Source organism: Aphelocoma coerulescens, chromosome 4 (assembly GCF_041296385.1).
Source record: "Aphelocoma coerulescens isolate FSJ_1873_10779 chromosome 4, UR_Acoe_1.0, whole genome shotgun sequence".
NCBI classification, from domain to species: domain Eukaryota; kingdom Metazoa; phylum Chordata; class Aves; order Passeriformes; family Corvidae; genus Aphelocoma; species Aphelocoma coerulescens.
The window spans coordinates 11,262,512-11,541,449 of NC_091017.1; positions in this window are offsets into that span (position 1 = coordinate 11,262,512).

Below are 278,938 nucleotides of genomic sequence, written 5' to 3' on the forward strand. Positions count from 1 at the left end.
CGTGCGCATTGAAAGACTCCTCCAGCAAGTGCTTCTCCCCTGGCACACTTCGCTCAGCGAGAGCTGCGTGGGCAGCGTGGACTCAGCGAAACCGAAAGGGTGTTCTTGTAGCTCGAGCTTGTTGGAGAGGATGAAAGTTTGGTGAGAAGGTTTCACAGCTATGCAGGCTTGGCACAAAGATCTCGGAATGTAGAAACGTAGCATGAGGTAGAAATGGGAGCAAGTTTTGACAGAGAGTAAAAGGTGTTTTGCTGAAACACTGGTCACTGAGTAACCGAGAAGGCAAAGGTTGGAGATTGAGTTGGAAGGAGATTTTTTTCTCACGATTAGGACAACGGTATGTGAGTAGAAACAAGCACCCGTTTTTCACCAAGTAAACAAGTCTTGAGAAGGGCATAAGGAAATAGAAAAACATGTTTTGACCAAAAAGAGGGCTATCGCAGGCAAACAAGAAATGTCGATGTAGCAAGAAGAAGAAGGATGGGGGGGGTGTCTGAGAATTCTCCGTGGTAAGCTTCAATTGGAACTTGCTTACTCTTGCGACTGGAGAAGAATGCCTATAATACGGCAGTGCTAGTAGTCATGATAGGCTACAGGCAAATGTAAAGGTATTGGTGTATGGTGCCTATTGCTTGTCGTGTTTTAAGACACTCAGCAAAGAAAACTATCTAACGCTTTGTAAGTTGAACAGAAAGCGGCTCCAGGCATGCCTACCAGCTGTAGCTGACAGCTGTAGGGCTGGCTCTGGATACCCACTCCCTGAAATGCTGTGACTTCGCCTATGCAAGAAACAGCTTTCAAGAGAGCCGCCTGAAGTCCAGAGAGCCCTTCGTGAGCCTTTTTCCTATGGCGCTGTGGAAAGAAACCGTGCACGCTACACCGTGGGTGCGTGCAGCCTGCTCGAGCAAAAGCGGCAAAGTTCAGTGCCCTCGCTGGGCTTCCCTTTCGTGCAGACAACGTGAGGCGAAGAAGGAAGCCGCAGAGCAGCGGGCTTGCGTGTGCAGTGCACCGAGTTGCACAAGTCCAGCGAGGGCTCGTTCACGAGCCGAGCCGGCTGAGGGCGTCCTCGCTTCTGCCAAAGGGAACGCGGAGCCGTAGCGCTTCACCCCCCAGCGTGGAGATAGGCACTTCCCTAGTGGTTCAGCCTTGCAGAGTCCCTGCAGCTAGAGCTCACCCAGGAGCAGGCGTCAAAGCAGAAGGCCTTCCTAAAGCACCCCTTCTCCAAGCAGCCTCCGGAAAGGGCACATCACACTGCGGCTCTGCGCCTTTCTTCTAAGGCAGACGCCCGGCTATGCTTTCGCGCTCGCGAAAGCTCCTCCTTGGCAGCCTCCAGCAGCTGCTCTCATGGAGAACGGCCGTAGAAGTCAAAGCCAGTGCTGGGCTGCACCTTCGCCTTCCCCAAGGAAGAAGCAACAGCAAACTCGGCGATGCACTCTGTACTTCCCTCCTCCGCTGCGTCCTACATGCATTCGCGTTCTCCGAAACTCGGAGACTGAAGGGAAGGGCAATTGCTTCCCCAGAGAGCTGCAAGGGGACTTATGCGGCAGCAGCACGGGTAACTGCCGTGGAACTTGCTCCTTTCCCAAGGAGTGAATTCAGCAGGCAGGAGACTAGGCAGCCACGCTTGTCTTGCAGCCCCGTTACGACGGGCCCCCGAGCCCCGCGCCCCGCGGCTTGGTTCTTCGCCTTTTCAAACACGCCGTACCTTCGTTCTCCCGGAGGCGGACGGTCGTCTGCTTCTGGCCCGGAACACTGTGCCCGGCAGCGAAGCGCTTTCTGCGGCAAGCTGCAAAGCGCCCGTCAGATGGCGATGCTGTCTGCCCGCTCCTTCTCGGCTCGAGTGTACCCCGGCGCACGCTGCCATCTCGCAAGGAGCAAAGAGCTTCGGTAGACGTCTCGCACCCAGGAGAAAGGTGCCAGGACGACACCACGTTCTTCCTCACCCCTTCTCGTGGCCCAGATTGTGGTGCTGCCTTCAAAGCCGTGCGCATTGAAAGACTCCTCCAGCAAGTGCTTCTCCCCTGGCACACTTCGCTCAGCGAGAGCTGCGTGGGCAGCGTGGACTCAGCGAAACCGAAAGGGTGTTCTTGTAGCTCGAGCTTGTTGGAGAGGATGAAAGTTTGGTGAGAAGGTTTCCCAGCTATGCAGGCTTGGCACAAAGATCTCGGAATGTAGAAACGTAGCATGAGGTAGAAATGGGAGCAAGTTTTGACAGAGAGTAAAAGGTGTTTTGCTGAAACACTGATCACTGAGTAACCGAGAAGGCAAAGGTTGGAGATTGAGTTGGAAGGAGATTTTTTTCTCACGATTAGGACAACGGTATGTGAGTAGAAACAAGCACCCGTTTTTCACCAAGTAAACAAGTCTCGAGAAGGGCATAAGGAAATAGAAAAACATGTTTTGACCAAAAAGAGGGCTATCGCAGGCAAACAAGAAATGTCGATGTAGCAAGAAGAAGAAGGATGGGGGGGGGTGTCTGAGAATTCTCCGTGGTAAGCTTCAATTGGAATTTGCTTACTCTTGCGACTGGAGAAGAATGCCTATAATACGGCAGTGCTGGTAGTCATGATAGGCTACAGGCAAATGTAAAGGTATTGGTGTATGGTGCCTATTGCTTGTCGTGTTTTAAGACACTCAGCAAAGAAAACTATCTAACGCTTTGTAAGTTGAACAGAAAGCGGCTCCAGGCATGCCTACCAGCTGTAGCTGACAGCTGTAGGGCTGGCTCTGGATACCCACTCCCTGAAATGCTGTGACTTCGCCTATGCAAGAAACAGCTTTCAAGAGAGCCGCCTGAAGTCCAGAGAGCCCTTCGTGAGCCTTTTTCCTATGGCGCTGTGGAAAGAAACCGTGCACGCTACACCGTGGGTGCGTGCAGCCTGCTCGAGCAAAAGCAGCAAAGTTCAGTGCCCTCGCTGGGCTTCCCTTTCGTGCAGACAACGTGAGGCGAAGAAGGAAGCCGCAGAGCAGCGGGCTTGCGTGTGCAGTGCACCGAGTTGCACAAGTCCAGCGAGGGCTCGTTCACGAGCCGAGCCGGCTGAGGCCGTCCTCGCTTCTGCCAAAGGGAACGCGGAGCCGTAGCGCTTCACCCCCCAGCGTGGAGATAGGCACTTCCCTAGTGGTTCAGCCTTGCAGAGTCCCTGCAGCTAGAGCTCACCCAGGAGCAGGCGTCAAAGCAGAAGGCCTTCCTAAAGCACCCCTTCTCCAAGCAGCCTCCGGAAAGGGCACATCACACTGCGGCTCTGCGCCTTTCTTCTAAGACAGACGCCCGGCTATGCTTTCGCGCTCGCGAAAGCTCCTCCTTGGCAGCCTCCAGCAGCTGCTCTCATGGAGAACGGCCGTAGAAGTCAAAGCCAGTGCTGGGCTGCACCTTCGCCTTCCCCAAGGAAGAAGCAACAGCAAACTCGGAGGTGCACTCTGTATTTCCCTCCTCCGCTGCGTCCTACATGCATTCGCGTTCTCCGAAACTCGGAGACTGAAGGGAAGGGCAATTGCTTCCCCAGAGAGCTGCAAGGGGACTTAGGCGGCAGCAGCACGGGTAACTGCCGTGGAACTTGCTCCTTTCCCAAGGAGTGAATTCAGCAGGCAGGAGACTCGGCAGCCACGCTTGTCTTGCAGCCCCGTTACGACGGGCCCCCGAGCCCCGCGCCCCGCGGCTTGGTTCTTCGCCTTTTCGAACACGCCGTACCTTCGTTCTCCCGGAGGCGGACGGTCGTCTGCTTCTGGCCCGGAACACTGTGCCCGGCAGCGAAGCGCTTTCTGCGGCAAGCTGCAAAGCGCCCGTCAGATGGCGATGCTGTCTGCCCGCTCCTTCTCGGCTCGAGTGTACCGCGGCGCACGCTGCCGTCTCGCAAGGAGCAAAGAGCTTCGGTAGACGTCTCGCACACAGGAGAAAGGTGCCAGGACGACACCACGTTCTTCCTCACCCCTTCTCGTGGCCCAGATTGTGGTGCTGCCTTCAAAGCCGTGCGCATTGAAAGACTCCTCCAGCAAGTGCTTCTCCCCTGGCACACTTCGCTCAGCGAGAGCTGCGTGGGCAGCGTGGACTCAGCGAAACCGAAAGGGTGTTCTTGTAGCTCGAGCTTGTTGGAGAGGATGAAAGTTTGGTGAGAAGGTTTCACAACTATGCAGGCTTGGCACAAAGATCTCGGAATGTAGAAACGTAGCATGAGGTAGAAATGGGAGCAAGTTTTGACAGAGAGTAAAAGGTGTTTTGCTGAAACACTGGTCACTGAATAACCGAGAAGGCAAAGGTTGGAGATTGAGTTGGAAGGAGATTTTTTTTTCATGATTAGGACAACGGTATGTGAGTAGAAACAAGCACCCGTTTTTCACCAAGTAAACAAGTCTCGAGAAGGGCATAAGGAAATAGAAAAACATGTTTTGACCAAAAAGAGGGCTATCGCAGGCAAACAAGAAATGTCGATGTAGCAAGAAGAAGAAGAATGGGGGGGGTGTCTGAGAATTCTCCGTGGTAAGCTTCAATTGGAACTTGCTTACTCTTGTGACTGGAGAAGAATGCCTATAATACGGCAGTGCTAGTAGTCATGATAGGCTACAGGCAAATGTAAAGGTATTGGTGTATGGTGCCTATTGCTTGTCGTGTTTTAAGACACTCAGCAAAGAAAACTATCTAACGCTTTGTAAGTTGAACAGAAAGCGGCTCCAGGCATGCCTACCAGCTGTAGCTGACAGCTGTAGGGCTGGCTCTGGATACCCACTCCCTGAAATGCTGTGACTTCGCCTATGCAAGAAACAGCTTTCAAGAGAGCCGCCTGAAGTCCAGAGAGCCCTTCGTGAGCCTTTTTCCTATGGCGCTGTGGAAAGAAACCGTGCACGCTACACCGTGGGTGCGTGCAGCCTGCTCGAGCAAAAGCGGCAAAGTTCAGTGCCCTCGCTGGGCTTCCCTTTCGTGCAGACAACGTGAGGCGAAGAAGGAAGCCGCAGAGCAGCGGGCTTGCGTGTGCAGTGCACCGAGTTGCACAAGTCCAGCGAGGGCTCGTTCACGAGCCGAGCCGGCTGAGGGCGTCCTCGCTTCTGCCAAAGGGAACGCGGAGCCGTAGCGCTTCACCCCCCAGCGTGGAGATAGGCACTTCCCTAGTGGTTCAGCCTTGCAGAGTCCCTGCAGCTAGAGCTCACCCAGGAGCAGGCGTCAAAGCAGAAGGCCTTCCTAAAGCACCCCTTCTCCAAGCAGCCTCCGGAAAGGGCACATCACACTGCGGCTCTGCGCCTTTCTTCTAAGGCAGACGCCCGGCTATGCTTTCGCGCTCGCGAAAGCTCCTCCTTGGCAGCCTCCAGCAGCTGCTCTCATGGAGAACGGCCGTAGAAGTCAAAGCCAGTGCTGGGCTGCACCTTCGCCTTCCCCAAGGAAGAAGCAACAGCAAACTCGGCGATGCACTCTGTACTTCCCTCCTCCGCTGCGTCCTACATGCATTCGCGTTCTCCGAAACTCGGAGACTGAAGGGAAGGGCAATTGCTTCCCCAGAGAGCTGCAAGGGGACTTATGCGGCAGCAGCACGGGTAACTGCCGTGGAACTTGCTCCTTTCCCAAGGAGTGAATTCAGCAGGCAGGAGACTAGGCAGCCACGCTTGTCTTGCAGCCCCGTTACGACGGGCCCCCGAGCCCCGCGCCCCGCGGCTTGGTTCTTCGCCTTTTCAAACACGCCGTACCTTCGTTCTCCCGGAGGCGGACGGTCGTCTGCTTCTGGCCCGGAACACTGTGCCCGGCAGCGAAGCGCTTTCTGCGGCAAGCTGCAAAGCGCCCGTCAGATGGCGATGCTGTCTGCCCGCTCCTTCTCGGCTCGAGTGTACCCCGGCGCACGCTGCCATCTCGCAAGGAGCAAAGAGCTTCGGTAGACGTCTCGCACCCAGGAGAAAGGTGCCAGGACGACACCACGTTCTTCCTCACCCCTTCTCGTGGCCCAGATTGTGGTGCTGCCTTCAAAGCCGTGCGCATTGAAAGACTCCTCCAGCAAGTGCTTCTCCCCTGGCACACTTCGCTCAGCGAGAGCTGCGTGGGCAGCGTGGACTCAGCGAAACCGAAAGGGTGTTCTTGTAGCTCGAGCTTGTTGGAGAGGATGAAAGTTTGGTGAGAAGGTTTCACAGCTATGCAGGCTTGGCACAAAGATCTCGGAATGTAGAAACGTAGCATGAGGTAGAAATGGGAGCAAGTTTTGACAGAGAGTAAAAGGTGTTTTGCTGAAACACTGATCACTGAGTAACCGAGAAGGCAAAGGTTGGAGATTGAGTTGGAAGGAGATTTTTTTTTCACGATTAGGACAACGGTATGTGAGTAGAAACAAGCACCCGTTTTTCACCAAGTAAATAAGTCTCGAGAAGGGCATAAGGAAATAGAAAAACATGTTTTGACCAAAAAGAGGGCTATCGCAGGCAAACAAGAAATGTTGATGTAGCAAGAAGAAGAAGAAGAAGAAGAAGAATGGGGGGGGTGTCTGAGAATTCTCCGTGGTAAGCTTCAATTGGAACTTGCTTACTCTTGCGACTGGAGAAGAATGCCTATAATACGGCAGTGCTAGTAGTCATGATAGGCTACAGGCAAATGTAAAGGTATTGGTGTATGGTGCCTATTGCTTGTCGTGTTTTAAGACACTCAGCAAAGAAAACTATCTAACGCTTTGTAAGTTGAACAGAAAGCGGCTCCAGGCATGCCTACCAGCTGTAGCTGACAGCTGTAGGGCTGGCTCTGGATACCCACTCCCTGAAATGCTGTGACTTCGCCTATGCAAGAAACAGCTTTCAAGAGAGCCGCCTGAAGTCCAGAGAGCCCTTCGTGAGCCTTTTTCCTATGGCGCTGTGGAAAGAAACCATGCACGCTACACCGTGGGTGCGTGCAGCCTGCTCGAGCAAAAGCGGCAAAGTTCAGTGCCCTCGCTGGGCTTCCCTTTCGTGCAGACAACGTGAGGCGAAGAAGGAAGCCGCAGAGCAGCGGGCTTGCGTGTGCAGTGCACCGAGTTGCACAAGTCCAGCGAGGGCTCGTTCACGAGCCGAGCCGGCTGAGGGCGTCCTCGCTTCTGCCAAAGGGAACGCGGAGCCGTAGCGCTTCACCCCCCAGCGTGGAGATAGGCACTTCCCTAGTGGTTCAGCCTTGCAGAGTCCCTGCAGCTAGAGCTCACCCAGCAGCAGGCGTCAAAGCAGAAGGCCTTCCTAAAGCACCCCTTCTCCAAGCAGCCTCCGGAAAGGGCACATCACACTGCGGCTCTGCGCCTTTCTTCTAAGACAGACGCCCGGCTATGCTTTCGCGCTCGCGAAAGCTCCTCCTTGGCAGCCTCCAGCAGCTGCTCTCATGGAGAACGGCCGTAGAAGTCAAAGCCAGTGCTGGGCTGCACCTTCGCCTTCCCCAAGGAAGAAGCAACAGCAAACACGTCGGTGCACTCTGTATTTCCCTCCTCCGCTGCGTCCTACATGCATTCGCGTTCTCCAAAACTCGGAGACTGAAGGGAAGGGCAATTGCTTCCCCAGAGAGCTGCAAGGGGACTTAGGCGGCAGCAGCACGGGTAACTGCCGTGGAACTTGCTCCTTTCCCAAGGAGTGAATTCAGCAGGCAGGAGACTCGGCAGCCAAGCTTGTCTTGCAGCCCCGTTACGACGGGCCCCCGAGCCCCGCGCCCCGCGGCTTGGTTCTTCGCCTTTTCGAACACGCCGTACCTTCGTTCTCCCGGAGGCGGACGGTCGTCTGCTTCTGGCCCGGAACACTGTGCCCGGCAGCGAAGCGCTTTCTGCGGCAAGCTGCAAAGCGCCCGTCAGATGGCGATGCTGTCTGCCCGCTCCTTCTCGGCTCGAGTGTACCGCGGCGCACGCTGCCGTCTCGCAAGGAGCAAAGAGCTTCGGTAGACGTCTCGCACACAGGAGAAAGGTGCCAGGACGACACCACGTTCTTCCTCACCCCTTCTCGTGGCCCAGATTGTGGTGCTGCCTTCAAAGCCGTGCGCATTGAAAGACTCCTCCAGCAAGTGCTTCTCCCCTGGCACACTTCGCTCAGCGAGAGCTGCGTGGGCAGCGTGGACTCAGCGAAACCGAAAGGGTGTTCTTGTAGCTCGAGCTTGTTGGAGAGGATGAAAGTTTGGTGAGAAGGTTTCACAACTATGCAGGCTTGGCACAAAGATCTCGGAATGTAGAAACGTAGCATGAGGTAGAAATGGGAGCAAGTTTTGACAGAGAGTAAAAGGTGTTTTGCTGAAACACTGGTCACTGAATAACCGAGAAGGCAAAGGTTGGAGATTGAGTTGGAAGGAGATTTTTTTTTCATGATTAGGACAACGGTATGTGAGTAGAAACAAGCACCCGTTTTTCACCAAGTAAACAAGTCTCGAGAAGGGCATAAGGAAATAGAAAAACATGTTTTGACCAAAAAGAGGGCTATCGCAGGCAAACAAGAAATGTCGATGTAGCAAGAAGAAGAAGAATGGGGGGGGTGTCTGAGAATTCTCCGTGGTAAGCTTCAATTGGAACTTGCTTACTCTTGTGACTGGAGAAGAATGCCTATAATACGGCAGTGCTAGTAGTCATGATAGGCTACAGGCAAATGTAAAGGTATTGGTGTATGGTGCCTATTGCTTGTCGTGTTTTAAGACACTCAGCAAAGAAAACTATCTAACGCTTTGTAAGTTGAACAGAAAGCGGCTCCAGGCATGCCTACCAGCTGTAGCTGACAGCTGTAGGGCTGGCTCTGGATACCCACTCCCTGAAATGCTGTGACTTCGCCTATGCAAGAAACAGCTTTCAAGAGAGCCGCCTGAAGTCCAGAGAGCCCTTCGTGAGCCTTTTTCCTATGGCGCTGTGGAAAGAAACCGTGCACGCTACACCGTGGGTGCGTGCAGCCTGCTCGAGCAAAAGCGGCAAAGTTCAGTGCCCTCGCTGGGCTTCCCTTTCGTGCAGACAACGTGAGGCGAAGAAGGAAGCCGCAGAGCAGCGGGCTTGCGTGTGCAGTGCACCGAGTTGCACAAGTCCAGCGAGGGCTCGTTCACGAGCCGAGCCGGCTGAGGGCGTCCTCGCTTCTGCCAAAGGGAACGCGGAGCCGTAGCGCTTCACCCCCCAGCGTGGAGATAGGCACTTCCCTAGTGGTTCAGCCTTGCAGAGTCCCTGCAGCTAGAGCTCACCCAGGAGCAGGCGTCAAAGCAGAAGGCCTTCCTAAAGCACCCCTTCTCCAAGCAGCCTCCGGAAAGGGCACATCACACTGCGGCTCTGCGCCTTTCTTCTAAGACAGACGCCCGGCTATGCTTTCGCGCTCGCGAAAGCTCCTCCTTGGCAGCCTCCAGCAGCTGCTCTCATGGAGAACGGCCGTAGAAGTCAAAGCCAGTGCTGGGCTGCACCTTCGCCTTCCCCAAGGAAGAAGCAACAGCAAACTCGGAGGTGCACTCTGTATTTCCCTCCTCCGCTGCGTCCTACATGCATTCGCGTTCTCCGAAACTCGGAGACTGAAGGGAAGGGCAATTGCTTCCCCAGAGAGCTGCAAGGGGACTTAGGCGGCAGCAGCACGGGTAACTGCCGTGGAACTTGCTCCTTTCCCAAGGAGTGAATTCAGCAGGCAGGAGACTCGGCAGCCACGCTTGTCTTGCAGCCCCGTTACGACGGGCCCCCGAGCCCCGCGCCCCGCGGCTTGGTTCTTCGCCTTTTCGAACACGCCGTACCTTCGTTCTCCCGGAGGCGGACGGTCGTCTGCTTCTGGCCCGGAACACTGTGCCCGGCAGCGAAGCGCTTTCTGCGGCAAGCTGCAAAGCGCCCGTCAGATGGCGATGCTGTCTGCCCGCTCCTTCTCGGCTCGAGTGTACCCCGGCGCACGCTGCCGTCTCGCAAGGAGCAAAGAGCTTCGGTAGACGTCTCGCACCCAGGAGAAAGGTGCCAGGACGACACCACGTTCTTCCTCACCCCTTCTCGTGGCCCAGATTGTGGTGCTGCCTTCAAAGCCGTGCGCATTGAAAGACTCCTCCAGCAAGTGCTTCTCCCCTGGCACACTTCGCTCAGCGAGAGCTGCGTGGGCAGCGTGGACTCAGCGAAACCGAAAGGGTGTTCTTGTAGCTCGAGCTTGTTGGAGAGGATGAAAGTTTGGTGAGAAGGTTTCACAGCTATGCAGGCTTGGCACAAAGATCTCGGAATGTAGAAACGTAGCATGAGGTAGAAATGGGAGCAAGTTTTGACAGAGAGTAAAAGGTGTTTTGCTGAAACACTGATCACTGAGTAACCGAGAAGGCAAAGGTTGGAGATTGAGTTGGAAGGAGATTTTTTTTTCACGATTAGGACAACGGTATGTGAGTAGAAACAAGCACCCGTTTTTCACCAAGTAAATAAGTCTCGAGAAGGGCATAAGGAAATAGAAAAACATGTTTTGACCAAAAAGAGGGCTATCGCAGGCAAACAAGAAATGTTGATGTAGCAAGAAGAAGAAGAAGAAGAAGAAGAATGGGGGGGGTGTCTGAGAATTCTCCGTGGTAAGCTTCAATTGGAACTTGCTTACTCTTGCGACTGGAGAAGAATGCCTATAATACGGCAGTGCTAGTAGTCATGATAGGCTACAGGCAAATGTAAAGGTATTGGTGTATGGTGCCTATTGCTTGTCGTGTTTTAAGACACTCAGCAAAGAAAACTATCTAACGCTTTGTAAGTTGAACAGAAAGCGGCTCCAGGCATGCCTACCAGCTGTAGCTGACAGCTGTAGGGCTGGCTCTGGATACCCACTCCCTGAAATGCTGTGACTTCGCCTATGCAAGAAACAGCTTTCAAGAGAGCCGCCTGAAGTCCAGAGAGCCCTTCGTGAGCCTTTTTCCTATGGCGCTGTGGAAAGAAACCGTGCACGCTACACCGTGGGTGCGTGCAGCCTGCTCGAGCAAAAGCGGCAAAGTTCAGTGCCCTCGCTGGGCTTCCCTTTCGTGCAGACAACGTGAGGCGAAGAAGGAAGCCGCAGAGCAGCGGGCTTGCGTGTGCAGTGCACCGAGTTGCACAAGTCCAGCGAGGGCTCGTTCACGAGCCGAGCCGGCTGAGGGCGTCCTCGCTTCTGCCAAAGGGAACGCGGAGCCGTAGCGCTTCACCCCCCAGCGTGGAGATAGGCACTTCCCTAGTGGTTCAGCCTTGCAGAGTCCCTGCAGCTAGAGCTCACCCAGGAGCAGGCGTCAAAGCAGAAGGCCTTCCTAAAGCACCCCTTCTCCAAGCAGCCTCCGGAAAGGGCACATCACACTGCGGCTCTGCGCCTTTCTTCTAAGACAGACGCCCGGCTATGCTTTCGCGCTCGCAGCTCCCTTGGCAGCCTCCAGCAGCTGCTCTCATGGAGAACGGCCGTAGAAGTCAAAGCCAGTGCTGGGCTGCACCTTCGCCTTCCCCAAGGAAGAAGCAACAGCAAACTCGGAGGTGCACTCTGTACTTCCCTCCTCCGCTGCGTCCTACATGCATTCGCGTTCTCCGAAACTCGGAGACTGAAGGGAAGGGCAATTGCTTCCCCAGAGAGCTGCAAGGGGACTTAGGCGGCAGCAGCACGGGTAACTGCCGTGGAACTTGCTCCTTTCCCAAGGAGTGAATTCAGCAGGCAGGAGACTAGGCAGCCACGCTTGTCTTGCAGCCCCGTTACGACGGGCCCCCGAGGCCCGCGCCCCGCGGCTTGGTTCTTCGCCTTTTCGAACACGCCGTACCTTCGTTCTCCCGGAGGCGGACGGTCGTCTGCTTCTGGCCCGGAACACTGTGCCCGGCAGCGAAGCGCTTTCTGCGGCAAGCTGCAAAGCGCCCGTCAGATGGCGATGCTGTCTGCCCGCTCCTTCTCGGCTCGAGTGTACCCCGGCGCACGCTGCCATCTCACAAGGAGCAAAGAGCTTCGGTAGACGTCTCGCACCCAGGAGAAAGGTGCCAGGACGACACCACGTTCTTCCTCACCCCTTCTCGTGGCCCAGATTGTGGTGCTGCCTTCAAAGCCGTGCGCATTGAAAGACTCCTCCAGCAAGTGCTTCTCCCCTGGCACACTTCGCTCAGCGAGAGCTGCGTGGGCAGCGTGGACTCAGCGAAACCGAAAGGGTGTTCTTGTAGCTCGAGCTTGTTGGAGAGGATGAAAGTTTGGTGAGAAGGTTTCACAGCTATGCAGGCTTGGCACAAAGATCTCGGAATGTAGAAACGTAGCATGAGGTAGAAATGGGAGCAAGTTTTGACAGAGAGTAAAAGGTGTTTTGCTGAAACACTGGTCACTGAATAACCGAGAAGGCAAAGGTTGGAGATTGAGTTGGAAGGAGATTTTTTTTTCATGATTAGGACAACGGTATGTGAGTAGAAACAAGCACCCGTTTTTCACCAAGTAAACAAGTCTCGAGAAGGGCATAAGGAAATAGAAAAACATGTTTTGACCAAAAAGAGGGCTATCGCAGGCAAACACGAAATGTCGATGTAGCAAGAAGAAGAAGAATGGGGGGGGTGTCTGAGAATTCTCCGTGGTAAGCTTCAATTGGAACTTGCTTACTCTTGTGACTGGAGAAGAATGCCTATAATACGGCAGTGCTAGTAGTCATGATAGGCTACAGGCAAATGTAAAGGTATTGGTGTATGGTGCCTATTGCTTGTCGTGTTTTAAGACACTCAGCAAAGAAAACTATCTAACGCTTTGTAAGTTGAACAGAAAGCGGCTCCAGGCATGCCTACCAGCTGTAGCTGACAGCTGTAGGGCTGGCTCTGGATACCCACTCCCTGAAATGCTGTGACTTCGCCTATGCAAGAAACAGCTTTCAAGAGAGCCGCCTGAAGTCCAGAGAGCCCTTCGTGAGCCTTTTTCCTATGGCGCTGTGGAAAGAAACCGTGCACGCTACACCGTGGGTGCGTGCAGCCTGCTCGAGCAAAAGCGGCAAAGTTCAGTGCCCTCGCTGGGCTTCCCTTTCGTGCAGACAACGTGAGGCGAAGAAGGAAGCCGCAGAGCAGCGGGCTTGCGTGTGCAGTGCACCGAGTTGCACAAGTCCAGCGAGGGCTCGTTCACGAGCCGAGCCGGCTGAGGGCGTCCTCGCTTCTGCCAAAGGGAACGCGGAGCCGTAGCGCTTCACCCCCCAGCGTGGAGATAGGCACTTCCCTAGTGGTTCAGCCTTGCAGAGTCCCTGCAGCTAGAGCTCACCCAGGAGCAGGCGTCAAAGCAGAAGGCCTTCCTAAAGCACCCCTTCTCCAAGCAGCCTCCGGAAAGGGCACATCACACTGCGGCTCTGCGCCTTTCTTCTAAGGCAGACGCCCGGCTATGCTTTCGCGCTCGCGAAAGCTCCTCCTTGGCAGCCTCCAGCAGCTGCTCTCATGGAGAACGGCCGTAGAAGTCAAAGCCAGTGCTGGGCTGCACCTTCGCCTTCCCCAAGGAAGAAGCAACAGCAAACTCGGAGGTGCACTCTGTATTTCCCTCCTCCGCTGCGTCCTACATGCATTCGCGTTCTCCGAAACTCGGAGACTGAAGGGAAGGGCAATTGCTTCCCCAGAGAGCTGCAAGGGGACTTAGGCGGCAGCAGCACGGGTAACTGCCGTGGAACTTGCTCCTTTCCCAAGGAGTGAATTCAGCAGGCAGGAGACTCGGCAGCCACGCTTGTCTTGCAGCCCCGTTACGACGGGCCCCCGAGCCCCGCGCCCCGCGGCTTGGTTCTTCGCCTTTTTGAACACGCCGTACCTTCGTTCTCCCGGAGGCGGACGGTCGTCTGCTTCTGGCCCGGAACACTGTGCCCGGCAGCGAAGCGCTTTCTGCGGCAAGCTGCAAAGCGCCCGTCAGATGGCGATGCTGTCTGCCCGCTCCTTCTCGGCTCGAGTGTACCCCGGCGCACGCTGCCGTCTCGCAAGGAGCAAAGAGCTTCGGTAGACGTCTCGCACCCAGGAGAAAGGTGCCAGGACGACACCACGTTCTTCCTCACCCCTTCTCGTGGCCCAGATTGTGGTGCTGCCTTCAAAGCCGTGCGCATTGAAAGACTCCTCCAGCAAGTGCTTCTCCCCTGGCACACTTCGCTCAGCGAGAGCTGCGTGGGCAGCGTGGACTCAGCGAAACCGAAAGGGTGTTCTTGTAGCTCGAGCTTGTTGGAGAGGATGAAAGTTTGGTGAGAAGGTTTCACAGCTATGCAGGCTTGGCACAAAGATCTCGGAATGTAGAAACGTAGCATGAGGTAGAAATGGGAGCAAGTTTTGACAGAGAGTAAAAGGTGTTTTGCTGAAACACTGATCACTGAGTAACCGAGAAGGCAAAGGTTGGAGATTGAGTTGGAAGGAGATTTTTTTCTCACGATTAGGACAACGGTATGTGAGTAGAAACAAGCACCCGTTTTTCACCAAGTAAACAAGTCTCGAGAAGGGCATAAGGAAATAGAAAAACATGTTTTGACCAAAAAGAGGGCTATCGCAGGCAAACAAGAAATGTCGATGTAGCAAGAAGAAGAAGGATGGGGGGGGGTGTCTGAGAATTCTCCGTGGTAAGCTTCAATTGGAACTTGCTTACTCTTGCGACTGGAGAAGAATGCCTATAATACGGCAGTGCTAGTAGTCATGATAGGCTACAGGCAAATGTAAAGGTATTGGTGTATGGTGCCTATTGCTTGTCGTGTTTTAAGACACTCAGCAAAGAAAACTATCTAACGCTTTGTAAGTTGAACAGAAAGCGGCTCCAGGCATGCCTACCAGCTGTAGCTGACAGCTGTAGGGCTGGCTCTGGATACCCACTCCCTGAAATGCTGTGACTTCGCCTATGCAAGAAACAGCTTTCAAGAGAGCCGCCTGAAGTCCAGAGAGCCCTTCGTGAGCCTTTTTCCTATGGCGCTGTGGAAAGAAACCGTGCACGCTACACCGTGGGTGCGTGCAGCCTGCTCGAGCAAAAGCGGCAAAGTTCAGTGCCCTCGCTGGGCTTCCCTTTCGTGCAGACAACGTGAGGCAAAGAAGGAAGCCGCAGAGCAGCGGGCTTGCGTGTGCAGTGCACCGAGTTGCACAAGTCCAGCGAGGGCTCGTTCACGAGCCGAGCCGGCTGAGGGCGTCCTCGCTTCTGCCAAAGGGAACGCGGAGCCGTAGCGCTTCACCCCCCAGCGTGGAGATAGGCACTTCCCTAGTGGTTCAGCCTTGCAGAGTCCCTGCAGCTAGAGCTCACCCAGGAGCAGGCGTCAAAGCAGAAGGCCTTCCTAAAGCACCCCTTCTCCAAGCAGCCTCCGGAAAGGGCACATCACACTGCGGCTCTGCGCCTTTCTTCTAAGGCAGACGCCCGGCTATGCTTTCGCGCTCGCGAAAGCTCCTCCTTGGCAGCCTCCAGCAGCTGCTCTCATGGAGAACGGCCGTAGAAGTCAAAGCCAGTGCTGGGCTGCACCTTCGCCTTCCCCAAGGAAGAAGCAACAGCAAACTCGGAGGTGCACTCTGTATTTCCCTCCTCCGCTGCGTCCTACATGCATTCGCGTTCTCCGAAACTCGGAGACTGAAGGGAAGGGCAATTGCTTCCCCAGAGAGCTGCAAGGGGACTTAGGCGGCAGCAGCACGGGTAACTGCCGTGGAACTTGCTCCTTTCCCAAGGAGTGAATTCAGCAGGCAGGAGACTCGGCAGCCACGCTTGTCTTGCAGCCCCATTACGACGGGCCCCCGAGCCCCGCGCCCCGCGGCTTGGTTCTTCGCCTTTTCGAACACGCCGTACCTTCGTTCTCCCGGAGGCGGACGGTCGTCTGCTTCTGGCCCGGAACACTGTGCCCGGCAGCGAAGCGCTTTCTGCGGCAAGCTGCAAAGCGCCCGTCAGATGGCGATGCTGTCTGCCCGCTCCTTCTCGGCTCGAGTGTACCCCGGCGCACGCTGCCGTCTCGCAAGGAGCAAAGAGCTTCGGTAGACGTCTCGCACCCAGGAGAAAGGTGCCAGGACGACACCACGTTCTTCCTCACCCCTTCTCGTGGCCCAGATTGTGGTGCTGCCTTCAAAGCCGTGCGCATTGAAAGACTCCTCCAGCAAGTGCTTCTCCCCTGGCACACTTCGCTCAGCGAGAGCTGCGTGGGCAGCGTGGACTCAGCGAAACCGAAAGGGTGTTCTTGTAGCTCGAGCTTGTTGGAGAGGATGAAAGTTTGGTGAGAAGGTTTCACAGCTATGCAGGCTTGGCACAAAGATCTCGGAATGTAGAAACGTAGCATGAGGTAGAAATGGGAGCAAGTTTTGACAGAGAGTAAAAGGTGTTTTGCTGAAACACTGGTCACTGAGTAACCGAGAAGGCAAAGGTTGGAGATTGAGTTGGAAGGAGATTTTTTTCTCACGATTAGGACAACGGTATGTGAGTAGAAACAAGCACCCGTTTTTCACCAAGTAAACAAGTCTCGAGAAGGGCATAAGGAAATAGAAAAACATGTTTTGACCAAAAAGAGGGCTATCGCAGGCAAACAAGAAATGTCGATGTAGCAAGAAGAAGAAGGATGGGGGGGGTGTCTGAGAATTCTCCGTGGTAAGCTTCAATTGGAACTTGCTTACTCTTGCGACTGGAGAAGAATGCCTATAATACGGCAGTGCTAGTAGTCATGATAGGCTACAGGCAAATGTAAAGGTATTGGTGTATGGTGCCTATTGCTTGTCGTGTTTTAAGACACTCAGCAAAGAAAACTATCTAACGCTTTGTAAGTTGAACAGAAAGCGGCTCCAGGCATGCCTACCAGCTGTAGCTGACAGCTGTAGGGCTGGCTCTGGATACCCACTCCCTGAAATGCTGTGACTTCGCCTATGCAAGAAACAGCTTTCAAGAGAGCCGCCTGAAGTCCAGAGAGCCCTTCGTGAGCCTTTTTCCTATGGCGCTGTGGAAAGAAACCGTGCACGCTACACCGTGGGTGCGTGCAGCCTGCTCGAGCAAAAGCGGCAAAGTTCAGTGCCCTCGCTGGGCTTCCCTTTCGTGCAGACAACGTGAGGCGAAGAAGGAAGCCGCAGAGCAGCGGGCTTGCGTGTGCAGTGCACCGAGTTGCACAAGTCCAGCGAGGGCTCGTTCACGAGCCGAGCCGGCTGAGGGCGTCCTCGCTTCTGCCAAAGGGAACGCGGAGCCGTAGCGCTTCACCCCCCAGCGTGGAGATAGGCACTTCCCTAGTGGTTCAGCCTTGCAGAGTCCCTGCAGCTAGAGCTCACCCAGGAGCAGGCGTCAAAGCAGAAGGCCTTCCTAAAGCACCCCTTCTCCAAGCAGCCTCCGGAAAGGGCACATCACACTGCGGCTCTGCGCCTTTCTTCTAAGGCAGACGCCCGGCTATGCTTTCGCGCTCGCGAAAGCTCCTCCTTGGCAGCCTCCAGCAGCTGCTCTCATGGAGAACGGCCGTAGAAGTCAAAGCCAGTGCTGGGCTGCACCTTCGCCTTCCCCAAGGAAGAAGCAACAGCAAACTCGGAGGTGCACTCTGTATTTCCCTCCTCCGCTGCGTCCTACATGCATTCGCGTTCTCCGAAACTCGGAGACTGAAGGGAAGGGCAATTGCTTCCCCAGAGAGCTGCAAGGGGACTTATGCGGCAGCAGCACGGGTAACTGCCGTGGAACTTGCTCCTTTCCCAAGGAGTGAATTCAGCAGGCAGGAGACTCGGCAGCCACGCTTGTCTTGCAGCCCCGTTACGACGGGCCCCCGAGCCCCGCGCCCCGCGGCTTGGTTCTTCGCCTTTTCGAACACGCCGTACCTTCGTTCTCCCGGAGGCGGACGGTCGTCTGCTTCTGGCCCGGAACACTGTGCCCGGCAGCGAAGCGCTTTCTGCGGCAAGCTGCAAAGCGCCCGTCAGATGGCGATGCTGTCTGCCCGCTCCTTCTCGGCTCGAGTGTACCCCGGCGCACGCTGCCGTCTCGCAAGGAGCAAAGAGCTTCGGTAGACGTCTCGCACACAGGAGAAAGGTGCCAGGACGACACCACGTTCTTCCTCACCCCTTCTCGTGGCCCAGATTGTGGTGCTGCCTTCAAAGCCGTGCGCATTGAAAGACTCCTCCAGCAAGTGCTTCTCCCCTGGCACACTTCGCTCAGCGAGAGCTGCGTGGGCAGCGTGGACTCAGCGAAACCGAAAGGGTGTTCTTGTAGCTCGAGCTTGTTGGAGAGGATGAAAGTTTGGTGAGAAGGTTTCACAGCTATGCAGGCTTGGCACAAAGATCTCGGAATGTAGAAACGTAGCATGAGGTAGAAATGGGAGCAAGTTTTGACAGAGAGTAAAAGGTGTTTTGCTGAAACACTGGTCACTGAGTAACCGAGAAGGCAAAGGTTGGAGATTGAGTTGGAAGGAGATTTTTTTCTCACGATTAGGACAACGGTATGTGAGTAGAAACAAGCACCCGTTTTTCACCAAGTAAACAAGTCTTGAGAAGGGCATAAGGAAATAGAAAAACATGTTTTGACCAAAAAGAGGGCTATCGCAGGCAAACAAGAAATGTCGATGTAGCAAGAAGAAGAAGGATGGGGGGGGTGTCTGAGAATTCTCCGTGGTAAGCTTCAATTGGAACTTGCTTACTCTTGCGACTGGAGAAGAATGCCTATAATACGGCAGTGCTAGTAGTCATGATAGGCTACAGGCAAATGTAAAGGTATTGGTGTATGGTGCCTATTGCTTGTCGTGTTTTAAGACACTCAGCAAAGAAAACTATCTAACGCTTTGTAAGTTGAACAGAAAGCGGCTCCAGGCATGCCTACCAGCTGTAGCTGACAGCTGTAGGGCTGGCTCTGGATACCCACTCCCTGAAATGCTGTGACTTCGCCTATGCAAGAAACAGCTTTCAAGAGAGCCGCCTGAAGTCCAGAGAGCCCTTCGTGAGCCTTTTTCCTATGGCGCTGTGGAAAGAAACCGTGCACGCTACACCGTGGGTGCGTGCAGCCTGCTCGAGCAAAAGCGGCAAAGTTCAGTGCCCTCGCTGGGCTTCCCTTTCGTGCAGACAACGTGAGGCGAAGAAGGAAGCCGCAGAGCAGCGGGCTTGCGTGTGCAGTGCACCGAGTTGCACAAGTCCAGCGAGGGCTCGTTCACGAGCCGAGCCGGCTGAGGGCGTCCTCGCTTCTGCCAAAGGGAACGCGGAGCCGTAGCGCTTCACCCCCCAGCGTGGAGATAGGCACTTCCCTAGTGGTTCAGCCTTGCAGAGTCCCTGCAGCTAGAGCTCACCCAGGAGCAGGCGTCAAAGCAGAAGGCCTTCCTAAAGCACCCCTTCTCCAAGCAGCCTCCGGAAAGGGCACATCACACTGCGGCTCTGCGCCTTTCTTCTAAGGCAGACGCCCGGCTATGCTTTCGCGCTCGCGAAAGCTCCTCCTTGGCAGCCTCCAGCAGCTGCTCTCATGGAGAACGGCCGTAGAAGTCAAAGCCAGTGCTGGGCTGCACCTTCGCCTTCCCCAAGGAAGAAGCAACAGCAAACTCGGCGATGCACTCTGTACTTCCCTCCTCCGCTGCGTCCTACATGCATTCGCGTTCTCCGAAACTCGGAGACTGAAGGGAAGGGCAATTGCTTCCCCAGAGAGCTGCAAGGGGACTTATGCGGCAGCAGCACGGGTAACTGCCGTGGAACTTGCTCCTTTCCCAAGGAGTGAATTCAGCAGGCAGGAGACTAGGCAGCCACGCTTGTCTTGCAGCCCCGTTACGACGGGCCCCCGAGCCCCGCGCCCCGCGGCTTGGTTCTTCGCCTTTTCAAACACGCCGTACCTTCGTTCTCCCGGAGGCGGACGGTCGTCTGCTTCTGGCCCGGAACACTGTGCCCGGCAGCGAAGCGCTTTCTGCGGCAAGCTGCAAAGCGCCCGTCAGATGGCGATGCTGTCTGCCCGCTCCTTCTCGGCTCGAGTGTACCCCGGCGCACGCTGCCATCTCGCAAGGAGCAAAGAGCTTCGGTAGACGTCTCGCACCCAGGAGAAAGGTGCCAGGACGACACCACGTTCTTCCTCACCCCTTCTCGTGGCCCAGATTGTGGTGCTGCCTTCAAAGCCGTGCGCATTGAAAGACTCCTCCAGCAAGTGCTTCTCCCCTGGCACACTTCGCTCAGCGAGAGCTGCGTGGGCAGCGTGGACTCAGCGAAACCGAAAGGGTGTTCTTGTAGCTCGAGCTTGTTGGAGAGGATGAAAGTTTGGTGAGAAGGTTTCCCAGCTATGCAGGCTTGGCACAAAGATCTCGGAATGTAGAAACGTAGCATGAGGTAGAAATGGGAGCAAGTTTTGACAGAGAGTAAAAGGTGTTTTGCTGAAACACTGATCACTGAGTAACCGAGAAGGCAAAGGTTGGAGATTGAGTTGGAAGGAGATTTTTTTCTCACGATTAGGACAACGGTATGTGAGTAGAAACAAGCACCCGTTTTTCACCAAGTAAACAAGTCTCGAGAAGGGCATAAGGAAATAGAAAAACATGTTTTGACCAAAAAGAGGGCTATCGCAGGCAAACAAGAAATGTCGATGTAGCAAGAAGAAGAAGGATGGGGGGGGGTGTCTGAGAATTCTCCGTGGTAAGCTTCAATTGGAATTTGCTTACTCTTGCGACTGGAGAAGAATGCCTATAATACGGCAGTGCTGGTAGTCATGATAGGCTACAGGCAAATGTAAAGGTATTGGTGTATGGTGCCTATTGCTTGTCGTGTTTTAAGACACTCAGCAAAGAAAACTATCTAACGCTTTGTAAGTTGAACAGAAAGCGGCTCCAGGCATGCCTACCAGCTGTAGCTGACAGCTGTAGGGCTGGCTCTGGATACCCACTCCCTGAAATGCTGTGACTTCGCCTATGCAAGAAACAGCTTTCAAGAGAGCCGCCTGAAGTCCAGAGAGCCCTTCGTGAGCCTTTTTCCTATGGCGCTGTGGAAAGAAACCGTGCACGCTACACCGTGGGTGCGTGCAGCCTGCTCGAGCAAAAGCAGCAAAGTTCAGTGCCCTCGCTGGGCTTCCCTTTCGTGCAGACAACGTGAGGCGAAGAAGGAAGCCGCAGAGCAGCGGGCTTGCGTGTGCAGTGCACCGAGTTGCACAAGTCCAGCGAGGGCTCGTTCACGAGCCGAGCCGGCTGAGGCCGTCCTCGCTTCTGCCAAAGGGAACGCGGAGCCGTAGCGCTTCACCCCCCAGCGTGGAGATAGGCACTTCCCTAGTGGTTCAGCCTTGCAGAGTCCCTGCAGCTAGAGCTCACCCAGGAGCAGGCGTCAAAGCAGAAGGCCTTCCTAAAGCACCCCTTCTCCAAGCAGCCTCCGGAAAGGGCACATCACACTGCGGCTCTGCGCCTTTCTTCTAAGACAGACGCCCGGCTATGCTTTCGCGCTCGCGAAAGCTCCTCCTTGGCAGCCTCCAGCAGCTGCTCTCATGGAGAACGGCCGTAGAAGTCAAAGCCAGTGCTGGGCTGCACCTTCGCCTTCCCCAAGGAAGAAGCAACAGCAAACTCGGAGGTGCACTCTGTATTTCCCTCCTCCGCTGCGTCCTACATGCATTCGCGTTCTCCGAAACTCGGAGACTGAAGGGAAGGGCAATTGCTTCCCCAGAGAGCTGCAAGGGGACTTAGGCGGCAGCAGCACGGGTAACTGCCGTGGAACTTGCTCCTTTCCCAAGGAGTGAATTCAGCAGGCAGGAGACTCGGCAGCCACGCTTGTCTTGCAGCCCCGTTACGACGGGCCCCCGAGCCCCGCGCCCCGCGGCTTGGTTCTTCGCCTTTTCGAACACGCCGTACCTTCGTTCTCCCGGAGGCGGACGGTCGTCTGCTTCTGGCCCGGAACACTGTGCCCGGCAGCGAAGCGCTTTCTGCGGCAAGCTGCAAAGCGCCCGTCAGATGGCGATGCTGTCTGCCCGCTCCTTCTCGGCTCGAGTGTACCGCGGCGCACGCTGCCGTCTCGCAAGGAGCAAAGAGCTTCGGTAGACGTCTCGCACACAGGAGAAAGGTGCCAGGACGACACCACGTTCTTCCTCACCCCTTCTCGTGGCCCAGATTGTGGTGCTGCCTTCAAAGCCGTGCGCATTGAAAGACTCCTCCAGCAAGTGCTTCTCCCCTGGCACACTTCGCTCAGCGAGAGCTGCGTGGGCAGCGTGGACTCAGCGAAACCGAAAGGGTGTTCTTGTAGCTCGAGCTTGTTGGAGAGGATGAAAGTTTGGTGAGAAGGTTTCACAACTATGCAGGCTTGGCACAAAGATCTCGGAATGTAGAAACGTAGCATGAGGTAGAAATGGGAGCAAGTTTTGACAGAGAGTAAAAGGTGTTTTGCTGAAACACTGGTCACTGAATAACCGAGAAGGCAAAGGTTGGAGATTGAGTTGGAAGGAGATTTTTTTTTCATGATTAGGACAACGGTATGTGAGTAGAAACAAGCACCCGTTTTTCACCAAGTAAACAAGTCTCGAGAAGGGCATAAGGAAATAGAAAAACATGTTTTGACCAAAAAGAGGGCTATCGCAGGCAAACAAGAAATGTCGATGTAGCAAGAAGAAGAAGAATGGGGGGGGTGTCTGAGAATTCTCCGTGGTAAGCTTCAATTGGAACTTGCTTACTCTTGTGACTGGAGAAGAATGCCTATAATACGGCAGTGCTAGTAGTCATGATAGGCTACAGGCAAATGTAAAGGTATTGGTGTATGGTGCCTATTGCTTGTCGTGTTTTAAGACACTCAGCAAAGAAAACTATCTAACGCTTTGTAAGTTGAACAGAAAGCGGCTCCAGGCATGCCTACCAGCTGTAGCTGACAGCTGTAGGGCTGGCTCTGGATACCCACTCCCTGAAATGCTGTGACTTCGCCTATGCAAGAAACAGCTTTCAAGAGAGCCGCCTGAAGTCCAGAGAGCCCTTCGTGAGCCTTTTTCCTATGGCGCTGTGGAAAGAAACCGTGCACGCTACACCGTGGGTGCGTGCAGCCTGCTCGAGCAAAAGCGGCAAAGTTCAGTGCCCTCGCTGGGCTTCCCTTTCGTGCAGACAACGTGAGGCGAAGAAGGAAGCCGCAGAGCAGCGGGCTTGCGTGTGCAGTGCACCGAGTTGCACAAGTCCAGCGAGGGCTCGTTCACGAGCCGAGCCGGCTGAGGGCGTCCTCGCTTCTGCCAAAGGGAACGCGGAGCCGTAGCGCTTCACCCCCCAGCGTGGAGATAGGCACTTCCCTAGTGGTTCAGCCTTGCAGAGTCCCTGCAGCTAGAGCTCACCCAGGAGCAGGCGTCAAAGCAGAAGGCCTTCCTAAAGCACCCCTTCTCCAAGCAGCCTCCGGAAAGGGCACATCACACTGCGGCTCTGCGCCTTTCTTCTAAGGCAGACGCCCGGCTATGCTTTCGCGCTCGCGAAAGCTCCTCCTTGGCAGCCTCCAGCAGCTGCTCTCATGGAGAACGGCCGTAGAAGTCAAAGCCAGTGCTGGGCTGCACCTTCGCCTTCCCCAAGGAAGAAGCAACAGCAAACTCGGCGATGCACTCTGTACTTCCCTCCTCCGCTGCGTCCTACATGCATTCGCGTTCTCCGAAACTCGGAGACTGAAGGGAAGGGCAATTGCTTCCCCAGAGAGCTGCAAGGGGACTTATGCGGCAGCAGCACGGGTAACTGCCGTGGAACTTGCTCCTTTCCCAAGGAGTGAATTCAGCAGGCAGGAGACTAGGCAGCCACGCTTGTCTTGCAGCCCCGTTACGACGGGCCCCCGAGCCCCGCGCCCCGCGGCTTGGTTCTTCGCCTTTTCAAACACGCCGTACCTTCGTTCTCCCGGAGGCGGACGGTCGTCTGCTTCTGGCCCGGAACACTGTGCCCGGCAGCGAAGCGCTTTCTGCGGCAAGCTGCAAAGCGCCCGTCAGATGGCGATGCTGTCTGCCCGCTCCTTCTCGGCTCGAGTGTACCCCGGCGCACGCTGCCATCTCGCAAGGAGCAAAGAGCTTCGGTAGACGTCTCGCACCCAGGAGAAAGGTGCCAGGACGACACCACGTTCTTCCTCACCCCTTCTCGTGGCCCAGATTGTGGTGCTGCCTTCAAAGCCGTGCGCATTGAAAGACTCCTCCAGCAAGTGCTTCTCCCCTGGCACACTTCGCTCAGCGAGAGCTGCGTGGGCAGCGTGGACTCAGCGAAACCGAAAGGGTGTTCTTGTAGCTCGAGCTTGTTGGAGAGGATGAAAGTTTGGTGAGAAGGTTTCACAGCTATGCAGGCTTGGCACAAAGATCTCGGAATGTAGAAACGTAGCATGAGGTAGAAATGGGAGCAAGTTTTGACAGAGAGTAAAAGGTGTTTTGCTGAAACACTGATCACTGAGTAACCGAGAAGGCAAAGGTTGGAGATTGAGTTGGAAGGAGATTTTTTTTTCACGATTAGGACAACGGTATGTGAGTAGAAACAAGCACCCGTTTTTCACCAAGTAAATAAGTCTCGAGAAGGGCATAAGGAAATAGAAAAACATGTTTTGACCAAAAAGAGGGCTATCGCAGGCAAACAAGAAATGTCGATGTAGCAAGAAGAAGAAGGATGGGGGGGGTGTCTGAGAATTCTCCGTGGTAAGCTTCAATTGGAACTTGCTTACTCTTGCGACTGGAGAAGAATGCCTATAATACGGCAGTGCTAGTAGTCATGATAGGCTACAGGCAAATGTAAAGGTATTGGTGTATGGTGCCTATTGCTTGTCGTGTTTTAAGACACTCAGCAAAGAAAACTATCTAACGCTTTGTAAGTTGAACAGAAAGCGGCTCCAGGCATGCCTACCAGCTGTAGCTGACAGCTGTAGGGCTGGCTCTGGATACCCACTCCCTGAAATGCTGTGACTTCGCCTATGCAAGAAACAGCTTTCAAGAGAGCCGCCTGAAGTCCAGAGAGCCCTTCGTGAGCCTTTTTCCTATGGCGCTGTGGAAAGAAACCGTGCACGCTACACCGTGGGTGCGTGCAGCCTGCTCGAGCAAAAGCGGCAAAGTTCAGTGCCCTCGCTGGGCTTCCCTTTCGTGCAGACAACGTGAGGCGAAGAAGGAAGCCGCAGAGCAGCGGGCTTGCGTGTGCAGTGCACCGAGTTGCACAAGTCCAGCGAGGGCTCGTTCACGAGCCGAGCCGGCTGAGGGCGTCCTCGCTTCTGCCAAAGGGAACGCGGAGCCGTAGCGCTTCACCCCCCAGCGTGGAGATAGGCACTTCCCTAGTGGTTCAGCCTTGCAGAGTCCCTGCAGCTAGAGCTCACCCAGGAGCAGGCGTCAAAGCAGAAGGCCTTCCTAAAGCACCCCTTCTCCAAGCAGCCTCCGGAAAGGGCACATCACACTGCGGCTCTGCGCCTTTCTTCTAAGGCAGACGCCCGGCTATGCTTTCGCGCTCGCGAAAGCTCCTCCTTGGCAGCCTCCAGCAGCTGCTCTCATGGAGAACGGCCGTAGAAGTCAAAGCCAGTGCTGGGCTGCACCTTCGCCTTCCCCAAGGAAGAAGCAACAGCAAACTCGGCGATGCACTCTGTACTTCCCTCCTCCGCTGCGTCCTACATGCATTCGCGTTCTCCGAAACTCGGAGACTGAAGGGAAGGGCAATTGCTTCCCCAGAGAGCTGCAAGGGGACTTATGCGGCAGCAGCACGGGTAACTGCCGTGGAACTTGCTCCTTTCCCAAGGAGTGAATTCAGCAGGCAGGAGACTAGGCAGCCACGCTTGTCTTGCAGCCCCGTTACGACGGGCCCCCGAGCCCCGCGCCCCGCGGCTTGGTTCTTCGCCTTTTCAAACACGCCGTACCTTCGTTCTCCCGGAGGCGGACGGTCGTCTGCTTCTGGCCCGGAACACTGTGCCCGGCAGCGAAGCGCTTTCTGCGGCAAGCTGCAAAGCGCCCGTCAGATGGCGATGCTGTCTGCCCGCTCCTTCTCGGCTCGAGTGTACCCCGGCGCACGCTGCCATCTCGCAAGGAGCAAAGAGCTTCGGTAGACGTCTCGCACCCAGGAGAAAGGTGCCAGGACGACACCACGTTCTTCCTCACCCCTTCTCGTGGCCCAGATTGTGGTGCTGCCTTCAAAGCCGTGCGCATTGAAAGACTCCTCCAGCAAGTGCTTCTCCCCTGGCACACTTCGCTCAGCGAGAGCTGCGTGGGCAGCGTGGACTCAGCGAAACCGAAAGGGTGTTCTTGTAGCTCGAGCTTGTTGGAGAGGATGAAAGTTTGGTGAGAAGGTTTCCCAGCTATGCAGGCTTGGCACAAAGATCTCGGAATGTAGAAACGTAGCATGAGGTAGAAATGGGAGCAAGTTTTGACAGAGAGTAAAAGGTGTTTTGCTGAAACACTGATCACTGAGTAACCGAGAAGGCAAAGGTTGGAGATTGAGTTGGAAGGAGATTTTTTTCTCACGATTAGGACAACGGTATGTGAGTAGAAACAAGCACCCGTTTTTCACCAAGTAAACAAGTCTCGAGAAGGGCATAAGGAAATAGAAAAACATGTTTTGACCAAAAAGAGGGCTATCGCAGGCAAACAAGAAATGTCGATGTAGCAAGAAGAAGAAGGATGGGGGGGGGTGTCTGAGAATTCTCCGTGGTAAGCTTCAATTGGAATTTGCTTACTCTTGCGACTGGAGAAGAATGCCTATAATACGGCAGTGCTGGTAGTCATGATAGGCTACAGGCAAATGTAAAGGTATTGGTGTATGGTGCCTATTGCTTGTCGTGTTTTAAGACACTCAGCAAAGAAAACTATCTAACGCTTTGTAAGTTGAACAGAAAGCGGCTCCAGGCATGCCTACCAGCTGTAGCTGACAGCTGTAGGGCTGGCTCTGGATACCCACTCCCTGAAATGCTGTGACTTCGCCTATGCAAGAAACAGCTTTCAAGAGAGCCGCCTGAAGTCCAGAGAGCCCTTCGTGAGCCTTTTTCCTATGGCGCTGTGGAAAGAAACCGTGCACGCTACACCGTGGGTGCGTGCAGCCTGCTCGAGCAAAAGCAGCAAAGTTCAGTGCCCTCGCTGGGCTTCCCTTTCGTGCAGACAACGTGAGGCGAAGAAGGAAGCCGCAGAGCAGCGGGCTTGCGTGTGCAGTGCACCGAGTTGCACAAGTCCAGCGAGGGCTCGTTCACGAGCCGAGCCGGCTGAGGCCGTCCTCGCTTCTGCCAAAGGGAACGCGGAGCCGTAGCGCTTCACCCCCCAGCGTGGAGATAGGCACTTCCCTAGTGGTTCAGCCTTGCAGAGTCCCTGCAGCTAGAGCTCACCCAGGAGCAGGCGTCAAAGCAGAAGGCCTTCCTAAAGCACCCCTTCTCCAAGCAGCCTCCGGAAAGGGCACATCACACTGCGGCTCTGCGCCTTTCTTCTAAGACAGACGCCCGGCTATGCTTTCGCGCTCGCGAAAGCTCCTCCTTGGCAGCCTCCAGCAGCTGCTCTCATGGAGAACGGCCGTAGAAGTCAAAGCCAGTGCTGGGCTGCACCTTCGCCTTCCCCAAGGAAGAAGCAACAGCAAACTCGGAGGTGCACTCTGTATTTCCCTCCTCCGCTGCGTCCTACATGCATTCGCGTTCTCCGAAACTCGGAGACTGAAGGGAAGGGCAATTGCTTCCCCAGAGAGCTGCAAGGGGACTTAGGCGGCAGCAGCACGGGTAACTGCCGTGGAACTTGCTCCTTTCCCAAGGAGTGAATTCAGCAGGCAGGAGACTCGGCAGCCACGCTTGTCTTGCAGCCCCGTTACGACGGGCCCCCGAGCCCCGCGCCCCGCGGCTTGGTTCTTCGCCTTTTCGAACACGCCGTACCTTCGTTCTCCCGGAGGCGGACGGTCGTCTGCTTCTGGCCCGGAACACTGTGCCCGGCAGCGAAGCGCTTTCTGCGGCAAGCTGCAAAGCGCCCGTCAGATGGCGATGCTGTCTGCCCGCTCCTTCTCGGCTCGAGTGTACCGCGGCGCACGCTGCCGTCTCGCAAGGAGCAAAGAGCTTCGGTAGACGTCTCGCACACAGGAGAAAGGTGCCAGGACGACACCACGTTCTTCCTCACCCCTTCTCGTGGCCCAGATTGTGGTGCTGCCTTCAAAGCCGTGCGCATTGAAAGACTCCTCCAGCAAGTGCTTCTCCCCTGGCACACTTCGCTCAGCGAGAGCTGCGTGGGCAGCGTGGACTCAGCGAAACCGAAAGGGTGTTCTTGTAGCTCGAGCTTGTTGGAGAGGATGAAAGTTTGGTGAGAAGGTTTCACAACTATGCAGGCTTGGCACAAAGATCTCGGAATGTAGAAACGTAGCATGAGGTAGAAATGGGAGCAAGTTTTGACAGAGAGTAAAAGGTGTTTTGCTGAAACACTGGTCACTGAATAACCGAGAAGGCAAAGGTTGGAGATTGAGTTGGAAGGAGATTTTTTTTTCATGATTAGGACAACGGTATGTGAGTAGAAACAAGCACCCGTTTTTCACCAAGTAAACAAGTCTCGAGAAGGGCATAAGGAAATAGAAAAACATGTTTTGACCAAAAAGAGGGCTATCGCAGGCAAACAAGAAATGTCGATGTAGCAAGAAGAAGAAGAATGGGGGGGGTGTCTGAGAATTCTCCGTGGTAAGCTTCAATTGGAACTTGCTTACTCTTGTGACTGGAGAAGAATGCCTATAATACGGCAGTGCTAGTAGTCATGATAGGCTACAGGCAAATGTAAAGGTATTGGTGTATGGTGCCTATTGCTTGTCGTGTTTTAAGACACTCAGCAAAGAAAACTATCTAACGCTTTGTAAGTTGAACAGAAAGCGGCTCCAGGCATGCCTACCAGCTGTAGCTGACAGCTGTAGGGCTGGCTCTGGATACCCACTCCCTGAAATGCTGTGACTTCGCCTATGCAAGAAACAGCTTTCAAGAGAGCCGCCTGAAGTCCAGAGAGCCCTTCGTGAGCCTTTTTCCTATGGCGCTGTGGAAAGAAACCGTGCACGCTACACCGTGGGTGCGTGCAGCCTGCTCGAGCAAAAGCGGCAAAGTTCAGTGCCCTCGCTGGGCTTCCCTTTCGTGCAGACAACGTGAGGCGAAGAAGGAAGCCGCAGAGCAGCGGGCTTGCGTGTGCAGTGCACCGAGTTGCACAAGTCCAGCGAGGGCTCGTTCACGAGCCGAGCCGGCTGAGGGCGTCCTCGCTTCTGCCAAAGGGAACGCGGAGCCGTAGCGCTTCACCCCCCAGCGTGGAGATAGGCACTTCCCTAGTGGTTCAGCCTTGCAGAGTCCCTGCAGCTAGAGCTCACCCAGGAGCAGGCGTCAAAGCAGAAGGCCTTCCTAAAGCACCCCTTCTCCAAGCAGCCTCCGGAAAGGGCACATCACACTGCGGCTCTGCGCCTTTCTTCTAAGGCAGACGCCCGGCTATGCTTTCGCGCTCGCGAAAGCTCCTCCTTGGCAGCCTCCAGCAGCTGCTCTCATGGAGAACGGCCGTAGAAGTCAAAGCCAGTGCTGGGCTGCACCTTCGCCTTCCCCAAGGAAGAAGCAACAGCAAACTCGGCGATGCACTCTGTACTTCCCTCCTCCGCTGCGTCCTACATGCATTCGCGTTCTCCGAAACTCGGAGACTGAAGGGAAGGGCAATTGCTTCCCCAGAGAGCTGCAAGGGGACTTATGCGGCAGCAGCACGGGTAACTGCCGTGGAACTTGCTCCTTTCCCAAGGAGTGAATTCAGCAGGCAGGAGACTAGGCAGCCACGCTTGTCTTGCAGCCCCGTTACGACGGGCCCCCGAGCCCCGCGCCCCGCGGCTTGGTTCTTCGCCTTTTCAAACACGCCGTACCTTCGTTCTCCCGGAGGCGGACGGTCGTCTGCTTCTGGCCCGGAACACTGTGCCCGGCAGCGAAGCGCTTTCTGCGGCAAGCTGCAAAGCGCCCGTCAGATGGCGATGCTGTCTGCCCGCTCCTTCTCGGCTCGAGTGTACCCCGGCGCACGCTGCCATCTCGCAAGGAGCAAAGAGCTTCGGTAGACGTCTCGCACCCAGGAGAAAGGTGCCAGGACGACACCACGTTCTTCCTCACCCCTTCTCGTGGCCCAGATTGTGGTGCTGCCTTCAAAGCCGTGCGCATTGAAAGACTCCTCCAGCAAGTGCTTCTCCCCTGGCACACTTCGCTCAGCGAGAGCTGCGTGGGCAGCGTGGACTCAGCGAAACCGAAAGGGTGTTCTTGTAGCTCGAGCTTGTTGGAGAGGATGAAAGTTTGGTGAGAAGGTTTCCCAGCTATGCAGGCTTGGCACAAAGATCTCAGAATGTAGAAACGTAGCATGAGGTAGAAATGGGAGCAAGTTTTGACAGAGAGTAAAAGGTGTTTTGCTGAAACACTGATCACTGAGTAACCGAGAAGGTAAAGGTTGGAGATTGAGTTGGAAGGAGATTTTTTTCTCACGATTAGGACAACGGTATGTGAGTAGAAACAAGCACCCGTTTTTCACCAAGTAAACAAGTCTCGAGAAGGGCATAAGGAAATAGAAAAACATGTTTTGACCAAAAAGAGGGCTATCGCAGGCAAACAAGAAATGTCGATGTAGCAAGAAGAAGAAGGATGGGGGGGGGTGTCTGAGAATTCTCCGTGGTAAGCTTCAATTGGAATTTGCTTACTCTTGCGACTGGAGAAGAATGCCTATAATACGGCAGTGCTGGTAGTCATGATAGGCTACAGGCAAATGTAAAGGTATTGGTGTATGGTGCCTATTGCTTGTCGTGTTTTAAGACACTCAGCAAAGAAAACTATCTAACGCTTTGTAAGTTGAACAGAAAGCGGCTCCAGGCATGCCTACCAGCTGTAGCTGACAGCTGTAGGGCTGGCTCTGGATACCCACTCCCTGAAATGCTGTGACTTCGCCTATGCAAGAAACAGCTTTCAAGAGAGCCGCCTGAAGTCCAGAGAGCCCTTCGTGAGCCTTTTTCCTATGGCGCTGTGGAAAGAAACGGTGCACGCTACACCGTGGGTGCGTGCAGCCTGCTCGAGCAAAAGCAGCAAAGTTCAGTGCCCTCGCTGGGCTTCCCTTTCGTGCAGACAACGTGAGGCGAAGAAGGAAGCCGCAGAGCAGCGGGCTTGCGTGTGCAGTGCACCGAGTTGCACAAGTCCAGCGAGGGCTCGTTCACGAGCCGAGCCGGCTGAGGCCGTCCTCGCTTCTGCCAAAGGGAACGCGGAGCCGTAGCGCTTCACCCCCCAGCGTGGAGATAGGCACTTCCCTAGTGGTTCAGCCTTGCAGAGTCCCTGCAGCTAGAGCTCACCCAGGAGCAGGCGTCAAAGCAGAAGGCCTTCCTAAAGCACCCCTTCTCCAAGCAGCCTCCGGAAAGGGCACATCACACTGCGGCTCTGCGCCTTTCTTCTAAGACAGACGCCCGGCTATGCTTTCGCGCTCGCGAAAGCTCCTCCTTGGCAGCCTCCAGCAGCTGCTCTCATGGAGAACGGCCGTAGAAGTCAAAGCCAGTGCTGGGCTGCACCTTCGCCTTCCCCAAGGAAGAAGCAACAGCAAACTCGGAGGTGCACTCTGTATTTCCCTCCTCCGCTGCGTCCTACATGCATTCGCGTTCTCCGAAACTCGGAGACTGAAGGGAAGGGCAATTGCTTCCCCAGAGAGCTGCAAGGGGACTTAGGCGGCAGCAGCACGGGTAACTGCCGTGGAACTTGCTCCTTTCCCAAGGAGTGAATTCAGCAGGCAGGAGACTCGGCAGCCACGCTTGTCTTGCAGCCCCGTTACGACGGGCCCCCGAGCCCCGCGCCCCGCGGCTTGGTTCTTCGCCTTTTCGAACACGCCGTACCTTCGTTCTCCCGGAGGCGGACGGTCGTCTGCTTCTGGCCCGGAACACTGTGCCCGGCAGCGAAGCGCTTTCTGCGGCAAGCTGCAAAGCGCCCGTCAGATGGCGATGCTGTCTGCCCGCTCCTTCTCGGCTCGAGTGTACCGCGGCGCACGCTGCCGTCTCGCAAGGAGCAAAGAGCTTCGGTAGACGTCTCGCACACAGGAGAAAGGTGCCAGGACGACACCACGTTCTTCCTCACCCCTTCTCGTGGCCCAGATTGTGGTGCTGCCTTCAAAGCCGTGCGCATTGAAAGACTCCTCCAGCAAGTGCTTCTCCCCTGGCACACTTCGCTCAGCGAGAGCTGCGTGGGCAGCGTGGACTCAGCGAAACCGAAAGGGTGTTCTTGTAGCTCGAGCTTGTTGGAGAGGATGAAAGTTTGGTGAGAAGGTTTCACAACTATGCAGGCTTGGCACAAAGATCTCGGAATGTAGAAACGTAGCATGAGGTAGAAATGGGAGCAAGTTTTGACAGAGAGTAAAAGGTGTTTTGCTGAAACACTGGTCACTGAATAACCGAGAAGGCAAAGGTTGGAGATTGAGTTGGAAGGAGATTTTTTTTTCATGATTAGGACAACGGTATGTGAGTAGAAACAAGCACCCGTTTTTCACCAAGTAAACAAGTCTCGAGAAGGGCATAAGGAAATAGAAAAACATGTTTTGACCAAAAAGAGGGCTATCGCAGGCAAACAAGAAATGTCGATGTAGCAAGAAGAAGAAGAATGGGGGGGGTGTCTGAGAATTCTCCGTGGTAAGCTTCAATTGGAACTTGCTTACTCTTGTGACTGGAGAAGAATGCCTATAATACGGCAGTGCTAGTAGTCATGATAGGCTACAGGCAAATGTAAAGGTATTGGTGTATGGTGCCTATTGCTTGTCGTGTTTTAAGACACTCAGCAAAGAAAACTATCTAACGCTTTGTAAGTTGAACAGAAAGCGGCTCCAGGCATGCCTACCAGCTGTAGCTGACAGCTGTAGGGCTGGCTCTGGATACCCACTCCCTGAAATGCTGTGACTTCGCCTATGCAAGAAACAGCTTTCAAGAGAGCCGCCTGAAGTCCAGAGAGCCCTTCGTGAGCCTTTTTCCTATGGCGCTGTGGAAAGAAACCGTGCACGCTACACCGTGGGTGCGTGCAGCCTGCTCGAGCAAAAGCGGCAAAGTTCAGTGCCCTCGCTGGGCTTCCCTTTCGTGCAGACAACGTGAGGCGAAGAAGGAAGCCGCAGAGCAGCGGGCTTGCGTGTGCAGTGCACCGAGTTGCACAAGTCCAGCGAGGGCTCGTTCACGAGCCGAGCCGGCTGAGGGCGTCCTCGCTTCTGCCAAAGGGAACGCGGAGCCGTAGCGCTTCACCCCCCAGCGTGGAGATAGGCACTTCCCTAGTGGTTCAGCCTTGCAGAGTCCCTGCAGCTAGAGCTCACCCAGGAGCAGGCGTCAAAGCAGAAGGCCTTCCTAAAGCACCCCTTCTCCAAGCAGCCTCCGGAAAGGGCACATCACACTGCGGCTCTGCGCCTTTCTTCTAAGGCAGACGCCCGGCTATGCTTTCGCGCTCGCGAAAGCTCCTCCTTGGCAGCCTCCAGCAGCTGCTCTCATGGAGAACGGCCGTAGAAGTCAAAGCCAGTGCTGGGCTGCACCTTCGCCTTCCCCAAGGAAGAAGCAACAGCAAACTCGGAGGTGCACTCTGTATTTCCCTCCTCCGCTGCGTCCTACATGCATTCGCGTTCTCCGAAACTCGGAGACTGAAGGGAAGGGCAATTGCTTCCCCAGAGAGCTGCAAGGGGACTTAGGCGGCAGCAGCACGGGTAACTGCCGTGGAACTTGCTCCTTTCCCAAGGAGTGAATTCAGCAGGCAGGAGACTCGGCAGCCACGCTTGTCTTGCAGCCCCGTTACGACGGGCCCCCGAGCCCCGCGCCCCGCGGCTTGGTTCTTCGCCTTTTCGAACACGCCGTACCTTCGTTCTCCCGGAGGCGGACGGTCGTCTGCTTCTGGCCCGGAACACTGTGCCCGGCAGCGAAGCGCTTTCTGCGGCAAGCTGCAAAGCGCCCGTCAGATGGCGATGCTGTCTGCCCGCTCCTTCTCGGCTCGAGTGTACCCCGGCGCACGCTGCCGTCTCGCAAGGAGCAAAGAGCTTCGGTAGACGTCTCGCACCCAGGAGAAAGGTGCCAGGACGACACCACGTTCTTCCTCACCCCTTCTCGTGGCCCAGATTGTGGTGCTGCCTTCAAAGCCGTGCGCATTGAAAGACTCCTCCAGCAAGTGCTTCTCCCCTGGCACACTTCGCTCAGCGAGAGCTGCGTGGGCAGCGTGGACTCAGCGAAACCGAAAGGGTGTTCTTGTAGCTCGAGCTTGTTGGAGAGGATGAAAGTTTGGTGAGAAGGTTTCACAGCTATGCAGGCTTGGCACAAAGATCTCGGAATGTAGAAACGTAGCATGAGGTAGAAATGGGAGCAAGTTTTGACAGAGAGTAAAAGGTGTTTTGCTGAAACACTGATCACTGAGTAACCGAGAAGGCAAAGGTTGGAGATTGAGTTGGAAGGAGATTTTTTTCTCACGATTAGGACAACGGTATGTGAGTAGAAACAAGCACCCGTTTTTCACCAAGTAAACAAGTCTCGAGAAGGGCATAAGGAAATAGAAAAACATGTTTTGACCAAAAAGAGGGCTATCGCAGGCAAACAAGAAATGTCGATGTAGCAAGAAGAAGAAGGATGGGGGGGGGTGTCTGAGAATTCTCCGTGGTAAGCTTCAATTGGAACTTGCTTACTCTTGCGACTGGAGAAGAATGCCTATAATACGGCAGTGCTAGTAGTCATGATAGGCTACAGGCAAATGTAAAGGTATTGGTGTATGGTGCCTATTGCTTGTCGTGTTTTAAGACACTCAGCAAAGAAAACTATCTAACGCTTTGTAAGTTGAACAGAAAGCGGCTCCAGGCATGCCTACCAGCTGTAGCTGACAGCTGTAGGGCTGGCTCTGGATACCCACTCCCTGAAATGCTGTGACTTCGCCTATGCAAGAAACAGCTTTCAAGAGAGCCGCCTGAAGTCCAGAGAGCCCTTCGTGAGCCTTTTTCCTATGGCGCTGTGGAAAGAAACCGTGCACGCTACACCGTGGGTGCGTGCAGCCTGCTCGAGCAAAAGCGGCAAAGTTCAGTGCCCTCGCTGGGCTTCCCTTTCGTGCAGACAACGTGAGGCGAAGAAGGAAGCCGCAGAGCAGCGGGCTTGCGTGTGCAGTGCACCGAGTTGCACAAGTCCAGCGAGGGCTCGTTCACGAGCCGAGCCGGCTGAGGGCGTCCTCGCTTCTGCCAAAGGGAACGCGGAGCCGTAGCGCTTCACCCCCCAGCGTGGAGATAGGCACTTCCCTAGTGGTTCAGCCTTGCAGAGTCCCTGCAGCTAGAGCTCACCCAGGAGCAGGCGTCAAAGCAGAAGGCCTTCCTAAAGCACCCCTTCTCCAAGCAGCCTCCGGAAAGGGCACATCACACTGCGGCTCTGCGCCTTTCTTCTAAGGCAGACGCCCGGCTATGCTTTCGCGCTCGCGAAAGCTCCTCCTTGGCAGCCTCCAGCAGCTGCTCTCATGGAGAACGGCCGTAGAAGTCAAAGCCAGTGCTGGGCTGCACCTTCGCCTTCCCCAAGGAAGAAGCAACAGCAAACACGTCGGTGCACTCTGTATTTCCCTCCTCCGCTGCGTCCTACATGCATTCGCGTTCTCCGAAACTCGGAGACTGAAGGGAAGGGCAATTGCTTCCCCAGAGAGCTGCAAGGGGACTTAGGCGGCAGCAGCACGGGTAACTGCCGTGGAACTTGCTCCTTTCCCAAGGAGTGAATTCAGCAGGCAGGAGACTCGGCAGCCACGCTTGTCTTGCAGCCCCATTACGACGGGCCCCCGAGCCCCGCGCCCCGCGGCTTGGTTCTTCGCCTTTTCGAACACGCCGTACCTTCGTTCTCCCGGAGGCGGACGGTCGTCTGCTTCTGGCCCGGAACACTGTGCCCGGCAGCGAAGCGCTTTCTGCGGCAAGCTGCAAAGCGCCCGTCAGATGGCGATGCTGTCTGCCCGCTCCTTCTCGGCTCGAGTGTACCCCGGCGCACGCTGCCGTCTCGCAAGGAGCAAAGAGCTTCGGTAGACGTCTCGCACCCAGGAGAAAGGTGCCAGGACGACACCACGTTCTTCCTCACCCCTTCTCGTGGCCCAGATTGTGGTGCTGCCTTCAAAGCCGTGCGCATTGAAAGACTCCTCCAGCAAGTGCTTCTCCCCTGGCACACTTCGCTCAGCGAGAGCTGCGTGGGCAGCGTGGACTCAGCGAAACCGAAAGGGTGTTCTTGTAGCTCGAGCTTGTTGGAGAGGATGAAAGTTTGGTGAGAAGGTTTCACAGCTATGCAGGCTTGGCACAAAGATCTCGGAATGTAGAAACGTAGCATGAGGTAGAAATGGGAGCAAGTTTTGACAGAGAGTAAAAGGTGTTTTGCTGAAACACTGGTCACTGAGTAACCGAGAAGGCAAAGGTTGGAGATTGAGTTGGAAGGAGATTTTTTTCTCACGATTAGGACAACGGTATGTGAGTAGAAACAAGCACCCGTTTTTCACCAAGTAAACAAGTCTCGAGAAGGGCATAAGGAAATAGAAAAACATGTTTTGACCAAAAAGAGGGCTATCGCAGGCAAACAAGAAATGTCGATGTAGCAAGAAGAAGAAGGATGGGGGGGGTGTCTGAGAATTCTCCGTGGTAAGCTTCAATTGGAATTTGCTTACTCTTGCGACTGGAGAAGAATGCCTATAATACGGCAGTGCTGGTAGTCATGATAGGCTACAGGCAAATGTAAAGGTATTGGTGTATGGTGCCTATTGCTTGTCGTGTTTTAAGACACTCAGCAAAGAAAACTATCTAACGCTTTGTAAGTTGAACAGAAAGCGGCTCCAGGCATGCCTACCAGCTGTAGCTGACAGCTGTAGGGCTGGCTCTGGATACCCACTCCCTGAAATGCTGTGACTTCGCCTATGCAAGAAACAGCTTTCAAGAGAGCCGCCTGAAGTCCAGAGAGCCCTTCGTGAGCCTTTTTCCTATGGCGCTGTGGAAAGAAACCGTGCACGCTACACCGTGGGTGCGTGCAGCCTGCTCGAGCAAAAGCGGCAAAGTTCAGTGCCCTCGCTGGGCTTCCCTTTCGTGCAGACAACGTGAGGCGAAGAAGGAAGCCGCAGAGCAGCGGGCTTGCGTGTGCAGTGCACCGAGTTGCACAAGTCCAGCGAGGGCTCGTTCACGAGCCGAGCCGGCTGAGGGCGTCCTCGCTTCTGCCAAAGGGAACGCGGAGCCGTAGCGCTTCACCCCCCAGCGTGGAGATAGGCACTTCCCTAGTGGTTCAGCCTTGCAGAGTCCCTGCAGCTAGAGCTCACCCAGGAGCAGGCGTCAAAGCAGAAGGCCTTCCTAAAGCACCCCTTCTCCAAGCAGCCTCAGGAAAGGGCACATCACACTGCGGCTCTGCACCTTTCTTCTAAGACAGACGCCCGGCTATGCTTTCGCGCTCGCAGCTCCCTTGGCAGCCTCCAGCAGCTGCTCTCATGGGGAACGGCTGTAGAAGTCAAAGCCAGTGCTGGGCTGCACCTTCGCCTTCCCCAAGGAAGAAGCAACAGCAAACTCGGCGATGCACTCTGTACTTCCCTCCTCCGCTGCGTCCTACATGCATTCGCGTTCTCCGAAACTCGGAGACTGAAGGGAAGGGCAATTGCTTCCCCAGAGAGCTGCAAGGGGACTTAGGCGGCAGCAGCACGGGTAACTGCCGTGGAACTTGCTCCTTTCCCAAGGAGTGAATTCAGCAGGCAGGAGACTAGGCAGCCACGCTTGTCTTGCAGCCCCGTTACGACGGGCCCCCGAGCCCCGCGCCCCGCGGCTTGGTTCTTCGCCTTTTCAAACACGCCGTACCTTCGTTCTCCCGGAGGCGGACGGTCGTCTGCTTCTGGCCCGGAACACTGTGCCCGGCAGCGAAGCGCTTTCTGCGGCAAGCTGCAAAGCGCCCGTCAGATGGCGATGCTGTCTGCCCGCTCCTTCTCGGCTCGAGTGTACCCCGGCGCACGCTGCCATCTCGCAAGGAGCAAAGAGCTTCGGTAGACGTCTCGCACCCAGGAGAAAGGTGCCAGGACGACACCAAGTTCTTCCTCACCCCTTCTCGTGGCCCAGATTGTGGTGCTGCCTTCAAAGCCGTGCGCATTGAAAGACTCCTCCAGCAAGTGCTTCTCCCCTGGCACACTTCGCTCAGTGAGAGCTGCGTGGGCAGCGTGGACTCAGCGAAACCGAAAGGGTGTTCTTGTAGCTCGAGCTTGTTGGAGAGGATGAAAGTTTGGTGAGAAGGTTTCACAGCTATGCAGGCTTGGCACAAAGATCTCGGAATGTAGAAACGTAGCATGAGGTAGAAATGGGAGCAAGTTTTGACAGAGAGTAAAAGGTGTTTTGCTGAAACACTGATCACTGAGTAACCGAGAAGGCAAAGGTTGGAGATTGAGTTGGAAGGAGATTTTTTTCTCACGATTAGGACAACGGTATGTGAGTAGAAACAAGCACCCGTTTTTCACCAAGTAAATAAGTCTCGAGAAGGGCATAAGGAAATAGAAAAACATGTTTTGACCAAAAAGAGGGCTATCGCAGGCAAACAAGAAATGTCGATGTAGCAAGAAGAAGAAGGATGGGGGGGGTGTCTGAGAATTCTCCGTGGTAAGCTTCAATTGGAATTTGCTTACTCTTGCGACTGGAGAAGAATGCCTATAATACGGCAGTGCTGGTAGTCATGATAGGCTACAGGCAAATGTAAAGGTATTGGTGTATGGTGCCTATTGCTTGTCGTGTTTTAAGACACTCAGCAAAGAAAACTATCTAACGCTTTGTAAGTTGAACAGAAAGCGGCTCCAGGCATGCCTACCAGCTGTAGCTGACAGCTGTAGGGCTGGCTCTGGATACCCACTCCCTGAAATGCTGTGACTTCGCCTATGCAAGAAACAGCTTTCAAGAGAGCCGCCTGAAGTCCAGAGAGCCCTTCGTGAGCCTTTTTCCTATGGCGCTGTGGAAAGAAACGGTGCACGCTACACCGTGGGTGCGTGCAGCCTGCTCGAGCAAAAGCAGCAAAGTTCAGTGCCCTCGCTGGGCTTCCCTTTCGTGCAGACAACGTGAGGCGAAGAAGGAAGCCGCAGAGCAGCGGGCTTGCGTGTGCAGTGCACCGAGTTGCACAAGTCCAGCGAGGGCTCGTTCACGAGCCGAGCCGGCTGAGGGCGTCCTCGCTTCTGCCAAAGGGAACGCAGAGCCGTAGCGCTTCACCCCCCAGCGTGGAGATAGGCACTTCCCTAGTGGTTCAGCCTTGCAGAGTCCCTGCAGCTAGAGCTCACCCAGGAGCAGGCGTCAAAGCAGAAGGCCTTCCTAAAGCACCCCTTCTCCAAGCAGCCTCCGGAAAGGGCACATCACACTGCGGCTCTGCGCCTTTCTTCTAAGACAGACGCCCGGCTATGCTTTCGCGCTCGCAGCTCCCTTGGCAGCCTCCAGCAGCTGCTCTCATGGAGAACGGCCGTAGAAGTCAAAGCCAGTGCTGGGCTGCACCTTCGCCTTCCCCAAGGAAGAAGCAACAGCAAACTCGGAGGTGCACTCTGTACTTCCCTCCTCCGCTGCGTCCTACATGCATTCGCGTTCTCCGAAACTCGGAGACTGAAGGGAAGGGCAATTGCTTCCCCAGAGAGCTGCAAGGGGACTTAGGCGGCAGCAGCACGGGTAACTGCCGTGGAACTTGCTCCTTTCCCAAGGAGTGAATTCAGCAGGCAGGAGACTAGGCAGCCACGCTTGTCTTGCAGCCCCGTTACGACGGGCCCCCGAGCCCCGCGCCCCGCGGCTTGGTTCTTCGCCTTTTCGAACACGCCGTACCTTCGTTCTCCCGGAGGCTCGCGGTCGTCTGCTTCTGGCCCGGAACACTGTGCCCAGCAGCGAAGCGCTTTCTGCGGCAAGCTGCAAAGCGCCCGTCAGATGGCGATGCTGTCTGCCCGCTCCTTCTCGGCTCGAGTGTACCCCGGCGCACGCTGCCATCTCGCAAGGAGCAAAGAGCTTCGGTAGACGTCTCGCACCCAGGAGAAAGGTGCCAGGACGACACCACGTTCTTCCTCACCCCTTCTCGTGGCCCAGATTGTGGTGCTGCCTTCAAAGCCGTGCGCATTGAAAGACTCCTCCAGCAAGTGCTTCTCCCCTGGCACACTTCGCTCAGCGAGAGCTGCGTGGGCAGCGTGGACTCAGCGAAACCGAAAGGGTGTTCTTGTAGCTCGAGCTTGTTGGAGAGGATGAAAGTTTGGTGAGAAGGTTTCACAGCTATGCAGGCTTGGCACAAAGATCTCGGAATGTAGAAACGTAGCATGAGGTAGAAATGGGAGCAAGTTTTGACAGAGAGTAAAAGGTGTTTTGCTGAAACACTGATCACTGAGTAACCGAGAAGGCAAAGGTTGGAGATTGAGTTGGAAGGAGATTTTTTTTTCACGATTAGGACAACGGTATGTGAGTAGAAACAAGCACCCGTTTTTCACCAAGTAAATAAGTCTCGAGAAGGGCATAAGGAAATAGAAAAACATGTTTTGACCAAAAAGAGGGCTATCGCAGGCAAACAAGAAATGTCGATGTAGCAAGAAGAAGAAGGATGGGGGGGGTGTCTGAGAATTCTCCGTGGTAAGCTTCAATTGGAATTTGCTTACTCTTGCGACTGGAGAAGAATGCCTATAATACGGCAGTGCTGGTAGTCATGATAGGCTACAGGCAAATGTAAAGGTATTGGTGTATGGTGCCTATTGCTTGTCGTGTTTTAAGACACTCAGCAAAGAAAACTATCTAACGCTTTGTAAGTTGAACAGAAAGCGGCTCCAGGCATGCCTACCAGCTGTAGCTGACAGCTGTAGGGCTGGCTCTGGATACCCACTCCCTGAAATGCTGTGACTTCGCCTATGCAAGAAACAGCTTTCAAGAGAGCCGCCTGAAGTCCAGAGAGCCCTTCGTGAGCCTTTTTCCTATGGCGCTGTGGAAAGAAACGGTGCACGCTACACCGTGGGTGCGTGCAGCCTGCTCGAGCAAAAGCAGCAAAGTTCAGTGCCCTCGCTGGGCTTCCCTTTCGTGCAGACAACGTGAGGCGAAGAAGGAAGCCGCAGAGCAGCGGGCTTGCGTGTGCAGTGCACCGAGTTGCACAAGTCCAGCGAGGGCTCGTTCACGAGCCGAGCCGGCTGAGGGCGTCCTCGCTTCTGCCAAAGGGAACGCAGAGCCGTAGCGCTTCACCCCCCAGCGTGGAGATAGGCACTTCCCTAGTGGTTCAGCCTTGCAGAGTCCCTGCAGCTAGAGCTCACCCAGGAGCAGGCGTCAAAGCAGAAGGCCTTCCTAAAGCACCCCTTCTCCAAGCAGCCTCCGGAAAGGGCACATCACACTGCGGCTCTGCGCCTTTCTTCTAAGACAGACGCCCGGCTATGCTTTCGCGCTCGCAGCTCCCTTGGCAGCCTCCAGCAGCTGCTCTCATGGAGAACGGCCGTAGAAGTCAAAGCCAGTGCTGGGCTGCACCTTCGCCTTCCCCAAGGAAGAAGCAACAGCAAACTCGGAGGTGCACTCTGTACTTCCCTCCTCCGCTGCGTCCTACATGCATTCGCGTTCTCCGAAACTCGGAGACTGAAGGGAAGGGCAATTGCTTCCCCAGAGAGCTGCAAGGGGACTTAGGCGGCAGCAGCACGGGTAACTGCCGTGGAACTTGCTCCTTTCCCAAGGAGTGAATTCAGCAGGCAGGAGACTAGGCAGCCACGCTTGTCTTGCAGCCCCGTTACGACGGGCCCCCGAGCCCCGCGCCCCGCGGCTTGGTTCTTCGCCTTTTCGAACACGCCGTACCTTCGTTCTCCCGGAGGCTCGCGGTCGTCTGCTTCTGGCCCGGAACACTGTGCCCAGCAGCGAAGCGCTTTCTGCGGCAAGCTGCAAAGCGCCCGTCAGATGGCGATGCTGTCTGCCCGCTCCTTCTCGACTCGAGTGTACCCCGGCGCACGCTGCCATCTCGCAAGGAGCAAAGAGCTTCGGTAGACGTCTCGCACCCAGGAGAAAGGTGCCAGGACGACACCACGTTCTTCCTCACCCCTTCTCGTGGCCCAGATTGTGGTGCTGCCTTCAAAGCCGTGCGCATTGAAAGACTCCTCCAGCAAGTGCTTCTCCCCTGGCACACTTCGCTCAGCGAGAGCTGCGTGGGCAGCGTGGACTCAGCAAAACCGAAAGGGTGTTCTTGTAGCTCGAGCTTGTTGGAGAGGATGAAAGTTTGGTGAGAAGGTTTCACAGCTATGCAGGCTTGGCACAAAGATCTCGGAATGTAGAAACGTAGCATGAGGTAGAAATGGGAGCAAGTTTTGACAGAGAGTAAAAGGTGTTTTGCTGAAACACTGATCACTGAGTAACCGAGAAGGCAAAGGTTGGAGATTGAGTTGGAAGGAGATTTTTTTTTCACGATTAGGACAACGGTATGTGAGTAGAAACAAGCACCCGTTTTTCACCAAGTAAATAAGTCTCGAGAAGGGCATAAGGAAATAGAAAAACATGTTTTGACCAAAAAGAGGGCTATCGCAGGCAAACAAGAAATGTTGATGTAGCAAGAAGAAGAAGAAGAAGAAGAAGAATGGGGGGGGTGTCTGAGAATTCTCCGTGGTAAGCTTCAATTGGAACTTGCTTACTCTTGCGACTGGAGAAGAATGCCTATAATACGGCAGTGCTAGTAGTCATGATAGGCTACAGGCAAATGTAAAGGTATTGGTGTATGGTGCCTATTGCTTGTCGTGTTTTAAGACACTCAGCAAAGAAAACTATCTAACGCTTTGTAAGTTGAACAGAAAGCGGCTCCAGGCATGCCTACCAGCTGTAGCTGACAGCTGTAGGGCTGGCTCTGGATACCCACTCCCTGAAATGCTGTGACTTCGCCTATGCAAGAAACAGCTTTCAAGAGAGCCGCCTGAAGTCCAGAGAGCCCTTCGTGAGCCTTTTTCCTATGGCGCTGTGGAAAGAAACCATGCACGCTACACCGTGGGTGCGTGCAGCCTGCTCGAGCAAAAGCGGCAAAGTTCAGTGCCCTCGCTGGGCTTCCCTTTCGTGCAGACAACGTGAGGCGAAGAAGGAAGCCGCAGAGCAGCGGGCTTGCGTGTGCAGTGCACCGAGTTGCACAAGTCCAGCGAGGGCTCGTTCACGAGCCGAGCCGGCTGAGGGCGTCCTCGCTTCTGCCAAAGGGAACGCGGAGCCGTAGCGCTTCACCCCCCAGCGTGGAGATAGGCACTTCCCTAGTGGTTCAGCCTTGCAGAGTCCCTGCAGCTAGAGCTCACCCAGCAGCAGGCGTCAAAGCAGAAGGCCTTCCTAAAGCACCCCTTCTCCAAGCAGCCTCCGGAAAGGGCACATCACACTGCGGCTCTGCGCCTTTCTTCTAAGACAGACGCCCGGCTATGCTTTCGCGCTCGCGAAAGCTCCTCCTTGGCAGCCTCCAGCAGCTGCTCTCATGGAGAACGGCCGTAGAAGTCAAAGCCAGTGCTGGGCTGCACCTTCGCCTTCCCCAAGGAAGAAGCAACAGCAAACACGTCGGTGCACTCTGTATTTCCCTCCTCCGCTGCGTCCTACATGCATTCGCGTTCTCCAAAACTCGGAGACTGAAGGGAAGGGCAATTGCTTCCCCAGAGAGCTGCAAGGGGACTTAGGCGGCAGCAGCACGGGTAACTGCCGTGGAACTTGCTCCTTTCCCAAGGAGTGAATTCAGCAGGCAGGAGACTCGGCAGCCAAGCTTGTCTTGCAGCCCCGTTACGACGGGCCCCCGAGCCCCGCGCCCCGCGGCTTGGTTCTTCGCCTTTTCGAACACGCCGTACCTTCGTTCTCCCGGAGGCGGACGGTCGTCTGCTTCTGGCCCGGAACACTGTGCCCGGCAGCGAAGCGCTTTCTGCGGCAAGCTGCAAAGCGCCCGTCAGATGGCGATGCTGTCTGCCCGCTCCTTCTCGGCTCGAGTGTACCCCGGCGCACGCTGCCGTCTCGCAAGGAGCAAAGAGCTTCGGTAGACGTCTCGCACACAGGAGAAAGGTGCCAGGACGACACCACGTTCTTCCTCACCCCTTCTCGTGGCCCAGATTGTGGTGCTGCCTTCAAAGCCGTGCGCATTGAAAGACTCCTCCAGCAAGTGCTTCTCCCCTGGCACACTTCGCTCAGCGAGAGCTGCGTGGGCAGCGTGGACTCAGCGAAACCGAAAGGGTGTTCTTGTAGCTCGAGCTTGTTGGAGAGGATGAAAGTTTGGTGAGAAGGTTTCACAACTATGCAGGCTTGGCACAAAGATCTCGGAATGTAGAAACGTAGCATGAGGTAGAAATGGGAGCAAGTTTTGACAGAGAGTAAAAGGTGTTTTGCTGAAACACTGGTCACTGAATAACCGAGAAGGCAAAGGTTGGAGATTGAGTTGGAAGGAGATTTTTTTTTCATGATTAGGACAACGGTATGTGAGTAGAAACAAGCACCCGTTTTTCACCAAGTAAACAAGTCTCGAGAAGGGCATAAGGAAATAGAAAAACATGTTTTGACCAAAAAGAGGGCTATCGCAGGCAAACAAGAAATGTCGATGTAGCAAGAAGAAGAAGAATGGGGGGGGTGTCTGAGAATTCTCCGTGGTAAGCTTCAATTGGAACTTGCTTACTCTTGTGACTGGAGAAGAATGCCTATAATACGGCAGTGCTAGTAGTCATGATAGGCTACAGGCAAATGTAAAGGTATTGGTGTATGGTGCCTATTGCTTGTCGTGTTTTAAGACACTCAGCAAAGAAAACTATCTAACGCTTTGTAAGTTGAACAGAAAGCGGCTCCAGGCATGCCTACCAGCTGTAGCTGACAGCTGTAGGGCTGGCTCTGGATACCCACTCCCTGAAATGCTGTGACTTCGCCTATGCAAGAAACAGCTTTCAAGAGAGCCGCCTGAAGTCCAGAGAGCCCTTCGTGAGCCTTTTTCCTATGGCGCTGTGGAAAGAAACCGTGCACGCTACACCGTGGGTGCGTGCAGCCTGCTCGAGCAAAAGCGGCAAAGTTCAGTGCCCTCGCTGGGCTTCCCTTTCGTGCAGACAACGTGAGGCGAAGAAGGAAGCCGCAGAGCAGCGGGCTTGCGTGTGCAGTGCACCGAGTTGCACAAGTCCAGCGAGGGCTCGTTCACGAGCCGAGCCGGCTGAGGGCGTCCTCGCTTCTGCCAAAGGGAACGCGGAGCCGTAGCGCTTCACCCCCCAGCGTGGAGATAGGCACTTCCCTAGTGGTTCAGCCTTGCAGAGTCCCTGCAGCTAGAGCTCACCCAGGAGCAGGCGTCAAAGCAGAAGGCCTTCCTAAAGCACCCCTTCTCCAAGCAGCCTCCGGAAAGGGCACATCACACTGCGGCTCTGCGCCTTTCTTCTAAGACAGACGCCCGGCTATGCTTTCGCGCTCGCGAAAGCTCCTCCTTGGCAGCCTCCAGCAGCTGCTCTCATGGAGAACGGCCGTAGAAGTCAAAGCCAGTGCTGGGCTGCACCTTCGCCTTCCCCAAGGAAGAAGCAACAGCAAACTCGGAGGTGCACTCTGTATTTCCCTCCTCCGCTGCGTCCTACATGCATTCGCGTTCTCCGAAACTCGGAGACTGAAGGGAAGGGCAATTGCTTCCCCAGAGAGCTGCAAGGGGACTTAGGCGGCAGCAGCACGGGTAACTGCCGTGGAACTTGCTCCTTTCCCAAGGAGTGAATTCAGCAGGCAGGAGACTCGGCAGCCACGCTTGTCTTGCAGCCCCGTTACGACGGGCCCCCGAGCCCCGCGCCCCGCGGCTTGGTTCTTCGCCTTTTCGAACACGCCGTACCTTCGTTCTCCCGGAGGCGGACGGTCGTCTGCTTCTGGCCCGGAACACTGTGCCCGGCAGCGAAGCGCTTTCTGCGGCAAGCTGCAAAGCGCCCGTCAGATGGCGATGCTGTCTGCCCGCTCCTTCTCGGCTCGAGTGTACCCCGGCGCACGCTGCCGTCTCGCAAGGAGCAAAGAGCTTCGGTAGACGTCTCGCACCCAGGAGAAAGGTGCCAGGACGACACCACGTTCTTCCTCACCCCTTCTCGTGGCCCAGATTGTGGTGCTGCCTTCAAAGCCGTGCGCATTGAAAGACTCCTCCAGCAAGTGCTTCTCCCCTGGCACACTTCGCTCAGCGAGAGCTGCGTGGGCAGCGTGGACTCAGCGAAACCGAAAGGGTGTTCTTGTAGCTCGAGCTTGTTGGAGAGGATGAAAGTTTGGTGAGAAGGTTTCACAGCTATGCAGGCTTGGCACAAAGATCTCGGAATGTAGAAACGTAGCATGAGGTAGAAATGGGAGCAAGTTTTGACAGAGAGTAAAAGGTGTTTTGCTGAAACACTGATCACTGAGTAACCGAGAAGGCAAAGGTTGGAGATTGAGTTGGAAGGAGATTTTTTTTTCACGATTAGGACAACGGTATGTGAGTAGAAACAAGCACCCGTTTTTCACCAAGTAAATAAGTCTCGAGAAGGGCATAAGGAAATAGAAAAACATGTTTTGACCAAAAAGAGGGCTATCGCAGGCAAACAAGAAATGTTGATGTAGCAAGAAGAAGAAGAAGAAGAAGAAGAATGGGGGGGGTGTCTGAGAATTCTCCGTGGTAAGCTTCAATTGGAACTTGCTTACTCTTGCGACTGGAGAAGAATGCCTATAATACGGCAGTGCTAGTAGTCATGATAGGCTACAGGCAAATGTAAAGGTATTGGTGTATGGTGCCTATTGCTTGTCGTGTTTTAAGACACTCAGCAAAGAAAACTATCTAACGCTTTGTAAGTTGAACAGAAAGCGGCTCCAGGCATGCCTACCAGCTGTAGCTGACAGCTGTAGGGCTGGCTCTGGATACCCACTCCCTGAAATGCTGTGACTTCGCCTATGCAAGAAACAGCTTTCAAGAGAGCCGCCTGAAGTCCAGAGAGCCCTTCGTGAGCCTTTTTCCTATGGCGCTGTGGAAAGAAACCATGCACGCTACACCGTGGGTGCGTGCAGCCTGCTCGAGCAAAAGCGGCAAAGTTCAGTGCCCTCGCTGGGCTTCCCTTTCGTGCAGACAACGTGAGGCGAAGAAGGAAGCCGCAGAGCAGCGGGCTTGCGTGTGCAGTGCACCGAGTTGCACAAGTCCAGCGAGGGCTCGTTCACGAGCCGAGCCGGCTGAGGGCGTCCTCGCTTCTGCCAAAGGGAACGCGGAGCCGTAGCGCTTCACCCCCCAGCGTGGAGATAGGCACTTCCCTAGTGGTTCAGCCTTGCAGAGTCCCTGCAGCTAGAGCTCACCCAGGAGCAGGCGTCAAAGCAGAAGGCCTTCCTAAAGCACCCCTTCTCCAAGCAGCCTCCGGAAAGGGCACATCACACTGCGGCTCTGCGCCTTTCTTCTAAGACAGACGCCCGGCTATGCTTTCGCGCTCGCAGCTCCCTTGGCAGCCTCCAGCAGCTGCTCTCATGGAGAACGGCCGTAGAAGTCAAAGCCAGTGCTGGGCTGCACCTTCGCCTTCCCCAAGGAAGAAGCAACAGCAAACTCGGAGGTGCACTCTGTACTTCCCTCCTCCGCTGCGTCCTACATGCATTCGCGTTCTCCGAAACTCGGAGACTGAAGGGAAGGGCAATTGCTTCCCCAGAGAGCTGCAAGGGGACTTAGGCGGCAGCAGCACGGGTAACTGCCGTGGAACTTGCTCCTTTCCCAAGGAGTGAATTCAGCAGGCAGGAGACTAGGCAGCCACGCTTGTCTTGCAGCCCCGTTACGACGGGCCCCCGAGGCCCGCGCCCCGCGGCTTGGTTCTTCGCCTTTTCGAACACGCCGTACCTTCGTTCTCCCGGAGGCGGACGGTCGTCTGCTTCTGGCCCGGAACACTGTGCCCGGCAGCGAAGCGCTTTCTGCGGCAAGCTGCAAAGCGCCCGTCAGATGGCGATGCTGTCTGCCCGCTCCTTCTCGGCTCGAGTGTACCCCGGCGCACGCTGCCATCTCACAAGGAGCAAAGAGCTTCGGTAGACGTCTCGCACCCAGGAGAAAGGTGCCAGGACGACACCACGTTCTTCCTCACCCCTTCTCGTGGCCCAGATTGTGGTGCTGCCTTCAAAGCCGTGCGCATTGAAAGACTCCTCCAGCAAGTGCTTCTCCCCTGGCACACTTCGCTCAGCGAGAGCTGCGTGGGCAGCGTGGACTCAGCGAAACCGAAAGGGTGTTCTTGTAGCTCGAGCTTGTTGGAGAGGATGAAAGTTTGGTGAGAAGGTTTCACAGCTATGCAGGCTTGGCACAAAGATCTCGGAATGTAGAAACGTAGCATGAGGTAGAAATGGGAGCAAGTTTTGACAGAGAGTAAAAGGTGTTTTGCTGAAACACTGGTCACTGAATAACCGAGAAGGCAAAGGTTGGAGATTGAGTTGGAAGGAGATTTTTTTTTCATGATTAGGACAACGGTATGTGAGTAGAAACAAGCACCCGTTTTTCACCAAGTAAACAAGTCTCGAGAAGGGCATAAGGAAATAGAAAAACATGTTTTGACCAAAAAGAGGGCTATCGCAGGCAAACACGAAATGTCGATGTAGCAAGAAGAAGAAGAATGGGGGGGGTGTCTGAGAATTCTCCGTGGTAAGCTTCAATTGGAACTTGCTTACTCTTGTGACTGGAGAAGAATGCCTATAATACGGCAGTGCTAGTAGTCATGATAGGCTACAGGCAAATGTAAAGGTATTGGTGTATGGTGCCTATTGCTTGTCGTGTTTTAAGACACTCAGCAAAGAAAACTATCTAACGCTTTGTAAGTTGAACAGAAAGCGGCTCCAGGCATGCCTACCAGCTGTAGCTGACAGCTGTAGGGCTGGCTCTGGATACCCACTCCCTGAAATGCTGTGACTTCGCCTATGCAAGAAACAGCTTTCAAGAGAGCCGCCTGAAGTCCAGAGAGCCCTTCGTGAGCCTTTTTCCTATGGCGCTGTGGAAAGAAACCGTGCACGCTACACCGTGGGTGCGTGCAGCCTGCTCGAGCAAAAGCGGCAAAGTTCAGTGCCCTCGCTGGGCTTCCCTTTCGTGCAGACAACGTGAGGCGAAGAAGGAAGCCGCAGAGCAGCGGGCTTGCGTGTGCAGTGCACCGAGTTGCACAAGTCCAGCGAGGGCTCGTTCACGAGCCGAGCCGGCTGAGGGCGTCCTCGCTTCTGCCAAAGGGAACGCGGAGCCGTAGCGCTTCACCCCCCAGCGTGGAGATAGGCACTTCCCTAGTGGTTCAGCCTTGCAGAGTCCCTGCAGCTAGAGCTCACCCAGGAGCAGGCGTCAAAGCAGAAGGCCTTCCTAAAGCACCCCTTCTCCAAGCAGCCTCCGGAAAGGGCACATCACACTGCGGCTCTGCGCCTTTCTTCTAAGGCAGACGCCCGGCTATGCTTTCGCGCTCGCGAAAGCTCCTCCTTGGCAGCCTCCAGCAGCTGCTCTCATGGAGAACGGCCGTAGAAGTCAAAGCCAGTGCTGGGCTGCACCTTCGCCTTCCCCAAGGAAGAAGCAACAGCAAACTCGGAGGTGCACTCTGTATTTCCCTCCTCCGCTGCGTCCTACATGCATTCGCGTTCTCCGAAACTCGGAGACTGAAGGGAAGGGCAATTGCTTCCCCAGAGAGCTGCAAGGGGACTTAGGCGGCAGCAGCACGGGTAACTGCCGTGGAACTTGCTCCTTTCCCAAGGAGTGAATTCAGCAGGCAGGAGACTCGGCAGCCACGCTTGTCTTGCAGCCCCGTTACGACGGGCCCCCGAGCCCCGCGCCCCGCGGCTTGGTTCTTCGCCTTTTTGAACACGCCGTACCTTCGTTCTCCCGGAGGCGGACGGTCGTCTGCTTCTGGCCCGGAACACTGTGCCCGGCAGCGAAGCGCTTTCTGCGGCAAGCTGCAAAGCGCCCGTCAGATGGCGATGCTGTCTGCCCGCTCCTTCTCGGCTCGAGTGTACCCCGGCGCACGCTGCCGTCTCGCAAGGAGCAAAGAGCTTCGGTAGACGTCTCGCACCCAGGAGAAAGGTGCCAGGACGACACCACGTTCTTCCTCACCCCTTCTCGTGGCCCAGATTGTGGTGCTGCCTTCAAAGCCGTGCGCATTGAAAGACTCCTCCAGCAAGTGCTTCTCCCCTGGCACACTTCGCTCAGCGAGAGCTGCGTGGGCAGCGTGGACTCAGCGAAACCGAAAGGGTGTTCTTGTAGCTCGAGCTTGTTGGAGAGGATGAAAGTTTGGTGAGAAGGTTTCACAGCTATGCAGGCTTGGCACAAAGATCTCGGAATGTAGAAACGTAGCATGAGGTAGAAATGGGAGCAAGTTTTGACAGAGAGTAAAAGGTGTTTTGCTGAAACACTGATCACTGAGTAACCGAGAAGGCAAAGGTTGGAGATTGAGTTGGAAGGAGATTTTTTTTTCACGATTAGGACAACGGTATGTGAGTAGAAACAAGCACCCGTTTTTCACCAAGTAAATAAGTCTCGAGAAGGGCATAAGGAAATAGAAAAACATGTTTTGACCAAAAAGAGGGCTATCGCAGGCAAACAAGAAATGTTGATGTAGCAAGAAGAAGAAGAAGAAGAAGAAGAATGGGGGGGGTGTCTGAGAATTCTCCGTGGTAAGCTTCAATTGGAACTTGCTTACTCTTGCGACTGGAGAAGAATGCCTATAATACGGCAGTGCTAGTAGTCATGATAGGCTACAGGCAAATGTAAAGGTATTGGTGTATGGTGCCTATTGCTTGTCGTGTTTTAAGACACTCAGCAAAGAAAACTATCTAACGCTTTGTAAGTTGAACAGAAAGCGGCTCCAGGCATGCCTACCAGCTGTAGCTGACAGCTGTAGGGCTGGCTCTGGATACCCACTCCCTGAAATGCTGTGACTTCGCCTATGCAAGAAACAGCTTTCAAGAGAGCCGCCTGAAGTCCAGAGAGCCCTTCGTGAGCCTTTTTCCTATGGCGCTGTGGAAAGAAACCATGCACGCTACACCGTGGGTGCGTGCAGCCTGCTCGAGCAAAAGCGGCAAAGTTCAGTGCCCTCGCTGGGCTTCCCTTTCGTGCAGAAAACGTGAGGCGAAGAAGGAAGCCGCAGAGCAGCGGGCTTGCGTGTGCAGTGCACCGAGTTGCACAAGTCCAGCGAGGGCTCGTTCACGAGCCGAGCCGGCTGAGGGCGTCCTCGCTTCTGCCAAAGGGAACGCGGAGCCGTAGCGCTTCACCCCCCAGCGTGGAGATAGGCACTTCCCTAGTGGTTCAGCCTTGCAGAGTCCCTGCAGCTAGAGCTCACCCAGGAGCAGGCGTCAAAGCAGAAGGCCTTCCTAAAGCACCCCTTCTCCAAGCAGCCTCCGGAAAGGGCACATCACACTGCGGCTCTGCGCCTTTCTTCTAAGACAGACGCCCGGCTATGCTTTCGCGCTCGCGAAAGCTCCTCCTTGGCAGCCTCCAGCAGCTGCTCTCATGGAGAACGGCCGTAGAAGTCAAAGCCAGTGCTGGGCTGCACCTTCGCCTTCCCCAAGGAAGAAGCAACAGCAAACACGTCGGTGCACTCTGTATTTCCCTCCTCCGCTGCGTCCTACATGCATTCGCGTTCTCCAAAACTCGGAGACTGAAGGGAAGGGCAATTGCTTCCCCAGAGAGCTGCAAGGGGACTTAGGCGGCAGCAGCACGGGTAACTGCCGTGGAACTTGCTCCTTTCCCAAGGAGTGAATTCAGCAGGCAGGAGACTCGGCAGCCACGCTTGTCTTGCAGCCCCGTTACGACGGGCCCCCGAGCCCCGCGCCCCGCGGCTTGGTTCTTCGCCTTTTCGAACACGCCGTACCTTCGTTCTCCCGGAGGCGGACGGTCGTCTGCTTCTGGCCCGGAACACTGTGCCCGGCAGCGAAGCGCTTTCTGCGGCAAGCTGCAAAGCGCCCGTCAGATGGCGATGCTGTCTGCCCGCTCCTTCTCGGCTCGAGTGTACCCCGGCGCACGCTGCCGTCTCGCAAGGAGCAAAGAGCTTCGGTAGACGTCTCGCACACAGGAGAAAGGTGCCAGGACGACACCACGTTCTTCCTCACCCCTTCTCGTGGCCCAGATTGTGGTGCTGCCTTCAAAGCCGTGCGCATTGAAAGACTCCTCCAGCAAGTGCTTCTCCCCTGGCACACTTCGCTCAGCGAGAGCTGCGTGGGCAGCGTGGACTCAGCGAAACCGAAAGGGTGTTCTTGTAGCTCGAGCTTGTTGGAGAGGATGAAAGTATAGTGAGAAGGTTTCACAACTATGCAGGCTTGGCACAAAGATCTCGGAATGTAGAAACGTAGCATGAGGTAGAAATGGGAGCAAGTTTTGACAGAGAGTAAAAGGTGTTTTGCTGAAACACTGGTCACTGAATAACCGAGAAGGCAAAGGTTGGAGATTGAGTTGGAAGGAGATTTTTTTTTCATGATTAGGACAACGGTATGTGAGTAGAAACAAGCACCCGTTTTTCACCAAGTAAACAAGTCTCGAGAAGGGCATAAGGAAATAGAAAAACATGTTTTGACCAAAAAGAGGGCTATCGCAGGCAAACAAGAAATGTCGATGTAGCAAGAAGAAGAAGGATGGGGGGGGTGTCTGAGAATTCTCCGTGGTAAGCTTCAATTGGAACTTGCTTACTCTTGCGACTGGAGAAGAATGCCTATAATACGGCAGTGCTAGTAGTCATGATAGGCTACAGGCAAATGTAAAGGTATTGGTGTATGGTGCCTATTGCTTGTCGTGTTTTAAGACACTCAGCAAAGAAAACTATCTAACGCTTTGTAAGTTGAACAGAAAGCGGCTCCAGGCATGCCTACCAGCTGTAGCTGACAGCTGTAGGGCTGGCTCTGGATACCCACTCCCTGAAATGCTGTGACTTCGCCTATGCAAGAAACAGCTTTCAAGAGAGCCGCCTGAAGTCCAGAGAGCCCTTCGTGAGCCTTTTTCCTATGGCGCTGTGGAAAGAAACCGTGCACGCTACACCGTGGGTGCGTGCAGCCTGCTCGAGCAAAAGCGGCAAAGTTCAGTGCCCTCGCTGGGCTTCCCTTTCGTGCAGACAACGTGAGGCGAAGAAGGAAGCCGCAGAGCAGCGGGCTTGCGTGTGCAGTGCACCGAGTTGCACAAGTCCAGCGAGGGCTCGTTCACGAGCCGAGCCGGCTGAGGGCGTCCTCGCTTCTGCCAAAGGGAACGCGGAGCCGTAGCGCTTCACCCCCCAGCGTGGAGATAGGCACTTCCCTAGTGGTTCAGCCTTGCAGAGTCCCTGCAGCTAGAGCTCACCCAGGAGCAGGCGTCAAAGCAGAAGGCCTTCCTAAAGCACCCCTTCTCCAAGCAGCCTCCGGAAAGGGCACATCACACTGCGGCTCTGCGCCTTTCTTCTAAGGCAGACGCCCGGCTATGCTTTCGCGCTCGCGAAAGCTCCTCCTTGGCAGCCTCCAGCAGCTGCTCTCATGGAGAACGGCCGTAGAAGTCAAAGCCAGTGCTGGGCTGCACCTTCGCCTTCCCCAAGGAAGAAGCAACAGCAAACTCGGAGGTGCACTCTGTATTTCCCTCCTCCGCTGCGTCCTACATGCATTCGCGTTCTCCGAAACTCGGAGACTGAAGGGAAGGGCAATTGCTTCCCCAGAGAGCTGCAAGGGGACTTAGGCGGCAGCAGCACGGGTAACTGCCGTGGAACTTGCTCCTTTCCCAAGGAGTGAATTCAGCAGGCAGGAGACTCGGCAGCCACGCTTGTCTTGCAGCCCCATTACGACGGGCCCCCGAGCCCCGCGCCCCGCGGCTTGGTTCTTCGCCTTTTCGAACACGCCGTACCTTCGTTCTCCCGGAGGCGGACGGTCGTCTGCTTCTGGCCCGGAACACTGTGCCCGGCAGCGAAGCGCTTTCTGCGGCAAGCTGCAAAGCGCCCGTCAGATGGCGATGCTGTCTGCCCGCTCCTTCTCGGCTCGAGTGTACCCCGGCGCACGCTGCCGTCTCGCAAGGAGCAAAGAGCTTCGGTAGACGTCTCGCACACAGGAGAAAGGTGCCAGGACGACACCACGTTCTTCCTCACCCCTTCTCGTGGCCCAGATTGTGGTGCTGCCTTCAAAGCCGTGCGCATTGAAAGACTCCTCCAGCAAGTGCTTCTCCCCTGGCACACTTCGCTCAGCGAGAGCTGCGTGGGCAGCGTGGACTCAGCGAAACCGAAAGGGTGTTCTTGTAGCTCGAGCTTGTTGGAGAGGATGAAAGTTTGGTGAGAAGGTTTCACAGCTATGCAGGCTTGGCACAAAGATCTCGGAATGTAGAAACGTAGCATGAGGTAGAAATGGGAGCAAGTTTTGACAGAGAGTAAAAGGTGTTTTGCTGAAACACTGATCACTGAGTAACCGAGAAGGCAAAGGTTGGAGATTGAGTTGGAAGGAGATTTTTTTCTCACGATTAGGACAACGGTATGTGAGTAGAAACAAGCACCCGTTTTTCACCAAGTAAACAAGTCTCGAGAAGGGCATAAGGAAATAGAAAAACATGTTTTGACCAAAAAGAGGGCTATCGCAGGCAAACAAGAAATGTCGATGTAGCAAGAAGAAGAAGGTTGGGGGGGGTGTCTGAGAATTCTCCGTGGTAAGCTTCAATTGGAACTTGCTTACTCTTGCGACTGGAGAAGAATGCCTATAATACGGCAGTGCTAGTAGTCATGATAGGCTACAGGCAAATGTAAAGGTATTGGTGTATGGTGCCTATTGCTTGTCGTGTTTTAAGACACTCAGCAAAGAAAACTATCTAACGCTTTGTAAGTTGAACAGAAAGCGGCTCCAGGCATGCCTACCAGCTGTAGCTGACAGCTGTAGGGCTGGCTCTGGATACCCACTCCCTGAAATGCTGTGACTTTGCCTATGCAAGAAACAGCTTTCAAGAGAGCCGCCTGAAGTCCAGAGAGCCCTTCATGAGCCTTTTTCCTATGGCGCTGTGGAAAGAAACCGTGCACGCTACACCGTGGGTGCGTGCAGCCTGCTCGAGCAAAAGCGGCAAAGTTCAGTGCCCTCGCTGGGCTTCCCTTTCGTGCAGACAACGTGAGGCGAAGAAGGAAGCCGCAGAGCAGCGGGCTTGCGTGTGCAGTGCACCGAGTTGCACAAGTCCAGCGAGGGCTCGTTCACGAGCCGAGCCGGCTGAGGGCGTCCTCGCTTCTGCCAAAGGGAACGCGGAGCCGTAGCGCTTCACCCCCCAGCGTGGAGATAGGCACTTCCCTAGTGGTTCAGCCTTGCAGAGTCCCTGCAGCTAGAGCTCACCCAGGAGCAGGCGTCAAAGCAGAAGGCCTTCCTAAAGCACCCCTTCTCCAAGCAGCCTCCGGAAAGGGCACATCACACTGCGGCTCTGCGCCTTTCTTCTAAGGCAGACGCCCGGCTATGCTTTCGCGCTCGCGAAAGCTCCTCCTTGGCAGCCTCCAGCAGCTGCTCTCATGGAGAACGGCCGTAGAAGTCAAAGCCAGTGCTGGGCTGCACCTTCGCCTTCCCCAAGGAAGAAGCAACAGCAAACTCGGAGGTGCACTCTGTATTTCCCTCCTCCGCTGCGTCCTACATGCATTCGCGTTCTCCGAAACTCGGAGACTGAAGGGAAGGGCAATTGCTTCCCCAGAGAGCTGCAAGGGGACTTAGGCGGCAGCAGCACGGGTAACTGCCGTGGAACTTGCTCCTTTCCCAAGGAGTGAATTCAGCAGGCAGGAGACTCGGCAGCCACGCTTGTCTTGCAGCCCCGTTACGACGGGCCCCCGAGCCCCGCGCCCCGCGGCTTGGTTCTTCGCCTTTTCGAACACGCCGTACCTTCGTTCTCCCGGAGGCGGACGGTCGTCTGCTTCTGGCCCGGAACACTGTGCCCGGCAGCGAAGCGCTTTCTGCGGCAAGCTGCAAAGCGCCCGTCAGATGGCGATGCTGTCTGCCCGCTCCTTCTCGGCTCGAGTGTACCCCGGCGCACGCTGCCGTCTCGCAAGGAGCAAAGAGCTTCGGTAGACGTCTCGCACCCAGGAGAAAGGTGCCAGGACGACACCACGTTCTTCCTCACCCCTTCTCGTGGCCCAGATTGTGGTGCTGCCTTCAAAGCCGTGCGCATTGAAAGACTCCTCCAGCAAGTGCTTCTCCCCTGGCACACTTCGCTCAGCGAGAGCTGCGTGGGCAGCGTGGACTCAGCGAAACCGAAAGGGTGTTCTTGTAGCTCGAGCTTGTTGGAGAGGATGAAAGTTTGGTGAGAAGGTTTCACAGCTATGCAGGCTTGGCACAAAGATCTCGGAATGTAGAAACGTAGCATGAGGTAGAAATGGGAGCAAGTTTTGACAGAGAGTAAAAGGTGTTTTGCTGAAACACTGATCACTGAGTAACCGAGAAGGCAAAGGTTGGAGATTGAGTTGGAAGGAGATTTTTTTCTCACGATTAGGACAACGGTATGTGAGTAGAAACAAGCACCCGTTTTTCACCAAGTAAACAAGTCTCGAGAAGGGCATAAGGAAATAGAAAAACATGTTTTGACCAAAAAGAGGGCTATCGCAGGCAAACAAGAAATGTCGATGTAGCAAGAAGAAGAAGGATGGGGGGGGGTGTCTGAGAATTCTCCGTGGTAAGCTTCAATTGGAACTTGCTTACTCTTGCGACTGGAGAAGAATGCCTATAATACGGCAGTGCTAGTAGTCATGATAGGCTACAGGCAAATGTAAAGGTATTGGTGTATGGTGCCTATTGCTTGTCGTGTTTTAAGACACTCAGCAAAGAAAACTATCTAACGCTTTGTAAGTTGAACAGAAAGCGGCTCCAGGCATGCCTACCAGCTGTAGCTGACAGCTGTAGGGCTGGCTCTGGATACCCACTCCCTGAAATGCTGTGACTTCGCCTATGCAAGAAACAGCTTTCAAGAGAGCCGCCTGAAGTCCAGAGAGCCCTTCGTGAGCCTTTTTCCTATGGCGCTGTGGAAAGAAACCGTGCACGCTACACCGTGGGTGCGTGCAGCCTGCTCGAGCAAAAGCGGCAAAGTTCAGTGCCCTCGCTGGGCTTCCCTTTCGTGCAGACAACGTGAGGCGAAGAAGGAAGCCGCAGAGCAGCGGGCTTGCGTGTGCAGTGCACCGAGTTGCACAAGTCCAGCGAGGGCTCGTTCACGAGCCGAGCCGGCTGAGGGCGTCCTCGCTTCTGCCAAAGGGAACGCGGAGCCGTAGCGCTTCACCCCCCAGCGTGGAGATAGGCACTTCCCTAGTGGTTCAGCCTTGCAGAGTCCCTGCAGCTAGAGCTCACCCAGGAGCAGGCGTCAAAGCAGAAGGCCTTCCTAAAGCACCCCTTCTCCAAGCAGCCTCCGGAAAGGGCACATCACACTGCGGCTCTGCGCCTTTCTTCTAAGGCAGACGCCCGGCTATGCTTTCGCGCTCGCGAAAGCTCCTCCTTGGCAGCCTCCAGCAGCTGCTCTCATGGAGAACGGCCGTAGAAGTCAAAGCCAGTGCTGGGCTGCACCTTCGCCTTCCCCAAGGAAGAAGCAACAGCAAACACGTCGGTGCACTCTGTATTTCCCTCCTCCGCTGCGTCCTACATGCATTCGCGTTCTCCGAAACTCGGAGACTGAAGGGAAGGGCAATTGCTTCCCCAGAGAGCTGCAAGGGGACTTAGGCGGCAGCAGCACGGGTAACTGCCGTGGAACTTGCTCCTTTCCCAAGGAGTGAATTCAGCAGGCAGGAGACTCGGCAGCCACGCTTGTCTTGCAGCCCCATTACGACGGGCCCCCGAGCCCCGCGCCCCGCGGCTTGGTTCTTCGCCTTTTCGAACACGCCGTACCTTCGTTCTCCCGGAGGCGGACGGTCGTCTGCTTCTGGCCCGGAACACTGTGCCCGGCAGCGAAGCGCTTTCTGCGGCAAGCTGCAAAGCGCCCGTCAGATGGCGATGCTGTCTGCCCGCTCCTTCTCGGCTCGAGTGTACCCCGGCGCACGCTGCCGTCTCGCAAGGAGCAAAGAGCTTCGGTAGACGTCTCGCACCCAGGAGAAAGGTGCCAGGACGACACCACGTTCTTCCTCACCCCTTCTCGTGGCCCAGATTGTGGTGCTGCCTTCAAAGCCGTGCGCATTGAAAGACTCCTCCAGCAAGTGCTTCTCCCCTGGCACACTTCGCTCAGCGAGAGCTGCGTGGGCAGCGTGGACTCAGCGAAACCGAAAGGGTGTTCTTGTAGCTCGAGCTTGTTGGAGAGGATGAAAGTTTGGTGAGAAGGTTTCACAGCTATGCAGGCTTGGCACAAAGATCTCGGAATGTAGAAACGTAGCATGAGGTAGAAATGGGAGCAAGTTTTGACAGAGAGTAAAAGGTGTTTTGCTGAAACACTGATCACTGAGTAACCGAGAAGGCAAAGGTTGGAGATTGAGTTGGAAGGAGATTTTTTTCTCACGATTAGGACAACGGTATGTGAGTAGAAACAAGCACCCGTTTTTCACCAAGTAAACAAGTCTCGAGAAGGGCATAAGGAAATAGAAAAACATGTTTTGACCAAAAAGAGGGCTATCGCAGGCAAACAAGAAATGTCGATGTAGCAAGAAGAAGAAGGATGGGGGGGGTGTCTGAGAATTCTCCGTGGTAAGCTTCAATTGGAACTTGCTTACTCTTGCGACTGGAGAAGAATGCCTATAATACGGCAGTGCTAGTAGTCATGATAGGCTACAGGCAAATGTAAAGGTATTGGTGTATGGTGCCTATTGCTTGTCGTGTTTTAAGACACTCAGCAAAGAAAACTATCTAACGCTTTGTAAGTTGAACAGAAAGCGGCTCCAGGCATGCCTACCAGCTGTAGCTGACAGCTGTAGGGCTGGCTCTGGATACCCACTCCCTGAAATGCTGTGACTTCGCCTATGCAAGAAACAGCTTTCAAGAGAGCCGCCTGAAGTCCAGAGAGCCCTTCGTGAGCCTTTTTCCTATGGCGCTGTGGAAAGAAACCGTGCACGCTACACCGTGGGTGCGTGCAGCCTGCTCGAGCAAAAGCGGCAAAGTTCAGTGCCCTCGCTGGGCTTCCCTTTCGTGCAGACAACGTGAGGCGAAGAAGGAAGCCGCAGAGCAGCGGGCTTGCGTGTGCAGTGCACCGAGTTGCACAAGTCCAGCGAGGGCTCGTTCACGAGCCGAGCCGGCTGAGGGCGTCCTCGCTTCTGCCAAAGGGAACGCGGAGCCGTAGCGCTTCACCCCCCAGCGTGGAGATAGGCACTTCCCTAGTGGTTCAGCCTTGCAGAGTCCCTGCAGCTAGAGCTCACCCAGGAGCAGGCGTCAAAGCAGAAGGCCTTCCTAAAGCACCCCTTCTCCAAGCAGCCTCCGGAAAGGGCACATCACACTGCGGCTCTGCGCCTTTCTTCTAAGGCAGACGCCCGGCTATGCTTTCGCGCTCGCGAAAGCTCCTCCTTGGCAGCCTCCAGCAGCTGCTCTCATGGAGAACGGCCGTAGAAGTCAAAGCCAGTGCTGGGCTGCACCTTCGCCTTCCCCAAGGAAGAAGCAACAGCAAACACGTCGGTGCACTCTGTATTTCCCTCCTCCGCTGCGTCCTACATGCATTCGCGTTCTCCGAAACTCGGAGACTGAAGGGAAGGGCAATTGCTTCCCCAGAGAGCTGCAAGGGGACTTAGGCGGCAGCAGCACGGGTAACTGCCGTGGAACTTGCTCCTTTCCCAAGGAGTGAATTCAGCAGGCAGGAGACTCGGCAGCCACGCTTGTCTTGCAGCCCCATTACGACGGGCCCCCGAGCCCCGCGCCCCGCGGCTTGGTTCTTCGCCTTTTCGAACACGCCGTACCTTCGTTCTCCCGGAGGCGGACGGTCGTCTGCTTCTGGCCCGGAACACTGTGCCCGGCAGCGAAGCGCTTTCTGCGGCAAGCTGCAAAGCGCCCGTCAGATGGCGATGCTGTCTGCCCGCTCCTTCTCGGCTCGAGTGTACCGCGGCGCACGCTGCCGTCTCGCAAGGAGCAAAGAGCTTCGGTAGACGTCTCGCACACAGGAGAAAGGTGCCAGGACGACACCACGTTCTTCCTCACCCCTTCTCGTGGCCCAGATTGTGGTGCTGCCTTCAAAGCCGTGCGCATTGAAAGACTCCTCCAGCAAGTGCTTCTCCCCTGGCACACTTCGCTCAGCGAGAGCTGCGTGGGCAGCGTGGACTCAGCGAAACCGAAAGGGTGTTCTTGTAGCTCGAGCTTGTTGGAGAGGATGAAAGTTTGGTGAGAAGGTTTCACAGCTATGCAGGCTTGGCACAAAGATCTCGGAATGTAGAAACGTAGCATGAGGTAGAAATGGGAGCAAGTTTTGACAGAGAGTAAAAGGTGTTTTGCTGAAACACTGGTCACTGAGTAACCGAGAAGGCAAAGGTTGGAGATTGAGTTGGAAGGAGATTTTTTTCTCACGATTAGGACAACGGTATGTGAGTAGAAACAAGCACCCGTTTTTCACCAAGTAAACAAGTCTTGAGAAGGGCATAAGGAAATAGAAAAACATGTTTTGACCAAAAAGAGGGCTATCGCAGGCAAACAAGAAATGTCGATGTAGCAAGAAGAAGAAGGATGGGGGGGGTGTCTGAGAATTCTCCGTGGTAAGCTTCAATTGGAACTTGCTTACTCTTGCGACTGGAGAAGAATGCCTATAATACGGCAGTGCTAGTAGTCATGATAGGCTACAGGCAAATGTAAAGGTATTGGTGTATGGTGCCTATTGCTTGTCGTGTTTTAAGACACTCAGCAAAGAAAACTATCTAACGCTTTGTAAGTTGAACAGAAAGCGGCTCCAGGCATGCCTACCAGCTGTAGCTGACAGCTGTAGGGCTGGCTCTGGATACCCACTCCCTGAAATGCTGTGACTTCGCCTATGCAAGAAACAGCTTTCAAGAGAGCCGCCTGAAGTCCAGAGAGCCCTTCGTGAGCCTTTTTCCTATGGCGCTGTGGAAAGAAACCGTGCACGCTACACCGTGGGTGCGTGCAGCCTGCTCGAGCAAAAGCGGCAAAGTTCAGTGCCCTCGCTGGGCTTCCCTTTCGTGCAGACAACGTGAGGCGAAGAAGGAAGCCGCAGAGCAGCGGGCTTGCGTGTGCAGTGCACCGAGTTGCACAAGTCCAGCGAGGGCTCGTTCACGAGCCGAGCCGGCTGAGGGCGTCCTCGCTTCTGCCAAAGGGAACGCGGAGCCGTAGCGCTTCACCCCCCAGCGTGGAGATAGGCACTTCCCTAGTGGTTCAGCCTTGCAGAGTCCCTGCAGCTAGAGCTCACCCAGGAGCAGGCGTCAAAGCAGAAGGCCTTCCTAAAGCACCCCTTCTCCAAGCAGCCTCCGGAAAGGGCACATCACACTGCGGCTCTGCGCCTTTCTTCTAAGGCAGACGCCCGGCTATGCTTTCGCGCTCGCGAAAGCTCCTCCTTGGCAGCCTCCAGCAGCTGCTCTCATGGAGAACGGCCGTAGAAGTCAAAGCCAGTGCTGGGCTGCACCTTCGCCTTCCCCAAGGAAGAAGCAACAGCAAACTCGGAGGTGCACTCTGTATTTCCCTCCTCCGCTGCGTCCTACATGCATTCGCGTTCTCCGAAACTCGGAGACTGAAGGGAAGGGCAATTGCTTCCCCAGAGAGCTGCAAGGGGACTTAGGCGGCAGCAGCACGGGTAACTGCCGTGGAACTTGCTCCTTTCCCAAGGAGTGAATTCAGCAGGCAGGAGACTCGGCAGCCACGCTTGTCTTGCAGCCCCATTACGACGGGCCCCCGAGCCCCGCGCCCCGCGGCTTGGTTCTTCGCCTTTTCGAACACGCCGTACCTTCGTTCTCCCGGAGGCGGACGGTCGTCTGCTTCTGGCCCGGAACACTGTGCCCGGCAGCGAAGCGCTTTCTGCGGCAAGCTGCAAAGCGCCCGTCAGATGGCGATGCTGTCTGCCCGCTCCTTCTCGGCTCGAGTGTACCCCGGCGCACGCTGCCGTCTCGCAAGGAGCAAAGAGCTTCGGTAGACGTCTCGCACACAGGAGAAAGGTGCCAGGACGACACCACGTTCTTCCTCACCCCTTCTCGTGGCCCAGATTGTGGTGCTGCCTTCAAAGCCGTGCGCATTGAAAGACTCCTCCAGCAAGTGCTTCTCCCCTGGCACACTTCGCTCAGCGAGAGCTGCGTGGGCAGCGTGGACTCAGCGAAACCGAAAGGGTGTTCTTGTAGCTCGAGCTTGTTGGAGAGGATGAAAGTTTGGTGAGAAGGTTTCACAGCTATGCAGGCTTGGCACAAAGATCTCGGAATGTAGAAACGTAGCATGAGGTAGAAATGGGAGCAAGTTTTGACAGAGAGTAAAAGGTGTTTTGCTGAAACACTGGTCACTGAGTAACCGAGAAGGCAAAGGTTGGAGATTGAGTTGGAAGGAGATTTTTTTCTCACGATTAGGACAACGGTATGTGAGTAGAAACAAGCACCCGTTTTTCACCAAGTAAACAAGTCTTGAGAAGGGCATAAGGAAATAGAAAAACATGTTTTGACCAAAAAGAGGGCTATCGCAGGCAAACAAGAAATGTCGATGTAGCAAGAAGAAGAAGGATGGGGGGGGTGTCTGAGAATTCTCCGTGGTAAGCTTCAATTGGAACTTGCTTACTCTTGCGACTGGAGAAGAATGCCTATAATACGGCAGTGCTAGTAGTCATGATAGGCTACAGGCAAATGTAAAGGTATTGGTGTATGGTGCCTATTGCTTGTCGTGTTTTAAGACACTCAGCAAAGAAAACTATCTAACGCTTTGTAAGTTGAACAGAAAGCGGCTCCAGGCATGCCTACCAGCTGTAGCTGACAGCTGTAGGGCTGGCTCTGGATACCCACTCCCTGAAATGCTGTGACTTCGCCTATGCAAGAAACAGCTTTCAAGAGAGCCGCCTGAAGTCCAGAGAGCCCTTCGTGAGCCTTTTTCCTATGGCGCTGTGGAAAGAAACCGTGCACGCTACACCGTGGGTGCGTGCAGCCTGCTCGAGCAAAAGCGGCAAAGTTCAGTGCCCTCGCTGGGCTTCCCTTTCGTGCAGACAACGTGAGGCGAAGAAGGAAGCCGCAGAGCAGCGGGCTTGCGTGTGCAGTGCACCGAGTTGCACAAGTCCAGCGAGGGCTCGTTCACGAGCCGAGCCGGCTGAGGGCGTCCTCGCTTCTGCCAAAGGGAACGCGGAGCCGTAGCGCTTCACCCCCCAGCGTGGAGATAGGCACTTCCCTAGTGGTTCAGCCTTGCAGAGTCCCTGCAGCTAGAGCTCACCCAGGAGCAGGCGTCAAAGCAGAAGGCCTTCCTAAAGCACCCCTTCTCCAAGCAGCCTCCGGAAAGGGCACATCACACTGCGGCTCTGCGCCTTTCTTCTAAGGCAGACGCCCGGCTATGCTTTCGCGCTCGCGAAAGCTCCTCCTTGGCAGCCTCCAGCAGCTGCTCTCATGGAGAACGGCCGTAGAAGTCAAAGCCAGTGCTGGGCTGCACCTTCGCCTTCCCCAAGGAAGAAGCAACAGCAAACTCGGCGATGCACTCTGTACTTCCCTCCTCCGCTGCGTCCTACATGCATTCGCGTTCTCCGAAACTCGGAGACTGAAGGGAAGGGCAATTGCTTCCCCAGAGAGCTGCAAGGGGACTTATGCGGCAGCAGCACGGGTAACTGCCGTGGAACTTGCTCCTTTCCCAAGGAGTGAATTCAGCAGGCAGGAGACTAGGCAGCCACGCTTGTCTTGCAGCCCCGTTACGACGGGCCCCCGAGCCCCGCGCCCCGCGGCTTGGTTCTTCGCCTTTTCGAACACGCCGTACCTTCGTTCTCCCGGAGGCGGACGGTCGTCTGCTTCTGGCCCGGAACACTGTGCCCGGCAGCGAAGCGCTTTCTGCGGCAAGCTGCAAAGCGCCCGTCAGATGGCGATGCTGTCTGCCCGCTCCTTCTCGGCTCGAGTGTACCCCGGCGCACGCTGCCATCTCGCAAGGAGCAAAGAGCTTCGGTAGACGTCTCGCACCCAGGAGAAAGGTGCCAGGACGACACCACGTTCTTCCTCACCCCTTCTCGTGGCCCAGATTGTGGTGCTGCCTTCAAAGCCGTGCGCATTGAAAGACTCCTCCAGCAAGTGCTTCTCCCCTGGCACACTTCGCTCAGCGAGAGCTGCGTGGGCAGCGTGGACTCAGCGAAACCGAAAGGGTGTTCTTGTAGCTCGAGCTTGTTGGAGAGGATGAAAGTTTGGTGAGAAGGTTTCCCAGCTATGCAGGCTTGGCACAAAGATCTCGGAATGTAGAAACGTAGCATGAGGTAGAAATGGGAGCAAGTTTTGACAGAGAGTAAAAGGTGTTTTGCTGAAACACTGATCACTGAGTAACCGAGAAGGCAAAGGTTGGAGATTGAGTTGGAAGGAGATTTTTTTCTCACGATTAGGACAACGGTATGTGAGTAGAAACAAGCACCCGTTTTTCACCAAGTAAACAAGTCTCGAGAAGGGCATAAGGAAATAGAAAAACATGTTTTGACCAAAAAGAGGGCTATCGCAGGCAAACAAGAAATGTCGATGTAGCAAGAAGAAGAAGGATGGGGGGGGTGTCTGAGAATTCTCCGTGGTAAGCTTCAATTGGAATTTGCTTACTCTTGCGACTGGAGAAGAATGCCTATAATACGGCAGTGCTGGTAGTCATGACAGGCTACAGGCAAATGTAAAGGTATTGGTGTATGGTGCCTATTGCTTGTCGTGTTTTAAGACACTCAGCAAAGAAAACTATCTAACGCTTTGTAAGTTGAACAGAAAGCGGCTCCAGGCATGCCTACCAGCTGTAGCTGACAGCTGTAGGGCTGGCTCTGGATACCCACTCCCTGAAATGCTGTGACTTCGCCTATGCAAGAAACAGCTTTCAAGAGAGCCGCCTGAAGTCCAGAGAGCCCTTCGTGAGCCTTTTTCCTATGGCGCTGTGGAAAGAAACCGTGCACGCTACACCGTGGGTGCGTGCAGCCTGCTCGAGCAAAAGCGGCAAAGTTCAGTGCCCTCGCTGGGCTTCCCTTTCGTGCAGACAACGTGAGGCGAAGAAGGAAGCCGCAGAGCAGCGGGCTTGCGTGTGCAGTGCACCGAGTTGCACAAGTCCAGCGAGGGCTCGTTCACGAGCCGAGCCGGCTGAGGGCGTCCTCGCTTCTGCCAAAGGGAACGCGGAGCCGTAGCGCTTCACCCCCCAGCGTGGAGATAGGCACTTCCCTAGTGGTTCAGCCTTGCAGAGTCCCTGCAGCTAGAGCTCACCCAGGAGCAGGCGTCAAAGCAGAAGGCCTTCCTAAAGCACCCCTTCTCCAAGCAGCCTCCGGAAAGGGCACATCACACTGCGGCTCTGCGCCTTTCTTCTAAGACAGACGCCCGGCTATGCTTTCGCGCTCGCAGCTCCCTTGGCAGCCTCCAGCAGCTGCTCTCATGGAGAACGGCCGTAGAAGTCAAAGCCAGTGCTGGGCTGCACCTTCGCCTTCCCCAAGGAAGAAGCAACAGCAAACTCGGAGGTGCACTCTGTACTTCCCTCCTCCGCTGCGTCCTACATGCATTCGCGTTCTCCGAAACTCGGAGACTGAAGGGAAGGGCAATTGCTTCCCCAGAGAGCTGCAAGGGGACTTAGGCGGCAGCAGCACGGGTAACTGCCGTGGAACTTGCTCCTTTCCCAAGGAGTGAATTCAGCAGGCAGGAGACTAGGCAGCCACCCTTGTCTTGCAGCCCCGTTACGACGGGCCCCCGAGGCCCGCGCCCCGCGGCTTGGTTCTTCGCCTTTTCGAACACGCCGTACCTTCGTTCTCCCGGAGGCGGACGGTCGTCTGCTTCTGGCCCGGAACACTGTGCCCGGCAGCGAAGCGCTTTCTGCGGCAAGCTGCAAAGCGCCCGTCAGATGGCGATGCTGTCTGCCCGCTCCTTCTCGGCTCGAGTGTACCCCAGCGCACGCTGCCATCTCACAAGGAGCAAAGAGCTTCGGTAGACGTCTCGCACCCAGGAGAAAGGTGCCAGGACGACACCACGTTCTTCCTCACCCCTTCTCGTGGCCCAGATTGTGGTGCTGCCTTCAAAGCCGTGCGCATTGAAAGACTCCTCCAGCAAGTGCTTCTCCCCTGGCACACTTCGCTCAGCGAGAGCTGCGTGGGCAGCGTGGACTCAGCGAAACCGAAAGGGTGTTCTTGTAGCTCGAGCTTGTTGGAGAGGATGAAAGTTTGGTGAGAAGGTTTCACAGCTATGCAGGCTTGGCACAAAGATCTCGGAATGTAGAAACGTAGCATGAGGTAGAAATGGGAGCAAGTTTTGACAGAGAGTAAAAGGTGTTTTGCTGAAACACTGGTCACTGAGTAACCGAGAAGGCAAAGGTTGGAGATTGAGTTGGAAGGAGATTTTTTTCTCACGATTAGGACAACGGTATGTGAGTAGAAACAAGCACCCGTTTTTCACCAAGTAAACAAGTCTTGAGAAGGGCATAAGGAAATAGAAAAACATGTTTTGACCAAAAAGAGGGCTATCGCAGGCAAACAAGAAATGTCGATGTAGCAAGAAGAAGAAGGATGGGGGGGGTGTCTGAGAATTCTCCGTGGTAAGCTTCAATTGGAACTTGCTTACTCTTGCGACTGGAGAAGAATGCCTATAATACGGCAGTGCTAGTAGTCATGATAGGCTACAGGCAAATGTAAAGGTATTGGTGTATGGTGCCTATTGCTTGTCGTGTTTTAAGACACTCAGCAAAGAAAACTATCTAACGCTTTGTAAGTTGAACAGAAAGCGGCTCCAGGCATGCCTACCAGCTGTAGCTGACAGCTGTAGGGCTGGCTCTGGATACCCACTCCCTGAAATGCTGTGACTTCGCCTATGCAAGAAACAGCTTTCAAGAGAGCCGCCTGAAGTCCAGAGAGCCCTTCGTGAGCCTTTTTCCTATGGCGCTGTGGAAAGAAACCGTGCACGCTACACCGTGGGTGCGTGCAGCCTGCTCGAGCAAAAGCGGCAAAGTTCAGTGCCCTCGCTGGGCTTCCCTTTCGTGCAGACAACGTGAGGCGAAGAAGGAAGCCGCAGAGCAGCGGGCTTGCGTGTGCAGTGCACCGAGTTGCACAAGTCCAGCGAGGGCTCGTTCACGAGCCGAGCCGGCTGAGGGCGTCCTCGCTTCTGCCAAAGGGAACGCGGAGCCGTAGCGCTTCACCCCCCAGCGTGGAGATAGGCACTTCCCTAGTGGTTCAGCCTTGCAGAGTCCCTGCAGCTAGAGCTCACCCAGGAGCAGGCGTCAAAGCAGAAGGCCTTCCTAAAGCACCCCTTCTCCAAGCAGCCTCCGGAAAGGGCACATCACACTGCGGCTCTGCGCCTTTCTTCTAAGGCAGACGCCCGGCTATGCTTTCGCGCTCGCGAAAGCTCCTCCTTGGCAGCCTCCAGCAGCTGCTCTCATGGAGAACGGCCGTAGAAGTCAAAGCCAGTGCTGGGCTGCACCTTCGCCTTCCCCAAGGAAGAAGCAACAGCAAACTCGGCGATGCACTCTGTACTTCCCTCCTCCGCTGCGTCCTACATGCATTCGCGTTCTCCGAAACTCGGAGACTGAAGGGAAGGGCAATTGCTTCCCCAGAGAGCTGCAAGGGGACTTATGCGGCAGCAGCACGGGTAACTGCCGTGGAACTTGCTCCTTTCCCAAGGAGTGAATTCAGCAGGCAGGAGACTAGGCAGCCACGCTTGTCTTGCAGCCCCGTTACGACGGGCCCCCGAGCCCCGCGCCCCGCGGCTTGGTTCTTCGCCTTTTCGAACACGCCGTACCTTCGTTCTCCCGGAGGCGGACGGTCGTCTGCTTCTGGCCCGGAACACTGTGCCCGGCAGCGAAGCGCTTTCTGCGGCAAGCTGCAAAGCGCCCGTCAGATGGCGATGCTGTCTGCCCGCTCCTTCTCGGCTCGAGTGTACCCCGGCGCACGCTGCCATCTCGCAAGGAGCAAAGAGCTTCGGTAGACGTCTCGCACCCAGGAGAAAGGTGCCAGGACGACACCACGTTCTTCCTCACCCCTTCTCGTGGCCCAGATTGTGGTGCTGCCTTCAAAGCCGTGCGCATTGAAAGACTCCTCCAGCAAGTGCTTCTCCCCTGGCACACTTCGCTCAGCGAGAGCTGCGTGGGCAGCGTGGACTCAGCGAAACCGAAAGGGTGTTCTTGTAGCTCGAGCTTGTTGGAGAGGATGAAAGTTTGGTGAGAAGGTTTCCCAGCTATGCAGGCTTGGCACAAAGATCTCGGAATGTAGAAACGTAGCATGAGGTAGAAATGGGAGCAAGTTTTGACAGAGAGTAAAAGGTGTTTTGCTGAAACACTGATCACTGAGTAACCGAGAAGGCAAAGGTTGGAGATTGAGTTGGAAGGAGATTTTTTTCTCACGATTAGGACAACGGTATGTGAGTAGAAACAAGCACCCGTTTTTCACCAAGTAAACAAGTCTCGAGAAGGGCATAAGGAAATAGAAAAACATGTTTTGACCAAAAAGAGGGCTATCGCAGGCAAACAAGAAATGTCGATGTAGCAAGAAGAAGAAGGATGGGGGGGGTGTCTGAGAATTCTCCGTGGTAAGCTTCAATTGGAATTTGCTTACTCTTGCGACTGGAGAAGAATGCCTATAATACGGCAGTGCTGGTAGTCATGACAGGCTACAGGCAAATGTAAAGGTATTGGTGTATGGTGCCTATTGCTTGTCGTGTTTTAAGACACTCAGCAAAGAAAACTATCTAACGCTTTGTAAGTTGAACAGAAAGCGGCTCCAGGCATGCCTACCAGCTGTAGCTGACAGCTGTAGGGCTGGCTCTGGATACCCACTCCCTGAAATGCTGTGACTTCGCCTATGCAAGAAACAGCTTTCAAGAGAGCCGCCTGAAGTCCAGAGAGCCCTTCGTGAGCCTTTTTCCTATGGCGCTGTGGAAAGAAACCGTGCACGCTACACCGTGGGTGCGTGCAGCCTGCTCGAGCAAAAGCGGCAAAGTTCAGTGCCCTCGCTGGGCTTCCCTTTCGTGCAGACAACGTGAGGCGAAGAAGGAAGCCGCAGAGCAGCGGGCTTGCGTGTGCAGTGCACCGAGTTGCACAAGTCCAGCGAGGGCTCGTTCACGAGCCGAGCCGGCTGAGGGCGTCCTCGCTTCTGCCAAAGGGAACGCGGAGCCGTAGCGCTTCACCCCCCAGCGTGGAGATAGGCACTTCCCTAGTGGTTCAGCCTTGCAGAGTCCCTGCAGCTAGAGCTCACCCAGGAGCAGGCGTCAAAGCAGAAGGCCTTCCTAAAGCACCCCTTCTCCAAGCAGCCTCCGGAAAGGGCACATCACACTGCGGCTCTGCGCCTTTCTTCTAAGACAGACGCCCGGCTATGCTTTCGCGCTCGCAGCTCCCTTGGCAGCCTCCAGCAGCTGCTCTCATGGAGAACGGCCGTAGAAGTCAAAGCCAGTGCTGGGCTGCACCTTCGCCTTCCCCAAGGAAGAAGCAACAGCAAACTCGGAGGTGCACTCTGTACTTCCCTCCTCCGCTGCGTCCTACATGCATTCGCGTTCTCCGAAACTCGGAGACTGAAGGGAAGGGCAATTGCTTCCCCAGAGAGCTGCAAGGGGACTTAGGCGGCAGCAGCACGGGTAACTGCCGTGGAACTTGCTCCTTTCCCAAGGAGTGAATTCAGCAGGCAGGAGACTAGGCAGCCACCCTTGTCTTGCAGCCCCGTTACGACGGGCCCCCGAGGCCCGCGCCCCGCGGCTTGGTTCTTCGCCTTTTCGAACACGCCGTACCTTCGTTCTCCCGGAGGCGGACGGTCGTCTGCTTCTGGCCCGGAACACTGTGCCCGGCAGCGAAGCGCTTTCTGCGGCAAGCTGCAAAGCGCCCGTCAGATGGCGATGCTGTCTGCCCGCTCCTTCTCGGCTCGAGTGTACCCCAGCGCACGCTGCCATCTCACAAGGAGCAAAGAGCTTCGGTAGACGTCTCGCACCCAGGAGAAAGGTGCCAGGACGACACCACGTTCTTCCTCACCCCTTCTCGTGGCCCAGATTGTGGTGCTGCCTTCAAAGCCGTGCGCATTGAAAGACTCCTCCAGCAAGTGCTTCTCCCCTGGCACACTTCGCTCAGCGAGAGCTGCGTGGGCAGCGTGGACTCAGCGAAACCGAAAGGGTGTTCTTGTAGCTCGAGCTTGTTGGAGAGGATGAAAGTTTGGTGAGAAGGTTTCCCAGCTATGCAGGCTTGGCACAAAGATCTCGGAATGTAGAAACGTAGCATGAGGTAGAAATGGGAGCAAGTTTTGACAGAGAGTAAAAGGTGTTTTGCTGAAACACTGATCACTGAGTAACCGAGAAGGCAAAGGTTGGAGATTGAGTTGGAAGGAGATTTTTTTTTCACGATTAGGACAACGGTATGTGAGTAGAAACAAGCACCCGTTTTTCACCAAGTAAATAAGTCTCGAGAAGGGCATAAGGAAATAGAAAAACATGTTTTGACCAAAAAGAGGGCTATCGCAGGCAAACAAGAAATGTTGATGTAGCAAGAAGAAGAAGAAGAAGAAGAAGAATGGGGGGGGTGTCTGAGAATTCTCCGTGGTAAGCTTCAATTGGAACTTGCTTACTCTTGCGACTGGAGAAGAATGCCTATAATACGGCAGTGCTAGTAGTCATGATAGGCTACAGGCAAATGTAAAGGTATTGGTGTATGGTGCCTATTGCTTGTCGTGTTTTAAGACACTCAGCAAAGAAAACTATCTAACGCTTTGTAAGTTGAACAGAAAGCGGCTCCAGGCATGCCTACCAGCTGTAGCTGACAGCTGTAGGGCTGGCTCTGGATACCCACTCCCTGAAATGCTGTGACTTCGCCTATGCAAGAAACAGCTTTCAAGAGAGCCGCCTGAAGTCCAGAGAGCCCTTCGTGAGCCTTTTTCCTATGGCGCTGTGGAAAGAAACCGTGCACGCTACACCGTGGGTGCGTGCAGCCTGCTCGAGCAAAAGCGGCAAAGTTCAGTGCCCTCGCTGGGCTTCCCTTTCGTGCAGACAACGTGAGGCGAAGAAGGAAGCCGCAGAGCAGCGGGCTTGCGTGTGCAGTGCACCGAGTTGCACAAGTCCAGCGAGGGCTCGTTCACGAGCCGAGCCGGCTGAGGGCGTCCTCGCTTCTGCCAAAGGGAACGCGGAGCCGTAGCGCTTCACCCCCCAGCGTGGAGATAGGCACTTCCCTAGTGGTTCAGCCTTGCAGAGTCCCTGCAGCTAGAGCTCACCCAGGAGCAGGCGTCAAAGCAGAAGGCCTTCCTAAAGCACCCCTTCTCCAAGCAGCCTCCGGAAAGGGCACATCACACTGCGGCTCTGCGCCTTTCTTCTAAGACAGACGCCCGGCTATGCTTTCGCGCTCGCGAAAGCTCCTCCTTGGCAGCCTCCAGCAGCTGCTCTCATGGAGAACGGCCGTAGAAGTCAAAGCCAGTGCTGGGCTGCACCTTCGCCTTCCCCAAGGAAGAAGCAACAGCAAACACGTCGGTGCACTCTGTATTTCCCTCCTCCGCTGCGTCCTACATGCATTCGCGTTCTCCAAAACTCGGAGACTGAAGGGAAGGGCAATTGCTTCCCCAGAGAGCTGCACGGGGACTTAGGCGGCAGCAGCACGGGTAACTGCCGTGGAACTTGCTCCTTTCCCAAGGAGTGAATTCAGCAGGCAGGAGACTCGGCAGCCACGCTTGTCTTGCAGCCCCGTTACGACGGGCCCCCGAGCCCCGCGCCCCGCGGCTTGGTTCTTCGCCTTTTCGAACACGCCGTACCTTCGTTCTCCCGGAGGCGGACGGTCGTCTGCTTCTGGCCCGGAACACTGTGCCCGGCAGCGAAGCGCTTTCTGCGGCAAGCTGCAAAGCGCCCGTCAGATGGCGATGCTGTCTGCCCGCTCCTTCTCGGCTCGAGTGTACCGCGGCGCACGCTGCCGTCTCGCAAGGAGCAAAGAGCTTCGGTAGACGTCTCGCACACAGGAGAAAGGTGCCAGGACGACACCACGTTCTTCCTCACCCCTTCTCGTGGCCCAGATTGTGGTGCTGCCTTCAAAGCCGTGCGCATTGAAAGACTCCTCCAGCAAGTGCTTCTCCCCTGGCACACTTCGCTCAGCGAGAGCTGCGTGGGCAGCGTGGACTCAGCGAAACCGAAAGGGTGTTCTTGTAGCTCGAGCTTGTTGGAGAGGATGAAAGTTTGGTGAGAAGGTTTCACAACTATGCAGGCTTGGCACAAAGATCTCGGAATGTAGAAACGTAGCATGAGGTAGAAATGGGAGCAAGTTTTGACAGAGAGTAAAAGGTGTTTTGCTGAAACACTGGTCACTGAATAACCGAGAAGGCAAAGGTTGGAGATTGAGTTGGAAGGAGATTTTTTTTTCATGATTAGGACAACGGTATGTGAGTAGAAACAAGCACCCGTTTTTCACCAAGTAAACAAGTCTCGAGAAGGGCATAAGGAAATAGAAAAACATGTTTTGACCAAAAAGAGGGCTATCGCAGGCAAACAAGAAATGTCGATGTAGCAAGAAGAAGAAGAATGGGGGGGGTGTCTGAGAATTCTCCGTGGTAAGCTTCAATTGGAACTTGCTTACTCTTGTGACTGGAGAAGAATGCCTATAATACGGCAGTGCTAGTAGTCATGATAGGCTACAGGCAAATGTAAAGGTATTGGTGTATGGTGCCTATTGCTTGTCGTGTTTTAAGACACTCAGCAAAGAAAACTATCTAACGCTTTGTAAGTTGAACAGAAAGCGGCTCCAGGCATGCCTACCAGCTGTAGCTGACAGCTGTAGGGCTGGCTCTGGATACCCACTCCCTGAAATGCTGTGACTTCGCCTATGCAAGAAACAGCTTTCAAGAGAGCCGCCTGAAGTCCAGAGAGCCCTTCGTGAGCCTTTTTCCTATGGCGCTGTGGAAAGAAACCGTGCACGCTACACCGTGGGTGCGTGCAGCCTGCTCGAGCAAAAGCGGCAAAGTTCAGTGCCCTCGCTGGGCTTCCCTTTCGTGCAGACAACGTGAGGCGAAGAAGGAAGCCGCAGAGCAGCGGGCTTGTGTGTGCAGTGCACCGAGTTGCACAAGTCCAGCGAGGGCTCGTTCACGAGCCGAGCCGGCTGAGGGCGTCCTCGCTTCTGCCAAAGGGAACGCGGAGCCGTAGCGCTTCACCCCCCAGCGTGGAGATAGGCACTTCCCTAGTGGTTCAGCCTTGCAGAGTCCCTGCAGCTAGAGCTCACCCAGGAGCAGGCGTCAAAGCAGAAGGCCTTCCTAAAGCACCCCTTCTCCAAGCAGCCTCCGGAAAGGGCACATCACACTGCGGCTCTGCGCCTTTCTTCTAAGGCAGACGCCCGGCTATGCTTTCGCGCTCGCGAAAGCTCCTCCTTGGCAGCCTCCAGCAGCTGCTCTCATGGAGAACGGCCGTAGAAGTCAAAGCCAGTGCTGGGCTGCACCTTCGCCTTCCCCAAGGAAGAAGCAACAGCAAACTCGGAGGTGCACTCTGTATTTCCCTCCTCCGCTGCGTCCTACATGCATTCGCGTTCTCCGAAACTCGGAGACTGAAGGGAAGGGCAATTGCTTCCCCAGAGAGCTGCAAGGGGACTTAGGCGGCAGCAGCACGGGTAACTGCCGTGGAACTTGCTCCTTTCCCAAGGAGTGAATTCAGCAGGCAGGAGACTCGGCAGCCACGCTTGTCTTGCAGCCCCGTTACGACGGGCCCCCGAGCCCCGCGCCCCGCGGCTTGGTTCTTCGCCTTTTCGAACACGCCGTACCTTCGTTCTCCCGGAGGCGGACGGTCGTCTGCTTCTGGCCCGGAACACTGTGCCCGGCAGCGAAGCGCTTTCTGCGGCAAGCTGCAAAGCGCCCGTCAGATGGCGATGCTGTCTGCCCGCTCCTTCTCGGCTCGAGTGTACCCCGGCGCACGCTGCCGTCTCGCAAGGAGCAAAGAGCTTCGGTAGACGTCTCGCACACAGGAGAAAGGTGCCAGGACGACACCACGTTCTTCCTCACCCCTTCTCGTGGCCCAGATTGTGGTGCTGCCTTCAAAGCCGTGCGCATTGAAAGACTCCTCCAGCAAGTGCTTCTCCCCTGGCACACTTCGCTCAGCGAGAGCTGCGTGGGCAGCGTGGACTCAGCGAAACCGAAAGGGTGTTCTTGTAGCTCGAGCTTGTTGGAGAGGATGAAAGTTTGGTGAGAAGGTTTCACAGCTATGCAGGCTTGGCACAAAGATCTCGGAATGTAGAAACGTAGCATGAGGTAGAAATGGGAGCAAGTTTTGACAGAGAGTAAAAGGTGTTTTGCTGAAACACTGATCACTGAGTAACCGAGAAGGCAAAGGTTGGAGATTGAGTTGGAAGGAGATTTTTTTCTCACGATTAGGACAACGGTATGTGAGTAGAAACAAGCACCCGTTTTTCACCAAGTAAACAAGTCTCGAGAAGGGCATAAGGAAATAGAAAAACATGTTTTGACCAAAAAGAGGGCTATCGCAGGCAAACAAGAAATGTCGATGTAGCAAGAAGAAGAAGGATGGGGGGGGGTGTCTGAGAATTCTCCGTGGTAAGCTTCAATTGGAACTTGCTTACTCTTGCGACTGGAGAAGAATGCCTATAATACGGCAGTGCTAGTAGTCATGATAGGCTACAGGCAAATGTAAAGGTATTGGTGTATGGTGCCTATTGCTTGTCGTGTTTTAAGACACTCAGCAAAGAAAACTATCTAACGCTTTGTAAGTTGAACAGAAAGCGGCTCCAGGCATGCCTACCAGCTGTAGCTGACAGCTGTAGGGCTGGCTCTGGATACCCACTCCCTGAAATGCTGTGACTTCGCCTATGCAAGAAACAGCTTTCAAGAGAGCCGCCTGAAGTCCAGAGAGCCCTTCGTGAGCCTTTTTCCTATGGCGCTGTGGAAAGAAACCGTGCACGCTACACCGTGGGTGCGTGCAGCCTGCTCGAGCAAAAGCGGCAAAGTTCAGTGCCCTCGCTGGGCTTCCCTTTCGTGCAGACAACGTGAGGCGAAGAAGGAAGCCGCAGAGCAGCGGGCTTGCGTGTGCAGTGCACCGAGTTGCACAAGTCCAGCGAGGGCTCGTTCACGAGCCGAGCCGGCTGAGGCCGTCCTCGCTTCTGCCAAAGGGAACGCGGAGCCGTAGCGCTTCACCCCCCAGCGTGGAGATAGGCACTTCCCTAGTGGTTCAGCCTTGCAGAGTCCCTGCAGCTAGAGCTCACCCAGGAGCAGGCGTCAAAGCAGAAGGCCTTCCTAAAGCACCCCTTCTCCAAGCAGCCTCCGGAAAGGGCACATCACACTGCGGCTCTGCGCCTTTCTTCTAAGACAGACGCCCGGCTATGCTTTCGCGCTCGCAGCTCCCTTGGCAGCCTCCAGCAGCTGCTCTCATGGAGAACGGCCGTAGAAGTCAAAGCCAGTGCTGGGCTGCACCTTCGCCTTCCCCAAGGAAGAAGCAACAGCAAACTCGGCGATGCACTCTGTACTTCCCTCCTCCGCTGCGTCCTACATGCATTCGCGTTCTCCGAAACTCGGAGACTGAAGGGAAGGGCAATTGCTTCCCCAGAGAGCTGCAAGGGGACTTAGGCGGCAGCAGCACGGGTAACTGCCGTGGAACTTGCTCCTTTCCCAAGGAGTGAATTCAGCAGGCAGGAGACTAGGCAGCCACCCTTGTCTTGCAGCCCCGTTACGACGGGCCCCCGAGGCCCGCGCCCCGCGGCTTGGTTCTTCGCCTTTTCGAACACGCCGTACCTTCGTTCTCCCGGAGGCGGACGGTCGTCTGCTTCTGGCCCGGAACACTGTGCCCGGCAGCGAAGCGCTTTCTGCGGCAAGCTGCAAAGCGCCCGTCAGATGGCGATGCTGTCTGCCCGCTCCTTCTCGGCTCGAGTGTACCCCAGCGCACGCTGCCATCTCACAAGGAGCAAAGAGCTTCGGTAGACGTCTCGCACCCAGGAGAAAGGTGCCAGGACGACACCACGTTCTTCCTCACCCCTTCTCGTGGCCCAGATTGTGGTGCTGCCTTCAAAGCCGTGCGCATTGAAAGACTCCTCCAGCAAGTGCTTCTCCCCTGGCACACTTCGCTCAGCGAGAGCTGCGTGGGCAGCGTGGACTCAGCGAAACCGAAAGGGTGTTCTTGTAGCTCGAGCTTGTTGGAGAGGATGAAAGTTTGGTGAGAAGGTTTCACAGCTATGCAGGCTTGGCACAAAGATCTCGGAATGTAGAAACGTAGCATGAGGTAGAAATGGGAGCAAGTTTTGACAGAGAGTAAAAGGTGTTTTGCTGAAACACTGATCACTGAGTAACCGAGAAGGCAAAGGTTGGAGATTGAGTTGGAAGGAGATTTTTTTTTCACGATTAGGACAACGGTATGTGAGTAGAAACAAGCACCCGTTTTTCACCAAGTAAATAAGTCTCGAGAAGGGCATAAGGAAATAGAAAAACATGTTTTGACCAAAAAGAGGGCTATCGCAGGCAAACAAGAAATGTTGATGTAGCAAGAAGAAGAAGAAGAAGAAGAAGAATGGGGGGGGTGTCTGAGAATTCTCCGTGGTAAGCTTCAATTGGAACTTGCTTACTCTTGCGACTGGAGAAGAATGCCTATAATACGGCAGTGCTAGTAGTCATGATAGGCTACAGGCAAATGTAAAGGTATTGGTGTATGGTGCCTATTGCTTGTCGTGTTTTAAGACACTCAGCAAAGAAAACTATCTAACGCTTTGTAAGTTGAACAGAAAGCGGCTCCAGGCATGCCTACCAGCTGTAGCTGACAGCTGTAGGGCTGGCTCTGGATACCCACTCCCTGAAATGCTGTGACTTCGCCTATGCAAGAAACAGCTTTCAAGAGAGCCGCCTGAAGTCCAGAGAGCCCTTCGTGAGCCTTTTTCCTATGGCGCTGTGGAAAGAAACCATGCACGCTACACCGTGGGTGCGTGCAGCCTGCTCGAGCAAAAGCGGCAAAGTTCAGTGCCCTCGCTGGGCTTCCCTTTCGTGCAGACAACGTGAGGCGAAGAAGGAAGCCGCAGAGCAGCGGGCTTGCGTGTGCAGTGCACCGAGTTGCACAAGTCCAGCGAGGGCTCGTTCACGAGCCGAGCCGGCTGAGGGCGTCCTCGCTTCTGCCAAAGGGAACGCGGAGCCGTAGCGCTTCACCCCCCAGCGTGGAGATAGGCACTTCCCTAGTGGTTCAGCCTTGCAGAGTCCCTGCAGCTAGAGCTCACCCAGGAGCAGGCGTCAAAGCAGAAGGCCTTCCTAAAGCACCCCTTCTCCAAGCAGCCTCCGGAAAGGGCACATCACACTGCGGCTCTGCGCCTTTCTTCTAAGACAGACGCCCGGCTATGCTTTCGCGCTCGCGAAAGCTCCTCCTTGGCAGCCTCCAGCAGCTGCTCTCATGGAGAACGGCCGTAGAAGTCAAAGCCAGTGCTGGGCTGCACCTTCGCCTTCCCCAAGGAAGAAGCAACAGCAAACACGTAGGTGCACTCTGTATTTCCCTCCTCCGCTGCGTCCTACATGCATTCGCGTTCTCCAAAACTCGGAGACTGAAGGGAAGGGCAATTGCTTCCCCAGAGAGCTGCAAGGGGACTTAGGCGGCAGCAGCACGGGTAACTGCCGTGGAACTTGCTCCTTTCCCAAGGAGTGAATTCAGCAGGCAGGAGACTCGGCAGCCACGCTTGTCTTGCAGCCCCGTTACGACGGGCCCCCGAGCCCCGCGCCCCGCGGCTTGGTTCTTCGCCTTTTCGAACACGCCGTACCTTCGTTCTCCCGGAGGCGGACGGTCGTCTGCTTCTGGCCCGGAACACTGTGCCCGGCAGCGAAGCGCTTTCTGCGGCAAGCTGCAAAGCGCCCGTCAGATGGCGATGCTGTCTGCCCGCTCCTTCTCGGCTCGAGTGTACCCCGGCGCACGCTGCCGTCTCGCAAGGAGCAAAGAGCTTCGGTAGACGTCTCGCACACAGGAGAAAGGTGCCAGGACGACACCACGTTCTTCCTCACCCCTTCTCGTGGCCCAGATTGTGGTGCTGCCTTCAAAGCCGTGCGCATTGAAAGACTCCTCCAGCAAGTGCTTCTCCCCTGGCACACTTCGCTCAGCGAGAGCTGCGTGGGCAGCGTGGACTCAGCGAAACCGAAAGGGTGTTCTTGTAGCTCGAGCTTGTTGGAGAGGATGAAAGTATAGTGAGAAGGTTTCACAACTATGCAGGCTTGGCACAAAGATCTCGGAATGTAGAAACGTAGCATGAGGTAGAAATGGGAGCAAGTTTTGACAGAGAGTAAAAGGTGTTTTGCTGAAACACTGGTCACTGAATAACCGAGAAGGCAAAGGTTGGAGATTGAGTTGGAAGGAGATTTTTTTTTTCATGATTAGGACAACGGTATGTGAGTAGAAACAAGCACCCGTTTTTCACCAAGTAAACAAGTCTCGAGAAGGGCATAAGGAAATAGAAAAACATGTTTTGACCAAAAAGAGGGCTATCGCAGGCAAACAAGAAATGTCGATGTAGCAAGAAGAAGAAGGATGGGGGGGGTGTCTGAGAATTCTCCGTGGTAAGCTTCAATTGGAACTTGCTTACTCTTGCGACTGGAGAAGAATGCCTATAATACGGCAGTGCTAGTAGTCATGATAGGCTACAGGCAAATGTAAAGGTATTGGTGTATGGTGCCTATTGCTTGTCGTGTTTTAAGACACTCAGCAAAGAAAACTATCTAACGCTTTGTAAGTTGAACAGAAAGCGGCTCCAGGCATGCCTACCAGCTGTAGCTGACAGCTGTAGGGCTGGCTCTGGATACCCACTCCCTGAAATGCTGTGACTTCGCCTATGCAAGAAACAGCTTTCAAGAGAGCCGCCTGAAGTCCAGAGAGCCCTTCGTGAGCCTTTTTCCTATGGCGCTGTGGAAAGAAACCGTGCACGCTACACCGTGGGTGCGTGCAGCCTGCTCGAGCAAAAGCGGCAAAGTTCAGTGCCCTCGCTGGGCTTCCCTTTCGTGCAGACAACGTGAGGCGAAGAAGGAAGCCGCAGAGCAGCGGGCTTGCGTGTGCAGTGCACCGAGTTGCACAAGTCCAGCGAGGGCTCGTTCACGAGCCGAGCCGGCTGAGGGCGTCCTCGCTTCTGCCAAAGGGAACGCGGAGCCGTAGCGCTTCACCCCCCAGCGTGGAGATAGGCACTTCCCTAGTGGTTCAGCCTTGCAGAGTCCCTGCAGCTAGAGCTCACCCAGGAGCAGGCGTCAAAGCAGAAGGCCTTCCTAAAGCACCCCTTCTCCAAGCAGCCTCCGGAAAGGGCACATCACACTGCGGCTCTGCGCCTTTCTTCTAAGGCAGACGCCCGGCTATGCTTTCGCGCTCGCGAAAGCTCCTCCTTGGCAGCCTCCAGCAGCTGCTCTCATGGAGAACGGCCGTAGAAGTCAAAGCCAGTGCTGGGCTGCACCTTCGCCTTCCCCAAGGAAGAAGCAACAGCAAACTCGGAGGTGCACTCTGTATTTCCCTCCTCCGCTGCGTCCTACATGCATTCGCGTTCTCCGAAACTCGGAGACTGAAGGGAAGGGCAATTGCTTCCCCAGAGAGCTGCAAGGGGACTTAGGCGGCAGCAGCACGGGTAACTGCCGTGGAACTTGCTCCTTTCCCAAGGAGTGAATTCAGCAGGCAGGAGACTCGGCAGCCACGCTTGTCTTGCAGCCCCGTTACGACGGGCCCCCGAGCCCCGCGCCCCGCGGCTTGGTTCTTCGCCTTTTCGAACACGCCGTACCTTCGTTCTCCCGGAGGCGGACGGTCGTCTGCTTCTGGCCCGGAACACTGTGCCCGGCAGCGAAGCGCTTTCTGCGGCAAGCTGCAAAGCGCCCGTCAGATGGCGATGCTGTCTGCCCGCTCCTTCTCGGCTCGAGTGTACCCCGGCGCACGCTGCCGTCTCGCAAGGAGCAAAGAGCTTCGGTAGACGTCTCGCACACAGGAGAAAGGTGCCAGGACGACACCACGTTCTTCCTCACCCCTTCTCGTGGCCCAGATTGTGGTGCTGCCTTCAAAGCCGTGCGCATTGAAAGACTCCTCCAGCAAGTGCTTCTCCCCTGGCACACTTCGCTCAGCGAGAGCTGCATGGGCAGCGTGGACTCAGCGAAACCGAAAGGGTGTTCTTGTAGCTCGAGCTTGTTGGAGAGGATGAAAGTTTGGTGAGAAGGTTTCACAGCTATGCAGGCTTGGCACAAAGATCTCGGAATGTAGAAACGTAGCATGAGGTAGAAATGGGAGCAAGTTTTGACAGAGAGTAAAAGGTGTTTTGCTGAAACACTGATCACTGAGTAACCGAGAAGGCAAAGGTTGGAGATTGAGTTGGAAGGAGATTTTTTTCTCACGATTAGGACAACGGTATGTGAGTAGAAACAAGCACCCGTTTTTCACCAAGTAAACAAGTCTCGAGAAGGGCATAAGGAAATAGAAAAACATGTTTTGACCAAAAAGAGGGCTATCGCAGGCAAACAAGAAATGTCGATGTAGCAAGAAGAAGAAGGTTGGGGGGGGTGTCTGAGAATTCTCCGTGGTAAGCTTCAATTGGAACTTGCTTACTCTTGCGACTGGAGAAGAATGCCTATAATACGGCAGTGCTAGTAGTCATGATAGGCTACAGGCAAATGTAAAGGTATTGGTGTATGGTGCCTATTGCTTGTCGTGTTTTAAGACACTCAGCAAAGAAAACTATCTAACGCTTTGTAAGTTGAACAGAAAGCGGCTCCAGGCATGCCTACCAGCTGTAGCTGACAGCTGTAGGGCTGGCTCTGGATACCCACTCCCTGAAATGCTGTGACTTCGCCTATGCAAGAAACAGCTTTCAAGAGAGCCGCCTGAAGTCCAGAGAGCCCTTCGTGAGCCTTTTTCCTATGGCGCTGTGGAAAGAAACCGTGCACGCTACACCGTGGGTGCGTGCAGCCTGCTCGAGCAAAAGCGGCAAAGTTCAGTGCCCTCGCTGGGCTTCCCTTTCGTGCAGACAACGTGAGGCGAAGAAGGAAGCCGCAGAGCAGCGGGCTTGCGTGTGCAGTGCACCGAGTTGCACAAGTCCAGCGAGGGCTCGTTCACGAGCCGAGCCGGCTGAGGGCGTCCTCGCTTCTGCCAAAGGGAACGCGGAGCCGTAGCGCTTCACCCCCCAGCGTGGAGATAGGCACTTCCCTAGTGGTTCAGCCTTGCAGAGTCCCTGCAGCTAGAGCTCACCCAGGAGCAGGCGTCAAAGCAGAAGGCCTTCCTAAAGCACCCCTTCTCCAAGCAGCCTCCGGAAAGGGCACATCACACTGCGGCTCTGCGCCTTTCTTCTAAGGCAGACGCCCGGCTATGCTTTCGCGCTCGCGAAAGCTCCTCCTTGGCAGCCTCCAGCAGCTGCTCTCATGGAGAACGGCCGTAGAAGTCAAAGCCAGTGCTGGGCTGCACCTTCGCCTTCCCCAAGGAAGAAGCAACAGCAAACTCGGAGGTGCACTCTGTATTTCCCTCCTCCGCTGCGTCCTACATGCATTCGCGTTCTCCGAAACTCGGAGACTGAAGGGAAGGGCAATTGCTTCCCCAGAGAGCTGCAAGGGGACTTAGGCGGCAGCAGCACGGGTAACTGCCGTGGAACTTGCTCCTTTCCCAAGGAGTGAATTCAGCAGGCAGGAGACTCGGCAGCCACGCTTGTCTTGCAGCCCCGTTACGACGGGCCCCCGAGCCCCGCGCCCCGCGGCTTGGTTCTTCGCCTTTTCGAACACGCCGTACCTTCGTTCTCCCGGAGGCGGACGGTCGTCTGCTTCTGGCCCGGAACACTGTGCCCGGCAGCGAAGCGCTTTCTGCGGCAAGCTGCAAAGCGCCCGTCAGATGGCGATGCTGTCTGCCCGCTCCTTCTCGGCTCGAGTGTACCCCGGCGCACGCTGCCGTCTCGCAAGGAGCAAAGAGCTTCGGTAGACGTCTCGCACACAGGAGAAAGGTGCCAGGACGACACCACGTTCTTCCTCACCCCTTCTCGTGGCCCAGATTGTGGTGCTGCCTTCAAAGCCGTGCGCATTGAAAGACTCCTCCAGCAAGTGCTTCTCCCCTGGCACACTTCGCTCAGCGAGAGCTGCGTGGGCAGCGTGGACTCAGCGAAACCGAAAGGGTGTTCTTGTAGCTCGAGCTTGTTGGAGAGGATGAAAGTTTGGTGAGAAGGTTTCACAGCTATGCAGGCTTGGCACAAAGATCTCGGAATGTAGAAACGTAGCATGAGGTAGAAATGGGAGCAAGTTTTGACAGAGAGTAAAAGGTGTTTTGCTGAAACACTGGTCACTGAGTAACCGAGAAGGCAAAGGTTGGAGATTGAGTTGGAAGGAGATTTTTTTCTCACGATTAGGACAACGGTATGTGAGTAGAAACAAGCACCCGTTTTTCACCAAGTAAACAAGTCTTGAGAAGGGCATAAGGAAATAGAAAAACATGTTTTGACCAAAAAGAGGGCTATCGCAGGCAAACAAGAAATGTCGATGTAGCAAGAAGAAGAAGGATGGGGGGGGTGTCTGAGAATTCTCCGTGGTAAGCTTCAATTGGAACTTGCTTACTCTTGCGACTGGAGAAGAATGCCTATAATACGGCAGTGCTAGTAGTCATGATAGGCTACAGGCAAATGTAAAGGTATTGGTGTATGGTGCCTATTGCTTGTCGTGTTTTAAGACACTCAGCAAAGAAAACTATCTAACGCTTTGTAAGTTGAACAGAAAGCGGCTCCAGGCATGCCTACCAGCTGTAGCTGACAGCTGTAGGGCTGGCTCTGGATACCCACTCCCTGAAATGCTGTGACTTCGCCTATGCAAGAAACAGCTTTCAAGAGAGCCGCCTGAAGTCCAGAGAGCCCTTCGTGAGCCTTTTTCCTATGGCGCTGTGGAAAGAAACCGTGCACGCTACACCGTGGGTGCGTGCAGCCTGCTCGAGCAAAAGCGGCAAAGTTCAGTGCCCTCGCTGGGCTTCCCTTTCGTGCAGACAACGTGAGGCGAAGAAGGAAGCCGCAGAGCAGCGGGCTTGCGTGTGCAGTGCACCGAGTTGCACAAGTCCAGCGAGGGCTCGTTCACGAGCCGAGCCGGCTGAGGGCGTCCTCGCTTCTGCCAAAGGGAACGCGGAGCCGTAGCGCTTCACCCCCCAGCGTGGAGATAGGCACTTCCCTAGTGGTTCAGCCTTGCAGAGTCCCTGCAGCTAGAGCTCACCCAGGAGCAGGCGTCAAAGCAGAAGGCCTTCCTAAAGCACCCCTTCTCCAAGCAGCCTCCGGAAAGGGCACATCACACTGCGGCTCTGCGCCTTTCTTCTAAGGCAGACGCCCGGCTATGCTTTCGCGCTCGCGAAAGCTCCTCCTTGGCAGCCTCCAGCAGCTGCTCTCATGGAGAACGGCCGTAGAAGTCAAAGCCAGTGCTGGGCTGCACCTTCGCCTTCCCCAAGGAAGAAGCAACAGCAAACTCGGAGGTGCACTCTGTATTTCCCTCCTCCGCTGCGTCCTACATGCATTCGCGTTCTCCGAAACTCGGAGACTGAAGGGAAGGGCAATTGCTTCCCCAGAGAGCTGCAAGGGGACTTAGGCGGCAGCAGCACGGGTAACTGCCGTGGAACTTGCTCCTTTCCCAAGGAGTGAATTCAGCAGGCAGGAGACTCGGCAGCCACGCTTGTCTTGCAGCCCCATTACGACGGGCCCCCGAGCCCCGCGCCCCGCGGCTTGGTTCTTCGCCTTTTCGAACACGCCGTACCTTCGTTCTCCCGGAGGCGGACGGTCGTCTGCTTCTGGCCCGGAACACTGTGCCCGGCAGCGAAGCGCTTTCTGCGGCAAGCTGCAAAGCGCCCGTCAGATGGCGATGCTGTCTGCCCGCTCCTTCTCGGCTCGAGTGTACCCCGGCGCACGCTGCCGTCTCGCAAGGAGCAAAGAGCTTCGGTAGACGTCTCGCACACAGGAGAAAGGTGCCAGGACGACACCACGTTCTTCCTCACCCCTTCTCGTGGCCCAGATTGTGGTGCTGCCTTCAAAGCCGTGCGCATTGAAAGACTCCTCCAGCAAGTGCTTCTCCCCTGGCACACTTCGCTCAGCGAGAGCTGCGTGGGCAGCGTGGACTCAGCGAAACCGAAAGGGTGTTCTTGTAGCTCGAGCTTGTTGGAGAGGATGAAAGTTTGGTGAGAAGGTTTCACAGCTATGCAGGCTTGGCACAAAGATCTCGGAATGTAGAAACGTAGCATGAGGTAGAAATGGGAGCAAGTTTTGACAGAGAGTAAAAGGTGTTTTGCTGAAACACTGGTCACTGAGTAACCGAGAAGGCAAAGGTTGGAGATTGAGTTGGAAGGAGATTTTTTTCTCACGATTAGGACAACGGTATGTGAGTAGAAACAAGCACCCGTTTTTCACCAAGTAAACAAGTCTTGAGAAGGGCATAAGGAAATAGAAAAACATGTTTTGACCAAAAAGAGGGCTATCGCAGGCAAACAAGAAATGTCGATGTAGCAAGAAGAAGAAGGATGGGGGGGGTGTCTGAGAATTCTCCGTGGTAAGCTTCAATTGGAACTTGCTTACTCTTGCGACTGGAGAAGAATGCCTATAATACGGCAGTGCTAGTAGTCATGATAGGCTACAGGCAAATGTAAAGGTATTGGTGTATGGTGCCTATTGCTTGTCGTGTTTTAAGACACTCAGCAAAGAAAACTATCTAACGCTTTGTAAGTTGAACAGAAAGCGGCTCCAGGCATGCCTACCAGCTGTAGCTGACAGCTGTAGGGCTGGCTCTGGATACCCACTCCCTGAAATGCTGTGACTTCGCCTATGCAAGAAACAGCTTTCAAGAGAGCCGCCTGAAGTCCAGAGAGCCCTTCGTGAGCCTTTTTCCTATGGCGCTGTGGAAAGAAACCGTGCACGCTACACCGTGGGTGCGTGCAGCCTGCTCGAGCAAAAGCGGCAAAGTTCAGTGCCCTCGCTGGGCTTCCCTTTCGTGCAGACAACGTGAGGCGAAGAAGGAAGCCGCAGAGCAGCGGGCTTGCGTGTGCAGTGCACCGAGTTGCACAAGTCCAGCGAGGGCTCGTTCACGAGCCGAGCCGGCTGAGGGCGTCCTCGCTTCTGCCAAAGGGAACGCGGAGCCGTAGCGCTTCACCCCCCAGCGTGGAGATAGGCACTTCCCTAGTGGTTCAGCCTTGCAGAGTCCCTGCAGCTAGAGCTCACCCAGGAGCAGGCGTCAAAGCAGAAGGCCTTCCTAAAGCACCCCTTCTCCAAGCAGCCTCCGGAAAGGGCACATCACACTGCGGCTCTGCGCCTTTCTTCTAAGGCAGACGCCCGGCTATGCTTTCGCGCTCGCGAAAGCTCCTCCTTGGCAGCCTCCAGCAGCTGCTCTCATGGAGAACGGCCGTAGAAGTCAAAGCCAGTGCTGGGCTGCACCTTCGCCTTCCCCAAGGAAGAAGCAACAGCAAACTCGGCGATGCACTCTGTACTTCCCTCCTCCGCTGCGTCCTACATGCATTCGCGTTCTCCGAAACTCGGAGACTGAAGGGAAGGGCAATTGCTTCCCCAGAGAGCTGCAAGGGGACTTATGCGGCAGCAGCACGGGTAACTGCCGTGGAACTTGCTCCTTTCCCAAGGAGTGAATTCAGCAGGCAGGAGACTAGGCAGCCACGCTTGTCTTGCAGCCCCGTTACGACGGGCCCCCGAGCCCCGCGCCCCGCGGCTTGGTTCTTCGCCTTTTCGAACACGCCGTACCTTCGTTCTCCCGGAGGCGGACGGTCGTCTGCTTCTGGCCCGGAACACTGTGCCCGGCAGCGAAGCGCTTTCTGCGGCAAGCTGCAAAGCGCCCGTCAGATGGCGATGCTGTCTGCCCGCTCCTTCTCGGCTCGAGTGTACCCCGGCGCACGCTGCCATCTCGCAAGGAGCAAAGAGCTTCGGTAGACGTCTCGCACCCAGGAGAAAGGTGCCAGGACGACACCACGTTCTTCCTCACCCCTTCTCGTGGCCCAGATTGTGGTGCTGCCTTCAAAGCCGTGCGCATTGAAAGACTCCTCCAGCAAGTGCTTCTCCCCTGGCACACTTCGCTCAGCGAGAGCTGCGTGGGCAGCGTGGACTCAGCGAAACCGAAAGGGTGTTCTTGTAGCTCGAGCTTGTTGGAGAGGATGAAAGTTTGGTGAGAAGGTTTCCCAGCTATGCAGGCTTGGCACAAAGATCTCGGAATGTAGAAACGTAGCATGAGGTAGAAATGGGAGCAAGTTTTGACAGAGAGTAAAAGGTGTTTTGCTGAAACACTGATCACTGAGTAACCGAGAAGGCAAAGGTTGGAGATTGAGTTGGAAGGAGATTTTTTTCTCACGATTAGGACAACGGTATGTGAGTAGAAACAAGCACCCGTTTTTCACCAAGTAAACAAGTCTCGAGAAGGGCATAAGGAAATAGAAAAACATGTTTTGACCAAAAAGAGGGCTATCGCAGGCAAACAAGAAATGTCGATGTAGCAAGAAGAAGAAGGATGGGGGGGGTGTCTGAGAATTCTCCGTGGTAAGCTTCAATTGGAATTTGCTTACTCTTGCGACTGGAGAAGAATGCCTATAATACGGCAGTGCTGGTAGTCATGACAGGCTACAGGCAAATGTAAAGGTATTGGTGTATGGTGCCTATTGCTTGTCGTGTTTTAAGACACTCAGCAAAGAAAACTATCTAACGCTTTGTAAGTTGAACAGAAAGCGGCTCCAGGCATGCCTACCAGCTGTAGCTGACAGCTGTAGGGCTGGCTCTGGATACCCACTCCCTGAAATGCTGTGACTTCGCCTATGCAAGAAACAGCTTTCAAGAGAGCCGCCTGAAGTCCAGAGAGCCCTTCGTGAGCCTTTTTCCTATGGCGCTGTGGAAAGAAACCGTGCACGCTACACCGTGGGTGCGTGCAGCCTGCTCGAGCAAAAGCGGCAAAGTTCAGTGCCCTCGCTGGGCTTCCCTTTCGTGCAGACAACGTGAGGCGAAGAAGGAAGCCGCAGAGCAGCGGGCTTGCGTGTGCAGTGCACCGAGTTGCACAAGTCCAGCGAGGGCTCGTTCACGAGCCGAGCCGGCTGAGGGCGTCCTCGCTTCTGCCAAAGGGAACGCGGAGCCGTAGCGCTTCACCCCCCAGCGTGGAGATAGGCACTTCCCTAGTGGTTCAGCCTTGCAGAGTCCCTGCAGCTAGAGCTCACCCAGGAGCAGGCGTCAAAGCAGAAGGCCTTCCTAAAGCACCCCTTCTCCAAGCAGCCTCCGGAAAGGGCACATCACACTGCGGCTCTGCGCCTTTCTTCTAAGACAGACGCCCGGCTATGCTTTCGCGCTCGCAGCTCCCTTGGCAGCCTCCAGCAGCTGCTCTCATGGAGAACGGCCGTAGAAGTCAAAGCCAGTGCTGGGCTGCACCTTCGCCTTCCCCAAGGAAGAAGCAACAGCAAACTCGGAGGTGCACTCTGTACTTCCCTCCTCCGCTGCGTCCTACATGCATTCGCGTTCTCCGAAACTCGGAGACTGAAGGGAAGGGCAATTGCTTCCCCAGAGAGCTGCAAGGGGACTTAGGCGGCAGCAGCACGGGTAACTGCCGTGGAACTTGCTCCTTTCCCAAGGAGTGAATTCAGCAGGCAGGAGACTAGGCAGCCACCCTTGTCTTGCAGCCCCGTTACGACGGGCCCCCGAGGCCCGCGCCCCGCGGCTTGGTTCTTCGCCTTTTCGAACACGCCGTACCTTCGTTCTCCCGGAGGCGGACGGTCGTCTGCTTCTGGCCCGGAACACTGTGCCCGGCAGCGAAGCGCTTTCTGCGGCAAGCTGCAAAGCGCCCGTCAGATGGCGATGCTGTCTGCCCGCTCCTTCTCGGCTCGAGTGTACCCCAGCGCACGCTGCCATCTCACAAGGAGCAAAGAGCTTCGGTAGACGTCTCGCACACAGGAGAAAGGTGCCAGGACGACACCACGTTCTTCCTCACCCCTTCTCGTGGCCCAGATTGTGGTGCTGCCTTCAAAGCCGTGCGCATTGAAAGACTCCTCCAGCAAGTGCTTCTCCCCTGGCACACTTCGCTCAGCGAGAGCTGCGTGGGCAGCGTGGACTCAGCGAAACCGAAAGGGTGTTCTTGTAGCTCGAGCTTGTTGGAGAGGATGAAAGTTTGGTGAGAAGGTTTCACAGCTATGCAGGCTTGGCACAAAGATCTCGGAATGTAGAAACGTAGCATGAGGTAGAAATGGGAGCAAGTTTTGACAGAGAGTAAAAGGTGTTTTGCTGAAACACTGATCACTGAGTAACCGAGAAGGCAAAGGTTGGAGATTGAGTTGGAAGGAGATTTTTTTTTCACGATTAGGACAACGGTATGTGAGTAGAAACAAGCACCCGTTTTTCACCAAGTAAATAAGTCTCGAGAAGGGCATAAGGAAATAGAAAAACATGTTTTGACCAAAAAGAGGGCTATCGCAGGCAAACAAGAAATGTTGATGTAGCAAGAAGAAGAAGAAGAAGAAGAAGAATGGGGGGGGTGTCTGAGAATTCTCCGTGGTAAGCTTCAATTGGAACTTGCTTACTCTTGCGACTGGAGAAGAATGCCTATAATACGGCAGTGCTAGTAGTCATGATAGGCTACAGGCAAATGTAAAGGTATTGGTGTATGGTGCCTATTGCTTGTCGTGTTTTAAGACACTCAGCAAAGAAAACTATCTAACGCTTTGTAAGTTGAACAGAAAGCGGCTCCAGGCATGCCTACCAGCTGTAGCTGACAGCTGTAGGGCTGGCTCTGGATACCCACTCCCTGAAATGCTGTGACTTCGCCTATGCAAGAAACAGCTTTCAAGAGAGCCGCCTGAAGTCCAGAGAGCCCTTCGTGAGCCTTTTTCCTATGGCGCTGTGGAAAGAAACCGTGCACGCTACACCGTGGGTGCGTGCAGCCTGCTCGAGCAAAAGCGGCAAAGTTCAGTGCCCTCGCTGGGCTTCCCTTTCGTGCAGACAACGTGAGGCGAAGAAGGAAGCCGCAGAGCAGCGGGCTTGCGTGTGCAGTGCACCGAGTTGCACAAGTCCAGCGAGGGCTCGTTCACAAGCCGAGCCGGCTGAGGGCGTCCTCGCTTCTGCCAAAGGGAACGCGGAGCCGTAGCGCTTCACCCCCCAGCGTGGAGATAGGCACTTCCCTAGTGGTTCAGCCTTGCAGAGTCCCTGCAGCTAGAGCTCACCCAGGAGCAGGCGTCAAAGCAGAAGGCCTTCCTAAAGCACCCCTTCTCCAAGCAGCCTCCGGAAAGGGCACATCACACTGCGGCTCTGCGCCTTTCTTCTAAGACAGACGCCCGGCTATGCTTTCGCGCTCGCGAAAGCTCCTCCTTGGCAGCCTCCAGCAGCTGCTCTCATGGAGAACGGCCGTAGAAGTCAAAGCCAGTGCTGGGCTGCACCTTCGCCTTCCCCAAGGAAGAAGCAACAGCAAACACGTCGGTGCACTCTGTATTTCCCTCCTCCGCTGCGTCCTACATGCATTCGCGTTCTCCAAAACTCGGAGACTGAAGGGAAGGGCAATTGCTTCCCCAGAGAGCTGCACGGGGACTTAGGCGGCAGCAGCACGGGTAACTGCCGTGGAACTTGCTCCTTTCCCAAGGAGTGAATTCAGCAGGCAGGAGACTCGGCAGCCACGCTTGTCTTGCAGCCCCGTTACGACGGGCCCCCGAGCCCCGCGCCCCGCGGCTTGGTTCTTCGCCTTTTCGAACACGCCGTACCTTCGTTCTCCCGGAGGCGGACGGTCGTCTGCTTCTGGCCCGGAACACTGTGCCCGGCAGCGAAGCGCTTTCTGCGGCAAGCTGCAAAGCGCCCGTCAGATGGCGATGCTGTCTGCCCGCTCCTTCTCGGCTCGAGTGTACCGCGGCGCACGCTGCCGTCTCGCAAGGAGCAAAGAGCTTCGGTAGACGTCTCGCACACAGGAGAAAGGTGCCAGGACGACACCACGTTCTTCCTCACCCCTTCTCGTGGCCCAGATTGTGGTGCTGCCTTCAAAGCCGTGCGCATTGAAAGACTCCTCCAGCAAGTGCTTCTCCCCTGGCACACTTCGCTCAGCGAGAGCTGCGTGGGCAGCGTGGACTCAGCGAAACCGAAAGGGTGTTCTTGTAGCTCGAGCTTGTTGGAGAGGATGAAAGTTTGGTGAGAAGGTTTCACAACTATGCAGGCTTGGCACAAAGATCTCGGAATGTAGAAACGTAGCATGAGGTAGAAATGGGAGCAAGTTTTGACAGAGAGTAAAAGGTGTTTTGCTGAAACACTGGTCACTGAATAACCGAGAAGGCAAAGGTTGGAGATTGAGTTGGAAGGAGATTTTTTTTTCATGATTAGGACAACGGTATGTGAGTAGAAACAAGCACCCGTTTTTCACCAAGTAAACAAGTCTCGAGAAGGGCATAAGGAAATAGAAAAACATGTTTTGACCAAAAAGAGGGCTATCGCAGGCAAACAAGAAATGTCGATGTAGCAAGAAGAAGAAGAATGGGGGGGGTGTCTGAGAATTCTCCGTGGTAAGCTTCAATTGGAACTTGCTTACTCTTGTGACTGGAGAAGAATGCCTATAATACGGCAGTGCTAGTAGTCATGATAGGCTACAGGCAAATGTAAAGGTATTGGTGTATGGTGCCTATTGCTTGTCGTGTTTTAAGACACTCAGCAAAGAAAACTATCTAACGCTTTGTAAGTTGAACAGAAAGCGGCTCCAGGCATGCCTACCAGCTGTAGCTGACAGCTGTAGGGCTGGCTCTGGATACCCACTCCCTGAAATGCTGTGACTTCGCCTATGCAAGAAACAGCTTTCAAGAGAGCCGCCTGAAGTCCAGAGAGCCCTTCGTGAGCCTTTTTCCTATGGCGCTGTGGAAAGAAACCGTGCACGCTACACCGTGGGTGCGTGCAGCCTGCTCGAGCAAAAGCGGCAAAGTTCAGTGCCCTCGCTGGGCTTCCCTTTCGTGCAGACAACGTGAGGCGAAGAAGGAAGCCGCAGAGCAGCGGGCTTGTGTGTGCAGTGCACCGAGTTGCACAAGTCCAGCGAGGGCTCGTTCACGAGCCGAGCCGGCTGAGGGCGTCCTCGCTTCTGCCAAAGGGAACGCGGAGCCGTAGCGCTTCACCCCCCAGCGTGGAGATAGGCACTTCCCTAGTGGTTCAGCCTTGCAGAGTCCCTGCAGCTAGAGCTCACCCAGGAGCAGGCGTCAAAGCAGAAGGCCTTCCTAAAGCACCCCTTCTCCAAGCAGCCTCCGGAAAGGGCACATCACACTGCGGCTCTGCGCCTTTCTTCTAAGGCAGACGCCCGGCTATGCTTTCGCGCTCGCGAAAGCTCCTCCTTGGCAGCCTCCAGCAGCTGCTCTCATGGAGAACGGCCGTAGAAGTCAAAGCCAGTGCTGGGCTGCACCTTCGCCTTCCCCAAGGAAGAAGCAACAGCAAACTCGGAGGTGCACTCTGTATTTCCCTCCTCCGCTGCGTCCTACATGCATTCGCGTTCTCCGAAACTCGGAGACTGAAGGGAAGGGCAATTGCTTCCCCAGAGAGCTGCAAGGGGACTTAGGCGGCAGCAGCACGGGTAACTGCCGTGGAACTTGCTCCTTTCCCAAGGAGTGAATTCAGCAGGCAGGAGACTCGGCAGCCACGCTTGTCTTGCAGCCCCGTTACGACGGGCCCCCGAGCCCCGCGCCCCGCGGCTTGGTTCTTCGCCTTTTCGAACACGCCGTACCTTCGTTCTCCCGGAGGCGGACGGTCGTCTGCTTCTGGCCCGGAACACTGTGCCCGGCAGCGAAGCGCTTTCTGCGGCAAGCTGCAAAGCGCCCGTCAGATGGCGATGCTGTCTGCCCGCTCCTTCTCGGCTCGAGTGTACCCCGGCGCACGCTGCCGTCTCGCAAGGAGCAAAGAGCTTCGGTAGACGTCTCGCACCCAGGAGAAAGGTGCCAGGACGACACCACGTTCTTCCTCACCCCTTCTCGTGGCCCAGATTGTGGTGCTGCCTTCAAAGCCGTGCGCATTGAAAGACTCCTCCAGCAAGTGCTTCTCCCCTGGCACACTTCGCTCAGCGAGAGCTGCGTGGGCAGCGTGGACTCAGCGAAACCGAAAGGGTGTTCTTGTAGCTCGAGCTTGTTGGAGAGGATGAAAGTTTGGTGAGAAGGTTTCACAGCTATGCAGGCTTGGCACAAAGATCTCGGAATGTAGAAACGTAGCATGAGGTAGAAATGGGAGCAAGTTTTGACAGAGAGTAAAAGGTGTTTTGCTGAAACACTGATCACTGAGTAACCGAGAAGGCAAAGGTTGGAGATTGAGTTGGAAGGAGATTTTTTTCTCACGATTAGGACAACGGTATGTGAGTAGAAACAAGCACCCGTTTTTCACCAAGTAAACAAGTCTCGAGAAGGGCATAAGGAAATAGAAAAACATGTTTTGACCAAAAAGAGGGCTATCGCAGGCAAACAAGAAATGTCGATGTAGCAAGAAGAAGAAGGATGGGGGGGGGTGTCTGAGAATTCTCCGTGGTAAGCTTCAATTGGAACTTGCTTACTCTTGCGACTGGAGAAGAATGCCTATAATACGGCAGTGCTAGTAGTCATGATAGGCTACAGGCAAATGTAAAGGTATTGGTGTATGGTGCCTATTGCTTGTCGTGTTTTAAGACACTCAGCAAAGAAAACTATCTAACGCTTTGTAAGTTGAACAGAAAGCGGCTCCAGGCATGCCTACCAGCTGTAGCTGACAGCTGTAGGGCTGGCTCTGGATACCCACTCCCTGAAATGCTGTGACTTCGCCTATGCAAGAAACAGCTTTCAAGAGAGCCGCCTGAAGTCCAGAGAGCCCTTCGTGAGCCTTTTTCCTATGGCGCTGTGGAAAGAAACCGTGCACGCTACACCGTGGGTGCGTGCAGCCTGCTCGAGCAAAAGCGGCAAAGTTCAGTGCCCTCGCTGGGCTTCCCTTTCGTGCAGACAACGTGAGGCGAAGAAGGAAGCCGCAGAGCAGCGGGCTTGCGTGTGCAGTGCACCGAGTTGCACAAGTCCAGCGAGGGCTCGTTCACGAGCCGAGCCGGCTGAGGCCGTCCTCGCTTCTGCCAAAGGGAACGCGGAGCCGTAGCGCTTCACCCCCCAGCGTGGAGATAGGCACTTCCCTAGTGGTTCAGCCTTGCAGAGTCCCTGCAGCTAGAGCTCACCCAGGAGCAGGCGTCAAAGCAGAAGGCCTTCCTAAAGCACCCCTTCTCCAAGCAGCCTCCGGAAAGGGCACATCACACTGCGGCTCTGCGCCTTTCTTCTAAGACAGACGCCCGGCTATGCTTTCGCGCTCGCAGCTCCCTTGGCAGCCTCCAGCAGCTGCTCTCATGGAGAACGGCCGTAGAAGTCAAAGCCAGTGCTGGGCTGCACCTTCGCCTTCCCCAAGGAAGAAGCAACAGCAAACTCGGAGGTGCACTCTGTACTTCCCTCCTCCGCTGCGTCCTACATGCATTCGCGTTCTCCGAAACTCGGAGACTGAAGGGAAGGGCAATTGCTTCCCCAGAGAGCTGCAAGGGGACTTAGGCGGCAGCAGCACGGGTAACTGCCGTGGAACTTGCTCCTTTCCCAAGGAGTGAATTCAGCAGGCAGGAGACTAGGCAGCCACCCTTGTCTTGCAGCCCCGTTACGACGGGCCCCCGAGGCCCGCGCCCCGCGGCTTGGTTCTTCGCCTTTTCGAACACGCCGTACCTTCGTTCTCCCGGAGGCGGACGGTCGTCTGCTTCTGGCCCGGAACACTGTGCCCGGCAGCGAAGCGCTTTCTGCGGCAAGCTGCAAAGCGCCCGTCAGATGGCGATGCTGTCTGCCCGCTCCTTCTCGGCTCGAGTGTACCCCAGCGCACGCTGCCATCTCACAAGGAGCAAAGAGCTTCGGTAGACGTCTCGCACCCAGGAGAAAGGTGCCAGGACGACACCACGTTCTTCCTCACCCCTTCTCGTGGCCCAGATTGTGGTGCTGCCTTCAAAGCCGTGCGCATTGAAAGACTCCTCCAGCAAGTGCTTCTCCCCTGGCACACTTCGCTCAGCGAGAGCTGCGTGGGCAGCGTGGACTCAGCGAAACCGAAAGGGTGTTCTTGTAGCTCGAGCTTGTTGGAGAGGATGAAAGTTTGGTGAGAAGGTTTCACAGCTATGCAGGCTTGGCACAAAGATCTCGGAATGTAGAAACGTAGCATGAGGTAGAAATGGGAGCAAGTTTTGACAGAGAGTAAAAGGTGTTTTGCTGAAACACTGATCACTGAGTAACCGAGAAGGCAAAGGTTGGAGATTGAGTTGGAAGGAGATTTTTTTTTCACGATTAGGACAACGGTATGTGAGTAGAAACAAGCACCCGTTTTTCACCAAGTAAACAAGTCTTGAGAAGGGCATAAGGAAATAGAAAAACATGTTTTGACCAAAAAGAGGGCTATCGCAGGCAAACAAGAAATGTCGATGTAGCAAGAAGAAGAAGGATGGGGGGGGTGTCTGAGAATTCTCCGTGGTAAGCTTCAATTGGAACTTGCTTACTCTTGCGACTGGAGAAGAATGCCTATAATACGGCAGTGCTAGTAGTCATGATAGGCTACAGGCAAATGTAAAGGTATTGGTGTATGGTGCCTATTGCTTGTCGTGTTTTAAGACACTCAGCAAAGAAAACTATCTAACGCTTTGTAAGTTGAACAGAAAGCGGCTCCAGGCATGCCTACCAGCTGTAGCTGACAGCTGTAGGGCTGGCTCTGGATACCCACTCCCTGAAATGCTGTGACTTCGCCTATGCAAGAAACAGCTTTCAAGAGAGCCGCCTGAAGTCCAGAGAGCCCTTCGTGAGCCTTTTTCCTATGGCGCTGTGGAAAGAAACCATGCACGCTACACCGTGGGTGCGTGCAGCCTGCTCGAGCAAAAGCGGCAAAGTTCAGTGCCCTCGCTGGGCTTCCCTTTCGTGCAGACAACGTGAGGCGAAGAAGGAAGCCGCAGAGCAGCGGGCTTGCGTGTGCAGTGCACCGAGTTGCACAAGTCCAGCGAGGGCTCGTTCACGAGCCGAGCCGGCTGAGGGCGTCCTCGCTTCTGCCAAAGGGAACGCGGAGCCGTAGCGCTTCACCCCCCAGCGTGGAGATAGGCACTTCCCTAGTGGTTCAGCCTTGCAGAGTCCCTGCAGCTAGAGCTCACCCAGGAGCAGGCGTCAAAGCAGAAGGCCTTCCTAAAGCACCCCTTCTCCAAGCAGCCTCCGGAAAGGGCACATCACACTGCGGCTCTGCGCCTTTCTTCTAAGACAGACGCCCGGCTATGCTTTCGCGCTCGCGAAAGCTCCTCCTTGGCAGCCTCCAGCAGCTGCTCTCATGGAGAACGGCCGTAGAAGTCAAAGCCAGTGCTGGGCTGCACCTTCGCCTTCCCCAAGGAAGAAGCAACAGCAAACACGTAGGTGCACTCTGTATTTCCCTCCTCCGCTGCGTCCTACATGCATTCGCGTTCTCCAAAACTCGGAGACTGAAGGGAAGGGCAATTGCTTCCCCAGAGAGCTGCAAGGGGACTTAGGCGGCAGCAGCACGGGTAACTGCCGTGGAACTTGCTCCTTTCCCAAGGAGTGAATTCAGCAGGCAGGAGACTCGGCAGCCACGCTTGTCTTGCAGCCCCGTTACGACGGGCCCCCGAGCCCCGCGCCCCGCGGCTTGGTTCTTCGCCTTTTCGAACACGCCGTACCTTCGTTCTCCCGGAGGCGGACGGTCGTCTGCTTCTGGCCCGGAACACTGTGCCCGGCAGCGAAGCGCTTTCTGCGGCAAGCTGCAAAGCGCCCGTCAGATGGCGATGCTGTCTGCCCGCTCCTTCTCGGCTCGAGTGTACCCCGGCGCACGCTGCCGTCTCGCAAGGAGCAAAGAGCTTCGGTAGACGTCTCGCACACAGGAGAAAGGTGCCAGGACGACACCACGTTCTTCCTCACCCCTTCTCGTGGCCCAGATTGTGGTGCTGCCTTCAAAGCCGTGCGCATTGAAAGACTCCTCCAGCAAGTGCTTCTCCCCTGGCACACTTCGCTCAGCGAGAGCTGCGTGGGCAGCGTGGACTCAGCGAAACCGAAAGGGTGTTCTTGTAGCTCGAGCTTGTTGGAGAGGATGAAAGTATAGTGAGAAGGTTTCACAACTATGCAGGCTTGGCACAAAGATCTCGGAATGTAGAAACGTAGCATGAGGTAGAAATGGGAGCAAGTTTTGACAGAGAGTAAAAGGTGTTTTGCTGAAACACTGGTCACTGAATAACCGAGAAGGCAAAGGTTGGAGATTGAGTTGGAAGGAGATTTTTTTTTCATGATTAGGACAACGGTATGTGAGTAGAAACAAGCACCCGTTTTTCACCAAGTAAACAAGTCTCGAGAAGGGCATAAGGAAATAGAAAAACATGTTTTGACCAAAAAGAGGGCTATCGCAGGCAAACAAGAAATGTCGATGTAGCAAGAAGAAGAAGGATGGGGGGGGTGTCTGAGAATTCTCCGTGGTAAGCTTCAATTGGAACTTGCTTACTCTTGCGACTGGAGAAGAATGCCTATAATACGGCAGTGCTAGTAGTCATGATAGGCTACAGGCAAATGTAAAGGTATTGGTGTATGGTGCCTATTGCTTGTCGTGTTTTAAGACACTCAGCAAAGAAAACTATCTAACGCTTTGTAAGTTGAACAGAAAGCGGCTCCAGGCATGCCTACCAGCTGTAGCTGACAGCTGTAGGGCTGGCTCTGGATACCCACTCCCTGAAATGCTGTGACTTCGCCTATGCAAGAAACAGCTTTCAAGAGAGCCGCCTGAAGTCCAGAGAGCCCTTCGTGAGCCTTTTTCCTATGGCGCTGTGGAAAGAAACCGTGCACGCTACACCGTGGGTGCGTGCAGCCTGCTCGAGCAAAAGCGGCAAAGTTCAGTGCCCTCGCTGGGCTTCCCTTTCGTGCAGACAACGTGAGGCGAAGAAGGAAGCCGCAGAGCAGCGGGCTTGCGTGTGCAGTGCACCGAGTTGCACAAGTCCAGCGAGGGCTCGTTCACGAGCCGAGCCGGCTGAGGGCGTCCTCGCTTCTGCCAAAGGGAACGCGGAGCCGTAGCGCTTCACCCCCCAGCGTGGAGATAGGCACTTCCCTAGTGGTTCAGCCTTGCAGAGTCCCTGCAGCTAGAGCTCACCCAGGAGCAGGCGTCAAAGCAGAAGGCCTTCCTAAAGCACCCCTTCTCCAAGCAGCCTCCGGAAAGGGCACATCACACTGCGGCTCTGCGCCTTTCTTCTAAGGCAGACGCCCGGCTATGCTTTCGCGCTCGCGAAAGCTCCTCCTTGGCAGCCTCCAGCAGCTGCTCTCATGGAGAACGGCCGTAGAAGTCAAAGCCAGTGCTGGGCTGCACCTTCGCCTTCCCCAAGGAAGAAGCAACAGCAAACACGTCGGTGCACTCTGTATTTCCCTCCTCCGCTGCGTCCTACATGCATTCGCGTTCTCCGAAACTCGGAGACTGAAGGGAAGGGCAATTGCTTCCCCAGAGAGCTGCAAGGGGACTTAGGCGGCAGCAGCACGGGTAACTGCCGTGGAACTTGCTCCTTTCCCAAGGAGTGAATTCAGCAGGCAGGAGACTCGGCAGCCACGCTTGTCTTGCAGCCCCGTTACGACGGGCCCCCGAGCCCCGCGCCCCGCGGCTTGGTTCTTCGCCTTTTCGAACACGCCGTACCTTCGTTCTCCCGGAGGCGGACGGTCGTCTGCTTCTGGCCCGGAACACTGTGCCCGGCAGCGAAGCGCTTTCTGCGGCAAGCTGCAAAGCGCCCGTCAGATGGCGATGCTGTCTGCCCGCTCCTTCTCGGCTCGAGTGTACCCCGGCGCACGCTGCCGTCTCGCAAGGAGCAAAGAGCTTCGGTAGACGTCTCGCACACAGGAGAAAGGTGCCAGGACGACACCACGTTCTTCCTCACCCCTTCTCGTGGCCCAGATTGTGGTGCTGCCTTCAAAGCCGTGCGCATTGAAAGACTCCTCCAGCAAGTGCTTCTCCCCTGGCACACTTCGCTCAGCGAGAGCTGCGTGGGCAGCGTGGACTCAGCGAAACCGAAAGGGTGTTCTTGTAGCTCGAGCTTGTTGGAGAGGATGAAAGTTTGGTGAGAAGGTTTCACAGCTATGCAGGCTTGGCACAAAGATCTCGGAATGTAGAAACGTAGCATGAGGTAGAAATGGGAGCAAGTTTTGACAGAGAGTAAAAGGTGTTTTGCTGAAACACTGATCACTGAGTAACCGAGAAGGCAAAGGTTGGAGATTGAGTTGGAAGGAGATTTTTTTCTCACGATTAGGACAACGGTATGTGAGTAGAAACAAGCACCCGTTTTTCACCAAGTAAACAAGTCTCGAGAAGGGCATAAGGAAATAGAAAAACATGTTTTGACCAAAAAGAGGGCTATCGCAGGCAAACAAGAAATGTCGATGTAGCAAGAAGAAGAAGGTTGGGGGGGGTGTCTGAGAATTCTCCGTGGTAAGCTTCAATTGGAACTTGCTTACTCTTGCGACTGGAGAAGAATGCCTATAATACGGCAGTGCTAGTAGTCATGATAGGCTACAGGCAAATGTAAAGGTATTGGTGTATGGTGCCTATTGCTTGTCGTGTTTTAAGACACTCAGCAAAGAAAACTATCTAACGCTTTGTAAGTTGAACAGAAAGCGGCTCCAGGCATGCCTACCAGCTGTAGCTGACAGCTGTAGGGCTGGCTCTGGATACCCACTCCCTGAAATGCTGTGACTTCGCCTATGCAAGAAACAGCTTTCAAGAGAGCCGCCTGAAGTCCAGAGAGCCCTTCGTGAGCCTTTTTCCTATGGCGCTGTGGAAAGAAACCGTGCACGCTACACCGTGGGTGCGTGCAGCCTGCTCGAGCAAAAGCGGCAAAGTTCAGTGCCCTCGCTGGGCTTCCCTTTCGTGCAGACAACGTGAGGCGAAGAAGGAAGCCGCAGAGCAGCGGGCTTGCGTGTGCAGTGCACCGAGTTGCACAAGTCCAGCGAGGGCTCGTTCACGAGCCGAGCCGGCTGAGGGCGTCCTCGCTTCTGCCAAAGGGAACGCGGAGCCGTAGCGCTTCACCCCCCAGCGTGGAGATAGGCACTTCCCTAGTGGTTCAGCCTTGCAGAGTCCCTGCAGCTAGAGCTCACCCAGGAGCAGGCGTCAAAGCAGAAGGCCTTCCTAAAGCACCCCTTCTCCAAGCAGCCTCCGGAAAGGGCACATCACACTGCGGCTCTGCGCCTTTCTTCTAAGGCAGACGCCCGGCTATGCTTTCGCGCTCGCGAAAGCTCCTCCTTGGCAGCCTCCAGCAGCTGCTCTCATGGAGAACGGCCGTAGAAGTCAAAGCCAGTGCTGGGCTGCACCTTCGCCTTCCCCAAGGAAGAAGCAACAGCAAACTCGGAGGTGCACTCTGTATTTCCCTCCTCCGCTGCGTCCTACATGCATTCGCGTTCTCCGAAACTCGGAGACTGAAGGGAAGGGCAATTGCTTCCCCAGAGAGCTGCAAGGGGACTTAGGCGGCAGCAGCATGGGTAACTGCCGTGGAACTTGCTCCTTTCCCAAGGAGTGAATTCAGCAGGCAGGAGACTCGGCAGCCACGCTTGTCTTGCAGCCCCGTTACGACGGGCCCCCGAGCCCCGCGCCCCGCGGCTTGGTTCTTCGCCTTTTCGAACACGCCGTACCTTCGTTCTCCCGGAGGCGGACGGTCGTCTGCTTCTGGCCCGGAACACTGTGCCCGGCAGCGAAGCGCTTTCTGCGGCAAGCTGCAAAGCGCCCGTCAGATGGCGATGCTGTCTGCCCGCTCCTTCTCGGCTCGAGTGTACCCCGGCGCACGCTGCCGTCTCGCAAGGAGCAAAGAGCTTCGGTAGACGTCTCGCACACAGGAGAAAGGTGCCAGGACGACACCACGTTCTTCCTCACCCCTTCTCGTGGCCCAGATTGTGGTGCTGCCTTCAAAGCCGTGCGCATTGAAAGACTCCTCCAGCAAGTGCTTCTCCCCTGGCACACTTCGCTCAGCGAGAGCTGCGTGGGCAGCGTGGACTCAGCGAAACCGAAAGGGTGTTCTTGTAGCTCGAGCTTGTTGGAGAGGATGAAAGTTTGGTGAGAAGGTTTCACAGCTATGCAGGCTTGGCACAAAGATCTCGGAATGTAGAAACGTAGCATGAGGTAGAAATGGGAGCAAGTTTTGACAGAGAGTAAAAGGTGTTTTGCTGAAACACTGGTCACTGAGTAACCGAGAAGGCAAAGGTTGGAGATTGAGTTGGAAGGAGATTTTTTTCTCACGATTAGGACAACGGTATGTGAGTAGAAACAAGCACCCGTTTTTCACCAAGTAAACAAGTCTCGAGAAGGGCATAAGGAAATAGAAAAACATGTTTTGACCAAAAAGAGGGCTATCGCAGGCAAACAAGAAATGTCGATGTAGCAAGAAGAAGAAGGATGGGGGGGGTGTCTGAGAATTCTCCGTGGTAAGCTTCAATTGGAACTTGCTTACTCTTGCGACTGGAGAAGAATGCCTATAATACGGCAGTGCTAGTAGTCATGATAGGCTACAGGCAAATGTAAAGGTATTGGTGTATGGTGCCTATTGCTTGTCGTGTTTTAAGACACTCAGCAAAGAAAACTATCTAACGCTTTGTAAGTTGAACAGAAAGCGGCTCCAGGCATGCCTACCAGCTGTAGCTGACAGCTGTAGGGCTGGCTCTGGATACCCACTCCCTGAAATGCTGTGACTTCGCCTATGCAAGAAACAGCTTTCAAGAGAGCCGCCTGAAGTCCAGAGAGCCCTTCGTGAGCCTTTTTCCTATGGCGCTGTGGAAAGAAACCGTGCACGCTACACCGTGGGTGCGTGCAGCCTGCTCGAGCAAAAGCGGCAAAGTTCAGTGCCCTCGCTGGGCTTCCCTTTCGTGCAGACAACGTGAGGCGAAGAAGGAAGCCGCAGAGCAGCGGGCTTGCGTGTGCAGTGCACCGAGTTGCACAAGTCCAGCGAGGGCTCGTTCACGAGCCGAGCCGGCTGAGGGCGTCCTCGCTTCTGCCAAAGGGAACGCGGAGCCGTAGCGCTTCACCCCCCAGCGTGGAGATAGGCACTTCCCTAGTGGTTCAGCCTTGCAGAGTCCCTGCAGCTAGAGCTCACCCAGGAGCAGGCGTCAAAGCAGAAGGCCTTCCTAAAGCACCCCTTCTCCAAGCAGCCTCCGGAAAGGGCACATCACACTGCGGCTCTGCGCCTTTCTTCTAAGGCAGACGCCCGGCTATGCTTTCGCGCTCGCGAAAGCTCCTCCTTGGCAGCCTCCAGCAGCTGCTCTCATGGAGAACGGCCGTAGAAGTCAAAGCCAGTGCTGGGCTGCACCTTCGCCTTCCCCAAGGAAGAAGCAACAGCAAACTCGGAGGTGCACTCTGTATTTCCCTCCTCCGCTGCGTCCTACATGCATTCGCATTCTCCGAAACTCGGAGACTGAAGGGAAGGGCAATTGCTTCCCCAGAGAGCTGCAAGGGGACTTAGGCGGCAGCAGCACGGGTAACTGCCGTGGAACTTGCTCCTTTCCCAAGGAGTGAATTCAGCAGGCAGGAGACTCGGCAGCCACGCTTGTCTTGCAGCCCCGTTACGACGGGCCCCCGAGCCCCGCGCCCCGCGGCTTGGTTCTTCGCCTTTTCGAACACGCCGTACCTTCGTTCTCCCGGAGGCGGACGGTCGTCTGCTTCTGGCCCGGAACACTGTGCCCGGCAGCGAAGCGCTTTCTGCGGCAAGCTGCAAAGCGCCCGTCAGATGGCGATGCTGTCTGCCCGCTCCTTCTCGGCTCGAGTGTACCCCGGCGCACGCTGCCGTCTCGCAAGGAGCAAAGAGCTTCGGTAGACGTCTCGCACACAGGAGAAAGGTGCCAGGACGACACCACGTTCTTCCTCACCCCTTCTCGTGGCCCAGATTGTGGTGCTGCCTTCAAAGCCGTGCGCATTGAAAGACTCCTCCAGCAAGTGCTTCTCCCCTGGCACACTTCGCTCAGCGAGAGCTGCGTGGGCAGCGTGGACTCAGCGAAACCGAAAGGGTGTTCTTGTAGCTCGAGCTTGTTGGAGAGGATGAAAGTTTGGTGAGAAGGTTTCACAGCTATGCAGGCTTGGCACAAAGATCTCGGAATGTAGAAACGTAGCATGAGGTAGAAATGGGAGCAAGTTTTGACAGAGAGTAAAAGGTGTTTTGCTGAAACACTGGTCACTGAGTAACCGAGAAGGCAAAGGTTGGAGATTGAGTTGGAAGGAGATTTTTTTCTCACGATTAGGACAACGGTATGTGAGTAGAAACAAGCACCCGTTTTTCACCAAGTAAACAAGTCTTGAGAAGGGCATAAGGAAATAGAAAAACATGTTTTGACCAAAAAGAGGGCTATCGCAGGCAAACAAGAAATGTCGATGTAGCAAGAAGAAGAAGGATGGGGGGGGTGTCTGAGAATTCTCCGTGGTAAGCTTCAATTGGAACTTGCTTACTCTTGCGACTGGAGAAGAATGCCTATAATACGGCAGTGCTAGTAGTCATGATAGGCTACAGGCAAATGTAAAGGTATTGGTGTATGGTGCCTATTGCTTGTCGTGTTTTAAGACACTCAGCAAAGAAAACTATCTAACGCTTTGTAAGTTGAACAGAAAGCGGCTCCAGGCATGCCTACCAGCTGTAGCTGACAGCTGTAGGGCTGGCTCTGGATACCCACTCCCTGAAATGCTGTGACTTCGCCTATGCAAGAAACAGCTTTCAAGAGAGCCGCCTGAAGTCCAGAGAGCCCTTCGTGAGCCTTTTTCCTATGGCGCTGTGGAAAGAAACCGTGCACGCTACACCGTGGGTGCGTGCAGCCTGCTCGAGCAAAAGCGGCAAAGTTCAGTGCCCTCGCTGGGCTTCCCTTTCGTGCAGACAACGTGAGGCGAAGAAGGAAGCCGCAGAGCAGCGGGCTTGCGTGTGCAGTGCACCGAGTTGCACAAGTCCAGCGAGGGCTCGTTCACGAGCCGAGCCGGCTGAGGGCGTCCTCGCTTCTGCCAAAGGGAACGCGGAGCCGTAGCGCTTCACCCCCCAGCGTGGAGATAGGCACTTCCCTAGTGGTTCAGCCTTGCAGAGTCCCTGCAGCTAGAGCTCACCCAGGAGCAGGCGTCAAAGCAGAAGGCCTTCCTAAAGCACCCCTTCTCCAAGCAGCCTCCGGAAAGGGCACATCACACTGCGGCTCTGCGCCTTTCTTCTAAGGCAGACGCCCGGCTATGCTTTCGCGCTCGCGAAAGCTCCTCCTTGGCAGCCTCCAGCAGCTGCTCTCATGGAGAACGGCCGTAGAAGTCAAAGCCAGTGCTGGGCTGCACCTTCGCCTTCCCCAAGGAAGAAGCAACAGCAAACTCGGAGGTGCACTCTGTATTTCCCTCCTCCGCTGCGTCCTACATGCATTCGCGTTCTCCGAAACTCGGAGACTGAAGGGAAGGGCAATTGCTTCCCCAGAGAGCTGCAAGGGGACTTAGGCAGCAGCAGCACGGGTAACTGCCGTGGAACTTGCTCCTTTCCCAAGGAGTGAATTCAGCAGGCAGGAGACTCGGCAGCCACGCTTGTCTTGCAGCCCCGTTACGACGGGCCCCCGAGCCCCGCGCCCCGCGGCTTGGTTCTTCGCCTTTTCGAACACGCCGTACCTTCGTTCTCCCGGAGGCGGACGGTCGTCTGCTTCTGGCCCGGAACACTGTGCCCGGCAGCGAAGCGCTTTCTGCGGCAAGCTGCAAAGCGCCCGTCAGATGGCGATGCTGTCTGCCCGCTCCTTCTCGGCTCGAGTGTACCCCGGCGCACGCTGCCGTCTCGCAAGGAGCAAAGAGCTTCGGTAGACGTCTCGCACCCAGGAGAAAGGTGCCAGGACGACACCACGTTCTTCCTCACCCCTTCTCGTGGCCCAGATTGTGGTGCTGCCTTCAAAGCCGTGCGCATTGAAAGACTCCTCCAGCAAGTGCTTCTCCCCTGGCACACTTCGCTCAGCGAGAGCTGCGTGGGCAGCGTGGACTCAGCGAAACCGAAAGGGTGTTCTTGTAGCTCGAGCTTGTTGGAGAGGATGAAAGTTTGGTGAGAAGGTTTCCCAGCTATGCAGGCTTGGCACAAAGATCTCGGAATGTAGAAACGTAGCATGAGGTAGAAATGGGAGCAAGTTTTGACAGAGAGTAAAAGGTGTTTTGCTGAAACACTGATCACTGAGTAACCGAGAAGGCAAAGGTTGGAGATTGAGTTGGAAGGAGATTTTTTTCTCACGATTAGGACAACGGTATGTGAGTAGAAACAAGCACCCGTTTTTCACCAAGTAAACAAGTCTCGAGAAGGGCATAAGGAAATAGAAAAACATGTTTTGACCAAAAAGAGGGCTATCGCAGGCAAACAAGAAATGTCGATGTAGCAAGAAGAAGAAGGATGGGGGGGGTGTCTGAGAATTCTCCGTGGTAAGCTTCAATTGGAACTTGCTTACTCTTGCGACTGGAGAAGAATGCCTATAATACGGCAGTGCTAGTAGTCATGATAGGCTACAGGCAAATGTAAAGGTATTGGTGTATGGTGCCTATTGCTTGTCGTGTTTTAAGACACTCAGCAAAGAAAACTATCTAACGCTTTGTAAGTTGAACAGAAAGCGGCTCCAGGCATGCCTACCAGCTGTAGCTGACAGCTGTAGGGCTGGCTCTGGATACCCACTCCCTGAAATGCTGTGACTTCGCCTATGCAAGAAACAGCTTTCAAGAGAGCCGCCTGAAGTCCAGAGAGCCCTTCGTGAGCCTTTTTCCTATGGCGCTGTGGAAAGAAACCGTGCACGCTACACCGTGGGTGCGTGCAGCCTGCTCGAGCAAAAGCGGCAAAGTTCAGTGCCCTCGCTGGGCTTCCCTTTCGTGCAGACAACGTGAGGCGAAGAAGGAAGCCGCAGAGCAGCGGGCTTGCGTGTGCAGTGCACCGAGTTGCACAAGTCCAGCGAGGGCTCGTTCACGAGCCGAGCCGGCTGAGGGCGTCCTCGCTTCTGCCAAAGGGAACGCGGAGCCGTAGCGCTTCACCCCCCAGCGTGGAGATAGGCACTTCCCTAGTGGTTCAGCCTTGCAGAGTCCCTGCAGCTAGAGCTCACCCAGGAGCAGGCGTCAAAGCAGAAGGCCTTCCTAAAGCACCCCTTCTCCAAGCAGCCTCCGGAAAGGGCACATCACACTGCGGCTCTGCGCCTTTCTTCTAAGGCAGACGCCCGGCTATGCTTTCGCGCTCGCGAAAGCTCCTCCTTGGCAGCCTCCAGCAGCTGCTCTCATGGAGAACGGCCGTAGAAGTCAAAGCCAGTGCTGGGCTGCACCTTCGCCTTCCCCAAGGAAGAAGCAACAGCAAACTCGGAGGTGCACTCTGTATTTCCCTCCTCCGCTGCGTCCTACATGCATTCGCGTTCTCCGAAACTCGGAGACTGAAGGGAAGGGCAATTGCTTCCCCAGAGAGCTGCAAGGGGACTTAGGCGGCAGCAGCACGGGTAACTGCCGTGGAACTTGCTCCTTTCCCAAGGAGTGAATTCAGCAGGCAGGAGACTCGGCAGCCACGCTTGTCTTGCAGCCCCGTTACGACGGGCCCCCGAGCCCCGCGCCCCGCGGCTTGGTTCTTCGCCTTTTCGAACACGCCGTACCTTCGTTCTCCCGGAGGCGGACGGTCGTCTGCTTCTGGCCCGGAACACTGTGCCCGGCAGCGAAGCGCTTTCTGCGGCAAGCTGCAAAGCGCCCGTCAGATGGCGATGCTGTCTGCCCGCTCCTTCTCGGCTCGAGTGTACCCCGGCGCACGCTGCCGTCTCGCAAGGAGCAAAGAGCTTCGGTAGACGTCTCGCACACAGGAGAAAGGTGCCAGGACGACACCACGTTCTTCCTCACCCCTTCTCGTGGCCCAGATTGTGGTGCTGCCTTCAAAGCCGTGCGCATTGAAAGACTCCTCCAGCAAGTGCTTCTCCCCTGGCACACTTCGCTCAGCGAGAGCTGCGTGGGCAGCGTGGACTCAGCGAAACCGAAAGGGTGTTCTTGTAGCTCGAGCTTGTTGGAGAGGATGAAAGTTTGGTGAGAAGGTTTCACAGCTATGCAGGCTTGGCACAAAGATCTCGGAATGTAGAAACGTAGCATGAGGTAGAAATGGGAGCAAGTTTTGACAGAGAGTAAAAGGTGTTTTGCTGAAACACTGGTCACTGAGTAACCGAGAAGGCAAAGGTTGGAGATTGAGTTGGAAGGAGATTTTTTTCTCACGATTAGGACAACGGTATGTGAGTAGAAACAAGCACCCGTTTTTCACCAAGTAAACAAGTCTCGAGAAGGGCATAAGGAAATAGAAAAACATGTTTTGACCAAAAAGAGGGCTATCGCAGGCAAACAAGAAATGTCGATGTAGCAAGAAGAAGAAGGATGGGGGGGGTGTCTGAGAATTCTCCGTGGTAAGCTTCAATTGGAACTTGCTTACTCTTGCGACTGGAGAAGAATGCCTATAATACGGCAGTGCTAGTAGTCATGATAGGCTACAGGCAAATGTAAAGGTATTGGTGTATGGTGCCTATTGCTTGTCGTGTTTTAAGACACTCAGCAAAGAAAACTATCTAACGCTTTGTAAGTTGAACAGAAAGCGGCTCCAGGCATGCCTACCAGCTGTAGCTGACAGCTGTAGGGCTGGCTCTGGATACCCACTCCCTGAAATGCTGTGACTTCGCCTATGCAAGAAACAGCTTTCAAGAGAGCCGCCTGAAGTCCAGAGAGCCCTTCGTGAGCCTTTTTCCTATGGCGCTGTGGAAAGAAACCGTGCACGCTACACCGTGGGTGCGTGCAGCCTGCTCGAGCAAAAGCGGCAAAGTTCAGTGCCCTCGCTGGGCTTCCCTTTCGTGCAGACAACGTGAGGCGAAGAAGGAAGCCGCAGAGCAGCGGGCTTGCGTGTGCAGTGCACCGAGTTGCACAAGTCCAGCGAGGGCTCGTTCACGAGCCGAGCCGGCTGAGGGCGTCCTCGCTTCTGCCAAAGGGAACGCGGAGCCGTAGCGCTTCACCCCCCAGCGTGGAGATAGGCACTTCCCTAGTGGTTCAGCCTTGCAGAGTCCCTGCAGCTAGAGCTCACCCAGGAGCAGGCGTCAAAGCAGAAGGCCTTCCTAAAGCACCCCTTCTCCAAGCAGCCTCCGGAAAGGGCACATCACACTGCGGCTCTGCGCCTTTCTTCTAAGGCAGACGCCCGGCTATGCTTTCGCGCTCGCGAAAGCTCCTCCTTGGCAGCCTCCAGCAGCTGCTCTCATGGAGAACGGCCGTAGAAGTCAAAGCCAGTGCTGGGCTGCACCTTCGCCTTCCCCAAGGAAGAAGCAACAGCAAACTCGGAGGTGCACTCTGTATTTCCCTCCTCCGCTGCGTCCTACATGCATTCGCGTTCTCCGAAACTCGGAGACTGAAGGGAAGGGCAATTGCTTCCCCAGAGAGCTGCAAGGGGACTTAGGCGGCAGCAGCACGGGTAACTGCCGTGGAACTTGCTCCTTTCCCAAGGAGTGAATTCAGCAGGCAGGAGACTCGGCAGCCACGCTTGTCTTGCAGCCCCGTTACGACGGGCCCCCGAGCCCCGCGCCCCGCGGCTTGGTTCTTCGCCTTTTCGAACACGCCGTACCTTCGTTCTCCCGGAGGCGGACGGTCGTCTGCTTCTGGCCCGGAACACTGTGCCCGGCAGCGAAGCGCTTTCTGCGGCAAGCTGCAAAGCGCCCGTCAGATGGCGATGCTGTCTGCCCGCTCCTTCTCGGCTCGAGTGTACCCCGGCGCACGCTGCCGTCTCGCAAGGAGCAAAGAGCTTCGGTAGACGTCTCGCACACAGGAGAAAGGTGCCAGGACGACACCACGTTCTTCCTCACCCCTTCTCGTGGCCCAGATTGTGGTGCTGCCTTCAAAGCCGTGCGCATTGAAAGACTCCTCCAGCAAGTGCTTCTCCCCTGGCACACTTCGCTCAGCGAGAGCTGCGTGGGCAGCGTGGACTCAGCGAAACCGAAAGGGTGTTCTTGTAGCTCGAGCTTGTTGGAGAGGATGAAAGTTTGGTGAGAAGGTTTCACAGCTATGCAGGCTTGGCACAAAGATCTCGGAATGTAGAAACGTAGCATGAGGTAGAAATGGGAGCAAGTTTTGACAGAGAGTAAAAGGTGTTTTGCTGAAACACTGATCACTGAGTAACCGAGAAGGCAAAGGTTGGAGATTGAGTTGGAAGGAGATTTTTTTCTCACGATTAGGACAACGGTATGTGAGTAGAAACAAGCACCCGTTTTTCACCAAGTAAACAAGTCTCGAGAAGGGCATAAGGAAATAGAAAAACATGTTTTGACCAAAAAGAGGGCTATCGCAGGCAAACAAGAAATGTCGATGTAGCAAGAAGAAGAAGGATGGGGGGGGTGTCTGAGAATTCTCCGTGGTAAGCTTCAATTGGAACTTGCTTACTCTTGCGACTGGAGAAGAATGCCTATAATACGGCAGTGCTAGTAGTCATGATAGGCTACAGGCAAATGTAAAGGTATTGGTGTATGGTGCCTATTGCTTGTCGTGTTTTAAGACACTCAGCAAAGAAAACTATCTAACGCTTTGTAAGTTGAACAGAAAGCGGCTCCAGGCATGCCTACCAGCTGTAGCTGACAGCTGTAGGGCTGGCTCTGGATACCCACTCCCTGAAATGCTGTGACTTCGCCTATGCAAGAAACAGCTTTCAAGAGAGCCGCCTGAAGTCCAGAGAGCCCTTCGTGAGCCTTTTTCCTATGGCGCTGTGGAAAGAAACCGTGCACGCTACACCGTGGGTGCGTGCAGCCTGCTCGAGCAAAAGCGGCAAAGTTCAGTGCCCTCGCTGGGCTTCCCTTTCGTGCAGACAACGTGAGGCGAAGAAGGAAGCCGCAGAGCAGCGGGCTTGCGTGTGCAGTGCACCGAGTTGCACAAGTCCAGCGAGGGCTCGTTCACGAGCCGAGCCGGCTGAGGGCGTCCTCGCTTCTGCCAAAGGGAACGCGGAGCCGTAGCGCTTCACCCCCCAGCGTGGAGATAGGCACTTCCCTAGTGGTTCAGCCTTGCAGAGTCCCTGCAGCTAGAGCTCACCCAGGAGCAGGCGTCAAAGCAGAAGGCCTTCCTAAAGCACCCCTTCTCCAAGCAGCCTCCGGAAAGGGCACATCACACTGCGGCTCTGCGCCTTTCTTCTAAGGCAGACGCCCGGCTATGCTTTCGCGCTCGCGAAAGCTCCTCCTTGGCAGCCTCCAGCAGCTGCTCTCATGGAGAACGGCCGTAGAAGTCAAAGCCAGTGCTGGGCTGCACCTTCGCCTTCCCCAAGGAAGAAGCAACAGCAAACTCGGAGGTGCACTCTGTATTTCCCTCCTCCGCTGCGTCCTACATGCATTCGCGTTCTCCGAAACTCGGAGACTGAAGGGAAGGGCAATTGCTTCCCCAGAGAGCTGCAAGGGGACTTAGGCGGCAGCAGCACGGGTAACTGCCGTGGAACTTGCTCCTTTCCCAAGGAGTGAATTCAGCAGGCAGGAGACTCGGCAGCCACGCTTGTCTTGCAGCCCCGTTACGACGGGCCCCCGAGCCCCACGCCCCGCGGCTTGGTTCTTCGCCTTTTCGAACACGCCGTACCTTCGTTCTCCCGGAGGCGGACGGTCGTCTGCTTCTGGCCCGGAACACTGTGCCCGGCAGCGAAGCGCTTTCTGCGGCAAGCTGCAAAGCGCCCGTCAGATGGCGATGCTGTCTGCCCGCTCCTTCTCGGCTCGAGTGTACCGCGGCGCACGCTGCCGTCTCGCAAGGAGCAAAGAGCTTCGGTAGACGTCTCGCACACAGGAGAAAGGTGCCAGGACGACACCACGTTCTTCCTCACCCCTTCTCGTGGCCCAGATTGTGGTGCTGCCTTCAAAGCCGTGCGCATTGAAAGACTCCTCCAGCAAGTGCTTCTCCCCTGGCACACTTCGCTCAGCGAGAGCTGCGTGGGCAGCGTGGACTCAGCGAAACCGAAAGGGTGTTCTTGTAGCTCGAGCTTGTTGGAGAGGATGAAAGTTTGGTGAGAAGGTTTCACAGCTATGCAGGCTTGGCACAAAGATCTCGGAATGTAGAAACGTAGCATGAGGTAGAAATGGGAGCAAGTTTTGACAGAGAGTAAAAGGTGTTTTGCTGAAACACTGGTCACTGAATAACCGAGAAGGCAAAGGTTGGAGATTGAGTTGGAAGGAGATTTTTTTTTCATGATTAGGACAACGGTATGTGAGTAGAAACAAGCACCCGTTTTTCACCAAGTAAACAAGTCTCGAGAAGGGCATAAGGAAATAGAAAAACATGTTTTGACCAAAAAGAGGGCTATCGCAGGCAAACAAGAAATGTCGATGTAGCAAGAAGAAGAAGGATGGGGGGGGTGTCTGAGAATTCTCCGTGGTAAGCTTCAATTGGAACTTGCTTACTCTTGTGACTGGAGAAGAATGCCTATAATACGGCAGTGCTAGTAGTCATGATAGGCTACAGGCAAATGTAAAGGTATTGGTGTATGGTGCCTATTGCTTGTCGTGTTTTAAGACACTCAGCAAAGAAAACTATCTAACGCTTTGTAAGTTGAACAGAAAGCGGCTCCAGGCATGCCTACCAGCTGTAGCTGACAGCTGTAGGGCTGGCTCTGGATACCCACTCCCTGAAATGCTGTGACTTCGCCTATGCAAGAAACAGCTTTCAAGAGAGCCGCCTGAAGTCCAGAGAGCCCTTCGTGAGCCTTTTTCCTATGGCGCTGTGGAAAGAAACCGTGCACGCTACACCGTGGGTGCGTGCAGCCTGCTCGAGCAAAAGCGGCAAAGTTCAGTGCCCTCGCTGGGCTTCCCTTTCGTGCAGACAACGTGAGGCGAAGAAGGAAGCCGCAGAGCAGCGGGCTTGTGTGTGCAGTGCACCGAGTTGCACAAGTCCAGCGAGGGCTCGTTCACGAGCCGAGCCGGCTGAGGGCGTCCTCGCTTCTGCCAAAGGGAACGCGGAGCCGTAGCGCTTCACCCCCCAGCGTGGAGATAGGCACTTCCCTAGTGGTTCAGCCTTGCAGAGTCCCTGCAGCTAGAGCTCACCCAGGAGCAGGCGTCAAAGCAGAAGGCCTTCCTAAAGCACCCCTTCTCCAAGCAGCCTCCGGAAAGGGCACATCACACTGCGGCTCTGCGCCTTTCTTCTAAGGCAGACGCCCGGCTATGCTTTCGCGCTCGCGAAAGCTCCTCCTTGGCAGCCTCCAGCAGCTGCTCTCATGGAGAACGGCCGTAGAAGTCAAAGCCAGTGCTGGGCTGCACCTTCGCCTTCCCCAAGGAAGAAGCAACAGCAAACTCGGAGGTGCACTCTGTATTTCCCTCCTCCGCTGCGTCCTACATGCATTCGCGTTCTCCGAAACTCGGAGACTGAAGGGAAGGGCAATTGCTTCCCCAGAGAGCTGCAAGGGGACTTAGGCGGCAGCAGCACGGGTAACTGCCGTGGAACTTGCTCCTTTCCCAAGGAGTGAATTCAGCAGGCAGGAGACTCGGCAGCCACGCTTGTCTTGCAGCCCCGTTACGACGGGCCCCCGAGCCCCGCGCCCCGCGGCTTGGTTCTTCGCCTTTTCGAACACGCCGTACCTTCGTTCTCCCGGAGGCGGACGGTCGTCTGCTTCTGGCCCGGAACACTGTGCCCGGCAGCGAAGCGCTTTCTGCGGCAAGCTGCAAAGCGCCCGTCAGATGGCGATGCTGTCTGCCCGCTCCTTCTCGGCTCGAGTGTACCCCGGCGCACGCTGCCGTCTCGCAAGGAGCAAAGAGCTTCGGTAGACGTCTCGCACACAGGAGAAAGGTGCCAGGACGACACCACGTTCTTCCTCACCCCTTCTCGTGGCCCAGATTGTGGTGCTGCCTTCAAAGCCGTGCGCATTGAAAGACTCCTCCAGCAAGTGCTTCTCCCCTGGCACACTTCGCTCAGCGAGAGCTGCGTGGGCAGCGTGGACTCAGCGAAACCGAAAGGGTGTTCTTGTAGCTCGAGCTTGTTGGAGAGGATGAAAGTTTGGTGAGAAGGTTTCACAGCTATGCAGGCTTGGCACAAAGATCTCGGAATGTAGAAACGTAGCATGAGGTAGAAATGGGAGCAAGTTTTGACAGAGAGTAAAAGGTGTTTTGCTGAAACACTGATCACTGAGTAACCGAGAAGGCAAAGGTTGGAGATTGAGTTGGAAGGAGATTTTTTTCTCACGATTAGGACAACGGTATGTGAGTAGAAACAAGCACCCGTTTTTCACCAAGTAAACAAGTCTCGAGAAGGGCATAAGGAAATAGAAAAACATGTTTTGACCAAAAAGAGGGCTATCGCAGGCAAACAAGAAATGTCGATGTAGCAAGAAGAAGAAGGATGGGGGGGGGTGTCTGAGAATTCTCCGTGGTAAGCTTCAATTGGAACTTGCTTACTCTTGCGACTGGAGAAGAATGCCTATAATACGGCAGTGCTAGTAGTCATGATAGGCTACAGGCAAATGTAAAGGTATTGGTGTATGGTGCCTATTGCTTGTCGTGTTTTAAGACACTCAGCAAAGAAAACTATCTAACGCTTTGTAAGTTGAACAGAAAGCGGCTCCAGGCATGCCTACCAGCTGTAGCTGACAGCTGTAGGGCTGGCTCTGGATACCCACTCCCTGAAATGCTGTGACTTCGCCTATGCAAGAAACAGCTTTCAAGAGAGCCGCCTGAAGTCCAGAGAGCCCTTCGTGAGCCTTTTTCCTATGGCGCTGTGGAAAGAAACCGTGCACGCTACACCGTGGGTGCGTGCAGCCTGCTCGAGCAAAAGCGGCAAAGTTCAGTGCCCTCGCTGGGCTTCCCTTTCGTGCAGACAACGTGAGGCGAAGAAGGAAGCCGCAGAGCAGCGGGCTTGCGTGTGCAGTGCACCGAGTTGCACAAGTCCAGCGAGGGCTCGTTCACGAGCCGAGCCGGCTGAGGCCGTCCTCGCTTCTGCCAAAGGGAACGCGGAGCCGTAGCGCTTCACCCCCCAGCGTGGAGATAGGCACTTCCCTAGTGGTTCAGCCTTGCAGAGTCCCTGCAGCTAGAGCTCACCCAGGAGCAGGCGTCAAAGCAGAAGGCCTTCCTAAAGCACCCCTTCTCCAAGCAGCCTCCGGAAAGGGCACATCACACTGCGGCTCTGCGCCTTTCTTCTAAGACAGACGCCCGGCTATGCTTTCGCGCTCGCAGCTCCCTTGGCAGCCTCCAGCAGCTGCTCTCATGGAGAACGGCCGTAGAAGTCAAAGCCAGTGCTGGGCTGCACCTTCGCCTTCCCCAAGGAAGAAGCAACAGCAAACTCGGAGGTGCACTCTGTACTTCCCTCCTCCGCTGCGTCCTACATGCATTCGCGTTCTCCGAAACTCGGAGACTGAAGGGAAGGGCAATTGCTTCCCCAGAGAGCTGCAAGGGGACTTAGGCGGCAGCAGCACGGGTAACTGCCGTGGAACTTGCTCCTTTCCCAAGGAGTGAATTCAGCAGGCAGGAGACTAGGCAGCCACCCTTGTCTTGCAGCCCCGTTACGACGGGCCCCCGAGCCCCGCGCCCCGCGGCTTGGTTCTTCGCCTTTTCGAACACGCCGTACCTTCGTTCTCCCGGAGGCGGACGGTCGTCTGCTTCTGGCCCGGAACACTGTGCCCGGCAGCGAAGCGCTTTCTGCGGCAAGCTGCAAAGCGCCCGTCAGATGGCGATGCTGTCTGCCCGCTCCTTCTCGGCTCGAGTGTACCCCAGCGCACGCTGCCATCTCACAAGGAGCAAAGAGCTTCGGTAGACGTCTCGCACCCAGGAGAAAGGTGCCAGGACGACACCACGTTCTTCCTCACCCCTTCTCGTGGCCCAGATTGTGGTGCTGCCTTCAAAGCCGTGCGCATTGAAAGACTCCTCCAGCAAGTGCTTCTCCCCTGGCACACTTCGCTCAGCGAGAGCTGCGTGGGCAGCGTGGACTCAGCGAAACCGAAAGGGTGTTCTTGTAGCTCGAGCTTGTTGGAGAGGATGAAAGTTTGGTGAGAAGGTTTCCCAGCTATGCAGGCTTGGCACAAAGATCTCGGAATGTAGAAACGTAGCATGAGGTAGAAATGGGAGCAAGTTTTGACAGAGAGTAAAAGGTGTTTTGCTGAAACACTGATCACTGAGTAACCGAGAAGGCAAAGGTTGGAGATTGAGTTGGAAGGAGATTTTTTTTTCACGATTAGGACAACGGTATGTGAGTAGAAACAAGCACCCGTTTTTCACCAAGTAAATAAGTCTCGAGAAGGGCATAAGGAAATAGAAAAACATGTTTTGACCAAAAAGAGGGCTATCGCAGGCAAACAAGAAATGTTGATGTAGCAAGAAGAAGAAGAAGAAGAAGAAGAATGGGGGGGGTGTCTGAGAATTCTCCGTGGTAAGCTTCAATTGGAACTTGCTTACTCTTGCGACTGGAGAAGAATGCCTATAATACGGCAGTGCTAGTAGTCATGATAGGCTACAGGCAAATGTAAAGGTATTGGTGTATGGTGCCTATTGCTTGTCGTGTTTTAAGACACTCAGCAAAGAAAACTATCTAACGCTTTGTAAGTTGAACAGAAAGCGGCTCCAGGCATGCCTACCAGCTGTAGCTGACAGCTGTAGGGCTGGCTCTGGATACCCACTCCCTGAAATGCTGTGACTTCGCCTATGCAAGAAACAGCTTTCAAGAGAGCCGCCTGAAGTCCAGAGAGCCCTTCGTGAGCCTTTTTCCTATGGCGCTGTGGAAAGAAACCATGCACGCTACACCGTGGGTGCGTGCAGCCTGCTCGAGCAAAAGCGGCAAAGTTCAGTGCCCTCGCTGGGCTTCCCTTTCGTGCAGACAACGTGAGGCGAAGAAGGAAGCCGCAGAGCAGCGGGCTTGCGTGTGCAGTGCACCGAGTTGCACAAGTCCAGCGAGGGCTCGTTCACGAGCCGAGCCGGCTGAGGGCGTCCTCGCTTCTGCCAAAGGGAACGCGGAGCCGTAGCGCTTCACCCCCCAGCGTGGAGATAGGCACTTCCCTAGTGGTTCAGCCTTGCAGAGTCCCTGCAGCTAGAGCTCACCCAGGAGCAGGCGTCAAAGCAGAAGGCCTTCCTAAAGCACCCCTTCTCCAAGCAGCCTCCGGAAAGGGCACATCACACTGCGGCTCTGCGCCTTTCTTCTAAGACAGACGCCCGGCTATGCTTTCGCGCTCGCGAAAGCTCCTCCTTGGCAGCCTCCAGCAGCTGCTCTCATGGAGAACGGCCGTAGAAGTCAAAGCCAGTGCTGGGCTGCACCTTCGCCTTCCCCAAGGAAGAAGCAACAGCAAACACGTCGGTGCACTCTGTATTTCCCTCCTCCGCTGCGTCCTACATGCATTCGCGTTCTCCAAAACTCGGAGACTGAAGGGAAGGGCAATTGCTTCCCCAGAGAGCTGCAAGGGGACTTAGGCGGCAGCAGCACGGGTAACTGCCGTGGAACTTGCTCCTTTCCCAAGGAGTGAATTCAGCAGGCAGGAGACTCGGCAGCCACGCTTGTCTTGCAGCCCCGTTACGACGGGCCCCCGAGCCCCGCGCCCCGCGGCTTGGTTCTTCGCCTTTTCGAACACGCCGTACCTTCGTTCTCCCGGAGGCGGACGGTCGTCTGCTTCTGGCCCGGAACACTGTGCCCGGCAGCGAAGCGCTTTCTGCGGCAAGCTGCAAAGCGCCCGTCAGATGGCGATGCTGTCTGCCCGCTCCTTCTCGGCTCGAGTGTACCGCGGCGCACGCTGCCGTCTCGCAAGGAGCAAAGAGCTTCGGTAGACGTCTCGCACACAGGAGAAAGGTGCCAGGACGACACCACGTTCTTCCTCACCCCTTCTCGTGGCCCAGATTGTGGTGCTGCCTTCAAAGCCGTGCGCATTGAAAGACTCCTCCAGCAAGTGCTTCTCCCCTGGCACACTTCGCTCAGCGAGAGCTGCGTGGGCAGCGTGGACTCAGCGAAACCGAAAGGGTGTTCTTGTAGCTCGAGCTTGTTGGAGAGGATGAAAGTATAGTGAGAAGGTTTCACAACTATGCAGGCTTGGCACAAAGATCTCGGAATGTAGAAACGTAGCATGAGGTAGAAATGGGAGCAAGTTTTGACAGAGAGTAAAAGGTGTTTTGCTGAAACACTGGTCACTGAATAACCGAGAAGGCAAAGGTTGGAGATTGAGTTGGAAGGAGATTTTTTTTTCATGATTAGGACAACGGTATGTGAGTAGAAACAAGCACCCGTTTTTCACCAAGTAAACAAGTCTCGAGAAGGGCATAAGGAAATAGAAAAACATGTTTTGACCAAAAAGAGGGCTATCGCAGGCAAACAAGAAATGTCGATGTAGCAAGAAGAAGAAGGATGGGGGGGGTGTCTGAGAATTCTCCGTGGTAAGCTTCAATTGGAACTTGCTTACTCTTGCGACTGGAGAAGAATGCCTATAATACGGCAGTGCTAGTAGTCATGATAGGCTACAGGCAAATGTAAAGGTATTGGTGTATGGTGCCTATTGCTTGTCGTGTTTTAAGACACTCAGCAAAGAAAACTATCTAACGCTTTGTAAGTTGAACAGAAAGCGGCTCCAGGCATGCCTACCAGCTGTAGCTGACAGCTGTAGGGCTGGCTCTGGATACCCACTCCCTGAAATGCTGTGACTTCGCCTATGCAAGAAACAGCTTTCAAGAGAGCCGCCTGAAGTCCAGAGAGCCCTTCGTGAGCCTTTTTCCTATGGCGCTGTGGAAAGAAACCGTGCACGCTACACCGTGGGTGCGTGCAGCCTGCTCGAGCAAAAGCGGCAAAGTTCAGTGCCCTCGCTGGGCTTCCCTTTCGTGCAGACAACGTGAGGCGAAGAAGGAAGCCGCAGAGCAGCGGGCTTGCGTGTGCAGTGCACCGAGTTGCACAAGTCCAGCGAGGGCTCGTTCACGAGCCGAGCCGGCTGAGGGCGTCCTCGCTTCTGCCAAAGGGAACGCGGAGCCGTAGCGCTTCACCCCCCAGCGTGGAGATAGGCACTTCCCTAGTGGTTCAGCCTTGCAGAGTCCCTGCAGCTAGAGCTCACCCAGGAGCAGGCGTCAAAGCAGAAGGCCTTCCTAAAGCACCCCTTCTCCAAGCAGCCTCCGGAAAGGGCACATCACACTGCGGCTCTGCGCCTTTCTTCTAAGGCAGACGCCCGGCTATGCTTTCGCGCTCGCGAAAGCTCCTCCTTGGCAGCCTCCAGCAGCTGCTCTCATGGAGAACGGCCGTAGAAGTCAAAGCCAGTGCTGGGCTGCACCTTCGCCTTCCCCAAGGAAGAAGCAACAGCAAACACGTCGGTGCACTCTGTATTTCCCTCCTCCGCTGCGTCCTACATGCATTCGCGTTCTCCGAAACTCGGAGACTGAAGGGAAGGGCAATTGCTTCCCCAGAGAGCTGCAAGGGGACTTAGGCGGCAGCAGCACGGGTAACTGCCGTGGAACTTGCTCCTTTCCCAAGGAGTGAATTCAGCAGGCAGGAGACTCGGCAGCCACGCTTGTCTTGCAGCCCCATTACGACGGGCCCCCGAGCCCCGCGCCCCGCGGCTTGGTTCTTCGCCTTTTCGAACACGCCGTACCTTCGTTCTCCCGGAGGCGGACGGTCGTCTGCTTCTGGCCCGGAACACTGTGCCCGGCAGCGAAGCGCTTTCTGCGGCAAGCTGCAAAGCGCCCGTCAGATGGCGATGCTGTCTGCCCGCTCCTTCTCGGCTCGAGTGTACCCCGGCGCACGCTGCCGTCTCGCAAGGAGCAAAGAGCTTCGGTAGACGTCTCGCACACAGGAGAAAGGTGCCAGGACGACACCACGTTCTTCCTCACCCCTTCTCGTGGCCCAGATTGTGGTGCTGCCTTCAAAGCCGTGCGCATTGAAAGACTCCTCCAGCAAGTGCTTCTCCCCTGGCACACTTCGCTCAGCGAGAGCTGCGTGGGCAGCGTGGACTCAGCGAAACCGAAAGGGTGTTCTTGTAGCTCGAGCTTGTTGGAGAGGATGAAAGTTTGGTGAGAAGGTTTCACAGCTATGCAGGCTTGGCACAAAGATCTCGGAATGTAGAAACGTAGCATGAGGTAGAAATGGGAGCAAGTTTTGACAGAGAGTAAAAGGTGTTTTGCTGAAACACTGATCACTGAGTAACCGAGAAGGCAAAGGTTGGAGATTGAGTTGGAAGGAGATTTTTTTCTCACGATTAGGACAACGGTATGTGAGTAGAAACAAGCACCCGTTTTTCACCAAGTAAACAAGTCTCGAGAAGGGCATAAGGAAATAGAAAAACATGTTTTGACCAAAAAGAGGGCTATCGCAGGCAAACAAGAAATGTCGATGTAGCAAGAAGAAGAAGGTTGGGGGGGGTGTCTGAGAATTCTCCGTGGTAAGCTTCAATTGGAACTTGCTTACTCTTGCGACTGGAGAAGAATGCCTATAATACGGCAGTGCTAGTAGTCATGATAGGCTACAGGCAAATGTAAAGGTATTGGTGTATGGTGCCTATTGCTTGTCGTGTTTTAAGACACTCAGCAAAGAAAACTATCTAACGCTTTGTAAGTTGAACAGAAAGCGGCTCCAGGCATGCCTACCAGCTGTAGCTGACAGCTGTAGGGCTGGCTCTGGATACCCACTCCCTGAAATGCTGTGACTTTGCCTATGCAAGAAACAGCTTTCAAGAGAGCCGCCTGAAGTCCAGAGAGCCCTTCGTGAGCCTTTTTCCTATGGCGCTGTGGAAAGAAACGGTGCACGCTACACCGTGGGTGCGTGCAGCCTGCTCGAGCAAAAGCGGCAAAGTTCAGTGCCCTCGCTGGGCTTCCCTTTCGTGCAGACAACGTGAGGCGAAGAAGGAAGCCGCAGAGCAGCGGGCTTGCGTGTGCAGTGCACCGAGTTGCACAAGTCCAGCGAGGGCTCGTTCACGAGCCGAGCCGGCTGAGGGCGTCCTCGCTTCTGCCAAAGGGAACGCGGAGCCGTAGCGCTTCACCCCCCAGCGTGGAGATAGGCACTTCCCTAGTGGTTCAGCCTTGCAGAGTCCCTGCAGCTAGAGCTCACCCAGGAGCAGGCGTCAAAGCAGAAGGCCTTCCTAAAGCACCCCTTCTCCAAGCAGCCTCCGGAAAGGGCACATCACACTGCGGCTCTGCGCCTTTCTTCTAAGGCAGACGCCCGGCTATGCTTTCGCGCTCGCGAAAGCTCCTCCTTGGCAGCCTCCAGCAGCTGCTCTCATGGAGAACGGCCGTAGAAGTCAAAGCCAGTGCTGGGCTGCACCTTCGCCTTCCCCAAGGAAGAAGCAACAGCAAACTCGGAGGTGCACTCTGTATTTCCCTCCTCCGCTGCGTCCTACATGCATTCGCGTTCTCCGAAACTCGGAGACTGAAGGGAAGGGCAATTGCTTCCCCAGAGAGCTGCAAGGGGACTTAGGCGGCAGCAGCATGGGTAACTGCCGTGGAACTTGCTCCTTTCCCAAGGAGTGAATTCAGCAGGCAGGAGACTCGGCAGCCACGCTTGTCTTGCAGCCCCGTTACGACGGGCCCCCGAGCCCCGCGCCCCGCGGCTTGGTTCTTCGCCTTTTCGAACACGCCGTACCTTCGTTCTCCCGGAGGCGGACGGTCGTCTGCTTCTGGCCCGGAACACTGTGCCCGGCAGCGAAGCGCTTTCTGCGGCAAGCTGCAAAGCGCCCGTCAGATGGCGATGCTGTCTGCCCGCTCCTTCTCGGCTCGAGTGTACCCCGGCGCACGCTGCCGTCTCGCAAGGAGCAAAGAGCTTCGGTAGACGTCTCGCACACAGGAGAAAGGTGCCAGGACGACACCACGTTCTTCCTCACCCCTTCTCGTGGCCCAGATTGTGGTGCTGCCTTCAAAGCCGTGCGCATTGAAAGACTCCTCCAGCAAGTGCTTCTCCCCTGGCACACTTCGCTCAGCGAGAGCTGCGTGGGCAGCGTGGACTCAGCGAAACCGAAAGGGTGTTCTTGTAGCTCGAGCTTGTTGGAGAGGATGAAAGTTTGGTGAGAAGGTTTCCCAGCTATGCAGGCTTGGCACAAAGATCTCGGAATGTAGAAACGTAGCATGAGGTAGAAATGGGAGCAAGTTTTGACAGAGAGTAAAAGGTGTTTTGCTGAAACACTGGTCACTGAGTAACCGAGAAGGCAAAGGTTGGAGATTGAGTTGGAAGGAGATTTTTTTCTCACGATTAGGACAACGGTATGTGAGTAGAAACAAGCACCCGTTTTTCACCAAGTAAACAAGTCTCGAGAAGGGCATAAGGAAATAGAAAAACATGTTTTGACCAAAAAGAGGGCTATCGCAGGCAAACAAGAAATGTCGATGTAGCAAGAAGAAGAAGGATGGGGGGGGTGTCTGAGAATTCTCCGTGGTAAGCTTCAATTGGAACTTGCTTACTCTTGCGACTGGAGAAGAATGCCTATAATACGGCAGTGCTAGTAGTCATGATAGGCTACAGGCAAATGTAAAGGTATTGGTGTATGGTGCCTATTGCTTGTCGTGTTTTAAGACACTCAGCAAAGAAAACTATCTAACGCTTTGTAAGTTGAACAGAAAGCGGCTCCAGGCATGCCTACCAGCTGTAGCTGACAGCTGTAGGGCTGGCTCTGGATACCCACTCCCTGAAATGCTGTGACTTCGCCTATGCAAGAAACAGCTTTCAAGAGAGCCGCCTGAAGTCCAGAGAGCCCTTCGTGAGCCTTTTTCCTATGGCGCTGTGGAAAGAAACCGTGCACGCTACACCGTGGGTGCGTGCAGCCTGCTCGAGCAAAAGCGGCAAAGTTCAGTGCCCTCGCTGGGCTTCCCTTTCGTGCAGACAACGTGAGGCGAAGAAGGAAGCCGCAGAGCAGCGGGCTTGCGTGTGCAGTGCACCGAGTTGCACAAGTCCAGCGAGGGCTCGTTCACGAGCCGAGCCGGCTGAGGGCGTCCTCGCTTCTGCCAAAGGGAACGCGGAGCCGTAGCGCTTCACCCCCCAGCGTGGAGATAGGCACTTCCCTAGTGGTTCAGCCTTGCAGAGTCCCTGCAGCTAGAGCTCACCCAGGAGCAGGCGTCAAAGCAGAAGGCCTTCCTAAAGCACCCCTTCTCCAAGCAGCCTCCGGAAAGGGCACATCACACTGCGGCTCTGCGCCTTTCTTCTAAGGCAGACGCCCGGCTATGCTTTCGCGCTCGCGAAAGCTCCTCCTTGGCAGCCTCCAGCAGCTGCTCTCATGGAGAACGGCCGTAGAAGTCAAAGCCAGTGCTGGGCTGCACCTTCGCCTTCCCCAAGGAAGAAGCAACAGCAAACTCGGAGGTGCACTCTGTATTTCCCTCCTCCGCTGCGTCCTACATGCATTCGCGTTCTCCGAAACTCGGAGACTGAAGGGAAGGGCAATTGCTTCCCCAGAGAGCTGCAAGGGGACTTAGGCGGCAGCAGCACGGGTAACTGCCGTGGAACTTGCTCCTTTCCCAAGGAGTGAATTCAGCAGGCAGGAGACTCGGCAGCCACGCTTGTCTTGCAGCCCCGTTACGACGGGCCCCCGAGCCCCGCGCCCCGCGGCTTGGTTCTTCGCCTTTTCGAACACGCCGTACCTTCGTTCTCCCGGAGGCGGACGGTCGTCTGCTTCTGGCCCGGAACACTGTGCCCGGCAGCGAAGCGCTTTCTGCGGCAAGCTGCAAAGCGCCCGTCAGATGGCGATGCTGTCTGCCCGCTCCTTCTCGGCTCGAGTGTACCCCGGCGCACGCTGCCGTCTCGCAAGGAGCAAAGAGCTTCGGTAGACGTCTCGCACACAGGAGAAAGGTGCCAGGACGACACCACGTTCTTCCTCACCCCTTCTCGTGGCCCAGATTGTGGTGCTGCCTTCAAAGCCGTGCGCATTGAAAGACTCCTCCAGCAAGTGCTTCTCCCCTGGCACACTTCGCTCAGCGAGAGCTGCGTGGGCAGCGTGGACTCAGCGAAACCGAAAGGGTGTTCTTGTAGCTCGAGCTTGTTGGAGAGGATGAAAGTTTGGTGAGAAGGTTTCCCAGCTATGCAGGCTTGGCACAAAGATCTCGGAATGTAGAAACGTAGCATGAGGTAGAAATGGGAGCAAGTTTTGACAGAGAGTAAAAGGTGTTTTGCTGAAACACTGGTCACTGAGTAACCGAGAAGGCAAAGGTTGGAGATTGAGTTGGAAGGAGATTTTTTTCTCACGATTAGGACAACGGTATGTGAGTAGAAACAAGCACCCGTTTTTCACCAAGTAAACAAGTCTTGAGAAGGGCATAAGGAAATAGAAAAACATGTTTTGACCAAAAAGAGGGCTATCGCAGGCAAACAAGAAATGTCGATGTAGCAAGAAGAAGAAGGATGGGGGGGGTGTCTGAGAATTCTCCGTGGTAAGCTTCAATTGGAACTTGCTTACTCTTGCGACTGGAGAAGAATGCCTATAATACGGCAGTGCTAGTAGTCATGATAGGCTACAGGCAAATGTAAAGGTATTGGTGTATGGTGCCTATTGCTTGTCGTGTTTTAAGACACTCAGCAAAGAAAACTATCTAACGCTTTGTAAGTTGAACAGAAAGCGGCTCCAGGCATGCCTACCAGCTGTAGCTGACAGCTGTAGGGCTGGCTCTGGATACCCACTCCCTGAAATGCTGTGACTTCGCCTATGCAAGAAACAGCTTTCAAGAGAGCCGCCTGAAGTCCAGAGAGCCCTTCGTGAGCCTTTTTCCTATGGCGCTGTGGAAAGAAACCGTGCACGCTACACCGTGGGTGCGTGCAGCCTGCTCGAGCAAAAGCGGCAAAGTTCAGTGCCCTCGCTGGGCTTCCCTTTCGTGCAGACAACGTGAGGCGAAGAAGGAAGCCGCAGAGCAGCGGGCTTGCGTGTGCAGTGCACCGAGTTGCACAAGTCCAGCGAGGGCTCGTTCACGAGCCGAGCCGGCTGAGGGCGTCCTCGCTTCTGCCAAAGGGAACGCGGAGCCGTAGCGCTTCACCCCCCAGCGTGGAGATAGGCACTTCCCTAGTGGTTCAGCCTTGCAGAGTCCCTGCAGCTAGAGCTCACCCAGGAGCAGGCGTCAAAGCAGAAGGCCTTCCTAAAGCACCCCTTCTCCAAGCAGCCTCCGGAAAGGGCACATCACACTGCGGCTCTGCGCCTTTCTTCTAAGGCAGACGCCCGGCTATGCTTTCGCGCTCGCGAAAGCTCCTCCTTGGCAGCCTCCAGCAGCTGCTCTCATGGAGAACGGCCGTAGAAGTCAAAGCCAGTGCTGGGCTGCACCTTCGCCTTCCCCAAGGAAGAAGCAACAGCAAACTCGGAGGTGCACTCTGTATTTCCCTCCTCCGCTGCGTCCTACATGCATTCGCGTTCTCCGAAACTCGGAGACTGAAGGGAAGGGCAATTGCTTCCCCAGAGAGCTGCAAGGGGACTTAGGCGGCAGCAGCACGGGTAACTGCCGTGGAACTTGCTCCTTTCCCAAGGAGTGAATTCAGCAGGCAGGAGACTCGGCAGCCACGCTTGTCTTGCAGCCCCGTTACGACGGGCCCCCGAGCCCCGCGCCCCGCGGCTTGGTTCTTCGCCTTTTCGAACACGCCGTACCTTCGTTCTCCCGGAGGCGGACGGTCGTCTGCTTCTGGCCCGGAACACTGTGCCCGGCAGCGAAGCGCTTTCTGCGGCAAGCTGCAAAGCGCCCGTCAGATGGCGATGCTGTCTGCCCGCTCCTTCTCGGCTCGAGTGTACCCCGGCGCACGCTGCCGTCTCGCAAGGAGCAAAGAGCTTCGGTAGACGTCTCGCACACAGGAGAAAGGTGCCAGGACGACACCACGTTCTTCCTCACCCCTTCTCGTGGCCCAGATTGTGGTGCTGCCTTCAAAGCCGTGCGCATTGAAAGACTCCTCCAGCAAGTGCTTCTCCCCTGGCACACTTCGCTCAGCGAGAGCTGCGTGGGCAGCGTGGACTCAGCGAAACCGAAAGGGTGTTCTTGTAGCTCGAGCTTGTTGGAGAGGATGAAAGTTTGGTGAGAAGGTTTCACAGCTATGCAGGCTTGGCACAAAGATCTCGGAATGTAGAAACGTAGCATGAGGTAGAAATGGGAGCAAGTTTTGACAGAGAGTAAAAGGTGTTTTGCTGAAACACTGGTCACTGAGTAACCGAGAAGGCAAAGGTTGGAGATTGAGTTGGAAGGAGATTTTTTTCTCACGATTAGGACAACGGTATGTGAGTAGAAACAAGCACCCGTTTTTCACCAAGTAAACAAGTCTCGAGAAGGGCATAAGGAAATAGAAAAACATGTTTTGACCAAAAAGAGGGCTATCGCAGGCAAACAAGAAATGTCGATGTAGCAAGAAGAAGAAGGATGGGGGGGGTGTCTGAGAATTCTCCGTGGTAAGCTTCAATTGGAACTTGCTTACTCTTGCGACTGGAGAAGAATGCCTATAATACGGCAGTGCTAGTAGTCATGATAGGCTACAGGCAAATGTAAAGGTATTGGTGTATGGTGCCTATTGCTTGTCGTGTTTTAAGACACTCAGCAAAGAAAACTATCTAACGCTTTGTAAGTTGAACAGAAAGCGGCTCCAGGCATGCCTACCAGCTGTAGCTGACAGCTGTAGGGCTGGCTCTGGATACCCACTCCCTGAAATGCTGTGACTTCGCCTATGCAAGAAACAGCTTTCAAGAGAGCCGCCTGAAGTCCAGAGAGCCCTTCGTGAGCCTTTTTCCTATGGCGCTGTGGAAAGAAACCGTGCACGCTACACCGTGGGTGCGTGCAGCCTGCTCGAGCAAAAGCGGCAAAGTTCAGTGCCCTCGCTGGGCTTCCCTTTCGTGCAGACAACGTGAGGCGAAGAAGGAAGCCGCAGAGCAGCGGGCTTGCGTGTGCAGTGCACCGAGTTGCACAAGTCCAGCGAGGGCTCGTTCACGAGCCGAGCCGGCTGAGGGCGTCCTCGCTTCTGCCAAAGGGAACGCGGAGCCGTAGCGCTTCACCCCCCAGCGTGGAGATAGGCACTTCCCTAGTGGTTCAGCCTTGCAGAGTCCCTGCAGCTAGAGCTCACCCAGGAGCAGGCGTCAAAGCAGAAGGCCTTCCTAAAGCACCCCTTCTCCAAGCAGCCTCCGGAAAGGGCACATCACACTGCGGCTCTGCGCCTTTCTTCTAAGGCAGACGCCCGGCTATGCTTTCGCGCTCGCGAAAGCTCCTCCTTGGCAGCCTCCAGCAGCTGCTCTCATGGAGAACGGCCGTAGAAGTCAAAGCCAGTGCTGGGCTGCACCTTCGCCTTCCCCAAGGAAGAAGCAACAGCAAACTCGGAGGTGCACTCTGTATTTCCCTCCTCCGCTGCGTCCTACATGCATTCGCGTTCTCCGAAACTCGGAGACTGAAGGGAAGGGCAATTGCTTCCCCAGAGAGCTGCAAGGGGACTTAGGCGGCAGCAGCACGGGTAACTGCCGTGGAACTTGCTCCTTTCCCAAGGAGTGAATTCAGCAGGCAGGAGACTCGGCAGCCACGCTTGTCTTGCAGCCCCGTTACGACGGGCCCCCGAGCCCCGCGCCCCGCGGCTTGGTTCTTCGCCTTTTCGAACACGCCGTACCTTCGTTCTCCCGGAGGCGGACGGTCGTCTGCTTCTGGCCCGGAACACTGTGCCCGGCAGCGAAGCGCTTTCTGCGGCAAGCTGCAAAGCGCCCGTCAGATGGCGATGCTGTCTGCCCGCTCCTTCTCGGCTCGAGTGTACCCCGGCGCACGCTGCCGTCTCGCAAGGAGCAAAGAGCTTCGGTAGACGTCTCGCACACAGGAGAAAGGTGCCAGGACGACACCACGTTCTTCCTCACCCCTTCTCGTGGCCCAGATTGTGGTGCTGCCTTCAAAGCCGTGCGCATTGAAAGACTCCTCCAGCAAGTGCTTCTCCCCTGGCACACTTCGCTCAGCGAGAGCTGCGTGGGCAGCGTGGACTCAGCGAAACCGAAAGGGTGTTCTTGTAGCTCGAGCTTGTTGGAGAGGATGAAAGTTTGGTGAGAAGGTTTCACAGCTATGCAGGCTTGGCACAAAGATCTCGGAATGTAGAAACGTAGCATGAGGTAGAAATGGGAGCAAGTTTTGACAGAGAGTAAAAGGTGTTTTGCTGAAACACTGGTCACTGAGTAACCGAGAAGGCAAAGGTTGGAGATTGAGTTGGAAGGAGATTTTTTTCTCACGATTAGGACAACGGTATGTGAGTAGAAACAAGCACCCGTTTTTCACCAAGTAAACAAGTCTCGAGAAGGGCATAAGGAAATAGAAAAACATGTTTTGACCAAAAAGAGGGCTATCGCAGGCAAACAAGAAATGTCGATGTAGCAAGAAGAAGAAGGATGGGGGGGGTGTCTGAGAATTCTCCGTGGTAAGCTTCAATTGGAACTTGCTTACTCTTGCGACTGGAGAAGAATGCCTATAATACGGCAGTGCTAGTAGTCATGATAGGCTACAGGCAAATGTAAAGGTATTGGTGTATGGTGCCTATTGCTTGTCGTGTTTTAAGACACTCAGCAAAGAAAACTATCTAACGCTTTGTAAGTTGAACAGAAAGCGGCTCCAGGCATGCCTACCAGCTGTAGCTGACAGCTGTAGGGCTGGCTCTGGATACCCACTCCCTGAAATGCTGTGACTTCGCCTATGCAAGAAACAGCTTTCAAGAGAGCCGCCTGAAGTCCAGAGAGCCCTTCGTGAGCCTTTTTCCTATGGCGCTGTGGAAAGAAACCGTGCACGCTACACCGTGGGTGCGTGCAGCCTGCTCGAGCAAAAGCGGCAAAGTTCAGTGCCCTCGCTGGGCTTCCCTTTCGTGCAGACAACGTGAGGCGAAGAAGGAAGCCGCAGAGCAGCGGGCTTGCGTGTGCAGTGCACCGAGTTGCACAAGTCCAGCGAGGGCTCGTTCACGAGCCGAGCCGGCTGAGGGCGTCCTCGCTTCTGCCAAAGGGAACGCGGAGCCGTAGCGCTTCACCCCCCAGCGTGGAGATAGGCACTTCCCTAGTGGTTCAGCCTTGCAGAGTCCCTGCAGCTAGAGCTCACCCAGGAGCAGGCGTCAAAGCAGAAGGCCTTCCTAAAGCACCCCTTCTCCAAGCAGCCTCCGGAAAGGGCACATCACACTGCGGCTCTGCGCCTTTCTTCTAAGGCAGACGCCCGGCTATGCTTTCGCGCTCGCGAAAGCTCCTCCTTGGCAGCCTCCAGCAGCTGCTCTCATGGAGAACGGCCGTAGAAGTCAAAGCCAGTGCTGGGCTGCACCTTCGCCTTCCCCAAGGAAGAAGCAACAGCAAACTCGGAGGTGCACTCTGTATTTCCCTCCTCCGCTGCGTCCTACATGCATTCGCGTTCTCCGAAACTCGGAGACTGAAGGGAAGGGCAATTGCTTCCCCAGAGAGCTGCAAGGGGACTTAGGCGGCAGCAGCACGGGTAACTGCCGTGGAACTTGCTCCTTTCCCAAGGAGTGAATTCAGCAGGCAGGAGACTCGGCAGCCACGCTTGTCTTGCAGCCCCGTTACGACGGGCCCCCGAGCCCCGCGCCCCGCGGCTTGGTTCTTCGCCTTTTCGAACACGCCGTACCTTCGTTCTCCCGGAGGCGGACGGTCGTCTGCTTCTGGCCCGGAACACTGTGCCCGGCAGCGAAGCGCTTTCTGCGGCAAGCTGCAAAGCGCCCGTCAGATGGCGATGCTGTCTGCCCGCTCCTTCTCGGCTCGAGTGTACCCCGGCGCACGCTGCCGTCTCGCAAGGAGCAAAGAGCTTCGGTAGACGTCTCGCACACAGGAGAAAGGTGCCAGGACGACACCACGTTCTTCCTCACCCCTTCTCGTGGCCCAGATTGTGGTGCTGCCTTCAAAGCCGTGCGCATTGAAAGACTCCTCCAGCAAGTGCTTCTCCCCTGGCACACTTCGCTCAGCGAGAGCTGCGTGGGCAGCGTGGACTCAGCGAAACCGAAAGGGTGTTCTTGTAGCTCGAGCTTGTTGGAGAGGATGAAAGTTTGGTGAGAAGGTTTCACAGCTATGCAGGCTTGGCACAAAGATCTCGGAATGTAGAAACGTAGCATGAGGTAGAAATGGGAGCAAGTTTTGACAGAGAGTAAAAGGTGTTTTGCTGAAACACTGATCACTGAGTAACCGAGAAGGCAAAGGTTGGAGATTGAGTTGGAAGGAGATTTTTTTCTCACGATTAGGACAACGGTATGTGAGTAGAAACAAGCACCCGTTTTTCACCAAGTAAACAAGTCTCGAGAAGGGCATAAGGAAATAGAAAAACATGTTTTGACCAAAAAGAGGGCTATCGCAGGCAAACAAGAAATGTCGATGTAGCAAGAAGAAGAAGGATGGGGGGGGTGTCTGAGAATTCTCCGTGGTAAGCTTCAATTGGAACTTGCTTACTCTTGCGACTGGAGAAGAATGCCTATAATACGGCAGTGCTAGTAGTCATGATAGGCTACAGGCAAATGTAAAGGTATTGGTGTATGGTGCCTATTGCTTGTCGTGTTTTAAGACACTCAGCAAAGAAAACTATCTAACGCTTTGTAAGTTGAACAGAAAGCGGCTCCAGGCATGCCTACCAGCTGTAGCTGACAGCTGTAGGGCTGGCTCTGGATACCCACTCCCTGAAATGCTGTGACTTCGCCTATGCAAGAAACAGCTTTCAAGAGAGCCGCCTGAAGTCCAGAGAGCCCTTCGTGAGCCTTTTTCCTATGGCGCTGTGGAAAGAAACCGTGCACGCTACACCGTGGGTGCGTGCAGCCTGCTCGAGCAAAAGCGGCAAAGTTCAGTGCCCTCGCTGGGCTTCCCTTTCGTGCAGACAACGTGAGGCGAAGAAGGAAGCCGCAGAGCAGCGGGCTTGCGTGTGCAGTGCACCGAGTTGCACAAGTCCAGCGAGGGCTCGTTCACGAGCCGAGCCGGCTGAGGGCGTCCTCGCTTCTGCCAAAGGGAACGCGGAGCCGTAGCGCTTCACCCCCCAGCGTGGAGATAGGCACTTCCCTAGTGGTTCAGCCTTGCAGAGTCCCTGCAGCTAGAGCTCACCCAGGAGCAGGCGTCAAAGCAGAAGGCCTTCCTAAAGCACCCCTTCTCCAAGCAGCCTCCGGAAAGGGCACATCACACTGCGGCTCTGCGCCTTTCTTCTAAGGCAGACGCCCGGCTATGCTTTCGCGCTCGCGAAAGCTCCTCCTTGGCAGCCTCCAGCAGCTGCTCTCATGGAGAACGGCCGTAGAAGTCAAAGCCAGTGCTGGGCTGCACCTTCGCCTTCCCCAAGGAAGAAGCAACAGCAAACTCGGAGGTGCACTCTGTATTTCCCTCCTCCGCTGCGTCCTACATGCATTCGCGTTCTCCGAAACTCGGAGACTGAAGGGAAGGGCAATTGCTTCCCCAGAGAGCTGCAAGGGGACTTAGGCGGCAGCAGCACGGGTAACTGCCGTGGAACTTGCTCCTTTCCCAAGGAGTGAATTCAGCAGGCAGGAGACTCGGCAGCCACGCTTGTCTTGCAGCCCCGTTACGACGGGCCCCCGAGCCCCACGCCCCGCGGCTTGGTTCTTCGCCTTTTCGAACACGCCGTACCTTCGTTCTCCCGGAGGCGGACGGTCGTCTGCTTCTGGCCCGGAACACTGTGCCCGGCAGCGAAGCGCTTTCTGCGGCAAGCTGCAAAGCGCCCGTCAGATGGCGATGCTGTCTGCCCGCTCCTTCTCGGCTCGAGGGTACCCCGGCGCACGCTGCCGTCTCGCAAGGAGCAAAGAGCTTCGGTAGACGTCTCGCACACAGGAGAAAGGTGCCAGGACGACACCACGTTCTTCCTCACCCCTTCTCGTGGCCCAGATTGTGGTGCTGCCTTCAAAGCCGTGCGCATTGAAAGACTCCTCCAGCAAGTGCTTCTCCCCTGGCACACTTCGCTCAGCGAGAGCTGCGTGGGCAGCGTGGACTCAGCGAAACCGAAAGGGTGTTCTTGTAGCTCGAGCTTGTTGGAGAGGATGAAAGTTTGGTGAGAAGGTTTCCCAGCTATGCAGGCTTGGCACAAAGATCTCGGAATGTAGAAACGTAGCATGAGGTAGAAATGGGAGCAAGTTTTGACAGAGAGTAAAAGGTGTTTTGCTGAAACACTGATCACTGAGTAACCGAGAAGGCAAAGGTTGGAGATTGAGTTGGAAGGAGATTTTTTTCTCACGATTAGGACAACGGTATGTGAGTAGAAACAAGCACCCGTTTTTCACCAAGTAAACAAGTCTCGAGAAGGGCATAAGGAAATAGAAAAACATGTTTTGACCAAAAAGAGGGCTATCGCAGGCAAACAAGAAATGTCGATGTAGCAAGAAGAAGAAGGATGGGGGGGGTGTCTGAGAATTCTCCGTGGTAAGCTTCAATTGGAACTTGCTTACTCTTGCGACTGGAGAAGAATGCCTATAATACGGCAGTGCTAGTAGTCATGATAGGCTACAGGCAAATGTAAAGGTATTGGTGTATGGTGCCTATTGCTTGTCGTGTTTTAAGACACTCAGCAAAGAAAACTATCTAACGCTTTGTAAGTTGAACAGAAAGCGGCTCCAGGCATGCCTACCAGCTGTAGCTGACAGCTGTAGGGCTGGCTCTGGATACCCACTCCCTGAAATGCTGTGACTTCGCCTATGCAAGAAACAGCTTTCAAGAGAGCCGCCTGAAGTCCAGAGAGCCCTTCGTGAGCCTTTTTCCTATGGCGCTGTGGAAAGAAACCGTGCACGCTACACCGTGGGTGCGTGCAGCCTGCTCGAGCAAAAGCGGCAAAGTTCAGTGCCCTCGCTGGGCTTCCCTTTCGTGCAGACAACGTGAGGCGAAGAAGGAAGCCGCAGAGCAGCGGGCTTGCGTGTGCAGTGCACCGAGTTGCACAAGTCCAGCGAGGGCTCGTTCACGAGCCGAGCCGGCTGAGGGCGTCCTCGCTTCTGCCAAAGGGAACGCGGAGCCGTAGCGCTTCACCCCCCAGCGTGGAGATAGGCACTTCCCTAGTGGTTCAGCCTTGCAGAGTCCCTGCAGCTAGAGCTCACCCAGGAGCAGGCGTCAAAGCAGAAGGCCTTCCTAAAGCACCCCTTCTCCAAGCAGCCTCCGGAAAGGGCACATCACACTGCGGCTCTGCGCCTTTCTTCTAAGGCAGACGCCCGGCTATGCTTTCGCGCTCGCGAAAGCTCCTCCTTGGCAGCCTCCAGCAGCTGCTCTCATGGAGAACGGCCGTAGAAGTCAAAGCCAGTGCTGGGCTGCACCTTCGCCTTCCCCAAGGAAGAAGCAACAGCAAACTCGGAGGTGCACTCTGTATTTCCCTCCTCCGCTGCGTCCTACATGCATTCGCGTTCTCCGAAACTCGGAGACTGAAGGGAAGGGCAATTGCTTCCCCAGAGAGCTGCAAGGGGACTTAGGCGGCAGCAGCACGGGTAACTGCCGTGGAACTTGCTCCTTTCCCAAGGAGTGAATTCAGCAGGCAGGAGACTCGGCAGCCACGCTTGTCTTGCAGCCCCGTTACGACGGGCCCCCGAGCCCCGCGCCCCGCGGCTTGGTTCTTCGCCTTTTCGAACACGCCGTACCTTCGTTCTCCCGGAGGCGGACGGTCGTCTGCTTCTGGCCCGGAACACTGTGCCCGGCAGCGAAGCGCTTTCTGCGGCAAGCTGCAAAGCGCCCGTCAGATGGCGATGCTGTCTGCCCGCTCCTTCTCGGCTCGAGTGTACCCCGGCGCACGCTGCCGTCTCGCAAGGAGCAAAGAGCTTCGGTAGACGTCTCGCACACAGGAGAAAGGTGCCAGGACGACACCACGTTCTTCCTCACCCCTTCTCGTGGCCCAGATTGTGGTGCTGCCTTCAAAGCCGTGCGCATTGAAAGACTCCTCCAGCAAGTGCTTCTCCCCTGGCACACTTCGCTCAGCGAGAGCTGCGTGGGCAGCGTGGACTCAGCGAAACCGAAAGGGTGTTCTTGTAGCTCGAGCTTGTTGGAGAGGATGAAAGTTTGGTGAGAAGGTTTCACAGCTATGCAGGCTTGGCACAAAGATCTCGGAATGTAGAAACGTAGCATGAGGTAGAAATGGGAGCAAGTTTTGACAGAGAGTAAAAGGTGTTTTGCTGAAACACTGATCACTGAGTAACCGAGAAGGCAAAGGTTGGAGATTGAGTTGGAAGGAGATTTTTTTCTCACGATTAGGACAACGGTATGTGAGTAGAAACAAGCACCCGTTTTTCACCAAGTAAACAAGTCTCGAGAAGGGCATAAGGAAATAGAAAAACATGTTTTGACCAAAAAGAGGGCTATCGCAGGCAAACAAGAAATGTCGATGTAGCAAGAAGAAGAAGGATGGGGGGGGTGTCTGAGAATTCTCCGTGGTAAGCTTCAATTGGAACTTGCTTACTCTTGCGACTGGAGAAGAATGCCTATAATACGGCAGTGCTAGTAGTCATGATAGGCTACAGGCAAATGTAAAGGTATTGGTGTATGGTGCCTATTGCTTGTCGTGTTTTAAGACACTCAGCAAAGAAAACTATCTAACGCTTTGTAAGTTGAACAGAAAGCGGCTCCAGGCATGCCTACCAGCTGTAGCTGACAGCTGTAGGGCTGGCTCTGGATACCCACTCCCTGAAATGCTGTGACTTCGCCTATGCAAGAAACAGCTTTCAAGAGAGCCGCCTGAAGTCCAGAGAGCCCTTCGTGAGCCTTTTTCCTATGGCGCTGTGGAAAGAAACCGTGCACGCTACACCGTGGGTGCGTGCAGCCTGCTCGAGCAAAAGCGGCAAAGTTCAGTGCCCTCGCTGGGCTTCCCTTTCGTGCAGACAACGTGAGGCGAAGAAGGAAGCCGCAGAGCAGCGGGCTTGCGTGTGCAGTGCACCGAGTTGCACAAGTCCAGCGAGGGCTCGTTCACGAGCCGAGCCGGCTGAGGGCGTCCTCGCTTCTGCCAAAGGGAACGCGGAGCCGTAGCGCTTCACCCCCCAGCGTGGAGATAGGCACTTCCCTAGTGGTTCAGCCTTGCAGAGTCCCTGCAGCTAGAGCTCACCCAGGAGCAGGCGTCAAAGCAGAAGGCCTTCCTAAAGCACCCCTTCTCCAAGCAGCCTCCGGAAAGGGCACATCACACTGCGGCTCTGCGCCTTTCTTCTAAGGCAGACGCCCGGCTATGCTTTCGCGCTCGCGAAAGCTCCTCCTTGGCAGCCTCCAGCAGCTGCTCTCATGGAGAACGGCCGTAGAAGTCAAAGCCAGTGCTGGGCTGCACCTTCGCCTTCCCCAAGGAAGAAGCAACAGCAAACTCGGAGGTGCACTCTGTATTTCCCTCCTCCGCTGCGTCCTACATGCATTCGCGTTCTCCGAAACTCGGAGACTGAAGGGAAGGGCAATTGCTTCCCCAGAGAGCTGCAAGGGGACTTAGGCGGCAGCAGCACGGGTAACTGCCGTGGAACTTGCTCCTTTCCCAAGGAGTGAATTCAGCAGGCAGGAGACTCGGCAGCCACGCTTGTCTTGCAGCCCCGTTACGACGGGCCCCCGAGCCCCGCGCCCCGCGGCTTGGTTCTTCGCCTTTTCGAACACGCCGTACCTTCGTTCTCCCGGAGGCGGACGGTCGTCTGCTTCTGGCCCGGAACACTGTGCCCGGCAGCGAAGCGCTTTCTGCGGCAAGCTGCAAAGCGCCCGTCAGATGGCGATGCTGTCTGCCCGCTCCTTCTCGGCTCGAGTGTACCCCGGCGCACGCTGCCGTCTCGCAAGGAGCAAAGAGCTTCGGTAGACGTCTCGCACACAGGAGAAAGGTGCCAGGACGACACCACGTTCTTCCTCACCCCTTCTCGTGGCCCAGATTGTGGTGCTGCCTTCAAAGCCGTGCGCATTGAAAGACTCCTCCAGCAAGTGCTTCTCCCCTGGCACACTTCGCTCAGCGAGAGCTGCGTGGGCAGCGTGGACTCAGCGAAACCGAAAGGGTGTTCTTGTAGCTCGAGCTTGTTGGAGAGGATGAAAGTTTGGTGAGAAGGTTTCACAGCTATGCAGGCTTGGCACAAAGATCTCGGAATGTAGAAACGTAGCATGAGGTAGAAATGGGAGCAAGTTTTGACAGAGAGTAAAAGGTGTTTTGCTGAAACACTGATCACTGAGTAACCGAGAAGGCAAAGGTTGGAGATTGAGTTGGAAGGAGATTTTTTTCTCACGATTAGGACAACGGTATGTGAGTAGAAACAAGCACCCGTTTTTCACCAAGTAAACAAGTCTCGAGAAGGGCATAAGGAAATAGAAAAACATGTTTTGACCAAAAAGAGGGCTATCGCAGGCAAACAAGAAATGTCGATGTAGCAAGAAGAAGAAGGATGGGGGGGGTGTCTGAGAATTCTCCGTGGTAAGCTTCAATTGGAACTTGCTTACTCTTGCGACTGGAGAAGAATGCCTATAATACGGCAGTGCTAGTAGTCATGATAGGCTACAGGCAAATGTAAAGGTATTGGTGTATGGTGCCTATTGCTTGTCGTGTTTTAAGACACTCAGCAAAGAAAACTATCTAACGCTTTGTAAGTTGAACAGAAAGCGGCTCCAGGCATGCCTACCAGCTGTAGCTGACAGCTGTAGGGCTGGCTCTGGATACCCACTCCCTGAAATGCTGTGACTTCGCCTATGCAAGAAACAGCTTTCAAGAGAGCCGCCTGAAGTCCAGAGAGCCCTTCGTGAGCCTTTTTCCTATGGCGCTGTGGAAAGAAACCGTGCACGCTACACCGTGGGTGCGTGCAGCCTGCTCGAGCAAAAGCGGCAAAGTTCAGTGCCCTCGCTGGGCTTCCCTTTCGTGCAGACAACGTGAGGCGAAGAAGGAAGCCGCAGAGCAGCGGGCTTGCGTGTGCAGTGCACCGAGTTGCACAAGTCCAGCGAGGGCTCGTTCACGAGCCGAGCCGGCTGAGGGCGTCCTCGCTTCTGCCAAAGGGAACGCGGAGCCGTAGCGCTTCACCCCCCAGCGTGGAGATAGGCACTTCCCTAGTGGTTCAGCCTTGCAGAGTCCCTGCAGCTAGAGCTCACCCAGGAGCAGGCGTCAAAGCAGAAGGCCTTCCTAAAGCACCCCTTCTCCAAGCAGCCTCCGGAAAGGGCACATCACACTGCGGCTCTGCGCCTTTCTTCTAAGGCAGACGCCCGGCTATGCTTTCGCGCTCGCGAAAGCTCCTCCTTGGCAGCCTCCAGCAGCTGCTCTCATGGAGAACGGCCGTAGAAGTCAAAGCCAGTGCTGGGCTGCACCTTCGCCTTCCCCAAGGAAGAAGCAACAGCAAACTCGGAGGTGCACTCTGTATTTCCCTCCTCCGCTGCGTCCTACATGCATTCGCGTTCTCCGAAACTCGGAGACTGAAGGGAAGGGCAATTGCTTCCCCAGAGAGCTGCAAGGGGACTTAGGCGGCAGCAGCACGGGTAACTGCCGTGGAACTTGCTCCTTTCCCAAGGAGTGAATTCAGCAGGCAGGAGACTCGGCAGCCACGCTTGTCTTGCAGCCCCGTTACGACGGGCCCCCGAGCCCCGCGCCCCGCGGCTTGGTTCTTCGCCTTTTCGAACACGCCGTACCTTCGTTCTCCCGGAGGCGGACGGTCGTCTGCTTCTGGCCCGGAACACTGTGCCCGGCAGCGAAGCGCTTTCTGCGGCAAGCTGCAAAGCGCCCGTCAGATGGCGATGCTGTCTGCCCGCTCCTTCTCGGCTCGAGTGTACCCCGGCGCACGCTGCCGTCTCGCAAGGAGCAAAGAGCTTCGGTAGACGTCTCGCACACAGGAGAAAGGTGCCAGGACGACACCACGTTCTTCCTCACCCCTTCTCGTGGCCCAGATTGTGGTGCTGCCTTCAAAGCCGTGCGCATTGAAAGACTCCTCCAGCAAGTGCTTCTCCCCTGGCACACTTCGCTCAGCGAGAGCTGCGTGGGCAGCGTGGACTCAGCGAAACCGAAAGGGTGTTCTTGTAGCTCGAGCTTGTTGGAGAGGATGAAAGTTTGGTGAGAAGGTTTCACAGCTATGCAGGCTTGGCACAAAGATCTCGGAATGTAGAAACGTAGCATGAGGTAGAAATGGGAGCAAGTTTTGACAGAGAGTAAAAGGTGTTTTGCTGAAACACTGATCACTGAGTAACCGAGAAGGCAAAGGTTGGAGATTGAGTTGGAAGGAGATTTTTTTCTCACGATTAGGACAACGGTATGTGAGTAGAAACAAGCACCCGTTTTTCACCAAGTAAACAAGTCTCGAGAAGGGCATAAGGAAATAGAAAAACATGTTTTGACCAAAAAGAGGGCTATCGCAGGCAAACAAGAAATGTCGATGTAGCAAGAAGAAGAAGGATGGGGGGGGTGTCTGAGAATTCTCCGTGGTAAGCTTCAATTGGAACTTGCTTACTCTTGCGACTGGAGAAGAATGCCTATAATACGGCAGTGCTAGTAGTCATGATAGGCTACAGGCAAATGTAAAGGTATTGGTGTATGGTGCCTATTGCTTGTCGTGTTTTAAGACACTCAGCAAAGAAAACTATCTAACGCTTTGTAAGTTGAACAGAAAGCGGCTCCAGGCATGCCTACCAGCTGTAGCTGACAGCTGTAGGGCTGGCTCTGGATACCCACTCCCTGAAATGCTGTGACTTCGCCTATGCAAGAAACAGCTTTCAAGAGAGCCGCCTGAAGTCCAGAGAGCCCTTCGTGAGCCTTTTTCCTATGGCGCTGTGGAAAGAAACCGTGCACGCTACACCGTGGGTGCGTGCAGCCTGCTCGAGCAAAAGCGGCAAAGTTCAGTGCCCTCGCTGGGCTTCCCTTTCGTGCAGACAACGTGAGGCGAAGAAGGAAGCCGCAGAGCAGCGGGCTTGCGTGTGCAGTGCACCGAGTTGCACAAGTCCAGCGAGGGCTCGTTCACGAGCCGAGCCGGCTGAGGGCGTCCTCGCTTCTGCCAAAGGGAACGCGGAGCCGTAGCGCTTCACCCCCCAGCGTGGAGATAGGCACTTCCCTAGTGGTTCAGCCTTGCAGAGTCCCTGCAGCTAGAGCTCACCCAGGAGCAGGCGTCAAAGCAGAAGGCCTTCCTAAAGCACCCCTTCTCCAAGCAGCCTCCAGAAAGGGCACATCACACTGCGGCTCTGCGCCTTTCTTCTAAGGCAGACGCCCGGCTATGCTTTCGCGCTCGCGAAAGCTCCTCCTTGGCAGCCTCCAGCAGCTGCTCTCATGGAGAACGGCCGTAGAAGTCAAAGCCAGTGCTGGGCTGCACCTTCGCCTTCCCCAAGGAAGAAGCAACAGCAAACTCGGAGGTGCACTCTGTATTTCCCTCCTCCGCTGCGTCCTACATGCATTCGCGTTCTCCGAAACTCGGAGACTGAAGGGAAGGGCAATTGCTTCCCCAGAGAGCTGCAAGGGGACTTAGGCGGCAGCAGCACGGGTAACTGCCGTGGAACTTGCTCCTTTCCCAAGGAGTGAATTCAGCAGGCAGGAGACTCGGCAGCCACGCTTGTCTTGCAGCCCCGTTACGACGGGCCCCCGAGCCCCGCGCCCCGCGGCTTGGTTCTTCGCCTTTTCGAACACGCCGTACCTTCGTTCTCCCGGAGGCGGACGGTCGTCTGCTTCTGGCCCGGAACACTGTGCCCGGCAGCGAAGCGCTTTCTGCGGCAAGCTGCAAAGCGCCCGTCAGATGGCGATGCTGTCTGCCCGCTCCTTCTCGGCTCGAGTGTACCCCGGCGCACGCTGCCGTCTCGCAAGGAGCAAAGAGCTTCGGTAGACGTCTCGCACACAGGAGAAAGGTGCCAGGACGACACCACGTTCTTCCTCACCCCTTCTCGTGGCCCAGATTGTGGTGCTGCCTTCAAAGCCGTGCGCATTGAAAGACTCCTCCAGCAAGTGCTTCTCCCCTGGCACACTTCGCTCAGCGAGAGCTGCGTGGGCAGCGTGGACTCAGCGAAACCGAAAGGGTGTTCTTGTAGCTCGAGCTTGTTGGAGAGGATGAAAGTTTGGTGAGAAGGTTTCACAGCTATGCAGGCTTGGCACAAAGATCTCGGAATGTAGAAACGTAGCATGAGGTAGAAATGGGAGCAAGTTTTGACAGAGAGTAAAAGGTGTTTTGCTGAAACACTGATCACTGAGTAACCGAGAAGGCAAAGGTTGGAGATTGAGTTGGAAGGAGATTTTTTTCTCACGATTAGGACAACGGTATGTGAGTAGAAACAAGCACCCGTTTTTCACCAAGTAAACAAGTCTCGAGAAGGGCATAAGGAAATAGAAAAACATGTTTTGACCAAAAAGAGGGCTATCGCAGGCAAACAAGAAATGTCGATGTAGCAAGAAGAAGAAGGATGGGGGGGGTGTCTGAGAATTCTCCGTGGTAAGCTTCAATTGGAACTTGCTTACTCTTGCGACTGGAGAAGAATGCCTATAATACGGCAGTGCTAGTAGTCATGATAGGCTACAGGCAAATGTAAAGGTATTGGTGTATGGTGCCTATTGCTTGTCGTGTTTTAAGACACTCAGCAAAGAAAACTATCTAACGCTTTGTAAGTTGAACAGAAAGCGGCTCCAGGCATGCCTACCAGCTGTAGCTGACAGCTGTAGGGCTGGCTCTGGATACCCACTCCCTGAAATGCTGTGACTTCGCCTATGCAAGAAACAGCTTTCAAGAGAGCCGCCTGAAGTCCAGAGAGCCCTTCGTGAGCCTTTTTCCTATGGCGCTGTGGAAAGAAACCGTGCACGCTACACCGTGGGTGCGTGCAGCCTGCTCGAGCAAAAGCGGCAAAGTTCAGTGCCCTCGCTGGGCTTCCCTTTCGTGCAGACAACGTGAGGCGAAGAAGGAAGCCGCAGAGCAGCGGGCTTGCGTGTGCAGTGCACCGAGTTGCACAAGTCCAGCGAGGGCTCGTTCACGAGCCGAGCCGGCTGAGGGCGTCCTCGCTTCTGCCAAAGGGAACGCGGAGCCGTAGCGCTTCACCCCCCAGCGTGGAGATAGGCACTTCCCTAGTGGTTCAGCCTTGCAGAGTCCCTGCAGCTAGAGCTCACCCAGGAGCAGGCGTCAAAGCAGAAGGCCTTCCTAAAGCACCCCTTCTCCAAGCAGCCTCCGGAAAGGGCACATCACACTGCGGCTCTGCGCCTTTCTTCTAAGGCAGACGCCCGGCTATGCTTTCGCGCTCGCGAAAGCTCCTCCTTGGCAGCCTCCAGCAGCTGCTCTCATGGAGAACGGCCGTAGAAGTCAAAGCCAGTGCTGGGCTGCACCTTCGCCTTCCCCAAGGAAGAAGCAACAGCAAACTCGGAGGTGCACTCTGTATTTCCCTCCTCCGCTGCGTCCTACATGCATTCGCGTTCTCCGAAACTCGGAGACTGAAGGGAAGGGCAATTGCTTCCCCAGAGAGCTGCAAGGGGACTTAGGCGGCAGCAGCACGGGTAACTGCCGTGGAACTTGCTCCTTTCCCAAGGAGTGAATTCAGCAGGCAGGAGACTCGGCAGCCACGCTTGTCTTGCAGCCCCGTTACGACGGGCCCCCGAGCCCCGCGCCCCGCGGCTTGGTTCTTCGCCTTTTCGAACACGCCGTACCTTCGTTCTCCCGGAGGCGGACGGTCGTCTGCTTCTGGCCCGGAACACTGTGCCCGGCAGCGAAGCGCTTTCTGCGGCAAGCTGCAAAGCGCCCGTCAGATGGCGATGCTGTCTGCCCGCTCCTTCTCGGCTCGAGTGTACCCCGGCGCACGCTGCCGTCTCGCAAGGAGCAAAGAGCTTCGGTAGACGTCTCGCACACAGGAGAAAGGTGCCAGGACGACACCACGTTCTTCCTCACCCCTTCTCGTGGCCCAGATTGTGGTGCTGCCTTCAAAGCCGTGCGCATTGAAAGACTCCTCCAGCAAGTGCTTCTCCCCTGGCACACTTCGCTCAGCGAGAGCTGCGTGGGCAGCGTGGACTCAGCGAAACCGAAAGGGTGTTCTTGTAGCTCGAGCTTGTTGGAGAGGATGAAAGTTTGGTGAGAAGGTTTCACAGCTATGCAGGCTTGGCACAAAGATCTCGGAATGTAGAAACGTAGCATGAGGTAGAAATGGGAGCAAGTTTTGACAGAGAGTAAAAGGTGTTTTGCTGAAACACTGATCACTGAGTAACCGAGAAGGCAAAGGTTGGAGATTGAGTTGGAAGGAGATTTTTTTCTCACGATTAGGACAACGGTATGTGAGTAGAAACAAGCACCCGTTTTTCACCAAGTAAACAAGTCTCGAGAAGGGCATAAGGAAATAGAAAAACATGTTTTGACCAAAAAGAGGGCTATCGCAGGCAAACAAGAAATGTCGATGTAGCAAGAAGAAGAAGGATGGGGGGGGTGTCTGAGAATTCTCCGTGGTAAGCTTCAATTGGAACTTGCTTACTCTTGCGACTGGAGAAGAATGCCTATAATACGGCAGTGCTAGTAGTCATGATAGGCTACAGGCAAATGTAAAGGTATTGGTGTATGGTGCCTATTGCTTGTCGTGTTTTAAGACACTCAGCAAAGAAAACTATCTAACGCTTTGTAAGTTGAACAGAAAGCGGCTCCAGGCATGCCTACCAGCTGTAGCTGACAGCTGTAGGGCTGGCTCTGGATACCCACTCCCTGAAATGCTGTGACTTCGCCTATGCAAGAAACAGCTTTCAAGAGAGCCGCCTGAAGTCCAGAGAGCCCTTCGTGAGCCTTTTTCCTATGGCGCTGTGGAAAGAAACCGTGCACGCTACACCGTGGGTGCGTGCAGCCTGCTCGAGCAAAAGCGGCAAAGTTCAGTGCCCTCGCTGGGCTTCCCTTTCGTGCAGACAACGTGAGGCGAAGAAGGAAGCCGCAGAGCAGCGGGCTTGCGTGTGCAGTGCACCGAGTTGCACAAGTCCAGCGAGGGCTCGTTCACGAGCCGAGCCGGCTGAGGGCGTCCTCGCTTCTGCCAAAGGGAACGCGGAGCCGTAGCGCTTCACCCCCCAGCGTGGAGATAGGCACTTCCCTAGTGGTTCAGCCTTGCAGAGTCCCTGCAGCTAGAGCTCACCCAGGAGCAGGCGTCAAAGCAGAAGGCCTTCCTAAAGCACCCCTTCTCCAAGCAGCCTCCAGAAAGGGCACATCACACTGCGGCTCTGCGCCTTTCTTCTAAGGCAGACGCCCGGCTATGCTTTCGCGCTCGCGAAAGCTCCTCCTTGGCAGCCTCCAGCAGCTGCTCTCATGGAGAACGGCCGTAGAAGTCAAAGCCAGTGCTGGGCTGCACCTTCGCCTTCCCCAAGGAAGAAGCAACAGCAAACTCGGAGGTGCACTCTGTATTTCCCTCCTCCGCTGCGTCCTACATGCATTCGCGTTCTCCGAAACTCGGAGACTGAAGGGAAGGGCAATTGCTTCCCCAGAGAGCTGCAAGGGGACTTAGGCGGCAGCAGCACGGGTAACTGCCGTGGAACTTGCTCCTTTCCCAAGGAGTGAATTCAGCAGGCAGGAGACTCGGCAGCCACGCTTGTCTTGCAGCCCCGTTACGACGGGCCCCCGAGCCCCGCGCCCCGCGGCTTGGTTCTTCGCCTTTTCGAACACGCCGTACCTTCGTTCTCCCGGAGGCGGACGGTCGTCTGCTTCTGGCCCGGAACACTGTGCCCGGCAGCGAAGCGCTTTCTGCGGCAAGCTGCAAAGCGCCCGTCAGATGGCGATGCTGTCTGCCCGCTCCTTCTCGGCTCGAGTGTACCCCGGCGCACGCTGCCGTCTCGCAAGGAGCAAAGAGCTTCGGTAGACGTCTCGCACACAGGAGAAAGGTGCCAGGACGACACCACGTTCTTCCTCACCCCTTCTCGTGGCCCAGATTGTGGTGCTGCCTTCAAAGCCGTGCGCATTGAAAGACTCCTCCAGCAAGTGCTTCTCCCCTGGCACACTTCGCTCAGCGAGAGCTGCGTGGGCAGCGTGGACTCAGCGAAACCGAAAGGGTGTTCTTGTAGCTCGAGCTTGTTGGAGAGGATGAAAGTTTGGTGAGAAGGTTTCACAGCTATGCAGGCTTGGCACAAAGATCTCGGAATGTAGAAACGTAGCATGAGGTAGAAATGGGAGCAAGTTTTGACAGAGAGTAAAAGGTGTTTTGCTGAAACACTGATCACTGAGTAACCGAGAAGGCAAAGGTTGGAGATTGAGTTGGAAGGAGATTTTTTTCTCACGATTAGGACAACGGTATGTGAGTAGAAACAAGCACCCGTTTTTCACCAAGTAAACAAGTCTCGAGAAGGGCATAAGGAAATAGAAAAACATGTTTTGACCAAAAAGAGGGCTATCGCAGGCAAACAAGAAATGTCGATGTAGCAAGAAGAAGAAGGATGGGGGGGGTGTCTGAGAATTCTCCGTGGTAAGCTTCAATTGGAACTTGCTTACTCTTGCGACTGGAGAAGAATGCCTATAATACGGCAGTGCTAGTAGTCATGATAGGCTACAGGCAAATGTAAAGGTATTGGTGTATGGTGCCTATTGCTTGTCGTGTTTTAAGACACTCAGCAAAGAAAACTATCTAACGCTTTGTAAGTTGAACAGAAAGCGGCTCCAGGCATGCCTACCAGCTGTAGCTGACAGCTGTAGGGCTGGCTCTGGATACCCACTCCCTGAAATGCTGTGACTTCGCCTATGCAAGAAACAGCTTTCAAGAGAGCCGCCTGAAGTCCAGAGAGCCCTTCGTGAGCCTTTTTCCTATGGCGCTGTGGAAAGAAACCGTGCACGCTACACCGTGGGTGCGTGCAGCCTGCTCGAGCAAAAGCGGCAAAGTTCAGTGCCCTCGCTGGGCTTCCCTTTCGTGCAGACAACGTGAGGCGAAGAAGGAAGCCGCAGAGCAGCGGGCTTGCGTGTGCAGTGCACCGAGTTGCACAAGTCCAGCGAGGGCTCGTTCACGAGCCGAGCCGGCTGAGGGCGTCCTCGCTTCTGCCAAAGGGAACGCGGAGCCGTAGCGCTTCACCCCCCAGCGTGGAGATAGGCACTTCCCTAGTGGTTCAGCCTTGCAGAGTCCCTGCAGCTAGAGCTCACCCAGGAGCAGGCGTCAAAGCAGAAGGCCTTCCTAAAGCACCCCTTCTCCAAGCAGCCTCCGGAAAGGGCACATCACACTGCGGCTCTGCGCCTTTCTTCTAAGGCAGACGCCCGGCTATGCTTTCGCGCTCGCGAAAGCTCCTCCTTGGCAGCCTCCAGCAGCTGCTCTCATGGAGAACGGCCGTAGAAGTCAAAGCCAGTGCTGGGCTGCACCTTCGCCTTCCCCAAGGAAGAAGCAACAGCAAACTCGGAGGTGCACTCTGTATTTCCCTCCTCCGCTGCGTCCTACATGCATTCGCGTTCTCCGAAACTCGGAGACTGAAGGGAAGGGCAATTGCTTCCCCAGAGAGCTGCAAGGGGACTTAGGCGGCAGCAGCACGGGTAACTGCCGTGGAACTTGCTCCTTTCCCAAGGAGTGAATTCAGCAGGCAGGAGACTCGGCAGCCACGCTTGTCTTGCAGCCCCGTTACGACGGGCCCCCGAGCCCCGCGCCCCGCGGCTTGGTTCTTCGCCTTTTCGAACACGCCGTACCTTCGTTCTCCCGGAGGCGGACGGTCGTCTGCTTCTGGCCCGGAACACTGTGCCCGGCAGCGAAGCGCTTTCTGCGGCAAGCTGCAAAGCGCCCGTCAGATGGCGATGCTGTCTGCCCGCTCCTTCTCGGCTCGAGTGTACCCCGGCGCACGCTGCCGTCTCGCAAGGAGCAAAGAGCTTCGGTAGACGTCTCGCACACAGGAGAAAGGTGCCAGGACGACACCACGTTCTTCCTCACCCCTTCTCGTGGCCCAGATTGTGGTGCTGCCTTCAAAGCCGTGCGCATTGAAAGACTCCTCCAGCAAGTGCTTCTCCCCTGGCACACTTCGCTCAGCGAGAGCTGCGTGGGCAGCGTGGACTCAGCGAAACCGAAAGGGTGTTCTTGTAGCTCGAGCTTGTTGGAGAGGATGAAAGTTTGGTGAGAAGGTTTCACAGCTATGCAGGCTTGGCACAAAGATCTCGGAATGTAGAAACGTAGCATGAGGTAGAAATGGGAGCAAGTTTTGACAGAGAGTAAAAGGTGTTTTGCTGAAACACTGATCACTGAGTAACCGAGAAGGCAAAGGTTGGAGATTGAGTTGGAAGGAGATTTTTTTCTCACGATTAGGACAACGGTATGTGAGTAGAAACAAGCACCCGTTTTTCACCAAGTAAACAAGTCTCGAGAAGGGCATAAGGAAATAGAAAAACATGTTTTGACCAAAAAGAGGGCTATCGCAGGCAAACAAGAAATGTCGATGTAGCAAGAAGAAGAAGGATGGGGGGGGTGTCTGAGAATTCTCCGTGGTAAGCTTCAATTGGAACTTGCTTACTCTTGCGACTGGAGAAGAATGCCTATAATACGGCAGTGCTAGTAGTCATGATAGGCTACAGGCAAATGTAAAGGTATTGGTGTATGGTGCCTATTGCTTGTCGTGTTTTAAGACACTCAGCAAAGAAAACTATCTAACGCTTTGTAAGTTGAACAGAAAGCGGCTCCAGGCATGCCTACCAGCTGTAGCTGACAGCTGTAGGGCTGGCTCTGGATACCCACTCCCTGAAATGCTGTGACTTCGCCTATGCAAGAAACAGCTTTCAAGAGAGCCGCCTGAAGTCCAGAGAGCCCTTCGTGAGCCTTTTTCCTATGGCGCTGTGGAAAGAAACCGTGCACGCTACACCGTGGGTGCGTGCAGCCTGCTCGAGCAAAAGCGGCAAAGTTCAGTGCCCTCGCTGGGCTTCCCTTTCGTGCAGACAACGTGAGGCGAAGAAGGAAGCCGCAGAGCAGCGGGCTTGCGTGTGCAGTGCACCGAGTTGCACAAGTCCAGCGAGGGCTCGTTCACGAGCCGAGCCGGCTGAGGGCGTCCTCGCTTCTGCCAAAGGGAACGCGGAGCCGTAGCGCTTCACCCCCCAGCGTGGAGATAGGCACTTCCCTAGTGGTTCAGCCTTGCAGAGTCCCTGCAGCTAGAGCTCACCCAGGAGCAGGCGTCAAAGCAGAAGGCCTTCCTAAAGCACCCCTTCTCCAAGCAGCCTCCGGAAAGGGCACATCACACTGCGGCTCTGCGCCTTTCTTCTAAGGCAGACGCCCGGCTATGCTTTCGCGCTCGCGAAAGCTCCTCCTTGGCAGCCTCCAGCAGCTGCTCTCATGGAGAACGGCCGTAGAAGTCAAAGCCAGTGCTGGGCTGCACCTTCGCCTTCCCCAAGGAAGAAGCAACAGCAAACTCGGAGGTGCACTCTGTATTTCCCTCCTCCGCTGCGTCCTACATGCATTCGCGTTCTCCGAAACTCGGAGACTGAAGGGAAGGGCAATTGCTTCCCCAGAGAGCTGCAAGGGGACTTAGGCGGCAGCAGCACGGGTAACTGCCGTGGAACTTGCTCCTTTCCCAAGGAGTGAATTCAGCAGGCAGGAGACTCGGCAGCCACGCTTGTCTTGCAGCCCCGTTACGACGGGCCCCCGAGCCCCGCGCCCCGCGGCTTGGTTCTTCGCCTTTTCGAACACGCCGTACCTTCGTTCTCCCGGAGGCGGACGGTCGTCTGCTTCTGGCCCGGAACACTGTGCCCGGCAGCGAAGCGCTTTCTGCGGCAAGCTGCAAAGCGCCCGTCAGATGGCGATGCTGTCTGCCCGCTCCTTCTCGGCTCGAGTGTACCCCGGCGCACGCTGCCGTCTCGCAAGGAGCAAAGAGCTTCGGTAGACGTCTCGCACACAGGAGAAAGGTGCCAGGACGACACCACGTTCTTCCTCACCCCTTCTCGTGGCCCAGATTGTGGTGCTGCCTTCAAAGCCGTGCGCATTGAAAGACTCCTCCAGCAAGTGCTTCTCCCCTGGCACACTTCGCTCAGCGAGAGCTGCGTGGGCAGCGTGGACTCAGCGAAACCGAAAGGGTGTTCTTGTAGCTCGAGCTTGTTGGAGAGGATGAAAGTTTGGTGAGAAGGTTTCACAGCTATGCAGGCTTGGCACAAAGATCTCGGAATGTAGAAACGTAGCATGAGGTAGAAATGGGAGCAAGTTTTGACAGAGAGTAAAAGGTGTTTTGCTGAAACACTGATCACTGAGTAACCGAGAAGGCAAAGGTTGGAGATTGAGTTGGAAGGAGATTTTTTTCTCACGATTAGGACAACGGTATGTGAGTAGAAACAAGCACCCGTTTTTCACCAAGTAAACAAGTCTCGAGAAGGGCATAAGGAAATAGAAAAACATGTTTTGACCAAAAAGAGGGCTATCGCAGGCAAACAAGAAATGTCGATGTAGCAAGAAGAAGAAGGATGGGGGGGGTGTCTGAGAATTCTCCGTGGTAAGCTTCAATTGGAACTTGCTTACTCTTGCGACTGGAGAAGAATGCCTATAATACGGCAGTGCTAGTAGTCATGATAGGCTACAGGCAAATGTAAAGGTATTGGTGTATGGTGCCTATTGCTTGTCGTGTTTTAAGACACTCAGCAAAGAAAACTATCTAACGCTTTGTAAGTTGAACAGAAAGCGGCTCCAGGCATGCCTACCAGCTGTAGCTGACAGCTGTAGGGCTGGCTCTGGATACCCACTCCCTGAAATGCTGTGACTTCGCCTATGCAAGAAACAGCTTTCAAGAGAGCCGCCTGAAGTCCAGAGAGCCCTTCGTGAGCCTTTTTCCTATGGCGCTGTGGAAAGAAACCGTGCACGCTACACCGTGGGTGCGTGCAGCCTGCTCGAGCAAAAGCGGCAAAGTTCAGTGCCCTCGCTGGGCTTCCCTTTCGTGCAGACAACGTGAGGCGAAGAAGGAAGCCGCAGAGCAGCGGGCTTGCGTGTGCAGTGCACCGAGTTGCACAAGTCCAGCGAGGGCTCGTTCACGAGCCGAGCCGGCTGAGGGCGTCCTCGCTTCTGCCAAAGGGAACGCGGAGCCGTAGCGCTTCACCCCCCAGCGTGGAGATAGGCACTTCCCTAGTGGTTCAGCCTTGCAGAGTCCCTGCAGCTAGAGCTCACCCAGGAGCAGGCGTCAAAGCAGAAGGCCTTCCTAAAGCACCCCTTCTCCAAGCAGCCTCCGGAAAGGGCACATCACACTGCGGCTCTGCGCCTTTCTTCTAAGGCAGACGCCCGGCTATGCTTTCGCGCTCGCGAAAGCTCCTCCTTGGCAGCCTCCAGCAGCTGCTCTCATGGAGAACGGCCGTAGAAGTCAAAGCCAGTGCTGGGCTGCACCTTCGCCTTCCCCAAGGAAGAAGCAACAGCAAACACGTCGGTGCACTCTGTATTTCCCTCCTCCGCTGCATCCTACATGCATTCGCGTTCTCCGAAACTCGGAGACTGAAGGGAAGGGCAATTGCTTCCCCAGAGAGCTGCAAGGGGACTTAGGCGGCAGCAGCACGGGTAACTGCCGTGGAACTTGCTCCTTTCCCAAGGAGTGAATTCAGCAGGCAGGAGACTCGGCAGCCACGCTTGTCTTGCAGCCCCATTACGACGGGCCCCCGAGCCCCGCGCCCCGCGGCTTGGTTCTTCGCCTTTTCGAACACGCCGTACCTTCGTTCTCCCGGAGGCGGACGGTCGTCTGCTTCTGGCCCGGAACACTGTGCCCGGCAGCGAAGCGCTTTCTGCGGCAAGCTGCAAAGCGCCCGTCAGATGGCGATGCTGTCTGCCCGCTCCTTCTCGGCTCGAGTGTACCCCGGCGCACGCTGCCGTCTCGCAAGGAGCAAAGAGCTTCGGTAGACGTCTCGCACACAGGAGAAAGGTGCCAGGACGACACCACGTTCTTCCTCACCCCTTCTCGTGGCCCAGATTGTGGTGCTGCCTTCAAAGCCGTGCGCATTGAAAGACTCCTCCAGCAAGTGCTTCTCCCCTGGCACACTTCGCTCAGCGAGAGCTGCGTGGGCAGCGTGGACTCAGCGAAACCGAAAGGGTGTTCTTGTAGCTCGAGCTTGTTGGAGAGGATGAAAGTTTGGTGAGAAGGTTTCCCAGCTATGCAGGCTTGGCACAAAGATCTCGGAATGTAGAAACGTAGCATGAGGTAGAAATGGGAGCAAGTTTTGACAGAGAGTAAAAGGTGTTTTGCTGAAACACTGATCACTGAGTAACCGAGAAGGCAAAGGTTGGAGATTGAGTTGGAAGGAGATTTTTTTCTCACGATTAGGACAACGGTATGTGAGTAGAAACAAGCACCCGTTTTTCACCAAGTAAACAAGTCTCGAGAAGGGCATAAGGAAATAGAAAAACATGTTTTGACCAAAAAGAGGGCTATCGCAGGCAAACAAGAAATGTCGATGTAGCAAGAAGAAGAAGGATGGGGGGGGTGTCTGAGAATTCTCCGTGGTAAGCTTCAATTGGAACTTGCTTACTCTTGCGACTGGAGAAGAATGCCTATAATACGGCAGTGCTAGTAGTCATGATAGGCTACAGGCAAATGTAAAGGTATTGGTGTATGGTGCCTATTGCTTGTCGTGTTTTAAGACACTCAGCAAAGAAAACTATCTAACGCTTTGTAAGTTGAACAGAAAGCGGCTCCAGGCATGCCTACCAGCTGTAGCTGACAGCTGTAGGGCTGGCTCTGGATACCCACTCCCTGAAATGCTGTGACTTCGCCTATGCAAGAAACAGCTTTCAAGAGAGCCGCCTGAAGTCCAGAGAGCCCTTCGTGAGCCTTTTTCCTATGGCGCTGTGGAAAGAAACCGTGCACGCTACACCGTGGGTGCGTGCAGCCTGCTCGAGCAAAAGCGGCAAAGTTCAGTGCCCTCGCTGGGCTTCCCTTTCGTGCAGACAACGTGAGGCGAAGAAGGAAGCCGCAGAGCAGCGGGCTTGCGTGTGCAGTGCACCGAGTTGCACAAGTCCAGCGAGGGCTCGTTCACGAGCCGAGCCGGCTGAGGGCGTCCTCGCTTCTGCCAAAGGGAACGCGGAGCCGTAGCGCTTCACCCCCCAGCGTGGAGATAGGCACTTCCCTAGTGGTTCAGCCTTGCAGAGTCCCTGCAGCTAGAGCTCACCCAGGAGCAGGCGTCAAAGCAGAAGGCCTTCCTAAAGCACCCCTTCTCCAAGCAGCCTCCGGAAAGGGCACATCACACTGCGGCTCTGCGCCTTTCTTCTAAGGCAGACGCCCGGCTATGCTTTCGCGCTCGCGAAAGCTCCTCCTTGGCAGCCTCCAGCAGCTGCTCTCATGGAGAACGGCCGTAGAAGTCAAAGCCAGTGCTGGGCTGCACCTTCGCCTTCCCCAAGGAAGAAGCAACAGCAAACTCGGAGGTGCACTCTGTATTTCCCTCCTCCGCTGCGTCCTACATGCATTCGCGTTCTCCGAAACTCGGAGACTGAAGGGAAGGGCAATTGCTTCCCCAGAGAGCTGCAAGGGGACTTAGGCGGCAGCAGCACGGGTAACTGCCGTGGAACTTGCTCCTTTCCCAAGGAGTGAATTCAGCAGGCAGGAGACTCGGCAGCCACGCTTGTCTTGCAGCCCCGTTACGACGGGCCCCCGAGCCCCGCGCCCCGCGGCTTGGTTCTTCGCCTTTTCGAACACGCCGTACCTTCGTTCTCCCGGAGGCGGACGGTCGTCTGCTTCTGGCCCGGAACACTGTGCCCGGCAGCGAAGCGCTTTCTGCGGCAAGCTGCAAAGCGCCCGTCAGATGGCGATGCTGTCTGCCCGCTCCTTCTCGGCTCGAGTGTACCCCGGCGCACGCTGCCGTCTCGCAAGGAGCAAAGAGCTTCGGTAGACGTCTCGCACACAGGAGAAAGGTGCCAGGACGACACCACGTTCTTCCTCACCCCTTCTCGTGGCCCAGATTGTGGTGCTGCCTTCAAAGCCGTGCGCATTGAAAGACTCCTCCAGCAAGTGCTTCTCCCCTGGCACACTTCGCTCAGCGAGAGCTGCGTGGGCAGCGTGGACTCAGCGAAACCGAAAGGGTGTTCTTGTAGCTCGAGCTTGTTGGAGAGGATGAAAGTTTGGTGAGAAGGTTTCCCAGCTATGCAGGCTTGGCACAAAGATCTCGGAATGTAGAAACGTAGCATGAGGTAGAAATGGGAGCAAGTTTTGACAGAGAGTAAAAGGTGTTTTGCTGAAACACTGATCACTGAGTAACCGAGAAGGCAAAGGTTGGAGATTGAGTTGGAAGGAGATTTTTTTCTCACGATTAGGACAACGGTATGTGAGTAGAAACAAGCACCCGTTTTTCACCAAGTAAACAAGTCTCGAGAAGGGCATAAGGAAATAGAAAAACATGTTTTGACCAAAAAGAGGGCTATCGCAGGCAAACAAGAAATGTCGATGTAGCAAGAAGAAGAAGGATGGGGGGGGTGTCTGAGAATTCTCCGTGTAAGCTTCAATTGGAACTTGCTTACTCTTGCGACTGGAGAAGAATGCCTATAATACGGCAGTGCTAGTAGTCATGATAGGCTACAGGCAAATGTAAAGGTATTGGTGTATGGTGCCTATTGCTTGTCGTGTTTTAAGACACTCAGCAAAGAAAACTATCTAACGCTTTGTAAGTTGAACAGAAAGCGGCTCCAGGCATGCCTACCAGCTGTAGCTGACAGCTGTAGGGCTGGCTCTGGATACCCACTCCCTGAAATGCTGTGACTTCGCCTATGCAAGAAACAGCTTTCAAGAGAGCCGCCTGAAGTCCAGAGAGCCCTTCGTGAGCCTTTTTCCTATGGCGCTGTGGAAAGAAACCGTGCACGCTACACCGTGGGTGCGTGCAGCCTGCTCGAGCAAAAGCGGCAAAGTTCAGTGCCCTCGCTGGGCTTCCCTTTCGTGCAGACAACGTGAGGCGAAGAAGGAAGCCGCAGAGCAGCGGGCTTGCGTGTGCAGTGCACCGAGTTGCACAAGTCCAGCGAGGGCTCGTTCACGAGCCGAGCCGGCTGAGGCCGTCCTCGCTTCTGCCAAAGGGAACGCGGAGCCGTAGCGCTTCACCCCCCAGCGTGGAGATAGGCACTTCCCTAGTGGTTCAGCCTTGCAGAGTCCCTGCAGCTAGAGCTCACCCAGGAGCAGGCGTCAAAGCAGAAGGCCTTCCTAAAGCACCCCTTCTCCAAGCAGCCTCCGGAAAGGGCACATCACACTGCGGCTCTGCGCCTTTCTTCTAAGGCAGACGCCCGGCTATGCTTTCGCGCTCGCGAAAGCTCCTCCTTGGCAGCCTCCAGCAGCTGCTCTCATGGAGAACGGCCGTAGAAGTCAAAGCCAGTGCTGGGCTGCACCTTCGCCTTCCCCAAGGAAGAAGCAACAGCAAACACGTCGGTGCACTCTGTATTTCCCTCCTCCGCTGCGTCCTACATGCATTCGCGTTCTCCGAAACTCGGAGACTGAAGGGAAGGGCAATTGCTTCCCCAGAGAGCTGCAAGGGGACTTAGGCGGCAGCAGCACGGGTAACTGCCGTGGAACTTGCTCCTTTCCCAAGGAGTGAATTCAGCAGGCAGGAGACTCGGCAGCCACGCTTGTCTTGCAGCCCCGTTACGACGGGCCCCCGAGCCCCGCGCCCCGCGGCTTGGTTCTTCGCCTTTTCGAACACGCCGTACCTTCGTTCTCCCGGAGGCGGACGGTCGTCTGCTTCTGGCCCGGAACACTGTGCCCGGCAGCGAAGCGCTTTCTGCGGCAAGCTGCAAAGCGCCCGTCAGATGGCGATGCTGTCTGCCCGCTCCTTCTCGGCTCGAGTGTACCCCGGCGCACGCTGCCGTCTCGCAAGGAGCAAAGAGCTTCGGTAGACGTCTCGCACACAGGAGAAAGGTGCCAGGACGACACCACGTTCTTCCTCACCCCTTCTCGTGGCCCAGATTGTGGTGCTGCCTTCAAAGCCGTGCGCATTGAAAGACTCCTCCAGCAAGTGCTTCTCCCCTGGCACACTTCGCTCAGCGAGAGCTGCGTGGGCAGCGTGGACTCAGCGAAACCGAAAGGGTGTTCTTGTAGCTCGAGCTTGTTGGAGAGGATGAAAGTTTGGTGAGAAGGTTTCACAGCTATGCAGGCTTGGCACAAAGATCTCGGAATGTAGAAACGTAGCATGAGGTAGAAATGGGAGCAAGTTTTGACAGAGAGTAAAAGGTGTTTTGCTGAAACACTGGTCACTGAGTAACCGAGAAGGCAAAGGTTGGAGATTGAGTTGGAAGGAGATTTTTTTCTCACGATTAGGACAACGGTATGTGAGTAGAAACAAGCACCCGTTTTCACCAAGTAAACAAGTCTCGAGAAGGGCATAAGGAAATAGAAAAACATGTTTTGACCAAAAAGAGGGCTATCGCAGGCAAACAAGAAATGTCGATGTAGCAAGAAGAAGAAGGATGGGGGGGGTGTCTGAGAATTCTCCGTGGTAAGCTTCAATTGGAACTTGCTTACTCTTGCGACTGGAGAAGAATGCCTATAATACGGCAGTGCTAGTAGTCATGATAGGCTACAGGCAAATGTAAAGGTATTGGTGTATGGTGCCTATTGCTTGTCGTGTTTTAAGACACTCAGCAAAGAAAACTATCTAACGCTTTGTAAGTTGAACAGAAAGCGGCTCCAGGCATGCCTACCAGCTGTAGCTGACAGCTGTAGGGCTGGCTCTGGATACCCACTCCCTGAAATGCTGTGACTTCGCCTATGCAAGAAACAGCTTTCAAGAGAGCCGCCTGAAGTCCAGAGAGCCCTTCGTGAGCCTTTTTCCTATGGCGCTGTGGAAAGAAACCGTGCACGCTACACCGTGGGTGCGTGCAGCCTGCTCGAGCAAAAGCGGCAAAGTTCAGTGCCCTCGCTGGGCTTCCCTTTCGTGCAGACAACGTGAGGCGAAGAAGGAAGCCGCAGAGCAGCGGGCTTGCGTGTGCAGTGCACCGAGTTGCACAAGTCCAGCGAGGGCTCGTTCACGAGCCGAGCCGGCTGAGGGCGTCCTCGCTTCTGCCAAAGGGAACGCGGAGCCGTAGCGCTTCACCCCCCAGCGTGGAGATAGGCACTTCCCTAGTGGTTCAGCCTTGCAGAGTCCCTGCAGCTAGAGCTCACCCAGGAGCAGGCGTCAAAGCAGAAGGCCTTCCTAAAGCACCCCTTCTCCAAGCAGCCTCCGGAAAGGGCACATCACACTGCGGCTCTGCGCCTTTCTTCTAAGGCAGACGCCCGGCTATGCTTTCGCGCTCGCGAAAGCTCCTCCTTGGCAGCCTCCAGCAGCTGCTCTCATGGAGAACGGCCGTAGAAGTCAAAGCCAGTGCTGGGCTGCACCTTCGCCTTCCCCAAGGAAGAAGCAACAGCAAACACGTCGGTGCACTCTGTATTTCCCTCCTCCGCTGCATCCTACATGCATTCGCGTTCTCCGAAACTCGGAGACTGAAGGGAAGGGCAATTGCTTCCCCAGAGAGCTGCAAGGGGACTTAGGCGGCAGCAGCACGGGTAACTGCCGTGGAACTTGCTCCTTTCCCAAGGAGTGAATTCAGCAGGCAGGAGACTCGGCAGCCACGCTTGTCTTGCAGCCCCATTACGACGGGCCCCCGAGCCCCGCGCCCCGCGGCTTGGTTCTTCGCCTTTTCGAACACGCCGTACCTTCGTTCTCCCGGAGGCGGACGGTCGTCTGCTTCTGGCCCGGAACACTGTGCCCGGCAGCGAAGCGCTTTCTGCGGCAAGCTGCAAAGCGCCCGTCAGATGGCGATGCTGTCTGCCCGCTCCTTCTCGGCTCGAGTGTACCCCGGCGCACGCTGCCGTCTCGCAAGGAGCAAAGAGCTTCGGTAGACGTCTCGCACACAGGAGAAAGGTGCCAGGACGACACCACGTTCTTCCTCACCCCTTCTCGTGGCCCAGATTGTGGTGCTGCCTTCAAAGCCGTGCGCATTGAAAGACTCCTCCAGCAAGTGCTTCTCCCCTGGCACACTTCGCTCAGCGAGAGCTGCGTGGGCAGCGTGGACTCAGCGAAACCGAAAGGGTGTTCTTGTAGCTCGAGCTTGTTGGAGAGGATGAAAGTTTGGTGAGAAGGTTTCACAGCTATGCAGGCTTGGCACAAAGATCTCGGAATGTAGAAACGTAGCATGAGGTAGAAATGGGAGCAAGTTTTGACAGAGAGTAAAAGGTGTTTTGCTGAAACACTGATCACTGAGTAACCGAGAAGGCAAAGGTTGGAGATTGAGTTGGAAGGAGATTTTTTTCTCACGATTAGGACAACGGTATGTGAGTAGAAACAAGCACCCGTTTTTCACCAAGTAAACAAGTCTCGAGAAGGGCATAAGGAAATAGAAAAACATGTTTTGACCAAAAAGAGGGCTATCGCAGGCAAACAAGAAATGTCGATGTAGCAAGAAGAAGAAGGATGGGGGGGGTGTCTGAGAATTCTCCGTGGTAAGCTTCAATTGGAACTTGCTTACTCTTGCGACTGGAGAAGAATGCCTATAATACGGCAGTGCTAGTAGTCATGATAGGCTACAGGCAAATGTAAAGGTATTGGTGTATGGTGCCTATTGCTTGTCGTGTTTTAAGACACTCAGCAAAGAAAACTATCTAACGCTTTGTAAGTTGAACAGAAAGCGGCTCCAGGCATGCCTACCAGCTGTAGCTGACAGCTGTAGGGCTGGCTCTGGATACCCACTCCCTGAAATGCTGTGACTTCGCCTATGCAAGAAACAGCTTTCAAGAGAGCCGCCTGAAGTCCAGAGAGCCCTTCGTGAGCCTTTTTCCTATGGCGCTGTGGAAAGAAACCGTGCACGCTACACCGTGGGTGCGTGCAGCCTGCTCGAGCAAAAGCGGCAAAGTTCAGTGCCCTCGCTGGGCTTCCCTTTCGTGCAGACAACGTGAGGCGAAGAAGGAAGCCGCAGAGCAGCGGGCTTGCGTGTGCAGTGCACCGAGTTGCACAAGTCCAGCGAGGGCTCGTTCACGAGCCGAGCCGGCTGAGGGCGTCCTCGCTTCTGCCAAAGGGAACGCGGAGCCGTAGCGCTTCACCCCCCAGCGTGGAGATAGGCACTTCCCTAGTGGTTCAGCCTTGCAGAGTCCCTGCAGCTAGAGCTCACCCAGGAGCAGGCGTCAAAGCAGAAGGCCTTCCTAAAGCACCCCTTCTCCAAGCAGCCTCCGGAAAGGGCACATCACACTGCGGCTCTGCGCCTTTCTTCTAAGGCAGACGCCCGGCTATGCTTTCGCGCTCGCGAAAGCTCCTCCTTGGCAGCCTCCAGCAGCTGCTCTCATGGAGAACGGCCGTAGAAGTCAAAGCCAGTGCTGGGCTGCACCTTCGCCTTCCCCAAGGAAGAAGCAACAGCAAACACGTCGGTGCACTCTGTATTTCCCTCCTCCGCTGCGTCCTACATGCATTCGCGTTCTCCGAAACTCGGAGACTGAAGGGAAGGGCAATTGCTTCCCCAGAGAGCTGCAAGGGGACTTAGGCGGCAGCAGCACGGGTAACTGCCGTGGAACTTGCTCCTTTCCCAAGGAGTGAATTCAGCAGGCAGGAGACTCGGCAGCCACGCTTGTCTTGCAGCCCCGTTACGACGGGCCCCCGAGCCCCGCGCCCCGCGGCTTGGTTCTTCGCCTTTTCGAACACGCCGTACCTTCGTTCTCCCGGAGGCGGACGGTCGTCTGCTTCTGGCCCGGAACACTGTGCCCGGCAGCGAAGCGCTTTCTGCGGCAAGCTGCAAAGCGCCCGTCAGATGGCGATGCTGTCTGCCCGCTCCTTCTCGGCTCGAGTGTACCCCGGCGCACGCTGCCGTCTCGCAAGGAGCAAAGAGCTTCGGTAGACGTCTCGCACACAGGAGAAAGGTGCCAGGACGACACCACGTTCTTCCTCACCCCTTCTCGTGGCCCAGATTGTGGTGCTGCCTTCAAAGCCGTGCGCATTGAAAGACTCCTCCAGCAAGTGCTTCTCCCCTGGCACACTTCGCTCAGCGAGAGCTGCGTGGGCAGCGTGGACTCAGCGAAACCGAAAGGGTGTTCTTGTAGCTCGAGCTTGTTGGAGAGGATGAAAGTTTGGTGAGAAGGTTTCCCAGCTATGCAGGCTTGGCACAAAGATCTCGGAATGTAGAAACGTAGCATGAGGTAGAAATGGGAGCAAGTTTTGACAGAGAGTAAAAGGTGTTTTGCTGAAACACTGATCACTGAGTAACCGAGAAGGCAAAGGTTGGAGATTGAGTTGGAAGGAGATTTTTTTCTCACGATTAGGACAACGGTATGTGAGTAGAAACAAGCACCCGTTTTTCACCAAGTAAACAAGTCTCGAGAAGGGCATAAGGAAATAGAAAAACATGTTTTGACCAAAAAGAGGGCTATCGCAGGCAAACAAGAAATGTCGATGTAGCAAGAAGAAGAAGGATGGGGGGGGTGTCTGAGAATTCTCCGTGGTAAGCTTCAATTGGAACTTGCTTACTCTTGCGACTGGAGAAGAATGCCTATAATACGGCAGTGCTAGTAGTCATGATAGGCTACAGGCAAATGTAAAGGTATTGGTGTATGGTGCCTATTGCTTGTCGTGTTTTAAGACACTCAGCAAAGAAAACTATCTAACGCTTTGTAAGTTGAACAGAAAGCGGCTCCAGGCATGCCTACCAGCTGTAGCTGACAGCTGTAGGGCTGGCTCTGGATACCCACTCCCTGAAATGCTGTGACTTCGCCTATGCAAGAAACAGCTTTCAAGAGAGCCGCCTGAAGTCCAGAGAGCCCTTCGTGAGCCTTTTTCCTATGGCGCTGTGGAAAGAAACCGTGCACGCTACACCGTGGGTGCGTGCAGCCTGCTCGAGCAAAAGCGGCAAAGTTCAGTGCCCTCGCTGGGCTTCCCTTTCGTGCAGACAACGTGAGGCGAAGAAGGAAGCCGCAGAGCAGCGGGCTTGCGTGTGCAGTGCACCGAGTTGCACAAGTCCAGCGAGGGCTCGTTCACGAGCCGAGCCGGCTGAGGGCGTCCTCGCTTCTGCCAAAGGGAACGCGGAGCCGTAGCGCTTCACCCCCCAGCGTGGAGATAGGCACTTCCCTAGTGGTTCAGCCTTGCAGAGTCCCTGCAGCTAGAGCTCACCCAGGAGCAGGCGTCAAAGCAGAAGGCCTTCCTAAAGCACCCCTTCTCCAAGCAGCCTCCGGAAAGGGCACATCACACTGCGGCTCTGCGCCTTTCTTCTAAGGCAGACGCCCGGCTATGCTTTCGCGCTCGCGAAAGCTCCTCCTTGGCAGCCTCCAGCAGCTGCTCTCATGGAGAACGGCCGTAGAAGTCAAAGCCAGTGCTGGGCTGCACCTTCGCCTTCCCCAAGGAAGAAGCAACAGCAAACTCGGAGGTGCACTCTGTATTTCCCTCCTCCGCTGCGTCCTACATGCATTCGCGTTCTCCGAAACTCGGAGACTGAAGGGAAGGGCAATTGCTTCCCCAGAGAGCTGCAAGGGGACTTAGGCGGCAGCAGCACGGGTAACTGCCGTGGAACTTGCTCCTTTCCCAAGGAGTGAATTCAGCAGGCAGGAGACTCGGCAGCCACGCTTGTCTTGCAGCCCCGTTACGACGGGCCCCCGAGCCCCGCGCCCCGCGGCTTGGTTCTTCGCCTTTTCGAACACGCCGTACCTTCGTTCTCCCGGAGGCGGACGGTCGTCTGCTTCTGGCCCGGAACACTGTGCCCGGCAGCGAAGCGCTTTCTGCGGCAAGCTGCAAAGCGCCCGTCAGATGGCGATGCTGTCTGCCCGCTCCTTCTCGGCTCGAGTGTACCCCGGCGCACGCTGCCGTCTCGCAAGGAGCAAAGAGCTTCGGTAGACGTCTCGCACACAGGAGAAAGGTGCCAGGACGACACCACGTTCTTCCTCACCCCTTCTCGTGGCCCAGATTGTGGTGCTGCCTTCAAAGCCGTGCGCATTGAAAGACTCCTCCAGCAAGTGCTTCTCCCCTGGCACACTTCGCTCAGCGAGAGCTGCGTGGGCAGCGTGGACTCAGCGAAACCGAAAGGGTGTTCTTGTAGCTCGAGCTTGTTGGAGAGGATGAAAGTTTGGTGAGAAGGTTTCACAGCTATGCAGGCTTGGCACAAAGATCTCGGAATGTAGAAACGTAGCATGAGGTAGAAATGGGAGCAAGTTTTGACAGAGAGTAAAAGGTGTTTTGCTGAAACACTGATCACTGAGTAACCGAGAAGGCAAAGGTTGGAGATTGAGTTGGAAGGAGATTTTTTTCTCACGATTAGGACAACGGTATGTGAGTAGAAACAAGCACCCGTTTTTCACCAAGTAAACAAGTCTCGAGAAGGGCATAAGGAAATAGAAAAACATGTTTTGACCAAAAAGAGGGCTATCGCAGGCAAACAAGAAATGTCGATGTAGCAAGAAGAAGAAGGATGGGGGGGGTGTCTGAGAATTCTCCGTGGTAAGCTTCAATTGGAACTTGCTTACTCTTGCGACTGGAGAAGAATGCCTATAATACGGCAGTGCTAGTAGTCATGATAGGCTACAGGCAAATGTAAAGGTATTGGTGTATGGTGCCTATTGCTTGTCGTGTTTTAAGACACTCAGCAAAGAAAACTATCTAACGCTTTGTAAGTTGAACAGAAAGCGGCTCCAGGCATGCCTACCAGCTGTAGCTGACAGCTGTAGGGCTGGCTCTGGATACCCACTCCCTGAAATGCTGTGACTTCGCCTATGCAAGAAACAGCTTTCAAGAGAGCCGCCTGAAGTCCAGAGAGCCCTTCGTGAGCCTTTTTCCTATGGCGCTGTGGAAAGAAACCGTGCACGCTACACCGTGGGTGCGTGCAGCCTGCTCGAGCAAAAGCGGCAAAGTTCAGTGCCCTCGCTGGGCTTCCCTTTCGTGCAGACAACGTGAGGCGAAGAAGGAAGCCGCAGAGCAGCGGGCTTGCGTGTGCAGTGCACCGAGTTGCACAAGTCCAGCGAGGGCTCGTTCACGAGCCGAGCCGGCTGAGGCCGTCCTCGCTTCTGCCAAAGGGAACGCGGAGCCGTAGCGCTTCACCCCCCAGCGTGGAGATAGGCACTTCCCTAGTGGTTCAGCCTTGCAGAGTCCCTGCAGCTAGAGCTCACCCAGGAGCAGGCGTCAAAGCAGAAGGCCTTCCTAAAGCACCCCTTCTCCAAGCAGCCTCCGGAAAGGGCACATCACACTGCGGCTCTGCGCCTTTCTTCTAAGGCAGACGCCCGGCTATGCTTTCGCGCTCGCGAAAGCTCCTCCTTGGCAGCCTCCAGCAGCTGCTCTCATGGAGAACGGCCGTAGAAGTCAAAGCCAGTGCTGGGCTGCACCTTCGCCTTCCCCAAGGAAGAAGCAACAGCAAACTCGGAGGTGCACTCTGTATTTCCCTCCTCCGCTGCGTCCTACATGCATTCGCGTTCTCCGAAACTCGGAGACTGAAGGGAAGGGCAATTGCTTCCCCAGAGAGCTGCAAGGGGACTTAGGCGGCAGCAGCACGGGTAACTGCCGTGGAACTTGCTCCTTTCCCAAGGAGTGAATTCAGCAGGCAGGAGACTCGGCAGCCACGCTTGTCTTGCAGCCCCGTTACGACGGGCCCCCGAGCCCCGCGCCCCGCGGCTTGGTTCTTCGCCTTTTCGAACACGCCGTACCTTCGTTCTCCCGGAGGCGGACGGTCGTCTGCTTCTGGCCCGGAACACTGTGCCCGGCAGCGAAGCGCTTTCTGCGGCAAGCTGCAAAGCGCCCGTCAGATGGCGATGCTGTCTGCCCGCTCCTTCTCGGCTCGAGTGTACCCCGGCGCACGCTGCCGTCTCGCAAGGAGCAAAGAGCTTCGGTAGACGTCTCGCACACAGGAGAAAGGTGCCAGGACGACACCACGTTCTTCCTCACCCCTTCTCGTGGCCCAGATTGTGGTGCTGCCTTCAAAGCCGTGCGCATTGAAAGACTCCTCCAGCAAGTGCTTCTCCCCTGGCACACTTCGCTCAGCGAGAGCTGCGTGGGCAGCGTGGACTCAGCGAAACCGAAAGGGTGTTCTTGTAGCTCGAGCTTGTTGGAGAGGATGAAAGTTTGGTGAGAAGGTTTCACAGCTATGCAGGCTTGGCACAAAGATCTCGGAATGTAGAAACGTAGCATGAGGTAGAAATGGGAGCAAGTTTTGACAGAGAGTAAAAGGTGTTTTGCTGAAACACTGATCACTGAGTAACCGAGAAGGCAAAGGTTGGAGATTGAGTTGGAAGGAGATTTTTTTCTCACGATTAGGACAACGGTATGTGAGTAGAAACAAGCACCCGTTTTTCACCAAGTAAACAAGTCTCGAGAAGGGCATAAGGAAATAGAAAAACATGTTTTGACCAAAAAGAGGGCTATCGCAGGCAAACAAGAAATGTCGATGTAGCAAGAAGAAGAAGGATGGGGGGGGTGTCTGAGAATTCTCCGTGGTAAGCTTCAATTGGAACTTGCTTACTCTTGCGACTGGAGAAGAATGCCTATAATACGGCAGTGCTAGTAGTCATGATAGGCTACAGGCAAATGTAAAGGTATTGGTGTATGGTGCCTATTGCTTGTCGTGTTTTAAGACACTCAGCAAAGAAAACTATCTAACGCTTTGTAAGTTGAACAGAAAGCGGCTCCAGGCATGCCTACCAGCTGTAGCTGACAGCTGTAGGGCTGGCTCTGGATACCCACTCCCTGAAATGCTGTGACTTCGCCTATGCAAGAAACAGCTTTCAAGAGAGCCGCCTGAAGTCCAGAGAGCCCTTCGTGAGCCTTTTTCCTATGGCGCTGTGGAAAGAAACCGTGCACGCTACACCGTGGGTGCGTGCAGCCTGCTCGAGCAAAAGCGGCAAAGTTCAGTGCCCTCGCTGGGCTTCCCTTTCGTGCAGACAACGTGAGGCGAAGAAGGAAGCCGCAGAGCAGCGGGCTTGCGTGTGCAGTGCACCGAGTTGCACAAGTCCAGCGAGGGCTCGTTCACGAGCCGAGCCGGCTGAGGGCGTCCTCGCTTCTGCCAAAGGGAACGCGGAGCCGTAGCGCTTCACCCCCCAGCGTGGAGATAGGCACTTCCCTAGTGGTTCAGCCTTGCAGAGTCCCTGCAGCTAGAGCTCACCCAGGAGCAGGCGTCAAAGCAGAAGGCCTTCCTAAAGCACCCCTTCTCCAAGCAGCCTCCGGAAAGGGCACATCACACTGCGGCTCTGCGCCTTTCTTCTAAGGCAGACGCCCGGCTATGCTTTCGCGCTCGCGAAAGCTCCTCCTTGGCAGCCTCCAGCAGCTGCTCTCATGGAGAACGGCCGTAGAAGTCAAAGCCAGTGCTGGGCTGCACCTTCGCCTTCCCCAAGGAAGAAGCAACAGCAAACACGTCGGTGCACTCTGTATTTCCCTCCTCCGCTGCGTCCTACATGCATTCGCGTTCTCCGAAACTCGGAGACTGAAGGGAAGGGCAATTGCTTCCCCAGAGAGCTGCAAGGGGACTTAGGCGGCAGCAGCACGGGTAACTGCCGTGGAACTTGCTCCTTTCCCAAGGAGTGAATTCAGCAGGCAGGAGACTCGGCAGCCACGCTTGTCTTGCAGCCCCGTTACGACGGGCCCCCGAGCCCCGCGCCCCGCGGCTTGGTTCTTCGCCTTTTCGAACACGCCGTACCTTCGTTCTCCCGGAGGCGGACGGTCGTCTGCTTCTGGCCCGGAACACTGTGCCCGGCAGCGAAGCGCTTTCTGCGGCAAGCTGCAAAGCGCCCGTCAGATGGCGATGCTGTCTGCCCGCTCCTTCTCGGCTCGAGTGTACCCCGGCGCACGCTGCCGTCTCGCAAGGAGCAAAGAGCTTCGGTAGACGTCTCGCACCCAGGAGAAAGGTGCCAGGACGACACCACGTTCTTCCTCACCCCTTCTCGTGGCCCAGATTGTGGTGCTGCCTTCAAAGCCGTGCGCATTGAAAGACTCCTCCAGCAAGTGCTTCTCCCCTGGCACACTTCGCTCAGCGAGAGCTGCGTGGGCAGCGTGGACTCAGCGAAACCGAAAGGGTGTTCTTGTAGCTCGAGCTTGTTGGAGAGGATGAAAGTTTGGTGAGAAGGTTTCACAGCTATGCAGGCTTGGCACAAAGATCTCGGAATGTAGAAACGTAGCATGAGGTAGAAATGGGAGCAAGTTTTGACAGAGAGTAAAAGGTGTTTTGCTGAAACACTGATCACTGAGTAACCGAGAAGGCAAAGGTTGGAGATTGAGTTGGAAGGAGATTTTTTTCTCACGATTAGGACAACGGTATGTGAGTAGAAACAAGCACCCGTTTTTCACCAAGTAAACAAGTCTCGAGAAGGGCATAAGGAAATAGAAAAACATGTTTTGACCAAAAAGAGGGCTATCGCAGGCAAACAAGAAATGTCGATGTAGCAAGAAGAAGAAGGATGGGGGGGGTGTCTGAGAATTCTCCGTGGTAAGCTTCAATTGGAACTTGCTTACTCTTGCGACTGGAGAAGAATGCCTATAATACGGCAGTGCTAGTAGTCATGATAGGCTACAGGCAAATGTAAAGGTATTGGTGTATGGTGCCTATTGCTTGTCGTGTTTTAAGACACTCAGCAAAGAAAACTATCTAACGCTTTGTAAGTTGAACAGAAAGCGGCTCCAGGCATGCCTACCAGCTGTAGCTGACAGCTGTAGGGCTGGCTCTGGATACCCACTCCCTGAAATGCTGTGACTTCGCCTATGCAAGAAACAGCTTTCAAGAGAGCCGCCTGAAGTCCAGAGAGCCCTTCGTGAGCCTTTTTCCTATGGCGCTGTGGAAAGAAACCGTGCACGCTACACCGTGGGTGCGTGCAGCCTGCTCGAGCAAAAGCGGCAAAGTTCAGTGCCCTCGCTGGGCTTCCCTTTCGTGCAGACAACGTGAGGCGAAGAAGGAAGCCGCAGAGCAGCGGGCTTGCGTGTGCAGTGCACCGAGTTGCACAAGTCCAGCGAGGGCTCGTTCACGAGCCGAGCCGGCTGAGGGCGTCCTCGCTTCTGCCAAAGGGAACGCGGAGCCGTAGCGCTTCACCCCCCAGCGTGGAGATAGGCACTTCCCTAGTGGTTCAGCCTTGCAGAGTCCCTGCAGCTAGAGCTCACCCAGGAGCAGGCGTCAAAGCAGAAGGCCTTCCTAAAGCACCCCTTCTCCAAGCAGCCTCCGGAAAGGGCACATCACACTGCGGCTCTGCGCCTTTCTTCTAAGGCAGACGCCCGGCTATGCTTTCGCGCTCGCGAAAGCTCCTCCTTGGCAGCCTCCAGCAGCTGCTCTCATGGAGAACGGCCGTAGAAGTCAAAGCCAGTGCTGGGCTGCACCTTCGCCTTCCCCAAGGAAGAAGCAACAGCAAACTCGGAGGTGCACTCTGTATTTCCCTCCTCCGCTGCGTCCTACATGCATTCGCGTTCTCCGAAACTCGGAGACTGAAGGGAAGGGCAATTGCTTCCCCAGAGAGCTGCAAGGGGACTTAGGCGGCAGCAGCACGGGTAACTGCCGTGGAACTTGCTCCTTTCCCAAGGAGTGAATTCAGCAGGCAGGAGACTCGGCAGCCACGCTTGTCTTGCAGCCCCGTTACGACGGGCCCCCGAGCCCCGCGCCCCGCGGCTTGGTTCTTCGCCTTTTCGAACACGCCGTACCTTCGTTCTCCCGGAGGCGGACGGTCGTCTGCTTCTGGCCCGGAACACTGTGCCCGGCAGCGAAGCGCTTTCTGCGGCAAGCTGCAAAGCGCCCGTCAGATGGCGATGCTGTCTGCCCGCTCCTTCTCGGCTCGAGTGTACCCCGGCGCACGCTGCCGTCTCGCAAGGAGCAAAGAGCTTCGGTAGACGTCTCACACACAGGAGAAAGGTGCCAGGACGACACCACGTTCTTCCTCACCCCTTCTCGTGGCCCAGATTGTGGTGCTGCCTTCAAAGCCGTGCGCATTGAAAGACTCCTCCAGCAAGTGCTTCTCCCCTGGCACGCTTCGCTCAGCGAGAGCTGCGTGGGCAGCGTGGACTCAGCGAAACCGAAAGGGTGTTCTTGTAGCTCGAGCTTGTTGGAGAGGATGAAAGTTTGGTGAGAAGGTTTCACAGCTATGCAGGCTTGGCACAAAGATCTCGGAATGTAGAAACGTAGCATGAGGTAGAAATGGGAGCAAGTTTTGACAGAGAGTAAAAGGTGTTTTGCTGAAACACTGATCACTGAGTAACCGAGAAGGCAAAGGTTGGAGATTGAGTTGGAAGGAGATTTTTTTCTCACGATTAGGACAACGGTATGTGAGTAGAAACAAGCACCCGTTTTTCACCAAGTAAACAAGTCTCGAGAAGGGCATAAGGAAATAGAAAAACATGTTTTGACCAAAAAGAGGGCTATCGCAGGCAAACAAGAAATGTCGATGTAGCAAGAAGAAGAAGGATGGGGGGGGGTGTCTGAGAATTCTCCGTGGTAAGCTTCAATTGGAACTTGCTTACTCTTGCGACTGGAGAAGAATGCCTATAATACGGCAGTGCTAGTAGTCATGATAGGCTACAGGCAAATGTAAAGGTATTGGTGTATGGTGCCTATTGCTTGTCGTGTTTTAAGACACTCAGCAAAGAAAACTATCTAACGCTTTGTAAGTTGAACAGAAAGCGGCTCCAGGCATGCCTACCAGCTGTAGCTGACAGCTGTAGGGCTGGCTCTGGATACCCACTCCCTGAAATGCTGTGACTTCGCCTATGCAAGAAACAGCTTTCAAGAGAGCCGCCTGAAGTCCAGAGAGCCCTTCGTGAGCCTTTTTCCTATGGCGCTGTGGAAAGAAACCGTGCACGCTACACCGTGGGTGCGTGCAGCCTGCTCGAGCAAAAGCGGCAAAGTTCAGTGCCCTCGCTGGGCTTCCCTTTCGTGCAGACAACGTGAGGCGAAGAAGGAAGCCGCAGAGCAGCGGGCTTGCGTGTGCAGTGCACCGAGTTGCACAAGTCCAGCGAGGGCTCGTTCACGAGCCGAGCCGGCTGAGGGCGTCCTCGCTTCTGCCAAAGGGAACGCGGAGCCGTAGCGCTTCACCCCCCAGCGTGGAGATAGGCACTTCCCTAGTGGTTCAGCCTTGCAGAGTCCCTGCAGCTAGAGCTCACCCAGGAGCAGGCGTCAAAGCAGAAGGCCTTCCTAAAGCACCCCTTCTCCAAGCAGCCTCCGGAAAGGGCACATCACACTGCGGCTCTGCGCCTTTCTTCTAAGGCAGACGCCCGGCTATGCTTTCGCGCTCGCGAAAGCTCCTCCTTGGCAGCCTCCAGCAGCTGCTCTCATGGAGAACGGCCGTAGAAGTCAAAGCCAGTGCTGGGCTGCACCTTCGCCTTCCCCAAGGAAGAAGCAACAGCAAACACGTCGGTGCACTCTGTATTTCCCTCCTCCGCTGCGTCCTACATGCATTCGCGTTCTCCGAAACTCGGAGACTGAAGGGAAGGGCAATTGCTTCCCCAGAGAGCTGCAAGGGGACTTAGGCGGCAGCAGCACGGGTAACTGCCGTGGAACTTGCTCCTTTCCCAAGGAGTGAATTCAGCAGGCAGGAGACTCGGCAGCCACGCTTGTCTTGCAGCCCCGTTACGACGGGCCCCCGAGCCCCGCGCCCCGCGGCTTGGTTCTTCGCCTTTTCGAACACGCCGTACCTTCGTTCTCCCGGAGGCGGACGGTCGTCTGCTTCTGGCCCGGAACACTGTGCCCGGCAGCGAAGCGCTTTCTGCGGCAAGCTGCAAAGCGCCCGTCAGATGGCGATGCTGTCTGCCCGCTCCTTCTCGGCTCGAGTGTACCCCGGCGCACGCTGCCGTCTCGCAAGGAGCAAAGAGCTTCGGTAGACGTCTCGCACACAGGAGAAAGGTGCCAGGACGACACCACGTTCTTCCTCACCCCTTCTCGTGGCCCAGATTGTGGTGCTGCCTTCAAAGCCGTGCGCATTGAAAGACTCCTCCAGCAAGTGCTTCTCCCCTGGCACACTTCGCTCAGCGAGAGCTGCGTGGGCAGCGTGGACTCAGCGAAACCGAAAGGGTGTTCTTGTAGCTCGAGCTTGTTGGAGAGGATGAAAGTTTGGTGAGAAGGTTTCACAGCTATGCAGGCTTGGCACAAAGATCTCGGAATGTAGAAACGTAGCATGAGGTAGAAATGGGAGCAAGTTTTGACAGAGAGTAAAAGGTGTTTTGCTGAAACACTGATCACTGAGTAACCGAGAAGGCAAAGGTTGGAGATTGAGTTGGAAGGAGATTTTTTTCTCACGATTAGGACAACGGTATGTGAGTAGAAACAAGCACCCGTTTTTCACCAAGTAAACAAGTCTCGAGAAGGGCATAAGGAAATAGAAAAACATGTTTTGACCAAAAAGAGGGCTATCGCAGGCAAACAAGAAATGTCGATGTAGCAAGAAGAAGAAGGATGGGGGGGGTGTCTGAGAATTCTCCGTGGTAAGCTTCAATTGGAACTTGCTTACTCTTGCGACTGGAGAAGAATGCCTATAATACGGCAGTGCTAGTAGTCATGATAGGCTACAGGCAAATGTAAAGGTATTGGTGTATGGTGCCTATTGCTTGTCGTGTTTTAAGACACTCAGCAAAGAAAACTATCTAACGCTTTGTAAGTTGAACAGAAAGCGGCTCCAGGCATGCCTACCAGCTGTAGCTGACAGCTGTAGGGCTGGCTCTGGATACCCACTCCCTGAAATGCTGTGACTTCGCCTATGCAAGAAACAGCTTTCAAGAGAGCCGCCTGAAGTCCAGAGAGCCCTTCGTGAGCCTTTTTCCTATGGCGCTGTGGAAAGAAACCGTGCACGCTACACCGTGGGTGCGTGCAGCCTGCTCGAGCAAAAGCGGCAAAGTTCAGTGCCCTCGCTGGGCTTCCCTTTCGTGCAGACAACGTGAGGCGAAGAAGGAAGCCGCAGAGCAGCGGGCTTGCGTGTGCAGTGCACCGAGTTGCACAAGTCCAGCGAGGGCTCGTTCACGAGCCGAGCCGGCTGAGGGCGTCCTCGCTTCTGCCAAAGGGAACGCGGAGCCGTAGCGCTTCACCCCCCAGCGTGGAGATAGGCACTTCCCTAGTGGTTCAGCCTTGCAGAGTCCCTGCAGCTAGAGCTCACCCAGGAGCAGGCGTCAAAGCAGAAGGCCTTCCTAAAGCACCCCTTCTCCAAGCAGCCTCCGGAAAGGGCACATCACACTGCGGCTCTGCGCCTTTCTTCTAAGGCAGACGCCCGGCTATGCTTTCGCGCTCGCGAAAGCTCCTCCTTGGCAGCCTCCAGCAGCTGCTCTCATGGAGAACGGCCGTAGAAGTCAAAGCCAGTGCTGGGCTGCACCTTCGCCTTCCCCAAGGAAGAAGCAACAGCAAACACGTCGGTGCACTCTGTATTTCCCTCCTCCGCTGCGTCCTACATGCATTCGCGTTCTCCGAAACTCGGAGACTGAAGGGAAGGGCAATTGCTTCCCCAGAGAGCTGCAAGGGGACTTAGGCGGCAGCAGCACGGGTAACTGCCGTGGAACTTGCTCCTTTCCCAAGGAGTGAATTCAGCAGGCAGGAGACTCGGCAGCCACGCTTGTCTTGCAGCCCCGTTACGACGGGCCCCCGAGCCCCGCGCCCCGCGGCTTGGTTCTTCGCCTTTTCGAACACGCCGTACCTTCGTTCTCCCGGAGGCGGACGGTCGTCTGCTTCTGGCCCGGAACACTGTGCCCGGCAGCGAAGCGCTTTCTGCGGCAAGCTGCAAAGCGCCCGTCAGATGGCGATGCTGTCTGCCCGCTCCTTCTCGGCTCGAGTGTACCCCGGCGCACGCTGCCGTCTCGCAAGGAGCAAAGAGCTTCGGTAGACGTCTCGCACACAGGAGAAAGGTGCCAGGACGACACCACGTTCTTCCTCACCCCTTCTCGTGGCCCAGATTGTGGTGCTGCCTTCAAAGCCGTGCGCATTGAAAGACTCCTCCAGCAAGTGCTTCTCCCCTGGCACACTTCGCTCAGCGAGAGCTGCGTGGGCAGCGTGGACTCAGCGAAACCGAAAGGGTGTTCTTGTAGCTCGAGCTTGTTGGAGAGGATGAAAGTTTGGTGAGAAGGTTTCACAGCTATGCAGGCTTGGCACAAAGATCTCGGAATGTAGAAACGTAGCATGAGGTAGAAATGGGAGCAAGTTTTGACAGAGAGTAAAAGGTGTTTTGCTGAAACACTGATCACTGAGTAACCGAGAAGGCAAAGGTTGGAGATTGAGTTGGAAGGAGATTTTTTTCTCACGATTAGGACAACGGTATGTGAGTAGAAACAAGCACCCGTTTTTCACCAAGTAAACAAGTCTCGAGAAGGGCATAAGGAAATAGAAAAACATGTTTTGACCAAAAAGAGGGCTATCGCAGGCAAACAAGAAATGTCGATGTAGCAAGAAGAAGAAGGATGGGGGGGGTGTCTGAGAATTCTCCGTGGTAAGCTTCAATTGGAACTTGCTTACTCTTGCGACTGGAGAAGAATGCCTATAATACGGCAGTGCTAGTAGTCATGATAGGCTACAGGCAAATGTAAAGGTATTGGTGTATGGTGCCTATTGCTTGTCGTGTTTTAAGACACTCAGCAAAGAAAACTATCTAACGCTTTGTAAGTTGAACAGAAAGCGGCTCCAGGCATGCCTACCAGCTGTAGCTGACAGCTGTAGGGCTGGCTCTGGATACCCACTCCCTGAAATGCTGTGACTTCGCCTATGCAAGAAACAGCTTTCAAGAGAGCCGCCTGAAGTCCAGAGAGCCCTTCGTGAGCCTTTTTCCTATGGCGCTGTGGAAAGAAACCGTGCACGCTACACCGTGGGTGCGTGCAGCCTGCTCGAGCAAAAGCGGCAAAGTTCAGTGCCCTCGCTGGGCTTCCCTTTCGTGCAGACAACGTGAGGCGAAGAAGGAAGCCGCAGAGCAGCGGGCTTGCGTGTGCAGTGCACCGAGTTGCACAAGTCCAGCGAGGGCTCGTTCACGAGCCGAGCCGGCTGAGGCCGTCCTCGCTTCTGCCAAAGGGAACGCGGAGCCGTAGCGCTTCACCCCCCAGCGTGGAGATAGGCACTTCCCTAGTGGTTCAGCCTTGCAGAGTCCCTGCAGCTAGAGCTCACCCAGGAGCAGGCGTCAAAGCAGAAGGCCTTCCTAAAGCACCCCTTCTCCAAGCAGCCTCCGGAAAGGGCACATCACACTGCGGCTCTGCGCCTTTCTTCTAAGGCAGACGCCCGGCTATGCTTTCGCGCTCGCGAAAGCTCCTCCTTGGCAGCCTCCAGCAGCTGCTCTCATGGAGAACGGCCGTAGAAGTCAAAGCCAGTGCTGGGCTGCACCTTCGCCTTCCCCAAGGAAGAAGCAACAGCAAACTCGGAGGTGCACTCTGTATTTCCCTCCTCCGCTGCGTCCTACATGCATTCGCGTTCTCCGAAACTCGGAGACTGAAGGGAAGGGCAATTGCTTCCCCAGAGAGCTGCAAGGGGACTTAGGCGGCAGCAGCACGGGTAACTGCCGTGGAACTTGCTCCTTTCCCAAGGAGTGAATTCAGCAGGCAGGAGACTCGGCAGCCACGCTTGTCTTGCAGCCCCGTTACGACGGGCCCCCGAGCCCCGCGCCCCGCGGCTTGGTTCTTCGCCTTTTCGAACACGCCGTACCTTCGTTCTCCCGGAGGCGGACGGTCGTCTGCTTCTGGCCCGGAACACTGTGCCCGGCAGCGAAGCGCTTTCTGCGGCAAGCTGCAAAGCGCCCGTCAGATGGCGATGCTGTCTGCCCGCTCCTTCTCGGCTCGAGTGTACCCCGGCGCACGCTGCCGTCTCGCAAGGAGCAAAGAGCTTCGGTAGACGTCTCGCACACAGGAGAAAGGTGCCAGGACGACACCACGTTCTTCCTCACCCCTTCTCGTGGCCCAGATTGTGGTGCTGCCTTCAAAGCCGTGCGCATTGAAAGACTCCTCCAGCAAGTGCTTCTCCCCTGGCACACTTCGCTCAGCGAGAGCTGCGTGGGCAGCGTGGACTCAGCGAAACCGAAAGGGTGTTCTTGTAGCTCGAGCTTGTTGGAGAGGATGAAAGTTTGGTGAGAAGGTTTCACAGCTATGCAGGCTTGGCACAAAGATCTCGGAATGTAGAAACGTAGCATGAGGTAGAAATGGGAGCAAGTTTTGACAGAGAGTAAAAGGTGTTTTGCTGAAACACTGATCACTGAGTAACCGAGAAGGCAAAGGTTGGAGATTGAGTTGGAAGGAGATTTTTTTCTCACGATTAGGACAACGGTATGTGAGTAGAAACAAGCACCCGTTTTTCACCAAGTAAACAAGTCTCGAGAAGGGCATAAGGAAATAGAAAAACATGTTTTGACCAAAAAGAGGGCTATCGCAGGCAAACAAGAAATGTCGATGTAGCAAGAAGAAGAAGGATGGGGGGGGTGTCTGAGAATTCTCCGTGGTAAGCTTCAATTGGAACTTGCTTACTCTTGCGACTGGAGAAGAATGCCTATAATACGGCAGTGCTAGTAGTCATGATAGGCTACAGGCAAATGTAAAGGTATTGGTGTATGGTGCCTATTGCTTGTCGTGTTTTAAGACACTCAGCAAAGAAAACTATCTAACGCTTTGTAAGTTGAACAGAAAGCGGCTCCAGGCATGCCTACCAGCTGTAGCTGACAGCTGTAGGGCTGGCTCTGGATACCCACTCCCTGAAATGCTGTGACTTCGCCTATGCAAGAAACAGCTTTCAAGAGAGCCGCCTGAAGTCCAGAGAGCCCTTCGTGAGCCTTTTTCCTATGGCGCTGTGGAAAGAAACCGTGCACGCTACACCGTGGGTGCGTGCAGCCTGCTCGAGCAAAAGCGGCAAAGTTCAGTGCCCTCGCTGGGCTTCCCTTTCGTGCAGACAACGTGAGGCGAAGAAGGAAGCCGCAGAGCAGCGGGCTTGCGTGTGCAGTGCACCGAGTTGCACAAGTCCAGCGAGGGCTCGTTCACGAGCCGAGCCGGCTGAGGGCGTCCTCGCTTCTGCCAAAGGGAACGCGGAGCCGTAGCGCTTCACCCCCCAGCGTGGAGATAGGCACTTCCCTAGTGGTTCAGCCTTGCAGAGTCCCTGCAGCTAGAGCTCACCCAGGAGCAGGCGTCAAAGCAGAAGGCCTTCCTAAAGCACCCCTTCTCCAAGCAGCCTCCGGAAAGGGCACATCACACTGCGGCTCTGCGCCTTTCTTCTAAGGCAGACGCCCGGCTATGCTTTCGCGCTCGCGAAAGCTCCTCCTTGGCAGCCTCCAGCAGCTGCTCTCATGGAGAACGGCCGTAGAAGTCAAAGCCAGTGCTGGGCTGCACCTTCGCCTTCCCCAAGGAAGAAGCAACAGCAAACTCGGAGGTGCACTCTGTATTTCCCTCCTCCGCTGCGTCCTACATGCATTCGCGTTCTCCGAAACTCGGAGACTGAAGGGAAGGGCAATTGCTTCCCCAGAGAGCTGCAAGGGGACTTAGGCGGCAGCAGCACGGGTAACTGCCGTGGAACTTGCTCCTTTCCCAAGGAGTGAATTCAGCAGGCAGGAGACTCGGCAGCCACGCTTGTCTTGCAGCCCCGTTACGACGGGCCCCCGAGCCCCGCGCCCCGCGGCTTGGTTCTTCGCCTTTTCGAACACGCCGTACCTTCGTTCTCCCGGAGGCGGACGGTCGTCTGCTTCTGGCCCGGAACACTGTGCCCGGCAGCGAAGCGCTTTCTGCGGCAAGCTGCAAAGCGCCCGTCAGATGGCGATGCTGTCTGCCCGCTCCTTCTCGGCTCGAGTGTACCCCGGCGCACGCTGCCGTCTCGCAAGGAGCAAAGAGCTTCGGTAGACGTCTCGCACACAGGAGAAAGGTGCCAGGACGACACCACGTTCTTCCTCACCCCTTCTCGTGGCCCAGATTGTGGTGCTGCCTTCAAAGCCGTGCGCATTGAAAGACTCCTCCAGCAAGTGCTTCTCCCCTGGCACACTTCGCTCAGCGAGAGCTGCGTGGGCAGCGTGGACTCAGCGAAACCGAAAGGGTGTTCTTGTAGCTCGAGCTTGTTGGAGAGGATGAAAGTTTGGTGAGAAGGTTTCACAGCTATGCAGGCTTGGCACAAAGATCTCGGAATGTAGAAACGTAGCATGAGGTAGAAATGGGAGCAAGTTTTGACAGAGAGTAAAAGGTGTTTTGCTGAAACACTGATCACTGAGTAACCGAGAAGGCAAAGGTTGGAGATTGAGTTGGAAGGAGATTTTTTTCTCACGATTAGGACAACGGTATGTGAGTAGAAACAAGCACCCGTTTTTCACCAAGTAAACAAGTCTCGAGAAGGGCATAAGGAAATAGAAAAACATGTTTTGACCAAAAAGAGGGCTATCGCAGGCAAACAAGAAATGTCGATGTAGCAAGAAGAAGAAGGATGGGGGGGGTGTCTGAGAATTCTCCGTGGTAAGCTTCAATTGGAACTTGCTTACTCTTGCGACTGGAGAAGAATGCCTATAATACGGCAGTGCTAGTAGTCATGATAGGCTACAGGCAAATGTAAAGGTATTGGTGTATGGTGCCTATTGCTTGTCGTGTTTTAAGACACTCAGCAAAGAAAACTATCTAACGCTTTGTAAGTTGAACAGAAAGCGGCTCCAGGCATGCCTACCAGCTGTAGCTGACAGCTGTAGGGCTGGCTCTGGATACCCACTCCCTGAAATGCTGTGACTTCGCCTATGCAAGAAACAGCTTTCAAGAGAGCCGCCTGAAGTCCAGAGAGCCCTTCGTGAGCCTTTTTCCTATGGCGCTGTGGAAAGAAACCGTGCACGCTACACCGTGGGTGCGTGCAGCCTGCTCGAGCAAAAGCGGCAAAGTTCAGTGCCCTCGCTGGGCTTCCCTTTCGTGCAGACAACGTGAGGCGAAGAAGGAAGCCGCAGAGCAGCGGGCTTGCGTGTGCAGTGCACCGAGTTGCACAAGTCCAGCGAGGGCTCGTTCACGAGCCGAGCCGGCTGAGGGCGTCCTCGCTTCTGCCAAAGGGAACGCGGAGCCGTAGCGCTTCACCCCCCAGCGTGGAGATAGGCACTTCCCTAGTGGTTCAGCCTTGCAGAGTCCCTGCAGCTAGAGCTCACCCAGGAGCAGGCGTCAAAGCAGAAGGCCTTCCTAAAGCACCCCTTCTCCAAGCAGCCTCCGGAAAGGGCACATCACACTGCGGCTCTGCGCCTTTCTTCTAAGGCAGACGCCCGGCTATGCTTTCGCGCTCGCGAAAGCTCCTCCTTGGCAGCCTCCAGCAGCTGCTCTCATGGAGAACGGCCGTAGAAGTCAAAGCCAGTGCTGGGCTGCACCTTCGCCTTCCCCAAGGAAGAAGCAACAGCAAACTCGGAGGTGCACTCTGTATTTCCCTCCTCCGCTGCGTCCTACATGCATTCGCGTTCTCCGAAACTCGGAGACTGAAGGGAAGGGCAATTGCTTCCCCAGAGAGCTGCAAGGGGACTTAGGCGGCAGCAGCACGGGTAACTGCCGTGGAACTTGCTCCTTTCCCAAGGAGTGAATTCAGCAGGCAGGAGACTCGGCAGCCACGCTTGTCTTGCAGCCCCGTTACGACGGGCCCCCGAGCCCCGCGCCCCGCGGCTTGGTTCTTCGCCTTTTCGAACACGCCGTACCTTCGTTCTCCCGGAGGCGGACGGTCGTCTGCTTCTGGCCCGGAACACTGTGCCCGGCAGCGAAGCGCTTTCTGCGGCAAGCTGCAAAGCGCCCGTCAGATGGCGATGCTGTCTGCCCGCTCCTTCTCGGCTCGAGTGTACCCCGGCGCACGCTGCCGTCTCGCAAGGAGCAAAGAGCTTCGGTAGACGTCTCACACACAGGAGAAAGGTGCCAGGACGACACCACGTTCTTCCTCACCCCTTCTCGTGGCCCAGATTGTGGTGCTGCCTTCAAAGCCGTGCGCATTGAAAGACTCCTCCAGCAAGTGCTTCTCCCCTGGCACGCTTCGCTCAGCGAGAGCTGCGTGGGCAGCGTGGACTCAGCGAAACCGAAAGGGTGTTCTTGTAGCTCGAGCTTGTTGGAGAGGATGAAAGTTTGGTGAGAAGGTTTCACAGCTATGCAGGCTTGGCACAAAGATCTCGGAATGTAGAAACGTAGCATGAGGTAGAAATGGGAGCAAGTTTTGACAGAGAGTAAAAGGTGTTTTGCTGAAACACTGATCACTGAGTAACCGAGAAGGCAAAGGTTGGAGATTGAGTTGGAAGGAGATTTTTTTCTCACGATTAGGACAACGGTATGTGAGTAGAAACAAGCACCCGTTTTTCACCAAGTAAACAAGTCTCGAGAAGGGCATAAGGAAATAGAAAAACATGTTTTGACCAAAAAGAGGGCTATCGCAGGCAAACAAGAAATGTCGATGTAGCAAGAAGAAGAAGGATGGGGGGGGGTGTCTGAGAATTCTCCGTGGTAAGCTTCAATTGGAACTTGCTTACTCTTGCGACTGGAGAAGAATGCCTATAATACGGCAGTGCTAGTAGTCATGATAGGCTACAGGCAAATGTAAAGGTATTGGTGTATGGTGCCTATTGCTTGTCGTGTTTTAAGACACTCAGCAAAGAAAACTATCTAACGCTTTGTAAGTTGAACAGAAAGCGGCTCCAGGCATGCCTACCAGCTGTAGCTGACAGCTGTAGGGCTGGCTCTGGATACCCACTCCCTGAAATGCTGTGACTTCGCCTATGCAAGAAACAGCTTTCAAGAGAGCCGCCTGAAGTCCAGAGAGCCCTTCGTGAGCCTTTTTCCTATGGCGCTGTGGAAAGAAACCGTGCACGCTACACCGTGGGTGCGTGCAGCCTGCTCGAGCAAAAGCGGCAAAGTTCAGTGCCCTCGCTGGGCTTCCCTTTCGTGCAGACAACGTGAGGCGAAGAAGGAAGCCGCAGAGCAGCGGGCTTGCGTGTGCAGTGCACCGAGTTGCACAAGTCCAGCGAGGGCTCGTTCACGAGCCGAGCCGGCTGAGGGCGTCCTCGCTTCTGCCAAAGGGAACGCGGAGCCGTAGCGCTTCACCCCCCAGCGTGGAGATAGGCACTTCCCTAGTGGTTCAGCCTTGCAGAGTCCCTGCAGCTAGAGCTCACCCAGGAGCAGGCGTCAAAGCAGAAGGCCTTCCTAAAGCACCCCTTCTCCAAGCAGCCTCCGGAAAGGGCACATCACACTGCGGCTCTGCGCCTTTCTTCTAAGGCAGACGCCCGGCTATGCTTTCGCGCTCGCGAAAGCTCCTCCTTGGCAGCCTCCAGCAGCTGCTCTCATGGAGAACGGCCGTAGAAGTCAAAGCCAGTGCTGGGCTGCACCTTCGCCTTCCCCAAGGAAGAAGCAACAGCAAACACGTCGGTGCACTCTGTATTTCCCTCCTCCGCTGCGTCCTACATGCATTCGCGTTCTCCAAAACTCGGAGACTGAAGGGAAGGGCAATTGCTTCCCCAGAGAGCTGCAAGGGGACTTAGGCGGCAGCAGCACGGGTAACTGCCGTGGAACTTGCTCCTTTCCCAAGGAGTGAATTCAGCAGGCAGGAGACTCGGCAGCCACGCTTGTCTTGCAGCCCCGTTACGACGGGCCCCCGAGCCCCGCGCCCCGCGGCTTGGTTCTTCGCCTTTTCGAACACGCCGTACCTTCGTTCTCCCGGAGGCGGACGGTCGTCTGCTTCTGGCCCGGAACACTGTGCCCGGCAGCGAAGCGCTTTCTGCGGCAAGCTGCAAAGCGCCCGTCAGATGGCGATGCTGTCTGCCCGCTCCTTCTCGGCTCGAGTGTACCCCGGCGCACGCTGCCGTCTCGCAAGGAGCAAAGAGCTTCGGTAGACGTCTCGCACACAGGAGAAAGGTGCCAGGACGACACCACGTTCTTCCTCACCCCTTCTCGTGGCCCAGATTGTGGTGCTGCCTTCAAAGCCGTGCGCATTGAAAGACTCCTCCAGCAAGTGCTTCTCCCCTGGCACACTTCGCTCAGCGAGAGCTGCGTGGGCAGCGTGGACTCAGCGAAACCGAAAGGGTGTTCTTGTAGCTCGAGCTTGTTGGAGAGGATGAAAGTTTGGTGAGAAGGTTTCACAGCTATGCAGGCTTGGCACAAAGATCTCGGAATGTAGAAACGTAGCATGAGGTAGAAATGGGAGCAAGTTTTGACAGAGAGTAAAAGGTGTTTTGCTGAAACACTGATCACTGAGTAACCGAGAAGGCAAAGGTTGGAGATTGAGTTGGAAGGAGATTTTTTTCTCACGATTAGGACAACGGTATGTGAGTAGAAACAAGCACCCGTTTTTCACCAAGTAAACAAGTCTCGAGAAGGGCATAAGGAAATAGAAAAACATGTTTTGACCAAAAAGAGGGCTATCGCAGGCAAACAAGAAATGTCGATGTAGCAAGAAGAAGAAGGATGGGGGGGGTGTCTGAGAATTCTCCGTGGTAAGCTTCAATTGGAACTTGCTTACTCTTGCGACTGGAGAAGAATGCCTATAATACGGCAGTGCTAGTAGTCATGATAGGCTACAGGCAAATGTAAAGGTATTGGTGTATGGTGCCTATTGCTTGTCGTGTTTTAAGACACTCAGCAAAGAAAACTATCTAACGCTTTGTAAGTTGAACAGAAAGCGGCTCCAGGCATGCCTACCAGCTGTAGCTGACAGCTGTAGGGCTGGCTCTGGATACCCACTCCCTGAAATGCTGTGACTTCGCCTATGCAAGAAACAGCTTTCAAGAGAGCCGCCTGAAGTCCAGAGAGCCCTTCGTGAGCCTTTTTCCTATGGCGCTGTGGAAAGAAACCGTGCACGCTACACCGTGGGTGCGTGCAGCCTGCTCGAGCAAAAGCGGCAAAGTTCAGTGCCCTCGCTGGGCTTCCCTTTCGTGCAGACAACGTGAGGCGAAGAAGGAAGCCGCAGAGCAGCGGGCTTGCGTGTGCAGTGCACCGAGTTGCACAAGTCCAGCGAGGGCTCGTTCACGAGCCGAGCCGGCTGAGGGCATCCTCGCTTCTGCCAAAGGGAACGCGGAGCCGTAGCGCTTCACCCCCCAGCGTGGAGATAGGCACTTCCCTAGTGGTTCAGCCTTGCAGAGTCCCTGCAGCTAGAGCTCACCCAGGAGCAGGCGTCAAAGCAGAAGGCCTTCCTAAAGCACCCCTTCTCCAAGCAGCCTCCGGAAAGGGCACATCACACTGCGGCTCTGCGCCTTTCTTCTAAGGCAGACGCCCGGCTATGCTTTCGCGCTCGCGAAAGCTCCTCCTTGGCAGCCTCCAGCAGCTGCTCTCATGGAGAACGGCCGTAGAAGTCAAAGCCAGTGCTGGGCTGCACCTTCGCCTTCCCCAAGGAAGAAGCAACAGCAAACTCGGAGGTGCACTCTGTACTTCCCTCCTCCGCTGCGTCCTACATGCATTCGCGTTCTCCGAAACTCGGAGACTGAAGGGAAGGGCAATTGCTTCCCCAGAGAGCTGCAAGGGGACTTAGGCGGCAGCAGCACGGGTAACTGCCGTGGAACTTGCTCCTTTCCCAAGGAGTGAATTCAGCAGGCAGGAGACTCGGCAGCCACGCTTGTCTTGCAGCCCCGTTACGACGGGCCCCCGAGCCCCGCGCCCCGCGGCTTGGTTCTTCGCCTTTTCGAACACGCCGTACCTTCGTTCTCCCGGAGGCGGACGGTCGTCTGCTTCTGGCCCGGAACACTGTGCCCGGCAGCGAAGCGCTTTCTGCGGCAAGCTGCAAAGCGCCCGTCAGATGGCGATGCTGTCTGCCCGCTCCTTCTCGGCTCGAGTGTACCCCGGCGCACGCTGCCGTCTCGCAAGGAGCAAAGAGCTTCGGTAGACGTCTCGCACCCAGGAGAAAGGTGCCAGGACGACACCACGTTCTTCCTCACCCCTTCTCGTGGCCCAGATTGTGGTGCTGCCTTCAAAGCCGTGCGCATTGAAAGACTCCTCCAGCAAGTGCTTCTCCCCTGGCACACTTCGCTCAGCGAGAGCTGCGTGGGCAGCGTGGACTCAGCGAAACCGAAAGGGTGTTCTTGTAGCTCGAGCTTGTTGGAGAGGATGAAAGTTTGGTGAGAAGGTTTCCCAGCTATGCAGGCTTGGCACAAAGATCTCGGAATGTAGAAACGTAGCATGAGGTAGAAATGGGAGCAAGTTTTGACAGAGAGTAAAAGGTGTTTTGCTGAAACACTGATCACTGAGTAACCGAGAAGGCAAAGGTTGGAGATTGAGTTGGAAGGAGATTTTTTTCTCACGATTAGGACAACGGTATGTGAGTAGAAACAAGCACCCGTTTTTCACCAAGTAAACAAGTCTCGAGAAGGGCATAAGGAAATAGAAAAACATGTTTTGACCAAAAAGAGGGCTATCGCAGGCAAACAAGAAATGTCGATGTAGCAAGAAGAAGAAGGATGGGGGGGGTGTCTGAGAATTCTCCGTGGTAAGCTTCAATTGGAACTTGCTTACTCTTGCGACTGGAGAAGAATGCCTATAATACGGCAGTGCTAGTAGTCATGATAGGCTACAGGCAAATGTAAAGGTATTGGTGTATGGTGCCTATTGCTTGTCGTGTTTTAAGACACTCAGCAAAGAAAACTATCTAACGCTTTGTAAGTTGAACAGAAAGCGGCTCCAGGCATGCCTACCAGCTGTAGCTGACAGCTGTAGGGCTGGCTCTGGATACCCACTCCCTGAAATGCTGTGACTTCGCCTATGCAAGAAACAGCTTTCAAGAGAGCCGCCTGAAGTCCAGAGAGCCCTTCGTGAGCCTTTTTCCTATGGCGCTGTGGAAAGAAACCGTGCACGCTACACCGTGGGTGCGTGCAGCCTGCTCGAGCAAAAGCGGCAAAGTTCAGTGCCCTCGCTGGGCTTCCCTTTCGTGCAGACAACGTGAGGCGAAGAAGGAAGCCGCAGAGCAGCGGGCTTGCGTGTGCAGTGCACCGAGTTGCACAAGTCCAGCGAGGGCTCGTTCACGAGCCGAGCCGGCTGAGGGCGTCCTCGCTTCTGCCAAAGGGAACGCGGAGCCGTAGCGCTTCACCCCCCAGCGTGGAGATAGGCACTTCCCTAGTGGTTCAGCCTTGCAGAGTCCCTGCAGCTAGAGCTCACCCAGGAGCAGGCGTCAAAGCAGAAGGCCTTCCTAAAGCACCCCTTCTCCAAGCAGCCTCCGGAAAGGGCACATCACACTGCGGCTCTGCGCCTTTCTTCTAAGGCAGACGCCCGGCTATGCTTTCGCGCTCGCGAAAGCTCCTCCTTGGCAGCCTCCAGCAGCTGCTCTCATGGAGAACGGCCGTAGAAGTCAAAGCCAGTGCTGGGCTGCACCTTCGCCTTCCCCAAGGAAGAAGCAACAGCAAACTCGGAGGTGCACTCTGTATTTCCCTCCTCCGCTGCGTCCTACATGCATTCGCGTTCTCCGAAACTCGGAGACTGAAGGGAAGGGCAATTGCTTCCCCAGAGAGCTGCAAGGGGACTTAGGCGGCAGCAGCACGGGTAACTGCCATGGAACTTGCTCCTTTCCCAAGGAGTGAATTCAGCAGGCAGGAGACTCGGCAGCCACGCTTGTCTTGCAGCCCCGTTACGACGGGCCCCCGAGCCCCGCGCCCCGCGGCTTGGTTCTTCGCCTTTTCGAACACGCCGTACCTTCGTTCTCCCGGAGGCGGACGGTCGTCTGCTTCTGGCCCGGAACACTGTGCCCGGCAGCGAAGCGCTTTCTGCGGCAAGCTGCAAAGCGCCCGTCAGATGGCGATGCTGTCTGCCCGCTCCTTCTCGGCTCGAGTGTACCCCGGCGCACGCTGCCGTCTCGCAAGGAGCAAAGAGCTTCGGTAGACGTCTCGCACACAGGAGAAAGGTGCCAGGACGACACCACGTTCTTCCTCACCCCTTCTCGTGGCCCAGATTGTGGTGCTGCCTTCAAAGCCGTGCGCATTGAAAGACTCCTCCAGCAAGTGCTTCTCCCCTGGCACACTTCGCTCAGCGAGAGCTGCGTGGGCAGCGTGGACTCAGCGAAACCGAAAGGGTGTTCTTGTAGCTCGAGCTTGTTGGAGAGGATGAAAGTTTGGTGAGAAGGTTTCACAGCTATGCAGGCTTGGCACAAAGATCTCGGAATGTAGAAACGTAGCATGAGGTAGAAATGGGAGCAAGTTTTGACAGAGAGTAAAAGGTGTTTTGCTGAAACACTGATCACTGAGTAACCGAGAAGGCAAAGGTTGGAGATTGAGTTGGAAGGAGATTTTTTTCTCACGATTAGGACAACGGTATGTGAGTAGAAACAAGCACCCGTTTTTCACCAAGTAAACAAGTCTCGAGAAGGGCATAAGGAAATAGAAAAACATGTTTTGACCAAAAAGAGGGCTATCGCAGGCAAACAAGAAATGTCGATGTAGCAAGAAGAAGAAGGATGGGGGGGGTGTCTGAGAATTCTCCGTGGTAAGCTTCAATTGGAACTTGCTTACTCTTGCGACTGGAGAAGAATGCCTATAATACGGCAGTGCTAGTAGTCATGATAGGCTACAGGCAAATGTAAAGGTATTGGTGTATGGTGCCTATTGCTTGTCGTGTTTTAAGACACTCAGCAAAGAAAACTATCTAACGCTTTGTAAGTTGAACAGAAAGCGGCTCCAGGCATGCCTACCAGCTGTAGCTGACAGCTGTAGGGCTGGCTCTGGATACCCACTCCCTGAAATGCTGTGACTTCGCCTATGCAAGAAACAGCTTTCAAGAGAGCCGCCTGAAGTCCAGAGAGCCCTTCGTGAGCCTTTTTCCTATGGCGCTGTGGAAAGAAACCGTGCACGCTACACCGTGGGTGCGTGCAGCCTGCTCGAGCAAAAGCGGCAAAGTTCAGTGCCCTCGCTGGGCTTCCCTTTCGTGCAGACAACGTGAGGCGAAGAAGGAAGCCGCAGAGCAGCGGGCTTGCGTGTGCAGTGCACCGAGTTGCACAAGTCCAGCGAGGGCTCGTTCACGAGCCGAGCCGGCTGAGGGCATCCTCGCTTCTGCCAAAGGGAACGCGGAGCCGTAGCGCTTCACCCCCCAGCGTGGAGATAGGCACTTCCCTAGTGGTTCAGCCTTGCAGAGTCCCTGCAGCTAGAGCTCACCCAGGAGCAGGCGTCAAAGCAGAAGGCCTTCCTAAAGCACCCCTTCTCCAAGCAGCCTCCGGAAAGGGCACATCACACTGCGGCTCTGCGCCTTTCTTCTAAGGCAGACGCCCGGCTATGCTTTCGCGCTCGCGAAAGCTCCTCCTTGGCAGCCTCCAGCAGCTGCTCTCATGGAGAACGGCCGTAGAAGTCAAAGCCAGTGCTGGGCTGCACCTTCGCCTTCCCCAAGGAAGAAGCAACAGCAAACTCGGAGGTGCACTCTGTACTTCCCTCCTCCGCTGCGTCCTACATGCATTCGCGTTCTCCGAAACTCGGAGACTGAAGGGAAGGGCAATTGCTTCCCCAGAGAGCTGCAAGGGGACTTAGGCGGCAGCAGCACGGGTAACTGCCGTGGAACTTGCTCCTTTCCCAAGGAGTGAATTCAGCAGGCAGGAGACTCGGCAGCCACGCTTGTCTTGCAGCCCCGTTACGACGGGCCCCCGAGCCCCGCGCCCCGCGGCTTGGTTCTTCGCCTTTTCGAACACGCCGTACCTTCGTTCTCCCGGAGGCGGACGGTCGTCTGCTTCTGGCCCGGAACACTGTGCCCGGCAGCGAAGCGCTTTCTGCGGCAAGCTGCAAAGCGCCCGTCAGATGGCGATGCTGTCTGCCCGCTCCTTCTCGGCTCGAGTGTACCCCGGCGCACGCTGCCGTCTCGCAAGGAGCAAAGAGCTTCGGTAGACGTCTCGCACCCAGGAGAAAGGTGCCAGGACGACACCACGTTCTTCCTCACCCCTTCTCGTGGCCCAGATTGTGGTGCTGCCTTCAAAGCCGTGCGCATTGAAAGACTCCTCCAGCAAGTGCTTCTCCCCTGGCACACTTCGCTCAGCGAGAGCTGCGTGGGCAGCGTGGACTCAGCGAAACCGAAAGGGTGTTCTTGTAGCTCGAGCTTGTTGGAGAGGATGAAAGTTTGGTGAGAAGGTTTCCCAGCTATGCAGGCTTGGCACAAAGATCTCGGAATGTAGAAACGTAGCATGAGGTAGAAATGGGAGCAAGTTTTGACAGAGAGTAAAAGGTGTTTTGCTGAAACACTGATCACTGAGTAACCGAGAAGGCAAAGGTTGGAGATTGAGTTGGAAGGAGATTTTTTTCTCACGATTAGGACAACGGTATGTGAGTAGAAACAAGCACCCGTTTTTCACCAAGTAAACAAGTCTCGAGAAGGGCATAAGGAAATAGAAAAACATGTTTTGACCAAAAAGAGGGCTATCGCAGGCAAACAAGAAATGTCGATGTAGCAAGAAGAAGAAGGATGGGGGGGGTGTCTGAGAATTCTCCGTGGTAAGCTTCAATTGGAACTTGCTTACTCTTGCGACTGGAGAAGAATGCCTATAATACGGCAGTGCTAGTAGTCATGATAGGCTACAGGCAAATGTAAAGGTATTGGTGTATGGTGCCTATTGCTTGTCGTGTTTTAAGACACTCAGCAAAGAAAACTATCTAACGCTTTGTAAGTTGAACAGAAAGCGGCTCCAGGCATGCCTACCAGCTGTAGCTGACAGCTGTAGGGCTGGCTCTGGATACCCACTCCCTGAAATGCTGTGACTTCGCCTATGCAAGAAACAGCTTTCAAGAGAGCCGCCTGAAGTCCAGAGAGCCCTTCGTGAGCCTTTTTCCTATGGCGCTGTGGAAAGAAACCGTGCACGCTACACCGTGGGTGCGTGCAGCCTGCTCGAGCAAAAGCGGCAAAGTTCAGTGCCCTCGCTGGGCTTCCCTTTCGTGCAGACAACGTGAGGCGAAGAAGGAAGCCGCAGAGCAGCGGGCTTGCGTGTGCAGTGCACCGAGTTGCACAAGTCCAGCGAGGGCTCGTTCACGAGCCGAGCCGGCTGAGGGCGTCCTCGCTTCTGCCAAAGGGAACGCGGAGCCGTAGCGCTTCACCCCCCAGCGTGGAGATAGGCACTTCCCTAGTGGTTCAGCCTTGCAGAGTCCCTGCAGCTAGAGCTCACCCAGGAGCAGGCGTCAAAGCAGAAGGCCTTCCTAAAGCACCCCTTCTCCAAGCAGCCTCCGGAAAGGGCACATCACACTGCGGCTCTGCGCCTTTCTTCTAAGGCAGACGCCCGGCTATGCTTTCGCGCTCGCGAAAGCTCCTCCTTGGCAGCCTCCAGCAGCTGCTCTCATGGAGAACGGCCGTAGAAGTCAAAGCCAGTGCTGGGCTGCACCTTCGCCTTCCCCAAGGAAGAAGCAACAGCAAACTCGGAGGTGCACTCTGTATTTCCCTCCTCCGCTGCGTCCTACATGCATTCGCGTTCTCCGAAACTCGGAGACTGAAGGGAAGGGCAATTGCTTCCCCAGAGAGCTGCAAGGGGACTTAGGCGGCAGCAGCACGGGTAACTGCCATGGAACTTGCTCCTTTCCCAAGGAGTGAATTCAGCAGGCAGGAGACTCGGCAGCCACGCTTGTCTTGCAGCCCCGTTACGACGGGCCCCCGAGCCCCGCGCCCCGCGGCTTGGTTCTTCGCCTTTTCGAACACGCCGTACCTTCGTTCTCCCGGAGGCGGACGGTCGTCTGCTTCTGGCCCGGAACACTGTGCCCGGCAGCGAAGCGCTTTCTGCGGCAAGCTGCAAAGCGCCCGTCAGATGGCGATGCTGTCTGCCCGCTCCTTCTCGGCTCGAGTGTACCCCGGCGCACGCTGCCGTCTCGCAAGGAGCAAAGAGCTTCGGTAGACGTCTCGCACACAGGAGAAAGGTGCCAGGACGACACCACGTTCTTCCTCACCCCTTCTCGTGGCCCAGATTGTGGTGCTGCCTTCAAAGCCGTGCGCATTGAAAGACTCCTCCAGCAAGTGCTTCTCCCCTGGCACACTTCGCTCAGCGAGAGCTGCGTGGGCAGCGTGGACTCAGCGAAACCGAAAGGGTGTTCTTGTAGCTCGAGCTTGTTGGAGAGGATGAAAGTTTGGTGAGAAGGTTTCACAGCTATGCAGGCTTGGCACAAAGATCTCGGAATGTAGAAACGTAGCATGAGGTAGAAATGGGAGCAAGTTTTGACAGAGAGTAAAAGGTGTTTTGCTGAAACACTGATCACTGAGTAACCGAGAAGGCAAAGGTTGGAGATTGAGTTGGAAGGAGATTTTTTTCTCACGATTAGGACAACGGTATGTGAGTAGAAACAAGCACCCGTTTTTCACCAAGTAAACAAGTCTCGAGAAGGGCATAAGGAAATAGAAAAACATGTTTTGACCAAAAAGAGGGCTATCGCAGGCAAACAAGAAATGTCGATGTAGCAAGAAGAAGAAGGATGGGGGGGGTGTCTGAGAATTCTCCGTGGTAAGCTTCAATTGGAACTTGCTTACTCTTGCGACTGGAGAAGAATGCCTATAATACGGCAGTGCTAGTAGTCATGATAGGCTACAGGCAAATGTAAAGGTATTGGTGTATGGTGCCTATTGCTTGTCGTGTTTTAAGACACTCAGCAAAGAAAACTATCTAACGCTTTGTAAGTTGAACAGAAAGCGGCTCCAGGCATGCCTACCAGCTGTAGCTGACAGCTGTAGGGCTGGCTCTGGATACCCACTCCCTGAAATGCTGTGACTTCGCCTATGCAAGAAACAGCTTTCAAGAGAGCCGCCTGAAGTCCAGAGAGCCCTTCGTGAGCCTTTTTCCTATGGCGCTGTGGAAAGAAACCGTGCACGCTACACCGTGGGTGCGTGCAGCCTGCTCGAGCAAAAGCGGCAAAGTTCAGTGCCCTCGCTGGGCTTCCCTTTCGTGCAGACAACGTGAGGCGAAGAAGGAAGCCGCAGAGCAGCGGGCTTGCGTGTGCAGTGCACCGAGTTGCACAAGTCCAGCGAGGGCTCGTTCACGAGCCGAGCCGGCTGAGGGCGTCCTCGCTTCTGCCAAAGGGAACGCGGAGCCGTAGCGCTTCACCCCCCAGCGTGGAGATAGGCACTTCCCTAGTGGTTCAGCCTTGCAGAGTCCCTGCAGCTAGAGCTCACCCAGGAGCAGGCGTCAAAGCAGAAGGCCTTCCTAAAGCACCCCTTCTCCAAGCAGCCTCCGGAAAGGGCACATCACACTGCGGCTCTGCGCCTTTCTTCTAAGGCAGACGCCCGGCTATGCTTTCGCGCTCGCGAAAGCTCCTCCTTGGCAGCCTCCAGCAGCTGCTCTCATGGAGAACGGCCGTAGAAGTCAAAGCCAGTGCTGGGCTGCACCTTCGCCTTCCCCAAGGAAGAAGCAACAGCAAACTCGGAGGTGCACTCTGTATTTCCCTCCTCCGCTGCGTCCTACATGCATTCGCGTTCTCCGAAACTCGGAGACTGAAGGGAAGGGCAATTGCTTCCCCAGAGAGCTGCAAGGGGACTTAGGCGGCAGCAGCACGGGTAACTGCCATGGAACTTGCTCCTTTCCCAAGGAGTGAATTCAGCAGGCAGGAGACTCGGCAGCCACGCTTGTCTTGCAGCCCCGTTACGACGGGCCCCCGAGCCCCGCGCCCCGCGGCTTGGTTCTTCGCCTTTTCGAACACGCCGTACCTTCGTTCTCCCGGAGGCGGACGGTCGTCTGCTTCTGGCCCGGAACACTGTGCCCGGCAGCGAAGCGCTTTCTGCGGCAAGCTGCAAAGCGCCCGTCAGATGGCGATGCTGTCTGCCCGCTCCTTCTCGGCTCGAGTGTACCCCGGCGCACGCTGCCGTCTCGCAAGGAGCAAAGAGCTTCGGTAGACGTCTCGCACCCAGGAGAAAGGTGCCAGGACGACACCACGTTCTTCCTCACCCCTTCTCGTGGCCCAGATTGTGGTGCTGCCTTCAAAGCCGTGCGCATTGAAAGACTCCTCCAGCAAGTGCTTCTCCCCTGGCACACTTCGCTCAGCGAGAGCTGCGTGGGCAGCGTGGACTCAGCGAAACCGAAAGGGTGTTCTTGTAGCTCGAGCTTGTTGGAGAGGATGAAAGTTTGGTGAGAAGGTTTCCCAGCTATGCAGGCTTGGCACAAAGATCTCGGAATGTAGAAACGTAGCATGAGGTAGAAATGGGAGCAAGTTTTGACAGAGAGTAAAAGGTGTTTTGCTGAAACACTGATCACTGAGTAACCGAGAAGGCAAAGGTTGGAGATTGAGTTGGAAGGAGATTTTTTTCTCACGATTAGGACAACGGTATGTGAGTAGAAACAAGCACCCGTTTTTCACCAAGTAAACAAGTCTCGAGAAGGGCATAAGGAAATAGAAAAACATGTTTTGACCAAAAAGAGGGCTATCGCAGGCAAACAAGAAATGTCGATGTAGCAAGAAGAAGAAGGATGGGGGGGGGTGTCTGAGAATTCTCCGTGGTAAGCTTCAATTGGAACTTGCTTACTCTTGCGACTGGAGAAGAATGCCTATAATACGGCAGTGCTAGTAGTCATGATAGGCTACAGGCAAATGTAAAGGTATTGGTGTATGGTGCCTATTGCTTGTCGTGTTTTAAGACACTCAGCAAAGAAAACTATCTAACGCTTTGTAAGTTGAACAGAAAGCGGCTCCAGGCATGCCTACCAGCTGTAGCTGACAGCTGTAGGGCTGGCTCTGGATACCCACTCCCTGAAATGCTGTGACTTCGCCTATGCAAGAAACAGCTTTCAAGAGAGCCGCCTGAAGTCCAGAGAGCCCTTCGTGAGCCTTTTTCCTATGGCGCTGTGGAAAGAAACCGTGCACGCTACACCGTGGGTGCGTGCAGCCTGCTCGAGCAAAAGCGGCAAAGTTCAGTGCCCTCGCTGGGCTTCCCTTTCGTGCAGACAACGTGAGGCGAAGAAGGAAGCCGCAGAGCAGCGGGCTTGCGTGTGCAGTGCACCGAGTTGCACAAGTCCAGCGAGGGCTCGTTCACGAGCCGAGCCGGCTGAGGGCGTCCTCGCTTCTGCCAAAGGGAACGCGGAGCCGTAGCGCTTCACCCCCCAGCGTGGAGATAGGCACTTCCCTAGTGGTTCAGCCTTGCAGAGTCCCTGCAGCTAGAGCTCACCCAGGAGCAGGCGTCAAAGCAGAAGGCCTTCCTAAAGCACCCCTTCTCCAAGCAGCCTCCGGAAAGGGCACATCACACTGCGGCTCTGCGCCTTTCTTCTAAGGCAGACGCCCGGCTATGCTTTCGCGCTCGCGAAAGCTCCTCCTTGGCAGCCTCCAGCAGCTGCTCTCATGGAGAACGGCCGTAGAAGTCAAAGCCAGTGCTGGGCTGCACCTTCGCCTTCCCCAAGGAAGAAGCAACAGCAAACACGTCGGTGCACTCTGTATTTCCCTCCTCCGCTGCGTCCTACATGCATTCGCGTTCTCCAAAACTCGGAGACTGAAGGGAAGGGCAATTGCTTCCCCAGAGAGCTGCAAGGGGACTTAGGCGGCAGCAGCACGGGTAACTGCCGTGGAACTTGCTCCTTTCCCAAGGAGTGAATTCAGCAGGCAGGAGACTCGGCAGCCACGCTTGTCTTGCAGCCCCGTTACGACGGGCCCCCGAGCCCCGCGCCCCGCGGCTTGGTTCTTCGCCTTTTCGAGCACGCCGTACCTTCGTTCTCCCGGAGGCGGACGGTCGTCTGCTTCTGGCCCGGAACACTGTGCCCGGCAGCGAAGCGCTTTCTGCGGCAAGCTGCAAAGCGCCCGTCAGATGGCGATGCTGTCTGCCCGCTCCTTCTCGGCTCGAGTGTACCCCGGCGCACGCTGCCGTCTCGCAAGGAGCAAAGAGCTTCGGTAGACGTCTCGCACCCAGGAGAAAGGTGCCAGGACGACACCACGTTCTTCCTCACCCCTTCTCGTGGCCCAGATTGTGGTGCTGCCTTCAAAGCCGTGCGCATTGAAAGACTCCTCCAGCAAGTGCTTCTCCCCTGGCACACTTCGCTCAGCGAGAGCTGCGTGGGCAGCGTGGACTCAGCGAAACCGAAAGGGTGTTCTTGTAGCTCGAGCTTGTTGGAGAGGATGAAAGTTTGGTGAGAAGGTTTCACAGCTATGCAGGCTTGGCACAAAGATCTCGGAATGTAGAAACGTAGCATGAGGTAGAAATGGGAGCAAGTTTTGACAGAGAGTAAAAGGTGTTTTGCTGAAACACTGATCACTGAGTAACCGAGAAGGCAAAGGTTGGAGATTGAGTTGGAAGGAGATTTTTTTCTCACGATTAGGACAACGGTATGTGAGTAGAAACAAGCACCCGTTTTTCACCAAGTAAACAAGTCTCGAGAAGGGCATAAGGAAATAGAAAAACATGTTTTGACCAAAAAGAGGGCTATCGCAGGCAAACAAGAAATGTCGATGTAGCAAGAAGAAGAAGGATGGGGGGGGGTGTCTGAGAATTCTCCGTGGTAAGCTTCAATTGGAACTTGCTTACTCTTGCGACTGGAGAAGAATGCCTATAATACGGCAGTGCTAGTAGTCATGATAGGCTACAGGCAAATGTAAAGGTATTGGTGTATGGTGCCTATTGCTTGTCGTGTTTTAAGACACTCAGCAAAGAAAACTATCTAACTCTTTGTAAGTTGAACAGAAAGCGGCTCCAGGCATGCCTACCAGCTGTAGCTGACAGCTGTAGGGCTGGCTCTGGATACCCACTCCCTGAAATGCTGTGACTTCGCCTATGCAAGAAACAGCTTTCAAGAGAGCCGCCTGAAGTCCAGAGAGCCCTTCGTGAGCCTTTTTCCTATGGCGCTGTGGAAAGAAACGGTGCACGCTACACCGTGGGTGCGTGCAGCCTGCTCGAGCAAAAGCGGCAAAGTTCAGTGCCCTCGCTGGGCTTCCCTTTCGTGCAGACAACGTGAGGCGAAGAAGGAAGCCGCAGAGCAGCGGGCTTGCGTGTGCAGTGCACCGAGTTGCACAAGTCCAGCGAGGGCTCGTTCACGAGCCGAGCCGGCTGAGGGCGTCCTCGCTTCTGCCAAAGGGAACGCGGAGCCGTAGCGCTTCACCCCCCAGCGTGGAGATAGGCACTTCCCTAGTGGTTCAGCCTTGCAGAGTCCCTGCAGCTAGAGCTCACCCAGGAGCAGGCGTCAAAGCAGAAGGCCTTCCTAAAGCACCCCTTCTCCAAGCAGCCTCCGGAAAGGGCACATCACACTGCGGCTCTGCGCCTTTCTTCTAAGGCAGACGCCCGGCTATGCTTTCGCGCTCGCGAAAGCTCCTCCTTGGCAGCCTCCAGCAGCTGCTCTCATGGAGAACGGCCGTAGAAGTCAAAGCCAGTGCTGGGCTGCACCTTCGCCTTCCCCAAGGAAGAAGCAACAGCAAACTCGGAGGTGCACTCTGTATTTCCCTCCTCCGCTGCGTCCTACATGCATTCGCGTTCTCCGAAACTCGGAGACTGAAGGGAAGGGCAATTGCTTCCCCAGAGAGCTGCAAGGGGACTTAGGCGGCAGCAGCACGGGTAACTGCCGTGGAACTTGCTCCTTTCCCAAGGAGTGAATTCAGCAGGCAGGAGACTCGGCAGCCACGCTTGTCTTGCAGCCCCGTTACGACGGGCCCCCGAGCACCGCGCCCCGCGGCTTGGTTCTTCGCCTTTTCGAACACGCCGTACCTTCGTTCTCCCGGAGGCGGACGGTCGTCTGCTTCTGGCCCGGAACACTGTGCCCGGCAGCGAAGCGCTTTCTGCGGCAAGCTGCAAAGCGCCCGTCAGATGGCGATGCTGTCTGCCCGCTCCTTCTCGGCTCGAGTGTACCCCGGCGCACGCTGCCGTCTCACAAGGAGCAAAGAGCTTCGGTAGACGTCTCGCACACAGGAGAAAGGTGCCAGGACGACACCACGTTCTTCCTCACCCCTTCTCGTGGCCCAGATTGTGGTGCTGCCTTCAAAGCCGTGCGCATTGAAAGACTCCTCCAGCAAGTGCTTCTCCCCTGGCACACTTCGCTCAGCGAGAGCTGCGTGGGCAGCGTGGACTCAGCGAAACCGAAAGGGTGTTCTTGTAGCTCGAGCTTGTTGGAGAGGATGAAAGTTTGGTGAGAAGGTTTCACAGCTATGCAGGCTTGGCACAAAGATCTCGGAATGTAGAAACGTAGCATGAGGTAGAAATGGGAGCAAGTTTTGACAGAGAGTAAAAGGTGTTTTGCTGAAACACTGATCACTGAGTAACCGAGAAGGCAAAGGTTGGAGATTGAGTTGGAAGGAGATTTTTTTCTCACGATTAGGACAACGGTATGTGAGTAGAAACAAGCACCCGTTTTTCACCAAGTAAACAAGTCTCGAGAAGGGCATAAGGAAATAGAAAAACATGTTTTGACCAAAAAGAGGGCTATCGCAGGCAAACAAGAAATGTCGATGTAGCAAGAAGAAGAAGGATGGGGGGGGTGTCTGAGAATTCTCCGTGGTAAGCTTCAATTGGAACTTGCTTACTCTTGCGACTGGAGAAGAATGCCTATAATACGGCAGTGCTAGTAGTCATGATAGGCTACAGGCAAATGTAAAGGTATTGGTGTATGGTGCCTATTGCTTGTCGTGTTTTAAGACACTCAGCAAAGAAAACTATCTAACGCTTTGTAAGTTGAACAGAAAGCGGCTCCAGGCATGCCTACCAGCTGTAGCTGACAGCTGTAGGGCTGGCTCTGGATACCCACTCCCTGAAATGCTGTGACTTCGCCTATGCAAGAAACAGCTTTCAAGAGAGCCGCCTGAAGTCCAGAGAGCCCTTCGTGAGCCTTTTTCCTATGGCGCTGTGGAAAGAAACCGTGCACGCTACACCGTGGGTGCGTGCAGCCTGCTCGAGCAAAAGCGGCAAAGTTCAGTGCCCTCGCTGGGCTTCCCTTTCGTGCAGACAACGTGAGGCGAAGAAGGAAGCCGCAGAGCAGCGGGCTTGCGTGTGCAGTGCACCGAGTTGCACAAGTCCAGCGAGGGCTCGTTCACGAGCCGAGCCGGCTGAGGGCGTCCTCGCTTCTGCCAAAGGGAACGCGGAGCCGTAGCGCTTCACCCCCCAGCGTGGAGATAGGCACTTCCCTAGTGGTTCAGCCTTGCAGAGTCCCTGCAGCTAGAGCTCACCCAGGAGCAGGCGTCAAAGCAGAAGGCCTTCCTAAAGCACCCCTTCTCCAAGCAGCCTCCGGAAAGGGCACATCACACTGCGGCTCTGCGCCTTTCTTCTAAGGCAGACGCCCGGCTATGCTTTCGCGCTCGCGAAAGCTCCTCCTTGGCAGCCTCCAGCAGCTGCTCTCATGGAGAACGGCCGTAGAAGTCAAAGCCAGTGCTGGGCTGCACCTTCGCCTTCCCCAAGGAAGAAGCAACAGCAAACACGTCGGTGCACTCTGTATTTCCCTCCTCCGCTGCGTCCTACATGCATTCGCGTTCTCCGAAACTCGGAGACTGAAGGGAAGGGCAATTGCTTCCCCAGAGAGCTGCAAGGGGACTTAGGCGGCAGCAGCACGGGTAACTGCCGTGGAACTTGCTCCTTTCCCAAGGAGTGAATTCAGCAGGCAGGAGACTCGGCAGCCACGCTTGTCTTGCAGCCCCGTTACGACGGGCCCCCGAGCCCCGCGCCCCGCGGCTTGGTTCTTCGCCTTTTCGAACACGCCGTACCTTCGTTCTCCCGGAGGCGGACGGTCGTCTGCTTCTGGCCCGGAACACTGTGCCCGGCAGCGAAGCGCTTTCTGCGGCAAGCTGCAAAGCGCCCGTCAGATGGCGATGCTGTCTGCCCGCTCCTTCTCGGCTCGAGTGTACCCCGGCGCACGCTGCCGTCTCGCAAGGAGCAAAGAGCTTCGGTAGACGTCTCGCACACAGGAGAAAGGTGCCAGGACGACACCACGTTCTTCCTCACCCCTTCTCATGGCCCAGATTGTGGTGCTGCCTTCAAAGCCGTGCGCATTGAAAGACTCCTCCAGCAAGTGCTTCTCCCCTGGCACACTTCGCTCAGCGAGAGCTGCGTGGGCAGCGTGGACTCAGCGAAACCGAAAGGGTGTTCTTGTAGCTCGAGCTTGTTGGAGAGGATGAAAGTTTGGTGAGAAGGTTTCACAGCTATGCAGGCTTGGCACAAAGATCTCGGAATGTAGAAACGTAGCATGAGGTAGAAATGGGAGCAAGTTTTGACAGAGAGTAAAAGGTGTTTTGCTGAAACACTGATCACTGAGTAACCGAGAAGGCAAAGGTTGGAGATTGAGTTGGAAGGAGATTTTTTTCTCACGATTAGGACAACGGTATGTGAGTAGAAACAAGCACCCGTTTTTCACCAAGTAAACAAGTCTCGAGAAGGGCATAAGGAAATAGAAAAACATGTTTTGACCAAAAAGAGGGCTATCGCAGGCAAACAAGAAATGTCGATGTAGCAAGAAGAAGAAGGATGGGGGGGGTGTCTGAGAATTCTCCGTGGTAAGCTTCAATTGGAACTTGCTTACTCTTGCGACTGGAGAAGAATGCCTATAATACGGCAGTGCTAGTAGTCATGATAGGCTACAGGCAAATGTAAAGGTATTGGTGTATGGTGCCTATTGCTTGTCGTGTTTTAAGACACTCAGCAAAGAAAACTATCTAACGCTTTGTAAGTTGAACAGAAAGCGGCTCCAGGCATGCCTACCAGCTGTAGCTGACAGCTGTAGGGCTGGCTCTGGATACCCACTCCCTGAAATGCTGTGACTTCGCCTATGCAAGAAACAGCTTTCAAGAGAGCCGCCTGAAGTCCAGAGAGCCCTTCGTGAGCCTTTTTCCTATGGCGCTGTGGAAAGAAACGGTGCACGCTACACCGTGGGTGCGTGCAGCCTGCTCGAGCAAAAGCGGCAAAGTTCAGTGCCCTCGCTGGGCTTCCCTTTCGTGCAGACAACGTGAGGCGAAGAAGGAAGCCGCAGAGCAGCGGGCTTGCGTGTGCAGTGCACCGAGTTGCACAAGTCCAGCGAGGGCTCGTTCACGAGCCGAGCCGGCTGAGGGCGTCCTCGCTTCTGCCAAAGGGAACGCGGAGCCGTAGCGCTTCACCCCCCAGCGTGGAGATAGGCACTTCCCTAGTGGTTCAGCCTTGCAGAGTCCCTGCAGCTAGAGCTCACCCAGGAGCAGGCGTCAAAGCAGAAGGCCTTCCTAAAGCACCCCTTCTCCAAGCAGCCTCCGGAAAGGGCACATCACACTGCGGCTCTGCGCCTTTCTTCTAAGGCAGACGCCCGGCTATGCTTTCGCGCTCGCGAAAGCTCCTCCTTGGCAGCCTCCAGCAGCTGCTCTCATGGAGAACGGCCGTAGAAGTCAAAGCCAGTGCTGGGCTGCACCTTCGCCTTCCCCAAGGAAGAAGCAACAGCAAACTCGGAGGTGCACTCTGTATTTCCCTCCTCCGCTGCGTCCTACATGCATTCGCGTTCTCCGAAACTCGGAGACTGAAGGGAAGGGCAATTGCTTCCCCAGAGAGCTGCAAGGGGACTTAGGCGGCAGCAGCATGGGTAACTGCCGTGGAACTTGCTCCTTTCCCAAGGAGTGAATTCAGCAGGCAGGAGACTCGGCAGCCACGCTTGTCTTGCAGCCCCGTTACGACGGGCCCCCGAGCACCGCGCCCCGCGGCTTGGTTCTTCGCCTTTTCGAACACGCCGTACCTTCGTTCTCCCGGAGGCGGACGGTCGTCTGCTTCTGGCCCGGAACACTGTGCCCGGCAGCGAAGCGCTTTCTGCGGCAAGCTGCAAAGCGCCCGTCAGATGGCGATGCTGTCTGCCCGCTCCTTCTCGGCTCGAGTGTACCCCGGCGCACGCTGCCGTCTCACAAGGAGCAAAGAGCTTCGGTAGACGTCTCGCACCCAGGAGAAAGGTGCCAGGACGACACCACGTTCTTCCTCACCCCTTCTCGTGGCCCAGATTGTGGTGCTGCCTTCAAAGCCGTGCGCATTGAAAGACTCCTCCAGCAAGTGCTTCTCCCCTGGCACACTTCGCTCAGCGAGAGCTGCGTGGGCAGCGTGGACTCAGCGAAACCGAAAGGGTGTTCTTGTAGCTCGAGCTTGTTGGAGAGGATGAAAGTTTGGTGAGAAGGTTTCACAGCTATGCAGGCTTGGCACAAAGATCTCGGAATGTAGAAACGTAGCATGAGGTAGAAATGGGAGCAAGTTTTGACAGAGAGTAAAAGGTGTTTTGCTGAAACACTGATCACTGAGTAACCGAGAAGGCAAAGGTTGGAGATTGAGTTGGAAGGAGATTTTTTTCTCACGATTAGGACAACGGTATGTGAGTAGAAACAAGCACCCGTTTTTCACCAAGTAAACAAGTCTCGAGAAGGGCATAAGGAAATAGAAAAACATGTTTTGACCAAAAAGAGGGCTATCGCAGGCAAACAAGAAATGTCGATGTAGCAAGAAGAAGAAGGATGGGGGGGGTGTCTGAGAATTCTCCGTGGTAAGCTTCAATTGGAACTTGCTTACTCTTGCGACTGGAGAAGAATGCCTATAATACGGCAGTGCTAGTAGTCATGATAGGCTACAGGCAAATGTAAAGGTATTGGTGTATGGTGCCTATTGCTTGTCGTGTTTTAAGACACTCAGCAAAGAAAACTATCTAACGCTTTGTAAGTTGAACAGAAAGCGGCTCCAGGCATGCCTACCAGCTGTAGCTGACAGCTGTAGGGCTGGCTCTGGATACCCACTCCCTGAAATGCTGTGACTTCGCCTATGCAAGAAACAGCTTTCAAGAGAGCCGCCTGAAGTCCAGAGAGCCCTTCGTGAGCCTTTTTCCTATGGCGCTGTGGAAAGAAACCGTGCACGCTACACCGTGGGTGCGTGCAGCCTGCTCGAGCAAAAGCGGCAAAGTTCAGTGCCCTCGCTGGGCTTCCCTTTCGTGCAGACAACGTGAGGCGAAGAAGGAAGCCGCAGAGCAGCGGGCTTGCGTGTGCAGTGCACCGAGTTGCACAAGTCCAGCGAGGGCTCGTTCACGAGCCGAGCCGGCTGAGGGCGTCCTCGCTTCTGCCAAAGGGAACGCGGAGCCGTAGCGCTTCACCCCCCAGCGTGGAGATAGGCACTTCCCTAGTGGTTCAGCCTTGCAGAGTCCCTGCAGCTAGAGCTCACCCAGGAGCAGGCGTCAAAGCAGAAGGCCTTCCTAAAGCACCCCTTCTCCAAGCAGCCTCCGGAAAGGGCACATCACACTGCGGCTCTGCGCCTTTCTTCTAAGGCAGACGCCCGGCTATGCTTTCGCGCTCGCGAAAGCTCCTCCTTGGCAGCCTCCAGCAGCTGCTCTCATGGAGAACGGCCGTAGAAGTCAAAGCCAGTGCTGGGCTGCACCTTCGCCTTCCCCAAGGAAGAAGCAACAGCAAACACGTCGGTGCACTCTGTATTTCCCTCCTCCGCTGCGTCCTACATGCATTCGCGTTCTCCGAAACTCGGAGACTGAAGGGAAGGGCAATTGCTTCCCCAGAGAGCTGCAAGGGGACTTAGGCGGCAGCAGCATGGGTAACTGCCGTGGAACTTGCTCCTTTCCCAAGGAGTGAATTCAGCAGGCAGGAGACTCGGCAGCCACGCTTGTCTTGCAGCCCCGTTACGACGGGCCCCCGAGCCCCGCGCCCCGCGGCTTGGTTCTTCGCCTTTTCGAGCACGCCGTACCTTCGTTCTCCCGGAGGCGGACGGTCGTCTGCTTCTGGCCCGGAACACTGTGCCCGGCAGCGAAGCGCTTTCTGCGGCAAGCTGCAAAGCGCCCGTCAGATGGCGATGCTGTCTGCCCGCTCCTTCTCGGCTCGAGTGTACCCCGGCGCACGCTGCCGTCTCGCAAGGAGCAAAGAGCTTCGGTAGACGTCTCGCACACAGGAGAAAGGTGCCAGGACGACACCACGTTCTTCCTCACCCCTTCTCGTGGCCCAGATTGTGGTGCTGCCTTCAAAGCCGTGCGCATTGAAAGACTCCTCCAGCAAGTGCTTCTCCCCTGGCACACTTCGCTCAGCGAGAGCTGCGTGGGCAGCGTGGACTCAGCGAAACCGAAAGGGTGTTCTTGTAGCTCGAGCTTGTTGGAGAGGATGAAAGTTTGGTGAGAAGGTTTCACAGCTATGCAGGCTTGGCACAAAGATCTCGGAATGTAGAAACGTAGCATGAGGTAGAAATGGGAGCAAGTTTTGACAGAGAGTAAAAGGTGTTTTGCTGAAACACTGGTCACTGAGTAACCGAGAAGGCAAAGGTTGGAGATTGAGTTGGAAGGAGATTTTTTTCTCACGATTAGGACAACGGTATGTGAGTAGAAACAAGCACCCGTTTTTCACCAAGTAAACAAGTCTCGAGAAGGGCATAAGGAAATAGAAAAACATGTTTTGACCAAAAAGAGGGCTATCGCAGGCAAACAAGAAATGTCGATGTAGCAAGAAGAAGAAGGATGGGGGGGGTGTCTGAGAATTCTCCGTGGTAAGCTTCAATTGGAACTTGCTTACTCTTGCGACTGGAGAAGAATGCCTATAATACGGCAGTGCTAGTAGTCATGATAGGCTACAGGCAAATGTAAAGGTATTGGTGTATGGTGCCTATTGCTTGTCGTGTTTTAAGACACTCAGCAAAGAAAACTATCTAACGCTTTGTAAGTTGAACAGAAAGCGGCTCCAGGCATGCCTACCAGCTGTAGCTGACAGCTGTAGGGCTGGCTCTGGATACCCACTCCCTGAAATGCTGTGACTTCGCCTATGCAAGAAACAGCTTTCAAGAGAGCTGCCTGAAGTCCAGAGAGCCCTTCGTGAGCCTTTTTCCTATGGCGCTGTGGAAAGAAACCGTGCACGCTACACCGTGGGTGCGTGCAGCCTGCTCGAGCAAAAGCGGCAAAGTTCAGTGCCCTCGCTGGGCTTCCCTTTCGTGCAGACAACGTGAGGCGAAGAAGGAAGCCGCAGAGCAGCGGGCTTGCGTGTGCAGTGCACCGAGTTGCACAAGTCCAGCGAGGGCTCGTTCACGAGCCGAGCCGGCTGAGGGCGTCCTCGCTTCTGCCAAAGGGAACGCGGAGCCGTAGCGCTTCACCCCCCAGCGTGGAGATAGGCACTTCCCTAGTGGTTCAGCCTTGCAGAGTCCCTGCAGCTAGAGCTCACCCAGGAGCAGGCGTCAAAGCAGAAGGCCTTCCTAAAGCACCCCTTCTCCAAGCAGCCTCCGGAAAGGGCACATCACACTGCGGCTCTGCGCCTTTCTTCTAAGGCAGACGCCCGGCTATGCTTTCGCGCTCGCGAAAGCTCCTCCTTGGCAGCCTCCAGCAGCTGCTCTCATGGAGAACGGCCGTAGAAGTCAAAGCCAGTGCTGGGCTGCACCTTCGCCTTCCCCAAGGAAGAAGCAACAGCAAACTCGGAGGTGCACTCTGTACTTCCCTCCTCCGCTGCGTCCTACATGCATTCGCGTTCTCCGAAACTCGGAGACTGAAGGGAAGGGCAATTGCTTCCCCAGAGAGCTGCAAGGGGACTTAGGCGGCAGCAGCACGGGTAACTGCCGTGGAACTTGCTCCTTTCCCAAGGAGTGAATTCAGCAGGCAGGAGACTCGGCAGCCACGCTTGTCTTGCAGCCCCGTTACGACGGGCCCCCGAGCCCCGCGCCCCGCGGCTTGGTTCTTCGCCTTTTCGAACACGCCGTACCTTCGTTCTCCCGGAGGCGGACGGTCGTCTGCTTCTGGCCCGGAACACTGTGCCCGGCAGCGAAGCGCTTTCTGCGGCAAGCTGCAAAGCGCCCGTCAGATGGCGATGCTGTCTGCCCGCTCCTTCTCGGCTCGAGTGTACCCCGGCGCACGCTGCCGTCTCGCAAGGAGCAAAGAGCTTCGGTAGACGTCTCGCACACAGGAGAAAGGTGCCAGGACGACACCACGTTCTTCCTCACCCCTTCTCGTGGCCCAGATTGTGGTGCTGCCTTCAAAGCCGTGCGCATTGAAAGACTCCTCCAGCAAGTGCTTCTCCCCTGGCACACTTCGCTCAGCGAGAGCTGCGTGGGCAGCGTGGACTCAGCGAAACCGAAAGGGTGTTCTTGTAGCTCGAGCTTGTTGGAGAGGATGAAAGTTTGGTGAGAAGGTTTCACAGCTATGCAGGCTTGGCACAAAGATCTCGGAATGTAGAAACGTAGCATGAGGTAGAAATGGGAGCAAGTTTTGACAGAGAGTAAAAGGTGTTTTGCTGAAACACTGATCACTGAGTAACCGAGAAGGCAAAGGTTGGAGATTGAGTTGGAAGGAGATTTTTTTCTCACGATTAGGACAACGGTATGTGAGTAGAAACAAGCACCCGTTTTTCACCAAGTAAACAAGTCTCGAGAAGGGCATAAGGAAATAGAAAAACATGTTTTGACCAAAAAGAGGGCTATCGCAGGCAAACAAGAAATGTCGATGTAGCAAGAAGAAGAAGGATGGGGGGGGTGTCTGAGAATTCTCCGTGGTAAGCTTCAATTGGAACTTGCTTACTCTTGCGACTGGAGAAGAATGCCTATAATACGGCAGTGCTAGTAGTCATGATAGGCTACAGGCAAATGTAAAGGTATTGGTGTATGGTGCCTATTGCTTGTCGTGTTTTAAGACACTCAGCAAAGAAAACTATCTAACGCTTTGTAAGTTGAACAGAAAGCGGCTCCAGGCATGCCTACCAGCTGTAGCTGACAGCTGTAGGGCTGGCTCTGGATACCCACTCCCTGAAATGCTGTGACTTCGCCTATGCAAGAAACAGCTTTCAAGAGAGCCGCCTGAAGTCCAGAGAGCCCTTCGTGAGCCTTTTTCCTATGGCGCTGTGGAAAGAAACCGTGCACGCTACACCGTGGGTGCGTGCAGCCTGCTCGAGCAAAAGCGGCAAAGTTCAGTGCCCTCGCTGGGCTTCCCTTTCGTGCAGACAACGTGAGGCGAAGAAGGAAGCCGCAGAGCAGCGGGCTTGCGTGTGCAGTGCACCGAGTTGCACAAGTCCAGCGAGGGCTCGTTCACGAGCCGAGCCGGCTGAGGGCGTCCTCGCTTCTGCCAAAGGGAACGCGGAGCCGTAGCGCTTCACCCCCCAGCGTGGAGATAGGCACTTCCCTAGTGGTTCAGCCTTGCAGAGTCCCTGCAGCTAGAGCTCACCCAGGAGCAGGCGTCAAAGCAGAAGGCCTTCCTAAAGCACCCCTTCTCCAAGCAGCCTCCGGAAAGGGCACATCACACTGCGGCTCTGCGCCTTTCTTCTAAGGCAGACGCCCGGCTATGCTTTCGCGCTCGCGAAAGCTCCTCCTTGGCAGCCTCCAGCAGCTGCTCTCATGGAGAACGGCCGTAGAAGTCAAAGCCAGTGCTGGGCTGCACCTTCGCCTTCCCCAAGGAAGAAGCAACAGCAAACACGTCGGTGCACTCTGTATTTCCCTCCTCCGCTGCGTCCTACATGCATTCGCGTTCTCCGAAACTCGGAGACTGAAGGGAAGGGCAATTGCTTCCCCAGAGAGCTGCAAGGGGACTTAGGCGGCAGCAGCATGGGTAACTGCCGTGGAACTTGCTCCTTTCCCAAGGAGTGAATTCAGCAGGCAGGAGACTCGGCAGCCACGCTTGTCTTGCAGCCCCGTTACGACGGGCCCCCGAGCCCCGCGCCCCGCGGCTTGGTTCTTCGCCTTTTCGAGCACGCCGTACCTTCGTTCTCCCGGAGGCGGACGGTCGTCTGCTTCTGGCCCGGAACACTGTGCCCGGCAGCGAAGCGCTTTCTGCGGCAAGCTGCAAAGCGCCCGTCAGATGGCGATGCTGTCTGCCCGCTCCTTCTCGGCTCGAGTGTACCCCGGCGCACGCTGCCGTCTCGCAAGGAGCAAAGAGCTTCGGTAGACGTCTCGCACACAGGAGAAAGGTGCCAGGACGACACCACGTTCTTCCTCACCCCTTCTCGTGGCCCAGATTGTGGTGCTGCCTTCAAAGCCGTGCGCATTGAAAGACTCCTCCAGCAAGTGCTTCTCCCCTGGCACACTTCGCTCAGCGAGAGCTGCGTGGGCAGCGTGGACTCAGCGAAACCGAAAGGGTGTTCTTGTAGCTCGAGCTTGTTGGAGAGGATGAAAGTTTGGTGAGAAGGTTTCACAGCTATGCAGGCTTGGCACAAAGATCTCGGAATGTAGAAACGTAGCATGAGGTAGAAATGGGAGCAAGTTTTGACAGAGAGTAAAAGGTGTTTTGCTGAAACACTGATCACTGAGTAACCGAGAAGGCAAAGGTTGGAGATTGAGTTGGAAGGAGATTTTTTTCTCACGATTAGGACAACGGTATGTGAGTAGAAACAAGCACCCGTTTTTCACCAAGTAAACAAGTCTCGAGAAGGGCATAAGGAAATAGAAAAACATGTTTTGACCAAAAAGAGGGCTATCGCAGGCAAACAAGAAATGTCGATGTAGCAAGAAGAAGAAGGATGGGGGGGGTGTCTGAGAATTCTCCGTGGTAAGCTTCAATTGGAACTTGCTTACTCTTGCGACTGGAGAAGAATGCCTATAATACGGCAGTGCTAGTAGTCATGATAGGCTACAGGCAAATGTAAAGGTATTGGTGTATGGTGCCTATTGCTTGTCGTGTTTTAAGACACTCAGCAAAGAAAACTATCTAACGCTTTGTAAGTTGAACAGAAAGCGGCTCCAGGCATGCCTACCAGCTGTAGCTGACAGCTGTAGGGCTGGCTCTGGATACCCACTCCCTGAAATGCTGTGACTTCGCCTATGCAAGAAACAGCTTTCAAGAGAGCTGCCTGAAGTCCAGAGAGCCCTTCGTGAGCCTTTTTCCTATGGCGCTGTGGAAAGAAACCGTGCACGCTACACCGTGGGTGCGTGCAGCCTGCTCGAGCAAAAGCGGCAAAGTTCAGTGCCCTCGCTGGGCTTCCCTTTCGTGCAGACAACGTGAGGCGAAGAAGGAAGCCGCAGAGCAGCGGGCTTGCGTGTGCAGTGCACCGAGTTGCACAAGTCCAGCGAGGGCTCGTTCACGAGCCGAGCCGGCTGAGGGCGTCCTCGCTTCTGCCAAAGGGAACGCGGAGCCGTAGCGCTTCACCCCCCAGCGTGGAGATAGGCACTTCCCTAGTGGTTCAGCCTTGCAGAGTCCCTGCAGCTAGAGCTCACCCAGGAGCAGGCGTCAAAGCAGAAGGCCTTCCTAAAGCACCCCTTCTCCAAGCAGCCTCCGGAAAGGGCACATCACACTGCGGCTCTGCGCCTTTCTTCTAAGGCAGACGCCCGGCTATGCTTTCGCGCTCGCGAAAGCTCCTCCTTGGCAGCCTCCAGCAGCTGCTCTCATGGAGAACGGCCGTAGAAGTCAAAGCCAGTGCTGGGCTGCACCTTCGCCTTCCCCAAGGAAGAAGCAACAGCAAACTCGGAGGTGCACACTGTACTTCCCTCCTCCGCTGCGTCCTACATGCATTCGCGTTCTCCGAAACTCGGAGACTGAAGGGAAGGGCAATTGCTTCCCCAGAGAGCTGCAAGGGGACTTAGGCGGCAGCAGCACGGGTAACTGCCGTGGAACTTGCTCCTTTCCCAAGGAGTGAATTCAGCAGGCAGGAGACTCGGCAGCCACGCTTGTCTTGCAGCCCCGTTACGACGGGCCCCCGAGCCCCGCGCCCCGCGGCTTGGTTCTTCGCCTTTTCGAACACGCCGTACCTTCGTTCTCCCGGAGGCGGACGGTCGTCTGCTTCTGGCCCGGAACACTGTGCCCGGCAGCGAAGCGCTTTCTGCGGCAAGCTGCAAAGCGCCCGTCAGATGGCGATGCTGTCTGCCCGCTCCTTCTCGGCTCGAGTGTACCCCGGCGCACGCTGCCGTCTCGCAAGGAGCAAAGAGCTTCGGTAGACGTCTCGCACACAGGAGAAAGGTGCCAGGACGACACCACGTTCTTCCTCACCCCTTCTCGTGGCCCAGATTGTGGTGCTGCCTTCAAAGCCGTGCGCATTGAAAGACTCCTCCAGCAAGTGCTTCTCCCCTGGCACACTTCGCTCAGCGAGAGCTGCGTGGGCAGCGTGGACTCAGCGAAACCGAAAGGGTGTTCTTGTAGCTCGAGCTTGTTGGAGAGGATGAAAGTTTGGTGAGAAGGTTTCACAGCTATGCAGGCTTGGCACAAAGATCTCGGAATGTAGAAACGTAGCATGAGGTAGAAATGGGAGCAAGTTTTGACAGAGAGTAAAAGGTGTTTTGCTGAAACACTGGTCACTGAGTAACCGAGAAGGCAAAGGTTGGAGATTGAGTTGGAAGGAGATTTTTTTCTCACGATTAGGACAACGGTATGTGAGTAGAAACAAGCACCCGTTTTTCACCAAGTAAACAAGTCTCGAGAAGGGCATAAGGAAATAGAAAAACATGTTTTGACCAAAAAGAGGGCTATCGCAGGCAAACAAGAAATGTCGATGTAGCAAGAAGAAGAAGGATGGGGGGGGGTGTCTGAGAATTCTCCGTGGTAAGCTTCAATTGGAACTTGCTTACTCTTGCGACTGGAGAAGAATGCCTATAATACGGCAGTGCTAGTAGTCATGATAGGCTACAGGCAAATGTAAAGGTATTGGTGTATGGTGCCTATTGCTTGTCGTGTTTTAAGACACTCAGCAAAGAAAACTATCTAACGCTTTGTAAGTTGAACAGAAAGCGGCTCCAGGCATGCCTACCAGCTGTAGCTGACAGCTGTAGGGCTGGCTCTGGATACCCACTCCCTGAAATGCTGTGACTTCGCCTATGCAAGAAACAGCTTTCAAGAGAGCCGCCTGAAGTCCAGAGAGCCCTTCGTGAGCCTTTTTCCTATGGCGCTGTGGAAAGAAACCGTGCACGCTACACCGTGGGTGCGTGCAGCCTGCTCGAGCAAAAGCGGCAAAGTTCAGTGCCCTCGCTGGGCTTCCCTTTCGTGCAGACAACGTGAGGCAAAGAAGGAAGCCGCAGAGCAGCGGGCTTGCGTGTGCAGTGCACCGAGTTGCACAAGTCCAGCGAGGGCTCGTTCACGAGCCGAGCCGGCTGAGGGCGTCCTCGCTTCTGCCAAAGGGAACGCGGAGCCGTAGCGCTTCACCCCCCAGCGTGGAGATAGGCACTTCCCTAGTGGTTCAGCCTTGCAGAGTCCCTGCAGCTAGAGCTCACCCAGGAGCAGGCGTCAAAGCAGAAGGCCTTCCTAAAGCACCCCTTCTCCAAGCAGCCTCCGGAAAGGGCACATCACACTGCGGCTCTGCGCCTTTCTTCTAAGGCAGACGCCCGGCTATGCTTTCGCGCTCGCGAAAGCTCCTCCTTGGCAGCCTCCAGCAGCTGCTCTCATGGAGAACGGCCGTAGAAGTCAAAGCCAGTGCTGGGCTGCACCTTCGCCTTCCCCAAGGAAGAAGCAACAGCAAACTCGGAGGTGCACTCTGTACTTCCCTCCTCCGCTGCGTCCTACATGCATTCGCGTTCTCCGAAACTCGGAGACTGAAGGGAAGGGCAATTGCTTCCCCAGAGAGCTGCAAGGGGACTTAGGCGGCAGCAGCACGGGTAACTGCCGTGGAACTTGCTCCTTTCCCAAGGAGTGAATTCAGCAGGCAGGAGACTCGGCAGCCACGCTTGTCTTGCAGCCCCGTTACGACGGGCCCCCGAGCCCCGCGCCCCGCGGCTTGGTTCTTCGCCTTTTCGAGCACGCCGTACCTTCGTTCTCCCGGAGGCGGACGGTCGTCTGCTTCTGGCCCGGAACACTGTGCCCGGCAGCGAAGCGCTTTCTGCGGCAAGCTGCAAAGCGCCCGTCAGATGGCGATGCTGTCTGCCCGCTCCTTCTCGGCTCGAGTGTACCCCGGCGCACGCTGCCGTCTCGCAAGGAGCAAAGAGCTTCGGTAGACGTCTCGCACACAGGAGAAAGGTGCCAGGACGACACCACGTTCTTCCTCACCCCTTCTCGTGGCCCAGATTGTGGTGCTGCCTTCAAAGCCGTGCGCATTGAAAGACTCCTCCAGCAAGTGCTTCTCCCCTGGCACACTTCGCTCAGCGAGAGCTGCGTGGGCAGCGTGGACTCAGCGAAACCGAAAGGGTGTTCTTGTAGCTCGAGCTTGTTGGAGAGGATGAAAGTTTGGTGAGAAGGTTTCCCAGCTATGCAGGCTTGGCACAAAGATCTCGGAATGTAGAAACGTAGCATGAGGTAGAAATGGGAGCAAGTTTTGACAGAGAGTAAAAGGTGTTTTGCTGAAACACTGATCACTGAGTAACCGAGAAGGCAAAGGTTGGAGATTGAGTTGGAAGGAGATTTTTTTCTCACGATTAGGACAACGGTATGTGAGTAGAAACAAGCACCCGTTTTTCACCAAGTAAACAAGTCTCGAGAAGGGCATAAGGAAATAGAAAAACATGTTTTGACCAAAAAGAGGGCTATCGCAGGCAAACAAGAAATGTCGATGTAGCAAGAAGAAGAAGGATGGGGGGGGGTGTCTGAGAATTCTCCGTGGTAAGCTTCAATTGGAACTTGCTTACTCTTGCGACTGGAGAAGAATGCCTATAATACGGCAGTGCTAGTAGTCATGATAGGCTACAGGCAAATGTAAAGGTATTGGTGTATGGTGCCTATTGCTTGTCGTGTTTTAAGACACTCAGCAAAGAAAACTATCTAACGCTTTGTAAGTTGAACAGAAAGCGGCTCCAGGCATGCCTACCAGCTGTAGCTGACAGCTGTAGGGCTGGCTCTGGATACCCACTCCCTGAAATGCTGTGACTTCGCCTATGCAAGAAACAGCTTTCAAGAGAGCCGCCTGAAGTCCAGAGAGCCCTTCGTGAGCCTTTTTCCTATGGCGCTGTGGAAAGAAACCGTGCACGCTACACCGTGGGTGCGTGCAGCCTGCTCGAGCAAAAGCGGCAAAGTTCAGTGCCCTCGCTGGGCTTCCCTTTCGTGCAGACAACGTGAGGCAAAGAAGGAAGCCGCAGAGCAGCGGGCTTGCGTGTGCAGTGCACCGAGTTGCACAAGTCCAGCGAGGGCTCGTTCACGAGCCGAGCCGGCTGAGGGCGTCCTCGCTTCTGCCAAAGGGAACGCGGAGCCGTAGCGCTTCACCCCCCAGCGTGGAGATAGGCACTTCCCTAGTGGTTCAGCCTTGCAGAGTCCCTGCAGCTAGAGCTCACCCAGGAGCAGGCGTCAAAGCAGAAGGCCTTCCTAAAGCACCCCTTCTCCAAGCAGCCTCCGGAAAGGGCACATCACACTGCGGCTCTGCGCCTTTCTTCTAAGGCAGACGCCCGGCTATGCTTTCGCGCTCGTGAAAGCTCCTCCTTGGCAGCCTCCAGCAGCTGCTCTCATGGAGAACGGCCGTAGAAGTCAAAGCCAGTGCTGGGCTGCACCTTCGCCTTCCCCAAGGAAGAAGCAACAGCAAACACGTCGGTGCACTCTGTATTTCCCTCCTCCGCTGCGTCCTACATGCATTCGCGTTCTCCGAAACTCGGAGACTGAAGGGAAGGGCAATTGCTTCCCCAGAGAGCTGCAAGGGGACTTAGGCGGCAGCAGCACGGGTAACTGCCGTGGAACTTGCTCCTTTCCCAAGGAGTGAATTCAGCAGGCAGGAGACTCGGCAGCCACGCTTGTCTTGCAGCCCCGTTACGACGGGCCCCCGAGCCCCGCGCCCCGCGGCTTGGTTCTTCGCCTTTTCGAACACGCCGTACCTTCGTTCTCCCGGAGGCGGACGGTCGTCTGCTTCTGGCCCGGAACACTGTGCCCGGCAGCGAAGCGCTTTCTGCGGCAAGCTGCAAAGCGCCCGTCAGATGGCGATGCTGTCTGCCCGCTCCTTCTCGGCTCGAGTGTACCCCGGCGCACGCTGCCGTCTCGCAAGGAGCAAAGAGCTTCGGTAGACGTCTCGCACACAGGAGAAAGGTGCCAGGACGACACCACGTTCTTCCTCACCCCTTCTCGTGGCCCAGATTGTGGTGCTGCCTTCAAAGCTGTGCGCATTGAAAGACTCCTCCAGCAAGTGCTTCTCCCCTGGCACACTTCGCTCAGCGAGAGCTGCGTGGGCAGCGTGGACTCAGCGAAACCGAAAGGGTGTTCTTGTAGCTCGAGCTTGTTGGAGAGGATGAAAGTTTGGTGAGAAGGTTTCACAGCTATGCAGGCTTGGCACAAAGATCTCGGAATGTAGAAACGTAGCATGAGGTAGAAATGGGAGCAAGTTTTGACAGAGAGTAAAAGGTGTTTTGCTGAAACACTGATCACTGAGTAACCGAGAAGGCAAAGGTTGGAGATTGAGTTGGAAGGAGATTTTTTTCTCACGATTAGGACAACGGTATGTGAGTAGAAACAAGCACCCGTTTTTCACCAAGTAAACAAGTCTCGAGAAGGGCATAAGGAAATAGAAAAACATGTTTTGACCAAAAAGAGGGCTATCGCAGGCAAACAAGAAATGTCGATGTAGCAAGAAGAAGAAGGATGGGGGGGGGTGTCTGAGAATTCTCCGTGGTAAGCTTCAATTGGAACTTGCTTACTCTTGCGACTGGAGAAGAATGCCTATAATACGGCAGTGCTAGTAGTCATGATAGGCTACAGGCAAATGTAAAGGTATTGGTGTATGGTGCCTATTGCTTGTCGTGTTTTAAGACACTCAGCAAAGAAAACTATCTAACGCTTTGTAAGTTGAACAGAAAGCGGCTCCAGGCATGCCTACCAGCTGTAGCTGACAGCTGTAGGGCTGGCTCTGGATACCCACTCCCTGAAATGCTGTGACTTCGCCTATGCAAGAAACAGCTTTCAAGAGAGCCGCCTGAAGTCCAGAGAGCCCTTCGTGAGCCTTTTTCCTATGGCGCTGTGGAAAGAAACCGTGCACGCTACACCGTGGGTGCGTGCAGCCTGCTCGAGCAAAAGCGGCAAAGTTCAGTGCCCTCGCTGGGCTTCCCTTTCGTGCAGACAACGTGAGGCAAAGAAGGAAGCCGCAGAGCAGCGGGCTTGCGTGTGCAGTGCACCGAGTTGCACAAGTCCAGCGAGGGCTCGTTCACGAGCCGAGCCGGCTGAGGGCGTCCTCGCTTCTGCCAAAGGGAACGCGGAGCCGTAGCGCTTCACCCCCCAGCGTGGAGATAGGCACTTCCCTAGTGGTTCAGCCTTGCAGAGTCCCTGCAGCTAGAGCTCACCCAGGAGCAGGCGTCAAAGCAGAAGGCCTTCCTAAAGCACCCCTTCTCCAAGCAGCCTCCGGAAAGGGCACATCACACTGCGGCTCTGCGCCTTTCTTCTAAGGCAGACGCCCGGCTATGCTTTCGCGCTCGTGAAAGCTCCTCCTTGGCAGCCTCCAGCAGCTGCTCTCATGGAGAACGGCCGTAGAAGTCAAAGCCAGTGCTGGGCTGCACCTTCGCCTTCCCCAAGGAAGAAGCAACAGCAAACACGTCGGTGCACTCTGTATTTCCCTCCTCCGCTGCGTCCTACATGCATTCGCGTTCTCCGAAACTCGGAGACTGAAGGGAAGGGCAATTGCTTCCCCAGAGAGCTGCAAGGGGACTTAGGCGGCAGCAGCACGGGTAACTGCCGTGGAACTTGCTCCTTTCCCAAGGAGTGAATTCAGCAGGCAGGAGACTCGGCAGCCACGCTTGTCTTGCAGCCCCGTTACGACGGGCCCCCGAGCCCCGCGCCCCGCGGCTTGGTTCTTCGCCTTTTCGAACACGCCGTACCTTCGTTCTCCCGGAGGCGGACGGTCGTCTGCTTCTGGCCCGGAACACTGTGCCCGGCAGCGAAGCGCTTTCTGCGGCAAGCTGCAAAGCGCCCGTCAGATGGCGATGCTGTCTGCCCGCTCCTTCTCGGCTCGAGTGTACCCCGGCGCACGCTGCCGTCTCGCAAGGAGCAAAGAGCTTCGGTAGACGTCTCGCACCCAGGAGAAAGGTGCCAGGACGACACCACGTTCTTCCTCACCCCTTCTCGTGGCCCAGATTGTGGTGCTGCCTTCAAAGCCGTGCGCATTGAAAGACTCCTCCAGCAAGTGCTTCTCCCCTGGCACACTTCGCTCAGCGAGAGCTGCGTGGGCAGCGTGGACTCAGCGAAACCGAAAGGGTGTTCTTGTAGCTCGAGCTTGTTGGAGAGGATGAAAGTTTGGTGAGAAGGTTTCCCAGCTATGCAGGCTTGGCACAAAGATCTCGGAATGTAGAAACGTAGCATGAGGTAGAAATGGGAGCAAGTTTTGACAGAGAGTAAAAGGTGTTTTGCTGAAACACTGATCACTGAGTAACCGAGAAGGCAAAGGTTGGAGATTGAGTTGGAAGGAGATTTTTTTCTCACGATTAGGACAACGGTATGTGAGTAGAAACAAGCACCCGTTTTTCACCAAGTAAACAAGTCTCGAGAAGGGCATAAGGAAATAGAAAAACATGTTTTGACCAAAAAGAGGGCTATCGCAGGCAAACAAGAAATGTCGATGTAGCAAGAAGAAGAAGGATGGGGGGGGTGTCTGAGAATTCTCCGTGGTAAGCTTCAATTGGAACTTGCTTACTCTTGCGACTGGAGAAGAATGCCTATAATACGGCAGTGCTAGTAGTCATGATAGGCTACAGGCAAATGTAAAGGTATTGGTGTATGGTGCCTATTGCTTGTCGTGTTTTAAGACACTCAGCAAAGAAAACTATCTAACGCTTTGTAAGTTGAACAGAAAGCGGCTCCAGGCATGCCTACCAGCTGTAGCTGACAGGTGTAGGGCTGGCTCTGGATACCCACTCCCTGAAATGCTGTGACTTCGCCTATGCAAGAAACAGCTTTCAAGAGAGCCGCCTGAAGTCCAGAGAGCCCTTCGTGAGCCTTTTTCCTATGGCGCTGTGGAAAGAAACCGTGCACGCTACACCGTGGGTGCGTGCAGCCTGCTCGAGCAAAAGCGGCAAAGTTCAGTGCCCTCGCTGGGCTTCCCTTTCGTGCAGACAACGTGAGGCGAAGAAGGAAGCCGCAGAGCAGCGGGCTTGCGTGTGCAGTGCACCGAGTTGCACAAGTCCAGCGAGGGCTCGTTCACGAGCCGAGCCGGCTGAGGGCGTCCTCGCTTCTGCCAAAGGGAACGCGGAGCCGTAGCGCTTCACCCCCCAGCGTGGAGATAGGCACTTCCCTAGTGGTTCAGCCTTGCAGAGTCCCTGCAGCTAGAGCTCACCCAGGAGCAGGCGTCAAAGCAGAAGGCCTTCCTAAAGCACCCCTTCTCCAAGCAGCCTCCGGAAAGGGCACATCACACTGCGGCTCTGCGCCTTTCTTCTAAGGCAGACGCCCGGCTATGCTTTCGCGCTCGCGAAAGCTCCTCCTTGGCAGCCTCCAGCAGCTGCTCTCATGGAGAACGGCCGTAGAAGTCAAAGCCAGTGCTGGGCTGCACCTTCGCCTTCCCCAAGGAAGAAGCAACAGCAAACTCGGCGGTGCACTCTGTATTTCCCTCCTCCGCTGCGTCCTACATGCATTCGCGTTCTCCGAAACTCGGAGACTGAAGGGAAGGGCAATTGCTTCCCCAGAGAGCTGCAAGGGGACTTAGGCGGCAGCAGCACGGGTAACTGCCGTGGAACTTGCTCCTTTCCCAAGGAGTGAATTCAGCAGGCAGGAGACTCGGCAGCCACGCTTGTCTTGCAGCCCCGTTACGACGGGCCCCCGAGCCCCGCGCCCCGCGGCTTGGTTCTTCGCCTTTTCGAACACGCCGTACCTTCGTTCTCCCGGAGGCGGACGGTCGTCTGCTTCTGGCCCGGAACACTGTGCCCGGCAGCGAAGCGCTTTCTGCGGCAAGCTGCAAAGCGCCCGTCAGATGGCGATGCTGTCTGCCCGCTCCTTCTCGGCTCGAGTGTACCCCGGCGCACGCTGCCGTCTCGCAAGGAGCAAAGAGCTTCGGTAGACGTCTCGCACCCAGGAGAAAGGTGCCAGGACGACACCACGTTCTTCCTCACCCCTTCTCGTGGCCCAGATTGTGGTGCTGCCTTCAAAGCCGTGCGCATTGAAAGACTCCTCCAGCAAGTGCTTCTCCCCTGGCACACTTCGCTCAGCGAGAGCTGCGTGGGCAGCGTGGACTCAGCGAAACCGAAAGGGTGTTCTTGTAGCTCGAGCTTGTTGGAGAGGATGAAAGTTTGGTGAGAAGGTTTCACAGCTATGCAGGCTTGGCACAAAGATCTCGGAATGTAGAAACGTAGCATGAGGTAGAAATGGGAGCAAGTTTTGACAGAGAGTAAAAGGTGTTTTGCTGAAACACTGATCACTGAGTAACCGAGAAGGCAAAGGTTGGAGATTGAGTTGGAAGGAGATTTTTTTCTCACGATTAGGACAACGGTATGTGAGTAGAAACAAGCACCCGTTTTTCACCAAGTAAACAAGTCTCGAGAAGGGCATAAGGAAATAGAAAAACATGTTTTGACCAAAAAGAGGGCTATCGCAGGCAAACAAGAAATGTCGATGTAGCAAGAAGAAGAAGGATGGGGGGGGTGTCTGAGAATTCTCCGTGGTAAGCTTCAATTGGAACTTGCTTACTCTTGCGACTGGAGAAGAATGCCTATAATACGGCAGTGCTAGTAGTCATGATAGGCTACAGGCAAATGTAAAGGTATTGGTGTATGGTGCCTATTGCTTGTCGTGTTTTAAGACACTCAGCAAAGAAAACTATCTAACGCTTTGTAAGTTGAACAGAAAGCGGCTCCAGGCATGCCTACCAGCTGTAGCTGACAGCTGTAGGGCTGGCTCTGGATACCCACTCCCTGAAATGCTGTGACTTCGCCTATGCAAGAAACAGCTTTCAAGAGAGCCGCCTGAAGTCCAGAGAGCCCTTCGTGAGCCTTTTTCCTATGGCGCTGTGGAAAGAAACCGTGCACGCTACACCGTGGGTGCGTGCAGCCTGCTCGAGCAAAAGCGGCAAAGTTCAGTGCCCTCGCTGGGCTTCCCTTTCGTGCAGACAACGTGAGGCGAAGAAGGAAGCCGCAGAGCAGCGGGCTTGCGTGTGCAGTGCACCGAGTTGCACAAGTCCAGCGAGGGCTCGTTCACGAGCCGAGCCGGCTGAGGGCGTCCTCGCTTCTGCCAAAGGGAACGCGGAGCCGTAGCGCTTCACCCCCCAGCGTGGAGATAGGCACTTCCCTAGTGGTTCAGCCTTGCAGAGTCCCTGCAGCTAGAGCTCACCCAGGAGCAGGCGTCAAAGCAGAAGGCCTTCCTAAAGCACCCCTTCTCCAAGCAGCCTCCGGAAAGGGCACATCACACTGCGGCTCTGCGCCTTTCTTCTAAGACAGACGCCCGGCTATGCTTTCGCGCTCGCGAAAGCTCCTCCTTGGCAGCCTCCAGCAGCTGCTCTCATGGAGAACGGCCGTAGAAGTCAAAGCCAGTGCTGGGCTGCACCTTCGCCTTCCCCAAGGAAGAAGCAACAGCAAACTCGGAGGTGCACACTGTACTTCCCTCCTCCGCTGCGTCCTACATGCATTCGCGTTCTCCGAAACTCGGAGACTGAAGGGAAGGGCAATTGCTTCCCCAGAGAGCTGCAAGGGGACTTAGGCGGCAGCAGCACGGGTAACTGCCGTGGAACTTGCTCCTTTCCCAAGGAGTGAATTCAGCAGGCAGGAGACTCGGCAGCCACGCTTGTCTTGCAGCCCCGTTACGACGGGCCCCCGAGCCCCGCGCCCCGCGGCTTGGTTCTTCGCCTTTTCGAACACGCCGTACCTTCGTTCTCCCGGAGGCGGACGGTCGTCTGCTTCTGGCCCGGAACACTGTGCCCGGCAGCGAAGCGCTTTCTGCGGCAAGCTGCAAAGCGCCCGTCAGATGGCGATGCTGTCTGCCCGCTCCTTCTCGGCTCGAGTGTACCCCGGCGCACGCTGCCGTCTCGCAAGGAGCAAAGAGCTTCGGTAGACGTCTCGCACACAGGAGAAAGGTGCCAGGACGACACCACGTTCTTCCTCACCCCTTCTCGTGGCCCAGATTGTGGTGCTGCCTTCAAAGCCGTGCGCATTGAAAGACTCCTCCAGCAAGTGCTTCTCCCCTGGCACACTTCGCTCAGCGAGAGCTGCGTGGGCAGCGTGGACTCAGCGAAACTGAAAGGGTGTTCTTGTAGCTCGAGCTTGTTGGAGAGGATGAAAGTTTGGTGAGAAGGTTTCACAGCTATGCAGGCTTGGCACAAAGATCTCGGAATGTAGAAACGTAGCATGAGGTAGAAATGGGAGCAAGTTTTGACAGAGAGTAAAAGGTGTTTTGCTGAAACACTGGTCACTGAGTAACCGAGAAGGCAAAGGTTGGAGATTGAGTTGGAAGGAGATTTTTTTCTCACGATTAGGACAACGGTATGTGAGTAGAAACAAGCACCCGTTTTTCACCAAGTAAACAAGTCTCGAGAAGGGCATAAGGAAATAGAAAAACATGTTTTGACCAAAAAGAGGGCTATCGCAGGCAAACAAGAAATGTCGATGTAGCAAGAAGAAGAAGGATGGGGGGGGGTGTCTGAGAATTCTCCGTGGTAAGCTTCAATTGGAACTTGCTTACTCTTGCGACTGGAGAAGAATGCCTATAATACGGCAGTGCTAGTAGTCATGATAGGCTACAGGCAAATGTAAAGGTATTGGTGTATGGTGCCTATTGCTTGTCGTGTTTTAAGACACTCAGCAAAGAAAACTATCTAACGCTTTGTAAGTTGAACAGAAAGCGGCTCCAGGCATGCCTACCAGCTGTAGCTGACAGCTGTAGGGCTGGCTCTGGATACCCACTCCCTGAAATGCTGTGACTTCGCCTATGCAAGAAACAGCTTTCAAGAGAGCCGCCTGAAGTCCAGAGAGCCCTTCGTGAGCCTTTTTCCTATGGCGCTGTGGAAAGAAACCGTGCACGCTACACCGTGGGTGCGTGCAGCCTGCTCGAGCAAAAGCGGCAAAGTTCAGTGCCCTCGCTGGGCTTCCCTTTCGTGCAGACAACGTGAGGCAAAGAAGGAAGCCGCAGAGCAGCGGGCTTGCGTGTGCAGTGCACCGAGTTGCACAAGTCCAGCGAGGGCTCGTTCACGAGCCGAGCCGGCTGAGGGCGTCCTCGCTTCTGCCAAAGGGAACGCGGAGCCGTAGCGCTTCACCCCCCAGCGTGGAGATAGGCACTTCCCTAGTGGTTCAGCCTTGCAGAGTCCCTGCAGCTAGAGCTCACCCAGGAGCAGGCGTCAAAGCAGAAGGCCTTCCTAAAGCACCCCTTCTCCAAGCAGCCTCCGGAAAGGGCACATCACACTGCGGCTCTGCGCCTTTCTTCTAAGGCAGACGCCCGGCTATGCTTTCGCGCTCGCGAAAGCTCCTCCTTGGCAGCCTCCAGCAGCTGCTCTCATGGAGAACGGCCGTAGAAGTCAAAGCCAGTGCTGGGCTGCACCTTCGCCTTCCCCAAGGAAGAAGCAACAGCAAACTCGGAGGTGCACTCTGTACTTCCCTCCTCCGCTGCGTCCTACATGCATTCGCGTTCTCCGAAACTCGGAGACTGAAGGGAAGGGCAATTGCTTCCCCAGAGAGCTGCAAGGGGACTTAGGCGGCAGCAGCACGGGTAACTGCCGTGGAACTTGCTCCTTTCCCAAGGAGTGAATTCAGCAGGCAGGAGACTCGGCAGCCACGCTTGTCTTGCAGCCCCGTTACGACGGGCCCCCGAGCCCCGCGCCCCGCGGCTTGGTTCTTCGCCTTTTCGAGCACGCCGTACCTTCGTTCTCCCGGAGGCGGACGGTCGTCTGCTTCTGGCCCGGAACACTGTGCCCGGCAGCGAAGCGCTTTCTGCGGCAAGCTGCAAAGCGCCCGTCAGATGGCGATGCTGTCTGCCCGCTCCTTCTCGGCTCGAGTGTACCCCGGCGCACGCTGCCGTCTCGCAAGGAGCAAAGAGCTTCGGTAGACGTCTCGCACACAGGAGAAAGGTGCCAGGACGACACCACGTTCTTCCTCACCCCTTCTCGTGGCCCAGATTGTGGTGCTGCCTTCAAAGCCGTGCGCATTGAAAGACTCCTCCAGCAAGTGCTTCTCCCCTGGCACACTTCGCTCAGCGAGAGCTGCGTGGGCAGCGTGGACTCAGCGAAACCGAAAGGGTGTTCTTGTAGCTCGAGCTTGTTGGAGAGGATGAAAGTTTGGTGAGAAGGTTTCCCAGCTATGCAGGCTTGGCACAAAGATCTCGGAATGTAGAAACGTAGCATGAGGTAGAAATGGGAGCAAGTTTTGACAGAGAGTAAAAGGTGTTTTGCTGAAACACTGATCACTGAGTAACCGAGAAGGCAAAGGTTGGAGATTGAGTTGGAAGGAGATTTTTTTCTCACGATTAGGACAACGGTATGTGAGTAGAAACAAGCACCCGTTTTTCACCAAGTAAACAAGTCTCGAGAAGGGCATAAGGAAATAGAAAAACATGTTTTGACCAAAAAGAGGGCTATCGCAGGCAAACAAGAAATGTCGATGTAGCAAGAAGAAGAAGGATGGGGGGGGGTGTCTGAGAATTCTCCGTGGTAAGCTTCAATTGGAACTTGCTTACTCTTGCGACTGGAGAAGAATGCCTATAATACGGCAGTGCTAGTAGTCATGATAGGCTACAGGCAAATGTAAAGGTATTGGTGTATGGTGCCTATTGCTTGTCGTGTTTTAAGACACTCAGCAAAGAAAACTATCTAACGCTTTGTAAGTTGAACAGAAAGCGGCTCCAGGCATGCCTACCAGCTGTAGCTGACAGCTGTAGGGCTGGCTCTGGATACCCACTCCCTGAAATGCTGTGACTTCGCCTATGCAAGAAACAGCTTTCAAGAGAGCCGCCTGAAGTCCAGAGAGCCCTTCGTGAGCCTTTTTCCTATGGCGCTGTGGAAAGAAACCGTGCACGCTACACCGTGGGTGCGTGCAGCCTGCTCGAGCAAAAGCGGCAAAGTTCAGTGCCCTCGCTGGGCTTCCCTTTCGTGCAGACAACGTGAGGCAAAGAAGGAAGCCGCAGAGCAGTGGGCTTGCGTGTGCAGTGCACCGAGTTGCACAAGTCCAGCGAGGGCTCGTTCACGAGCCGAGCCGGCTGAGGGCGTCCTCGCTTCTGCCAAAGGGAACGCGGAGCCGTAGCGCTTCACCCCCCAGCGTGGAGATAGGCACTTCCCTAGTGGTTCAGCCTTGCAGAGTCCCTGCAGCTAGAGCTCACCCAGGAGCAGGCGTCAAAGCAGAAGGCCTTCCTAAAGCACCCCTTCTCCAAGCAGCCTCCGGAAAGGGCACATCACACTGCGGCTCTGCGCCTTTCTTCTAAGGCAGACGCCCGGCTATGCTTTCGCGCTCGCGAAAGCTCCTCCTTGGCAGCCTCCAGCAGCTGCTCTCATGGAGAACGGCCGTAGAAGTCAAAGCCAGTGCTGGGCTGCACCTTCGCCTTCCCCAAGGAAGAAGCAACAGCAAACACGTCGGTGCACTCTGTATTTCCCTCCTCCGCTGCGTCCTACATGCATTCGCGTTCTCCGAAACTCGGAGACTGAAGGGAAGGGCAATTGCTTCCCCAGAGAGCTGCAAGGGGACTTAGGCGGCAGCAGCACGGGTAACTGCCGTGGAACTTGCTCCTTTCCCAAGGAGTGAATTCAGCAGGCAGGAGACTCGGCAGCCACGCTTGTCTTGCAGCCCCGTTACGACAGGCCCCCGAGCCCCGCGCCCCGCGGCTTGGTTCTTCGCCTTTTCAAACACGCCGTACCTTCGTTCTCCCGGAGGCGGACGGTCGTCTGCTTCTGGCCCGGAACACTGTGCCCGGCAGCGAAGCGCTTTCTGCGGCAAGCTGCAAAGCGCCCGTCAGATGGCGATGCTGTCTGCCCGCTCCTTCTCGGCTCGAGTGTACCCCGGCGCACGCTGCCGTCTCGCAAGGAGCAAAGAGCTTCGGTAGACGTCTCGCACACAGGAGAAAGGTGCCAGGACGACACCACGTTCTTCCTCACCCCTTCTCGTGGCCCAGATTGTGGTGCTGCCTTCAAAGCCGTGCGCATTGAAAGACTCCTCCAGCAAGTGCTTCTCCCCTGGCACACTTCGCTCAGCGAGAGCTGCGTGGGCAGCGTGGACTCAGCGAAACCGAAAGGGTGTTCTTGTAGCTCGAGCTTGTTGGAGAGGATGAAAGTTTGGTGAGAAGGTTTCCCAGCTATGCAGGCTTGGCACAAAGATCTCGGAATGTAGAAACGTAGCATGAGGTAGAAATGGGAGCAAGTTTTGACAGAGAGTAAAAGGTGTTTTGCTGAAACACTGATCACTGAGTAACCGAGAAGGCAAAGGTTGGAGATTGAGTTGGAAGGAGATTTTTTTCTCACGATTAGGACAACGGTATGTGAGTAGAAACAAGCACCCGTTTTTCACCAAGTAAACAAGTCTCGAGAAGGGCATAAGGAAATAGAAAAACATGTTTTGACCAAAAAGAGGGCTATCGCAGGCAAACAAGAAATGTCGATGTAGCAAGAAGAAGAAGGATGGGGGGGGGTGTCTGAGAATTCTCCGTGGTAAGCTTCAATTGGAACTTGCTTACTCTTGCGACTGGAGAAGAATGCCTATAATACGGCAGTGCTAGTAGTCATGATAGGCTACAGGCAAATGTAAAGGTATTGGTGTATGGTGCCTATTGCTTGTCGTGTTTTAAGACACTCAGCAAAGAAAACTATCTAACGCTTTGTAAGTTGAACAGAAAGCGGCTCCAGGCATGCCTACCAGCTGTAGCTGACAGCTGTAGGGCTGGCTCTGGATACCCACTCCCTGAAATGCTGTGACTTCGCCTATGCAAGAAACAGCTTTCAAGAGAGCCGCCTGAAGTCCAGAGAGCCCTTCGTGAGCCTTTTTCCTATGGCGCTGTGGAAAGAAACCGTGCACGCTACACCGTGGGTGCGTGCAGCCTGCTCGAGCAAAAGCGGCAAAGTTCAGTGCCCTCGCTGGGCTTCCCTTTCGTGCAGACAACGTGAGGCAAAGAAGGAAGCCGCAGAGCAGCGGGCTTGCGTGTGCAGTGCACCGAGTTGCACAAGTCCAGCGAGGGCTCGTTCACGAGCCGAGCCGGCTGAGGGCGTCCTCGCTTCTGCCAAAGGGAACGCGGAGCCGTAGCGCTTCACCCCCCAGCGTGGAGATAGGCACTTCCCTAGTGGTTCAGCCTTGCAGAGTCCCTGCAGCTAGAGCTCACCCAGGAGCAGGCGTCAAAGCAGAAGGCCTTCCTAAAGCACCCCTTCTCCAAGCAGCCTCCGGAAAGGGCACATCACACTGCGGCTCTGCGCCTTTCTTCTAAGGCAGACGCCCGGCTATGCTTTCGCGCTCGCGAAAGCTCCTCCTTGGCAGCCTCCAGCAGCTGCTCTCATGGAGAACGGCCGTAGAAGTCAAAGCCAGTGCTGGGCTGCACCTTCGCCTTCCCCAAGGAAGAAGCAACAGCAAACACGTCGGTGCACTCTGTATTTCCCTCCTCCGCTGCGTCCTACATGCATTCGCGTTCTCCGAAACTCGGAGACTGAAGGGAAGGGCAATTGCTTCCCCAGAGAGCTGCAAGGGGACTTAGGCGGCAGCAGCACGGGTAACTGCCGTGGAACTTGCTCCTTTCCCAAGGAGTGAATTCAGCAGGCAGGAGACTCGGCAGCCACGCTTGTCTTGCAGCCCCGTTACGACGGGCCCCCGAGCCCCGCGCCCCGCGGCTTGGTTCTTCGCCTTTTCGAACACGCCGTACCTTCGTTCTCCCGGAGGCGGACGGTCGTCTGCTTCTGGCCCGGAACACTGTGCCCGGCAGCGAAGCGCTTTCTGCGGCAAGCTGCAAAGCGCCCGTCAGATGGCGATGCTGTCTGCCCGCTCCTTCTCGGCTCGAGTGTACCCCGGCGCACGCTGCCGTCTCGCAAGGAGCAAAGAGCTTCGGTAGACGTCTCGCACCCAGGAGAAAGGTGCCAGGACGACACCACGTTCTTCCTCACCCCTTCTCGTGGCCCAGATTGTGGTGCTGCCTTCAAAGCCGTGCGCATTGAAAGACTCCTCCAGCAAGTGCTTCTCCCCTGGCACACTTCGCTCAGCGAGAGCTGCGTGGGCAGCGTGGACTCAGCGAAACCGAAAGGGTGTTCTTGTAGCTCGAGCTTGTTGGAGAGGATGAAAGTTTGGTGAGAAGGTTTCCCAGCTATGCAGGCTTGGCACAAAGATCTCGGAATGTAGAAACGTAGCATGAGGTAGAAATGGGAGCAAGTTTTGACAGAGAGTAAAAGGTGTTTTGCTGAAACACTGATCACTGAGTAACCGAGAAGGCAAAGGTTGGAGATTGAGTTGGAAGGAGATTTTTTTCTCACGATTAGGACAACGGTATGTGAGTAGAAACAAGCACCCGTTTTTCACCAAGTAAACAAGTCTCGAGAAGGGCATAAGGAAATAGAAAAACATGTTTTGACCAAAAAGAGGGCTATCGCAGGCAAACAAGAAATGTCGATGTAGCAAGAAGAAGAAGGATGGGGGGGGTGTCTGAGAATTCTCCGTGGTAAGCTTCAATTGGAACTTGCTTACTCTTGCGACTGGAGAAGAATGCCTATAATACGGCAGTGCTAGTAGTCATGATAGGCTACAGGCAAATGTAAAGGTATTGGTGTATGGTGCCTATTGCTTGTCGTGTTTTAAGACACTCAGCAAAGAAAACTATCTAACGCTTTGTAAGTTGAACAGAAAGCGGCTCCAGGCATGCCTACCAGCTGTAGCTGACAGCTGTAGGGCTGGCTCTGGATACCCACTCCCTGAAATGCTGTGACTTCGCCTATGCAAGAAACAGCTTTCAAGAGAGCCGCCTGAAGTCCAGAGAGCCCTTCGTGAGCCTTTTTCCTATGGCACTGTGGAAAGAAACCGTGCACGCTACACCGTGGGTGCGTGCAGCCTGCTCGAGCAAAAGCGGCAAAGTTCAGTGCCCTCGCTGGGCTTCCCTTTCGTGCAGACAACGTGAGGCGAAGAAGGAAGCCGCAGAGCAGCGGGCTTGCGTGTGCAGTGCACCGAGTTGCACAAGTCCAGCGAGGGCTCGTTCACGAGCCGAGCCGGCTGAGGGCGTCCTCGCTTCTGCCAAAGGGAACGCGGAGCCGTAGCGCTTCACCCCCCAGCGTGGAGATAGGCACTTCCCTAGTGGTTCAGCCTTGCAGAGTCCCTGCAGCTAGAGCTCACCCAGGAGCAGGCGTCAAAGCAGAAGGCCTTCCTAAAGCACCCCTTCTCCAAGCAGCCTCCGGAAAGGGCACATCACACTGCGGCTCTGCGCCTTTCTTCTAAGGCAGACGCCCGGCTATGCTTTCGCGCTCGCGAAAGCTCCTCCTTGGCAGCCTCCAGCAGCTGCTCTCATGGAGAACGGCCGTAGAAGTCAAAGCCAGTGCTGGGCTGCACCTTCGCCTTCCCCAAGGAAGAAGCAACAGCAAACTCGGAGGTGCACACTGTACTTCCCTCCTCCGCTGCGTCCTACATGCATTCGCGTTCTCCGAAACTCGGAGACTGAAGGGAAGGGCAATTGCTTCCCCAGAGAGCTGCAAGGGGACTTAGGCGGCAGCAGCACGGGTAACTGCCGTGGAACTTGCTCCTTTCCCAAGGAGTGAATTCAGCAGGCAGGAGACTCGGCAGCCACGCTTGTCTTGCAGCCCCGTTACGACGGACCCCCGAGCCCCGCGCCCCGCGGCTTGGTTCTTCGCCTTTTCGAACACGCCGTACCTTCGTTCTCCCGGAGGCGGACGGTCGTCTGCTTCTGGCCCGGAACACTGTGCCCGGCAGCGAAGCGCTTTCTGCGGCAAGCTGCAAAGCGCCCGTCAGATGGCGATGCTGTCTGCCCGCTCCTTCTCGGCTCGAGTGTACCCCGGCGCACGCTGCCGTCTCGCAAGGAGCAAAGAGCTTCGGTAGACGTCTCGCACACAGGAGAAAGGTGCCAGGACGACACCACGTTCTTCCTCACCCCTTCTCGTGGCCCAGATTGTGGTGCTGCCTTCAAAGCCGTGCGCATTGAAAGACTCCTCCAGCAAGTGCTTCTCCCCTGGCACACTTCGCTCAGCGAGAGCTGCGTGGGCAGCGTGGACTCAGCGAAACTGAAAGGGTGTTCTTGTAGCTCGAGCTTGTTGGAGAGGATGAAAGTTTGGTGAGAAGGTTTCACAGCTATGCAGGCTTGGCACAAAGATCTCGGAATGTAGAAACGTAGCATGAGGTAGAAATGGGAGCAAGTTTTGACAGAGAGTAAAAGGTGTTTTGCTGAAACACTGGTCACTGAGTAACCGAGAAGGCAAAGGTTGGAGATTGAGTTGGAAGGAGATTTTTTTCTCACGATTAGGACAACGGTATGTGAGTAGAAACAAGCACCCGTTTTTCACCAAGTAAACAAGTCTCGAGAAGGGCATAAGGAAATAGAAAAACATGTTTTGACCAAAAAGAGGGCTATCGCAGGCAAACAAGAAATGTCGATGTAGCAAGAAGAAGAAGGATGGGGGGGGGTGTCTGAGAATTCTCCGTGGTAAGCTTCAATTGGAACTTGCTTACTCTTGCGACTGGAGAAGAATGCCTATAATACGGCAGTGCTAGTAGTCATGATAGGCTACAGGCAAATGTAAAGGTATTGGTGTATGGTGCCTATTGCTTGTCGTGTTTTAAGACACTCAGCAAAGAAAACTATCTAACGCTTTGTAAGTTGAACAGAAAGCGGCTCCAGGCATGCCTACCAGCTGTAGCTGACAGCTGTAGGGCTGGCTCTGGATACCCACTCCCTGAAATGCTGTGACTTCGCCTATGCAAGAAACAGCTTTCAAGAGAGCCGCCTGAAGTCCAGAGAGCCCTTCGTGAGCCTTTTTCCTATGGCGCTGTGGAAAGAAACCGTGCACGCTACACCGTGGGTGCGTGCAGCCTGCTCGAGCAAAAGCGGCAAAGTTCAGTGCCCTCGCTGGGCTTCCCTTTCGTGCAGACAACGTGAGGCAAAGAAGGAAGCCGCAGAGCAGCGGGCTTGCGTGTGCAGTGCACCGAGTTGCACAAGTCCAGCGAGGGCTCGTTCACGAGCCGAGCCGGCTGAGGGCGTCCTCGCTTCTGCCAAAGGGAACGCGGAGCCGTAGCGCTTCACCCCCCAGCGTGGAGATAGGCACTTCCCTAGTGGTTCAGCCTTGCAGAGTCCCTGCAGCTAGAGCTCACCCAGGAGCAGGCGTCAAAGCAGAAGGCCTTCCTAAAGCACCCCTTCTCCAAGCAGCCTCCGGAAAGGGCACATCACACTGCGGCTCTGCGCCTTTCTTCTAAGGCAGACGCCCGGCTATGCTTTCGCGCTCGCGAAAGCTCCTCCTTGGCAGCCTCCAGCAGCTGCTCTCATGGAGAACGGCCGTAGAAGTCAAAGCCAGTGCTGGGCTGCACCTTCGCCTTCCCCAAGGAAGAAGCAACAGCAAACTCGGAGGTGCACTCTGTACTTCCCTCCTCCGCTGCGTCCTACATGCATTCGCGTTCTCCGAAACTCGGAGACTGAAGGGAAGGGCAATTGCTTCCCCAGAGAGCTGCAAGGGGACTTAGGCGGCAGCAGCACGGGTAACTGCCGTGGAACTTGCTCCTTTCCCAAGGAGTGAATTCAGCAGGCAGGAGACTCGGCAGCCACGCTTGTCTTGCAGCCCCGTTACGACGGGCCCCCGAGCCCCGCGCCCCGCGGCTTGGTTCTTCGCCTTTTCGAGCACGCCATACCTTCGTTCTCCCGGAGGCGGACGGTCGTCTGCTTCTGGCCCGGAACACTGTGCCCGGCAGCGAAGCGCTTTCTGCGGCAAGCTGCAAAGCGCCCGTCAGATGGCGATGCTGTCTGCCCGCTCCTTCTCGGCTCGAGTGTACCCCGGCGCACGCTGCCGTCTCGCAAGGAGCAAAGAGCTTCGGTAGACGTCTCGCACACAGGAGAAAGGTGCCAGGACGACACCACGTTCTTCCTCACCCCTTCTCGTGGCCCAGATTGTGGTGCTGCCTTCAAAGCCGTGCGCATTGAAAGACTCCTCCAGCAAGTGCTTCTCCCCTGGCACACTTCGCTCAGCGAGAGCTGCGTGGGCAGCGTGGACTCAGCGAAACCGAAAGGGTGTTCTTGTAGCTCGAGCTTGTTGGAGAGGATGAAAGTTTGGTGAGAAGGTTTCCCAGCTATGCAGGCTTGGCACAAAGATCTCGGAATGTAGAAACGTAGCATGAGGTAGAAATGGGAGCAAGTTTTGACAGAGAGTAAAAGGTGTTTTGCTGAAACACTGATCACTGAGTAACCGAGAAGGCAAAGGTTGGAGATTGAGTTGGAAGGAGATTTTTTTCTCACGATTAGGACAACGGTATGTGAGTAGAAACAAGCACCCGTTTTTCACCAAGTAAACAAGTCTCGAGAAGGGCATAAGGAAATAGAAAAACATGTTTTGACCAAAAAGAGGGCTATCGCAGGCAAACAAGAAATGTCGATGTAGCAAGAAGAAGAAGGATGGGGGGGGGTGTCTGAGAATTCTCCGTGGTAAGCTTCAATTGGAACTTGCTTACTCTTGCGACTGGAGAAGAATGCCTATAATACGGCAGTGCTAGTAGTCATGATAGGCTACAGGCAAATGTAAAGGTATTGGTGTATGGTGCCTATTGCTTGTCGTGTTTTAAGACACTCAGCAAAGAAAACTATCTAACGCTTTGTAAGTTGAACAGAAAGCGGCTCCAGGCATGCCTACCAGCTGTAGCTGACAGCTGTAGGGCTGGCTCTGGATACCCACTCCCTGAAATGCTGTGACTTCGCCTATGCAAGAAACAGCTTTCAAGAGAGCCGCCTGAAGTCCAGAGAGCCCTTCGTGAGCCTTTTTCCTATGGCGCTGTGGAAAGAAACCGTGCACGCTACACCGTGGGTGCGTGCAGCCTGCTCGAGCAAAAGCGGCAAAGTTCAGTGCCCTCGCTGGGCTTCCCTTTCGTGCAGACAACGTGAGGCAAAGAAGGAAGCCGCAGAGCAGCGGGCTTGCGTGTGCAGTGCACCGAGTTGCACAAGTCCAGCGAGGGCTCGTTCACGAGCCGAGCCGGCTGAGGGCGTCCTCGCTTCTGCCAAAGGGAACGCGGAGCCGTAGCGCTTCACCCCCCAGCGTGGAGATAGGCACTTCCCTAGTGGTTCAGCCTTGCAGAGTCCCTGCAGCTAGAGCTCACCCAGGAGCAGGCGTCAAAGCAGAAGGCCTTCCTAAAGCACCCCTTCTCCAAGCAGCCTCCGGAAAGGGCACATCACACTGCGGCTCTGCGCCTTTCTTCTAAGGCAGACGCCCGGCTATGCTTTCGCGCTCGCGAAAGCTCCTCCTTGGCAGCCTCCAGCAGCTGCTCTCATGGAGAACGGCCGTAGAAGTCAAAGCCAGTGCTGGGCTGCACCTTCGCCTTCCCCAAGGAAGAAGCAACAGCAAACACGTCGGTGCACTCTGTATTTCCCTCCTCCGCTGCGTCCTACATGCATTCGCGTTCTCCGAAACTCGGAGACTGAAGGGAAGGGCAATTGCTTCCCCAGAGAGCTGCAAGGGGACTTAGGCGGCAGCAGCACGGGTAACTGCCGTGGAACTTGCTCCTTTCCCAAGGAGTGAATTCAGCAGGCAGGAGACTCGGCAGCCACGCTTGTCTTGCAGCCCCGTTACGACGGGCCCCCGAGCCCCGCGCCCCGCGGCTTGGTTCTTCGCCTTTTCGAACACGCCGTACCTTCGTTCTCCCGGAGGCGGACGGTCGTCTGCTTCTGGCCCGGAACACTGTGCCCGGCAGCGAAGCGCTTTCTGCGGCAAGCTGCAAAGCGCCCGTCAGATGGCGATGCTGTCTGCCCGCTCCTTCTCGGCTCGAGTGTACCCCGGCGCACGCTGCCGTCTCGCAAGGAGCAAAGAGCTTCGGTAGACGTCTCGCACACAGGAGAAAGGTGCCAGGACGACACCACGTTCTTCCTCACCCCTTCTCGTGGCCCAGATTGTGGTGCTGCCTTCAAAGCCGTGCGCATTGAAAGACTCCTCCAGCAAGTGCTTCTCCCCTGGCACACTTCGCTCAGCGAGAGCTGCGTGGGCAGCGTGGACTCAGCGAAACCGAAAGGGTGTTCTTGTAGCTCGAGCTTGTTGGAGAGGATGAAAGTTTGGTGAGAAGGTTTCACAGCTATGCAGGCTTGGCACAAAGATCTCGGAATGTAGAAACGTAGCATGAGGTAGAAATGGGAGCAAGTTTTGACAGAGAGTAAAAGGTGTTTTGCTGAAACACTGATCACTGAGTAACCGAGAAGGCAAAGGTTGGAGATTGAGTTGGAAGGAGATTTTTTTCTCACGATTAGGACAACGGTATGTGAGTAGAAACAAGCACCCGTTTTTCACCAAGTAAACAAGTCTCGAGAAGGGCATAAGGAAATAGAAAAACATGTTTTGACCAAAAAGAGGGCTATCGCAGGCAAACAAGAAATGTCGATGTAGCAAGAAGAAGAAGGATGGGGGGGGGTGTCTGAGAATTCTCCGTGGTAAGCTTCAATTGGAACTTGCTTACTCTTGCGACTGGAGAAGAATGCCTATAATACGGCAGTGCTAGTAGTCATGATAGGCTACAGGCAAATGTAAAGGTATTGGTGTATGGTGCCTATTGCTTGTCGTGTTTTAAGACACTCAGCAAAGAAAACTATCTAACGCTTTGTAAGTTGAACAGAAAGCGGCTCCAGGCATGCCTACCAGCTGTAGCTGACAGCTGTAGGGCTGGCTCTGGATACCCACTCCCTGAAATGCTGTGACTTCGCCTATGCAAGAAACAGCTTTCAAGAGAGCCGCCTGAAGTCCAGAGAGCCCTTCGTGAGCCTTTTTCCTATGGCGCTGTGGAAAGAAACCGTGCACGCTACACCGTGGGTGCGTGCAGCCTGCTCGAGCAAAAGCGGCAAAGTTCAGTGCCCTCGCTGGGCTTCCCTTTCGTGCAGACAACGTGAGGCAAAGAAGGAAGCCGCAGAGCAGCGGGCTTGCGTGTGCAGTGCACCGAGTTGCACAAGTCCAGCGAGGGCTCGTTCACGAGCCGAGCCGGCTGAGGGCGTCCTCGCTTCTGCCAAAGGGAACGCGGAGCCGTAGCGCTTCACCCCCCAGCGTGGAGATAGGCACTTCCCTAGTGGTTCAGCCTTGCAGAGTCCCTGCAGCTAGAGCTCACCCAGGAGCAGGCGTCAAAGCAGAAGGCCTTCCTAAAGCACCCCTTCTCCAAGCAGCCTCCGGAAAGGGCACATCACACTGCGGCTCTGCGCCTTTCTTCTAAGGCAGACGCCCGGCTATGCTTTCGCGCTCGCGAAAGCTCCTCCTTGGCAGCCTCCAGCAGCTGCTCTCATGGAGAACGGCCGTAGAAGTCAAAGCCAGTGCTGGGCTGCACCTTCGCCTTCCCCAAGGAAGAAGCAACAGCAAACTCGGAGGTGCACTCTGTATTTCCCTCCTCCGCTGCGTCCTACATGCATTCGCGTTCTCCGAAACTCGGAGACTGAAGGGAAGGGCAATTGCTTCCCCAGAGAGCTGCAAGGGGACTTAGGCGGCAGCAGCACGGGTAACTGCCGTGGAACTTGCTCCTTTCCCAAGGAGTGAATTCAGCAGGCAGGAGACTCGGCAGCCACGCTTGTCTTGCAGCCCCGTTACGACGGGCCCCCGAGCCCCGCGCCCCGCGGCTTGGTTCTTCGCCTTTTCGAACACGCCGTACCTTCGTTCTCCCGGAGGCGGACGGTCGTCTGCTTCTGGCCCGGAACACTGTGCCCGGCAGCGAAGCGCTTTCTGCGGCAAGCTGCAAAGCGCCCGTCAGATGGCGATGCTGTCTGCCCGCTCCTTCTCGGCTCGAGTGTACCCCGGCGCACGCTGCCGTCTCGCAAGGAGCAAAGAGCTTCGGTAGACGTCTCGCACCCAGGAGAAAGGTGCCAGGACGACACCACGTTCTTCCTCACCCCTTCTCGTGGCCCAGATTGTGGTGCTGCCTTCAAAGCCGTGCGCATTGAAAGACTCCTCCAGCAAGTGCTTCTCCCCTGGCACACTTCGCTCAGCGAGAGCTGCGTGGGCAGCGTGGACTCAGCGAAACCGAAAGGGTGTTCTTGTAGCTCGAGCTTGTTGGAGAGGATGAAAGTTTGGTGAGAAGGTTTCCCAGCTATGCAGGCTTGGCACAAAGATCTCGGAATGTAGAAACGTAGCATGAGGTAGAAATGGGAGCAAGTTTTGACAGAGAGTAAAAGGTGTTTTGCTGAAACACTGATCACTGAGTAACCGAGAAGGCAAAGGTTGGAGATTGAGTTGGAAGGAGATTTTTTTCTCACGATTAGGACAACGGTATGTGAGTAGAAACAAGCACCCGTTTTTCACCAAGTAAACAAGTCTCGAGAAGGGCATAAGGAAATAGAAAAACATGTTTTGACCAAAAAGAGGGCTATCGCAGGCAAACAAGAAATGTCGATGTAGCAAGAAGAAGAAGGATGGGGGGGGGTGTCTGAGAATTCTCCGTGGTAAGCTTCAATTGGAACTTGCTTACTCTTGCGACTGGAGAAGAATGCCTATAATACGGCAGTGCTAGTAGTCATGATAGGCTACAGGCAAATGTAAAGGTATTGGTGTATGGTGCCTATTGCTTGTCGTGTTTTAAGACACTCAGCAAAGAAAACTATCTAACGCTTTGTAAGTTGAACAGAAAGCGGCTCCAGGCATGCCTACCAGCTGTAGCTGACAGCTGTAGGGCTGGCTCTGGATACCCACTCCCTGAAATGCTGTGACTTCGCCTATGCAAGAAACAGCTTTCAAGAGAGCCGCCTGAAGTCCAGAGAGCCCTTCGTGAGCCTTTTTCCTATGGCGCTGTGGAAAGAAACCGTGCACGCTACACCGTGGGTGCGTGCAGCCTGCTCGAGCAAAAGCGGCAAAGTTCAGTGCCCTCGCTGGGCTTCCCTTTCGTGCAGACAACGTGAGGCAAAGAAGGAAGCCGCAGAGCAGCGGGCTTGCGTGTGCAGTGCACCGAGTTGCACAAGTCCAGCGAGGGCTCGTTCACGAGCCGAGCCGGCTGAGGGCGTCCTCGCTTCTGCCAAAGGGAACGCGGAGCCGTAGCGCTTCACCCCCCAGCGTGGAGATAGGCACTTCCCTAGTGGTTCAGCCTTGCAGAGTCCCTGCAGCTAGAGCTCACCCAGGAGCAGGCGTCAAAGCAGAAGGCCTTCCTAAAGCACCCCTTCTCCAAGCAGCCTCCGGAAAGGGCACATCACACTGCGGCTCTGCGCCTTTCTTCTAAGGCAGACGCCCGGCTATGCTTTCGCGCTCGCGAAAGCTCCTCCTTGGCAGCCTCCAGCAGCTGCTCTCATGGAGAACGGCCGTAGAAGTCAAAGCCAGTGCTGGGCTGCACCTTCGCCTTCCCCAAGGAAGAAGCAACAGCAAACACGTCGGTGCACTCTGTATTTCCCTCCTCCGCTGCGTCCTACATGCATTCGCGTTCTCCGAAACTCGGAGACTGAAGGGAAGGGCAATTGCTTCCCCAGAGAGCTGCAAGGGGACTTAGGCGGCAGCAGCACGGGTAACTGCCGTGGAACTTGCTCCTTTCCCAAGGAGTGAATTCAGCAGGCAGGAGACTCGGCAGCCACGCTTGTCTTGCAGCCCCGTTACGACGGGCCCCCGAGCCCCGCGCCCCGCGGCTTGGTTCTTCGCCTTTTCAAACACGCCGTACCTTCGTTCTCCCGGAGGCGGACGGTCGTCTGCTTCTGGCCCGGAACACTGTGCCCGGCAGCGAAGCGCTTTCTGCGGCAAGCTGCAAAGCGCCCGTCAGATGGCGATGCTGTCTGCCCGCTCCTTCTCGGCTCGAGTGTACCCCGGCGCACGCTGCCGTCTCGCAAGGAGCAAAGAGCTTCGGTAGACGTCTCGCACACAGGAGAAAGGTGCCAGGACGACACCACGTTCTTCCTCACCCCTTCTCGTGGCCCAGATTGTGGTGCTGCCTTCAAAGCCGTGCGCATTGAAAGACTCCTCCAGCAAGTGCTTCTCCCCTGGCACACTTCGCTCAGCGAGAGCTGCGTGGGCAGCGTGGACTCAGCGAAACCGAAAGGGTGTTCTTGTAGCTCGAGCTTGTTGGAGAGGATGAAAGTTTGGTGAGAAGGTTTCCCAGCTATGCAGGCTTGGCACAAAGATCTCGGAATGTAGAAACGTAGCATGAGGTAGAAATGGGAGCAAGTTTTGACAGAGAGTAAAAGGTGTTTTGCTGAAACACTGATCACTGAGTAACCGAGAAGGCAAAGGTTGGAGATTGAGTTGGAAGGAGATTTTTTTCTCACGATTAGGACAACGGTATGTGAGTAGAAACAAGCACCCGTTTTTCACCAAGTAAACAAGTCTCGAGAAGGGCATAAGGAAATAGAAAAACATGTTTTGACCAAAAAGAGGGCTATCGCAGGCAAACAAGAAATGTCGATGTAGCAAGAAGAAGAAGGATGGGGGGGGGTGTCTGAGAATTCTCCGTGGTAAGCTTCAATTGGAACTTGCTTACTCTTGCGACTGGAGAAGAATGCCTATAATACGGCAGTGCTAGTAGTCATGATAGGCTACAGGCAAATGTAAAGGTATTGGTGTATGGTGCCTATTGCTTGTCGTGTTTTAAGACACTCAGCAAAGAAAACTATCTAACGCTTTGTAAGTTGAACAGAAAGCGGCTCCAGGCATGCCTACCAGCTGTAGCTGACAGCTGTAGGGCTGGCTCTGGATACCCACTCCCTGAAATGCTGTGACTTCGCCTATGCAAGAAACAGCTTTCAAGAGAGCCGCCTGAAGTCCAGAGAGCCCTTCGTGAGCCTTTTTCCTATGGCGCTGTGGAAAGAAACCGTGCACGCTACACCGTGGGTGCGTGCAGCCTGCTCGAGCAAAAGCGGCAAAGTTCAGTGCCCTCGCTGGGCTTCCCTTTCGTGCAGACAACGTGAGGCAAAGAAGGAAGCCGCAGAGCAGCGGGCTTGCGTGTGCAGTGCACCGAGTTGCACAAGTCCAGCGAGGGCTCGTTCACGAGCCGAGCCGGCTGAGGGCGTCCTCGCTTCTGCCAAAGGGAACGCGGAGCCGTAGCGCTTCACCCCCCAGCGTGGAGATAGGCACTTCCCTAGTGGTTCAGCCTTGCAGAGTCCCTGCAGCTAGAGCTCACCCAGGAGCAGGCGTCAAAGCAGAAGGCCTTCCTAAAGCACCCCTTCTCCAAGCAGCCTCCGGAAAGGGCACATCACACTGCGGCTCTGCGCCTTTCTTCTAAGGCAGACGCCCGGCTATGCTTTCGCGCTCGCGAAAGCTCCTCCTTGGCAGCCTCCAGCAGCTGCTCTCATGGAGAACGGCCGTAGAAGTCAAAGCCAGTGCTGGGCTGCACCTTCGCCTTCCCCAAGGAAGAAGCAACAGCAAACACGTCGGTGCACTCTGTATTTCCCTCCTCCGCTGCGTCCTACATGCATTCGCGTTCTCCGAAACTCGGAGACTGAAGGGAAGGGCAATTGCTTCCCCAGAGAGCTGCAAGGGGACTTAGGCGGCAGCAGCACGGGTAACTGCCGTGGAACTTGCTCCTTTCCCAAGGAGTGAATTCAGCAGGCAGGAGACTCGGCAGCCACGCTTGTCTTGCAGCCCCGTTACGACGGGCCCCCGAGCCCCGCGCCCCGCGGCTTGGTTCTTCGCCTTTTCGAACACGCCGTACCTTCGTTCTCCCGGAGGCGGACGGTCGTCTGCTTCTGGCCCGGAACACTGTGCCCGGCAGCGAAGCGCTTTCTGCGGCAAGCTGCAAAGCGCCCGTCAGATGGCGATGCTGTCTGCCCGCTCCTTCTCGGCTCGAGTGTACCCCGGCGCACGCTGCCGTCTCGCAAGGAGCAAAGAGCTTCGGTAGACGTCTCGCACCCAGGAGAAAGGTGCCAGGACGACACCACGTTCTTCCTCACCCCTTCTCGTGGCCCAGATTGTGGTGCTGCCTTCAAAGCCGTGCGCATTGAAAGACTCCTCCAGCAAGTGCTTCTCCCCTGGCACACTTCGCTCAGCGAGAGCTGCGTGGGCAGCGTGGACTCAGCGAAACCGAAAGGGTGTTCTTGTAGCTCGAGCTTGTTGGAGAGGATGAAAGTTTGGTGAGAAGGTTTCCCAGCTATGCAGGCTTGGCACAAAGATCTCGGAATGTAGAAACGTAGCATGAGGTAGAAATGGGAGCAAGTTTTGACAGAGAGTAAAAGGTGTTTTGCTGAAACACTGATCACTGAGTAACCGAGAAGGCAAAGGTTGGAGATTGAGTTGGAAGGAGATTTTTTTCTCACGATTAGGACAACGGTATGTGAGTAGAAACAAGCACCCGTTTTTCACCAAGTAAACAAGTCTCGAGAAGGGCATAAGGAAATAGAAAAACATGTTTTGACCAAAAAGAGGGCTATCGCAGGCAAACAAGAAATGTCGATGTAGCAAGAAGAAGAAGGATGGGGGGGGTGTCTGAGAATTCTCCGTGGTAAGCTTCAATTGGAACTTGCTTACTCTTGCGACTGGAGAAGAATGCCTATAATACGGCAGTGCTAGTAGTCATGATAGGCTACAGGCAAATGTAAAGGTATTGGTGTATGGTGCCTATTGCTTGTCGTGTTTTAAGACACTCAGCAAAGAAAACTATCTAACGCTTTGTAAGTTGAACAGAAAGCGGCTCCAGGCATGCCTACCAGCTGTAGCTGACAGCTATAGGGCTGGCTCTGGATACCCACTCCCTGAAATGCTGTGACTTCGCCTATGCAAGAAACAGCTTTCAAGAGAGCCGCCTGAAGTCCAGAGAGCCCTTCGTGAGCCTTTTTCCTATGGCGCTGTGGAAAGAAACCGTGCACGCTACACCGTGGGTGCGTGCAGCCTGCTCGAGCAAAAGCGGCAAAGTTCAGTGCCCTCGCTGGGCTTCCCTTTCGTGCAGACAACGTGAGGCGAAGAAGGAAGCCGCAGAGCAGCGGGCTTGCGTGTGCAGTGCACCGAGTTGCACAAGTCCAGCGAGGGCTCGTTCACGAGCCGAGCCGGCTGAGGGCGTCCTCGCTTCTGCCAAAGGGAACGCGGAGCCGTAGCGCTTCACCCCCCAGCGTGGAGATAGGCACTTCCCTAGTGGTTCAGCCTTGCAGAGTCCCTGCAGCTAGAGCTCACCCAGGAGCAGGCGTCAAAGCAGAAGGCCTTCCTAAAGCACCCCTTCTCCAAGCAGCCTCCGGAAAGGGCACATCACACTGCGGCTCTGCGCCTTTCTTCTAAGGCAGACGCCCGGCTATGCTTTCGCGCTCGCGAAAGCTCCTCCTTGGCAGCCTCCAGCAGCTGCTCTCATGGAGAACGGCCGTAGAAGTCAAAGCCAGTGCTGGGCTGCACCTTCGCCTTCCCCAAGGAAGAAGCAACAGCAAACTCGGCGGTGCACTCTGTATTTCCCTCCTCCGCTGCGTCCTACATGCATTCGCGTTCTCCGAAACTCGGAGACTGAAGGGAAGGGCAATTGCTTCCCCAGAGAGCTGCAAGGGGACTTAGGCGGCAGCAGCACGGGTAACTGCCGTGGAACTTGCTCCTTTCCCAAGGAGTGAATTCAGCAGGCAGGAGACTCGGCAGCCACGCTTGTCTTGCAGCCCCGTTACGACGGGCCCCCGAGCCCCGCGCCCCGCGGCTTGGTTCTTCGCCTTTTCGAACACGCCGTACCTTCGTTCTCCCGGAGGCGGACGGTCGTCTGCTTCTGGCCCGGAACACTGTGCCCGGCAGCGAAGCGCTTTCTGCGGCAAGCTGCAAAGCGCCCGTCAGATGGCGATGCTGTCTGCCCGCTCCTTCTCGGCTCGAGTGTACCCCGGCGCACGCTGCCGTCTCGCAAGGAGCAAAGAGCTTCGGTAGACGTCTCGCACCCAGGAGAAAGGTGCCAGGACGACACCACGTTCTTCCTCACCCCTTCTCGTGGCCCAGATTGTGGTGCTGCCTTCAAAGCCGTGCGCATTGAAAGACTCCTCCAGCAAGTGCTTCTCCCCTGGCACACTTCGCTCAGCGAGAGCTGCGTGGGCAGCGTGGACTCAGCGAAACCGAAAGGGTGTTCTTGTAGCTCGAGCTTGTTGGAGAGGATGAAAGTTTGGTGAGAAGGTTTCCCAGCTATGCAGGCTTGGCACAAAGATCTCGGAATGTAGAAACGTAGCATGAGGTAGAAATGGGAGCAAGTTTTGACAGAGAGTAAAAGGTGTTTTGCTGACACACTGATCACTGAGTAACCGAGAAGGCAAAGGTTGGAGATTGAGTTGGAAGGAGATTTTTTTTTCACGATTAGGACAACGGTATGTGAGTAGAAACAAGCACCCGTTTTTCACCAAGTAAACAAGTCTCGAGAAGGGCATAAGGAAATAGAAAAACATGTTTTGACCAAAAAGAGGGCTATCGCAGGCAAACAAGAAATGTCGATGTAGCAAGAAGAAGAAGGATGGGGGGGGTGTCTGAGAATTCTCCGTGGTAAGCTTCAATTGGAACTTGCTTACTCTTGCGACTGGAGAAGAATGCCTATAATACGGCAGTGCTAGTAGTCATGATAGGCTACAGGCAAATGTAAAGGTATTGGTGTATGGTGCCTATTGCTTGTCGTGTTTTAAGACACTCAGCAAAGAAAACTATCTAACGCTTTGTAAGTTGAACAGAAAGCGGCTCCAGGCATGCCTACCAGCTGTAGCTGACAGCTGTAGGGCTGGCTCTGGATACCCACTCCCTGAAATGCTGTGACTTCGCCTATGCAAGAAACAGCTTTCAAGAGAGCCGCCTGAAGTCCAGAGAGCCCTTCGTGAGCCTTTTTCCTATGGCGCTGTGGAAAGAAACGGTGCACGCTACACCGTGGGTGCGTGCAGCCTGCTCGAGCAAAAGCGGCAAAGTTCAGTGCCCTCGCTGGGCTTCCCTTTCGTGCAGACAACGTGAGGCGAAGAAGGAAGCCGCAGAGCAGCGGGCTTGCGTGTGCAGTGCACCGAGTTGCACAAGTCCAGCGAGGGCTCGTTCACGAGCCGAGCCGGCTGAGGGCGTCCTCGCTTCTGCCAAAGGGAACGCGGAGCCGTAGCGCTTCACCCCCCAGCGTGGAGATAGGCACTTCCCTAGTGGTTCAGCCTTGCAGAGTCCCTGCAGCTAGAGCTCACCCAGGAGCAGGCGTCAAAGCAGAAGGCCTTCCTAAAGCACCCCTTCTCCAAGCAGCCTCCGGAAAGGGCACATCACACTGCGGCTCTGCGCCTTTCTTCTAAGACAGACGCCCGGCTATGCTTTCGCGCTCGCGAAAGCTCCTCCTTGGCAGCCTCCAGCAGCTGCTCTCATGGAGAACGGCCGTAGAAGTCAAAGCCAGTGCTGGGCTGCACCTTCGCCTTCCCCAAGGAAGAAGCAACAGCAAACTCGGAGGTGCACACTGTACTTCCCTCCTCCGCTGCGTCCTACATGCATTCGCGTTCTCCGAAACTCGGAGACTGAAGGGAAGGGCAATTGCTTCCCCAGAGAGCTGCAAGGGGACTTAGGCGGCAGCAGCACGGGTAACTGCCGTGGAACTTGCTCCTTTCCCAAGGAGTGAATTCAGCAGGCAGGAGACTCGGCAGCCACGCTTGTCTTGCAGCCCCGTTATGACGGGCCCCAGAGCCCCGCGCCCCGCGGCTTGGTTCTTCGCCTTTTCGAACACGCCGTACCTTCGTTCTCCCGGAGGCGGACGGTCGTCTGCTTCTGGCCCGGAACACTGTGCCCGGCAGCGAAGCGCTTTCTGCGGCAAGCTGCAAAGCGCCCGTCAGATGGCGATGCTGTCTGCCCGCTCCTTCTCGGCTCGAGTGTACCCCGGCGCACGCTGCCGTCTCGCAAGGAGCAAAGAGCTTCGGTAGACGTCTCGCACCCAGGAGAAAGGTGCCAGGACGACACCACGTTCTTCCTCACCCCTTCTCGTGGCCCAGATTGTGGTGCTGCCTTCAAAGCCGTGCGCATTGAAAGACTCCTCCAGCAAGTGCTTCTCCCCTGGCACACTTCGCTCAGCGAGAGCTGCGTGGGCAGCGTGGACTCAGCGAAACCGAAAGGGTGTTCTTGTAGCTCGAGCTTGTTGGAGAGGATGAAAGTTTGGTGAGAAGGTTTCCCAGCTATGCAGGCTTGGCACAAAGATCTCGGAATGTAGAAACGTAGCATGAGGTAGAAATGGGAGCAAGTTTTGACAGAGAGTAAAAGGTGTTTTGCTGACACACTGATCACTGAGTAACCGAGAAGGCAAAGGTTGGAGATTGAGTTGGAAGGAGATTTTTTTTTCACGATTAGGACAACGGTATGTGAGTAGAAACAAGCACCCGTTTTTCACCAAGTAAACAAGTCTCGAGAAGGGCATAAGGAAATAGAAAAACATGTTTTGACCAAAAAGAGGGCTATCGCAGGCAAACAAGAAATGTCGATGTAGCAAGAAGAAGAAGGATGGGGGGGGTGTCTGAGAATTCTCCGTGGTAAGCTTCAATTGGAACTTGCTTACTCTTGCGACTGGAGAAGAATGCCTATAATACGGCAGTGCTAGTAGTCATGATAGGCTACAGGCAAATGTAAAGGTATTGGTGTATGGTGCCTATTGCTTGTCGTGTTTTAAGACACTCAGCAAAGAAAACTATCTAACGCTTTGTAAGTTGAACAGAAAGCGGCTCCAGGCATGCCTACCAGCTGTAGCTGACAGCTGTAGGGCTGGCTCTGGATACCCACTCCCTGAAATGCTGTGACTTCGCCTATGCAAGAAACAGCTTTCAAGAGAGCCGCCTGAAGTCCAGAGAGCCCTTCGTGAGCCTTTTTCCTATGGCGCTGTGGAAAGAAACGGTGCACGCTACACCGTGGGTGCGTGCAGCCTGCTCGAGCAAAAGCGGCAAAGTTCAGTGCCCTCGCTGGGCTTCCCTTTCGTGCAGACAACGTGAGGCGAAGAAGGAAGCCGCAGAGCAGCGGGCTTGCGTGTGCAGTGCACCGAGTTGCACAAGTCCAGCGAGGGCTCGTTCACGAGCCGAGCCGGCTGAGGGCGTCCTCGCTTCTGCCAAAGGGAACGCGGAGCCGTAGCGCTTCACCCCCCAGCGTGGAGATAGGCACTTCCCTAGTGGTTCAGCCTTGCAGAGTCCCTGCAGCTAGAGCTCACCCAGGAGCAGGCGTCAAAGCAGAAGGCCTTCCTAAAGCACCCCTTCTCCAAGCAGCCTCCGGAAAGGGCACATCACACTGCGGCTCTGCGCCTTTCTTCTAAGACAGACGCCCGGCTATGCTTTCGCGCTCGCGAAAGCTCCTCCTTGGCAGCCTCCAGCAGCTGCTCTCATGGAGAACGGCCGTAGAAGTCAAAGCCAGTGCTGGGCTGCACCTTCGCCTTCCCCAAGGAAGAAGCAACAGCAAACTCGGAGGTGCACTCTGTTCTTCCCTCCTCCGCTGCATGCTACTACCATCGTGTTCTCCGAAAGACGGAGACTGAAGGGAAGCGCAAATGCTTCCACAGAGAGCTACAAGAGGAATAGGCAGCAGCAGCACAGGCAAGTGCCGTGGAACTTCCTCCTTCCCAAGGCTATAACGTCAATTCAGCAGGCAGGAGAGTGGCAGCCACGCTCGTCTTGCAGCCCGTACAACGAGCACGCGAGCCCGGCGCTCCGCGGCTTCGTTCTTCGCCTTTTCGAGCACGCCGTACCTTCGTTCCCCCGGAGGCGGACGGTCTTCTGCTTCTCGCCCGGAACACTGTGCCCGGCAGTGCAGCGCTTTCTGCGGCAAGCTGCAAAGCGCCCGTCAGATGGCGATGCTGTCTGCCCGCTCCTCGGCTCGAGTGTACTCCGGCGCACGCTGCCGTCTCGCAAGGAGCAAAGAGCTTCGGTAGACATCTCGCACAGGAGAAAGGTGCCAGGACGACACCACATTCCTCCTCACCCCTTCTCGTGGCCCAGATTGTGGTGCTGCCTTCAAAGCCGTGCGCATTGAAAGACTCCTCCAGCAAGTGCTTCTCCCCTGGCACACTTCGCTCAGCGACAGCTACGTGGGCAGCGTGGACTCAGCGAAACTGAAAGGGTGTCCTTGTAGCTCGAGCTTGTTGGAGAGGATGAAAGTTTGGTAAGAAAGTTTCACAGCTATGTAAGCTTGACAGAAAGATCTCTGAATGTAGAAACTTAGCATGAGGTAGAAATGGAAACGAGTTTTGATAGAGAGTAAAAGGTGTTTTGCTGAAACACTGATCACTGAATAACTGAGAAGGCAAAGGTTGGAGATTGAGTTGGAAGGAGATGTTTTTTATTAGGACACCGGTATGTGAGTACAAACAAGCACATGTTTTTCACCAAGTAAATAAGTCTCAAGAAGGCCATAAGGAAATAGAAAACATGTTTTTACCAAAAAGAGAGCTATCGCAGGCAAACAAGAAATGTCGATGTAGCAAGAAGAAGAGAGGTCTGAGAATTTTCCACTGTAAGCTTAAATTGTAACATACTTACTCTTGTGATTGGATAAGAATGACTATAATATGGTAATGGTAGTAGTCATGATAGGCTACAGGCAAATGTAAAGGTATTGTTGTATGGTGCTTATTGGTTGCTATGTATTGAGATACTCAGCAAAGAAAAATACATAATGCTTTCTAACTTGAACAGAAAGCGGCTCCAGGTATGCCTACCAGCTGTAGCTGACAGCTGTAGGGCTGGCTCTGGATACCCACTCCCTGAAATGCTGTAACTTCGCCTATGCAATACACAGCTTTCAAGAGAGCCGCCTGAAGTCCAGACACCCTTCGCGAGCCTTTCTCCTATAGAGCTGTGGAAAGAAATCGTGCACGCTACACCGAGGGTGCGTGCAGCATGCACGAGCAAAAGCGGCAAAGTTCAGTGCCCTCGCTGGGCTTCCCTTCCGTGCGGATAACGTGAGGCGAAAAATGAAGCCGCAGAGCACCGGGCTTGCAGGTGCAGTGCACCGAGTTGCAGAAGTCCAGCAGGCTCGTTCACAAGCCAAGCCGGCTGAGGGAGTCCTCGCGTCTCCAAAAGGGAACGCGGAGCCGTAGCACTTCATCCCACAGCGTGGAGATAGGCACTTCCCTAGTCGTTCAGCCTTGCAGAGTCCCTGCAGCTAGAGCTCACCCAGGAGCAGGCGTCAAAGCAGAAGGCCCTCCTAAAGCACCCTTTCTCCAAGCAGCCTCCTGAAAGGGCGCATCACAGTGCGGCTCTGCGCCTTTCTTCTAAGACAGACGCCCGCTATACTTTCGTGCTCGCAGCTCCCTTGGCAGCCTCCAGCAGCTACTCTCCTGGAGAACGGCCGTAGACGTCAAAGCCAGTGCTGGGCTGCACCTCCGCCCTCCCCAGGTAAGCAACAGCGAACTCACCGGTGCACTCTGTACTTCCCTCCTCCGCTTGCATCCTACATGCATTCGTGTTCTCCGAAACTCAGAGACTGAAGGGAAGGGCAATTGCTTCCCCAGATAGCTGCAAGGGCACTAGGCAGCAGCAGCACAAATTTCACATGACCTGATGCACTGTAGAGATATTACCCTGTTACCCCTCCTTTCTCCTCGTCCTCGACCAATTGTGGTGGGATGTCGAAAGGCTTGGCCAGCGAAAAGCTCATCCAGCAAGGGCGTCTCTCTTGACGCATTTCCCTGACCGAGAGCTACACAGATGGTCTGGACACTGTAAAACAGCAAGAAAATAATTCTATGTCCAGCTGAGGAAAATCCGTGCACAGAAAAATGTAGATGCCTGCAGTAAACAATCTGAAGAGCGGCAAAGCTCCAAGCCATCGCTGCGCTTCAGTCCTGTCCGGACCACAGAAGGCGAAGAACGAAGCAGCTGGGCACCGGCTTCATGGACTCAGTGGCGCGACTTGCAAACGTCCAGCCAAGAGCTGCTTCAACAAGCAGATTCAGCCGAGAATGCTCTGCCTGCACTTTCCCTCGCAGCGCTAGGCAGCACCACGTTCTGTTTGCGTGGCAGCCTGATTCTTAACGGAAAGATTCTCAATGCCTGTGTCTGGCACAGAGAACGGTTTTAGGTCAGCAAGCTCACCCGGCGCTTACCCTCGACGCGTGCAAACCTGTATTTGCACCGCATTCCAGTGGCAGCCCTCTTTCCTTTCCAGCCGGCACAGCGCCGTCAGATCGCGGTGCTCTCTGCACCTGCCTTCTCGCTTCCAAGTGCCACCGCGCACATTACAGCCTTGCAGGGAGCGAAGAGGCGGAGAGGCGTCTCGCAAAGAAGAACGTGCCGGGACGAAAAGGTGCTCTTTCCTTTCTCCTCCTCCTTTGCCCGAATGGTGGTGCTGTGTTGAAAGGCTTGGCCAGCGAAAAGCTCATCCAGCAAGTGTTTCTCTCCTGACGCCTTTCGCTGAGCGAGAGAGCTACACGGACACTTTCGACTCGGGGAAACAGCAAGAGAATGACTGTACGTCGAGCTGAGGAAAAGCCGTGCACAGCAGCCTGTGGCTGCGTGCAGTGTTCACGCTGAAGAGCGGCAAAGCTCCAAGCCATCGCTGCGCTTCAGTCCTGTCCGGACCACAGAAGGCGAAGAACGAAGCAGCTGGGCACCGGCTTCATGGGCTCAGTGGAGCGACTTGCAAATGTCCAGCCAAGAGCTGCTTCAACAAGCAGATTCAGCTGAGAATGCTCTGCCTGCTTCAACAAAGTAAGGCGCAGCCCTTGCACTGCAGCACACTGCCTGGCCAGAAACAGGTTCTTACACCTTCAGTGCTGCCGAGCCCACGCAGCTTGAGCACACCCAGAAGGACGCGTCCAGAAAGAAGGCGTTCTTCGAGTGCCTTGTCCTTCCTTGTTCTGTCTTTCATCTGCACCTGAAACAGTGGGTCTACGTGTTTTCCTTCCCAGGGAAAAGAACTTTCATTCTTGTCCAGGAGTCTATGGCTAAAATGGTGATTGCATGTCCCATATCCAATACAACCAAGGATTACTCCCGGAGGAAAGCTGCCAGGACAGATGGGTCTTGCTGGCTTTGACCACCCCTGGGCCACCTCTCATATTCTCCTGAAACAGTGGGGTACATGAAGGCATTGCCATACCTGATCATCCCTTGCCATGCAGAGCCCAGCCTTGCATTGCCTTACAGACACCTCTGTGTACCTCCCTTGCCCTTCCTATGTCTCCATTGCATGGCCTTGTTCACCAATCTCCCACCTTGACTTTCTTACCCCTTGTTTCCTGGTCTTGTCTTGCCTGCTTCTCCTATGACTCTCTTGGCCTTGCCTAAGTCTCTCTTGCCTTGCTTTGCAAAGCCAACACTTGCCTTGCCCTGCAAAGCCAACACTTGCCTTGCCCTGCTACCCCTCTTTCCCTCGCCTAGTCTACCCACCTTTGACTGGCCTATCCATCCGATCATCACCTTTTCTGCACCACCCCTCCATGCTCTTGTCTTGCCTTGGCCTGCCTACCCTTCCCTTGCCTTGCACTGCCTTGCATAACCCTTGCCCTTCTTGACATTTGTGCCCCTTTCCAACATGGCCTTGCTTTCCTTTGCCTACCCCTCCCAATCCCTGCTTTGCCTACAGATTCCTGGCCTTCTTTTGTCTACCACTCCTTTGCCTTTTGTGGGAACCAACAGCTGGTCTGAAGGCCTCACAGACATTTCCGTTGATACAATCATTTTGTACCCGTGAGAATTGCAGAAGCAAGAAGATAAACAACAGAAAGAAGTTGTAACAGCTGCAAAAGGGACGATACTGGCTGATGTTTAGCAAAGAATGTGTGTACACTATAGACAACCAGTAGTATTGTATTATAGCAAAATAATAGTCCATGCACATGTAGCTAAAAAAGTGCATAAGAGAAGATGCATAAATAATACAAGTGGTTTTTTGCCATTGCTCGGGGCAGAGAGTGTATGTGTGTCGTGACCGTCTCAACAGCAACAGCCTTGCACTGCCTTTCATAACCAGCCCCTGCCTACTGCCTCCTTCCCTGGCCTTCCATGTCTTGTCTTCCTCTCCTTTGATTTAACTTGCTTCTCCTATCTCTCCCTTGCTTGCCTTACTCCACTGACCTTTCTGTGTTCTTGCCTTGACTTGCCTAGCTGTTCCTTGCTTCACATTGCTTTGTGTAAGCATTCCCTGTTTTTATTTGCCTACCCCTTTCTTGCCTGGCCTTTCCTTGCCTAGCCTTTCTTGTCTTTGCCTGCCCTCTGCATCACTGGACTTACCTTCCTATGCCCTGCCTTCCCTACAGCTTCTGGGCCTTCTCTTGCCTCGCACTCATTGGCCCTACTTTGCTGCCTGCTCACTGCTCTTGCTTTGCTTTCCCTAACTTTCCCTTGACTTGACTAGAATTGCCTAAACTTACTTTGACTGCATTGCCTTGCCTGCATGGAAGAAAAGGCAAGGCAGGGCAAAGCAAGGAAATCATAGGCAGGGCAGGGCAAGGGAGACATAGGCAAGAGAGACGTAGCCAAGGAAGGCAAAGCAAGGGTAGGCTAGGAAAAACCAGGCAATGGTACTGAAGGCAACGCAAGGCCAAGTGACTCATAATGCCTTTCCTTGGAATGCAAAGGTCTGAATCCCAGTGTTGGTGGAGCAGATGATAAGGTCCCATGGGGAAGTAAACTCAACTGAGACATTTCTCTCCTGGCACCTCTTGTGTAGGAGCAATTCTTAGATATATTCAATATTGGCGGTAGCACGCCAGTTCCTCAGAGAGGATGACAATGCTTTTCCATGGGAAGGAAAGCACCTAGCCCCAGTGTTTCAGGTGCACATAAGAAGCTGCCTAGTGGAGGTAAAGGGCAGCAGCAACTTTCTGTCCTGGCATATTTGGTGTAGAAGCACTGCCTTGATTTGTACAAGTATGGAGTTGCTACGCCCTATTTTCAAGGCAGTCTCCTGAAAAAGTCAATTTTGGCATGTCGTTTCCACTTCTGAAAGGTGGTCTTCTGAACTCTTGGCAGTAAGCCAAGACAAGCAGCTATGCTCATCCTTGGTGTGCAGCTGATTTAGACACCAGGGCAGGTAATGTCCAGTAACAGTGTTCTGGCACATTGGATGGGAGCAGTTCCTGGATGTTTTCTATTTTGGAGGAGGAGATCCCAGTTCTTCTGAGATGGGCTCATAGTTTCTCTCTTTGGCAAAGAAAGCAGTTTTGGATCTGCATGTAGGGTGTTCTCAGCGAATTAATGGCTTTTCCTCATGGGCAGTTCTGTGGGCTATAGCTGTTGAACTGTTAGAGAAGGAATGAAAAAGCCAAGCTGTTGAACAAATTTGCATCCTGCTGACTTTAGCAGCCCCTGATAAAATTCTGTTTGCATCCTGACTCTGTGAGACTGAAGGATTATGATGGTACTTAAAGCTGAGGAGGAAAGTGCACATAGAAGAGCATGTGAATTTAATGGCTCTTCCTAGTAGGCAGTTCTCTGGGCTAGAGCTGTTGAACTGTTAGAGAGGGAATGCAAGAGCCAAGCTTCTGAGCTCTTTTCCCTGCTACCTTTAAAGTATGAGCATTCCCTGGTGCTCTCCTATTTGGATAATAAGTTAGAGTGGGTTTCACATTCACTTTGAAGAATAGAAACAGCGCCATGTGAACCTGTGCCATCAGCTTTCCTTTCCAACTAAATGTTCCTACTTGCAATCTTGCAATTCTTACTTGCAATCATGCAGAGCACCGTGCTTGAGGCTGGTGCATTGAAGAAAATTAAATTAGGGCTGTATCAGTACAAAGGAGAGATTGCCATTTGCAAAACCTCGTTTCGCTTAAGTTAGTAATATTGTAAGTGTTAATTGAGTGGTCATTGGTTGCCTATCACCATCCTGATGCACTAATTTCATCAAGTGTAAATATTGGTCACAAAAGGTGCCCATTCAGCAACCTGTTGCTGTCTCCACATGGAAGTGTCTTCCGGACGAAATCAAAAGACATTCGAAGAGCCAGGATCCGCAAAGGAACAAACTATTGCCACATGAATGGTGCTGGGCGCCATGAGGAGCAGTTAACTTTAACCTGCGCGCTGTCAGCACTCAGAAGAACAACCCCAGCATGGCAGGGGGGACTTGCAAAAGAAGGAAAGGCCCCTCACCTAGCTATAAACCACCCAAAGTGCAGAGCCAAGTTGAAAACACCACTGCTCTCAAATCAACCGTGTCAGGACAAAAAGATTTCACTGATCTCCCCCTTCCAGGTACAAACTCTTATGTGCACCACACTCAGAGGGCAATGTGAGCTCCCCAGCGCTGTCTTTCACTCTCGCAGAGTCCAGATACTAACTTGTGAACATCCTACACAAACATTAGCTCATGAAAGTGCCAGCTTGAGCAAGAACAGCAGACCCTCCCATTGCACCCCCTTGTCATTCAGAGTGCGGCGGTTTGTTGAAAATCATGGACTCGGAAAGACCAATGCAGCAACTGCTTTTCTCTCTCCTACTGCCTTTCCCTGAGCGAGAGGTAGATGGATGATGTGGACTTAGTGGAACAGAAAGAGTATGACTGTACTTATAAGGGAGGAAAACCCCCCACAGCATACTGTGCTGTGTGCAGTACACGCTCTGAAAAGAGACAAAGCTGAATGCTGCCAGCGGGCTTTGGTTCTCAGACTGCTTGCATGGGCAGAGCTGCGGGCTCTTTTAAGGATGGAAACTGGCATCTGTGAGTGTAAAGAATGTGACTTTCCACACAGCTTAGAAGAAAGGTGCATAGCCCCAGTGAGAAGTGTGTACGTGAAAGACTGGCAGAAGAAGTCGCAGTCCAGCAAGGCTGGTATCTTTTTCTTTGTGCCAAATAGGCACCTTGGGAACATGAAAGTACTTGATGGTAGCCAAACTGACAGTGAAGGCACAGAACACCGTCGGGTGTGTGCAGTGTACAGACGCAATGTAAAAGCCCTGAGTACCATTTGACTGCAGTCATAGTGCAAGTTTGCAACTGTACCATGCAAGGCCAGTGAAAGCTTCCTGTGCGGCCACATTTTCGTATTGGAGCTCGCTAGCTGGAAGTGATTCGGTTTGTCTGCAGTATCCGCTCGACTGAATGTGATGTGTCACTGGAAAGAAAAGTACAGACCAGCAGTGCGTTTGATATGGTTCAGGGGCTGCAAAGGAAATGTACAGGCCACCTCTGGGATTTTGGTCTTTGTGCATTCCCATGGCAGCAGTTCCTGGATGTTTTTGTTCTACAGTTTAGGCTCAGTGAGAGAGAAAAAATGCGAGAGCACGCATAGCAGAGCCACAGGGAGAATTGCTGAGGTATGAGTTGCGTGCTGTTCAGATACTGCCGTACCAAAGGCCTACCTAAACACTGCTGCTGATCTAGCATGTCTTTCTGTAGCAAGACTTGTTGGTACTGCAAAACAGAAGATGCGTGAGGTCAAATGAATCTGGACAGAAAATTTCAGACGAGCAGCCTATGAGTGCATGATTGAAACAGTAAATTTAGGTGACAGAATAGATCGTGGCATCGATTTGCGTAGTGTTAATATTCTCTGAAGGGAATGCAAAAAGCCAAGATGTGTTTTCCATTCTAGCTGTTCCTGACAAAAACTGAGGAATAAAACTTTCGTTCTAGATGGAATGTAACATTCAGTTCCCAGGATTTTGCACTCCAAAGTTCAACAAAAGAGTTTCCACAAGAATCTTGAGAAGAAGCACAATCACTTCCACCTAGAGCTGGAAGAGGAAGAGGCAGCGGCACAAGCAAGTGCCCTTGAGCGTCCTCCTTCCGAATGCTAGAACGTCAATTCAGCAGGCAGGAGTGCAGCAGCCACCCTTCGTCTTGCAAGCCCATACGACGCGCACACCAGCCCGGTGCTCTGCGGCTTCGTCCTTCGCCTTTTCGAGCACGCCGTACCTTCATTCTCCCGGAGGCGAACAGCGGTCTGCTTCTCGCACGGAACGCTGTGTCGGCAGCCAAGCGCTCCAGTGCACTGCTTCTGCCCAAACACGCCTGGGCCCTGCACCTCTCCTTCCCAGCGCTACGTAGCAGCACAATCTGTCCCTCTTGCGATCCCAAGCTAAGCGGAAAGCTTCTCGGCTACGTCTCCCGCAGAGAGCTGTGCCAGGACAATAAGCTTGCAAGCACTTTGCTCCTGACACTAGTGGCAACAGGGATTCGCACCACCTTCCAGGAGCAGTCCTCTTGCCTTTTACAAGGTGCAAAAGCGCCCCCTCTGTGGCGGTGCTGTCTGCCCGGTCTTTCTCGGCTCGAAGCACCACGAGGCACACAAGACTCTCTCGCAAGGACCGAAATTCCCGATAGGCGTCTCTGCGCTTTCTGCAATGCTGCACGCACAAGCCCGGTGCTCTGAGGCTTCGTTCTTCGCCTTTCGTTGTCTGGGCAGAAGAGAAGCCGAGCGAGGCCATTGTGCTTTGCCGCTTGTCAGTGTGCTGTGCACGGTTTTTCCGCAGCTCGAGCTAGCGGGAGACCCCTTTGGTTTCGCGGCGTCCACACTACCCATGGTAGCTCTCGCTCAGCGAAACTTGAAGGGGAGAAGCACTTGCTGGATGAGTCTTTCAGTGTGCAGGACTTTGAAAACACAGCAGCGCAATCGGGGCCACGAGAAGGACCGCTGAGAAGTCGCTCTCGCACAGAGAACCGTGCCAGGATGACGAGCTCGCCCAGCATTTGCCCCTGACACTTGGGGAACTCGTAGTTGCCAGTGCCTTCCAGGGGCAGTCTGCTTTCTGTCATAACCTGCATAGGGCCCGTCAGATGGTGGTGCTGTCTGCCTTCTCCTTCTCGGCCAGAGTGTACTCTGGTGCACACTGCAGTCTGGCAAGGAGCAAAGATCTTCGGTAGACATCTCGCACAGGAGAAAGTTGCCAAGAAAGAACCACGTTCTTCATCAGCCCTCCTCATGTCCCGATTGGGGTGCTGCCTTCAAAGCCTTGCACATTGAAAGACTTCTCCAGCAAGTGCTTCTCCCCTGGCGCACTTCGCTGAGTGAGAGCTGCATGGGCAGCGTGGACTCAGCGAAACCGAAAGGGTGTCGCTGTAGCTCGAGCTGAGCAAAGAAACCGTGCACGGTGCACCGTTGGTGGGTGCAGCATGCACGCGGAAAAGCAGCAAAGTTCACTGCCATCGCTGGCCTTCTCTTCAGTCCAGACCACTTAAGGCAAACAATTTAGCTGCAGAGCACTGGGCTTGCGTGTGCAGTGCACCAAATTGCCCAAGACCAGCAAGGGCTCGTTCACAAGCAGAGTCGGCTGAGAGCATTCTTGCTTGCTCCAGAAAGGAAGCCGCAGCTATAGTGCTTCATCCCACAGCGTGGACATAGGCACTTTCCTAGTTGTTCAGCCTTGCAGAGTCCCTGCAACTAGAGCTCAGCCAGGAGCAGGCGTCAAAGCAGAAGGCTTTCCTAAAGCACGCCTCTCCAACCAGCCTTCGGAAATCGCAAATGACACTGTGGCTCTGTGCCTTTCTTCTAAGACAGACGCCCACCTTGCTTTCACTCTCGCAGCTCCCTTGGCAGCCTCCAGCAGCTGCTTTCCTGGAGAACGGCCCGAGAAGTAGAAGCCAGGGCTGGGCTGCACCTTCGCCTTCCGCACGTAAGCGGCACCAGACTCACCGGTGCGCTCTGTTCTTCCCTCCTCCGCTGCATGCTACTACCATCGTGTTCTCGGAAAGACGGAGACTGAAGGGAAGCGCAAATGCTTCCACAGAGAGCTACAAGAGGAATAGGCAGCAGCAGCACAGGAAAGTGCCGTGGAACTTCCTCCTTCCCAAGGCTATAACGTCAATTCAGCAGGCAGGAGAGTGGCAGCCACGCTCGTCTTGCAGCCCGTACAACGAGCACGCGAGCCCGGCGCTCCGCGGCTTCGTTCTTCGCCTTTTCGAGCACGCCGTACCTTCGTTCCCCCGGAGGCGGACGGTCTTCTGCTTCTCGCCCGGAACACTGTGCCCGGCAGTGCAGCGCTTTCTGCGGCAAGCTGCAAAGCGCCCGTCAGATGGCGATGCTGTCTGCCCGCTCCTCGGCTCGAGTGTACTCCGGCGCACGCTGCCGTCTCGCAAGGAGCAAAGAGCTTCGGTAGACATCTCGCACAGGAGAAAGGTGCCAGGACGACACCACATTCCTCCTCACCCCTTCTCGTGGCCCACATTGTGGTGCTGCCTTCAAAGCCGTGCGCATTGAAAGACTCTTCCAGCAAGTGCTTCTCCCCTGGCACACTTCGCTCAGCGACAGCTACGTGGGCAGCGTGGACTCAGCGAAACTGAAAGGGTGTCCTTGTAGCTCGAGCTTGTTGGAGAGGATGAAAGTTTGGTAAGAAAGTTTCACAGCTATGTAAGCTTGACAGAAAGATCTCTGAATGTAGAAACTTAGCATGAGGTAGAAATGGAAACGAGTTTTGATAGAGAGTAAAAGGTGTTTTGCTGAAACACTGATCACTGAATAACTGAGAAGGCAAAGGTTGGAGATTGAGTTGGAAGGAGATGTTTTTTATTAGGACACCGGTATGTGAGTACAAACAAGCACATGTTTTTCACCAAGTAAATAAGTCTCAAGAAGGCCATAAGGAAATAGAAAACATGTTTTTACCAAAAAGAGAGCTATCGCAGGCAAACAAGAAATGTCGATGTAGCAAGAAGAAGAGAGGTCTGAGAATTTTCCACTGTAAGCTTAAATTGTAACATACTTACTCTTGTGATTGGATAAGAATGACTATAATATGGTAATGGTAGTAGTCATGATAGGCTACAGGCAAATGTAAAGGTATTGTTGTATGGTGCTTATTGGTTGCTATGTATTGAGATACTCAGCAAAGAAAAATACATAATGCTTTCTAACTTGAACAGAAAGCGGCTCCAGGTATGCCTACCAGCTGTAGCTGACAGCTGTAGGGCTGGCTCTGGATACCCACTCCCTGAAATGCTGTAACTTCGCCTATGCAATACACAGCTTTCAAGAGAGCCGCCTGAAGTCCAGACACCCTTCGCGAGCCTTTCTCCTATAGAGCTGTGGAAAGAAATCGTGCACGCTACACCGAGGGTGCGTGCAGCATGCACGAGCAAAAGCGGCAAAGTTCAGTGCCCTCGCTGGGCTTCCCTTCCGTGCGGATAACGTGAGGCGAAAAATGAAGCCGCAGAGCACCGGGCTTGCAGGTGCAGTGCACCGAGTTGCAGAAGTCCAGCAGGCTCGTTCACAAGCCAAGCCGGCTGAGGGAGTCCTCGCGTCTCCAAAAGGGAACGCGGAGCCGTAGCACTTCATCCCACAGCGTGGAGATAGGCACTTCCCTAGTCGTTCAGCCTTGCAGAGTCCCTGCAGCTAGAGCTCACCCAGGAGCAGGCGTCAAAGCAGAAGGCCCTCCTAAAGCACCCTTTCTCCAAGCAGCCTCCTGAAAGGGCGCATCACAGTGCGGCTCTGCGCCTTTCTTCTAAGACAGACGCCCGCTATACTTTCGTGCTCGCAGCTCCCTTGGCAGCCTCCAGCAGCTACTCTCCTGGAGAACGGCCGTAGACGTCAAAGCCAGTGCTGGGCTGCACCTCCGCCCTCCCCAGGTAAGCAACAGCGAACTCACCGGTGCACTCTGTACTTCCCTCCTCCGCTTGCATCCTACATGCATTCGTGTTCTCCGAAACTCAGAGACTGAAGGGAAGGGCAATTGCTTCCCCAGATAGCTGCAAGGGCACTAGGCAGCAGCAGCACAAATTTCACATGACCTGATGCACTGTAGAGATATTACCCTGTTACCCCTCCTTTCTCCTCGTCCTCGACCAATTGTGGTGGGATGTCGAAAGGCTTGGCCAGCGAAAAGCTCATCCAGCAAGGGCGTCTCTCTTGACGCATTTCCCTGACCGAGAGCTACACAGATGGTCTGGACACTGTAAAACAGCAAGAAAATAATTCTATGTCCAGCTGAGGAAAATCTGTGCACAGAAAAATGTAGATGCCTGCAGTAAACAATCTGAAGAGCGGCAAAGCTCCAAGCCATCGCTGCGCTTCAGTCCTGTCCGGACCACAGAAGGCGAAGAACGAAGCAGCTGGGCACCGGCTTCATGGACTCAGTGGCGCGACTTGCAAACGTCCAGCCAAGAGCTGCTTCAACAAGCAGATTCAGCCGAGAATGCTCTGCCTGCACTTTCCCTCGCAGCGCTAGGCAGCACCACGTTCTGTTTGCGTGGCAGCCTGATTCTTAACGGAAAGATTCTCAATGCCTGTGTCTGGCACAGAGAACGGTTTTAGGTCAGCAAGCTCACCCGGCGCTTACCCTCGACGCGTGCAAACCTGTATTTGCACCGCATTCCAGTGGCAGCCCTCTTTCCTTTCCAGCCGGCACAGCGCCGTCAGATCGCGGTGCTCTCTGCACCTGCCTTCTCGCTTCCAAGTGCCACCGCGCACATTACAGCCTTGCAGGGAGCGAAGAGGCGGAGAGGCGTCTCGCAAAGAAGAACGTGCCGGGACGAAAAGGTGCTCTTTCCTTTCTCCTCCTCCTTTGCCCGAATGGTGGTGCTGTGTTGAAAGGCTTGGCCAGCGAAAAGCTCATCCAGCAAGTGTTTCTCTCCTGACGCCTTTCGCTGAGCGAGAGAGCTACACGGACACTTTCGACTCGGGGAAACAGCAAGAGAATGACTGTACGTCGAGCTGAGGAAAAGCCGTGCACAGCAGCCTGTGGCTGCGTGCAGTGTTCACGCTGAAGAGCGGCAAAGCTCCAAGCCATCACTGCGCTTCAGTCCTGTCCGGACCACAGAAGGCGAAGAACGAAGCAGCTGGGCACCGGCTTCATGGGCTCAGTGGAGCGACTTGCAAATGTCCAGCCAAGAGCTGCTTCAACAAGCAGATTCAGCTGAGAATGCTCTGCCTGCTTCAACAAAGTAAGGCGCAGCCCTTGCACTGCAGCACACTGCCTGGCCAGAAACAGGTTCTTACACCTTCAGTGCTGCCGAGCCCACGCAGCTTGAGCACACCCAGAAGGACGCGTCCAGAAAGAAGGCGTTCTTCGAGTGCCTTGTCCTTCCTTGTTCTGTCTTTCATCTGCACCTGAAACAGTGGGTCTACGTGTTTTCCTTCCCAGGGAAAAGAACTTTCATTCTTGTCCAGGAGTCTATGGCTAAAATGGTGATTGCATGTCCCATATCCAATACAACCAAGGATTACTCCCGGAGGAAAGCTGCCAGGACAGATGGGTCTTGCTGGCTTTGACCACCCCTGGGCCACCTCTCATATTCTCCTGAAACAGTGGGGTACATGAAGGCATTGCCATACCTGATCATCCCTTGCCATGCAGAGCCCAGCCTTGCATTGCCTTACAGACACCTCTGTGTACCTCCCTTGCCCTTCCTATGTCTCCATTGCATGGCCTTGTTCACCAATCTCCCACCTTGACTTTCTTACCCCTTGTTTCCTGGTCTTGTCTTGCCTGCTTCTCCTATGACTCTCTTGGCCTTGCCTAAGTCTCTCTTGCCTTGCTTTGCAAAGCCAACACTTGCCTTGCCCTGCAAAGCCAACACTTGCCTTGCCCTGCTACCCCTCTTTCCCTCGCCTAGTCTACCCACCTTTGACTGGCCTATCCATCCGATCATCACCTTTTCTGCACCACCCCTCCATGCTCTTGTCTTGCCTTGGCCTGCCTACCCTTCCCTTGCCTTGCACTGCCTTGCATAACCCTTGCCCTTCTTGACATTTGTGCCCCTTTCCAACATGGCCTTGCTTTCCTTTGCCTACCCCTCCCAATCCCTGCTTTGCCTACAGATTCCTGGCCTTCTTTTGTCTACCACTCCTTTGCCTTTTGTGGGAACCAACAGCTGGTCTGAAGGCCTCACAGACATTTCCGTTGATACAATCATTTTGTACCCGTGAGAATTGCAGAAGCAAGAAGATAAACAACAGAAAGAAGTTGTAACAGCTGCAAAAGGGACGATACTGGCTGATGTTTAGCAAAGAATGTGTGTACACTATAGACAACCAGTAGTATTGTATTATAGCAAAATAATAGTCCATGCACATGTAGCTAAAAAAGTGCATAAGAGAAGATGCATAAATAATACAAGTGGTTTTTTGCCATTGCTCGGGGCAGAGAGTGTATGTGTGTCGTGACCGTCTCAACAGCAACAGCCTTGCACTGCCTTTCATAACCAGCCCCTGCCTACTGCCTCCTTCCCTGGCCTTCCATGTCTTGTCTTCCTCTCCTTTGATTTAACTTGCTTCTCCTATCTCTCCCTTGCTTGCCTTACTCCACTGACCTTTCTGTGTTCTTGCCTTGACTTGCCTAGCTGTTCCTTGCTTCACATTGCTTTGTGTAAGCATTCCCTGTTTTTATTTGCCTACCCCTTTCTTGCCTGGCCTTTCCTTGCCTAGCCTTTCTTGTCTTTGCCTGCCCTCTGCATCACTGGACTTACCTTCCTATGCCCTGCCTTCCCTACAGCTTCTGGGCCTTCTCTTGCCTCGCACTCATTGGCCCTACTTTGCTGCCTGCTCACTGCTCTTGCTTTGCTTTCCCTAACTTTCCCTTGACTTGACTAGAATTGCCTAAACTTACTTTGACTGCATTGCCTTGCCTGCATGGAAGAAAAGGCAAGGCAGGGCAAAGCAAGGAAATCATAGGCAGGGCAGGGCAAGGGAGACATAGGCAAGAGAGACGTAGCCAAGGAAGGCAAAGCAAGGGTAGGCTAGGAAAAACCAGGCAATGGTACTGAAGGCAACGCAAGGCCAAGTGACTCATAATGCCTTTCCTTGGAATGCAAAGGTCTGAATCCCAGTGTTGGTGGAGCAGATGATAAGGTCCCATGGGGAAGTAAACTCAACTGAGACATTTCTCTCCTGGCACCTCTTGTGTAGGAGCAATTCTTAGATATATTCAATATTGGCGGTAGCACGCCAGTTCCTCAGAGAGGATGACAATGCTTTTCCATGGGAAGGAAAGCACCTAGCCCCAGTGTTTCAGGTGCACATAAGAAGCTGCCTAGTGGAGGTAAAGGGCAGCAGCAACTTTCTGTCCTGGCATATTTGGTGTAGAAGCACTGCCTTGATTTGTACAAGTATGGAGTTGCTACGCCCTATTTTCAAGGCAGTCTCCTGAAAAAGTCAATTTTGGCATGTCGTTTCCACTTCTGAAAGGTGGTCTTCTGAACTCTTGGCAGTAAGCCAAGACAAGCAGCTATGCTCATCCTTGGTGTGCAGCTGATTTAGACACCAGGGCAGGTAATGTCCAGTAACACTGTTCTGGCACATTGGATGGGAGCAGTTCCTGGATGTTTTCTATTTTGGAGGAGGAGATCCCAGTTCTTCTGAGATGGGCTCATAGTTTCTCTCTTTGGCAAAGAAAGCAGTTTTGGATCTGCATGTAGGGTGTTCTCAGCGAATTAATGGCTTTTCCTCATGGGCAGTTCTGTGGGCTATAGCTGTTGAACTGTTAGAGAAGGAATGAAAAAGCCAAGCTGTTGAACAAATTTGCATCCTGCTGACTTTAGCAGCCCCTGATAAAATTCTGTTTGCATCCTGACTCTGTGAGACTGAAGGATTATGATGGTACTTAAAGCTGAGGAGGAAAGTGCACATAGAAGAGCATGTGAATTTAATGGCTCTTCCTAGTAGGCAGTTCTCTGGGCTAGAGCTGTTGAACTGTTAGAGAGGGAATGCAAGAGCCAAGCTTCTGAGCTCTTTTCCCTGCTACCTTTAAAGTATGAGCATTCCCTGGTGCTCTCCTATTTGGATAATAAGTTAGAGTGGGTTTCACATTCACTTTGAAGAATAGAAACAGCGCCATGTGAACCTGTGCCATCAGCTTTCCTTTCCAACTAAATGTTCCTACTTGCAATCTTGCAATTCTTACTTGCAATCATGCAGAGCACCGTGCTTGAGGCTGGTGCATTGAAGAAAATTAAATTAGGGCTGTATCAGTACAAAGGAGAGATTGCCATTTGCAAAACCTCGTTTCGCTTAAGTTAGTAATATTGTAAGTGTTAATTGAGTGGTCATTGGTTGCCTATCACCATCCTGATGCACTAATTTCATCAAGTGTAAATATTGGTCACAAAAGGTGCCCATTCAGCAACCTGTTGCTGTCTCCACATGGAAGTGTCTTCCGGACGAAATCAAAAGACATTCGAAGAGCCAGGATCCGCAAAGGAACAAACTATTGCCACATGAATGGTGCTGGGCGCCATGAGGAGCAGTTAACTTTAACCTGCGCTCTGTCAGCACTCAGAAGAACAACCCCAGCATGGCAGGGGGGACTTGCAAAAGAAGGAAAGGCCCCTCACCTAGCTATAAACCACCCAAAGTGCAGAGCCAAGTTGAAAACACCACTGCTCTCAAATCAACCGTGTCAGGACAAAAAGATTTCACTGATCTCCCCCTTCCAGGTACAAACTCTTATGTGCACCACACTCAGAGGGCAATGTGAGCTCCCCAGCGCTGTCTTTCACTCTCGCAGAGTCCAGATACTAACTTGTGAACATCCTACACAAACATTAGCTCATGAAAGTGCCAGCTTGAGCAAGAACAGCAGACCCTCCCATTGCACCCCCTTGTCATTCAGAGTGCGGCGGTTTGTTGAAAATCATGGACTCGGAAAGACCAATGCAGCAACTGCTTTTCTCTCTCCTACTGCCTTTCCCTGAGCGAGAGGTAGATGGATGATGTGGACTTAGTGGAACAGAAAGAGTATGACTGTACTTATAAGGGAGGAAAACCCCCCACAGCATACTGTGCTGTGTGCAGTACACGCTCTGAAAAGAGACAAAGCTGAATGCTGCCAGCGGGCTTCGGTTCTCAGACTGCTTGCATGGGCAGAGCTGCGGGCTCTTTTAAGGATGGAAACTGGCATCTGTGAGTGTAAAGAATGTGACTTTCCACACAGCTTAGAAGAAAGGTGCATAGCCCCAGTGAGAAGTGTGTACGTGAAAGACTGGCAGAAGAAGTCGCAGTCCAGCAAGGCTGGTATCTTTTTCTTTGTGCCAAATAGGCACCTTGGGAACATGAAAGTACTTGATGGTAGCCAAACTGACAGTGAAGGCACAGAACACCGTCGGGTGTGTGCAGTGTACAGACGCAATGTAAAAGCCCTGAGTACCATTTGACTGCAGTCATAGTGCAAGTTTGCAACTGTACCATGCAAGGCCAGTGAAAGCTTCCTGTGCGGCCACATTTTCGTATTGGAGCTCGCTAGCTGGAAGTGATTCGGTTTGTCTGCAGTATCCGCTCGACTGAATGTGATGTGTCACTGGAAAGAAAAGTACAGACCAGCAGTGCGTTTGATATGGTTCAGGGGCTGCAAAGGAAATGTACAGGCCACCTCTGGGATTTTGGTCTTTGTGCATTCCCATGGCAGCAGTTCCTGGATGTTTTTGTTCTACAGTTTAGGCTCAGTGAGAGAGAAAAAATGCGAGAGCACGCATAGCAGAGCCACAGGGAGAATTGCTGAGGTATGAGTTGCGTGCTGTTCAGATACTGCCGTACCAAAGGCCTACCTAAACACTGCTGCTGATCTAGCATGTCTTTCTGTAGCAAGACTTGTTGGTACTGCAAAACAGAAGATGCGTGAGGTCAAATGAATCTGGACAGAAAATTTCAGATGAGCAGCCTATGAGTGCATGATTGAAACAGTAAATTTAGGTGACAGAATAGATCGTGGCATCGATTTGCGTAGTGTTAATATTCTCTGAAGGGAATGCAAAAAGCCAAGATGTGTTTTCCATTCTAGCTGTTCCTGACAAAAACTGAGGAATAAAACTTTCGTTCTAGATGGAATGTAACATTCAGTTCCCAGGATTTTGCACTCCAAAGTTCAACAAAAGAGTTTCCACAAGAATCTTGAGAAGAAGCACAATCACTTCCACCTAGAGCTGGAAGAGGAAGAGGCAGCGGCACAAGCAAGTGCCCTTGAGCGTCCTCCTTCCGAATGCTAGAACGTCAATTCAGCAGGCAGGAGTGCAGCAGCCACCCTTCGTCTTGCAAGCCCATACGACGCGCACACCAGCCCGGTGCTCTGCGGCTTCGTCCTTCGCCTTTTCGAGCACGCCGTACCTTCATTCTCCCGGAGGCGAACAGCGGTCTGCTTCTCGCACGGAACGCTGTGTCGGCAGCCAAGCGCTCCAGTGCACTGCTTCTGCCCAAACACGCCTGGGCCCTGCACCTCTCCTTCCCAGCGCTACGTAGCAGCACAATCTGTCCCTCTTGCGATCCCAAGCTAAGCGGAAAGCTTCTCGGCTACGTCTCCCGCAGAGAGCTGTGCCAGGACAATAAGCTTGCAAGCACTTTGCTCCTGACACTAGTGGCAACAGGGATTCGCACCACCTTCCAGGAGCAGTCCTCTTGCCTTTTACAAGGTGCAAAAGCGCCCCCTCTGTGGCGGTGCTGTCTGCCCGGTCTTTCTCGGCTCGAAGCACCACGAGGCACACAAGACTCTCTCGCAAGGACCGAAATTCCCGATAGGCGTCTCTGCGCTTTCTGCAATGCTGCACGCACAAGCCCGGTGCTCTGAGGCTTCGTTCTTCGCCTTTCGTTGTCTGGGCAGAAGAGAAGCCGAGCGAGGCCATTGTGCTTTGCCGCTTGTCAGTGTGCTGTGCACGGTTTTTCCGCAGCTCGAGCTAGCGGGAGACCCCTTCGGTTTCGCGGCGTCCACACTACCCATGGTAGCTCTCGCTCAGCGAAACTTGAAGGGGAGAAGCACTTGCTGGATGAGTCTTTCAGTGTGCAGGACTTTGAAAACACAGCAGCGCAATCGGGGCCACGAGAAGGACCGCTGAGAAGTCGCTCTCGCACAGAGAACCGTGCCAGGATGACGAGCTCGCCCAGCATTTACCCCTGACACTTGGGGAACTCGTAGTTGCCAGTGCCTTCCAGGGGCAGTCTGCTTTCTGTCATAACCTGCATAGGGCCCGTCAGATGGTGGTGCTGTCTGCCTTCTCCTTCTCGGCCAGAGTGTACTCTGGTGCACACTGCAGTCTGGCAAGGAGCAAAGATCTTCGGTAGACATCTCGCACAGGAGAAAGTTGCCAAGAAAGAACCACGTTCTTCATCAGCCCTCCTCATGTCCCGATTGGGGTGCTGCCTTCAAAGCCTTGCACATTGAAAGACTTCTCCAGCAAGTGCTTCTCCCCTGGCGCACTTCGCTGAGTGAGAGCTGCATGGGCAGCGTGGACTCAGCGAAACCGAAAGGGTGTCGCTGTAGCTCGAGCTGAGCAAAGAAACCGTGCACGGTGCACCGTTGGTGGGTGCAGCATGCACGCGGAAAAGCAGCAAAGTTCACTGCCATCGCTGGCCTTCTCTTCAGTCCAGACCACTTAAGGCAAACAATTTAGCTGCAGAGCACTGGGCTTGCGTGTGCAGTGCACCAAATTGCCCAAGACCAGCAAGGGCTCGTTCACAAGCAGAGTCGGCTGAGAGCATTCTTGCTTGCTCCAGAAAGGAAGCCGCAGCTATAGTGCTTCATCCCACAGCGTGGACATAGGCACTTTCCTAGTTGTTCAGCCTTGCAGAGTCCCTGCAACTAGAGCTCAGCCAGGAGCAGGCGTCAAAGCAGAAGGCTTTCCTAAAGCACGCCTCTCCAACCAGCCTTCGGAAATCGCAAATGACACTGTGGCTCTGTGCCTTTCTTCTAAGACAGACGCCCACCTTGCTTTCACTCTCGCAGCTCCCTTGGCAGCCTCCAGCAGCTGCTTTCCTGGAGAACGGCCCGAGAAGTAGAAGCCAGGGCTGGGCTGCACCTTCGCCTTCCGCACGTAAGCGGCACCAGACTCACCGGTGCGCTCTGTTCTTCCCTCCTCCGCTGCATGCTACTACCATCGTGTTCTCGGAAAGACGGAGACTGAAGGGAAGCGCAAATGCTTCCACAGAGAGCTACAAGAGGAATAGGCAGCAGCAGCACAGGTAAGTGCCGTGGAACTTCCTCCTTCCCAAGGCTATAACGTCAATTCAGCAGGCAGGAGAGTGGCAGCCACGCTCGTCTTGCAGCCCGTACAACGAGCACGCGAGCCCGGCGCTCCGCGGCTTCGTTCTTCGCCTTTTCGAGCACGCCGTACCTTCGTTCCCCCGGAGGCGGACGGTCTTCTGCTTCTCGCCCGGAACACTGTGCCCGGCAGTGCAGCGCTTTCTGCGGCAAGCTGCAAAGCGCCCGTCAGATGGCGATGCTGTCTGCCCGCTCCTCGGCTCGAGTGTACTCCGGCGCACGCTGCCGTCTCGCAAGGAGCAAAGAGCTTCGGTAGACATCTCGCACAGGAGAAAGGTGCCAGGACGACACCACATTCCTCCTCACCCCTTCTCGTGGCCCACATTGTGGTGCTGCCTTCAAAGCCGTGCGCATTGAAAGACTCTTCCAGCAAGTGCTTCTCCCCTGGCACACTTCGCTCAGCGACAGCTACGTGGGCAGCGTGGACTCAGCGAAACTGAAAGGGTGTCCTTGTAGCTCGAGCTTGTTGGAGAGGATGAAAGTTTGGTAAGAAAGTTTCACAGCTATGTAAGCTTGACAGAAAGATCTCTGAATGTAGAAACTTAGCATGAGGTAGAAATGGAAACGAGTTTTGATAGAGAGTAAAAGGTGTTTTGCTGAAACACTGATCACTGAATAACTGAGAAGGCAAAGGTTGGAGATTGAGTTGGAAGGAGATGTTTTTTATTAGGACACCGGTATGTGAGTACAAACAAGCACATGTTTTTCACCAAGTAAATAAGTCTCAAGAAGGCCATAAGGAAATAGAAAACATGTTTTTACCAAAAAGAGAGCTATCGCAGGCAAACAAGAAATGTCGATGTAGCAAGAAGAAGAGAGGTCTGAGAATTTTCCACTGTAAGCTTAAATTGTAACATACTTACTCTTGTGATTGGATAAGAATGACTATAATATGGTAATGGTAGTAGTCATGATAGGCTACAGGCAAATGTAAAGGTATTGTTGTATGGTGCTTATTGGTTGCTATGTATTGAGATACTCAGCAAAGAAAAATACATAATGCTTTCTAACTTGAACAGAAAGCGGCTCCAGGTATGCCTACCAGCTGTAGCTGACAGCTGTAGGGCTGGCTCTGGATACCCACTCCCTGAAATGCTGTAACTTCGCCTATGCAATACACAGCTTTCAAGAGAGCCGCCTGAAGTCCAGACACCCTTCGCGAGCCTTTCTCCTATAGAGCTGTGGAAAGAAATCGTGCACGCTACACCGAGGGTGCGTGCAGCATGCACGAGCAAAAGCGGCAAAGTTCAGTGCCCTCGCTGGGCTTCCCTTCCGTGCGGATAACGTGAGGCGAAAAATGAAGCCGCAGAGCACCGGGCTTGCAGGTGCAGTGCACCGAGTTGCAGAAGTCCAGCAGGCTCGTTCACAAGCCAAGCCGGCTGAGGGAGTCCTCGCGTCTCCAAAAGGGAACGCGGAGCCGTAGCACTTCATCCCACAGCGTGGAGATAGGCACTTCCCTAGTCGTTCAGCCTTGCAGAGTCCCTGCAGCTAGAGCTCACCCAGGAGCAGGCGTCAAAGCAGAAGGCCCTCCTAAAGCACCCTTTCTCCAAGCAGCCTCCTGAAAGGGCGCATCACAGTGCGGCTCTGCGCCTTTCTTCTAAGACAGACGCCCGCTATACTTTCGTGCTCGCAGCTCCCTTGGCAGCCTCCAGCAGCTACTCTCCTGGAGAACGGCCGTAGACGTCAAAGCCAGTGCTGGGCTGCACCTCCGCCCTCCCCAGGTAAGCAACAGCGAACTCACCGGTGCACTCTGTACTTCCCTCCTCCGCTTGCATCCTACATGCATTCGTGTTCTCCGAAACTCAGAGACTGAAGGGAAGGGCAATTGCTTCCCCAGATAGCTGCAAGGGCACTAGGCAGCAGCAGCACAAATTTCACATGACCTGATGCACTGTAGAGATATTACCCTGTTACCCCTCCTTTCTCCTCGTCCTCGACCAATTGTGGTGGGATGTCGAAAGGCTTGGCCAGCGAAAAGCTCATCCAGCAAGGGCGTCTCTCTTGACGCATTTCCCTGACCGAGAGCTACACAGATGGTCTGGACACTGTAAAACAGCAAGAAAATAATTCTATGTCCAGCTGAGGAAAATCCGTGCACAGAAAAATGTAGATGCCTGCAGTAAACAATCTGAAGAGCGGCAAAGCTCCAAGCCATCGCTGCGCTTCAGTCCTGTCCGGACCACAGAAGGCGAAGAACGAAGCAGCTGGGCACCGGCTTCATGGACTCAGTGGCGCGACTTGCAAACGTCCAGCCAAGAGCTGCTTCAACAAGCAGATTCAGCCGAGAATGCTCTGCCTGCACTTTCCCTCGCAGCGCTAGGCAGCACCACGTTCTGTTTGCGTGGCAGCCTGATTCTTAACGGAAAGATTCTCAATGCCTGTGTCTGGCACAGAGAACGGTTTTAGGTCAGCAAGCTCACCCGGCGCTTACCCTCGACGCGTGCAAACCTGTATTTGCACCGCATTCCAGTGGCAGCCCTCTTTCCTTTCCAGCCGGCACAGCGCCGTCAGATCGCGGTGCTCTCTGCACCTGCCTTCTCGCTTCCAAGTGCCACCGCGCACATTACAGCCTTGCAGGGAGCGAAGAGGCGGAGAGGCGTCTCGCAAAGAAGAACGTGCCGGGACGAAAAGGTGCTCTTTCCTTTCTCCTCCTCCTTTGCCCGAATGGTGGTGCTGTGTTGAAAGGCTTGGCCAGCGAAAAGCTCATCCAGCAAGTGTTTCTCTCCTGACGCCTTTCGCTGAGCGAGAGAGCTACACGGACACTTTCGACTCGGGGAAACAGCAAGAGAATGACTGTACGTCGAGCTGAGGAAAAGCCGTGCACAGCAGCCTGTGGCTGCGTGCAGTGTTCACGCTGAAGAGCGGCAAAGCTCCAAGCCATCGCTGCGCTTCAGTCCTGTCCGGACCACAGAAGGCGAAGAACGAAGCAGCTGGGCACCGGCTTCATGGGCTCAGTGGAGCGACTTGCAAATGTCCAGCCAAGAGCTGCTTCAACAAGCAGATTCAGCTGAGAATGCTCTGCCTGCTTCAACAAAGTAAGGCGCAGCCCTTGCACTGCAGCACACTGCCTGGCCAGAAACAGGTTCTTACACCTTCAGTGCTGCCGAGCCCACGCAGCTTGAGCACACCCAGAAGGACGCGTCCAGAAAGAAGGCGTTCTTCGAGTGCCTTGTCCTTCCTTGTTCTGTCTTTCATCTGCACCTGAAACAGTGGGTCTACGTGTTTTCCTTCCCAGGGAAAAGAACTTTCATTCTTGTCCAGGAGTCTATGGCTAAAATGGTGATTGCATGTCCCATATCCAATACAACCAAGGATTACTCCCGGAGGAAAGCTGCCAGGACAGATGGGTCTTGCTGGCTTTGACCACCCCTGGGCCACCTCTCATATTCTCCTGAAACAGTGGGGTACATGAAGGCATTGCCATACCTGATCATCCCTTGCCATGCAGAGCCCAGCCTTGCATTGCCTTACAGACACCTCTGTGTACCTCCCTTGCCCTTCCTATGTCTCCATTGCATGGCCTTGTTCACCAATCTCCCACCTTGACTTTCTTACCCCTTGTTTCCTGGTCTTGTCTTGCCTGCTTCTCCTATGACTCTCTTGGCCTTGCCTAAGTCTCTCTTGCCTTGCTTTGCAAAGCCAACACTTGCCTTGCCCTGCAAAGCCAACACTTGCCTTGCCCTGCTACCCCTCTTTCCCTCGCCTAGTCTACCCACCTTTGACTGGCCTATCCATCCGATCATCACCTTTTCTGCACCACCCCTCCATGCTCTTGTCTTGCCTTGGCCTGCCTACCCTTCCCTTGCCTTGCACTGCCTTGCATAACCCTTGCCCTTCTTGACATTTGTGCCCCTTTCCAACATGGCCTTGCTTTCCTTTGCCTACCCCTCCCAATCCCTGCTTTGCCTACAGATTCCTGGCCTTCTTTTGTCTACCACTCCTTTGCCTTTTGTGGGAACCAACAGCTGGTCTGAAGGCCTCACAGACATTTCCGTTGATACAATCATTTTGTACCCGTGAGAATTGCAGAAGCAAGAAGATAAACAACAGAAAGAAGTTGTAACAGCTGCAAAAGGGACGATACTGGCTGATGTTTAGCAAAGAATGTGTGTACACTATAGACAACCAGTAGTATTGTATTATAGCAAAATAATAGTCCATGCACATGTAGCTAAAAAAGTGCATAAGAGAAGATGCATAAATAATACAAGTGGTTTTTTGCCATTGCTCGGGGCAGAGAGTGTATGTGTGTCGTGACCGTCTCAACAGCAACAGCCTTGCACTGCCTTTCATAACCAGCCCCTGCCTACTGCCTCCTTCCCTGGCCTTCCGTGTCTTGTCTTCCTCTCCTTTGATTTAACTTGCTTCTCCTATCTCTCCCTTGCTTGCCTTACTCCACTGACCTTTCTGTGTTCTTGCCTTGACTTGCCTAGCTGTTCCTTGCTTCACATTGCTTTGTGTAAGCATTCCCTGTTTTTATTTGCCTACCCCTTTCTTGCCTGGCCTTTCCTTGCCTAGCCTTTCTTGTCTTTGCCTGCCCTCTGCATCACTGGACTTACCTTCCTATGCCCTGCCTTCCCTACAACTTCTGGGCCTTCTCTTGCCTCGCACTCATTGGCCCTACTTTGCTGCCTGCTCACTGCTCTTGCTTTGCTTTCCCTAACTTTCCCTTGACTTGACTAGAATTGCCTAAACTTACTTTGACTGCATTGCCTTGCCTGCATGGAAGAAAAGGCAAGGCAGGGCAAAGCAAGGAAATCATAGGCAGGGCAGGGCAAGGGAGACATAGGCAAGAGAGACGTAGCCAAGGAAGGCAAAGCAAGGGTAGGCTAGGAAAAACCAGGCAATGGTACTGAAGGCAACGCAAGGCCAAGTGACTCATAATGCCTTTCCTTGGAATGCAAAGGTCTGAATCCCAGTGTTGGTGGAGCAGATGATAAGGTCCCATGGGGAAGTAAACTCAACTGAGACATTTCTCTCCTGGCACCTCTTGTGTAGGAGCAATTCTTAGATATATTCAATATTGGCGGTAGCACGCCAGTTCCTCAGAGAGGATGACAATGCTTTTCCATGGGAAGGAAAGCACCTAGCCCCAGTGTTTCAGGTGCACATAAGAAGCTGCCTAGTGGAGGTAAAGGGCAGCAGCAACTTTCTGTCCTGGCATATTTGGTGTAGAAGCACTGCCTTGATTTGTACAAGTATGGAGTTGCTACGCCCTATTTTCAAGGCAGTCTCCTGAAAAAGTCAATTTTGGCATGTCGTTTCCACTTCTGAAAGGTGGTCTTCTGAACTCTTGGCAGTAAGCCAAGACAAGCAGCTATGCTCATCCTTGGTGTGCAGCTGATTTAGACACCAGGGCAGGTAATGTCCAGTAACAGTGTTCTGGCACATTGGATGGGAGCAGTTCCTGGATGTTTTCTATTTTGGAGGAGGAGATCCCAGTTCTTCTGAGATGGGCTCATAGTTTCTCTCTTTGGCAAAGAAAGCAGTTTTGGATCTGCATGTAGGGTGTTCTCAGCGAATTAATGGCTTTTCCTCATGGGCAGTTCTGTGGGCTATAGCTGTTGAACTGTTAGAGAAGGAATGAAAAAGCCAAGCTGTTGAACAAATTTGCATCCTGCTGACTTTAGCAGCCCCTGATAAAATTCTGTTTGCATCCTGACTCTGTGAGACTGAAGGATTATGATGGTACTTAAAGCTGAGGAGGAAAGTGCACATAGAAGAGCATGTGAATTTAATGGCTCTTCCTAGTAGGCAGTTCTCTGGGCTAGAGCTGTTGAACTGTTAGAGAGGGAATGCAAGAGCCAAGCTTCTGAGCTCTTTTCCCTGCTACCTTTAAAGTATGAGCATTCCCTGGTGCTCTCCTATTTGGATAATAAGTTAGAGTGGGTTTCACATTCACTTTGAAGAATAGAAACAGCGCCATGTGAACCTGTGCCATCAGCTTTCCTTTCCAACTAAATGTTCCTACTTGCAATCTTGCAATTCTTACTTGCAGTCATGCAGAGCACCGTGCTTGAGGCTGGTGCATTGAAGAAAATTAAATTAGGGCTGTATCAGTACAAAGGAGAGATTGCCATTTGCAAAACCTCGTTTCGCTTAAGTTAGTAATATTGTAAGTGTTAATTGAGTGGTCATTGGTTGCCTATCACCATCCTGATGCACTAATTTCATCAAGTGTAAATATTGGTCACAAAAGGTGCCCATTCAGCAACCTGTTGCTGTCTCCACATGGAAGTGTCTTCCGGACGAAATCAAAAGACATTCGAAGAGCCAGGATCCGCAAAGGAACAAACTATTGCCACATGAATGGTGCTGGGCGCCATGAGGAGCAGTTAACTTTAACCTGCGCTCTGTCAGCACTCAGAAGAACAACCCCAGCATGGCAGGGGGGACTTGCAAAAGAAGGAAAGGCCCCTCACCTAGCTATAAACCACCCAAAGTGCAGAGCCAAGTTGAAAACACCACTGCTCTCAAATCAACCGTGTCAGGACAAAAAGATTTCACTGATCTCCCCCTTCCAGGTACAAACTCTTATGTGCACCACACTCAGAGGGCAATGTGAGCTCCCCAGCACTGTCTTTCACTCTCGCAGAGTCCAGATACTAACTTGTGAACATCCTACACAAACATTAGCTCATGAAAGTGCCAGCTTGAGCAAGAACAGCAGACCCTCCCATTGCACCCCCTTGTCATTCAGAGTGCGGCGGTTTGTTGAAAATCATGGACTCGGAAAGACCAATGCAGCAACTGCTTTTCTCTCTCCTACTGCCTTTCCCTGAGCGAGAGGTAGATGGATGATGTGGACTTAGTGGAACAGAAAGAGTATGACTGTACTTATAAGGGAGGAAAACCCCCCACAGCATACTGTGCTGTGTGCAGTACACGCTCTGAAAAGAGACAAAGCTGAATGCTGCCAGCGGGCTTCGGTTCTCAGACTGCTTGCATGGGCAGAGCTGCGGGCTCTTTTAAGGATGGAAACTGGCATCTGTGAGTGTAAAGAATGTGACTTTCCACACAGCTTAGAAGAAAGGTGCATAGCCCCAGTGAGAAGTGTGTACGTGAAAGACTGGCAGAAGAAGTCGCAGTCCAGCAAGGCTGGTATCTTTTTCTTTGTGCCAAATAGGCACCTTGGGAACATGAAAGTACTTGATGGTAGCCAAACTGACAGTGAAGGCACAGAACACCGTCGGGTGTGTGCAGTGTACAGACGCAATGTAAAAGCCCTGAGTACCATTTGACTGCAGTCATAGTGCAAGTTTGCAACTGTACCATGCAAGGCCAGTGAAAGCTTCCTGTGCGGCCACATTTTCGTATTGGAGCTCGCTAGCTGGAAGTGATTCGGTTTGTCTGCAGTATCCGCTCGACTGAATGTGATGTGTCACTGGAAAGAAAAGTACAGACCAGCAGTGCGTTTGATATGGTTCAGGGGCTGCAAAGGGAATGTACAGGCCACCTCTGGGATTTTGGTCTTTGTGCATTCCCATGGCAGCAGTTCCTGGATGTTTTTGTTCTACAGTTTAGGCTCAGTGAGAGAGAAAAAAATGCGAGAGCACGCATAGCAGAGCCACAGGGAGAATTGCTGAGGTATGAGTTGCGTGCTGTTCAGATACTGCCGTACCAAAGGCCTACCTAAACACTGCTGCTGATCTAGCATGTCTTTCTGTAGCAAGACTTGTTGGTACTGCAAAACAGAAGATGCGTGAGGTCAAATGAATCTGGACAGAAAATTTCAGACGAGCAGCCTATGAGTGCATGATTGAAACAGTAAATTTAGGTGACAGAATAGATCGTGGCATCGATTTGCGTAGTGTTAATATTCTCTGAAGGGAATGCAAAAAGCCAAGATGTGTTTTCCATTCTAGCTGTTCCTGACAAAAACTGAGGAATAAAACTTTCGTTCTAGATGGAATGTAACATTCAGTTCCCAGGATTTTGCACTCCAAAGTTCAACAAAAGAGTTTCCACAAGAATCTTGAGAAGAAGCACAATCACTTCCACCTAGAGCTGGAAGAGGAAGAGGCAGCGGCACAAGCAAGTGCCCTTGAGCGTCCTCCTTCCGAATGCTAGAACGTCAATTCAGCAGGCAGGAGTGCAGCAGCCACCCTTCGTCTTGCAAGCCCATACGACGCGCACACCAGCCCGGTGCTCTGCGGCTTCGTCCTTCGCCTTTTCGAGCACGCCGTACCTTCATTCTCCCGGAGGCGAACAGCGGTCTGCTTCTCGCACGGAACGCTGTGTCGGCAGCCAAGCGCTCCAGTGCACTGCTTCTGCCCAAACACGCCTGGGCCCTGCACCTCTCCTTCCCAGCGCTACGTAGCAGCACAATCTGTCCCTCTTGCGATCCCAAGCTAAGCGGAAAGCTTCTCGGCTACGTCTCCCGCAGAGAGCTGTGCCAGGACAATAAGCTTGCAAGCACTTTGCTCCTGACACTAGTGGCAACAGGGATTCGCACCACCTTCCAGGAGCAGTCCTCTTGCCTTTTACAAGGTGCAAAAGCGCCCCCTCTGTGGCGGTGCTGTCTGCCCGGTCTTTCTCGGCTCGAAGCACCACGAGGCACACAAGACTCTCTCGCAAGGACCGAAATTCCCGATAGGCGTCTCTGCGCTTTCTGCAATGCTGCACGCACAAGCCCGGTGCTCTGAGGCTTCGTTCTTCGCCTTTCGTTGTCTGGGCAGAAGAGAAGCCGAGCGAGGCCATTGTGCTTTGCCGCTTGTCAGTGTGCTGTGCACGGTTTTTCCGCAGCTCGAGCTAGCGGGAGACCCCTTCGGTTTCGCGGCGTCCACACTACCCATGGTAGCTCTCGCTCAGCGAAACTTGAAGGGGAGAAGCACTTGCTGGATGAGTCTTTCAGTGTGCAGGACTTTGAAAACACAGCAGCGCAATCGGGGCCACGAGAAGGACCGCTGAGAAGTCGCTCTCGCACAGAGAACCGTGCCAGGATGACGAGCTCGCCCAGCATTTGCCCCTGACACTTGGGGAACTCGTAGTTGCCAGTGCCTTCCAGGGGCAGTCTGCTTTCTGTCATAACCTGCATAGGGCCCGTCAGATGGTGGTGCTGTCTGCCTTCTCCTTCTCGGCCAGAGTGTACTCTGGTGCACACTGCAGTCTGGCAAGGAGCAAAGATCTTCGGTAGACATCTCGCACAGGAGAAAGTTGCCAAGAAAGAACCACGTTCTTCATCAGCCCTCCTCATGTCCCGATTGGGGTGCTGCCTTCAAAGCCTTGCACATTGAAAGACTTCTCCAGCAAGTGCTTCTCCCCTGGCGCACTTCGCTGAGTGAGAGCTGCATGGGCAGCGTGGACTCAGCGAAACCGAAAGGGTGTCGCTGTAGCTCGAGCTGAGCAAAGAAACCGTGCTCGGTGCACCGTTGGTGGGTGCAGCATGCACGCGGAAAAGCAGCAAAGTTCACTGCCATCGCTGGCCTTCTCTTCAGTCCAGACCACTTAAGGCAAACAATTTAGCTGCAGAGCACTGGGCTTGCGTGTGCAGTGCACCAAATTGCCCAAGACCAGCAAGGGCTCGTTCACAAGCAGAGTCGGCTGAGAGCATTCTTGCTTGCTCCAGAAAGGAAGCCGCAGCTATAGTGCTTCATCCCACAGCGTGGACATAGGCACTTTCCTAGTTGTTCAGCCTTGCAGAGTCCCTGCAACTAGAGCTCAGCCAGGAGCAGGCGTCAAAGCAGAAGGCTTTCCTAAAGCACGCCTCTCCAACCAGCCTTCGGAAATCGCAAATGACACTGTGGCTCTGTGCCTTTCTTCTAAGACAGACGCCCACCTTGCTTTCACTCTCGCAGCTCCCTTGGCAGCCTCCAGCAGCTGCTTTCCTGGAGAACGGCCCGAGAAGTAGAAGCCAGGGCTGGGCTGCACCTTCGCCTTCCGCACGTAAGCGGCACCAGACTCACCGGTGCGCTCTGTTCTTCCCTCCTCCGCTGCATGCTACTACCATCGTGTTCTCGGAAAGACGGAGACTGAAGGGAAGCGCAAATGCTTCCACAGAGAGCTACAAGAGGAATAGGCAGCAGCAGCACAGGTAAGTGCCGTGGAACTTCCTCCTTCCCAAGGCTATAACGTCAATTCAGCAGGCAGGAGAGTGGCAGCCACGCTCGTCTTGCAGCCCGTACAACGAGCACGCGAGCCCGGCGCTCCGCGGCTTCGTTCTTCGCCTTTTCGAGCACGCCGTACCTTCGTTCCCCCGGAGGCGGACGGTCTTCTGCTTCTCGCCCGGAACACTGTGCCCGGCAGTGCAGCGCTTTCTGCGGCAAGCTGCAAAGCGCCCGTCAGATGGCGATGCTGTCTGCCCGCTCCTCGGCTCGAGTGTACTCCGGCGCACGCTGCCGTCTCGCAAGGAGCAAAGAGCTTCGGTAGACATCTCGCACAGGAGAAAGGTGCCAGGACGACACCACATTCCTCCTCACCCCTTCTCGTGGCCCACATTGTGGTGCTGCCTTCAAAGCCGTGCGCATTGAAAGACTCTTCCAGCAAGTGCTTCTCCCCTGGCACACTTCGCTCAGCGACAGCTACGTGGGCAGCGTGGACTCAGCGAAACTGAAAGGGTGTCCTTGTAGCTCGAGCTTGTTGGAGAGGATGAAAGTTTGGTAAGAAAGTTTCACAGCTATGTAAGCTTGACAGAAAGATCTCTGAATGTAGAAACTTAGCATGAGGTAGAAATGGAAACGAGTTTTGATAGAGAGTAAAAGGTGTTTTGCTGAAACACTGATCACTGAATAACTGAGAAGGCAAAGGTTGGAGATTGAGTTGGAAGGAGATGTTTTTTATTAGGACACCGGTATGTGAGTACAAACAAGCACATGTTTTTCACCAAGTAAATAAGTCTCAAGAAGGCCATAAGGAAATAGAAAACATGTTTTTACCAAAAAGAGAGCTATCGCAGGCAAACAAGAAATGTCGATGTAGCAAGAAGAAGAGAGGTCTGAGAATTTTCCACTGTAAGCTTAAATTGTAACATACTTACTCTTGTGATTGGATAAGAATGACTATAATATGGTAATGGTAGTAGTCATGATAGGCTACAGGCAAATGTAAAGGTATTGTTGTATGGTGCTTATTGGTTGCTATGTATTGAGATACTCAGCAAAGAAAAATACATAATGCTTTCTAACTTGAACAGAAAGCGGCTCCAGGTATGCCTACCAGCTGTAGCTGACAGCTGTAGGGCTGGCTCTGGATACCCACTCCCTGAAATGCTGTAACTTCGCCTATGCAATACACAGCTTTCAAGAGAGCCGCCTGAAGTCCAGACACCCTTCGCGAGCCTTTCTCCTATAGAGCTGTGGAAAGAAATCGTGCACGCTACACCGAGGGTGCGTGCAGCATGCACGAGCAAAAGCGGCAAAGTTCAGTGCCCTCGCTGGGCTTCCCTTCCGTGCGGATAACGTGAGGCGAAAAATGAAGCCGCAGAGCACCGGGCTTGCAGGTGCAGTGCACCGAGTTGCAGAAGTCCAGCAGGCTCGTTCACAAGCCAAGCCGGCTGAGGGAGTCCTCGCGTCTCCAAAAGGGAACGCGGAGCCGTAGCACTTCATCCCACAGCGTGGAGATAGGCACTTCCCTAGTCGTTCAGCCTTGCAGAGTCCCTGCAGCTAGAGCTCACCCAGGAGCAGGCGTCAAAGCAGAAGGCCCTCCTAAAGCACCCTTTCTCCAAGCAGCCTCCTGAAAGGGCGCATCACAGTGAGGCTCTGCGCCTTTCTTCTAAGACAGACGCCCGCTATACTTTCGTGCTCGCAGCTCCCTTGGCAGCCTCCAGCAGCTACTCTCCTGGAGAACGGCCGTAGACGTCAAAGCCAGTGCTGGGCTGCACCTCCGCCCTCCCCAGGTAAGCAACAGCGAACTCACCGGTGCACTCTGTACTTCCCTCCTCCGCTTGCATCCTACATGCATTCGTGTTCTCCGAAACTCAGAGACTGAAGGGAAGGGCAATTGCTTCCCCAGATAGCTGCAAGGGCACTAGGCAGCAGCAGCACAAATTTCACATGACCTGATGCACTGTAGAGATATTACCCTGTTACCCCTCCTTTCTCCTCGTCCTCGACCAATTGTGGTGGGATGTCGAAAGGCTTGGCCAGCGAAAAGCTCATCCAGCAAGGGCGTCTCTCTTGACGCATTTCCCTGACCGAGAGCTACACAGATGGTCTGGACACTGTAAAACAGCAAGAAAATAATTCTATGTCCAGCTGAGGAAAATCCGTGCACAGAAAAATGTAGATGCCTGCAGTAAACAATCTGAAGAGCGGCAAAGCTCCAAGCCATCGCTGCGCTTCAGTCCTGTCCGGACCACAGAAGGCGAAGAACGAAGCAGCTGGGCACCGGCTTCATGGACTCAGTGGCGCGACTTGCAAACGTCCAGCCAAGAGCTGCTTCAACAAGCAGATTCAGCCGAGAATGCTCTGCCTGCACTTTCCCTCGCAGCGCTAGGCAGCACCACGTTCTGTTTGCGTGGCAGCCTGATTCTTAACGGAAAGATTCTCAATGCCTGTGTCTGGCACAGAGAACGGTTTTAGGTCAGCAAGCTCACCCGGCGCTTACCCTCGACGCGTGCAAACCTGTATTTGCACCGCATTCCAGTGGCAGCCCTCTTTCCTTTCCAGCCGGCACAGCGCCGTCAGATCGCGGTGCTCTCTGCACCTGCCTTCTCGCTTCCAAGTGCCACCGCGCACATTACAGCCTTGCAGGGAGCGAAGAGGCGGAGAGGCGTCTCGCAAAGAAGAACGTGCCGGGACGAAAAGGTGCTCTTTCCTTTCTCCTCCTCCTTTGCCCGAATGGTGGTGCTGTGTTGAAAGGCTTGGCCAGCGAAAAGCTCATCCAGCAAGTGTTTCTCTCCTGACGCCTTTCGCTGAGCGAGAGAGCTACACGGACACTTTCGACTCGGGGAAACAGCAAGAGAATGACTGTACGTCGAGCTGAGGAAAAGCCGTGCACAGCAGCCTGTGGCTGCGTGCAGTGTTCACGCTGAAGAGCGGCAAAGCTCCAAGCCATCGCTGCGCTTCAGTCCTGTCCGGACCACAGAAGGCGAAGAACGAAGCAGCTGGGCACCGGCTTCATGGGCTCAGTGGAGCGACTTGCAAATGTCCAGCCAAGAGCTGCTTCAACAAGCAGATTCAGCTGAGAATGCTCTGCCTGCTTCAACAAAGTAAGGCGCAGCCCTTGCACTGCAGCACACTGCCTGGCCAGAAACAGGTTCTTACACCTTCAGTGCTGCCGAGCCCACGCAGCTTGAGCACACCCAGAAGGACGCGTCCAGAAAGAAGGCGTTCTTCGAGTGCCTTGTCCTTCCTTGTTCTGTCTTTCATCTGCACCTGAAACAGTGGGTCTACGTGTTTTCCTTCCCAGGGAAAAGAACTTTCATTCTTGTCCAGGAGTCTATGGCTAAAATGGTGATTGCATGTCCCATATCCAATACAACCAAGGATTACTCCCGGAGGAAAGCTGCCAGGACAGATGGGTCTTGCTGGCTTTGACCACCCCTGGGCCACCTCTCATATTCTCCTGAAACAGTGGGGTACATGAAGGCATTGCCATACCTGATCATCCCTTGCCATGCAGAGCCCAGCCTTGCATTGCCTTACAGACACCTCTGTGTACCTCCCTTGCCCTTCCTATGTCTCCATTGCATGGCCTTGTTCACCAATCTCCCACCTTGACTTTCTTACCCCTTGTTTCCTGGTCTTGTCTTGCCTGCTTCTCCTATGACTCTCTTGGCCTTGCCTAAGTCTCTCTTGCCTTGCTTTGCAAAGCCAACACTTGCCTTGCCCTGCTACCCCTCTTTCCCTCGCCTAGTCTACCCACCTTTGACTGGCCTATCCATCCGATCATCACCTTTTCTGCACCACCCCTCCATGCTCTTGTCTTGCCTTGGCCTGCCTACCCTTCCCTTGCCTTGCACTGCCTTGCATAACCCTTGCCCTTCTTGACATTTGTGCCCCTTTCCAACATGGCCTTGCTTTCCTTTGCCTACCCCTCCCAATCCCTGCTTTGCCTACAGATTCCTGGCCTTCTTTTGTCTACCACTCCTTTGCCTTTTGTGGGAACCAACAGCTGGTCTGAAGGCCTCACAGACATTTCCGTTGATACAATCATTTTGTACCCGTGAGAATTGCAGAAGCAAGAAGATAAACAACAGAAAGAAGTTGTAACAGCTGCAAAAGGGACGATACTGGCTGATGTTTAGCAAAGAATGTGTGTACACTATAGACAACCAGTAGTATTGTATTATAGCAAAATAATAGTCCATGCACATGTAGCTAAAAAAGTGCATAAGAGAAGATGCATAAATAATACAAGTGGTTTTTTGCCATTGCTCGGGGCAGAGAGTGTATGTGTGTCGTGACCGTCTCAACAGCAACAGCCTTGCACTGCCTTTCATAACCAGCCCCTGCCTACTGCCTCCTTCCCTGGCCTTCCATGTCTTGTCTTCCTCTCCTTTGATTTAACTTGCTTCTCCTATCTCTCCCTTGCTTGCCTTACTCCACTGACCTTTCTGTGTTCTTGCCTTGACTTGCCTAGCTGTTCCTTGCTTCACATTGCTTTGTGTAAGCATTCCCTGTTTTTATTTGCCTACCCCTTTCTTGCCTGGCCTTTCCTTGCCTAGCCTTTCTTGTCCTTGCCTGCCCTCTGCATCACTGGACTTACCTTCCTATGCCCTGCCTTCCCTACAACTTCTGGGCCTTCTCTTGCCTCGCACTCATTGGCCCTACTTTGCTGCCTGCTCACTGCTCTTGCTTTGCTTTCCCTAACTTTCCCTTGACTTGACTAGAATTGCCTAAACTTGCTTTGACTGCATTGCCTTGCCTGCATGGAAGAAAAGGCAAGGCAGGGCAAAGCAAGGAAATCATAGGCAGGGCAGGGCAAGGGAGACATAGGCAAGAGAGACGTAGCCAAGGAAGGCAAAGCAAGGGTAGGCTAGGAAAAACCAGGCAATGGTACTGAAGGCAACGCAAGGCCAAGTGACTCATAATGCCTTTCCTTGGAATGCAAAGGTCTGAAATCCCAGTGTTGGTGGAGCAGATGATAAGGTCCCATGGGGAAGTAAACTCAACTGAGACATTTCTCTCCTGGCACCTCTTGTGTAGGAGCAATTCTTAGATATATTCAATATTGGCGGTAGCACGCCAGTTCCTCAGAGAGGATGACAATGCTTTTCCATGGGAAGGAAAGCACCTAGCCCCAGTGTTTCAGGTGCACATAAGAAGCTGCCTAGTGGAGGTAAAGGGCAGCAGCAACTTTCTGTCCTGGCATATTTGGTGTAGAAGCACTGCCTTGATTTGTACAAGTATGGAGTTGCTACGCCCTATTTTCAAGGCAGTCTCCTGAAAAAGTCAATTTTGGCATGTCGTTTCCACTTCTGAAAGGTGGTCTTCTGAACTCTTGGCAGTAAGCCAAGACAAGCAGCTATGCTCATCCTTGGTGTGCAGCTGATTTAGACACCAGGGCAGGTAATGTCCAGTAACAGTGTTCTGGCACATTGGATGGGAGCAGTTCCTGGATGTTTTCTATTTTGGAGGAGGAGATCCCAGTTCTTCTGAGATGGGCTCATAGTTTCTCTCTTTGGCAAAGAAAGCAGTTTTGGATCTGCATGTAGGGTGTTCTCAGCGAATTAATGGCTTTTCCTCATGGGCAGTTCTGTGGGCTATAGCTGTTGAACTGTTAGAGAAGGAATGAAAAAGCCAAGCTGTTGAACAAATTTGCATCCTGCTGACTTTAGCAGCCCCTGATAAAATTCTGTTTGCATCCTGACTCTGTGAGACTGAAGGATTATGATGGTACTTAAAGCTGAGGAGGAAAGTGCACATAGAAGAGCATGTGAATTTAATGGCTCTTCCTAGTAGGCAGTTCTCTGGGCTAGAGCTGTTGAACTGTTAGAGAGGGAATGCAAGAGCCAAGCTTCTGAGCTCTTTTCCCTGCTACCTTTAAAGTATGAGCATTCCCTGGTGCTCTCCTATTTGGATAATAAGTTAGAGTGGGTTTCACATTCACTTTGAAGAATAGAAACAGCGCCATGTGAACCTGTGCCATCAGCTTTCCTTTCCAACTAAATGTTCCTACTTGCAATCTTGCAATTCTTACTTGCAATCATGCAGAGCACCGTGCTTGAGGCTGGTGCATTGAAGAAAATTAAATTAGGGCTGTATCAGTACAAAGGAGAGATTGCCATTTGCAAAACCTCGTTTCGCTTAAGTTAGTAATATTGTAAGTGTTAATTGAGTGGTCATTGGTTGCCTATCACCATCCTGATGCACTAATTTCATCAAGTGTAAATATTGGTCACAAAAGGTGCCCATTCAGCAACCTGTTGCTGTCTCCACATGGAAGTGTCTTCCGGACGAAATCAAAAGACATTCGAAGAGCCAGGATCCGCAAAGGAACAAACTATTGCCACATGAATGGTGCTGGGCGCCATGAGGAGCAGTTAACTTTAACCTGCGCGCTGTCAGCACTCAGAAGAACAACCCCAGCATGGCAGGGGGGACTTGCAAAAGAAGGAAAGGCCCCTCACCTAGCTATAAACCACCCAAAGTGCAGAGCCAAGTTGAAAACACCACTGCTCTCAAATCAACCGTGTCAGGACAAAAAGATTTCACTGATCTCCCCCTTCCAGGTACAAACTCTTATTTGCACCACACTCAGAGGGCAATGTGAGCTCCCCAGCGCTGTCTTTCACTCTCGCAGAGTCCAGATACTAACTTGTGAACATCCTACACAAACATTAGCTCATGAAAGTGCCAGCTTGAGCAAGAACAGCAGACCCTCCCATTGCACCCCCTTGTCATCCAGAGTGCGGCGGTTTGTTGAAAATCATGGACTCGGAAAGACCAATGCAGCAACTGCTTTTCTCTCTCCTACTGCCTTTCCCTGAGCGAGAGGTAGATGGATGATGTGGACTTAGTGGAACAGAAAGAGTATGACTGTACTTATAAGGGAGGAAAACCCCCCACAGCATACTGTGCTGTGTGCAGTACACGCTCTGAAAAGAGACAAAGCTGAATGCTGCCAGCGGGCTTCGGTTCTCAGACTGCTTGCATGGGCAGAGCTGCGGGCTCTTTTAAGGATGGAAACTGGCATCTGTGAGTGTAAAGAATGTGACTTTCCACACAGCTTAGAAGAAAGGTGCATAGCCCCAGTGAGAAGTGTGTACGTGAAAGACTGGCAGAAGAAGTCGCAGTCCAGCAAGGCTGGTATCTTTTTCTTTGTGCCAAATAGGCACCTTGGGAACATGAAAGTACTTGATGGTAGCCAAACTGACAGTGAAGGCACAGAACACCGTCGGGTGTGTGCAGTGTACAGACGCAATGTAAAAGCCCTGAGTACCATTTGACTGCAGTCATAGTGCAAGTTTGCAACTGTACCATGCAAGGCCAGTGAAAGCTTCCTGTGCGGCCACATTTTCGTATTGGAGCTCGCTAGCTGGAAGTGATTCGGTTTGTCTGCAGTATCCGCTCGACTGAATGTGATGTGTCACTGGAAAGAAAAGTACAGACCAGCAGTGCGTTTGATATGGTTCAGGGGCTGCAAAGGGAATGTACAGGCCACCTCTGGGATTTTGGTCTTTGTGCATTCCCATGGCAGCAGTTCCTGGATGTTTTTGTTCTACAGTTTAGGCTCAGTGAGAGAGAAAAAATGCGAGAGCACGCATAGCAGAGCCACAGGGAGAATTGCTGAGGTATGAGTTGCGTGCTGTTCAGATACTGCCGTACCAAAGGCCTACCTAAACACTGCTGCTGATCTAGCATGTCTTTCTGTAGCAAGACTTGTTGGTACTGCAAAACAGAAGATGCGTGAGGTCAAATGAATCTGGACAGAAAATTTCAGACGAGCAGCCTATGAGTGCATGATTGAAACAGTAAATTTAGGTGACAGAATAGATCGTGGCATCGATTTGCGTAGTGTTAATATTCTCTGAAGGGAATGCAAAAAGCCAAGATGTGTTTTCCATTCTAGCTGTTCCTGACAAAAACTGAGGAATAAAACTTTCGTTCTAGATGGAATGTAACATTCAGTTCCCAGGATTTTGCACTCCAAAGTTCAACAAAAGAGTTTCCACAAGAATCTTGAGAAGAAGCACAATCACTTCCACCTAGAGCTGGAAGAGGAAGAGGCAGCGGCACAAGCAAGTGCCCTTGAGCGTCCTCCTTCCGAATGCTAGAACGTCAATTCAGCAGGCAGGAGTGCAGCAGCCACCCTTCGTCTTGCAAGCCCATACGACGCGCACACCAGCCCGGTGCTCTGCGGCTTCGTCCTTCGCCTTTTCGAGCACGCCGTACCTTCATTCTCCCGGAGGCGAACAGCGGTCTGCTTCTCGCACGGAACGCTGTGTCGGCAGCCAAGCGCTCCAGTGCACTGCTTCTGCCCAAACACGCCTGGGCCCTGCACCTCTCCTTCCCAGCGCTACGTAGCAGCACAATCTGTCCCTCTTGCGATCCCAAGCTAAGCGGAAAGCTTCTCGGCTACGTCTCCCGCAGAGAGCTGTGCCAGGACAATAAGCTTGCAAGCACTTTGCTCCTGACACTAGTGGCAACAGGGATTCGCACCACCTTCCAGGAGCAGTCCTCTTGCCTTTTACAAGGTGCAAAAGCGCCCCCTCTGTGGCGGTGCTGTCTGCCCGGTCTTTCTCGGCTCGAAGCACCACGAGGCACACAAGACTCTCTCGCAAGGACCGAAATTCCCGATAGGCGTCTCTGCGCTTTCTGCAATGCTGCACGCACAAGCCCGGTGCTCTGAGGCTTCGTTCTTCGCCTTTCGTTGTCTGGGCAGAAGAGAAGCCGAGCGAGGCCATTGTGCTTTGCCGCTTGTCAGTGTGCTGTGCACGGTTTTTCCGCAGCTCGAGCTAGCGGGAGACCCCTTCGGTTTCGCGGCGTCCACACTACCCATGGTAGCTCTCGCTCAGCGAAACTTGAAGGGGAGAAGCACTTGCTGGATGAGTCTTTCAGTGTGCAGGACTTTGAAAACACAGCAGCGCAATCGGGGCCACGAGAAGGACCGCTGAGAAGTCGCTCTCGCACAGAGAACCGTGCCAGGATGACGAGCTCGCCCAGCATTTGCCCCTGACACTTGGGGAACTCGTAGCTGCCAGTGCCTTCCAGGGGCAGTCTGCTTTCTGTCATAACCTGCATAGGGCCCGTCAGATGGTGGTGCTGTCTGCCTTCTCCTTCTCGGCCAGAGTGTACTCTGGTGCAACTGCAGTCTGGCAAGGAGCAAAGAGCTTCGGTAGACATCTCGCACAGGAGAAAGTTGCCAAGAAAGAACCACGTTCTTCATCAGCCCTCCTCATGTCCCGATTGGGGTGCTGCCTTCAAAGCCTTGCACGTTGAAAGACTTCTCCAGCAAGTGCTTCTCCCCTGGCGCACTTCGCTGAGTGAGAGCTGCATGGGCAGCGTGGACTCAGCGAAACCGAAAGGGTGTCGCTGTAGCTCGAGCTGAGCAAAGAAACCGTGCACGGTGCACCGTTGGTGGGTGCAGCATGCACGCGGAAAAGCAGCAAAGTTCACTGCCATCGCTGGCCTTCTCTTCAGTCCAGACCACTTAAGGCAAACAATTTAGCTGCAGAGCACTGGGCTTGCGTGTGCAGTGCACCAAATTGCCCAAGACCAGCAAGGGCTCGTTCACAAGCAGAGTCGGCTGAGAGCATTCTTGCTTGCTCCAGAAAGGAAGCCGCAGCTATAGTGCTTCATCCCACAGCGTGGACATAGGCACTTTCCTAGTTGTTCAGCCTTGCAGAGTCCCTGCAACTAGAGCTCAGCCAGGAGCAGGCGTCAAAGCAGAAGGCTTTCCTAAAGCACGCCTCTCCAACCAGCCTTCGGAAATCGCAAATGACACTGTGGCTCTGTGCCTTTCTTCTAAGACAGACGCCCACCTTGCTTTCACTCTCGCAGCTCCCTTGGCAGCCTCCAGCAGCTGCTTTCCTGGAGAACGGCCCGAGAAGTAGAAGCCAGGGCTGGGCTGCACCTTCGCCTTCCGCACGTAAGCGGCACCAGACTCACCGGTGCGCTCTGTTCTTCCCTCCTCCGCTGCATGCTACTACCATCGTGTTCTCGGAAAGACGGAGACTGAAGGGAAGCGCAAATGCTTCCACAGAGAGCTACAAGAGGAATAGGCAGCAGCAGCACAGGCAAGTGCCGTGGAACTTCCTCCTTCCCAAGGCTATAACGTCAATTCAGCAGGCAGGAGAGTGGCAGCCACGGTCGTCTTGCAGCCCGTACAACGAGCACGCGAGCCCGGCGCTCCGCGGCTTCGTTCTTCGCCTTTTCGAGCACGCCGTACCTTCGTTCCCCCGGAGGCGGACGGTCTTCTGCTTCTCGCCCGGAACACTGTGCCCGGCAGTGCAGCGCTTTCTGCGGCAAGCTGCAAAGCGCCCGTCAGATGGCGATGCTGTCTGCCCGCTCCTCGGCTCGAGTGTACTCCGGCGCACGCTGCCGTCTCGCAAGGAGCAAAGAGCTTCGGTAGACATCTCGCACAGGAGAAAGTTGCCAAGAAAGAACCACGTTCTTCATCAGCCCTCCTCATGTCCCGATTGGGGTGCTGCCTTCAAAGCCTTGCACATTGAAAGACTTCTCCAGCAAGTGCTTCTCCCCTGGCGCACTTCGCTGAGTGAGAGCTGCATGGGCAGCGTGGGCTCAGCGAAACCGAAAGGGTGTCGCTGTAGCTCGAGCTGAGCAAAGAAACCGTGCTCGGTGCACCGTTGGTGGGTGCAGCATGCACGCGGAAAAGCAGCAAAGTTCACTGCCATCGCTGGCCTTCTCTTCAGTCCAGACCACTTAAGGCAAACAATTTAGCTGCAGAGCACTGGGCTTGCGTGTGCAGTGCACCAAATTGCCCAAGACCAGCAAGGGCTCGTTCACAAGCAGAGTCGGCTGAGAGCATTCTTGCTTGCTCCAGAAAGGAAGCCGCAGCTATAGTGCTTCATCCCACAGCGTGGACATAGGCACTTTCCTAGTTGTTCAGCCTTGCAGAGTCCCTGCAACTAGAGCTCAGCCAGGAGCAGGCGTCAAAGCAGAAGGCTTTCCTAAAGCACGCCTCTCCAACCAGCCTTCGGAAATCGCAAATGACACTGTGGCTCTGTGCCTTTCTTCTAAGACAGACGCCCACCTTGCTTTCACTCTCGCAGCTCCCTTGGCAGCCTCCAGCAGCTGCTTTCCTGGAGAACGGCCCGAGAAGTAGAAGCCAGGGCTGGGCTGCACCTTCGCCTTCCGCACGTAAGCGGCACCAGACTCACCGGTGCGCTCTGTTCTTCCCTCCTCCGCTGCATGCTACTACCATCGTGTTCTCGGAAAGACGGAGACTGAAGGGAAGCGCAAATGCTTCCACAGAGAGCTACAAGAGGAATAGGCAGCAGCAGCACAGGTAAGTGCCGTGGAACTTCCTCCTTCCCAAGGCTATAACGTCAATTCAGCAGGCAGGAGAGTGGCAGCCACGCTCGTCTTGCAGCCCGTACAACGAGCACGCGAGCCCGGCGCTCCGCGGCTTCGTTCTTCGCCTTTTCGAGCACGCCGTACCTTCGTTCCCCCGGAGGCGGACGGTCTTCTGCTTCTCGCCCGGAACACTGTGCCCGGCAGTGCAGCGCTTTCTGCGGCAAGCTGCAAAGCGCCCGTCAGATGGCGATGCTGTCTGCCCGCTCCTCGGCTCGAGTGTACTCCGGCGCACGCTGCCGTCTCGCAAGGAGCAAAGAGCTTCGGTAGACATCTCGCACAGGAGAAAGTTGCCAAGAAAGAACCACGTTCTTCATCAGCCCTCCTCATATCCCGATTGGGGTGCTGCCTTCAAAGCCTTGCACATTGAAAGACTTCTCCAGCAAGTGCTTCTCCCCTGGCGCACTTCGCTGAGTGAGAGCTGCATGGGCAGCGTGGACTCAGCGAAACCGAAAGGGTGTCGCTGTAGCTCGAGCTGAGCAAAGAAACCGTGCACGGTGCACCGTTGGTGGGTGCAGCATGCACGCGGAAAAGCAGCAAAGTTCACTGCCATCGCTGGCCTTCTCTTCAGTCCAGACCACTTAAGGCAAACAATTTAGCTGCAGAGCACTGGGCTTGCGTGTGCAGTGCACCAAATTGCCCAAGACCAGCAAGGGCTCGTTCACAAGCAGAGTCGGCTGAGAGCATTCTTGCTTGCTCCAGAAAGGAAGCCGCAGCTATAGTGCTTCATCCCACAGCGTGGACATAGGCACTTTCCTAGTTGTTCAGCCTTGCAGAGTCCCTGCAACTAGAGCTCAGCCAGGAGCAGGCGTCAAAGCAGAAGGCTTTCCTAAAGCACGCCTCTCCAACCAGCCTTCGGAAATCGCAAATGACACTGTGGCTCTGTGCCTTTCTTCTAAGACAGACGCCCACCTTGCTTTCACTCTCGCAGCTCCCTTGGCAGCCTCCAGCAGCTGCTTTCCTGGAGAACGGCCCGAGAAGTAGAAGCCAGGGCTGGGCTGCACCTTCGCCTTCTGCACGTAAGCGGCACCAGACTCACCGGTGCGCTCTGTTCTTCCCTCCTCCGCTGCATGCTACTACCATCGTGTTCTCCGAAAGACGGAGACTGAAGGGAAGCGCAAATGCTTCCACAGAGAGCTACAAGAGGAATAGGCAGCAGCAGCACAGGTAAGTGCCGTGGAACTTCCTCCTTCCCAAGGCTATAACGTCAATTCAGCAGGCAGGAGAGTGGCAGCCACGCTCGTCTTGCAGCCCGTACAACGAGCACGCGAGCCCGGCGCTCCGCGGCTTCGTTCTTCGCCTTTTCGAGCACGCCGTACCTTCGTTCCCCCGGAGGCGGACGGTCTTCTGCTTCTCGCCCGGAACACTGTGCCCGGCAGTGCAGCGCTTTCTGCGGCAAGCTGCAAAGCGCCCGTCAGATGGCGATGCTGTCTGCCCGCTCCTCGGCTCGAGTGTACTCCGGCGCACGCTGCCGTCTCGCAAGGAGCAAAGAGCTTCGGTAGACATCTCGCACAGGAGAAAGGTGCCAGGACGACACCACATTCCTCCTCACCCCTTCTCGTGGCCCACATTGTGGTGCTGCCTTCAAAGCCGTGCGCATTGAAAGACTCTTCCAGCAAGTGCTTCTCCCCTGGCACACTTCGCTCAGCGACAGCTACGTGGGCAGCGTGGACTCAGCGAAACTGAAAGGGTGTCCTTGTAGCTCGAGCTTGTTGGAGAGGATGAAAGTTTGGTAAGAAAGTTTCACAGCTATGTAAGCTTGACAGAAAGATCTCTGAATGTAGAAACTTAGCATGAGGTAGAAATGGAAACGAGTTTTGATAGAGAGTAAAAGGTGTTTTGCTGAAACACTGATCACTGAATAACTGAGAAGGCAAAGGTTGGAGATTGAGTTGGAAGGAGATGTTTTTTATTAGGACACCGGTATGTGAGTACAAACAAGCACATGTTTTTCACCAAGTAAATAAGTCTCAAGAAGGCCATAAGGAAATAGAAAACATGTTTTTACCAAAAAGAGAGCTATCGCAGGCAAACAAGAAATGTCGATGTAGCAAGAAGAAGAGAGGTCTGAGAATTTTCCACTGTAAGCTTAAATTGTAACATACTTACTCTTGTGATTGGATAAGAATGACTATAATATGGTAATGGTAGTAGTCATGATAGGCTACAGGCAAATGTAAAGGTATTGTTGTATGGTGCTTATTGGTTGCTATGTATTGAGATACTCAGCAAAGAAAAATACATAATGCTTTCTAACTTGAACAGAAAGCGGCTCCAGGTATGCCTACCAGCTGTAGCTGACAGCTGTAGGGCTGGCTCTGGATACCCACTCCCTGAAATGCTGTAACTTCGCCTATGCAATACACAGCTTTCAAGAGAGCCGCCTGAAGTCCAGACACCCTTCGCGAGCCTTTCTCCTATAGAGCTGTGGAAAGAAATCGTGCACGCTACACCGAGGGTGCGTGCAGCATGCACGAGCAAAAGCGGCAAAGTTCAGTGCCCTCGCTGGGCTTCCCTTCCGTGCGGATAACGTGAGGCGAAAAATGAAGCCGCAGAGCACCGGGCTTGCAGGTGCAGTGCACCGAGTTGCAGAAGTCCAGCAGGCTCGTTCACAAGCCAAGCCGGCTGAGGGAGTCCTCGCGTCTCCAAAAGGGAACGCGGAGCCGTAGCACTTCATCCCACAGCGTGGAGATAGGCACTTCCCTAGTCGTTCAGCCTTGCAGAGTCCCTGCAGCTAGAGCTCACCCAGGAGCAGGCGTCAAAGCAGAAGGCCCTCCTAAAGCACCCTTTCTCCAAGCAGCCTCCTGAAAGGGCGCATCACAGTGCGGCTCTGCGCCTTTCTTCTAAGACAGACGCCCGCTATACTTTCGTGCTCGCAGCTCCCTTGGCAGCCTCCAGCAGCTACTCTCCTGGAGAACGGCCGTAGACGTCAAAGCCAGTGCTGGGCTGCACCTCCGCCCTCCCCAGGTAAGCAACAGCGAACTCACCGGTGCACTCTGTACTTCCCTCCTCCGCTTGCATCCTACATGCATTCGTGTTCTCCGAAACTCAGAGACTGAAGGGAAGGGCAATTGCTTCCCCAGATAGCTGCAAGGGCACTAGGCAGCAGCAGCACAAATTTCACATGACCTGATGCACTGTAGAGATATTACCCTGTTACCCCTCCTTTCTCCTCGTCCTCGACCAATTGTGGTGGGATGTCGAAAGGCTTGGCCAGCGAAAAGCTCATCCAGCAAGGGCGTCTCTCTTGACGCATTTCCCTGACCGAGAGCTACACAGATGGTCTGGACACTGTAAAACAGCAAGAAAATAATTCTATGTCCAGCTGAGGAAAATCCGTGCACAGAAAAATGTAGATGCCTGCAGTAAACAATCTGAAGAGCGGCAAAGCTCCAAGCCATCGCTGCGCTTCAGTCCTGTCCGGACCACAGAAGGCGAAGAACGAAGCAGCTGGGCACCGGCTTCATGGACTCAGTGGCGCGACTTGCAAACGTCCAGCCAAGAGCTGCTTCAACAAGCAGATTCAGCCGAGAATGCTCTGCCTGCACTTTCCCTCGCAGCGCTAGGCAGCACCACGTTCTGTTTGCGTGGCAGCCTGATTCTTAACGGAAAGATTCTCAATGCCTGTGTCTGGCACAGAGAACGGTTTTAGGTCAGCAAGCTCACCCGGCGCTTACCCTCGACGCGTGCAAACCTG